A 221,700-nucleotide genomic window follows, 5' to 3' on the forward strand; every position below is an offset into this window, starting at 1 on the left:
TTTTCAGAGGGTAAGATTATTCACCCAACAAAAATATATGGGCTTCCACTATGTGTCTAAGCAATTTGATGTGACTGTTGACACAAGGATTTCTACAGGAAATACTAGAGAAAAGGTAAAAATATAAAAATTTAACAACAAGAGTGGTAACAATAGCAGTAGGTTAAGGCTCCAGTGCAAAAGTTTTTATTTGGCAATTCTGAATCTCATGTTGTGGACAGAGGGAAACAACAAAGCTGTTCAAACAAGGAAGTGAAATGACCTGATAAGTCTTTGACATGAAAATCTTTCACAAATTGGAGAGAAAGGGGCAAGAAGTGGATTATGCTAAGACATCTGTACCTCCATCAAGATGAGGAAGCTTAGATCCAACTCCCTGATGCAATCCCTGAGTAGAGCTAAGGAATGTTCTGCTCTGGCCTCTCTCAGACCTGACAAGTGGACCTCAAAACATCTGCTTGACACTCACAGGGCTCAAGCACAAGTGAGAAAGGAAAGATCTATAAAACAACCAGGGAGGCCCTGGAAGGGGACGGATTCCTGGGGCAACTAGCTGCATAGCCCTCTATGGCTGAGGTCACATCATACCTTCAGCCCACCTATCTCTTCTTTCTAGAAAATCAAAGGCGGCTCTGTTTCCAAAACTCATAATTGATAGCATTCACTAGAGGCCCAGGAACAGTTTCTTACATCATGGCCACTACAGTGTGTTATATTTACAGACTTTCCTTTAACACTCCATAGGCAATCCGAGTTGTCTTACACATGGATGAAATCTCTTGCCATCCCTGAGAATTGGGAGGCTTTAAAAAGTAACATTTTCCACTCTACTGGGAGTCAAAGGTAAAATAGAAGGATCAGAGTCTCCAGAGAAGGTAGGCCCCAGAGGAAAGGAATAACTAGTAAAGAACATTCTCCTAACACAGATCTTCTTCTGAAAGTGGTAAATTGATCCTCATGGATCCTCACTCCCTGGAGCCTCTGCTTAGAATCTCTCCATCCTCCAGCAAACACAGAAAGATTGTCACCTTATTTCTACTGCTTCACTTCTTGGTGGTTTCTGTAGAGACGACCAACCTTCCTCTCCAGAAAGACCAGACATTCAGAGAAACTTCAGGTCTGGATTGCCCTCTTTGTCCATTTTCTTAGAGGAGAAAGTAAATATTAAAAAGAGAAACTGCTGCTGCTGCTGCTGCTGCTGCTGCTAAGTCGCTTCAGTCGTGTCCGACTCTGTGCGACCCCATAGACGGCAGCCCACCAGGCTCCGCCGTCCCTGGGATTCTCCAAGCAAGAACACTGGAGTGGGTTGCCATTTTCTTCTCCAATGCATGAAAGTGAAAAGTGAAAGTGAAGTCGCTCAGTCGTGTCCGACTCTTAGCGACCCCATGGACTGCAGCCTACCAGGCTCCTCCGTCCATGGGATTTTCCAGGCAAGAGTACTGGAGTGGGGTGTCATTGCCTTCTCTGTTGGAGATATGAATAAGGGTCAATTCAAAGACCCTAGTTTGAAAATTTGTTTGATCCTAAGTACATTGGGAAGCTATTTGAAATTTGTGTGATCTGATTTTCTTTTTTTTTTGAGTCATTCTGGCCGTGGTATGGATCACAAATTGTAGAGAGACACGGATGAGAAACAAGAAACCCAGTTAGGACAGTATCACAGTGGTCCAGTGAAGAAAAGAAGATGATGGCTTGAATTAGAGAGAGGTGAATGGACATGAGACTTATTTTAGAGACAGACTAACAGAAATTGCTGATGAATTATATGTGAGGGTAAAGGAAAGGGAAGAAATACTATACTGAAATGTTTCATCACAAATAAATAAATAAAAACAGTTCTTAAATATTTAATCTGAAAGGTAATTTATTAGATTAAACAGATGCTTACCCCTAAATGAAATTTCAGGAACCCCAGCAGAACAACCCTGGTCAAAAATACCTAAGCATTATAAGTAACAATTGTTTTTAATTGAACATCAAAAAAGCTACCTTCCTCTGAATTAGTACTGGACTTACAATCATTTTTAGAAACCATAAAGGACCTTTATTCGCAGCAGAATTATTCTTTTCTGTCCCTATTTTTCTGAGAAACTAGATAGGCGGTAGGATGGTAGGTAGCTAGGTAGTAGGTAGATAGATAGATAGTCAGACAGATTCTCTATTAAGAACAAAGTCTAATGTTCAAATACCTCTACCACACTTTCCTTCAAGAGTTTACCAATTCTGATCAAATATTTTCTTGAATCCATGATGAAAATGTGAATGAGAATAGTTAACCCAGTTTACAAGGGAAAAAATAGCTATTAATATATAAATCCTTATTTACTTTTCCAAGATGATTTAAATATAAATTTGGGTCCTGATATCTCTATACAAACTCATTTGATATTTGCTGGTCCTTTCACAGCTCCCAGATCCATGAAAATCTCCAACACCCCCAACACCTCCAGCACCATCACTGGCTTCATCCTCCTGGGCTTCCCTTGCCCCAGGGAGGGGCAGATTCTCCTCTTTGTGCTCTTCTCTGCTCTCTACCTCCTGACCCTCATGGGCAACGGTTCTATCATCTGTGCTGTGCGCTGGGATCAGAGACTCCACACCCCCATGTACATCCTGCTCGCAAACTTCTCCTTCCTGGAGATCTGGTATGTCACCTCCACTGTCCCCAACATGTTGGCCAACTTCCTCTCTGACAACAAGCTCATCTCCTTCTCTGGGTGCTTTCTCCAGTTCTACTTTTTCTTCTCCTTGGGTTCTACAGAATGCTTTTTCTTGGCTATTATGGCATTTGATCGATACCTTGCCATCTGCTGGCCTCTACACTACCCTACTCTCATGACTGGACGTCTCTGTGCCAATCTTATAATCAGCTGCTGGGTACTTGGTTTCCTCTGGTTCTTGATTCCCATCATCATCATCTCCCAAATGTCATTCTGTGGATCTGGGATCATTGACCATTTCCTGTGTGACCCAGGTCCTCTTCTAGCACTCACTTGCGAAAAACCTCCTGTGATAGAGCTTGTCTTCTCCACTTTAAGTCCTGTGCCCCTCATCATTCCTTTTCTCTTCATCATGGGGTCTTATGCTCTGGTCCTGAGAGCTGTATTGAAAGTCCCTTCAGCAAATGGACGAAAAAAGGCTTTCTCCACCTGTGGGTCTCATCTGGCTGTGGTTTCACTGTTTTATGGCTCAGTCCTTGTAATGTATGGGAGTCCAACATCTGAGCATGAAGGTGGAATGCAGAAGATTGTGACTCTGTTTTATTCTGTTGTGACACCACTTCTTAACCCCGTAATATATAGTCTTAGAAACAAAGATATGAAAAAGGCCCTGCAGAAATTTCTTAGACTATAAAAAATGTTAATCAAAAGAGTTCTTGAGCAATTAGAGACTTAAATTGTGTTTACCTCATTTTCAGGTTTAAAAAAAATTTTTTTTCTTTTTCAGATAATCGTTCATCCTAATACTGACTAAAATTTCAGTCACCTGTGAACATGTATCTGTTGCTTATTTATTCTCTTGGTTCTTGCTCATTTGTCCTGTTTTTTTTTTTTTTTTTTTTTTTTTTTTGTCCTGTTTCTTATATACCTCATTTTTTACCAAATGCTGAACATTATATTTTTAAAATTTTTTAAAATAATGTAGTAAAGAAAGGTTTCTTTTACCAGAAGATAGAGTAAAGCAGATCACTTTGATCTCATTTAAGGAGTATTTATTTTGAGGCGTAATAAAAACAGTCTAAAACAGCTTTGCTCTTATTTCTGGGACGTGATCCTTAGTCAGGAACATGACCATCCTGAGATTTCAGTCGCACACCTGAACTGTTTTCAGGACACCTCCACCTTAGAGAGCCCTGACTTTCTATTCCTATATTCTGAAACCCATGACTCCTAAGACCTCTGCTGAGCTCTTTAAACTCCCAGTTTCTTCTGTCTGCTAGACTTCTTGAAATCTCATCTTGCACATGAATGACTGGGAAATCGAAAAATGCCTAGAAAGGAAACTACATCACATTTTGACCCTCACTTCTCCGTGGTCCTCCTGTCTCCAGTATTTTTTCTCAAACACCAGTTTCTCTGGCAGCCACAAACACCAAATCCCTTATACTCCTAGTTCAATGAAACTACTGCTTTCTGCTGAGACTTAATTCTTCCTTCTCGCTGTTCTTTCTCAGATACCTCCCTGTCCCCTTACTCCCCAACGCAGTGATTATCATCCTGGGGGAGAAACACTCAAGGTAAATGTGGAGCTCCTCTTCTTATTCCTCCCTCCCCTGGAATTATAGCCCTTGAAGTCACGTCTGTGGACTTCTCTCTAGTGCCTTCAAAGGCTTGTTTTATGTAATTTCTCCAGATTTTGTAGTTACTTTTAGTAGAAGGGTAAGTTCAATCCAAGCTGATTAGTCATGACTATAACCAAAAGTTGTTTTCTATTACATCTAAGTTCCATACTTTCTCACTTCTCCCCTCACTTTCAGAAGATGATCTTGTAGCATAATCATGCAAAAACCCACAAATCAGAGACAAGTGAATACAGGGACTGGTATAAACATGCAAAGGCCTGATTTTCTTTTCACTGCAAGCACCTCCAGATTCCTGAGTGTTCTACCCTGCAAACAAGGTGGGCAAGGAGAAGGGTTGATTTCAATAAAATAAGGAAAACCAGTAACCCAGAGACAAATTTAGGCCTAATTCTTTTAAGGGAGAGGTGCTCAGGAATTGTTCAGGTCAGTTCAGTCAGTCACTCAGTCGAGTCCGACACTTTGCAACCCCATGGACTGCAGCACACCAGGCCTCCCTGTCCATCACCAACTCTCAGAGCTTACTCAAACTCATGTCCATTGAGTCATTGATGCGATCCAACCATCTCATCCTCTGTCGTCTCCTTCTCCTCCTGCCTTCAATCTTTCCCAGTATCAGGATCTTTTCAAATGAGTCAGTTCTTTGCATCTGGTGACAAAGGATTGGAGTTTCATCTTCAGCATCAGTCCTTCTAATGAATATTCAGGACTGATTTACTTTAGGATGGATTGGTTGGATCTCCTTGCAGTCCAAGGGATTCTCAAGAGTCTTCTCCAACACCACAGTTCAAAAGCATCAATTTTTCGGCTCCCAGCTTCTTTATAGTCCAACACTCACATTCATACATGACTACTGGAAAAACCATACCTTTGACTAGACAGACCTTTGTTGGCAAAGTAATGTCTCTGCTTTTTAATATGCTGTCTAGGTTGGTCATAACTTTCCTTTCAAGGAGCAAGCATCTTGTAATTTCATGGCTGCAGTCACCATCTGCAGTGATTTTGGAGCCCAGAAAAATAAAGTCTGACACTGTTTCCACTGTTTCCCCATCTGTTTTCCATGAAGTGATGGGACCAGATGCCATGATCTTCATTTTCTGAATGTTGAGTTTTAAGCCAAATTTTTCACTCTCCTCTTTAACTTTCATCAAGAGACTCTTTAGTTCTTCTTTGCTTTTTGCCATAAGGGTAGTGTTATCTGAATATATGAGGTTATTGATATATCTCCTGGTGACCTTGATTCCAGCTTGTGCTTCATCCAGCCCAGCGTTTCTCACAATGTACTCTGCATATAAGTTAAATGAGCAGGGTGACAATATACAACCTTGACGTACTTCTTTCCCGATTTGGAACCAGTCTGTTGTTCCATGTACAATTCTAAATGTTGCTTCCTGACCTGCATACAGATTTCTCAGGAGGCAGGTCAGGTGGTCGGATATTCCCTGAATATCAGACTTTGAATATTAAAGGCTTTGGCATAGTCAATAAAGAATATTGAAGAATTGAATTATTAAAGAATATCAAAGAATTGAAATATTAAAGAATATCTAAGGCTTTGGCATAGTCAATAAAGCAGAAATAGATGCTTTTCTGGAACTCTCTTGCTTTTTCAATTTTCCAGTGATGTTGGCAATTTGATCTCTGGTTCCTCTGCCTTTTCTAAATCCAGCTTGAACATCTGGAAGTTCATGGTTCATGTACTGTTGAAGCCTGGCGTGGAGAATTTTGAGTATTACTTTGCTTAGCATGTGAGATGAGTGCAATTGTGCAGTGGTTTGAGCATTCTTTGGCATTGCCTTTCTTTGGGATTGGAATGAAAACTGACCTTTTCCAGTCCTGTGGCCACTGCTGAGTTTTCCAAATTTGCTGGCATATTGAGTGCAGCACTTTCACAGCATCATCTTTCAGGATTTGGAATAGCTCAACTGGAATTCCATCATCTCCACTAGCTTTGTTTGTAGTGATGCTTCCTAAGGCCCACTTGACTTCGCATTCCAGGATGTCTGGCTCTAGGTCAGTGATCACACCATCGTGATTATCTTGGTCATGAAGATCTTTTTTGTATAGTTCTTCTGTGTATTCTTACCACCTCTTCTTAATATCTTCTGCTTCTGTTAGATCCATACCATATCTGTCCTTTATTGTGCCCATCTTTGCATGAAATGTTCCCTTGGATCTCTAATTTTGTTGAAGAGATCTCTAGTCTTTCCCATTCTGTTGTTTCCCTCTATTTCTTTGCATTGATCACTGAGGAAGGCTTTGTTATCTCTCCTTGCTATTCTTTGAACTCTACATTCAAATGAGTATATCTTTCCTTTTCTCCTCTGCCTTTCGCTTCTCTTCTTTTCACAGCTCTTTGTAAGGCCTCCTCAGACAGCCATTTTGCCTTTTTCAATTTCTTTTCCATGGGGATGGTCTTGATCCCTGTCTCCTGTACAATGTCCATCCATAGTTCATCAGGCACTCTGTCTATAAGATCTAATCCCTTGAATCTATTTGTCAGTTCCACTGTATAGTCATAAGGGTCATATAGTCATTTAGGTCATACCTGAATGGTCTAGTGGTTTTCCCTACCTTCTTCAATTTCAGTCTGAATTTGGCAATACGGAGTTCATGATCTGAGCCACAGTCAGCTCCCAGTCTTGTTTTTGCTGACTGTATAGAGCTTCTCCATTATTGAGTGCAAAGAATATAATCAATCTGATTTTGGTGTTGACCATCTGGTGATGTCCATGTGTAGAGTCTTCTCTTATGTTGTTGGAAAAGGGTGTTTGCTATGACCAGTACATCCTCCTGGCAAGACTTTATTAAACTTTGCCCTGCTTCACTCTGTACTCCAAGGCCAAATTTGCCTGTTACTCCAGGTATTTCTTCATCCTACTTTTGCATTCCAGTCCCCTATAATGAAAAAGAATTATAGATCAGTAAAATTGTTTACTCAGGATTTTTATTAGTAACTTGGACTAGCTCTCCTTGAAGTACCTCCTAGATCCTGAAAGAAAAGTTATCCTATTATTGTATATATTTATCAATTCAGCTGCCTGATTCTGCAGATGAAGAAAATGAGAACTGGTTTCAGGAGTGATTTTCTAAGGATAATATTTTAATGGTGAAAAAATAAAAATGTCCTATCCACCACGCTGTTCATCTGCCTTTTCTGTTCAGTAAACAATCCTATATTTTTAACTTTAGAACTTCTCAATTATTTCCCCTTCAATAATCTCAATGATTTGCCACTTATATATTGTTTCCTTAATATATATAAAGCTCTATAAACAGTAAGAGAACAGAACAACATCGTAATAGGAAAATAAGAAAAAAGATGCAAACAAGTAACATATAGAAAAGATTCTTAAACATATAGAAATATCACTAATTCATTCATAAAAAGATAAAGAGAGAATATCATTAGACAGTATCTCATGTTTAACCTGGGGAGTGACAAAGATCAGGAAGTCTGATAACACACTATATGGTTGAGAATGTGAAATGAGTTCTCTCACACTTGGTGGGAGTATAAGTTTTACACTGTATTTAGGACAGTCAAAATTTAAAAGGCCTATGCCCTGGAGCCCAGCAATGCAGCTGCTAAGGTGCTTAGCCTATGGCTTTTTTCACACACATAGGAAATTATGAAAGTGTAAAAATGTTCATTGTACCATTGCTGTAATAGCAAAATGTTGAGAAAAATGTCAGTTGCCATTAATGGAAAACTAATTACATAAGTTTTCATTCCAGTCCCAAAGAAAGGCAATGCCAAAGAATGCTCAAACTACCGCACAATTGCACTCATCTCACACGCTAGTAAAGTAATGCTCAAAATTCTCCAAGCCAGGCTTCAGCAATACATGAAGCGTGAACTTCCAGATGTTCAAGCTGGTTTTAGAAGAGGCAGAGGAACCAGAAATTAAATTGCCAACATCTGCTGGATCATCAAAAAAGCAAGAGAGTTTCAGAAAAACATCTATTTCTGCTTTATTGACCATGCCAAAGCCTTTGACAGTGTGGATCACAATAAACTGTGGAACATTCTGAAAGAGATGGGAATACCAGACCACCTGACCTGCCTCTTGAGAAACCTGTATACAGGTCAGGAAGCAGCAGTTACAACTGGACATGGAACAACAGACTGGTTCCAAATAGGAAAAGGAGTACGTTAAGGCTGTATATTGTCACCCTACTTATTTAACTTATATGCAGAGTACATCATGAGAAACGCTGGGCTGGAAGAAGCACAAGCTGGAATCAAGATTGCTGGGAGAAATATCAATAACCTCAGATATGCAGATGATCCCACCCTTATGGCAGAAAGTGAAGAGGAACTAAAAAGCCTCTTGATGAAAGTGAAACTGGAGAGTGGAAAAGTTGGCTTAAAGTTCAACATTCAGAAAACTAAGATCATGGTATCCGGTCCCATCACTTCATGGGAAATAGATCCCTAGGGAAACAGTGTCAGACTTTATTTTTGGGAGCTCCAAAATCACTGCAGATGGTGACTGCAGCCATGAACTTAAAAGATGCTTACTCCTTGGAAGGAAAGTTATGACCAACCAAGATAGCATATTAAAAAGCAAAGACATTACTTTGCCAACAAAGGTTCATCTACTCAAGGCTATGGTTTTTCCCGTGGTCATGTATGGATGTGAGAGGTGGACTGGGAAGAAAGCTGAGCACCAAAGAGTTGATGCTTTTGAACTCTGGTGTTGGAAAAGACTCTTGAGAGTCCCTTGGACTGCAAGGAGATCCAACTAGTCCATCCTAAAGGAGATCAGTCCTGGGTGTTCATTGGAAGGACTGATGTTGAACCTGAAACTCCAATACTTTGGCCACCTTATGCGAAAAGTTGACTCATTGGAAAAGACTCTGATGCTGGGAGGGATTGGGGGCAGGAAGAGAAGGGGACGACAGAGGATGAGATGGCTGGATGGCATTATCGACTCGATGCACATGAGTTTGAGTGAACTCCGGGAGTTGGTGATATACAGGGAGACCTGGTGTGCTGTGATTCATGGGGTCGCAAAGAGTCAGACACAACTGAGTGACTGAACTGAACTGAATTAAATAAGCTGTAGTTTAGTCATACCGTGGAATACTATATCTTCAATTTCATAAAATATGAAGTAGCTCTATAAGTAATGTTGCATAATTACTTCAAGATACATTATTGAGTAAAAAAAAAAAAAGTGAGCTGAGGGAGGGAGATTCAAGAGGGAGGAGACATATGTACACCTATGATTAATTCATGCTAATGTATGCCAAATCAAACCAATATTGTAAACCAATCATCAATCAATTAAAAATAAATAAATATTAAAAAATAAGTGAGCTGCAGGGTGTAAATACCTGTAATATAAATGTATAGAACATCTTCTGAAGGAGATCCAGACTGGTTACAGGGCTTGCCTCAATAAAGAGAATTTGGTGTCTGAGGAAGAAGACAGAAAAAGAGATTTATTCTGAATGTTCTAAATTCTTTTCCACATGACTGCATGATTTACTTTTTAAATAAAAAATAATACAGTTGTCTTTAAAAGAAGGATATATATTTTTTTAGCAACAGAGACATCAATGATTAATGGCTGGGGCAGCTTACATGTCTGAAGCAAGATCCAGGAGTGACATCCCATTATGTGGGCAAGATATGATGGCAGTCTTCACTCTCTAGAGGAATATTCTTTGCTGTTGTTCAGTCGATCAGTCATGTCCAACTCTTTGTGACCCCATGCACTGCAGCATGCCAGGCTTCTCTGTCCTTCACCATCTTGCAGTTTGTTCAAACTGATGGCCATTGAGTCAGTGATGCCATCCAACCATCTCATCCTTCTCCTCTTGCCTTCAATCTTTCCCAGCATCAGAGTCTTTTCCAATGAGTCTGCATTTCGCATCAGGTAGCCAAAGTATTGGAGCTTCAGCTTCAGCATCAGTCCTTCCAGTGAATATTCAGAATTTATTTCCTTTAGGATTAATTGGTTTGATCTCCTTGCTGTCCAAGGGACTCTCAAGAGTCTTCTTGAGAATTGAGCTTGAAAGCATCAATTCATTGGTATTCAGCCTTGTTATGGTCCAACTCTCACATCCATACATAACTACTGGAAAAACCATAGCCTTGACTATATGGACCTTTGTCAACACAGTAGTGTCTTTGGTTTTTAATATGCTGTCTAGGTTTGTTATTGCTTTTCTTCCCAGGAGCAAGTGTCTTTTAATTTCATGGCTTCAGTCACCACCTACATTGATTTCAGAGCTCAAGAAAATAAAGTCTCACTGCTTCCATTGTTTCCCCATCTATTTGCCATGACATGATGTGACCAGATGCCACGATCTTCATTTTTTTGAATGTTGAGTTTTAATCCAACTTTTTCAGTCTCCTCTTTCACTTTCATCAAGAGACTTTTGAGTTCTTCACTTTCTTTCAGAAGAGTGGTGTCATCTGCATATCTGGGGTTATTGATAGTCCTCCTTGCAATCTTCATTCCAGCTTGTACTTCATCCAGCTTGGCATTTTCCATAATGTACTGCATATAAGTTAAGTAAGCAGGGTGACAATATACAGACTTGAGGTACACCTTTCCCAATTTGGAACCAGTCCATTGTTCCATGGCTGGTTCTAACTGTTGCTTCTTGACCTGCATACAGGTTTCCCAGGAGGCAGGTAAGGTGGTCTGGTATTCCCATCTCTTGAAGAATTTTCCACAGTTTGTTGTGATCCACACAAAAGCTTTAGCATAATCAATGAAGCAGAAGTAGATGTTTTTCTGGAATTCTCTTGCTTTTTATCCAATCAGATCAGGTCAGTCGCTCAGTCGTGTCTGACTCTCTGCAACCCCATGAATTGCAGCACGCCAGGCCTCCCTGTCCATCACCAACTCCCAGAGTTCACTCAGACTCTCATCCAAAGAGTCAGTGATGCCATCCAGCCATCTCATCCTCTGTCGTCCCCTTCTCCTCCTGCCCCCAATCCCTCACAGCATCAGAGTCTTTTCCAATGAGTCAACTCTTCGCATGAGGTGGCCAAAGTACTGGAGTTTCAGCTTTAGCATCAGTCCTTCCAAAGAAATCCCAGGGCTGATCTCCTTCAGAATGGACTGGTTGGACCTCCTTGCAGTCCAAGGGACTCTCAAGAGTCTTCTCCAACACCGCAGTTCAAAAGCATCAACTCTTTGGCACTCAGCCTTCTTCACAGTCCAACTCTCACATCCGTACATGACCATTGGAAAAACCATAGCCTTGACTAGACGGACCTTTGTTGGCAAAGTAATGTGTCTGCTTTTGAATATGCTATCTAGGTTGGTTATAACTTTCCTTCCAAGGAGTAAGCGTCTTTTAATTTCATGGCTGAAGTCACCATCTGCAGTGATTTTGGAGCCCAGAAAAATAAAGTCTGACACTGTTTCCACTGTTTCCCCATCTATTTCCCATGAAGTGATGGGACCCGATACCATGATCTTCTTTTTCTGAATGTTGAGCATTAAGCCAACTGTTTCACTCTCCATTTTCACTTTCATCAAGAGGCTTTTTAGTTCCTCTTCACTTTCTGCCATAAGGGTGGTGTCATCTGCATATCTGAGGTTATTGATATTTCTCCCAGCAATCTTGATTCCAGCTTGTGTTTCTTCCAGTCCAGCATTTCTCATGATGTACTCTGCATATAAGTTAAATAAGCCAGGTGACAATATACAGCCTTGACGTACTCCTTTTCTACTTGGAACCAGTCTGTTGTTCCATGTCCAGTTCTAACTGTTGCTTCCTGACCTGCATACAAATTTCTCAAGAGGCAGATCAGGTGGTCTGGTATTCCCATCTCTTTCAGAATGTTCCACAGTTTATTGTGATCCACACAGTCAAAGCCTTTGGCATAGTCAATAAAGCAGAAATAGATGTTTTTCTGGAACTCTCTTGCTTTTTCCATGATCCAGCGGACGTTGGCAATTTGATCTCTGGTTCCTCTGCCTTTTCTAAAAGCAGCTTGAACATCAGGAAGTTCATGGTTCACATATTGCTGAAGCCTGGCTTGGAGAATTTTGAGCATTACTTTACTAGCATGTGAGATGAGTGAAATTGTGCGGTAGTTTGAGCATTCTTTGGCATTGCCTTTCTTTGGGACTGGAATGAAAACTGACCTTTTCCAGTCCTGTGGCCATTGCTGAGTTTTCCAAATTTGCTGGCATATTGAGTGCAGCACTTTCAGAGCATCATCTTTCAGGATTTGGAATAGCTCAACTGGGATTCTATCACCTCCACTAGCTTTGTTCGTAGTGATGCTTTCTAAGGCCCACTTGACTTCACATTCCAGGATGTCTGGCTCTAGGTCAGTGATCACACCATTGTGATTATCCGGGTCATGAAGATCTTTTTTGTACAGTTCTTCTGTGTATTCTTGCCATCTCTTTTATCCAGTGGATGTTGGCAATTTGATCTCTGGGTTATTATAGAAGCAAACAGCAAAACCTGTCAAGAATCTGGAGAAATTGGAGTACTTGTACATTGCTGGTGGGAATATTAAATGTTTCAGTCTGTGGAAAATAGTACAGCAGTTCCTAAAAGGAATGGATTACCAATGATTCCGCAATTCCACTTCTGGGTATATATACAGAAGAAATGAATGCAAGAAATCGAGCAGATATTTTACACTCATAGTCACAGCAGCAATATTCACAATAGTGAAATGGTGAAAGCAACTGAAGTATTCTTCAGATATGAACAGATAAATAAAATTTTATATACACAAACAAGGCAACCTTTGGAAGGAAATTCTGACATGTTCTAAAACATGAATAAACCTTGAAGACAATATGATAGGTGAAATAAGCCAATCACAGAGCACAAATTTTGTGTGATTCCACTTATATGTTTCCTAGAGTAATAAAATTCAAAGATAAAAATTCTAATAGTCGGTTGCCAGGGGCTAGGGGAAAGTGGAATGGGAAGTTATTATTTAATGGATATTGGAATTTCAGTTTGGGATAATGAAAAAGTTCTGGAGATGAATGCTGGTGATAGATTCATAACAATATGAATGTAATTAATGTCCAGAACTGTACACTTAAAGTGGTTAAGATGATAATTTTTTGTTATATATATTTTACAACAATAAAAATAATTTAAAATCATAAAAAATGTAGTATAAAATAATAAAAGTACTTGAATAATCCAAAAGAAACAAAAAAGGAGAAATAAAGGAACAAAGAACAGACAGAACAAATGGAAAAGTAGTCGTCTGTCGGTAATTGAGGACTGGAAACAAAAATTTATAATTGTAAAGTGTGCGAAGAAAATACACTCTCATAGAATATAAACAATATACATTGTGAATATTCTTTATATTTCATAGAGAAACAAATGTTTCCTGAAAACAAACAGAAATTCTCTGTAAATCTTCAGAGACAGCTCAGCATTGCCTTTAAGACATTATCCCTGTCTTCACTCTGGAAGCCAAATTAACCTAAACTACATGAAAACTTTGGATAAGAAAAGGATGTTACACCAAGGAGCCTTGTGGGAGTCATAAACCAGCCCAAGAGGACTCTGAAGACTTCACAATAATCTCTAAGATGAAACTTTAATTGCTCACTGGGGAGTCTCAGCAACACTCCCCCTCCCTTCGTTCACCTGCACCCTCCATTACTGAAATCTCCTCATGAGGTTTATACCCCATTCTTTCAATCACTCTATAGCAAAAGTAACCAAAATATAAAGCTCTGTTGAATTGTCTCTTCTGGGTGAGGCAAGTGAAAGATCTGGCTGCCTTGGGTAGACCGAGGTCTCTTATGGAGCTCTTGATGAAAATATCAGTATGTCACCTAAGGCCCACGTCTCCATGACCGATTATAGGGCTGTAATTCTTTTCATTGTCTATCACATTGCCCAACAGAAGTGCCCTGTTGCTATAACCGTTTCTTTTGAGTAATTCAGGAAGGGGGTTTCAGCATTTAACTTGGTATATTGTAGGATGCTCAGGATCAGGCCCCTGGGTTTTGATTCCATGTAAATGAAAAAGCATCAGTGAGAAGATACAGACTCAGTATTTATTCCCAGCTTTGTCCATAATTAGTCTTATCATGAAGGGTAAGTAACATTTCTTCCTGTCTTGGCATCACTGTATTTTTTCTTTTAAATTTTATTTTATTTTTAAACTTTACATAATTGTATTAGTTTTGCCAAATATCAAAATGAATCCACCACAGGTATACATGTGTTCCCCATCCTGAACCCTCCTCCCTCCTCCCTCCCCATACCCTCCCTCTGGGTCATCCCAGTGCACCAGCCCCAAGCATCCAGTATCGTGCATTGAACCTGGACTGGCATCTCATTTCATACATGATATTTTACATGTTTCAATGCCATTCTCCCAAATCTTCCCACCCTCTCCCTCTCCCACAGAGTCCATAAGACTGCTCTAAGACACCTACAAATTGATCCTAGTGGAATTACATTTGAATATTAATATACTTTTACAAACTTTTGTGGCTTTAGGTTTCTGGATATGAAGTTTCAGTCACTAGTAACATAATAAGCTTGTTATATGAAATGTTGACTCTAGTGTCCAGCTACTCATCTCCCTCAGTTTAACAATCTCTGAAACTTTTTTTCCCCTGAAACTTTTTTGTTTAGTGATTCATAAAAAAAAATGTTTCATTATTCAGAAATTTAGTCAACTTTAATTTGGTCTGAGAAGACTATTTAGAGTTGTACTAAGGAACTCATGGGCTTTCCAGGTGGCACAGTGGTAGAGAACCTGCCTGCAAATGCAGGAGACATAAAAGATGTGGGTTAAATTCTTGGATCAGGAAGATCCCCTAAAGGAGGACGTGGCAACCCACTCCAGTATTCTTGCCTGGAGAACCCCATCCAAGAAGCCTGGCAGGTGACAGTTCATGGGGTTGCAAAGAGTTGGACATGACTGAACAACTTAGCACACAGTAACTCATTTTCTACAGTGCCCCCAATTAAATATAACATTCCCACTTACTCTCATGCACATCGCAAATAATGTAACACTTTATTTATTTTCTGTTTCTTGAATCACAGTGTTTCAATGTCTTCTTCCTTTATATCATACCAAACTGTATGTTTTTAAGTGCCAGAATATACAAGGAGCTCAGTAAAATCAATCTGAGTGACCAAAGAGAGTTGCCCATAGCTTTGTTGTGTGATATGTTGGAACTGAGTAACTTTTTAATCTTAGTGATTAAGATTTAGTGATTAGGTTTTTAAATAATTATGCTAAAAAGTTTATACTTTGTAATCATGTTTGTTGACAGTACTATATTATTAACAACAATGGCTATGAATTTTTTAGGTCCAATTATATTCCAAGAACTGTACTTAGCATATATTGAATATACTCAACAGCATTTTCACAGAAGCTCTGAAAAAAAGGTGTTAACTTGCCCGAGAACACACAGTATATTATGCTATTTGAACACAAATCAAGGTTACTTTATTTATTTTCCTTAAAGAAGGAATGATATGACCAAGCTAGATAGCATATTAAAAAGCAGAGACATTACTTTGCCAACAAAGGTCTGTCTAGTCAAGACTATTGTTTTTCCAGTAGTCATGTATGGATGTGAGAGTTGGACTATAAAGAAAACTGAGGGCCAAAGAATTGATGCTTTTGTGGTGCTGGAGAAGACTCTTGAGAGTCCCGTGGACTGCAAGGGACTGCATCCCTTAGGATGCAACCAGTCCATCCTAAAGGAAATCAGTCCTGAGTGTTCATTGGAAGGACTGATGTTGAAGCTGAAACTCCAATATTTTGGCCACCTGATGCGAAGAAATGACTCATTTGAAAAGACCCTGATGCTGGGAAAGATTGAAGGTGGGAGGAGAAAGGGATGACAGAGGATGCAGTGGTTGGATGGCATCACCAACTCAATGGATATGCGTTTGAGTAAACTCTGGAAGTTGATGATGGATAGGGAGGCCTGGCATGCTGCAGTCCATGGGGTCACAAAGAGTTGGACACGGCTGAGAGATTGAACTGAACTGATGGTGATACAACAGGGCTACTGAGTTAAGTATTATTGGATTTAGTCAATCAGTCAATCAGTTGTGAACTTGATCCAGTTGTGGTATGTCACCACATAGGCTGCAGAGTAAATGTTCTCTTTTTTCCTCACCATCCCATGTGAGGATCCATTTTTTTCCAAAAATGTCATACTTAGCCCTTCCTAAGGAGGCTCATTTTTCTTTTTGGTTATATATGTAGCTGTTCACTCTTCTACTCGTCCATCCAAACAGAGAAAGCATTTTTTGCTTTCTCATTGACTTCCTGTATACCCAGAACAGATTTAAAAAACATTTGGGAGGGAAATCAACAGGAGTTGGTGATTGATTGCATATAGGAACTGACAAAATTAGAAAGTGGTTTGAATGACAAGTTTCTGACTTTAGCAAATGCTAAATGGATTAGTGAATGGAGAATAAGCAGTTCCATTCACAAGATTTGAATACTAAAGGGAAAAGGAAAAGATGGAATAAGGAGAAGTAGTGATCAACTAGACTCCAATAAGAAAAATTAGTTAAAAAAGAAGAAATGCTGAACAGAATGTTGATAATAGGCCTGAAAATATAAAAGAGGGTAAGTAACTCAGTTCAGTTCAGTTCAGTCACTCAGTTGTGTCTGACTCTTTGCGACCCCCTGGACTGCTACATGCCAGGCTTCCCTGTTCATCACCAACTCTCAGAGTTCACTCAAACTCATGTCCATTGAGTTGGTGATGCCATCCAACCATCTCATCCTCTGTCATCCCCTTCTCCTCCTGCCTTCAATCTTTCCCAGATTCAGGGTCTTTTCAAATGAGTCAGTTCTACGCATCAAGTGGCCAAAGTATTGGAGTTTCAGCTTCAGCATCAGTCCTTCTAATGAATATTCAGGACTGATTTCCTTTAGGATGGACTGGTTGGATCTCCTTGCAGTCCGAGGGACTCTCAAGAGTCTTCTCCAACACCACAGTTCAAAAGCATCAATTCTTCGGCGCTCAGTTTTCTCTATAGTCCAACTCTCACATCCATACATGACTACTATGTACTACGTCCATACTACATCTACATCCATACTACATCCATACATGACAAAACGTGGTCCACTGGAGAATGGCAAACCACTTCAGTATTCTTGCCTTGAGACCCCCATGAACAGTATGAAAAGGGTAAGTAACTAGGGAGGCTTGTATTTAGAATGGACACTCACATATGACAGGGACATGACGCCAGTGGGGATTAGATCTTAGGTTTGGTCAGTCACAGTCTCTGCCCAATGAGTTCAGATTAGAGGCTCAGTGATGGTGATGTTCATAAATTCAGTACGTTAGCTTTTCAGTGACAGAATTGACAAGTTCAAAATTCATTCAACCATTAATTCATTGAGCAAGTGCCTACCTAGCACCAGAAACTCAGTCAACTGAGAATAGAAAGATAAATTTAACATCATTTATGAATTATAACGGAGAAGGCAACGGCACCCCACTCCAGTACTCTTGCTTGGAAAATCCCATGGATGGAGGAGCCTGTTAGGCTGCAGTCCATGGGGTCGCTAAGAGTCGGACACAACTGAGCGACTTCACTTTCACTTTTCACTTTCATGCATTGGAGAAGGAAATGGCAGCCCACTCCAGTGTTCTTGCCTGGAGAATCCCAGGGACGGGGGAGCCTGGTGGGCTGCCGTCTATGGGGTCGCACAGAGTCGGACACGACTAAAATGACTTAGCATAGCATAGCATAGCATGAATTATAAAAGTTTTCAGTCTAGAGGAAACACAACACATTATTCAGTCATTATGGCATATGCTCTAGTATGGATGTGAATAACATGCTATGGAACTATTAAGCAGGAATTTTTCTAATATGTAAAAGGGTTTTGCTTTGTTGACTTCAGTAAATGATGAGCATCAAAGGATATCTAAAAATCTTCATCATCAAAAACTAGGACACAATACATTGATTAGTTTAATTATTAAATGTTGAATCATTATAAACTCACTTTATGGATCAAGTATACTAAGATAATATGCTCAAGAATATTAATTAGGGCATTTATTATAATATAAAACACTAAAACTCAAAATCTATCACTAAGGAGTTGATAAAATCTACAGAAAACAAGGCAGCCACTGAACTAATGTTCCAAAGTTATAATTTGGACATGGAAAAAATACAAAATATATGAAGTTAAAAAAAACAGTTTATACAAGTACCCACCAACAGCTATATGTGATATATGTGATATGTGTGTGTGTGTTATATGTGTGCATGTGTGTTAGTTGCTCAGTCATGTTCAACTCTTTTGCAATCCTATGGATTGTAGCCTGCCAGACTCCTCTACCCATGGGATTCTCTAGGCAAGAATACTGGAGTGTGTAGCCATTCCCTTTTCCAGGAGATCTTCCCAACCCAGGGATTGAAACCAGGTCTCCTGCATTTCAGGCAGATTCTTTACTACCTGAGCCACCAGAGAAGCCCATATATTACCTGTATACATATATGGAATGGAATATAACTCAGCCATAAAAAAAAAAGAATGAAATATTGCCATTTGCACCAATGTTAATGGACCTAGAGAATATTATGCCTAGTAAAATAAGCCAGACAGGGAAGACAAATACTATATGATATCATATGTTGGGCCCTAAAAAATAATACAAATGAATCTAATACAAACTGATAACCTTTTTCTTTTCACAGAAGGTAGTGCTTCTGAGTTTTCAAAATTTTCAAAGGGAAAAGAGGATTTTTTTAACCTAATCCTTTGATAAACAAAATCCAAGTAATATAACGATTCTATTGTTATGAACCCAATTTTATTGAAATTTGTTTGTTGGTGGCTTTTAAATAAGATAGGAGTTAATACATGGGTTATTCCAAACTAATTGCAAAACAGCCAACATATATACCTTGCATAGATTTCCTATAAGTTTTTCAAGAAACTAAGCAACTTATATATTGGTATTTTCTGTCTTCTGTGCAGTCCTGGGATTCGTGAACAATTCAGCAGCAAGCACCGTGACGGAGTTTATCCTCCTAGGCTTCCCTGGTTGTCAAGAGTTACAGTATTTCCTCTTTTCACTGTTCTTTGGAATCTATATATTTACCGTGGTGGGAAATGGGACCATTGTTGGCGCTGTGAGGTGGGACCAAAGGCTCCACACTCCAATGTATATTCTCCTAGGGAATTTCGCTTTCCTTGAAATCTGGTACATTACCTCCACTGTGCCCAGTATGCTAATCCATTTCCTCTCAGAAACAAAAACCATCTCTTTTGTTGGCTGCTTCCTCCAGTTATATTTTTATACTTCCCTTGGTACAACTGAGGCATATTTGCTCTGTATCATGGCATACGATCGGTATCTTGCTATCTGCCGCCCATTGCACTACCCAACCATCATGACCCAACAGCTCTGCTCTGTTTTGTTGTCTCTTTGCTGGGTATTTGGGTTCCTTAGTTACCCTGTCTCCACCGTGCAGCTCTCTCAGTTGCCTTTCTGTGGGCCCAATACCATCGATCACTTTGTGTGTGACGTGGACCCACTGATGGCTCTGTCCTGTGTCCCAGCTCCTGTTACTGAGATTGTCTTCTATGTCCTCAGCTCCCTCATTATCGTGCTAACTCTTCTGTACATCCTTGGCTCCTATACCCTTTTATTGATTACTGTGTTTAAAGTCCCTTCAGCAGCAGGCCGACAGAAGGCCTTTTCTACTTGTGGATCACATCTGACAGTGGTGTGCTTATTCTTCGGGGCTCTTTTGGCCATGTATGTGAGCCCTACAGCTGATAACCCAGCTGAAAGTCAGAAGATTATAACTTTGTTCTATTCCGTGGTGACTCCCTTCTTAAACCCCCTGATTTACAGCTTAAGAAACAAGGAGATGAAGGCTGCACTGAAGAAAGTCCTGAAAATAGAATGAACATAAACTAATCTACATGAGAACAAGCAAACCATTGTCCAGGCATAAAAGATTAATTAAAAAAGATTTCATATACTGCTGTTAATTTTCCAGTGCACACAGTAAAGAAGACGTTTTTAGTGGATTCCATCCATGTTTCATTCCTCAACTAACCTGGCAGAGCTAAACCACAGCTGATTCAGACGGCATCCTAAGTATAGTAACAATATTTTCAACATGAATAACTTCTTAGATAGTAATATGAGGGCATTATATTTGTCCTATTCCACACACTGTTTTAGTTTTGATTATTAGGGGAAGGAGGTAAAGCTAGACTAAGAGAAGTTATCCTAGGTGAATCATCATCAGTGTACTGAAGGCATTTCTTAAGACAGTACAAGATCCTTTAAAGTGAAAAAATAATCTAATCTAAATGTCTAATGGATACATAACCATAGGATTTAGTAATAGAAGAAGTTTCTATCCTCTTAGCTCTTCATGGTCCAGAATCTTCCAGATTAGGGACAGACCAAAAGTTTCATGCTTATTTAAGTTATGTTTTAACATCATTTAAAATAGTAATTTTTTCAATTCAACAAAAATTTATTGAGCATCTTCTTTATTCTAGATACTCTCAGAGGCATTAGAGATACACTATGACCAAAATGGTCAAAACACTCGATGTGTGGAGTTTATTTTCTAGTGAGGGACAGACAATAAAAAAAAATAAGCAAAAATGTAGTTATGTTGGAAAGTGATAAACAATATGGAGAAAGGGAAAGGAAGACAGGAAGAGAGAGAGAAAAGGTTGAAATTTTAAATAGGACCATCAGGGAAGGCCATGGGGAGAAGGTATCATTTAAACAAAAGCTTGAAGGAGATGAGGGAATGAGCTGTGTGCATAGCTGAGGGAAGAGCATTCCTTGCAGAGGGAGGCAAGTTCTCCATAAGACCCTGAGGCAGGATTGTGTTCCAGCGACTTAGCAGCAGCAGCAGCAGCAGCAAGAACAAGTAGTTTGGTTTGGTTGGAATAGAGAGATTAAGAGGGAAATATCAGAGAAGAAGTCAAAAAGAGCATACAGAGGGCCAAGTTGTACAGGTCCTTGTGAGCCATAGTAAGAATTTTAAATTCTGAATGAGATGGAAAGCCTTTCTGAGCAGAGTTTTGAGTAGAGGAGTAGTAGAATCCCATTATATTTTAAAAGGGTCATCACCCTGGTTGTTTCATTGACAACAGACTAAATAGAGGCATGGGCATTTTAAAAATTCTTTATTTCTAGTTGTCAAATAAAACTTTGTATTTCTTTAAAAAAGAAATTTGTATCTGTAAACTGATCTTGGGGGTATATATTTGGGGAGGAGTAAAAGTCAAGGAACTGGTTTGCCCAAGAAGAATGGAAAGTCCTCCTAGACCCTCAGAAAGGAAATTCTAATTCTGGAATGATATTTCCATAACAAACTGGAGAGATAATGGAGTTAGGAATCCACTCCTGAGGCTCTTCAATCACAATCATATTATGATTATATAGATATTTGCAAAATATTTTCTTATTATTTCATTCTCACGTCAGCCCTATGGAGAACACAAAGAAGATATGTATCTAATATTTGAAGAAATGAACTCAACAGGCTCTTACAGCTAGTAAGCAAAAGCACTCAGGCCAGGACCTAGATTTTCTGTGTCCTAGTTTTCTATCTCAGCCCACCGCCTCCTCTTTAGGTTCAACTCTATTCAAACCCAGTGCCCCTTTTTAATCCCAGGTCACTCCCTTTCACATGATGCCTGAATAATCTTTTACACCATTTCCCTGCTTATCCCAGGTCTCTTTCAAAAGTCTCCTAGATGCCTAAAATTCTAAGCCTGGTTTTCTACATACAACATTATCTAAAACTCAGCTTCAGATGTCAATTATCCCTACAAATATCATTCTTAATCCTTTCTCCAAACCACACTCAACTAATTCCTGATCCTACTGAAATCCTTCCCAAACTTAGAAGCTCCTTCAAACATACCCATCCTGAACCCAATCTTTAATGATCTATACAGTGGTTGTCAAACTTCAGCATGCAGCAGAATCACACAAAGGTTTGTCCAAAAAGGGGGTTTCTGGGCCCCACACTGAGAATTTCTGACTCACTAGGTAGGGGTGGGACCTGAGAATTTGTATTTTAACAGGCTCTTGCATGATGTTAACACTGCTGGGACAGGGACATTTTCAGACATTGTTCTGGCCTTATACATCCTCACTCGTAAACTCAGTAGTGTTCTCTACTTGAGTTCTTGCTATGATTGAATTCTTCCCCTCAGGTTCTCTGCCTCTGCTTGTTTGTTCTCCTTAACCTGGTATCAATGAAAGAAATCATACTTCCTGTCTCTGAACCATTTACAGTGCTAAATTTTCATTTTCACTAATATTGTATTATGTCAGTCAATAGCATTGCACATCCACTTTTACAAAAAAATCGATATTTTCAAACAAATGTGTTCAAATTATCCTTAAAATTTAGAAGGGAGATTCTTTCTTGTATGTCAAATATAACAAATTTAAGTAACTTTGTATAGACAAAGAATTTTTTTAATTTAAGTCCTTACAGGCTAAATACCAAGAATGAAATGGATGTACTTTGGAGAAAAGATTACAGACACAAACATACATACACACACTCTTAAATGCACACACATTCTTTCTTTCTCTTTCTCTTTCTCTTTCTCTTTTTTTTATCTCCTCTCTCATTAACCTGTCCCACTCTCTACCTCCCTTCCTGCACTCAGATCAGTTCTTTAGAGGAAGGTTATCGCCACAAAGAAGAAAATTTTCCTGGCTTCTCTTGGATATTTATCCAGACCTCTGTATCTCACTAGTTAAACACTGGGGAAATACAAACAAATATAGGGAGGATTAGATGGATGCACAGAGATACATGCATAAGGAACCAGGTGCCTACCAATGAGCACACTAGGGAACTACGGATCCTATTCAAGAGAGACTTGCAAACTTAATAATCACTGGCATGAAAAATACACTTCATCTTGTTCAGAATACTAAAGGAAACAAGTCTCTGGAGCCGCAAATGCTCTTATCCATCCATGAATGAGCTTTTAGATGGGGTAATGAGGACAATCTTGTGGCTATAAATTCTCTCACATCCTCCTCTTGGAGACAGAAACATCATCAGGTATGTAAGGAAAGTCTGCCTGCATCCTCCTGTACACCCACTACTGTAAGAGCACACTATTCTTCTGTAAATCTGTTAGCTCTTTTTTCTTTATAGGAACAATGTGTTAAGGCCTGCAGTTCTCTTCTCTCAACACACTCCTAAGGAGGTCTTGGGTGAAATATTCACATTAAGGGCTCACTCTGGTATCACAGAATTCCCACTATATAACTCACTTAAGGAAAATAGTGCTCAAGTGTCTTGGATATTCTGGAGGGAGAATTAACTATTCTTCATAGAATGCAGCCTGAGTCTTGAATCACTTTCTTTCTAATATTGGTCAGTGAAGTTTTGATTGACAAATACCTTCAGCTACAGCAATTAAAGCAGGTTGTTATTATTCTTTCAGAGTTGTCAGCCAGTGACAAGTGATGAGTAGAAACTGAAAAAAAAGTAGGCCAGCAGACTCTTCTGTCCTTTGGATTTATCTACAGGTTAACCTTAAAATATAAATATTTAAAGAAAGAAGAATCTTGCAATTATAATTTTTAAAGTGTTCTCCTCTGAGCAAGGTAGCTTAAATCCTAAGCAAGTGGTTGGAGTTAAAGAGGAGGACCTGGCTTCCTTATTAGTTCGTACAGAAAGAACTGCCCAGGTTCCTTTTTCCTCCTCTTCTCTCTGACTGTTCATCTGTTTTATCACTTGAGGTGAGTAGTACGAGGTGGACTTACATTTATCATTTGAGAGACCCCCCTGACGGTCCAGTGGTTAAGACTCTGCACTTCCACTACAGGGAGCACAAGTTCAATCCCTAGTCAGGGGAACTAAAGTCCCACGTGCCACACAGGGCAGCCAAAATAAATAAACAAATTCATCATTTGAGCTTATAATAGTTATACTTTGGAGGTGGAGGCAGTAGAAATGGATGCAGAGACCTGTGAAGCTCATTTATACATGTTTCTCTGATCCTATATTCCGTAGTAACTAAAATTTCACTGCAGCACAAACATCAAAAGGTCATAAAGATTATGAAGTCAAATGACCAAGTGGGAGTTAAGATTTATGAGGCTTGGTTCCAGGTCAAAAACCATGAATTGAAATTATATTTCTCATCTTGGTGCCAAGAACTTTCCAGAAGATGAATACAGTTAATCAATTCATGTCTCATGTCACTGCCTTCTGTCTTAAAAAGCCAAAAATATCTCACTATGTCAAATAAAATTTATCATGCTACTGCATTCACTATGTAGAGTTATCTAAGTTTAGTTCTAACTGGAATAGATGTCTTTTTTAGGTGCACGGCACATAGTTGGGTATATGGTGAAATACACAGTTGAAGGAAGTTCCAGTCACATACAGTGTGACTATACAGATGTAAGTGACAATATGGATAGTTTTTATAAACCATAAATTCCAAAAAGGGATGAATTTTATTTCCTATGTTTACCATTATTCCAGAATTTGCACACTGCTAGAAATATAATAAAAAGTAAATAAACATTTATTAAATGTACAAATGAATAAGTAAAATGTATAACATGTTACAATTTAAATTCATTATTCAACATTTTTTGCTGAAAGCCTAGTAACTGTATTTTCCAAGCAAAATGACAGCATGAGGCCTAGCAAATACAGGTATAGTTATGGAAAGCATATTGGAAATTATAACTCTCCTATAAGTTTTAATACATATGGTCATTACAAATTGTAGTCCATTGAACTAAACTGCTTGGACAAAAATTAAATGTTCATGTTTATGAGTCATGCTTATAGAGGCAAATTTTGTCATCATTCTAAAAATACTGTTAATCAATACAAGTATCCAAAGCTACCTTGGCAATAAAACATTTATCCTCTGAGTTTGCTCCAGGTTTGCTGAACTACTGAGAGTCAAGCCTTTTGCACTCTGAAGATTGTATAAACTGCAAAAAGATGAAACTTTGTGAGTATCTTAACAACGACATTAATAATATAACCAATTATCCTATTTTGTAGTTAATATACTATGGATTTTAAAATATTGATGGTGGCTTACCCAGTCAAATATTCAATCTTTAACCAGGAAACTCTAGGACATAGAAATGAACCTATACCAATAGTTTTAGGAAGGTTTTTAGCAAATTATCCAAGTTTATATTCCTGTCCCAAATCCTAAATCAGCCAATATGAGAAACATCTTTCTGGTCTTAGCACAACCTAAAGTAACCTCTCTATTCATTATTAAGTTAAATTAGGTAAAAGCAAGATAATGAGCAGACAAGTTATGGTATTTAGGGCTTGCTGCTAAGTCGCTTCAGTCATGTCCAACTCTGTGCGACCCCAGAGATGGCAGCCCACCAGGCTCCCCTGTCCCTGGGATTCTCCAGGCAAGAACACTGAAGTGGGTTGCCATTTCCTTCTCCAATGCATGAAAGTGAAAAGTGAAAGTGAAGTCGCTCAGTCATGTCCGACTCGTAGCGACCCCATGGACTGCAGCCTAACAGGCTCCTCCGTCCATGGGATTTTCCAGGCAAGAGTACTGGAGTGGGGTGCCATTGCCTTCTCCAATTTAGGGCTTAATTCCTAGCAAAAATGAAGTCATGTGGTTTACATTCTAGAGAAATTGATATGTTCAGCTGCAAGTTACCTCAAGAGCTCAGTTATGATGTGAAATAGTGCAGCTTGAGGGACACATACCAGGAAAATGATGGCTTCCAAAAGAAATCATGTATAGAGGACATGATAGCTGCCATCAGTTATTTACATCCCTACCATCATCATAATGGAAGAGGGATTAGACTTATTTTGTGTAGCTTCAACAAGGGGAATCCCAAGTAATAAAGGAGATTTTTTTTTTCCCCAACAAAAAATAGTGCTTTGAGAGAACCAGCTCCTTAGGAGGGGATTGGACTGAACTGTTCAACAAATCCAGAAGCCACATAATAGAATGTGACCTAGAGAAAAATGGATAGATGGTTTTCAAACCATTTTGTAGAATCCTGGGCATCTGCAGCACCTCCCTGAGAACAGCAAAAGCAAGCAGGCTTAAGACTCCCACCCTGCATTTCCACTCTTACCTGCTTTTTAACTGGACTTCTACAGCTATTTGCTTCAGATCTATACTCAACTTTATTTCAAAGCAAAAAAGATTGTCTAAAGTTGATATTTGTATGTAGGCTATCCAAGGGATGATGATTTAAACATAAAAGATGAAACATTACTAAGACTCAGGGTTATAGCAATATTTGAAATGAAGTGGGATTTGTTTCAAACCAGTCTCCAAATAGGCCAGTGTATCTAGAAGTTACTGGTTTTGCACATTCACGTAAACTCGTTAAATCTCTGATATTCCATTTTCTTATCTATTAAAACAAACAAACAAAAAAGGATAAAGCATTCTCCTCCCTGCTGCTCAAATGGATATTGAAAGTGAAAGTGAAAAATGAAAGTGTTAGTTGCTCAGTTGTGTCCAACTCTTTGCAACCCCAACCTTTGTACCTTTCCAAGCTATTTGTTAGCAAAATCTACAAATGTTCGTGATTATTCACTGCTCTGTTAACTTCAGTTTCTCTAACAGCTTTGAGATCCCAGAACACAACAATGCATTTTGTGACTGAGTTTGTCCTTCTGGGTTTCCCTGGTGAAAGGGAGATGCAGATGTTCTTCTTCTCATTAATCCTGGTGGTCTATCTCCTGACGCTGCTGGGGAATGGGGCTGTTGTCTGTGCAGTGAAATGGGACAGGCGGCTTCACACGCCCATGTACATCTTCTTGGGAAACTTTGCCTTCCTAGAGATCTGGTATGTTTCCTCCACTGTCCCAAGCATGCTGATCAACATCCTCTCTGACACCAAGACCATCTCCTTCACTGGCTGCTTCATCCAATTCTATTTCTTTTTTTCACTTGGTACAACGGAGTGTTTCTTCCTATCAGTTATGGCCTATGATCGGTACCTGGCCATCTGTTGCCCACTGCATTACCCCTCCATCATGACTGGGAAGTTCTGTGTGGTCCTAGTCTGTGTTTGTTGGGTGAGTGGATTTCTCTGCTATCCAGTCCCCATTGTCCTTATCTCCCAACTTCCCTTCTGTGGACCCAACATCATCGACCACTTTGTGTGTGACCCAGGCCCATTGTTTGCACTGGCCTGCATCCCTGCTCCTTCCACTGAGCTTATTTGCTACACCTTCAACTCAGTGATTATTTTTGGCCCCTTCCTTTCCATCTTGGGATCTTATACCCTGGTACTCAGAGCTGTGCTTCATTTTCCCTCTCATGCTGGTAGAACTAAAGCTTTCTCCACATGCGGGTCCCACCTGATGGTGGTGTCTTTGTTCTATGGAACCCTTATGGTGATGTATGTGAGCCCAACATCAGGAAACCCAGCAGGAATGCAAAAAATCATCACTCTGGTATACTCAGCAGTGACTCCGCTCTTAAATCCACTTATCTACAGTCTCCGAAACAAAGACATGAAAGATGCCCTAAAGAAAGTCCTGGGATTAAGAATTAATCAAAACTGAGACATCTTTAAAAAAGAAGCAGAATTAGTCATTTCTGACCTTAACTATTTATAGTAACAATGATAGAGAATGGATACAATAAGTCATATTTTGGCTCACAAGAAAGGGAAAGTCTTGTTTTTCACAGTTCCTTAGCAGTTCAAGTTCAGCTCTTCAATGATAAATGCTGAATAAACATTTTAAACATGTACAAAATCACTGAGTAATTATATGGTGTTATTATATAGATAGATATTTTTTTATGTAAGTGTGATGTATCTTTGCTGGTTTAACCTTATCTGGTGAAAGAATCAAATGAATGCATACTGGGAGCCTTTCAAGAATGGGTGCAACCCTCTAAATTCAGAAAATAAGTATTCTTAAAGAAAATGGGTCAACAGGCCACCAAATAAACTACATAGTGATGGATATTATCCATTGTTTGAGGTTGTCGTCACACCAAAAACAGAGTATACTTCATACCTCTATCACTTACAGATAAAGTACAAACTCTTATTCCTGCCTTCCAAGTGCTCACTCAATAGATATTCCATTCAGTCTTCTCTCCTGCTTATCCACAAAGGCCCTGCACTTCACAATGATCAATCTTCTTATTTTGCCTTGAATAATCTTTCTCCCAATTGTGCATTTTTACTCACAGTGCTTCCTCCTAAATCCATTGTGACAATCCCATTACCACATATAGTATGGAGTAACAATGCCTTAAACATATTTTTGTGCTTCTCAGAAGGCTATCAGACAAAGTCTAAGAAAAATATTTAGAGGAAATTAAAGCGAAAAGCAAAGGAGAAAAGGAAAGATATAAGCATCTGAATGCAGAGTTCCAAAGAATAGCAAGAAGAGATAAGAAAGCCTTCCTCAGCGATCAATGCAAAGAATTAGAGGAAAACAACAGAATGGGAAAGATGAGATCTCTTCAAGAAAATTAGAGATACTAAGGGCACACTTCATGCAAAGATGGGCTCGATAAAGGACAGAAATGGTATGGATCTAAAAGAAGCAGAAGATATTAAGAAGAGGTGGCAAGAATACACAGAAGAACTGTACAAAAAGGACCTTCACAACCAAGATAAACACGATGGTGTGATCACTGACCTAGAGCCAGACATCCTGGAATGTGAAGTCAAGTGGGCCTTAGAAAGCATCACTACCAACAAAGCTAGTGGAGGTGATGGAATTCCAGTTGAGCTATTTCAAATCCTGAAAGATGATGCTGTGAAAGTGCTGCACTCAATATGCCAGCAAATTTGGAAAACTCAGCAGTGGCCACAGGACTGGAAAAGGTCAGTTTCATTCCAATCCCAAAGAAAGGCAATGCCAAAGAATGCTCAAACTACTGCACAATTGCACTCATCCCACACGCTAGTAAAGTAATGCTCAAAATTCTCCAAGCCAGGCTTCAGCAATATATGAACCGTGAACTTCCAGATGTTCAAGCTGGATTTAGAAAAGGCAGAGGAACCAGAGATCAAATTGCCAACATCCACTCGATCATCAAAAAAGCAAGAGTTCCAGAAAAACATCTATTTCTGCTTTATTGACTATGCCAAAGCCTTTGTCTGTGTGGATCACAGTAAACTGTGGAACATTCTGAAAGAGATGGGAATACTAGACCACCTGACCTGCCTCTTGAGAAACCTATATGCAGGTCAGGAAGTAACAGGTAGAACTGGACATGGAACAACAGACTGGTTCCAAATAGGAAAAGGAGTAAGTCAAGGCTGTATATTCTCACCCTGCTTATTTAACTTCTATGCAGAGTACATCATGAGAAACGCTGGACTGGAAGAAACACAAGCTGGAAATCAAGATTGCCGGGAGAAATATCAATAACCTCAGATATGCAGATGACACCACCCTTATGGCAGAAAGTGAAGAGGAACTCAAAAGCCTCTTGATGAAAGTGAAAGTGGAGAGTGAAAAAGTTGGCTTAAAGCTCAACATTCAGAAAACAAAGATCATGGCATCTGTTCCCATCACTTCATGGGAAATAGATGGGGAAACAGTGGAAACAGTGTCAGACTTTATTTTTTGGGCTCCAAAATCACTGCAGATGGTGATTGCAGCCATGAAATTAAAAGACGCTTACTCCTTGGAAGGAAATTTATGACCAACCTAGATAGCATATTCAAAAGCAGAGACATTACTTTGCCAACAAAGGTCCGTCTAATCAAGGCTATAGTTTTTCCTGTGGTCATGTACGGATGTGAGAGTTGGACTGTGAAGAAAGCTGAGCGCCGAAGAATTGATGCTTTTGAACTGTGGTGTTGGAGAAGACTCTTGAGAGTCCCTTGGACTGCAAGGAGATCCAACCAGTCCATTCTGAAGGAGATCAGCCCTGGGATTTCTTTGGAGGGAATGACGCTGAAGCTGAAACTCCAGTACTTTGGCCACCTGATGTGAAGATTTGACTCATTGGAAAAGACTTTGATGCTGGGAGGGATTGGGGGCAGGAGGAGAAGGGGATGACAGAGGATGAGATGGCTGGATGGCATCACTGACTCAGTGGACATGAGTTTGAGTGGACTCCGGGAGTTGGTGATGGACAGGGAGGCCTGGCGTGCTGCGATTCATGGGGTCGCAAAGAGTCAGACACGACTGAGAGACTGAACTGAACTGAACTGAACTGATACCGATAACAAATTCCATTTTTGTGCCCAAACCCCATGCTGTGACAGGAAAGTCAGACACTAAGAGGCTAACCTACTTAAAATGAGAGAACACCTCCTTAGTTATGGCCACACTGGGAATGAAATTAGGTGTTCATAGGGAGAATAGGGAGATAGGCCTATTGATGCTAGACGATGAAATATGCTAATGCAGTTTTTATCAAACCTTTCCACCACCAAAGCATGTTTGGCACCAGTGGTCAGAAAACATGGGGCATATAGAGACAATATTTCTTTTAAATTAAAATTTTCATCTTAAAAATTATACTTTTTGTTTCATGGCATATACATATATTTGGCATAATACAAAATTATCTCCTCTGAGTAAAACTGTCCCTTCCTCAGACAGTATTAATGAGGCACTTTTTGTATCCCACAGCACAAAATCACATATACTTGCTTGAAAAACACAGACTTAAGAAAACTACAGTGTCCCCCCAGAGTCAATGTAGCACCTTATTTCTAATAATCCCTATGAGCCAACCTATCAGAAATATTAATGAAACCTCCAGGCAAGAAGTAAGAAGGCCCATAGGGGAAACATGAAAAGTTATAGGATCACATTTAAGAAAGAAAGAACTGAGAATTCCCAACAGCGGCCAAAATGATGCCCACATGAAGACCAGCACATAGTTACAACATACTCTGTAGGAAGCAGACCACCAGAATCTCATGGTGCAAGAGAAGTGAAATAAGATACGCATGAGGGTCTCACCCAGGGCTTCCACATTAAGACCAGTGAAGGAGAGCCTATGGACTCCCCAGGATGACCTAGGAAAGTGGCATTCTATTTAGGAGAAATCTTCCCTGCTGGGTACTGTTGCTATTATCGCCACAAGTAGGCCTATTTTCCTATACATCTGTACATATTATATACTCAAGAGATTGAGTATCAAAGAGTATCGGTTTCTTTTTCAGCTTAAGAACCAAAAAAAAAAAAAAAAACAGAGAATTTAGATCACCATGGAACTCACATTCTCCAAAATAAGCACACTGAATGGTACCAAAGTCATCCATGTGTCTTTCCCTTTTTAGAAAGTGGCTCGGTCATCAGCAATGGTATCACTTTAATAGATACTTTGAACAAAATAGTTTAAAACTGGCTCCATCCACTGGGGCTGTACCCAAGAGAAAATAGAAGTGGAGGGCTTTTCATGGTATCCTCTCTTAGCTTCTCCACCTTTGTCCACCCATCTGCAACTTCAGGAAAAGTAACATTAAGAAATTCTTCTAATAATAAAATCAAATCAGTGTATATGAAGACTGAGATTCACATAGGGCTTAATGGTGAATATATTAAATATTGCTTCTCATAATTATGTTGGAAATTATCTGTGAAATTAATTTACAATGCCTTCACTACAGTTGAGTGATAGTTTTTCTGTAAGGTGTTTTTTTTTTTTTTTCTAATGTCAAAAACGTGGTCTGCAGCTCAAATATTTGAAGCTTTTGAGTCATAGTCTGTGACTCAGACTGTGAATTCAAGTCATCTGTTGCTGCTGTTTCAGAGGTAAGTGGCTACTCTTTGTTTCACCACTTTCTTGTGTTGTTAAGAAGAGTGGACACTAGCTTAAAAAGCACCAGGTTCCAGTAGTGGGGAGCCATCCTTTCAATTGTCTCACCAAAATGGGCATCAATGCAAGTTAGTTTAGCTCTTCATAATCATCCCAGTTTAAAAAATTAAAAAGAATTTACCTCCATCTTTGAATTTCCTTCTCTTCCTGGTTTCTTGTTCACAGGACTACAAACTGTTCTGACACAACCAGCTCAATGGGAAGCTTATGTTTGCTTTTAATGAGTATTATAGTTCACTTTATGCATTACTAATTTAATGAGCCTGCAACATCTATATCATTGTAAATATGCTTATCTTTAAATAAGACATATATATTAAATATATAACCTCGTTGAATAGAAGGAATTTTTTTCTATTTGATTATGTTAAATGAATACTATAAATATTCTGTATATACCACCTCACTTTCACTTTCATATACCATTTTACCAAAATCATTTTTAAGGAAAATTTCCTATTAGTCAAAAAAAAGCTAAAGATATCTTGTTAAAAGATGTCTAGAGATTTCATTATGTTAAAGTCATCATTATGAATTTTATTCTGAGTTGTGTTTGATTCTTAAAAAGATATCTTCTTTGATGATGGTATTTTAAAGGAAATAAGGGCAAATTTTGGAATGTTGGTAAGTAATTATTTTTAAAAACATCTTTGATTCAATTGTTTTCTGCTATTTTGAAAACTGAGAGATATTGTTTAAATATAAAGTGGGACTTCCATGGTGGCCCAGTGGCTGAGATTCTGAATTACCAATCCAGGGGGCCTGGGTTCAATCCCTGGTCAGGGAACTAGACCCCCACATGCCACAGCTAAGAGTTCTTATGCTGCAACTAAAGACCCTGCATGCCAAACTAAGACCCAGTGCAGCCAAATAAATAAATATCTTTCAGTTCAGTTCAGTCGCTCAGTCGTGTCCGACTCTTTGCAACCCCATGCATCACAGCACGCCAGGCCTCACTGTCCATCACCAACTCCCGGAGTTCACTCAAACTCACGTCCATCGGGTCAGTGATGCCATCCAGCCATCTCATCCTCTGTCGTCCCCTTCTCCTCCTGCCCCCAATCCCTCCCAGCATCAGAGTCTTTTCCAATGAGTCAACTCTTCGCATGAGGTGGCCAAAGTACATAAATAAATAAACAGACTAAAATACAATCTTTCAAAGAGTGAATTTTAAGGGAACTTATGACAGCAATAAGAAGAGCTTTAGAAGTCTCTTGGTTATTTTAGTGTGTTTGTTGTTTTTGTTTTTTTTGCAATACATCTCATATGTTATATTCATCCTTCAGTTCAGTATGTCTGACTCTTTGTGACCCCATGGACTGCAGCATGCCAGGCCTCCCTATCCATCACCATCTCCTGGAGTTTACTCAAACTCATGTCCATTGAGTTGGTAATGTCATCCAACCATCTCATTCTCTGTCATCCCCTTCTCCTCCTGCCTTCAATCGTTCCCAGCATCAGGGTTTTTTCAAATGAGTCAGTTCTTCACATCAGGTGGCCAGAGTATCAGAGTTTCAGCTCCAGTATCAGTCCTTCCAAAGAATATTTATCCTTAATGACATATATTTTAAGTGTATATGAAACCAGATAAATTAAGTGTTAGTGGCTCAGTCATGTCTAACTCTTTGCGACCTCATAGACTATGGCCCACCCAAGCTCCTTGGTCCATGAGGTTTTCCAGGCAAGAATACTGGAGTGGGTTGCCATACCTTTCTCCAGGGGATCTTCCCAACCCAAGAAACGAACCTGGGTCTCCTGCATTGCAGGCAGACTTTTTACTGTCTGAGCAACCAAGGAAGCCCTGTGATAAATTATGTGAAATTAATCATAATGGGGTGATTAATAATGACTTTCACTGCAAAAAATAAAAGATTAAATACCAAGTTGTAAATAAGCTGTGGTGCAATATAACTGTCTTTAAATAAGAGATCGCAAAATATATAAATAATTTATTATCTGAATATTCTTTTTTATTTTCTTCTGATATCATAGGGAAAAAATGATAGAAAATCTCCTAATGAAAATAGTTCAAGAAAAAGAGAGAGAGAATCTGAAATAATAATGCCAGAGCTAAAGTCACTTAAATCTGTAGGAAGTGTCAGATTCAATCTATTTTTAAATGATAGCATATGTGTCCTCTCATTTTGAACAGAATGGCAGTAATTACCCTTATATATTGCCGAGGTCCAGCCCCGGCTGATCCAGGGTATTCGAAGGGGAGATGGCATCGGCGACTATTTATTTATTCATCAAAGATATAAAGAATAATAGAATGAGGATAGCTCAGTAGGAAAATTCAGTGGAGAAAAGAGGCTGAGTAGCTTGGTTTACGCGGAAAATCAATATAACCCATGACACCAGGTTAGCTCTGACCACGGAGGCTGCAGGCGCCCTCTCGAATAGTGGAAGGTGCCCCACCTTAGACACCTTCTCGAGTGGGTCTTAGAAGCCCAGGCAAATAAGTGGTCACAGAGGATATCCACGCTCCAGATGGAGAGTCAGCTGGAAATTGAGGGGAAGAATGACATGGGGAGACCAAGCGTTGGTGAGCAAGGCCCATAGCTTTATTTTCAACAGGGGCTTTTATACCCTAAGTTACACATAGAGGATAATAGGGGATGCAAAGTCAGCCGTCTTTGATCCTTATCAAAAACCAGGGTTTCTTTCCTGCAAATTTATCGTATACAAATGGTTTAGGTGATTTACATCATCTTCTGGCCAGAAGGCCTATTAACATTTTATGACTCTTGACAAAGACTTATCAACCGTAAGACTTATTTTCTCTAAGAGTAATTATTTTAAGGTTTGGTGCCATCTTCCGAAGACAAAATTGCATTCCTATAGGGCGGATGTGTAAAGGGTTTACAACAAAGAAAAGAATTTATTACCTTAAGGGTCTAAAGTTACTAACACCAAGGCCACTACTTATTTTTTCTACATACCAACTATATTAATTAATACACATTCAAGGATACAATTCAGGGGATGTGAAAACTTGGCAACAAGCATTGGTTCATCAATGAAATCTTTTACTAGTTTTATTCTGACAGTTTCTAACTCTCTGAGAGGCTCTAAGCTATTTGAATATCTTAAGCTTCCTGTGCCTATCGAGGCTGGGAGACTGTAAACAATCATATGCATAGCTATAGGAGTCCGGGTAAATTTGTCAGGTGAGTTAGAGAGCCATCTGAGGGGTTTGGATTTAAACACTCCTAGTTGCCCAGGAACTTTATTAATTGGAGCTGTAAGTTAACTCTTTGACAGAGAGAGCGAGATGGTGGTGGGGGACAGCCCCCAGTAAAGTCAGAGGTGAGAGCACAAAGCAATAAAGTAGGCAGACTCTGGTTTTTTGTGGGGGTTAGATGCTCGAGAATATCCAGGGGGACTCCTGAGGCTCGATCCCACCTTTGCGTATGCCGAGCCTCCTTCCTCATGACCTTTGTCACGAGTGGAATGCCTCACCGGCTCCCGGCAATATATGAAGTTTTTATTGAAAAAAAAAAGACATAAGACATCAGACAAATAATTTTTATCTCTATTTCAAGATTTTTTTTTTATTTGAAAAGAAGATGAAATTTAACAGATTTGGTCCACTGGCAAAGAAAAGTTCAAGCAGCCTAGAATTATACATTTACAAAGAGTCAGGGCCAAAGGGCTTATTCAGAATAGGACAAGATTTACCCAATACATGTTTTAGAATATTTGATACATTTTCCTGAATGAATCAAACTGCCTGTCCTAAGAAAATTCCAAATGCCTTAGCAGTAAAGTGAGTTGTCTATCTGTCTTCTCTCTGCAGTCTGGAGACCATGAATAAGTCAGGAATATCTACTGTGACACAGTTTGTCTTGTTGGGCTTTCCTGGTCCCTGGAAAATGCAGATCATCTTCTTCTCAATGATTCTGTTGGTCTACATCTTGACTCTAACTGGGAACATAGCCATCATTTGTGCTGTGAGGTGGGACCACCGACTCCATACCCCTATGTACATGTTCCTGGCCAACTTCTCCTTCCTAGAGATCTGGTACATGACCTGCACAGTCCCCAGTATGCTGGTCAATTTTCTCTCCAAAACCAAAACCATATCCTTCTCTGGTTGCTTCACTCAATTCTACTTCTTCTTTTCCCTGGGCACAACTGAATGCTTCTTCCTCTGTGTCATGGCTTATGATCGCTACCTTGCCATCTGTCGTCCACTGCACTATCCCACCATCATGACTGGGAAGCTCTGTGCCATTCTAGTGTCTCTTTGTTGGCTCACTGGTTTCTTAGGATATTCAGTTCCTATTCTCTTCATTTCTCAACTACCCTATTGTGGTCCCAACATCATTGATCACTTTCTGTGTGATGTGGACCCTCTGATGGCATTGTCCTGTGCCAGCTCACCCATAATAGAGCATGTATTCCATTCTATGAGCTCTCTTATCATCATTCTGACCATTTTGTACATCCTTGGATCCTATACCTTGGTGCTCAGAGCTGTGCTTCGTGTTCCTTCCTCAGCTGGGCGGCGAAAGGCCTTCTCTACCTGTGGATCCCACTTAGTTATTGTATCTCTGTTCTATGGAACCATTATGGTGATGTACGTGAGCCCCACATCTGGCAACTCAGTTGCTATGCATAAAATCATCACACTGATATACTCTGTAGTGACACCAGTCTTAAATCCCCTCATCTACAGCCTACGCAATAGGGACATGAAATTCGCCCTCCGTCAGGTCCTCTGTGCAATGAGAATTATGCAAACTTCATGAAAAGGTTTTGTGAAACTCGATGACTCTCTTCCTGCAAGTGGTAAAATAATCCTCTTCTTCCAATCCAAACCGATTTGGTTCTATTCACAGTCATCATGGTGCTTTTGTGAACAGCAAGATTCATCACATATTTGATTATATTCTGATGCACTTTTAGTTTCCTAAATGTGGTTCCATAGGAAGAGACTGCCACCTGACCATATGGTAAAAATAACTCTTAAAAATTCTTAATATTTGCTTCCAGGAAGATTTCAACTTTTTCAATGTGAAATCTCTGGCCACACAACTTTAAAAGATACAAGTCAAATTGGTTATTTGCTTACATGACTGTCTAACACTTTGTTTAAAGGACACATAACACAGGGACTTCCCTGGTGGTCCTGTGGTTAAGACTCTGTGCTCCCAATGCAAGGGCCCCAGGTTAGATCCCTGGTCAGGGAACTAGATCTTGCAAAGCGCAACTAAAGATCCAGCACCGGGCAACAAAGATTCCATGTGCCGCAGCTAAGACCTGGCATAGCCATATACATTTTTTTAAAGACACATAACTCATAAGATGTCCATTGTCCTGAATTTTTGGCAAAACCCCACACATCACTGTCGAATACACTAAAAGATTATTAAGCAGTGTTACAATTTTTAGTTCATCGTCTTCATCAATAGTATACAAGGGGAGGGCTAGAAGTTTGGTTGAAACTATGAGTAAGAATATTGTTGGTGAGTTGTCAGTATGCAATCCTCTAAGGAAAATTAAAATTACATCAAGAGATCCACTCAGAGGGCTTGGCCTTGTCCCCTGGAGTTTAAGAGACACATGTTCTGTCCCTAGTTCACACCTGGGGAAAAAAAATGTAAAGACTATAAAAGAGCTGGCTATGAGAGCAAAGTAGGAAGAACTGGGCTATAACTGGAGGAAACTGAATTCTCACCAATAATATCACAAATACAGAAATTTTTGGCCTAGTTGAAACTCATAGAAGGTAACAAATATGAAACATCTTGAAAGAGATCTCTCCCAAAAGTACTACTTGGAGAAGTAAGGCAATCCCCAAAGTTAGTCTAAATGGAATGGGTCACTAGAATCCAGTAATGAAAGAAATAATAAGTAGTCAGTCAATGAAGTATTGCCCATATCGGGGAACTTAAGTTTAGGGTGCTCCCCTCCTCACCAAAAAAATAAATAAATCCATGAAATGAAAATTAACATACAAACTTTTGTCACGCCTGTAATACAACAATACCAGTAAAGGAGAAGCCTTTCTACCATTACTTCTCTCCCCTCTCAAACCTAAAGTAACCAGAGGCAGTATAGACTTGTGGGAAGGGAGAGATGAAAGAGCAGAGGGGAAAGAAGCAGATCAAAAGAAGTAGAAGCTTGAGTCAGACTGTCTTGAGGAATACGTTTTAATTTGTACAAAAAATTAAAATTTGGTTTCAGATTGTACCTGGATTTTAAAAATCCATGTATTAACACTAAAAGTAATCAGAAAAACTATCATATTTGTCCCAGATAATACCCACAGGTGGAAACAAACAGAACATCAGAAAGAATTTGCAGTAGACATGGTCAAAAAAACTAGTTTCTTTATGTTTATACTCTCCAGTGTCCAAATCATCTGATTAAATAGTTACAAGTACAAATATTTAAACAATGCTGTAGTTTCAAAATGGAATAAAACTCTCACCTGAAGACCAAAAAGTATCTCTTTGAAAGTCCTTCTGGGCAACTGGAGAGCACTATGCTTCAAGGGTGGGTAGAGAGATCTAAAAAAGGATAGGAAAAGGAATCAAAAAATGTGCTTGGAAAGCTACTAAAGACAGCTTGAAATATCGATCACAGTTCTACCTTAATTGAGCCCCAATATTTTAATGACTCAGCTGAACTTATTAGCTGAAGATGGAACAGAAATATTTTGTATAAAACTCAACAGGTCACAAGTATCCTACTGTTGCAATTTACTAGATGTTGAATGTGTATTTATATCTTTCATTAAGATTCAACTCACACATCACTTCCACCAGAAAAACCTTTCTAATATCCCCAGGTTCAACTATGTGTCCCTCTGTAATGCATCTAGAATACACCAGGTCATATTCCCTCATTGTACTTGCAGATGCTTTGAGGTAAGTCTATTATGTGTTTGTGTCTCTTTCCTTAGACTATAAGCCCTTTGAAGATAAGGACACTATTTTTCATTTTTATCCCAAGCATCAGAATGTTAACTAACTAGTAAGCAGGTAGTGAAAGAAGCAGTTTTGGGAAATGGATGAGTGAACTAGTTTTTGATCAGTCCTCACTAGATTTAAATGTTTTAGTCACAAAGCTAACTAGTTATTTACATTTTAAATATTTAAGATACTATCTGGTTTTAAAACTACATTTTGATGTGTGCTTTTATTACAAAACAATGTACACTTGTCATAAAATTTTCAAACAATACATACAAGTGTAAAATTAAGGGTAAATGTTCCCATCCTTCTTTCTAACAATCCCATTTCCTACAAATAACAAGTTTAATACTGGTCAGTTTCTAACATACATAAGCATGCAAATGCATACACATATAATGGTTTTAATTTCTTTAAACTGATTATAATATATAAATATTTTTAATTCTCTTAAAATTTTATAACTTTCTAATCAAATGAATACAAACATATATGCCTCATAACTTAATATTGTCTTCTTTGTGAATAAACAATAGGGCTTTCCTGGTGGCTCAGATGGTAAAGAATCTGCCTGCAATGTGAGAGACCCAGGTTTGATCCCTGGGTAGGGAAGATCCTCTGGAGAAGGAAATGGCAACCCACTCCAGTATTCTTGCCTGGAGAATTCCATGGACAGCAGAGTCTGGTAGGCTACAGTTACATTAATTTTTCCCCTATTGCTAGATTCATTTTTAAACTGCCTTGTTCTCACATAGGTTCAAGATATTAAAAAAAAAAAAAAAACAGTTCTAGGAAGGATCTTGTTAGAGACAATAATAAATCTATCACAATTTCATTTTTAAATTATATGATATGCCATGCATACATATACATCTATGTAATTTATAAAGAATTTTATAAGTTTAAAGAATATGAAATTCAGAAATATCTTTGAATTTCTTATTCACAGTAGAAAAACATGGAATATTATCAACATTTTATTAGCATCCTGTGAACCTGTCACCAAAATCAATCTCCCTATGCAACAAAGGGGAAAAGAGAATTTTTCTGTTAATTCTCTTGCTTTTCTTAAGCTTTACCACTCATCTCTCAGTAAAAATGATAGAGCAGGAAACTCCAAAGACCCATTCTCTACAGAGAAACTGAAAATACAGGCAAAAAATGATCAGAAACAGCTTTATTAAAATTTTGGAAAATATTCAAAAATTTGCAACAACCAAATGAATACTCATCAAAAAAAAAGGCAAACAAAACATGGTAGGAGAACCCTGTGACATTTTAGCTTACTTTCTCCACATCACCTTTGCCCAGATCGCCTCAGCTCAGAAGCATTTTAAGGATAGCAGGCCATATTCCTAGAAGGGATTCCTGGTTCCAGAGGAAACAGAATGGACCTCATTCTCAAAAGTTTCCTGTTTGTTTTGACCTATCTAGGGGTTCCCTAAAACATTTCAACAGAGGGTTTGCCTTCATTTCACCTAACTTAGAATTCTTTCAGAGAAACAGCCACATGGAGGATATTCCTCAAAAACACAAAAAGGCAAATTAACCAGTCACTGCCGCCCAGGGCAAAGGATATCAATTGAGACAAATATTAGACACACTAGGGCTTTCATGGTGGTCTAGTGGTTAAGAATTCACCTTGCAGTGCAGGGGAAATCTGTTTGACCCCTAGTAGGGAAAGGCACCCCACTCCAGTACTCTTGCCTGGAGAGTCCCAGGGACAGGGGAGCCTGGTGCGTTGCCGTCTATGGGGTCGCGCAGAGTCGGACACGACTGAAGTGAGTTAACAGCAGCAGCAGGGAAGATTTCAAATGCCGTGGAGCAACTACGCCCACACTCCACAACAAGAGAGGCCATCACAATGAGAAGCCCAGGCATCACGACTACAGAGTAGCCCCACTTGCCACAACTAGAGAAAGCCCATGTACAGCAATGAAGACTCAGCACAGCCAAAAATAAAATAAATCAATAAATTTTATAAACAAGAAATAATAGCTGAAAACTTCCCAACCTAGGAAAGATATAGTCATACAGGTACATGAAGCCAATAGGTCCCAAGACAGATTCAACTCAGAGAGGAATTTATCCATTCACCTACTGATGGACATTGGCTTGTTTCCAATTATTGGTCATTAGAAGTAAACTTATAGAAACATTTGTGTACAAGTCTTTTGGGGGGATATCCATTTTTTATTTTGGGCAAAAAACTAAGGGTGAAATTGCTTTATCAAATGGGACACGCATGCTTAACTTTGTAAGAAGCTGTCAAACTGTCTCCCAGAAATTTCACTCCAGCTATATCTAAAGGAAGCAAAAATACTCATTCTAAAAGATTCATGCACCCCAAATGTTCAAAGCAGCATTATTTACAATAACCAATATATGGAAGCAGACATGAGCACCCAGCAACAGATGAATGAATAAATAAGATGTGATACACACACACAATGAAATACCATCCAGCCATAAAGAAAATGAAATTTTGCCATTTTCAACATCATGTATGGATCTGGAGGATATTAGCTTAGTTAAATAAGTCAAGACAGAGAAAGACAAATACTATATGTTATCATTTATATGTGAAGCCTAAAAATAAAAGAAAAATGAATGAACATAACAGAAACAGACTCATAAATACACAGACCAAACTACAGTAGTGGTTATCAGTGGGGTGAGGGAAAAGGGGATGGGCAAGACAGTGGTAGGGTACAAATTTCTATAGATAAAGGGTACAAATTTCTCTGTAGATAAATAAGTTACAAGCATATATTGTACAGCACAGGGAATTATAGCCAACATTTTATAACTTTAAATGAAGGATAATCTCTTTTCCACCTGAAACATATAATTTTGTGAATAATTTCTATACCTCAATTTTTTAAATTTTTTATTTTATATTGGAGTATAGTTGATTTACAATGCTGTGTTAGTTTCAGGTATACAGCAAAGTGATTCAGTTATACATATGCATATATCCATTCTTTTTCAGATTCATTTTCCATGTAGGTTATTATAGAATATTGAGTAGAGTTCCCTGTGCTACACAGTAGGTCCTTGTTGATTACCTATTTTATATATAGCAGTGTGTACACACTAATCCAAAATTCCTAATTTATCCCTTCCCCCTTACCATGTTCCTCCTTTGGTAACCATAAGTTTTCAAAGTCTGTAAGTCTGTTACTGTTTTGTAAATAAGTTCATTTGTACCATTTTTTAGATTCCATATATAAGTGATATCATATGATATGTCTCTGACTTATGTCACTTAGTATAATAATCTCTACATCTATCCATGTTGCTGTAAATGGCATTATTTTGTTCTTATTTATGGCTGAGTAACATTCCATTGTGGAAAAGGCAATGGCACCCCACTCCAGTATTCTTGCTTGGAAAATCCCATGGATGGAGGAGCCTGGTAGGCTACAGACCATGGGGTCGCGAAGAGTCGGACTGAGCGACTTCACTTTCACTTTTCCCTTTCATACACTGGAGAAGGAAATGGCAACCCACTCCAGTGTTCTTGTCTGGAGAATCCCAGGGACGGGGGAGCCTGGTGGGCCGCCATCTATGGGGTCGCACAGAGTCGGACACGACTGAAGCGACTTAGCAGCAGCAGCAGCAGCAACATTCCATTGTGTATATGTACCACATCTTCTTTATCCATTCCTCTCTTGATGGACATTTATGTTACTTCCCTGTCTTGGTTATTGTAAATAGTGCTGCATAGAGCATTGGTTACATGTATCTTTCTGATTTACGGTTTTCTCTGGATATATTCCCAGGAGTGAGACTGCTGAATCATATGGCGATGGTGGTAGTGGTTTAGTCTCTAAGTTGTGTCTGACTCTTGCCACCCCACAGACTGCAGCCTACCAGGCTCCTCTCTCCATGGGATTTCCCAGGCAAGAAAACTGAAGTGAGTTGCCAATTCCTTCTCCAAGGGATCTTTCCAATCCAAGGATCAAATTTGGATCTCCTGCATTGCAGCCAGTCTCCTGCATTGCAGGCGGATTCTTTACTGAGCCACCAAGGAAGCTGAATCATATAGTAGTACTATTTTTAGTTTTTTTAAGGAACCTCCATACTGTTCTCCATAGTGGTTGTACCAATTTACATTCCCACCAACAGTGTAGGAGGCTTCCATTTTCTCCACATCAATACTGGTTTCCAACCCATGAACAAGTTATATTTTTACATTTATTTGCCTTTCATTTCCCACAGCTGTGTTTTTGGTTTCCATTGTATAGGTCTTTCATATCTTTTATCAGGTTTACCTTTGTAAATGGAATTTTCCAGGTAAGAATACTTGGGTGGGTTGCAATTTCCTACTCCAAAATTCTTAATTTCTCATAGCTATTATTTTTTCATATCTTTTATCAAGGTTATCTCTATTTAATATTTTTGAAGCTACTATAAATGGCATTTTAATGTATCAGTCTCTGCTTGTCACTAGTACCTGTATGTAGAATACAAGATGTTTTTGATCTTAAAATCTTTCAAAATTCATGTTGACTTGAAACAAATAGACTGCCAGATATTTCTCCAGGAAAAAAAGGAGTTTATTCAGGATCAGCCTAGAATTGCAATTCAGTGTCTGCAATCATGATGACCCACATCAGCTCCCTACATGGTCAAGGGAAGGAGAAGGCTACAGAAAACAGAATCCATGGTTTTTCATGGGCTGAGTGCTTGCCAGGATAGAAGAGGAGGTTATCTTACTGCTGGGCTCTACTACAGTGGCAGGGCAAGAAAGTTTCCTTTCTGGTTGCCTAACTCTGTTTCACTGAAGTTTATAGTTTACACCCACTTATTAATTCTAGTAGCCTTTTTGTAGATTTCATTGAATTTTCTATATAGATTATCATTTCATAGCCAATGAAAAACAATGTACTTCTATCAATGTAGATGCCATTTATTTCTTTTCTTTGTGTGATTGCACTAACACTTCCAATACAATGTTGAATAGAAGTGGTAAGAACAGACATTTTTGCCTTGATTCTGAGTTTATGGGACAAGATTTCAGTTTCACCACTAAGTATTAATATAATGCTAGCTATTAGGTTTTTGAAAATGCTCTTTGCAGGTCAAAGAAGTTTCTGTCTATCCAAATGTGCTTATTAAGCTTTAATTGCTTATTATCTGTCTCTCTGACAAGAATGTAAGCTTCTCAAAGGCAGGGACCTGATCTTCTACACTGATACAAACCCAGTGCACATAAAGAGGTAAATAATTGTCTTTAAATGAATGAATGAAATGTACCAACCCCAGATGCCAAGTGATTTTTTTTTTTACATATTGAGTCGGATTTTGTTAAAAAAAAAAAAAAAAAAAGCAGCAGATCAGCATTACAATTCAAGAACCTAATCTAAATATGCACTTGACAATGAAGCACATCTGCACATGGAGTGAAAAGTGTTCTCCAAAAAGCCATCAAACATACCATCTCCAAATACCCAAATTACAGATCACTTCTGCAGGCCTTTTGTTGAGTGGAATCATAAACAAAGAACAGAAGATTTATTGCTGTGAAAACAAATCTGTAATACAGTAGTATGAATCTTGGGTGTAAAGCATAATCAGTTGAATCAAGTCAGGAAGTTGAAACTCTAATAAGAAATTTGTGTGTGTGAGAGGAAAGCCTGTAAGCTGGTTGACCCAAGAACAGCTGAGATATCTAACTTGTTCAGTAAGATCAGTCACAACTTTAAATCTCCATTTTTTGAAGGCAATTAAAAACTACAGTTCCAATGACAACAGAATGAATGTCGAGGGAATCTGTTATTTTTCCCCACTGAGATATGAAATCTATATAGAAATTTGATACTATACTATAACAAATTGTACTTCTCTTAGTTCTGTTTTAATTTCCATTAAATCCTGTTTAATACAGTTTGTTTCTTAAATCTTAAAAATGTTTTCATGCTTCTGAATCTGGCTCCAGTTCTTTTTCATTTATTTTTATATCAGTATTTAATATACCGGCTACCAGTTCTAATCAGAAAAAAATTCTTAGACGTCTCTTCATTAGGACAGCACATTCAACAGAGATCACTGATGTGCAAGCAAACCATAAAAGGTGCAGCTCTCTGGAAAGCACAGTGCATAGACTGTTTCAGTCTGAGTATTCTTTATGATGATTCTTGATGAACCACTCTTGCAATCTTGTAAACATCAGTGTGCACAGTCTCGCTACTATGTAGTTGCATGTCCTTGGACAGGAAGACCTTCAGAGCTAGGGAAGGTGAGGGCAGTCTAAAGTTTTAATGGCTGAAAAACCTTACATCCTGTAGGAGGAAAGCACTTCTCCTTTTTTTGCTACTTAAGAATGTGGCAGAAATGTATGCTGAGGTAGCCCAGTCAATCCTTATGTTTTCCTTTTTTTTGAAAATGTGGTCTCAGAATATTTCTGGAAGGGTGACATTTCGAATAAGCCACTGCTGGAACCGGCTTCCATTGCAGTCTCTGATGCTGGGCACAAGGCTGTCCTCATCTGTGGCTTTATCCAGGTACTGGTTACTATTCAGATGCTACAAGGTCAATTTCACTGGGTCATACTCCCAAAGCTGGTTGCCTTTTAGGTGGTGGCATTTGAGCATTGTGACTGGGTCATTAAGTTTGGACACATCCAAGCAAAGGTCATCTGTTCTAATTTCTTTGTTGGCAGTGTAAGAGAAAACCTGATTACCTCCCATACCATGACACTTAAATCCCAGCTTTTTCAATCTCTTTTCTAGCCATGTTATCTAGGCTCTGATTTGTTTCCACATTTCGTATCTCTCCCAAAGAGAAATAGTGATGTGAAATCTGAGAATCAGGATAAATATTCTCTAGGTACAAAGTGAATGGTCTGCATTCGAGTTTGTGCCTTAGACCAAGTCTTGATGATATAGCTCCATAACCTACCTTTGTAACACCTGGAGAAATTATATAGAAGAAATTCTTGAATTCATCCATCCATACTTCTGCAAGTCGTCTCTTATTTTTATTGATACTCTTCTTCCTGGAAATGTGTAAGGTTTAGCTTTCCAAAACACATGTCCAACATGTGAGCAAGTAACAATCGCCAAAGTTCTTCCTCACTGCCAAATCCTAAAGGAAATTTCTAGGTTTCGTCCTCCCCAAATATCCATTCCAGCATCATATGTTCCAATTTCCTGAAACTAATCTCTGTCTATAGAAAAAAGACTCCCTGCTATTGTACGTGTTCTCACAGGAAGTCTGATCACCTTTCCTTCTGTCCATTTCTCTTTGGGGAATGGGATACCAGCGAAAAGTGGAGTTTCCAGTTGAGTCCACCATAGGTCATGTCAGAACCTGCCATGTACTCAAAAGTATCATCACTGATCACATCTGTGATAGGACAGACCACTGTCTTCCTGCCATGTTTGATACTGGCTAAGAGAGGCTCCACACCCCACTGTGCACTCACAGTGCACATCTAAAAAGGTGATCACTTTGCCTTGAGATACAGCAGTGCCTCTTAACTTAGCTCTGATCAATCCAGAATGTTGCTCCATTTGAATGACGTGAACAGGTACTTTTAATTTTTTCACATAGCTCTCTAGAGATCTTTTCAAAATGTCTCTTTCACTGGCATCATCTACTAGAATAATTTCTTCTAGCATGTGTCTTGGTAAGTGATTAATGATGCTATAAACAGTTTGCAGAAGTGTGCTCCAACCCTCATTTACGGAAAACAATCACCACACTGGTTGTAGGAAGGTTATGTGGATACACCTTTGTTTTACACCTTTCTAACCTAACATCTGGTAAAGACCTGTTGAGTTCAATCATCTCACTTGCCATTAAATTGAACTGACTGACTTTAAACATCTCTTTCATCTTTTCTTGATCCTCTTTAGGAATGACGACTGGTTTCCCCATTTCTCCAGGGCCTTCATGAGGCTTTTGTACGGGCTCTTGAACATCCCCAGCAGGAAGTTCTCTCTCTTTTTTTTTCCCATCACATTTGTTGCATTCACTGAAGTAAAGCAGCAGGAACATATCCAAGAGTACCCAAATCCAGAAGGTGGCTAGGACCATCTTGTAGTATCCATATTTTCTCATGGCACTTTAAGTCAAAGGCAAAATTTTAAAATATATTATGTATATAAATATACAAAGATCATGAAAATTATTCCAATCCAGTTTCATCAGAAATCACTTTCATAACCCCGAAGTGGCTTTTCAAGTGAATTCACATCCCAAATCCACATGTCCCACAGCTCCAGCTCGCTCCGCAAGCGGCGGCGTCGGTCCCGCAGGCCACAATACGGGCGCTACCCTCGGGCCGCCGGCCGCCGCGCCGCCTTCTCGGCCTCGCAAGTCATTTTTGACCAAATGGTCAGGTCAAAGTACCTGGACCTGTCATCAGTTTCCTCTTCGTATGTCTTGTTTCAGCATCTTAAATATCACTGTCTTTTGCTCTCTGTGTGCCTTTACCTTTTTGGGTGGTGCACTCAACATCTTCCTTCACGTGAAACTACCCCAATTTGGATAGCCACTATATACTAATCTTTTTTAAATGTAAGCCTATTTCCAGGTATATTAATTATCTTACACAGTTAGAAAAGGTAAGAAAATGTACTCTATTTCTTATTTTTAAATGGAGGGTTTAAGAAGAGGCAGGAAAAGTAACTTCTACTGCTACTGTCATGAGTGTTTGAGTCATCTGTAGTATGCACCATAATTTTTTACACTTTTCCCAACCAACATCAATTTTTATTTCCCCATCAGGTATTTATTTTAAATAGTGGCTCTATAAGATTAGTCTGTGAACTGGTGATGATTTAGGTGTACCAGAATTTCTTGAGTAACATTAAAATAAGGATTTCCAGGGTCCACTTTAAAGATTCTCATTTAAGAAATTTGGCAAAAGGCTTGCAAATCTATTCTTTTAAAAAGCTCCCAAATCTATTCTTTTATTAATCTTTTGGATTTTAATTAAGTAAAAATTTTGGCTCAGTTTTTCTATTTCCACCTTTCTGGATAAAAAGGTGTAAATGCGCTACCCTTCGTCAGGAGTAGAACAGAGAGAACAGACATCTTTAGGTCAGAAAAATCAAGTGTAAGAATGGATACACTTAATAGAGGTCAAAAATGCATGAGGTCAGGAACCAGGTAGGTCATCACCAATGAAAGCACAAGTGCTTCCTGGAGACCAGGTTAGAAGAGTCTAATATCCAGACATCCAGGACATTTAATTCAAATTACCATCCACTAAATCTGAGTTAGCAATGAGGTCTGATTTAGTTTAGTGTACTAATTTTATTACTGAATAGGCAGCAATAGATCATTTTAAGTCTGCATCTTTAGGTACAAATGAATAAAGACCTATTTTTAAATGGGGAATAGAAATGAGTAAAAATAATCATTCTGATCTTGATCCACTCATGGTCTCTCACTCACTTTGACTAATTTTTGTGCACTTCTGAATTTTTCTCAATGCAGCCTTCATGTCCTTGTTCCGGAGACTGTAGATCAGTGGATTAACAAGTGGAGTCAAGGAGGAGTAGAACAAGGTTACAATCTTCTGTATCCCAGCTGGCTTTCCAGAGGTTGGGCTGATGTACATGACCATGAGGGTTCCATAAAATAATGACACGACTACCAAGTGGGAACCACAGGTGGAGAAGGCCTTACGTCTGCCAGAGGCTGAAGGGACACGCAACACTGCTCTGAGAACCAGGGTGTAAGACCCAAGAATGAAAAAGAAGGTGATAAAGATAATAAGAGAGCTCAATATAGAACAGGAAAGCTCAATTCCAGGGGCAGGGGTGCAGGACAGGGCCAGAAGGGGACCAGGGTCACAGACAAAATGGTCAATGGTATTGGGGCCACAAAAGGGGAGTTGTGTGATGAAATAGATAGGGACTGGATAGCAGAGGAAGGCTGTTACCCAGCAGAGGCCCACCAAGTTCGTGCAGAGACAGCTGCTCATGATGGTAGGATAGTGGAGAGGTCGGCAGATGGCCAAGTATCGATCAAAAGCCATGAGGGGTAGTAAGAAGGTCTCAGTGGTGCCCATGGAGAAGGAGAAGTAGAACTGGAGGAAGCAGGCAGTGAAAGAGATGGTTTTGGTCTCAGACAGGAAGTTCCTTAACATATTGGGAACAGTGGTGTTGATGTAACACATCTCCAGGAATGAGAAGTTGGCCAACAGAGTGTACATGGGAGTGTGGAATCTGTGATCCAGCTTCACTGCAAAGACAATGGCCCCATTCCCCATCAGTGTCAGGATGTAGGACACAGAGAAGAGCACAAAGAGGAGGACTTGAACCTCTCTAGAGCAGGGAAAACTCAGGAGTATGAATTCAGTCACCGTGTTGACTCCTGACACATTCATGGCTTCCTAAAGGGTGAAGAGAAAAAAATTACCATCACAAAGATGACTTTATTCTTCAGTCCTCAGGAATATTTCCTCTTAATAAGGTTCTAAAGCCCTCAAGATCCTATTATTTTATTATTTAAATAATAACCTAACTATACTACTGAAGACTGTCAAACTTTAAGAATGCTTGATATGATCTGACTTTGAATTTTGGACTTTCTCATTCCTCTTTCAGTATTTTCTCAGATACAGCAATGACAGGATCTTATGCAATAAGCAGCTTTCAGGTTAGTGACAATACTTACAAATGTAAGTAAGTATGGTAACCATGTATTTTTAACTATAGAATAAAATATGAACGTGAAGTTGCTCAGTCGTGTCCGACTGTCCATGGGATTTTCCAGGCAATAGTACTGGAGTGGATTGCCATTTCCTTCTCCAAAGGATCTTCCCAATCCAGGGATTGAATCCGGGTCTCCCACATCATAGACAGACGCTTTACCATCTGAGCCACCAGGGAAGTCCAGAATAAAATATAAAAGATTCTTAATATTAGACACAGAATTTCAATTACTCAGATCTTTGGAATTACAGACACAAATGATAGGAATTGGAAGAGAGAGTAAAAGGTAACATAAGACATTGAAATATTAATGCATTTCATTTTTATTTTGGATCAGTGTTGCAACTGTAAGTGTTGACATCTTAACACAATCTGATAACCAAGACAAAAAAAAGTCAAATGTGCTACCCTTTCTTCAGTATTCATCATTGTTTGTAGTTCAAGAAAAGTTTGAAGTCCAGATACCTACATAAAGACTTCCATCTGGTCTCATCTTTTACCTATTGAATTAAAATATTTCTTTAAAACTTTGGTCTAAGTTAAAACTCTATTTACAACTTTTTTTTTTTTTAACATGAGCAATGTATCTGGTATATCATTTAAGGATTTCTGAGGTTTTTGCCTGAGGTGTCAGAATTGCTAGAAAGTCCCCTATTCTGGTTTAGGGACAGTTTCAGAAAATAACAAATACTTACAATGCTATTGTCAGTAATTTGGGCATATTCATTTGTTTTCTGAATCCCCTCTGTTAGTGAGGGTCAGTTATTATTTGCGCCAAAATGACCAGAAGTGACATGACTGAATCATGATGCTTATTCAGAAAAATATACAGACAGAATACAGACCCAGACACTTTTAATAAAAGTTTTCCAGCTAAGAATGTTTATTAATGTATTAGAAGGCAATGACACCCCACTCCAGTACTCTTGCCTGGAAAATCCTATGGATGGAGGAGCCTGGTAGGCTGCAGTCCATGGGGTCGCTAAGAGTCGGACACGACTGAGCGACTTCACTTTCACTTTTCACTTTCATGCATTGGAGAAGGAAATGGCAACCTACTCCAGTGTTCTTGCCTGGAGAATCCCAGGAACGGGGGAGCCTAGTGGGCTGCCATCTATGGGGTCGCGCAGAGTTGGACATGACTGAAATGACTTAGCATTAGCATTAGTTATAACACTGATTACTTTCCATATCACATAAAGTTAGAGCTTTAAGAATAATCTTGATGATTGCAATTAGTGACACAGTGCATCAGAGAAATTCAGAATTTTTCATATCACACCACAAGGCTCCTCTTCAGTCTGTGAATAGATCATATATGGCAGAGCAATGCTGTGAAGCAGGAATTGAGAGTTACCCAGAAGCCAAAGTAACCTTGAGAAAAGGGTGGAAATAGCAAGAAGTATTTGGTGCGAATGTGTAGGAGGATTCCAATGGCTTTAGAAACCATGTGGGAGTGAACTCACCAATCTGGGTTGCTCAATCATCGCCTTGCTCTTCCTCCTTGCAGCAGAGACCATAGGCTCTGTGGCAGAGCCAAACACAGCTAAAAACAGGGAGGGCTTAAGTACAAGGAGGGCTCCTCCTAACTGCTTTGCCAGTTATTTCAAGATGTCACTTTGCTAACAACTTTTTTCTCCTCAAAGGTTCTGACTGGGTACAACTCGTTGATTAATAAGGACAAAATTTACATATGGTTGAGGTTCCTTCCTCATCTTCAGCTCTCTCATTTCCCTTTTTCCCAGCCCTCTTAGTTGTAAGGATGAGTCTCTTTACATTAATTCATATATCTTGAGGTGTCACTATTTTTACTGTCACACAAAAGAAGGCAGAGCTAAAAAGCACACTTAGAATTGTCTTATACTTGTACCTCTTCTGAACCCATCTCCTCGTAGAATTCATGAGTTTGACTTCTCGTCTTCGGTTTTTGCTGCAGCAAAAGGCAGGCAAGATGAAGGGCATGCCATGCTTGGGAGCAAACAGCCCAGAGAGGGAGTTAACCTTGCTGGACACTGATACTGGTTTGGAGAGAAATTGGCATATTTGCTGCACAAGAAAGACTTGTCTACGTTGCTCTGAAACCTACTATATTCCTCCAAAGGCTTATAGTCTTCTATGAATTCCAAAAGTGATAATTTATGAGGAAAGATTGTCAATAATATTCCAAATACTCCCTTCCCTCAGGAGTCCGTTAATTGGGGCCTTTGAGACCCAGTTTCTCCAGTGCTGAGGGATCATCTCATGCTATTTTTAGAGCAGATGTTTATTTTATCCTAAGGACAGGTTACTCTCATGATGGTGCAAACACTGCAGCAACACTAGCTTAAACACAAGCTTTGTGTTTATCTTATTCCTTTACATTTCTTTATTTCATTTTGAAGCTGTTTGAAAGTTTGGAATTCTTATTTGTCAATATCAGAGTTATGTCATCTGAGTTCTTGTTCTCTTTCCCATTGACTTACTCAATAGTTTGAAAAGGATTATTCCCTTTTTTTGGTAAAAGGTTTTCTCTCCTGGGCACCTTTGTGCTTCTAGCATGATCAGATCAGATCAGATCAGATCAATCACTCAGTCGTGTCCGACTCTTTTCGACCCCATGAAGTGCAGCATGCCAGGCCTCCCTGTCCATCACCAACTCCCGGAGTTCACCCAGACTCACGTCCATCGAGTCAGCGATGCCATCAAGTCATCTCATCCTCAGTCGTCCCCTTGTCCTCTTGCCCCCAATCCCTCCCAGCATCAGAGTCTTTTCCAAGGAGTCAACTCTTCACATGAGGTGGCCAAAGTACTGGAGTTTCAGCTTTAGCATCAGTCCTTCCAAAGAAATCCCAGGGCTGATCTCCTTCAGAATGGACTGGTTGGATCTCCTTGCAGTCCAAGGGACTCTCAAGAGTCTTCTCCAACACCACAGTTCAAAAGCATTAATTCTTAGGCACTCAGCCTTCTTCACAGTCCAACTCTCACATCCATACATGACCACAGGAAAAACCATAGCCTTGACTAGACAGACCATTGTTAGCAAAGTAATGTCTCTGCTTTTCCATATGCTATCTAGGTTGGTCATAACTTTCCTTCCAAGGAGTAACGTCTTTTAATTTCATGGCTGCAGTCACCATCTGCAGTGATTTTGGAGCCCAGAAAAATAAAGTCTGACACTGTTTCCACTGTTTCCCCATCTATTTCCCATTAAGTGATGGGACCGGATGCCACAATCTTTGTTTTCTGAATGTTGAGCTTTAAGCCAACTTTTTCACTCTCCACTTTCACTTTCATCAAGAGGCTTTTTAGTTTCTCTTCACTTTCTACCATAAGGGTAGTGTCTAGCATGATACTGGTAAGTAAATATTTCATGTTGAACAGGACCCAGAAACAGAGACAATGGTGCAAGTGGTGAGATGCCAAATTTCTAGAAGATACCTCCCCATCTAGCCCTTTATAGTATTTCAAGCTGTGCTCAGCAGGTGTTCCTAAAAGTTGGCATAATTTGTGAAATTTTCTTCCTTCTTTTAGATAAAGCATTCCTGAGAGAAATGATTCAAACTTTTGGACCCCTTTCTTTTCTTTTTCATTGAAGTATAATTGACATATACTATATTAATTTCCGTACACTATAATGGTTTGACAGTTATATGTATTACAAAATAATTGCCACAATGTCTACTTAATATCCATCACTGTATATAGTTATAAAAGTTTTTCAATTTGTTTATTTTTTAATTGAAGGATAATTGCTTTATAGAATTTTGTTTTCTGTCAAACCTCAACATGAATCAGCCATTGGTGTACATATGTCCCCTCCCTCTTGAACCTCCCTCCCATCTCCCTCCCCATCCCACTCTTCTAGGTTGATACAGAGCCCCTGTTTGAGTTCCCTGAGACATACAGAAAATTCCCATTGGTTATCTATTTTACATATGGTAATGTAAGTTTCCGTGTTACTCTCTCCATACATCTCACCCTCTCCTCCCCTCTCCCTGTGTCCAAAAGTCTGTTCTCTATGTTTCTCCATTGCTGCTTTGTAACTAAATTCATCAGTATCATCTTTCTAGATTTCATATATATGCATTAGTGTACAATATTTACCTTTCTCTTTCTTACTGCACTCTGTATAAAAGGCTCTAGGTTCATCCACCTCATTAGAACTGACCCAGAAGGATGGTGCGGGGAGGGAGGTGGGAGGGGGGTTCAGGATGGGGAACACGTGTACACCTGTGGCGGATTCATGCTGATGTATGGCAAAACCAATACAATATTGTAAACTAATTAGCCTCCAATAAAAACAAATAAATTTATATTTAAAGAACTGATTCAAATGCGTTCCTTTTTATAAAATGTTTTCTTGTCATGAAAATTTTTTAAGATCTATTCTCTTAAAAAATTTTCAGATATGCAATAAGTATTCTTAACTAAGTCACCATGCTATATATTACATACCCAGGACTTATTTTATTACTGGAAGTTTGTACCTTTTGACTCTCTTTACCCTTCTCACCACCCCACCTCAAACCTCTGGCAACCACTGATCTGTTTTCTGTATCTATGAGCTTGGTTTGGGACAGGGGGTGGGTGTTTGGGGGGTTTTTAGGTCCCACATATAAATGAAGTAATATTTGTCTTTCTCTGTCTGACTTATTTCATTCAGCATAGTGCCCTCAAGGTCAGTCCATGTTGTTGAAAACGGCAAGACTTCATTCTTTCTATGGCTGAATAATATTCCATTATATATACATGTATATAAACATCTTCTTTATCCATTCATATGTTGATAAACACTTAAATTGTTTCTATAAGTTGGCTATTGTAAATAATGCTCCAATGACATGTGGGTGTATATCTTTTCTAATTAGTGCTTTCATTTCCTTTGGATATATTCCCAGAAATGAAATTTCTGGATCATGTAGTAGTGCTTTTTTAGTTTTTTGAAGACTTTCACACTGTTTTCTGAGGTGGATGCACCAATTTGCACAAAGATTCCATTTTTTTCCCATCCTTGTCAACACCTGTTATTTCTTGTCCTTTTTATAATAGTCATTCTAACAAGTGTGAATTATCTCATTGTGGTTATGATTTTAACTTCCCTAATGATTAATGATGTTGAGCATCTTTTCATGTACCTGTTGGTCATTTATATGTATTCTTTGGAAAAATGTCTATTTACTATATCATGTCTTTCATCAATACTGTTTATTTACTTGTGTTACTGCAAATGTTTTGGAACTTTCATATTGAATAATAATAATAATGACACTTTGAAGACCATGGGCATCTTTATCTCATTTCTATTTTAATAAAAATGATTCAAGCAACCCCCCAAAAAAGTATATTTAGATTTAGATCTTATGCCCATTTTTAATGGAATTACTTTTTTTTTTTTTTTTTTTCCTATTCAGTTACATGGGTTCTTTATCTACTTTGGAATATTAGCCCCTTATCAGATATATGATTTGCAAATACTTTCTTCCATTCAGTATATGTTGCCTTTTTCTTTTGCTGATGGCTCCTTCACTGGGCAGAAGTGTTTTAGTTTGAGATTTTATTGCCTTTGCTTTTGGTGCCAAAAATCATTATGAAGACTGATGTCAAGAGGCCTATTGCCTATGTTTTCTTCTACAGGTTTTATGATTTCTGGTCTTACATTCAAATCTTTAATCCATTTTTAATTAATTTTTGTTTATCGTGTAAGACAGTGGTCCAGTTTCATTCTATTGCATGTGGCTATCCAGTTTTTCAACACTATTTATGGAAGAGACTATGCTTTCCCTATTGTATACTCTTGCCTCCTTTCCCATAAATTAATTGATCATATATTTGTGGATTTGTTTCTGGGCTCTCTGTTGTGTTCCACTGATCTGTGTATCTGTTTTTATACCAAAACCATACTGTTTTCATTACTATAGCTATGTAATATAGTTTGAAATCAAGAAGTGATTTCAACTAATTATCAGAGACATGCAAATCAAAAACAAAATAAGATATCACCTTATACCTGTCAGATGGCTATTATCAAATGAACACAAATAACAAAAGTTTTCAAGGATGTGGAGAAAAAGGAAACTTGTATGCTTTTGGTGGAAATGTAAATTGGTATAGCCATATGGAAAACTATGGAGGTTCCTCAAAAAACAAAAAATAGAACTATCCTATGATCTAGTATTTCCACTCCCAAATAAATATACAAAAAAATGAAAATGAAAACCCTGATTCAAAAAGACACAAGACACAAGTATAAACTCTATATATAAAATAAACATGTTACAAGGATATATTGTGCAGTACAGGGAATATGGGCTTTCCAGGTGGCTCTAGTGTTAAAGAACCTACCTGCCATTGCAGGAGATGTAAGAGGCCTGGATTCAATTCCTGGGTCGGGAAGATCCCCGGGAAGAGGGGACAGCAACCCACTCCAGTATTTTTGCCTGGAGAATCCCATGGACAGAGGACCCTGGTGGTCACAGGAGGTCACAGGAGTAGGCAACATAGCATGCACACACAGGGAATATAGTCAATAGTTTATAATAACTTTAAGTGGAATGCAATCCCTAAAAACTCTGAATCACTATATTACACATCTGAAACTAATAAAATATCACAAATCAACTATACTTCAATAAAAATAAAATTATTAATTAATAACTGTAGGCTCAAACACATCTTTATTAATCAAAATAGGAACCATTACAGTCAACATTTTTGCCAATGAGAAATAAGTTGGTTTATTTCTATAGCATAAAAATCCATGCTTCAGGACTCAATGAACTCTTGGAAAACATTTTCTGCCTCCTGCTAGTTTTGGAAGCATTTTCCCTGCAAAAAGTTCTCGAGGTGCTTGAAAAGGTGGTAGTCAGTTGGGAAGAGGTCAGGTGAATATGGCAGATGATGCAAAACTTCATGGCCCAGTTCATTCAACTTTTGAAGCACTGGTTGTGGAACATGTGGTCGGGCATTGTCATGGAGAATTGGGCTCATTCTGTTGACCAATATCGGCTGCAGGCATTGCTGTTTTCAGTGCATCTCACTGATTTGCCAAGCATACTTTTCAGATGAAATGGTTTCACCAAGTTTCAGAGAGCTGTAGTAGATCAGACGGGCAGCAGACCACCAAACAGTGGCTGACCATGACTTTTTTTTTTGGTACAAGTTTGGCTTTGGGAAGTGCTTTGGAGCTTCTTTTGGTCTAACTACTGAGCTGGTCTTGCTGGTTGTCATATAAAATCCACTTTTAATCACACATCACAATCTGATCAAGAAATGGTCCATTGTTTTTGCAAAGAATAAGAGATGACACTTCAAAACAAGTTTTTTTTATGTATGATCAGCTCATGAGGCACCCACTTATGAGTTTTTTCACCTTTCCAATTAGCTTCAAATGCTAAAGACCAAAGAATGGCTGACTGTAAGTTCTTTGGCAACTTCTCTTGTAGTTGTAAGAGAATCAGCTTCAGTGATCCTCTCAATTGGTCGCTGTCAACTTGCATTGGCCAGCCACTGTGCCCCTCATCTTCAAGGCTCTCATCTCCTTTGCAAAACTTCTTGAAGTCCCACGGCACTGTACATTCGTTAGCAGTTCCTGGACCAAATCTGTTGATGTTGCAAGTTGTGTCTACTGCTTTAGGACCCATTGTAAACTCAAATAAGTTCTGGAGTGCCTGGAGGAGGCACTGAAGGCACTGGAAGAGGCAAAAATAAGTGCCTGGAGGAGGGCACAGCAACCCACTCCAGTATTCTTGCCTGAAGAATCTCATGGATAGAGGAGACTGGCGGCCTGCAGTCCATGGGGTTGCAGGAGTTGGACATGACTGAAGCAACATAGCATGCATACATAGGGGATATAACCAATATTTTATGATAATTTTAAGTGGAATGCAATCCCTAAAAACTCTGAATCACTATATTATATATCTGAAACTAATATAATATTATAAATCAACTATAGCTCAATAAAAATAAAATTTTAAATTAATTTTTAAATGCAACAATAAGAAAACAAATCAAACAAATGGGCTAAAAAGCTAAATAGACACTTTACCAAAGAAGACATACAGATAGAAAATAAGCATACTAAAGGATGTTTCACATATGTCATCAGAGAAATATACATTAAAATAATAAGTAGATACTACTACATCCCTATTAGAATGGTCAGAATCCAGAACATGATAAGATCAATGCTGGGGAGGATGTGGAACAACAGGAATTCTCACGTATTGCTGGTTGGGAATGCAAAATGGGGGAATACAAAATGGTACAGCCACTTCAGCAGACTACTCTGAGGTTTCTTACAAAGCTAAGCATCTGCTAACCATATGATCCAGCAATAGCATTCCTTCGTATTTACCCAAGGGAGTTTAAAAATGTCCATACAAAAACCTGCATGCAGATGTTTATAGCAGCTTTAGTCATTATTGCCAAAACCTGGAAGCAACTAAGATTCCCTTCCCCAGGTGAACAGATAAACTGTGGTACATCCAGCAATGGAATATTACTCAGTGCCTAAAAGAGATTTGCTCTCAAACCATGAAAAACACAGGCGGAATCTTAAATGCATATTCCTAAGTGAAATAAGCCAATCTAAAAAACCTAGAAACTATATGATTGCAACTCTGACATCCTGGAAAGAGCAAAACTATGGAGACAATCAACCATTAACTCAGGGAAAGGTTCAAAAATACCCACACAGCGGCCTTTCCACAGAGTTTCTCAAGATTCAAATCATTCCACTCAGAGTTTGTAACTTTCCCCTCAGGAAAACATGAGTGACAGCAAAAGGCGGAAACGTTAGAAGTGCTCAAACCCTAAGATTAAAAGTCAAAACACGGAAATGATGCAGATGTTCACGCCTCAGTACCTCGGGGTTGACCAGCTTCTCTCTACATATTCCCACAGGAAAATGTCAACTGAGCTCTGCTCTCCCGCCACAGACTCCCAGGCGCCCTCTGGCGGCGGAGACACGTGTGCCTGACAGGCGCGTGGAGGCCACCCTGCATCACTGGCGCCCCGCTGACAGGGGCGTGGATTGCAGTACTGGACCCCAGCTGCTGCTGCTGCTGCTAAGTCGCATCAGTCGTGTCCGACTCTGTGCGACCCCGTAGACGGAAGCCCACCAGGCTCCTCTGTCCCTCGGATTCTCCAGGCAAGAATACTGGAGTGGGTTGCCATTTCCTTCTCCAATGCATGAAAGTGAAGTCGCTCAGTCGTGTCCGACTCTTAGCGACCTCATGGACTGCAGCCAACCAGGCTCCTCCGTCCATGGGATTTTCCAGGCAGGAGTGCCGGAATGGGTGCCATTGCCTTCTCCAGACGCCTGTTAGCATCTCCCCTCTGCGGTTATGCTTTCCAGTATGAGCCTAGTGTCAGGCGGATGTCTTGCATCCTTGTTTACTGCGCCAGCACTGCAGTTTACAGCCGGGAAGAATCTACTTTTCTTCCCCCCCTTCATTCTTTCCCTGTAGTAATAAATCTCACTGTGGAGCCCCAAAAAGAAAAGAAATTGTTTGCCAGGACTGGATATAGTCTAAAAACCATAGAATGTACAATACCAAGAAAGAGTCCAAAGGTAAACTATGTATTTTGGGGTGATTACGATGTGTCAGTGCAGCCCATTCTAGTGAGTGATGTCAGTAAAGCGGAAGGTTATTGTATGTGTGTGGGTAGGAGGTATATCGGAGAAGACAATGACACCCCACTCCAGTACTCTTGCCTGGAAAATCCCATGGATGAAGGAGCCTGGTAGGCTCAGTCCATGGGGTCGCGAAGAGTCGGACACGACTTCACTTTCACTTTTCACTTTCATGCATTGGAGAAGGAAATGGCAACCCACTCCAGTGTTCTTGCCTGGAGAATCCCAGGGACAGGGGAGCCTGGTGGGCTGCCCTCTGTGGGGTCGCACAGAGTCGGACACTACTGAAGCGACGCAGCAGCAGCAGCAGGAGGTATATGGGAAATCTCTATGCCTTCCTCTCAATCTTGTTGTAAACATAAAAGTGCTCTAAAAAATAGCCTTTGAAAATAGGGCTTATGTCAGAAATATAGTAGATATGCATGAACTCCCCAATAAAGAACTAAAAAGCATAATAAAATATATACTACATCAGAACACTCATGATACCTAAGAAACAAGGTATTGAATGAGACAACATAAACAACAAACCGATTAGACAAAAAAATAAATAAAACTTTCAGTTTCAGAATAAAACAACTGGTGGCTCAGAAGGTAAAGAATCCACCTGCAATGTGGGAGACCTGGGTTTGATCCCTGGGTTGGGAAGATCCCTGGAGGAGGGCATGGCAACCCACTCCAGTATTCCTTCTTGGAGAATCCCCATGGACAGAGGAGCCTGGCGGGCTACAGTCCATGGGGTCGCAAAGAGTCGGACATGACTGAGCCACGCAGTTCAGTTCAGTTCAGTGGCTCAGTCGTGTGTGACTCTGCAACCCCGTGGACTGCAGCATGCAAGGCCTCCCTGTCCATCACCAACTTCCGGTGTTATATAATGAGAAAATAGAAGGCAGAGAAGCAGAATTTTACATAGCATGATACTTCAAAAAGAACTTATTCAATTAAGTTCCCCATGGTTTTATCTAAAAAACTATTTTTTTACAGTTTTCTTGTAAAATACATGACAGAAAATACATAAAACATTTTGGCTAAATACAATGAGTATAAAGAATAATTAAGAGACAAATATCCCATAGCCACTACAGAAGTCAAGAAAAGGGCATTGTAAGAACTCTGGAAGTCTTATTATCATACTTTTTCTCCCACTAATTTCTATTGTAAATTTCTTTGCTTTATAATTTTTATTTATCTACTAAAAATAGTTTAGATATACTTGTTTTAAAATCTCACTTAAAAGGAATCTTTCACTTAACATAGGCTATTTTAAATGTTTTATATACAGTAAAATTCACTCCTTAAATTGATTTCACTTTGCCGGTTTTTTCGCTGATGTATTTTGGAAATCTGTTGTCAGGTATGTCATACATTTGGGATTGTTATACCTTCCTGGAGAAGTGACCCCTTTTGAATCATGCTGTATCCTAATCCCATAGACAGGAGACCGGTGGGCTAGTCCATAGGGTCGCACACAACTGAGCGTGCACAGGTATCCTACTTTATTCTTAGTAATGTTCCTCATTCTGAAGTCTACTTTGATATTAATACAGCTACTCCACCTTTCTTTTGATTAATGTCCATTTTGTATACGTTTTCTAATATTTTACTTTTAATTTTTTTTTTAATTTAAAGTGGATTTCTTGTAGAAAACATATTATCTTGCTTTTTCCCCCAATTTACATTATCACTCTTAACTGGTTTCTTAAGATCATTTGTATTTAGTCTAATGGGCTTCACTGGTGACTCAGTGGTAATGAATCCACCTGCAATGCAAGAGACACGGTTTCAATCCCTGGGTCAGGAAGATCCTCTGGAGATGGAAATGGCAACATTCCAGTATTCTTGTTGAGAAATCCCATGGACAGAGAAATCTGACAGGCTACAGTCCACAGGGTCACAAAAGAATTGGACAGGACTTAGCAACTAAACAACAAGAACAACAATTTAATCTAATACCTGAAATGGTTAGATAAAATCTACCATTTTGGGGACATCCCTGGTAGTCCAGTGGTTAAGACTTTGCCTTCCAAAGCAGGGGGTGTGGGTTCAGTCACTAGTTGAGGAGTTAAGATCCCACATACCTCGTGGCCAAAAAAACAAAACATGAAACAGAAGCAGTATTGTGTAAAAAAATTCAGTAAAGACTTTAAAAATGGTTCACATCAAAAACAAATGAATAAATAAAATCTACCATTTTGCTAACTGTATTCTATATTTAACTATTCAGTTCTTTTTTTCCTCTTTTTCTGCAGTCTTTGGCTTATTTTTTATGAATATGTTTAACTCCATTATGCCTTATGACTTGTTTCTCTTAAGTTTTTAAATGGTTGTCCTATGGTCTACAATATACATACTTCAAATAATATTATACTATTTCATATGTTGTATAAAGGATTTATATAACTTTCCCAATTCCTCACTCTCACCCTTTGGGTTATTTTTTTGTCACGGATTTTACTTTTATTCTATAAAAAACACACAAAATATTGGTACTATATGTATTTCTTTTACTTCATATCCAGTACTTTTCATTTCCTTGATGAAACCATGTATCTGTCTGGTAACAAATTCCTTCTGCCTGAAAAAATTAAACATTATTCCTAGTACAGATGTACTGGCAATAAATTCTCTAGTTTATATAAGACAGTATAAACTTCTTCATTTTTTTCTAACTTTATTGAGGTAAGATGATAAATATGAATTGTACTTTGGGATATACAACATGGTGAGTTATTAATGATATATGCATATATTATGAAATGATTACCACCTCAAGTTAGTTAACACATTTATTGCCTCAGATAGTTACCTTTTTTGAGTGGTGAGAACTCTTAAGCTTTCTCTTAACAAATTTCAACTATAATACAATATTTTAAGTATAGTCACCATGCTGTACTTTAGATCCCCGGAACTTATTTATTTTACAACTGACAGTTTATATCCTTTGACCAACATGACCAGCATCTCCTGAACTCTCCTCCCCTAGCCTCTGGCATTCACTATTCAGAGAGCTGGTTTGGTGAGTTCACTATTTTAAACTTCATATGTAAGTAAAATTATTCAGTATTTATCTTTCTGGGTTTCACTTAGCACAATGTCCTCCACATTCATCCATGTTGTTGGAACTGGCAGAATTTCCTTCTTTTTTTGTGGCTGAACAGTATTATGTAGCTTTAGATATTTGAGTCTTTTGTGGTTTCATAAAAAATTTAGGATTGTTTTCTCTCTGTGGAAAGTGTTCTTGGAATTTTGGTGGGGTTTGCAGTGAATCTGTAGATGCTTTGCAGCAGTATATACTTTTTAACAATATTAATTCTTTTAATCCATGGACACAGGCTAGATTTCCATTAATTTGTGTCTTCTTCAATTTCTTTCATCAGTATCTTATAGTTTTCAATGTACAGATCTTTCACTCCTTGGTTAAATTTATTTAACCTAAGTATTTTTACTTTTTGATGCCTGGTGGCAGGAGTATTTATCACCTATGGCTAAGAGAGGCTAGAGTTGAGTTAAAAGGCTGTTTCTGGATTTGTAGTTGGACCAAGGTTAGAGGGCCTGCCTCAGAGACAGTCTTTTCTGCTACTCAGTCCTTGGACAGGCACAACTGAAGGCTAAAAAGAGCTTGAACGGGGTCACAAATTACTTCAGGATTCACAGGCAAACAGCTTGGTGGGACTGTTACCTGGGCAGAGGTGAGCATGACTCCTGCTGGATTTCTTGGAGGGATGGCACTGGTGGAGACCAAGGACAAAAATGACTGAGCTGAGCCGACAGGAAGATGAGACTATTCCCAAATCTGCACCCAAGACCTAAGTCAGTGAGTCTACATCTGTGTGTCAGTCTGCCTTCTTAAAATGGCATTTGTTGGTCATGGGCTTCCCTGAGGATTCATAATCTCTTATCTGGATCCCAAAACTCCCACAGAGGCACTTTTGTACTTGTATTGCTGCCAAAGTATTGTTGCTGATGGGGGAATATAAGGCCAGCATTATCCTGATATGAAAGCCAGATAAGGATACCACAGGAAAAGAAAAGTACTGCCAGTATCCCTGATGGATATACATGGAAAAAGTCTCAGCAAAATATTAGCAAACCAAATTCAACAACACACTGAAAGGATCATACATCATGACCAAGTGGAATTTATTTCTGGGATACAAGGATGGGTGAACATAAGCAAATGTGATACACCACATTATCAAATAGAAGAACAAAAATCATATGATCATCTCAATAGATACAGAAAATGCACTTGACAAAATAAAACATCCTTTCATGATTAAAAAGGAAAAAACTGTTAACAAATTGAATATGGAAGGAATATACCCCAACACGATAAAGGCCATATTATGACGAGTAAACAGCTAACATCATACTCAAATGTAAAAGCTTAAAAGCTTTTCTTCTAAGCTCAAAAACAAAACAAAGGTGTCCACACTCACCATTTCTATTCAGCATGTACTGGAAGTCCTAGCCAGAGCAACCAGTCAAGAAAAAGAAATAAAAGTCTTCCAAATCAGAAAATAAGGTAAATTTTCTTTGTTTGCAGATGACATAATCTTATATATAGGAAATCCTAAAGACTCCAGCAAAAATAAAAAAAGAATTGTTAGAATTATTGATAAATTCAGTAAAGTTGCAGGATGCAAAATCAGCATACAGAAATCAGTTTCATTCATATACACCAACTAAGAAATATCTAAAAAAGAAATAAAACAATCCCATTCACAGTAACATCAAAAACAATGAACTAATAAGAATAAATTTAACCAAGAAGGTGAAAGATCCATGCACTGAAAACAGAATGACATTGATGAAAGTAATTGACGAAGACCCAAATAAACAGAAAAGTAGCCTTTCATGGATTGGGAAGAATTAATACTGTTAAAATAGCTTCTCTGGTGGCTCAAACAGTAAAGAATCTGCCTGCAATGCAGGAGACCCAGGCTCAATCCCTGGATTGGAAAGATCCCCTGAGAAGGACATGGCTACCCACTCCAGTATTCTTGCTGGCGAATTCCAGGGACAGAGGAGCCTGGTGGACTACGGTCCTTGGGGTCACAAAGAGTCAGGCACAACTGAGCAACTAACACACACACCCAAAGCCATCAGGTAGATTCAATACAAGTCCTATCAAAACTTCAATGGATTGTTCACAGAAATAGAAAAAACAACCCTAGTATTTGTCTGGAACCACAGAAAACCCCAAATGGCCAAAGCAATCCTCAGAAAGAAGAACAAAGCTGGAGGCATCACACTTCTTGATTTCAAACTATACTGCAAAGCTATAGGAATCAAAACAGCATGGTATTGGTATAAAAATAGACACATAGACCAATGGGACAAAATTGAGAGCCCAAAAATAAACCCTCATATATATAAGTACAACTAATAATTTGACAAGGAAGTCAAGAATACTCAATGGAGAAATGTCATTGAGTGCCAACGAAGTGTCAAGTTCACTTATAAGCTGTCCTGGTAACCATCAGTGAAGATTTTCTCACTGACTGTCATTCACCTTTCCCTAGGAGTAATATTTACAGAAGTGGTTTAAGGGGATCCTAGAAAGAAGCCCCAATTCTTTTAGAAGAAAAACAAAAGACCAATGATAAAAAATCTCATCACATTTACACTGGTTTCAAATTCCCCATTCATAGAAAGTGAAATCAGAGTAGAAATTGACAATTTGACTAGATAAGTAAATCACTTCTGCCATCTTGGATTTCCCTCCACAGCAAGTAAGGTCATTCCACATCATGATTAGGTCATTCAAGGCAATTCCTACCTAGTACCAATCACCTGATTATTACAGTGAAAGACTCCAGGATATTTTAGTGGATTTAATTATAAAGTGGCCAACAGACTACAGTTTCCTATATCTCTATGTTGTAGTGCTTCATTCAAGCTAGAGGGGAAATATTTGTTCACAAGCATGTCTCAGTTTCAGAATTAGAGTCCTGGGAAAGAAAACTTCCATTTATTGCACTGACCCCCACAGAAGGTGATTCCTCAATGGAATTCAATCCCTGCAGTGAAAAGCCTCCTGAAATTTACTCAATATTTCCCTTGGATTCTCTGTTTTCTTGACTCTAGCCACCTCATAGGAGCTAATCTACTAAAACCTGGATGAGTCCCAAAAATTGAAAAGAGGAGGCACTCCAGGGGAAGCAAGGAAGCCACTGAGACCACTTGGTGAGAGACATAGATTTTTAGAGTAACCCCTGAGAGGAAACATGGATTAACACTGTTTCATATGTTAAATGTCTCCGCAAGCTTAGAAAATAAACCTCTGGAGACTCCAGGAGGGAAGTAAGCCCAGTCATCCACATAAAATGCTCTCACCTGGAGTTTTCCTCATCAGAGTCAATGAGGAGGACACGCTTTTATGTTTAGCTCTACCATACCCATGCTGCTGCTGCTGCTGCTAAGTCGCTTCAGTCGTGTCCGGCTCTATGAAACCCCAGAGACAGCAGCCCACCAGACTCCCCCGTCCCTGGGATTCTCCAGGCAAGAACACTGGAGTGGGTTGCCATTTCCTTCTCCAAGGCATGAAAGTGAAAAGTGAAAGTGAAGTCGCTCAGTCATGTCCGACTCTTAGCGACCCCACGGACTGCAGCCTTCCAGGCTCCTCCATCCATGGGATTCTCCAGGCAAGAGTACTGCATTTGGGTACCATTGCCTTCTCCAGACCATACCCATGTATCTCTTCAAACTGAGCCAGGAAATCCAACAGTGTACGTAAGAAAAAAAAGGACTAACTGTTCATGTTACAACCACTGATGTGATATACTATAGAGTGCCTTTTACTTTATAAATCTGGTTAGTCATTATTCCTCTGTATCAGTATAGTGTAAACGTTCTGTATGTGAACATAGAACATTTTTGTTCATTGGATAAACAGCCATGGACCCTTTATGAAGCCTATTTGTGAAATGAACAGTTAGCATAGATCATCTGCACCATTTTTTCCTATTGTATGATTTTTATGATTATTAGAGACTGTCTTTCTGAAAGCAATCTCACTTTCCAGGTAGTATACTCTTCCTTCAGACTACCTGAGAGGACAGAATACCAAGTGAAGAGCATACAGAAGGAGGCTGTTTAATCAAGCTACTGTTCTTGAAGTGGGTGGACTGGTGAGTTGACTGGTCGCCTGGCTGGTCGGTTTCTTCAATTGGAAAGAAGGGTATGAAAAAACTGGCCCCTAAGTTTGTCCTCATGTAATGATTTATGAATCCCCAAAGCATAAGAAACAGTGTGTGTACGACATAAATTTGTGATATTCCATTCTAATACTCTAACTATTCCCAGCAAGTAATTTTGGAGACTTTGGAGCGAGGAGTTATGAAGAACTTAATTGAGTCAGTTTATTCCATCAATGGTAAAAATAAAAATTGACAACTCTAGACTTTTTTATTAAACTTCCCACTTTTTGACCATCCCACTGCTTATCTACATTTTCATCAAAAGCTGCAGGAAAAATAATGTCGCTGCTAATAAATCTTATAGGGCACTGTGGCAGAAAAGACGAAGTGAGATTTGAAATTGTCAAACCTAGAGTGTTCCAAACTGTTGTTCACATTAAGCAGATGTATTTCGTTTTTTCATAAAGGAAAACAGGAAGCACAGATCTCATGATTCTGGTTTAAATCTGTGAACTTGGGCTTATTTCTGACCTATCACAGAGAAAGTGATTTATTTATGCTTTGTAAATAACAGTCTGGGAATCTTCTATCAAGCACCTTATTCAGTGAAGATGGTAAACAAATATCTTTTGAATTCAACATTGATTGGAAAACTGGACAGCTTTAGACTTGGATGCTCAAACTTCGTTTTTATACTTCCTTAAAAACCACTGATGGGAATATTCCAAATCTTGATTCATAAGTATCATACATGATCCTCCTTTCAATTTCTCTGTTCTTTTTTACCTTTCAAATTTCTTTATCTCCTATTCCTAACAATGTTAAGCCTGGTGACTTCTAATATACAAGGCAGGAGATCTGAATTTAATAAGAAAACTGAATGTTGAAACTATTATTTTTAGGTCTCTTGTTCACTTGCCAAGTTGTTGCTGTTGTTCAGCTGTTCAGTCACCAAGTCGTGTCAGACTCTTCACAGCCCCATGGTCTGCAGCACGCCAGGCTTTCTTGTCCCTCACCATCTCCCAGAGTTTGCCCAAGTTCATGTCCATTGCATTGGTGAGGCCATCCAACCATCCCATCCTCTGTCGCCCTTAGGCCTCTTAGTGTTTTCTTAATATTAATCAATTACAAGATTACTCTGTTGTTTGAAATATATAAAGATTTATACATTTTTGTACAATTTTTAAATGCTGCACAATTTTTAAATGTACAAATTTTAAATGCATGTACTGAAAAGTACATGTCTGTCCAAATATTTGAAAATGTCCTCACTTTCTTTTCAGAGAACAAAATTAATTCTACCAGATAAAATTGCAGATAAAACCCTGTTTGACTGTAGATTTCTTTAGTTGTTTTTATCATCCAAAAATACTAACTAAATGAACTAAACTTTTGTATTAAAAACACCATTTTCTTTATCTAGGTAGGATCTGAATATAAAAAGCAAGATGGTTTATTTTTTATAGTATGTGTAAAAATGTAAAATTAAACACACAATAGGGATATTTTTTAAATAATAACAAATATTTATGATATACTAGATCTCTTGTACTTTTTTAGGCATCACTCAAGTGGTTAGAGTGATATTTTAAAGGAATTTAGGAATAGCCTCGAGTCTTGAGTGTCATGATATCTGTCGCAAATAACTCAATTGATTAGGTTATTCTGAAAAGACAGTGTTCTGGAGTAATTTTTATCTCCATGTGTAAATCAGCTAATTCTGGTCTGTTGCCAAAGGCTTAGATCAACTTCACGCTGCTGCTGCTACTGCTGCTAAGTCACTTCAGTCGTGTCTGACTCTGTGCGACTCCACAGAAGGCAGCCCACCAGGCTCCCCCGTCCCTGGGATTCTCCAGGCAAGAACACTGGAGTGGCTTGCCATTTCCTTCTCCAATGCATGAAAGTGAAAAGTGAAAGTGAAGTCGCTCAGTCGTGTCCGACCCTTTGCGACCCCATGGACTGCAGCCTACCAGGCTCCTCCGTCCATAGGATTTTCCAGGCAAGAGTACTGGAGTGGGGTGCCATTGCCCTCTCCAAACTTCACACTAGCTGTCCTCAAAATATGACATTGTTGTTTTGTAACAAGGTATACAGAATAAGGGAGAAGGCAATGGCACCCCACTCTAGTACTCTTGCCTGGAAAATCCCATGGACAGAGGAGCCTGGTGGGCTGCAGTCCATGGGGTCGCTAAGAGTCGGACACGACTGAGCGACTTCACTTTCACTTTTCACTTTCAAGCCTTGAGAAGGAAATGGCAACCCACTCCAGTATTCTTGCCTGGAGAATCCCAGGGACGAGGGAGCCTGGTGGGCTGCCGTCTATAGGGTCGCACAGAGTCGGACACAACTGAAGCGACTTAGCAGCAGCAGCAGCATGCAAAATAAAAGAAAGTGGAAGAGTTTGTGCATGAAAATCTATAGTCAACTTCAGAAAAAGACCAAAATTAGAAAGCATCTTCTTAAGGATCAAAATTAAAAAGAAAGAAATTTTCACCCCTGGTTGTACAAGCTGATGTGGATCTTTCTGCATTGGATTCTAACAAAATAATACTGAGATTTAGATCCATAGTCAATTCAAATAAGGTGAGATTTATTCCCACTTCATTTCAAAATACCTCATTTGTTTTAGGGTAGTGTTTAAGTTCCCTTCAATAAAATCCTTAGGATATGTAGGAAGCAAAGTAACTTGGGTTCTCTCACATCTTTCTTCTTTGTAGATTTAAAACCCATGAACAGGTCAGCAACACACATTGTGATGGAGTTTGTTCTCCTGGGATTCCCTGGTTGCTGGGAGGTACAGATTTTTCTCTTCTCACTATTTTTGGTGGTTTATGCCTTGACTTTGGTGGGGAATGGAGCCATTATCTGTGCAGTGAAATGGGACCCACGACTGTACACCCCCATGTACTTTCTGTTGGGAAACTTTGCCTTCCTTGAAATCTGGTATGTTTCCTCCACTGTTCCTAACATGCTAGTCAACATTCTCTCCAAAACGAAGGCCATCTCGTTTTCTGGCTGCTTCCTCCAGTTCTATTTCTTCTTTTCCCTGGGCACAGCTGAATGTCTCTTCTTAGCAGTAATGGCTTATGATCGGCACCAGGCCATCTGTCACCCGCTGCACTACCCCATCATCATGACTCGGAGGCTCTGTGGAACACTGGTATCTCTCTGCTGGCTCATTGGATTCCTTGGCTACCCAATCCCCATTTTTTTCATCTCCCAACTTCCCTTCTGTGGACCCAATATCATTGATCACTTCCTGTGTGATATGGATCCACTGATGGCTCTGTCCTGTGCTCCAGCCCCCATTACTGAATTTATTTTCTATACTCAGAGCTCCCTTGTCCTCTTTTTCACTATTATGTATATTCTTCGATCCTACACCCTGCTGCTCAGAGCTGTTCTTCAGATCCCTTCTACAGCTGGCCGGAGAAAGGCCTTTTCAACCTGTGGTTCTCATTTAACTGTGGTGTCTCTTTTCTATGGGACAGTCATGGTAATGTATGTGAGTCCTACATATGGCATCTCAGCTTTGATGCAGAAAATCCTCACATTGGTATATTCAATAATGACTCCTTTCCTTAATCCCCTGATTTATAGTCTTCGCAATAAGGACATGAAACTTGCCCTGAGAAATGTCCTGTTTGGAAGGAGAATTAGTCAAAATTCATGAGCCAAAAATGTGTCATACTTCCAAGTTCTAATGAAGAATAAGGTGGAAATGTGTAAGTTCTTTCAGTGGTCTTATAGGCTTTACTCTGAGTAGTTCGAGGCCATTTTTTTTTTCCTGGAAATGTGCCTAGCTTAAATAACTTGCTGCCTACTAAAACCTTATAATTCACTGGACTTCGATATGCAGTAAAAAATTTTTAAAGACTGTCCTTATTGGAATTGTTTAAATGGGATTGTTATACGAGGGAAAGTAGACTGCTGAAAGATTTATCATAAGTTTTAGGACAAGTCTAATGACCTTTACCAAATGGTTAAAGGTACAGTGACTTTTTTAACATTTTTATTTAGCTATAGTTGATATACAAAAAGACAGCACATACTTAATATATTTTAAAGGTTAATTTTTTTCCTTTTGGAAAGAGTATCCTTTTTTTAATTAATCCTTTTTTAATTTAATCCTTTTGAAATATAGTTGATTTACAGTGTTGTGTTATTTTCTGGTGTACAGCACAGTGATTCAGTTTTCATATTCTTTTCCATATGGCTTATTACAGGATTGCTAGAGTTCCTGTACTATTCAGTAGGACTTTATTGTTTGTGTATTTTATATATAGTAGTTTGTATCAAGGGACAGTGAGTTTTAACAAAAAAATCTTTCTATAATCTTTAAGAGACACTTCTTTCTTATACCTAGTCTAACAATCTTATCTAAACACACTTTCTCTCTATTGAAAGAGAGAAAAAAAATTCTCTCAGCCAGAAGAAACTCTTTCTTAGAGATATAGTTCCTTTGTGGTAAGTTTGAAATAAAATTTGAATATCTGCTAAATAATAATTTGCTGAATTTGCTTTTAACATTTCTGTTATTACACATACTACACTGTGGTGTAGTTTATTTGCACACACTTCCCCTTAGGGAGCTCCTTGAGGACAGGAACTGCCTTTTTCAAACACAGTGTCAGAGCCAAAAAAAGTCCCTGGAATCCGGGAGCTGGCCTGGCACCGTGAGCAGGTCTGGGTGCTGCTGGGAGCTGGCCTGGCTCTCTCAGCCGGGCCATAGTGTAATCCTGTTGAACACAAACAAGTTCCAGACCACTCTAGAATCATGTTGGAGCACAGACAAAATCAAGAATAGTCACAACCACAAAAAAATGGCCACATATCCTTTTCTTTAGGCTAACATGAATGGCTACTGTCTCTTTACCAGGTAAAGCTTTAGCCCAAGTGCCTTCTAGATAGCCCTTAAGATATTCAATCATAGAATTTTCTTCTACTTTCTGACAGAACCCAGAGAAAATCTCTGTTCCCTTCAGTTCTCCCCAAAGTCAATAACAAAACCCCAAATCATATAATAAATCCTTTCTAATGTCTTTCTACAGAGATGTTCCATGTTCCTCATGGCATGTGTTCTCTCTCTTTGCAAAAAAACAATAAACCCATCTTTGTTCAACTACAGTTGTGTTCATGAGGGCCATTGTTATTGGGAATCAACAGTAGTATAATACTTAGCATAGAAGAAGAGCTCAAATATTTATCTCATTCTATTTAACAGGAATATTGTGTCCCATTATACAAACATGTCACAATTTATTTACCCAACACTCAATTAAGATACTTTATTATAGCCAATATTTTACAACTTAAACAATGCTGCAATAAATGTCCTTGAATAAAAGTCTCTATACAATCACATAAGTATTCCATAAATTAGAAGAAGGATTTCTGGGATATAAATTATTTAATTTTTTAATTATATAAAATACTGTTAAACTCTGCTGCTAAGTCCCTTCAGTCATGTCCAACTCTGTGCGACCCTGTACATGGCAGCCTACCAGGATCCCCCGTCCCTGGGATTCTCCAGGCAAGAACACTGGAGTGGGTTGCCATTTCCTTCTCCAATGCATGAAAGTGAGAAGTGAAAGTGAAGTCACTCAGTTGTGTCCGACTCTTAGCAACCCCATGGACTGCAGCCTACCAGGTTCCTCCGCCCATGGGATTTTCCAGGCAAGAGTACTGGAGTAGGTTGCCATTGCCTTCCCCGTGTTAAACTCTAGATACTTCTAAATAGTGTATTACTTTTCAAAAAATGGTTCTGGGACAACTTGATATACACATGGAGAAGAATGAGGTTGGACACCTACCTCACACCACCAACAAAAATTAACTCAAAATGGATCAAAGATCTAAATGTAAAAGATAAAACTACAAAACTCTTAGAATAAAACATAGACTTAAACCTTAGTGTCCTTAGTTTATACAGAATTATATATTTTTAAGATATAATAAATACAAGCAATAAAATTAAAAATAGATAAATTGAACTTCATCAAAGTTTTAAAATTTTATGCTACAAGGATACTATCTATCAAGAGAGTAATGTCACAGAATGGGAAAAAAATACCTAACAAGAGTCCAGTATCCAGAATAGATATTTTTTTAAAAATACACTCGAGTTCAGTTCAGTCACTCAGTCGTGTCCAACTCTTTGTGACCCCATGAATCACAGCACACCAGGCCTCCCTGTCCATCACCAACTCCCGGAGTTCACTCAAACTCATGTCCATCGAGTTGGTGATGCCATCCAGCTATCTCATCTTCTGTCATCCCCTTCTCCTCCTGCCCCCAATCCCTCCCAGCATCAGTCTTTTCCAATGAGTCAACTCTTTGCATGAGGTGGCCAAAGTACTGGAGTTTCAGCTTTAGCATCAGTCCTTCCAATGAATATCCAGGACTGATCTCCTTTAGAATGGACTGGTTGGATTCCTTGCAGTCCAAGGGACTCTCAAGAGTCTTCTCCAACACCACAGTTCAAAAGCATCAATTCTTAAGCACTCAGCTTTCTTCACAGTCCAACTCTCACATCTATACATGACCACTGGAAAAACCATAGCCTTGACTAGACAGACCTTTATTGGCAAAGTAGTATCTCTGCTTTTGAATATGATATCTAGGTTGGTCATAACTTTCCTTCCAAGGAGTAATCGTCTTTTAATTTCATGGCTGAAGTCACAATCTGCAGTGATTTTGGAGCCCCCAAAAATAAAGTCTGACACTGTTTCCACTGTTTCCCCATCTATTTGCCATGAAGTGATGGGACCAGATGCCATGATCTTCATTTTCTGAATGTTGAGCTTTAAGCCAACTTTTTCACTCTCCTCTTTCACTTTCATCAAGAGGCTTTTGAGTTCCTCTTCACTTTCTGCCATAAGATGACTCTTACAACTCAACAATAAGAACACAAATAATTCAGTTTTTTAAATGTGCAAAATATTTGAGTAGGCATTTCTTAGAAAAGGATGCACAAATGGCTTGTAAGCAAATGAAAAGACACTCGGTTAATCTCTAGGCAAAAATATATTAAAATCACAATAAGGTACCTCTTCATACCCACTAGCATGGCTAAAATAAAATAGACAGACAATGCCAAGTGGATTTGAAAAAAATCCTGGCCAGGATTTGAAAAAATTTGAACACGCACATGTTGCTGGCAGAAATATAAAATGGTGCAGCTGCTCTAGAAAACCATTGGCAGTTTCTCAAATAGTTAAACACAGAGTAGCAACAAGTTCATTCATAAGTATAAACCCAAGAGAATTAAAAACATATTCATACAAAACATGTATATGAATGTTCATGGTAGTATTATTCATAATAGCCAAGAAGTAAAACAATCTAAACCTCCGTCATCTGATGAATGGACAACAAAATGTGGTATACACAAAATGGAATATTATTCACCCATTGTTACATGAACTTTGAAAATATTATACTAAGTAAAATAACCCAAACACAGGCCATATATTATAGGATTTAATTTATATAAAATATCCAGAATGGGCAAATCTATAAAGACAGAAAGTAGATTAGTAGCTTCTAAAGACTAGGCAGAGGGAAGAATGGGAAATGACTGCTAATGGATACTCAGTTTCTTTGGGGCTGAGGAAGATGTTCTATAATCAGTGGTGGTGGTTGCACAACATTGTGGATATACTAAAAATTACTTATACTTTAAAAGGATGATTTTTATGCTATGTGAATTGTGTCTTGCTAAAACATTTGTTTGAGAGTGCTCATTTTCCCACAGTCTCCCCAACACTGATTTTTATCATGGTTTCTCATTTGTTTGACAATATGAGAGGTGAAATTAGTATTGTGTTCATTTTCCTTCCTTGAATTTTACATTTAGTGCCACAAGAGCTTAGGGAAATAAGTATATAAGTATCAGTATATGCTGTAGCCAGAAATTCAAAAAGAAGTTGCAGTTGACTGGTGGTTTGAAGATAGGAAGGAGAGGGGAACAAACATGTGCTGAGAATCTTCCAGATGTTTTTTACTGTGATGTGGTCCCTACATAAATTGTCTCATTTAATCCCTGTGACACTGTTATAAGATACAAGTTATACTCATTTCACAAAATAAGACCCAAAGAATCTGTGTTAAGTATCTTTCTAAACCTGCAGAGCAGAAGATGAGGTGAGGCTCTGAGTTTAAAGAGAAGCCTAAGCAAATGTGTGGAGTTGATAAGAGGGTGGAGTAGTTAAGTGACTAGACTGATAAAAGTTGAGGGTTCATTTTGGGGTCATATTATGAAGGGTGTTGAATACCAGACAGGAAAAATATGTGAACATGGAGGAGCAGAGAAAAGGGCTGATAGAAAGGAAGAGGAAATCAGAACCCTAGATATCCTTCATGACCTAGGTATCCATGCCATCCAAATCTGCCACCTCCTCTATTTCAACAAATCTCAACACCTCCATCTCCACACCACCTCTCAATTGTTCCCAAGAAAAGGAGTGACTGATGTAAAATTACTGTTGAAACTTTTGAAGGATGAATTTATGGAACATTAATATTTTTCACCCTTACTTTTGTGTTGTCTTGGAGATACTTCTTAGATGCTGGATGTACAATTTTTGAGGATGGAAAATTGTGGGAAAAGATAAAACCTGTCACAGTGAGAATCCTCGTTGACTTATTCCTCCTTTGTCATTTCTCCACTTTAGCTTTCTAAATTCTCTAAAACCTTAGCCCTACAAAATTTCCTTTTTCCATGGTCTTTTTGTGACTTCTTTTCCATAGCCATTTGTGTTTTGCTACCTTCTGGTGGTCATTGTACTTCCATTGTATGCCTAAGTATAAAACAAAAAACTTCAACCCACCCAAGCATTATATGTGAAGGAGGATAATGGTTAATTCAATCTTCTAGTTAATCAGACGGAGAAGGCAATGGCACCCCACTCCAGTACTCTTGCCTGGAAAATCCCATGGGCAGAGGAGCCTGGTGGGCTGCAGTCCATGGGGTCGCTACGAGTCGGACACGACTGAGCGACTTCACTTTTACTTTTCATTTTCATGCATTGGAGGAGGAAATGGCAACCCACTCCAGTGTTCTTCCCTGGAGAATCCCAGGGACGGCGGGGCCTGGCGGGCTGCCATCTATGGGGTCGCACAGAGTCGGACACGACTGAAGCGACTTAGCAGCAGCAGCAGCAGTTGATCAGAAAAATCCTTTTGATACTGAGTATTAAAATCTTTCTAAAATGTGTTTGCCCATTCTTTTTTTTTTATTGTTCAATCTTTAATTTTTTTTAATCTTTGTTTTTTTAATATAAATTTATTTTAATTGGAGGTCAATTACTTTACAATATTGTATTGGTTTTGCCATACAACCACCTTGGTATGTTAAAAATTATTTAATCTTTCACCATACAAGAACACAGCAAGTGTAATAGGTTGGGACAGGCAGTGAACAGGCAGACCATAGGCAATCCAATCCCATTCTATCACCAACTAGCTATGTGTGCTTATGTAAATCAGTTCACCTCTCTGGCCTCAGCTCCTCTATCTATAAGAAAGCTAAGGTGAGTGAACCTAGGATGGCCTACACTGATTTTTCTCTCGATATATGACAAGTCTCATAGTACTTACTCTGTAGGAAGACACAGATACATGAACAGTTTGCTTTAATTTAGTGTGTGTGAAGCTCTAACCTGGAGTAAACACAGGGCGCTATCAGAGCATATGGGAGGAGCACTGAATCTAAGGGTATATGGGAGGTGGCAGGAAAATAAAAATTGAAGAGAGGGGACTGGTTATAAGGGTACTGTAATAATCTGTAGAAGATATGATGACCTGATCTAGGACAGTGCTTCTCAGAGTATGGTTCACAACAAGGAAACAACAGAAACTATCACAGATTATGTCCTTGTATCTGAGCAATTAGACATCCCTGGAGAAGGCAATAGCACCCCACTCCAGTACTCTTGCCTGGAAAGTCCCATGGACAGAGGAGCCTGGTGGGCTGTAGTCTATGGGGTCACTAAGAGTCAGACTCAACTGGGCAACTTCACTTTCAATTTCATGCATTGGAGAGGGAAATGGCAACCCACTCCAGTGTTCTTGCCTGAAGCATCCCAGGGACGGGGGAACCTGGTGAGAGACCATCTATGGGGTCGCACAGAGTCAGACACGACTGAAGTGACTTAGTAGCAGTAGCAGCTGCAGAAGTGCTTTATCTGGATTAGTGGATTAATACAGTTTTATCCTTAATTATAAATTTTTCGATAAAACAGGCAAGTACAAACATTAAGTATGTGAAAAACCACAATTAAAAATTAAATCTAAGTGCCTAAGGAGAACGGGCACTGTACAAACTAATCTTAACTATTAGAATTTTAGTCTTTCCTGCATTCTCTTCATGGGTTTAATTAAAAACACATAATTCCTTTCGCTTTCTTACTTTGATATAAGAACCCCACAAAACAGCTTGGTTTAGTGTCAAAAGCATCAGTGTGTACTCAGTCATGTCTGACTATTTGTGGCCCCATTGACTGCAGCCCACCAGGCTCCTCTGTCCATGGAATTTTCCAGGCAAAATACTGGAGTGGGTTGCCATTTCCTCCTGCAAGGGATCTTCCTGACCCAGGGATCGAACCTGTATCACCTGCATTGGCGGGTGGACTCTTTACCACTAGTGCCACTTGGGAGTAGACCCAGATTAAGCTTGGATTTACCACCTATTTTGTATGATTTATTATGTATTTTGTATGAATTATGTATGACCTTATTCATCTTAAATCTCTCATATTGCTATATCCAATGTGAGAGTAGGTATTCAGTCAACAGTTATGAATTGAATCAGAAACTGAGTCTAGGAGGAACCAATACGGTAGTAAAAGAGATCTCCTCTTTGCTTGCCAATTTATGAATTGGGCTACAGCAGTAGGCAAGTAAATAAAAGAAAGATTATAGTCCTCCCTCCTAACTGTTCAACCACCTGGCAGAGCAAAGGAAATGGCCTGCACCAAGAAAGGAGCACAAACGAGAAGCAGTGCTGGACAGGGTGAAAAGACTGGTAGGCTGACACCCTAAGATTCCTTATCTCTTGGGAAGCATGGTTTTCCTGACCACACTGGTAAACCATGTACTCTGCCATCTAGTGGGGCCTCAGATTCCAGCACTCTGGATCTCCTGCATTCACCTGATGGGATTCTGGTCAACACCCTCTATAGCCGTCGGGCCCTGACTGTGTAGCCATTTTATTTACTTTCTCTATCCACATAAACATGTAAATACATGAAAAAACATGTGACAAACTGATTTCTAAATATAAGCAAGAATAAAAGTGTTCAGAGAATTGTAATCAACCATGGAATAATGTTTGCTTATTCAACATTTATTGAATGTGTACTATAAATAAACACCATGGTAGGGTTAGGGACACATTCTAGAAAGACACTAGAAGAGATCTCTCTAGAAGATATCACAATCTCTTGGGAGATATATATATAATAATTTACACATCACATATATAGTGATATAATTATATACATATGTTTGCTTTATCTAGAATGCAGTTCTCAATGAACACTGATGAAACTATAGACAGATTTCTGTGTCTTTCTTGGTCTTGTCTTAAGATGTAGCCTTGTAAGCAAGTGTATCTGTAGGATAACAGCTACCCCTTCATTCAGTAAAAAAAAGTCGCAATTCAGCCCTCAACGAAGTGTTTTCTATCCTGGATGATGACTGTGGCCTAGCCAAAGAATGTTGGCAATAAAGCATTCAAAGTCAAGTCTACTACTATTGCATTGCTTCTCCAGAGGTAAGTTGGTACAAGGACAGTTTCCTTTAGCAGTATCCATTTGTTCAAAAAGAAGTCACACAAATGTGCTTCTGTTTGCAGAGATATATGTATTCTCCATAACTTTAAAACCATACTAAAAATAATTTTTAGATGTCATTTAAAACCATAACGCATGAAGCCAACCTGAAAAGGCTACATATTCTTATGACTCCAAGTATATGACTTTCTAGAAAGGGCAAAACTATGGGGACAGTAAAAAAGATCAGTGGTCATCAGGGGCTAGGCAAGCAGGGAAGGATGAACAGGTGGAGCACACAGGATTTTTAGGGCAGTAAAACTATTCTGTATGATACTATAATGGTAGATACAAGTCACTACACATTTGTCAAAACCCATAGAATGTACAACATCAAAAGTGAACCCTAATGTAATCTGTGGACTTTGGGTGATAATGATATGTCAGAGTCCACGGACTGTAACAAATACACCCTTGTGATGCAGAATGTTGATGGTGGGGAAGTACGTGTGTGTGTGTGTGTGTCTGTGTCTGTGTGTGTGTCTGTGTCTGTGTCTGTGTGAGGGCAAAAGGTATATGGGAACTTTCTGTACTCTCCACTCAGTTTTGCTGAGAACCTAAACTGCTCTAAAAAAATAAAGTCTATTTGAAAATACTTATTAAAAATGTAACCCAATCATGATTATTGTCAAAAACTGTGCAACTACTGTTCGTTTAGGCAGTGACAAACAGAAGCAGACAAAGTTTTCCACAAGGCTTTTTGCTACAGAGAAGGAATCTGTGAACCAAAATGGACTCACACTCCTCAAATGATCAATTTTTTCATCGACTCCCATCATCCCCCAGACCTATTTTGGACACCTCAACTAGAAATCTTCTCCCTCTATGCCAGCAAGAACAAAAAACTTGAAGTCAAACACAGTAGTTGGCAAAATCTAGAAGAGTTTGGCACTGTGTAAGCTGCTTTGGTGAAAGGACTCCCCCAAGGAACCCTATACCCCCAGGCCTAATCCAAAGTTATTTTAACAGATTAGAAAAGAAACTTGGAGAGTCATAACAGAAAAACCTAGAGTCCCCAAGGTCCTAGTTTTAGACTCTCTGCAGAAGCTATGCTTTGGTTGATTAAAGCAGGAGCTGGAGGCCCCTGAGAGCCAATTAGAAAAGGAAGTTAGGATGAGGGAGGGAGAAATGATTCTAGCAACTACCAATTAAAAGTGAATGGATCCCACAGTACCAAGGGACCATGATTCAAACTGTTGCATCATCCAAGTTCCAGTACCAACTCCCTGAACATGAAGAGAGAGCAAAGAGGAGGGGTAAGGGAGGCAAGCAGGAGTGTCCTGCACTTTGGCAAGCTTCCACTTCTCATCTCAAGTGAATACACACCTGACAATTAAGGTGCAGGTAGAATCTCCTGATTAGCCATGCAGAAAACCCCAATACCATGCCGTAAGAGGGACAGGACCCGTAGGCAGGGAAACATGCCCAAAAAAGTTCAGCAGGATGCTGCTGATACAACAGACCTGCTACCAATTCAGAATTGCTCCTGTTAAATCAGATCACACATGATTCATCGTCCTTGTATAGACCAATACCACTTCCATCACTACTCTCCCCTCCATCCCATACTTGTAAAATACAAGATGATTTTCAAGTATGTTCACAAATATTTTCAAGTATGTTCATTACTTCATTGACGGTCACAAAATCCCTGTGGATTCTGTTGGCTATGTATTAGTATTTCCATCTAAGAATTTTTAAAAGTTGATGCTAAAATTCAAGAGGTCTGCCTAAAAGCATAAAGGCAGTATTATTTTTATACTTTTAAATGACATGCCACTAAGTCTATATACACATAGAATATCCCCAGGAAAAATGTAAGAAAATGGAGTGGTTACTACAGCAGAGGGAGTAAGGGGTCAGGAGTGGAAATGAAGCTTTCTTTTCTCTATTTTTTGGTAATTTTACACTATTGTATATACAATTTCCTAAAATTAAAAGAAAATAAAGTTACAATTAGGGAGCAGAAAACCACGATCCAATTCTCTTTCCCACTGTATAGTGCTGTCTCCCACATTGGGGAAAGAGAGAGGACAGTTCTCTTTCCTTTATGTCTTCCCACTTATTCCCCATTCCATCATCACCATCCACATGTACATGTACATGTACATATACATAACACAACTTTCTAAGAGAATTTCCCCATGATTGCCTGTTCTGTGCAAATCTGCCAGGAGCTGAGAGTAGGCTGAAAACCAACCAAATGATAAAAAAATTGAATTCCAGCACACTTGAGTGATCTTGCTTAAAGTGATTCTAACCATATATTTTATTTGGGGGAAAAAATAGCATTTTTGTTCAAATAGTTTGAGAGAATAGAAAAATAAGCTAGCACTTCAGTATGAAGTATCAGTTTTAAAAAGAATGAAGGCCATAATATCTGCCAGTTTTGGGAATACAATTCCCTAATACTCAACAGCCTGGCAAGTCACTGACAAAAAGGGGGAAAACTTCCTTTCCTGAATATCAAGAGATATGACACAATGAGAAATGCAGCTACACACATTTAAAGATAATATATATATTGATAGAGTATTGGAAGAAATTGACTCTCGGGTCACTTTCAACAATGAAACACTGACTCTACAATTCACAGATGTATGTAGATCAGTAAATAGACAAGGAAAATGTTAGCAGAATCCTGGCACCAAGGGGCAGTCATTAACACAGACTAAAATAGGAGACCATCAAGGAAACAGCATAAACGCTCGCTTATTAATTGATTTCATGTAAATTTATCAAGCACTTGTGTCAGGTACTGAGCCAGGACTTACGACTGCTAAGATGACTGCCTTCAGAAAGCTCACAGCCTGTAGGAAACGCAAATAATTAAAACACAAAAGTGCTCTGAGAGTATAGCAACAAACACATCAAAATTGAATATGCTCAGGAAGACTTTAGAAAAGAGGTAATGTTTGAACTGAATTTCAGAGGACAATTAGGAACTCTCCAGAAGAGATGACAGAAAGAATCACACGTGCAAAAGTACTGAGGTATGAAAGAGCATGGAAACAAACAGATACTAAACATATGCTGGGGTTGCCATGCAGTAGAATTATAAGTGGGCAGAAATGAGGTAATGTAGATAAGCACACTGAAACATGAAGGCTGTGGCCCATGCGAAGGGAGTATCGTATTGGAATTAAAGAATTGCTGAGGGCTTTCTTGAGTTTTTTTTGTGTGTGTGTGGACCATTTTTAAAGTCTTTATTGAATTTGTTACAATATTGCTTCTGTTTTATGTTTTTTGGTCACCAGGCATCTGGGATCTTAGATCCCCAGATTGAACATGCATTCCCTGCATTGGAGGGAGAAATCTTAACCACTGAACTGCCAGGAAAGTCCTTTGCTGAGTTTTTTAAAAAGGAAATTAAATGATCAGGTTTGTCTTGAGAAAGATGAAACTGTTGGCAACATTTCCCACTTCAGAAATAGCAGAAGAACATGTCAGCATAAGGGCAGAGTATAAATTTTACACTCGGGAGAACTGGGTTCAAATCCCAGCTCTAATACAGCTGGAATTGTAGCATAAATTAGCCCTGCTTGTCTCTGTACCTCTGTATGAGGATTAGTTCATTAATCCTCATAATAATCCTACAAGGTAGGTAGTAATATTACCTCCATTTTACAGATGGAGACACTGAATCTCAGAGAGCTAAGAAACTCTCCCACAGTCTTAGAGCAGAATAACAGTTAAAATTTCAAACAATAGCTCTGTTAATTACAAGCTTATAAACTTGGGACAATACTACTATTATGATCACTATCATTAAATTAATAATAGATAAGCAAAAATAACATCTATTCTTGACTCCAAGATGGCAGAGTAGAAGGACATGCGCTCACCTTCTCCTGCGAGAACTCCACAACTTGCTGCTGAACAACCACTGACAGGAGGATGTTGGATCCCACCAAAAAAAAGATACCCCACATCCAAGGGCAAAGGAGAAGCCCCAGCAAGAAGGTAGGAGGGGGAAAATTGCATTTAGAATCAAACCCCATACCTGCCAGAGATGCTCGGAGGGCTCAAACAAACCTTGTGCACACCAGGACCCAGAGACCCCACAGAGACTGAACCAGAACTGTGTTTGAGTGTCTCCTGTGGAGGTACAGGTCAGCAGTGGACTGCTGCAGGGGCAGGAGCTCTGAGTGCAGTAGATCTGGGTATGGCATAAGCCCTCTTGGGGGAGGTTGCCATTAACCCCCTCCATAGAGCTACCAGAACTTACACAGGACTGGGGAAACAGACTCTTGGAGGGCACAAACAAAAGCTTGTGCACATGAGGACCCAGGAGAAAGGAGTAGAGACCCCACAAGAGACTGACCCCAACTTGCCCATGAGTGTCCAGGAGTCTCCGGGGGAGGTGTGGGTTGGCAGCGGCCTGCTGCAGGGTTGGGGGCAGTGAATGCAGCAGTGCATGCATGGGGCCTCTTGAAGGAGGTCGCCAAAATCATCATTACCTCCACCATAGTTTGGCAGAGGTCACACAACAGGGAGGGAACACAGCCTCCTCCATCAACAGAAAATTGGATTAAAGATTTACTGAGCATGCCCCACCCATCAGAACAGACCTAGTTTCCTCCACAGTCAGTCTCTGCCATCAGGAAGCTTCCATAAGCCTCTTATCCTTCTCCACCAGAGGACAGACAGAACAAAAACGACAATCACAGAAAACTAACCAATCTGATCATATGGACCACAGCCTTGTCTAATTCAATGAAACTATGAGCCATGCTGTGTAGGGCCACCCAAGATGGATGGGTCATGGTGGAGAGTTCTGACAAAATGTGGTCCACAGGAGAAGGGAATGGCAAACCACTTCAGTATTCTTGCCTTGAGAACCCCATGAACGGCATGAAAAGGCAAAAAGATGGGACACTGAAAGATGAACTCCCCACATCAATAGGTGCCCAATATGCTACTGGAGATCAGTGGAGAAATAACTCCAGAAAAAATGAAGAGACAGAGCCAAAGCAAAACAACACCCAGTTGTGGATGTGACTGGTTATGGAAGTAAACTCCAAAGCTGTAAAGAGCAATTGCATAGGAACCTGGAATGTTAGGTCCATGAATTAAGGCAAATTGGAAGTGGTCAAACAGGAGATGGCAAGAGTGAACATAGACATTTTAGGAATGAGTAAACAAAAATGGACTGGAATGGGTGAATTTAACTCAGATGACCATTATATCTACTACTGTGGGCAAGAATCCCTTAGAGAAATGGAGTAGCCATCATAGTCAACAAAAGAGTCCAAAATACAGTACTTGGATGCAATCTCAAAAATGACAGAATGATCTCCATTCATTTCCAAGGCAAACCATTCAATATCACAGTAATCCAAGTCTATGTTCCAATCAGTAATGCTAAAGAAGCTGAACATGAATGGTTCTATGAAGACCTACAAAACCTAGAACTAACACCCAAAGAGATATCCTTTTCATTATGGGGGACTGGAATGCAAAAGTGGGAAGTCAAGGAACAGGCAAATTTGGCCTTGAAGTACAAAACAAAACAGGGCAGAGGCTAATAGTTTTGCCAAGAGAACACACTGGTCATAGCAAACACCCTCTTCCAACAACACAAGAGACAACTATACGTGGACATCACCAGATGGTCAATACTGAAATCAGGCTGATTATATTCTTTGCACCCAAAGATAGAGAAGCTCTATACAGTCAGCAAAAACAAGACCAGGAGCTGACTGTGGCTCAGATCCTGAACTCCTTATTGCTGAATTCAGATTAAAATTGAAAAATGTAGGGAAAACCACTAGACCATTCAGGTACGACCTAAATCAAATCCCTTATGATTATACAATAGAAGTGACAAATAGATTTAAGGGATTATATCTGACAGAATGCCTGAAGAACTATGGACGGAGGTTCATGACATTGTACAGGAGGCGGAGATCAAGACCATCCTCAAGACAAAGAAATGCAAAAAGGCAAAATGGTTGTCTTAGGAGGCCTTACAAATAGCTGAGAAAAGAAAAGATGCAAAAGGCGAAGGAGAAAAGCAAAGATATGCCCATTTGAATGTAGAGTCCAAAGAATAGCAAGGAGAGATAAGAAAGCCTTCCTCAGTGATCAACGCAAAGAAATAGAAGGAAACAATAGAATGGGAAAGACTAGAGATCTCTTCAAGAAACTTAGAGATACCAAGGGAACATTTCATGCAAAGATGGGCTTGATAAAGGACAGAAATGGTATGGATCTAACAGAAGCAGAAAATATTAACAAGAGGTGGCAAGAATACACCAAAGAACTATACAAAAAAGATCTTCATGAGCCAGATAACCACGATGGTGTGATCATTCACCTAGAGCCAGACATCCAGAATGAGAAGTCAAGTGGGCTTTAGGAAGCATCACTATGAACAAAGGTAGTGGAGGTGATGGAATTCCAGTTGAGCTACTTCAAATCCTAAAAGATGATGCTATGAAAGTGCTGCACTAAAAATGAGAGCAAATTTGGAAGACTCAGCAGTGGCCATAGGACTGAAAAATGTCAGTTTTCATTGCAATCCCAAAGAATGCTCAAACTATTGCACAACTGCACTCATCTCACACACTAGCAAAGTAATGCTCAAAATTCTCCAAGCCAGGCTTCAACAGTACGTGAATTGTGAACTTCCAGATGTTCAAGCTGGATTTAGAAAAGGCAGAGGAACCAGAGATCAAATTGCCAACATCCGCTGGATCATCAAAAAAGCAAGAGAGTTACAGAAAAACATCTACTTCTGCTTTATTGACTACACCAAAGCCTTTGACTGTGTGGATCAAAACAAATTAGAAAAGTCTTAAAGAGATGGGAATACCATACCTGACCTGCCTCTTGAGAAATCTGTATGCAGGTCAAGAAGCAAGTTAGAACTGGATATGGGAAACTGGAGCCTATTATACAGAGTGAAGTAAGCCAGAAGGAAAAATACCAATACAGTATACTAACGCATATATATGGAATTTAGAAAGATGATAACAATAACCCTGTGTATGAGATAGCAAAAGAGACACTGATGTATGGAACAGTCTTATGGACTCTGTGGGAGAGGGAGAGGGTGGGAAGATTTGGGAGAATGGCATTGAAACATGTAAAATATCATGTATGAAATGAGATGCCAGTCCAGGTTCAATGCACGATACTGGATGCTTGGGGCTAGTGCACTGGGACGACCCAGAGGGATGGTATGGGGAGGGAGGAGGGAGGAGGGTTCAGGATGGGGAGCACATGTATACCTGTGATGGATTCATTTTGATATTTGGCAAAACTAATACAATTATGTAAAGTTTAAAAATAAAATAAAGTTTAAAAAAAAATTAAAAAAAGGAACTGGATATGGAACAACAGACTGGTTCCAAATCAGGAAAGGAGTACGTCAAGGCTGTATATTGTCACCCTGCTTATTTAACTTATATGCAGAGTGCATCATGCAAAATGCCAGGCTAGATGAAGCACAAGGTGGAATCAAGATTGCCAAGAGAAATATCAATAACCTCAGATACACAGATAACACCACCCTTACGGCAGACAGCGAAGAACTAAAGAGCCTCTTGATGAAAATGAAGAGGAGAGTGAAAAAGTTGGCTTAAAACTCAACATTCAGAAAACGAAGATCATGGCATCTGGTCCCATCACTTCATGGCAAATAGATGGGGAAACAGTGTAAACAGTGACAGACTTTATTTTGGGGGGCTCCAAAATCACTCCAGATGGGGACTGCAGCCTTGCAATTAAATGATGCTTGCTCCTTGGAAGAAAAGCTATGAGCTATCTAGACAGCATATTAAAAAGCAGAGACATTACTTTGCCAACAAAGGTCCATCTATTCAACGCTATGGTTTTTCCAGTAGTCATATATGGATGTGAGAGTTGGACTATAAAGAAAGCTGAGTGCTGAAGAATTGATGCTTTTGAACTGTGGTGTTGGAGAAGACTCTTGAGAGTCCCTTGGACTGCAAGGAGATCCAACCAGTCCATCCTAAAGAAAATCAGTCTTGAATATTCATTGGAAGGACTGACATTGAAGCTGAAACTCCAATATTGGGCCACCTGACGCGAAGAACTGACTCTTTGGAAAAGACCCTGATGCTGGGAAAGACTGAAGGCAGAGAAGGGGGCAACAGAGGATGAGATGGTTAGATGGCATCACCGACTCGATGGACATGAGTTTGAGTAAGTTCTGGGAATTGATTATGGACAGGGAAGCCTGGTGTGCTGCAGTCCATGAGGTCGCAGAGTTGGAAACAACTGAGCGACCGAATTGATTTTTAAAATGTGAAAAAAATTAGAGAAAGCAACATTTCAACTATAGGAAAAAAAACTACTGCCACAGTCAAGCAAGAAATGCAGAATTACTGAACTAAGACAATATGAATAGAAAGAAAATAAAGACATGTTAAAGAGATATGATCAACACAGTAGCCATATGACAGACTGGAAATTAGAAACAAAGAATTAGAAGTGACTTCCCAAGTTTCTGGCCTGGATAATTGAATACATGGCGATGTCAGCTGCTCACATAGAGACAACAGGTGGCTGCTAGAGACAATGAGTTCTACGTTAGATATGTTGGATTTTAAACGTCTGTGGCACATATTGCCTAGTAATCTGATGTAAATTGATCACTAGTTCTAAGGAAAGAGATCTGGAAATACAGATTTAGGAAAATTAGTAGTTTAGTAAGTGAACAACACATGGGTATGAGCGAAATGGTTCAATGAAAATCTTTTGAGGGTGGTGAGCAGCAGGCCATTAAGTAGAACTCTTAAGGCCAGCATCATTTAAAGAGAAGATGAGAAGAAGTGTCCCTAGTAGGTCTCAATAAGATTTTGACTTCACCAGGGCTATGCTCATCGTATCCACAGATAGAAACAGTTTGTGCTTTGGCACTTACCTGGATTCACCATGTTAACAGTTACCTTCTCAGATTCAACACTCTGGGTTTTTTTCCCTCCAGTTCTTCCCCTAATCACTGTAATTAGGCCTCTTTTCCTCCCCTGTAGAAACTAGTTATTCATCTTCAACTTCTGCTCTACTCTTGGAGTATCCTCCTCCAAGTCCTACATGCTGGTTTGTACTCTGCCAACCTGCTAAGCTGGAACTGCACAAGATCTTTTTTATATAATAAACATATTATTACATTTGTTGTTCAGTTGCCCAGTAATGTCCAAATCTCTGCGACCCAGTGGACTGCAGCACTCCAGGCCTTCCTGTCCCTCACCATCTCCCGAAGTTTACCCAAGTTCATGTTCATTGCATCGGAGATGCCACCCAACCATCTCATTCTCTGACGCCCTCTTCTTCTACCTCAATCTTTCCCAACATCAGAAATTTCTCGAGTCAGCTTTTCGCATCAGGTGACCAAAATACTGGCGCTTCAGTTTCAGCATCAGTCCTTCCAGTGAGTATTCAGGGTTTATTACTACATAAAACTTACATAAAATATTGTTACATAAGACTTTGCATAAAGTCTAATTTATATATTAAATCCTTTGTCCCATAACTCATAAAGGTTCTGCTCCCCTGACTGAACCATAACTGATACATTCCATCCTCCTATTTCCTAATTCTGACCTCCATACCCCTCATTTTCTGATAAAGAATAGCACAATTTCCACTCTCTCTCTGAATGGCTAGAGACCTACTGGAACTACAAGAAGACAATTACCAGAACAGGAGCCCTGTTTCAAAGGCTCTTCAAGCCAAAAGAATAGTTTCAAAATCATTATTATTCTGATACAAGGTGTTAACACCCTCTATATTAATCTTATTTGCCTAACCCACCATCTGTCCAGTCAGCCAGCCATTTGTTAATGAGTCAGGCAATGTCTAACACTCAGAGATGTATATAGTAATGTCTAGAACTTAAAGGTAAGTGTAAGTTAGTGGCTTTCCTTTTAAAAGTTCAAATCATATAATCAAGAAATCATAATACAATAAAACGTGCCATATAATTATAGACTGTACAAAGTGCTATATTGTTTCCTAAACATACCTCCCTAAAATTTCTTAATACATTTTCTTCAGTCTTGGATGCTCTCTTTTACATTTTACATCAAATTTATAAGTAGCTAACAAGTATTTTATTAAAAGATGCTTAACATCACAAATAAAGGAATGCAAATTTAAAACAATGAAATGTCATGTTGCCTGCTGAATATAAAAACTATATCCCAGCTCATGAATAGGCACTCTTAGGAGAAAAAAGGATATTATGAAGATAAAAATAAAAACTAACAAAACAGAAAAAATATACAAAAAATGGCAATAAACAAAGTCAAGTTCTTTGAAGACCTGTAAGAGACAAAAGGCTGAAGGAGAAATAAGTTACAAATAAACAATACCAGTAGAGAAAAGGGAAACAAAATGACAGATCCATGGAGAATAAACAAATAGGGAACATATCACAAATATTTAGAAGAGTAGATTTGGAAACTTAAATAAAATAAACTACTAAAAAATATATCAAGACTAAATCAAGAGAAAGTTTGAATAATTCAAAAAACATTAAAAAATTTAAATCAGAAGTTAATCTTTCCATGAAGAAAATGCCAGGTGCTGATGTCTTTACAGGCAAATTCTACAAAGAAAAAGACAAACTGATTTTATATAAACTTCTCACATATAGGAGAAATATACTCTTTACTCATTACATGAGGCTAGTGTAACTTTCATACCAAAACTAGACTAGAACAGATTAAGAAACAGTGTACTTATAAACTAATAGCACTTGAGACCCTAAATATTACCCATGTGAATCCAGCAATGTTAAAAAAAAAAAACAAAAAAAACATATCATTACCAACTAAGGTTTGTACCAAGAAGGCAAGTTTGGTTTGTTAATCAAAAGCAGAGAACGCTAATCCACCACACTAAGGGATTAAAAGAAAAAAAATCATCTGCTATCTCAATAAATGCAGAAAAAGCATTAGATAAAATATAATCTGGCATGCTGCAGTCCATGGGGTTGCAGTCAGACACAACTTAGCAACCAAACAACAGTAATAAAAATATAATACTTTTTCATGATAAAAACTCAAATAGGCTTGAAATCTCAGATCAAGTGTATGTAAAAACCATATAACAAACATTTAACATTGAAATTCTGAAAACATTCCCGTTAAGTATAAGACTGCTTGTAATCATCACTTGTATTCAACATACTAGATCCTAACTACTGCAGAAAACGGAACAAAAGGTAAAGGGACTGAAAAGGAAGACACAAAACAGTTGTTATTTATAGGAAAACCCAAGGAATCAACAAATTATTAGAATGAGAGAGTTCTAAAAAAGTCACAGCCACAAAATATATATATATATATATAATATATATATAAAATAGTCAATTGTATATCTCAAGTACAGTTAGAAAATGTCATTTTATAAATTATACCATTTATAATAGCATAAAAAACTATGAAGTATCTAGGAAAAAAATTCTAATAAAAGATATACAGGGCTTTCCCAGAGAAAGTATACAATTATATTGAAAGACACTGAAGAAGACTTAAATAAATAAAGAAAATCATGGAAAAGCAGATTCAGTGTTATAAACATGTTTATTCTTCCTAAATTGATCTATAAATTCAATGCAATCCAAGCAAAATCCCAGAGGAATTTTTCATGAAAATTTAGATACTAAAATATAAATGGGCTCACTGGTTACGGACAACATGGCTCACTGTTACTCTGATTGGATACTGACTTTTCATAAAACTTTAACACAATATGGTACTGGTATAGAAATAAAGAAATAGATCAGAAAAGATCAGAAAGAGAAAGCTCAGAAACAGACCTACATACTATATATGAAAATTTAAGACAGACTGGGCTTTAAAGATCAGTGGTAAAAGGTGCTGGACCAATCAATTACTCATTGGGAAAAAAATTATATATTTACATCACAACATAAGGAAAGGTCCTAATAAAAGAAAGGGACAAAATGTTAAAAATTCATAAAAACAATAGAGAGGAAATGTTTTGATGACTTCAGGATAGGGAAGGACTTATTAAAACACAAATAGCATTAATCATAAAAGAAAATATTGATAAATTCAATAATGCTGAAATTAAGAATTCTGTTCAACAAAAGATCCAATATAGAGTTGAAAAAAAAAAAAAAGCTAAAAATTCTTAGATGTTTGCAGCACATAAAATGACCAAAGATCAGTACAGGAGATAAGTAAATCCTACAAATCCATTTGAAATCCAATGCACAAGTGGGCAAAGACACAAATAGGCATTTTACCATGAAAAAGTATATGAAAGGATGCTCAAAGCCATTAATAGAGAGAGAAATGCACATTAAGGCCACAGGAAAATATTCAAATTTCCTATATTTGTGAACCCTAAAACATAATGAGGGAACCAAACAGAAATGGGGATGCAGAAGACTCATTAAGAAGACTCATCCACTGACAGCAGAGATAAACTGGTATAACCACTTTTAAAACATTTGATATTTCTCAAAAAAGCTGAGTGTATGTAACTCCATGACCCAGCAATTCTACCCTTGTGCCAGTACTCTGAAACAATGGTTCTCACATATTGGTATGCATCACAACTCTTTGAGAACCATTGCTATAAAAGAAATTCTTATTCTTACTCATCAGGACACATAAAGAATACTAATAATGTACTGCCTTAATAGCAAAAAAAAAAAAAAGAAATCCAATATTCTTTAACAATAGAATGAATGCATTGTGGCATAATCAAACAATGAGATATTTATCTGTAAAAACAAGATGAGATCATAAGTGGACATTTCTAATTACTCTTTAAACTATACATGTATATTTTGTATACTCAACTGTACATATATTTTGTCATTACATCTTTTAAGTTCCACTTCTGTCACCTACTGGCCATCTTTCTATTGTCTGGCCCAACACAGATATGTCACCTTGTCTCAGGACCTGAATAAAAGGGGTAGTTATTGGACCTCCTCTCTTCCCAGATGGCTCAGCAGGTAAAGAATACACCTGCAATGCAATGCATGAGATCCAGGAGACACAGGTTCGACCCTTGGGTCCGGAAGATCCCCTGGAGAAGGAAATGGAAACCCACTCCAGTGTTCTTGCCTGGAAGATACCACAGACAGAGGAGCAGAGTGGCTACAGTCCATGGGATCGCAGAGGAGTCAGACACAACTTAGCAACTAAACAACAATTGGATCTCCTCTACTGACTTTAACATACACATCTTACCACCCTCCTCCTTCCCAATCGTTCAACCATTTGTCAAGATATTTTACATTCCCTTAAGTTCCTGATCACTGTTTCATGACTATATACCTCACAATCAACAATCAAAACCAGATACAAGGCTCCACATGCAGTCTGCCAGACAATATATTAAAAACTCTCCCTGGCTAGCAGAGAATGTACACTATATTCTCATTGGTATAACCTTAAAAAAAAGTGTTTTGCAACTATATCATACTAGTTACTTCTACTGACTTTATCTTATCTATTAAAATTCTGAGTAATTTTTCGTACATGATGTCGAAGATATACCTTAGAAAATTGCCCTTTTTAGACCAAAAGAATGGACTTCAATTTTTATTTTAGATTCAGCCCTTATAAGTTCTTAAGATAGACTGACGTTTATTCTATCATCCATTCTCTAAAGACTTCTCCATATTTTACATTCTTCATAAACTGAATGGGTCATCAATGATATTCAAGGAGCAAGGACAAAGACCTGAGGCACAGCACTAGAAGTCTTCCAAATTAATCTGTATCCATTAATGAACTCTCTGGATGTAACCATTCAGCTGGTTAATAATCCTCCCTCCTATTTCCCTATTTTCCTGCAAGAATATTAAGCAACACTATTATAAAATATATCACTAGAGCCTAAAGGAACTGAGTATCTAACTCTGACTTGTCTTTCAGCCTAATGCCACTGTTAGAACAGTACTGCTGTCATGTTGGACATGATAAGGACCACTCCTGAGGATGACAGAAAAGGGAAACGGAAGAAAGTTGGTTCACAGTGACTTCATGGAACTGCCATTCCTGCCCCGAGCTGCCTATTGCCAGATTTCTTTTAACTGAAAGAAAAATAAACTATTTTGAATAAAGAAAAAAGTGGGGGAGGGGTATTGCGCCAATGGATTGAAGAGGGGTATTGCGCCAATGGATTGAAGTGATCCTAAAACCAAGAATTCAAGCCTGGAGAGAATGAAACAAGCCAAACTACACAGTTTTTTTTTTTCCAAACAAATTTAATTTTGTTCCAGCCCCAAAGAAGGGGAAGAACCTAAATTTTAAAATAAAAATAAAATAAAAATTGCTTAAAAACTAAGTCATTAAAAAATTAAGCCCCCTCCCTTAGCAATAAATACAGAAATGATATATACACATGAGGCTCAGGAAGGAGGCAAGAAGGGGAACCTTGGGGACTCTATCCTGCGACAAGGTCCCAACCCTTCTACCAATTCCACACTCTTTGCCAAAACACAGAAGAGCAAGCAAAGAGGCAGGAGAGATATCCCATGAACATGTGTGGCCCCAGAGAGAGCTGAAACGTAATACAAGACACAAGTGTCTTACAGGGCAAAGGAAGGAAAGTTGTCATCTAAAACATCCCCCCAATTCCAGTTGCGTAACTAGAAGTGGCTGATGGAGCTGCCGAGTGCCCTTGAGCTTATCTCCTTGCCTCCACTCTCTCTTCAGCATGCAATCCAAGGAGGGTCATTCACACTGTGGCCTCGATGCCACCGTGGCAGCAGCCTGGCTGCTGGAGCCCTGAGGCTTCCCATTCACCACCAGCAGGAGAGGTGTCTCCACACGAACACTGGAAAAGGAATAGTCCTGGAAAAGACAAATATACAGAAACTAACTACAGATCCTAGGATGGAAGAAACTCCTGCACAGGGATATACCATATTGACTTTCTTCCCCTCCTTTCTACCTTCTTCAGTAGATACACCCCTTACCTCCATCTCACATTAAACAAACCTGAGCTTACATAGGGAATGCAATTTTCCCAAAGTTTTCAATCTTCACAAGGAATATCTGGGGCAGGTAGACTGCCAGTACTGTTATTACAAGAAAGGGACAAGTGGATGTATGTACATATATAACTGATAACACTTTGCTGTACACCCAAAACTAACAAAACATTGTAAATCAACTATACTCCAATAAAAATTTAAAAAAAAAAGGGGGACAATTCTCTAATTCAAAAAGGACAGGATCCTGGCAATGCCCAACAAAAAGAGTCCCACTGGCTCTACAAAATCTGCCCTTCCCGCAGTGTTTATCAATAATTATAACTAAATACACACAGTGGGCAATCCAGAGCCAATGGAAAGTCTGAGGAACTCTTAGATCAAGTGTTTGTTAGGCTATAAATTAATCTGCCAAATATAGATTGACTTCTCCTTTTTTATAAGGAGGAATTAACAGAAGGTAGATTTTAAACATTCTCCTAATAACAGAAGATATCAGCTCACTTTATCAGTTCAAATGTACTTTGAGTTGTAAACATGTTGCTAAAAATTCTTTATCCAAAATATACTGTTCCACTTGGAATGTAAAGGAGGTTCTTTTTAAGTCAAAGTAAAGAGATTCTCATAAAACAATTTTTTGAAACATCCTAACAGGAACATGAGTAAGTGACCCCCCCAAAAAAAATTTATAAAGGATTATAGTCAATAAACATATTAATATAATTTTCAACCTCACCAATAATCAAGAAACCAAAGCCAAAGAATACTGATACTATCCTTTTCACAAAAAATCAGCAAATAGTTCAAAGATTTCTACAGAGAATTGCAAAGAAATACAACTACATTCACTGTTGGTATTAACTGGTAGAACCTTCCAAAAACTAGTTTGGCAGTATATATCAAAAGTCATAGACTGCATAAGCTTTGAAACTAAGATTTTACCTTAGAAACTCACTTTATTTCTTTAGTCAATTAATTAAACTTATGTAATAATCATGGATATGGGCAGATAAAAATATTTACTACGGTACTTTTAGAATTAAAAAAAAAAAAACTCTAAATAATCTAGATCTGGGATCAGCAAATTTTTTTGTAAAAAGTCAAAAAGTAAATATTTTAGGCTTTGTGGGTCATATGGTCTCTGTCCCAAAACCGTTCAACATTGACACTATAGTGTAAAAGCAGCCACATGCATGCCCAGTCATGTCTGACTCTGTGACCCCATGGACTGTAGCCCACCAGGCTCCTCTGTCCATGGGATTTCCCGCAAGAATACTGGAGTGGGTTGCCATGCCCTCCTCAAGGGACTCTTCCAAACTCAGGGATCAAACTGAAACTCCTCCACCTCCTGCATTGGCAGGCAGGTTCTTTACCACTGAGCCACTTGGGAAAACCCCAAAGTAGCCACAGATAACAGTAAACAAATGAGCATACTTTGTTTTAAAAGAATTTAATTACAAACACACTGAAATTTTAATTTCCTGTAATTTTCACATACCATAAATTATTATTCTTTCCGTTGTTTTTATTTAAACATATAGAAACCATTTTGGGCTCACAAGTCATATAGAAACAGGCAATGAGCCAGATTTGGTCAATCAGTCATAACTTGCTGACCCTAGATCTAAATGGTTTGAAAAAGTGGTTAAACACCTGCTCTGAGGATTAAATGAGCCAGTGCAGGCAGTAAAACTCTAAACACAGTGTCTAGAGTCAGTTAAGTGTTCAGTAAATTTTTACTATCCTCATCATCAGCTCCTCTGTCTTAACTCAAAGCAAAGTTGTAGAATATGGAAAACCAAAGGAAATGTTCACAAACATCTGCATATAATATGCCACTCATAATTTAAAATATACATACAATGTGTGTATATTTTTATGAAAAGAAGAGACTATAGGTTTACATACCAAACTGTTAACAGCAATAGCATGTGAATGAGAGTATTTCAGTCTATTCTTAAAATTTTATTTTTATTGAAATAATTGGCATTTAACATTATATAAGTTGAAGGTATACAATACAATGTGTTAATTTGATATATTTATATACTGCAATGTGATTACCACCACTGTATTAGCTAACACTTCTATCACATCTCATAATTACCATTTCTTTTTTATGGTGGGAACAATTAAGATCTAGTCTCTTGGCAACTTTGAAGTTTATAATTCCATATTGTTGTCTATAATCACTATGCTGTGCATTAGGTCTCCAGGACTTATTTATCTACTGGTTGCAAGTTTGTATCCTTAAACAAAACCTCCCCAATTTCACCATCTACTGTTTTCACACGTTCAGTTTTTTTAGATTCCACATGTGATATCATATGTATTTTTCTTTGCTCTATTCAGTCCATTTTTTAAATTCTCTTTGTTTACCAGCAGTTTTTAATAAAGAAAAACCAAAAAAATAATAATAATCTAGCTTTTAGTAAAAAATAATTATATATGTGTGTGTAGATATAGGATATCATACAACACATACACACATATATATGCATTACCTTACATATATATTTTTTATAAGAGGTAAACTTGGTCCCACTTTGAGAGCCTATGAGCTGAGAAAGAATCCTAGCCATCACTTACCTTTCCCTTGTGCTGAATTCGGTGAAGACGAAGGTTAGGCTCAGGGATGGCTACAGAGTCCCCGATGAGTACTCCCCAGCTCTGCACCATATTATACACCATAACTGCATAGCAAGGTCCATCTGAATCTACCAGGCCAAATGTACTGCCAGGTTAAGATGGGTTAAGAGAGACAAGGGGAAAAAAAAAGAAGTGAGCAGCAAAGAAAATCAGAAACAGTGATTTTAATAATACCAGCAAAATAAACAATGCTTTCATAGTTACTTCCTTAGAAATCCTATGGCAGGTAACATCATTCACTGTGTACGCCTGAGGGCTCATTTGTCTTAGATATGTATCTTTAAAAAACGTCCGTAAGACTCATCAATCTCTCACTTTCCCAAGAACCTGGGAAACGTGCACACTGAAGCCTTCAACAAATATTAATAATGAATTAGCTCAAAATGTTATAGCAGAACAGTATTCCTGCTCTACCAATTTAACTGTCACAATATCAAACTCTCTAACCATCACTGTCAATTTACTTAATTCCACAAACTTTCACTGATTACCTATCAGGTGTCAGCCACTGTGCTTAGCAGTACGACATCAATCCAGCTATGAGTGACTTTATTAGTCTAGTGGATGTCCGAAAATTAAACCATCACTTACAATACAACTGCAAAAGGTTCCAGAATAGCTCTTTCCTTGTGCTGAATTCAGTGAAGCCAAAGGTTGGGCTGTGGGGGCCCAGAGGAGAATGTCTAAATCAATGGAAAGCCAGGAAGGCTTCCGTTTAGATGAGACCCTCAAACTGAATCTTAAGAAATGAAAAACTACTTGGGTTAAAACAGGAAAATTAATCCTCAGTGGAAATAAAAACCTCTACAGGGAAGGGAATAGGGCTTGATAAGAAACGGACATGAGAAAACTTCCTGAGGTGGTGGTATTGTTCTCTATAGGCATCTGGGTTATATGAGAATTTCCATTTGTCAAAACTTAGGAATGTACACTAAGATTTTCACATTTCATTGTATGTAAATTTTACATAAAAAAGAAGAAAACTATAAACAAATACTGAACTCTAGTTAATGACTGCATGCTGAATACATACTAATGTCTGTAATTACTTTGAAATGCACCAAAAATAAGAGATCAACAAATGAATAAGGGAATAGACAGATATGTGATAAACTAAGTATAATAAAATATGAATAGTAGAATATAAGTACACAAATATTCACTGTAAAATTCTTTCAATTTTGCTGTATGTTTGAAAATTTTATAATAGAATTTTGGGGGGAAAAATGTAATCTATATCAAGAAGCAGCAAAAAGATTATCCAGGTACAATAACTGTGTGTAAAGACACAGAGGCATGAAAATAGCTGTTCTGAAACCTACAAAATAATCCTAAGGTTGGAATAAAATGTACAAGAGGAAAAATGACGGAAGACAGTAGACAGGGAAAAAATCATTAAGGGTTTTGTGTATTAAACTAAGGAGTTAAAACTTCATCCCAAAAGTTACATAATCAGTAAGAGATTTTAAATAAGAAACAGCAATGGTCAAATCTGTATCTGGGGCAAATTTCTTCACACTGTGGAATACTGGAGGAAAAACAGGGAATAAGGAGACTTGTCTGGAGAAGTGCTGGGGCTGAATTAAATTAGTAGACACAAAGAAGTAGGGACTAAAAGGTATATCTATTGATCTTGGCGAATGCTTCAAGGCAAGAGAAGGGAGAAGTTAGAACTTAGATGTCTTAAGTGACTGACTAGAGGTGATACCATTGATTGACAAAGAATTCAGGGAGGTGAAGCAAATTGACAGAGAAAGATGACATAAGTAATTTTGAACATAATGAGTTAGAGATTTTATCAAAGCCCAGAGGCAGCTGAATATAGGAATCCAAAACTTGGAATTGAGGCTTGGGCTGGAGCTAGACCTGTGAGCATAGAGGAGGCAGCCAAAGCCTTGGGTTTACATGACATCACCAAAAGAGATGACCTACAAATGAGACGGTGAGGCATCAGTGCTCACGCCCACTTGGCACACTCGAACTCACAGCAGACACTGCAATCAAGCACAGCATCCTCTCCTGGTGAAAAAGCCTCAGAATCCTCTAAACAGTTAAGTCATGCAGCCACTGCCAAGTGATCAAAGGTGGCGTCTATTTGCCATCCTGTACCCACTCCAGTGTTGTTGCCTGGAGAATCCCAGGGACTGGGGAGCCTGGTGGGCTGCCGTCTATGGGGTCGCACAGAGTCGGACACGACTGAAGTTACTTAGCAGCAGAGAAAGGAAAGAAACAAAAACAGAGTCTACCTCGAACTTAACATTTAGAAATTAGGCAGAAAAAGAGAAACCAAAGAGTAGCAAAATATTTGTTCCGGGGCCCCTAAACCTACCTTTGTTTATACTTTTTCCTCATTCCTCTTAACTCTAAGGTCTGCTCTAGTAACTAAACTTTTCTCAACTATCTTCCTGTTCTTCAATTCTTCAAACACATACACCACGAAAATGCCATGGAGGAAAATCAGGTATACAGTAGGAACTGTATTTTAGTTTGATTGAAGCAGAAGGAATTTGAAAGGCAATAGTAACAGAGAAGTCAGAATGCTGTGGAGCCATGTAATAGAAGCTACTGGATCAAACACTGGTGATTCCAGAAACAAAAAAGTTACAGCAGAAAACAGAAAAAGGAAACCAGTCAATCAGGGATTGGGAATTGAGCAAAGGACCAAGGAATGATGGCACTGACTGAACCCTCATTTTTCAAAAGTTAAAATTTTCTAAATGAATATTCTTAACTCATTTCCTCTGCTCAGCTATAAGAACCGTTCACTTAGATGTGTTACATTTTTTTTAACTCCCTACAACACATATAGCAGATGCTCAATGAATATTTGTTGAATAACATCTGAGAGAATCTCTCCAACAGTCCTTAAACTCAAACTCAAAGCTCACCTTCCAGAACTGCTTAGGCATACCTAAGTCCAAACAGGATTTAGAATTCTTTCTCCTTCTATTTCTATGATCATGAAAACACAAAGAGGTAGGAGAATTTTAAGGTTTCCATCTTATAAAAAGATTTCCTATCTTATAAAAAAAATGTAGCTGTCAAATTTCAGCTTCAGATGTAAGAGTCGACAGAACACCAAACTCAGGGAAAAACTGGGTGGTAACAGAATCTACAGAGAGACTGTCAGACATTACTTAGACAATACAATGTCTCTTGGGACAGTCACAGAAGGGAAAGAGAACTCACTGATCTCTGACCACTAACAATTATCTTCAAGTTTCAGAGAAAGGCCAGGAAATGAGAGCAACTAGTTTAAAAGGATGAAAAAGAGAAAAGGCGAGAGAAACTCACAAGGGGACTTTCTCCTCCGTGGTAAGGCTGAACACCACCTTTCCCAGGACCACAGCTCCACTATTTACACCAGGCTGCAGAGCACTCAGGGGCTTGCGCTCCAGAGTCACCTTCTGCCCCGAGGCTGACTGATAGCGCCCATCACCACAAGGGCCCAGGTGGGCTGGGCGCAAGTTTCCCAGCATGCTCTGTAACTTTTTGGTCTTCACCTTTCCCTGCAAAGGAAAAGGAAACAGGTAAGAAGCTGGAAACTAATCACTCTCCTTGAGAGTCCAGTCCTCCCCACCACCTACCCACTTCTGCAGGGTCAGTACTACCGAGGCCTACTATTTTATTGACCGTATAAAAGTAGGATTCAGTCTTCAGACATCTTTACCTTGCTCTCAAGGAAGCTGGTTAATCTAGTCAGGAAATCCAGGAGCTGTTGCTCTCGTTGCCAGGGCTCTGGCCAGGCAGGGTCCAGTGCTGCAGCCCGAGAGAAGCCCTCCAGGGCCTCACCATAATTCTCCTCATATTTATGTAACTGCACAAGAAGTAACAAACCCTCCCAATTAAAGTATGTTTAACACAAACTATGCAGAAGTGGGCTAGCACAGTGGGCTAGGAATCTTGAGAAATAAACTGTTCTCCTGTTCCCAACTGTTTTCCTACTCTACAAACATTCCTAGTTTTTTTCCTGTTCTACAAATAAACTGCATGAAGAGCTGGTTAATACCTTATATCCTTTTTTCCTGGCCAAGGTGATCACAACCTCAAAGGTGAAATCATTTCAAAGAAGCTAACTTCCAAACTCTAAAACAGTTAAGTTGCATATATTGGGTGATTCTATTTTTATTTTTATAATGAACATTTTAAGAAAGTCTTGTAAACTGTGCCCCCCATCCTCTACTCACCCTCCCACCAACTCAGCCCCCTTTCCTTTCCCTCCAGATACTTTAGTCAAACTAAGCAAGTTTTTCCCAGAAATAATTTAGCTTTCCTCTAGCAGTGAGTACCCAACTTTGTCCCTACGAATACTGTTATCCTCACAGGCTAAGACCTAGATAGCTTATGTATTTGACTTTCAGATGACCACTCCCCAGTATAAATGATAATTTCTTTTTATTTTTACCGTTGCCCTGTTCAGATGAAGATCAGGATTGCTGGAAGCTGTCCTGTCAACTTTCTCCTATAGTGGAATAAGAAGACCATCAGTGGCTCTTGTCTCAGTCTTAAGGACGGCCATACACAACATGTCCTAAACCTTGTCTCCTTGGAAAAATTTAAGTTTCTGCTTGTCAAATTGTTTCCTATACCCACACTATAATACAGTAAATGCTTGTGTAGAACATATTACACAGTCCCTGAAACCTCAAGGATGTAAGGGCTTTGTATGTGCATGGAACTTTAAAACAGATTATAATTTACCCACGTAATAGTATAAAGATAGAAGTAATATGTGACTAATATCTGATAAAAAACTTTAATTAATAGATGCTAATACAAATGAAGAAAATCTAGAAAACAAATGATGCTGATTAACACATTTCCTCTGCCTATGAGTCCAGCTTCAGACACAAATGGAATCACGTTGCTACATCTAAACCCCCTTAAAACACACAAAGAAAGCCAAATTCTGATTTGCTAATTTAAATAGATAGCCAGAAACCACGCAGCAGTATAGACAAACGTATCTGCAGCTATCTTCGTGGCTATGATTACTTTATTTTTTTTAATTCTATTCACTGCCGGGCACACTGCAAAAGCACAAACAATAGGAATTAAAACTATTTAAATGACTGGTTCAAATATGTTTAAAAAAATGCAGGTCTGATGAAGAAATTAAGAGTTAAAAGCAATTATTTAGCAGAAGCCAAATATAAAATTTTAAAGGAGTACATCACATTATACCTTAAAATGTAAGCAGTTACCAGATTAAGAAATCAGAGTAAAACAAAATACTTCTGCCTAGAAAGTTCCCTGATTGAGTAAAACCAAACCTGCTGACTACACAGGTTGGGTTGAGTTAAATGCCACTGTTAAGGCTACAGTGAGAAGCACAGTGTGTGAGGAAGTCGTCTCTGTCATTTTTTAAAAAGCCATCTTATTACTGCATGTTCCTCTGTCACGGGTGCGAGTCCTACCGGGTGAGCTGCAGTCATCAGCACAGAGCAACAGAAGAGCACAGTACACACATCCGTCCCCACGGCTTCTGGGCACGGCTGCACCAGAGTGCACCAGGGTAAAGCCAAACAAACAGTATGAGAAGTGTACTTTTTAAGAAACTAACTTATTTGAGTTAGATATTTTTGAAATACAAAAATTGGTTGTGTATTTTAAAGCTATAATTCTTGGAGACATTCTGTGATTAAAAATTTGACTATGCTTATTAAAAATGGTTATCTATGTTTCAGAATTCAGTTTTGTGAAAAATAAAGTTTCTGTGGGATGGTAAAAAAAAAGAAAGAAAAAAGAACAGTCCCTAAACTGCAAACATGAATATAAGGTAGCTATATTCCTTATTCTGCCACTCAGAGCAAAATAAATAAGTTAAAAAGTGAGTCTCTATGTTAAGAGAAAACAAAAGCAGGTGAATACGAAGTCTAAATAAAAAGTACTCAGGACGCCAATGTAAACTTTGTTAACAATGAGCAGTCATGCACTCAAAGCCTGAAGGAAACCGCCCTACAAGTGGATATTAATATAAACAGCCTGAAAACCTAAGGCAAAGCATAAGCTCCAGTGAATTAATCCCTAGGATATAATGTAGAATGGACTCCCTGCTATTTTCTATTTTAGCCTATGGGAAATCCAGATTCATACTATTTAATGGTTAACCTGGGGATACTGCTTAATTTATACTTAAGTAGCAGAGTTTTAATTTTTTTTAATGTGTATATATATATTAATAAACATTATTTTTAACATATACATTTTCCCCATTCAAAAAGATGAACATATTGGGATGGGCTCTGTGATCTGGTTGCACATGCCTACATAAGAACTCTAGACAGCTCAAACAGCTACCTCGCACTGAGGCACGTACTGCAAGCGATGGCTAATACTCAAGTTATAGGAAGAAATACCTCACCTCTGCAGGACTGGCTCCACAAAACCATACCCATCAGATGCCAGCAAACAGTCCCCATGCTGCTCGCTAAAACGCCACAAAGAAGACTGAACAACATTTTTGCTCCTGTTGCTGCCTCTACATATCCAGCCTGGGTGAACATAAATACTTACTGCTTGGGCATAAGCACTGAGGGCTTGCTGGGAGATCTTAGGGTTCTGGCCAGTATTGAAGTAAAGAGAAAGGTAGGCATTCCCCAGAATATCTAAAAGAGAAACACAGGTTTCTGGTTATGCATGTAAGGAGCTTAAAGTCACCACTCCATCCTAACAAGTAAAAAGCTGAACAGACTAAAAGATCCACAACTCCTCTGCTGCTAAGTAGCTTCAGTCGTGTCCGACTCTGTGAGACCCCATAGACGGCAGCCCACCAGGCTCCCCCGTTCCCGGGATTCTCCAGGCAAGAACACTGGAGTGGGCTGCCATTTCCTTCTCCAACTCCTCTTGGGTGCATAATAAAGGAGACAACAGGGGTAAACCACTGCTCCAAAATTAGACAGACAGAGCTGAATACAGGGAGTTATCACTTAGCAGAAACTCAGGAGCTACCACAGCAACAGTGCTGGGGTAGGAAAACCTAAACTGAAATTGATGAATTCTGGAGCCTCACCGTAGACAAACCTGGGAGTTAAAAACTCCAGGGGTACCAGTCATAAGGGACCCCCAACAATATTGTAAGATTTCCCTCCAAGAATTCAACCAGATTCCCATAGCAAATATCGAAGAATACCCTCATACTTCTAGCAGAGGGAGGGGACAAAGAAACTTTTTTGAAATATGCCAAAGCACACCATTCTTGTTTTTGTTGTTTGCGTGGGGTTTTTTGGCCACACTACATGGCTTGAGGGATCCCAATTCCCCAACTAGGGACTGAACCTGGGCTACAGCAGTAAAAACCTGGGATCCTAACCACTAGGCCACCAGGGAACTCCTGAACACTCCATTCTTAACAAGTACCCCCAGGAGAAACTAGTTAACCAGAGCTTAACCTGCTAAGGTATTATCAGAAGGTAACTGACCTAAGGAAGGGAAATAACCAACTCCAGCTAACTCTAGCCTTCCATATGCAAGAAGGGAAATATCCAACTCCAACCAACTCTAGCCATCCTGTGCCTCCTAAGTTGGGGTGGAAGGGCAGAGGAAAAAACTGAGAAACACGGTGATGGATCATCTCAGAGCCCAAGAGCTAAGTATAACTATTTTGGTCACCCTCAAAAGTCTATATGAAAGGCCCCACATCTGAAACAAACCAGTGAGGACACTATACTCAGGGTATACCCAAAATTCCTCTGGGATAAAGAGGCAAACACGAACCCAAAGGAAACAGGAGACTGCACAAAAGCCCCGCTTTGCTTATAGGGAAACATAAGCCTCCTCTCTTCAATGAAAAGGTCCAAGAGGTACTAGAATAGTGGTTCATCAAAATACCTTCTGGGCTCCTTCAAAGCAAAGATGCCCTGGCTTCACACTTAAGAGTCAGACTCAACAGATGGGCTCCAGATGATCCTGGTGTGCAGCCACAGTTGAGAACCACTGCTCTAGAAACCTGCTGGAGATCTTTTGAAAGCACTCACACCAGGAGCGGCCATCAAGGATGTCCATCTGCACAGCCAACTTAGCCTGTCGGACACTGTCCATGACGTGGCGAGAATGTTCATCTCCGGAGTCAGTCCGCAGCTGGCGAAGCACCATTGACAGGTTTTGAAGGGAGACTTTGTTCTTGCACTGCAAATGGAGAAGCCATATACTTAACCTGCATGGTTCTATTTCTCCTTTGCAGATCTATTTTATTCCAGGCTTCTAATTTTTCATCTTAATTCTTACTGCCATCTGTATCTAAGACGCCCATCTACAAGGATCAACTTGGTTACTTTTCTACACTTCTCATCTACCTCTGAACCTGGTCCCATCATCTTCTTCCTCATCCAAGTCTGCTCCCCTATCCTTTCTCCCCTCTTCTGATTCTGTTCTCCTAGTTCCCATGCAGTTCTACTCTGGTATTCATGGCCTAGGGAAACTCACAAAACCAGAGAAATCCCATCCTCCCCATCTGTGTTTTCTGAGGGTACAGTGGGCAGCTCACATGGGTGAGAGCTCCTGAGAAGCAGGTGTGGGCAGCTGCAACATCCCCTTTCTTCCAGTACACCTCACCCAGCTGGTTCCAGGCTTCTACCAGCTTGGGCTCCAGCTTCACAGCCTTAGACAGAAGCTCCTCAGCCTTGGGGCTATAGTCAGGAGTCACATTCAGTGCTTTCCCAGTCAGCATCAGAACCTGTGCATTGCCCTGGACAGAACCTAGGAGGAAGGGAAAAGATAAAGGAAATCCAGACAGTTTTACAGGTGAGACCAGGGTACAGAATCACCCTATGCCAGTTCTAGCAATCAAATAATTAAGGAAAATCTTCATGAACAAATAATTTATTGAAAACCTACCACATGCAGACTATTATGTTAGAAAACAAGGTAACAAAGAAAGCATTATCCCTACCTTTGAGGGGCTTACAATCTAGTGGAGAGGACAATGTCTGTCCATGGAAAATTAAAACACAATGAAAAAGAGCATACGACATACACCCAATGAATGGACTTTACAAAGTGAAAAGGAGAAAAGAGAAGACATTCCAGGAAGAAAAATGAAGTAAACAAAGACAAAGAAGCAGAAAGGAGAAATACATGTGGCATGTCCATGGGAGGATAGATGGTTCAACCTGAATGAAACAAAAGGCTCCTCTGTGAGTAGGTAGTCAGAGATAAGGGTAGGGGGGGAAAAGTCAGACAATGAAGACTTGAATAACAAAGGACTGGTTTAGACCTCAACCAGTCAAGAGTAGGAATCTTTGAAGATACTTGAGCAAAGAGGCAGACAAGAGATGAGATTAAATTCATGAAGCAATTATTTAGAAAGATTATGGCCATGGTCGTTATTTAAGTAGATTTGAAAGTAAAAGAAATTAAGAGGCAGAAAGGTCAGTTAAGAAGATTACTGAAACAGTAATCAAGCAATAAGTATGGTCTTTTTCATTTCACAGCATTTGGAAATGGAGTTTAGGGAACGGAAAGGCTGCCATCCTACACAGACACCCTTAGAAGAAATGTTCTGTTGTACTAACTTGTAGCAACCACAAACAGGATACCAAAGAGTCTACAGAGACAGCAAAGCTCCATCACATTTCAATAAGGAACAGCGGGTTGTGTGTTCTTTTGGGACTCATACCCACTACTTCCTCCATCTGCTGCAGGGTCTTCTCCATCTCTTCCCGCACATCTTGTTGCTTCCTCCCAGCATCGTCCACACTATGTGTCTCGAAATAGCACTCTCGAAATGAATACAGCTGATCCACCAGTTCCTAGGAATATAAGAATGAGACCATTATAAGAATAGTCTCCGTTAAGTGGAGAGGATACCAGACAAGTAAACTTTGAGACTGGCTAGCCATACCAACTTTTGGCCTGGAAATGCTGATCCTCTACCTCACCCAGGAATGACACAAGAGGCAGGTTGCAGATAGGGAAGGAAAGTTGTTCAGCCCACTCTCACACTGTCCCAAGTCAACCTGTACCATGATTGACAGTCTCTCCTCTTAGACCCAGCAGAGCTTCCAACATGATTAAGCACTTCATATACCTTAGTCAGGAGAGAGGAAATGCTTTGCACCTTGAGATAAAACAAAGTTAATAAGATCATCCCATCTAGTACTGGTCCCTAAAGTATAAAATTTTGAAATTTACCCTTAAAACTGGACTTCCTAACAATAAAAATCCCTTACTTCTGATTTTTCCTATGCCGATATCTGAAAATATGTGACATTTGTGAGTATGACAAACATGGGAGAGCCATTCTCTATGACAAACAGGCCAATTTAAGCTTGATAAATTTTGTATTTTTGCAGTTTTGTTTCTTTAGATATTTGTGGGTTTTGTTTGTTGTTTTTGTCAAGTCATCCTTTGGCTTGCTTGCATTCTTTCCAAGTAAATGTTCTCCTTCCTCTTTAAATATCTCTGTTTGAGTCTTCCTGGGACATCAATCAAAGCTTTTCCATTATCTATTCTTTCCTAAAACAAAACAGCAGTAGAAAGGTATAATCCAATCCCACCAAGTCTTACCAACTACCTCTGCCTCACACCCCAAATCCATCCACCAGTCTCCATGTCACTATGAGTACCCTCAACTAAATCAGCATCATTACTTGCCTGAACTATTTCAACAGCTTCTTAACAGGTCGTTCTGCTTCTACTCTTTCCCATTCTCCTCACTATAGCTGGATGGCCTTACAAAAATGTAGGTCATGTCACAAACACTCAGATAGTTTCCCACTGCAGACAGAATAAAATTCAGGTCCTTATTATGACCTAGAAGACTGTGAGATCTGACCTCCCACCATTCATCCTGCCACAAATTTCACTTCTTATCACTCTCCTACACTATTCAAGCCACACTGGCTTTCATCCAGGTCCTCAAATCCACTCTCAATCCTGCCTACACACATGCTGTTCCCTCTGCCTGGACATTCTTTCTCCAGACCTTTGCGTGGCTCATTCCTCTTCATTATTTAGGTCTCAGTTCAAACACCAATTTCTCAGAGAGGCTTTCCCTGACTACCCAAACTAAAGTAACTCCTTCCTCCTCCACCCTACTGTTAAATCACACTCCTACTTTTCTTCACAGTACTTATTTGAAGTTAAAATTCTACCCAGAATGATGAAATTAGATTATCTCCTTCTGTAACAGTGCTTTTCAAGTTTTATTGTATTATTTCCAGGACCCAGCCCACAGAGATTCTGATGTTAGTGGTTTTAGCAGAACTCAAAATTCTGCATTTTAACAAGCACCCTGCATGACTTTAATAAAAATGACCTGTAAAATACACTTTGAGAAAAATCCTTAATATATTCCTTCTAATCTAAAATGTCTATGACAATGAAATAAAGTTTACCACCATTCCCATGAATAGCAACATCACCATTCTTTTCCTCTCTCTACTCCATTCTCCCATTCCATCCTTGCACCTTCCCCACCCACCCCCAAGATACCCCAGTATCCTCTACTTCGCTGCTTAGGGCATCTACCACAAATAAGAGCAGGAAAAGACAGATCTCAGCAAATATTACAACCCATTTCCTTTCATCATGCAGTCAGCAATAGCCACATATTAAGAATTACAGAGAAGGTCTTGGAGAAGGCAGTGGTACCCCACTCCATCACTCTTGCCTGGAAAATCCCATGGACGGAGGAGCCTGGTGGGCTGCCGTCTATGGGGTCGCACAGAGTCGGACATGACTGAAGCGACTTAGCAGCAGAGAAGGTCTTATTGTTTGCTTCTATTTGTAATAGAAAACATACAAGAAATTGTTTGGCTTTGTTGGTTTGTTTTGCTACAGTGAACATTTTTAGTAACTTTTGTCCTGGCAAAAATCAATATATATATGTTGTTAAAATTCAAATAGGTACATGTAAAATAAGCAGAGTAAAAAATTCCTCATGACCATCCCAATAACCCCAGAGATAACCATGGCTTAGTTTACCTTTTCAGGTTTTTTCTATACATATACAAACATACATACACAATGTTTGTAATACAGTGCTAGATTTGAGAATCTCTGATTTCAGACAGTCACACTAGGGAAAAGAACTACATCCAAGACAACTGGATGTGAGGTAAAGCTCACACTCTAAAAAGTGTTATTAGTCTAATCTACTAAAGAAACAAAGAAATCTCATCAATGTTTAAACTTTTGCTGTAGAAGCCTTTAAGAAAGTTACAAACCTGTCATAAGTCCAACATTTACATTTTAGGCTGCCTTAGAATACAAAAAACTCAGTTTCTGAGATTTAAGAAAAATCTTGGATTATTAAAAGAAAAGAGTCAAGCAATTAATTAGCTCCTATCTACCAAGTACAAGACTGTCCCAGTTACTACAGTCAACTGTGAACTGAGTGCAGTCTGGAGCCTTCTGCATTAGACCCCAAACTGGAATTGTGGAGTACACAAAAAAATCAAAACTGTTAAATTCTAAGGAGAGTAACCAGAATTCACGCGGTGCAAGCCATTACTGTGATTGTTGCCAATTTGAAAGCATGAAAGTACTGAAGAAATGGTCTTATCAAAACTACAAGCAATAGGTAATAGCGCCTGCAGATCTGCCAAACACACGTGTATACTATTTGTTATGGGTGAATGAGGGGAGGGGGGAATACAACCTCGCAACAATGTACAGGAATAAAGTTAGGAGCAATAAATCGTCTTCCCTACAGAACTGAAATTGACTGCAGTCGGGTCAGCACCACGGGATCCCAACAAACTGGCTGCGCCTGTCGCTTGGCCCCGGGGGGCTCCTCTAGCCCGTGGCGGCTGCACCTTCGGGAGTTGTTATAGTAACCACGGGGACACAAGTAGCGTCGGGTATGTGTCAAGAAATTCGCAGGCAGTGCATAAACTGGGCTCTCTACTTCTTCCCAAGTAACAAAAGCAGATATGTATTTTAATCTATGACCCCCACCTGCAATTTCTGCAAGACCTCCTTGACTTCTTCCTCTTCAACAGCCATCATTTCCCAGCTTCTCCGCCCCCAACTTAAAACCATAGAGACGCATACCCGTCCCCACGATAGAGCCACAGCGGCATCTAGAGCTCTGGAGGCTTACGGCACCTGAGTGAAAGCTGGTTTTCTAGGAAGCGCGCCGCTCCAAACTTAACTATGCTAAGTGGATTTCCCTGGTGGCGCTCAGACGGTAAAGAATCCGCCTGCAATGCCTATAGCCCAGAGGAAATGGTCTGCAATCACTTTCAAATTCATAAATTTGTCTTTTCCAAATCCTGCAAACAAAATGTTCTCAGATTAAGTACCTGCGTATTGTTGTTTCGTATATTCCTATTTGTTTATACCAAAATTATAATACCCCAGGGAAAAAACAGACTAAGAAAGTGGGTGCCTGTGTTATAAGCTTAAAATTTTGAAGGAAATGTAGTACAGTGGTAAGGTAACTTGCCTGAATGTCTTCCAAACTTTACAGTGATTTTCTTTATAGGAGGAATTTTATAATTTTTAAAACACTATCCTAATAAATCGACTACACTTGGAATGGTATTAAGAAAGCCATCACTAATACACTAATAGTGTGTGTGTGGTATGTGCGGGCACGCTGGATCCCTGGGTAGTGTGTGTGTGTGTGTGTGTCTGTGTATGCACACGCTGGATCCCTGGGTAGTGTGGGTGTGTGTGTGTGTGTGTGTGTGTGTGTGTGTATGTGCACGCTGGATCCCTGGGTAATGTGTGTGTGTGTGTGCACGTGTGTGTGTGTGTGCACGTGTGTGTGTGAAAAGCCTGGTAGGCTAGTCCATGGGGTCACAGAGTTGGACACAGCACACACACATATGTATCAGTACACTAATAATGTTTATATATTGATAAACTATATCCCAAAGGGTATTTAAGAAACAATTGACTGTGTCTGAAGAGGGAAATAGGGGGACTGAGAGCTGTCTAGGAAAAGAAGATTCTTCTCATTGTGTACACTTTGTCATGTAAATGTATTACCTATTCAAAAACAAACATAATTTTTAAAAAAAAAGGATTTGCTTCCACCTAGATAGACTATCTCTATTGGAGAAGGAAAGGGCACCCACTCCAGTGTTCTTGCCTGGAGAACCCCAGGGAGGGGGAGCCTGGTAGGCTGCCGTCTATCGGGTTGCACAGTCGGACACGACTGAAGCAACTTAACAGCAGCAGACTATCTCTGCATGAGACACAAGACACTACAAGACTAACTGCTTCCAGAAATGAAAAGTGAGTAGTTCAGGAACAGGAGTGAAAGGCAAGAGTTTTCACTCTGAATTTTTTGTACCTTTGGAATTTGTACCATGTGAATGTATTAAACTCTTACATTTTTTTAAAGTAGAATGCAATTTTTAAAAAGTAGCATGTAATAGTCCACCAGACTTTTTCTTTAGTTTTAATTATAGCTTACTTATACTTCAAATTGATTCTGTGAACCTAACAAAGGAAGCAAAGGTTCAGGACAGAAATCATGAATGTACAAAAATTATTTCTTCAAATCACTTTTCAACAAATTTTAAAACTTCATAGGGAAGAAAAAACTCTTCAACCTATAAAAATCTGTGTAGTTAGCAATGAAATAGAAAGGGATGTTTTGAGCTTTTAAGTAAAGATTTTTTCATCCTCTTTCTCGGATACCATTTTAACTTTGGGGTACTATAATTGGCAATGGACAGAGACCTGGCGTGCTGCAATTCATGGGGTCGCAGAGTCAGACACGACTGAGTGACTGAACTATAAAAATTATTTTTTAAGAGATTTGATATTCTATATCCTTAAAGAAGAAAATGTTACTTGGTTGCTATTAAATTAGGTAAAGCAAGGGTATTTACTTGCCTTAGAGATGGGAATACCAGACCACCTGATCTGCCTCTTGAGAAACCTATATGCAGGTCAGGAAGCAACAGTTAGAACTGGACATGGAACAACAGACTGGTTCCAAATAGGAAAAGGAGTACATCAAGGCTGTATACTGTCACCCTGCTTATTTAACTTATATGCAGAGTACATCATGAGAAACACTGGACTGGAAGAAACACAAGCTGGAATCAAGATTGCTGGGAGAAATATCAATAACCTCAGATATGCAGATGACACCACCCTTATGGCAGAAAGTGAAGAGGAACTCAAAAGCCTCTTGATGAAAGTGAAAAAGGAGACTGAAAAAGTTGGCTTAAAGCTCAACATTCAGAAAACGAAGATCATGGCATCCGGTCCCATCACTTCATGGGAAATAGATGGGGAAACAGTGGAAACAGTGTCAGACTTTATGTTGTGGGGTTCCAAAATCACTGCAGATGGTGACTGCAGCCATGAAATTAAAAGACGCTTATTCCTTGGAAGGAAAGTTATGACCAACCTAAACAGCATATTCAAAAGCAGAGACATTACTTTGCCAACAAAGGTCCATCTAGTCAAGGCTAGGGTTTTTCCAGTAGTCATGTATGGATGTGAGAGTTGGACTGTGAAGAAGGCTGATCGCTGAAGAATTGCTGCTTTTGAACTGTGGTGTTGGAGAAGACTCTTGAGAGTCCCTTGGACTGCAAGGAGATCCAACCAGTCCATTCTAGAGATCAATCCTGGGTGTTCTTTGGAAGGAATGATGCTAAAGCTGAAACTCCAGTACTTTGGCCACCTGATGCGAAGAGTTGACTCACTGGAAAAGACTCTGATGCTGGGAAGGATTGGGGGCAGGAGGAGAAGGGGATGACAGAGGATTCGATGGACGTGAGTTTGAGTGAGCTCCGGGAGATGGTGATGGACAGGGAGGCCTGATGTGCTGTGATTCATGGCATCGCAAAGAGTTGGACACGACTGAGCGACTGAACTGAACTACAATGACTAAATATAAAATACACTCAAATGATTTCAGTATGACTTTTACTACCTAAAAAACAATGGAACTTGGAATTTAGGTAATTCCATGGCAGTTCTTCCCAAGCCAGTAACAATAAATCACAAAATTTAAGAGTTAGAAAAGGCTGTAAGGATAATTTAATTCAACCCCTTATATCACAGACATAGAAACAAAGGCCCCAAAAGTTTAAACTTAAACTTGTACAACTAATATATGGGGGAAAAAATAACTAGAACCTTGATGTTCTGCCTCCTCAACCAGTATGATTTCAAGTCTTGCCTCTAATATGATGTAAAGTTACTGAAAGTATCCTTCAAATTTCTTTATTGGTTCTATATTATACTGTGATAATAGTCAGAAATGACCACTATTTAATAAAGAAAAACAAGGAATAAATCATTAAAAGTATTTTAATTACTATAATCTTGAGATCAACAACATATTGGCAAGTTTTCTGCAGTAGAAGTACATTCCTAAATAAGTAGATCCAGGGCAACAGCTAGCAAAAAAGAAGTAATTTTATCTCAAATGCCAAAAAGTCAACTTTCAACATAACTTTATCAATGTGAATTACTCTTAAATAGAAATAGGAACTAAACATACATGCATCAAATTGTACCTTCATTCAATGATATGACACCTCCAATCAAGTTCATACATGGGCAAATACATTAAGTATATACAAATAAATGTATGTTTCCAAATAACAAGCTACAGGCTCACTCATTCCTGAAACCAAAATGTTCACATAAACATACTGTCAAATATGGCAACAAAAAAAAAATGTAAAGAAACATATGTACACCAGAACCCAAACTGACATGTAGACATAAAACAGAGGTGCTTATACAGTATACTTAAACATATTGCTCAGTCAGAAATAGCTCAAACATAAACAAATGGTGATCTACAAACACCAAAAATTATTGTAAGCTTTTTGCTACCAGTGAAAACTCAACAGTTCACCCTAAAATTGAGTTTAAAATGCTTATGCCTCAAATAAAAGAAACTGAAAAGGAAACCTGAAGCCACCCCCCACCCACTGCCACTTAATCTCTTATAAGTTGGAAACGTAAAGACAATTTTGAAGACTCAGTACAAACACAAAAGGCTGGTGACTCCTATATAAAACAAAGATTATTTACTAAATAAAATCACTGAAAGAGAACAGAGAAAATTCTGTGAGGTCAACTAAATTCTTTTTACTTTAAAAGCCCTGCTAGAGACTGGCTGCTGCTCTAATTCATTATTTGGGGAGGCAAAACTAAAAAAACTGTTGGCAGGTTCAGGTGCTGTGGGAGAACCCACAAAAAATGGTCTGAACTGAAAATCTCCATCTCCACCACCCCGATTTCGAACTGGTGTACCGTCCAAAGGAAACTTGGAGTTGTTCCCTAGAAGAAAAATAAGGGAAGAACTTAAGTATCTATTTCCTTACAGATCTTCTGGATCAAAAAACAAAGTCATTCAATAATATTTTAACAGAACTCAACACTTATGACCTGCGTAAAACATACACCTTGGATAAAGAAAAGATGGCCTCCTCCCCTTACCACAGTATAGATATCTTACCTGCTTCTGTGTGCAGTTTCCAGTGATACCCATTACCTCATCACCAAAAGTAATTTAACACAGTGAAATACTTTTGTAGAGCTAGAATTTACAGTATTATAATTTTATTATCTATTAATCTATATCCAAGGAATATCATATATATTCATGTGTGTGTGTCTTTTGTCCCAGGTTCTTTAAGAACAAATTTCTTTTTTACAATTTCCGTAAGTGCTCTGGAAAATATATGACTACCATGAAAACCAGGCACATATTCACGTCCCAAGATCAATTAGCACACCCTTAAGAAAAATTATACAATAGATCTGATAAACATTTAACAGCTTCCAATGGGGCTTCCCTTGAGGCTTAGCTGGTAAAGAATCCACCCGCAATGCGGGAAACCTGGGTTCAATCCCTGGGTTGGGAAGATCCCCTGGAGAAGGTTACCCACTCCAATATTCTAGCCTAGATAATTCCATGAACTGTATAGTCCATGGAGTTGCCAAGAGTCAGACACAACTGAGTGACTTTCACTGAACCCATCCTTGGCTTTAGTTATATAACTAAAGGAGAATGTTGACTATATCTACTTCAAGCCAACAATGGTAGCAAGAGGTGAAAGGAAAAAGATAAGTGTGTGCAAAAAAAGGAATAGGTAAGCACTGGCAAAAATGGAAGAAATTGAAATAAATGTGGATAGTCACAAGGAAAAAATAAGAATACCTATAATGCCCATACACAATAATACTTTGATTGACTAAATCATATGATTAACTGAAAGCTAAGTTGAAACTTGTTTCAATTCTCCTATGATATTCTTCATCTCATTACTTCATGCCTTTTCTAGGATATCATCTTCTCAACAATAAAATTCAAAAAAAGAGGTTTTATAAAAATCCAGCTCAAATAAAAGTTCATCTCAAGAATTTTCACTTTTTTGTGTGTCAAAAAAGCATATTAATAGCATAGTAAAAACTATTAGATTCTGTTATATCAAGAGTGGTATAAAGGAGAGAACTCAGGAAGAGATTCTCTGCCATCTGACAAGTAGAAAAAAGCTAGACTGTATATTTCCAGGAGGCAGAAATCTTATCTGGATAATCCTTACATCCCCATTGCCCAAATTTTTTTCCAGCAGTCTGGCACATGAAACATGCTTAATAAATATTTGATAAATTTATGAATGAATAAACAGAAGAACAACCAATAATAACTTAAGAACTGTGCAATCAGTATTGTCATGTGAAAGAAACTAAAACATGGTCTTCTCACAGGATCTCAAATAGTTAAGAGTATGGGCTCTGAAGACAGCTCTGTGACCTTGACTAATTTACTTAACCTCTCTGTTCCTCAGCTTTCTCATCTGTAATATAGGCATGATAATAAACACCTACCTCATAAAGTTTTATAAATGACACAAATTTATAAATTTCACAAATACATGTGAAATTATAAGTTTCTAATACTTAGTAAGGAATTAATAAATGGAAGCTAATATTATTATTATTACTGCAACTAAATAGCTTTTCATTTGAAGTGGAAATTTGCCAGCTTTAATTTTGGAATTATTTACTCTATTCAAATAAATTGAAGATGTAGTTAAAAATGTAAGCAAATAAAACAGATAAAAGTAAGGATGTGCTGACTGAGACATAGATGAAGAACCTAGAGCCTACCACTAATACTACCACTCTAGGCCTCTGGAGTCTCCACTAACTGCATGGAACTATGCAGGGTACAGTGTGAAACATCACTAATTTAAAGAACTGATACTGGATATTACATGTCCTTTCTTACCTAATGGGAAGCCAAAAACACCAGACTGTGCAATCATAGATGGTTCAAGAGTACTATCTTGGTTAGCAATAGTGATATTTCGTAGCCTAAGGCTATCATAGAGACCTTGGAGCTTTTGATACTGGCGATTTCGCTCCATAAGTTTCTCAGAAATGTCACTGAACTTTTTCTTATATTCTTCTAGCACTTTCTTCATGGAGGTGACCTCCCCTTTCATAGAGGTCAATTCTACATCCTTGCTCTGTATTTGCTGAGTATATATCTTCTCCATCTGTTTCAGATGGCCCTCTGCCTTGCTGAAATTGTATTCTTGATAGAGACGCTCCTGGTGTACCTGTCCCAAGAGAGAAAAGATTTAAGGTAATAAATGCAAAGTTGCTTATTTTAACTTTATACAAACACAGAAAGAAAAGAAATACACACGTACTGGAATGTTATTACTTTATTTTTTTTATTTGTTATTACTTTAAATTTTAGAACCAGATTAAGAAGAAATTAGGATGTACAAAAGAATAATTATTATAGAAAATAATACACTATGTCACTAAATGCATAGAAAAAAATGGAGGAATACTCTCAAAGCATGACCATTACACCAACAAAAAATGTGAATATTTGTTTAACCTCAACAAGTGACATGTAGACCAAAGGTTCCAAGAAATCTAACACTAATATTTCAAGTAATCCATAGTGTGGAGAACATTTTATAAAACAGTTCCCAATTATCCCTGCCTTCTAACACTTATATCCTCCCCTTGATCTAGACAGGACCTGTGACTAGATTACAGGAAAAATGACAGGATATCGCTTCATCAGTACATTACATAAGAATATAGTTTCTCTTACTAGCATACTCTCTCTCTTGCTGGATTTGTGGAAGTAAGAGGCCAAGTTGGAAAGGCCAACAGGCAAGTGACTAAGAGCAGTCTCTGGGAAATAGCCAGCAAAATACTAAGGTCACAATGACTTTAAGGATAGACTTTACAACAATACCACATGTTCATGTTCAATCAATACTACCCCCCAAACTGGGATCTACTTTAAGACAGAGTGTCTATTCATTTCAGTCAATAAGTATTACTGAGACTTAAGACCAGTAACTATGATGGCCACTGAGGACCCAAAGATACACAGGAATCAAAACATGACCTAAAGAACTCTCCTAACTAGAAAAGATAAGCAAATATATAAGTAATTACGATATAGTATAAATAATACAACAAAGTAAGCATAAGAAGATATAGGAGCATAGAAGAGGAACATTTTACCTAGAAAAATATAATGAAAATATTTATGTGACAGATGACAAACAGACCTTTTAGAAGCATTATTATAATTGCATATATAAGATATAACACTATTATACTCAAGGACCTGATTAAAGTTTTCCACAGATAAGCCTTTCTAAAAAGAAGCCAAAGGCAGAAATCAAAAAAGGAAATAAGGATATGAATTTGAAGATAAGAATGCTCATTATAGCATTTTTTAAATAACTTACAATTTATGATACAATTCAATCATTAAAATTATGATTTTATGATTTCATCAAACACACAAAAATTTTAAACCTCTGTATGTCAAAAAAATCAAGGAAGACTAACAAAAGTGAAAAAAATTTCTTGCAACATCTGAGTTAAGTATATGTATAGAGAGAATTCTTAAAAATCAGTGGGGGGAAATCTACAGCAAATGAAATAAAATAAAACAGATAACTAATAAAAGAAAAATATACTTAAAATACAGGAAAATGTATTCATCTAAAGGCCATCCAACAAATGCATATTTAGAGAGCAATGAGATTCTACTGTAATCATATCTAATTGGTGAGCAGAAAGTATGGTGAACAAGCACCTGCCTACATTTCTTAAGGGAACACAAACTGACAAGATCTAACTGGAGGGCAACTTTTAGTACTACAATTTTTAAAACTTTGAAATGTTTCACTTTCAGGTATTTAAAGTTAGCAAAAAATTAAGGATATGAATTTAATGATAACAGTACTCATCCCAGCATTTTAATAACTTGGAAATAAATTATGATACATTATAACCATTAAAATTATGATTATAGAATGGCTAATTTTTAAATATTTAATAAAATACTCATAACAGGCATAATCTATTGTCAATTTACCTGGCCACAAAAATGGTATCTGTGGTATTATTCTAGGTTTGTATAGACAAAATATATATAAATATATATTTATACCTAGGAAAATCTAGTAATATACAAACATAAGTATCAAGACTAGTTATCTCTGAGTGATGGAATTATGGATTATTTTTATTTTCTTCCTTTTGGATTTTCAACACTAAACATATTACTTTTGCAAAAAAGAAAATTAAAAAGAACATTTTTCCATACATTTATTAAAAAACAAAAACAAACACAGTGAAGGAAAAACTTTAGAAGCATTCACATACGCCTCAAAGCATACTCTCCAGAGAAACTAGCCTAAGCACTAACCTGGTATGTCCAGAAGGCCAGCGCTCGGGAGCTGATGTCCAACACAATCTCTGGTCTAAGTCCCGCCAATACCATGGCTTTATATTCCTCTGATGGACTGAGTTCTGTGCGGACAATATCTAGCTTTCCAGAAAGAGTACTGTTGCAGGCAGGGCAGATAGCTGGTGAACGACTAAACTCACCACTACCATGCTGATCACAGAATATATGAGAGCAGGCAGTGACCCATGCATAACCAGAGAGTTTGACACGACACTTGCGATAATTACAAAGCAGCATGTCTTCACACAAAGACATAATAGATAATAAAGTCTCCAGATGCTGAAAAGAATCCTAAAAAGGGATAAATGAAAGTCAATTTGCAGTAAAATTAAATAAATAAATAAAAATAAATTGAAACATGTTATTTTACTAAGACAAAATAATATACCTTTTATTATGCTTTTGTATTACAATCAATACATAATATTGATTTCAGCCACCCAACAATATTGTGCTCCTTCTTTGTGCAAACCACTGCTAAGGCCATGAAAAATTTTTTTAACGAAAAAGTTAAAGACACAGGTAGTTCCATATCTCACTTATAAGTTAAAAATAATATGTTCATGCAAAAAAAAAAAAGTTTAGGAACATTTACAAAGTACAGATAAAAATTAAATTAGTGCCTTTTGCCATTTCTCAATACCTAAACAAAAATCCAAATGTATTACCCATTCATAGTTTGCTAGAATATTTTAGTATCACTTCTCACACTTGGCAGATATAAAAAGTCCAGGCACTAATTTTAGCCATTCTTTAATGCAAAGTATTTTAAGTTACATTTTTAGGTTTTCATATATGCTGATTCCTCAGATTGTTTAACTGTGTTGCCTTGACTAGTAACCTATACTATTAAATAGAAACTAACCTAATTCATTCAAGTAGTTGACATGATGAAGCCTGAAAATCTATATAAAAGCAAACTTTATCACCAATTAAACAACTCACCTATTAATGTAAATACTATTCAATGCTATGCTTCTATTCCATTATTTTTCAACTAGGCAGCAATATCCTGAACATATCAAAATTAGCCATTATTGTATAAAATAGGTCTTCTCTTGTGCCTCAGACAGTAAAGAATCTGCCTGCAATGCAGGAGACCCGCGTTTGACCCCTGGGTCGGGAAGATCCCCTGGAGAAGGGAATGGCTATCCACTCCAGTATTCTTGCCTGGGGAATTCCACAGACACAGGAGCTTGGTGGGCCTACTGTCCAAGGGGTTGCAGAGTCAGACACGACTGAGCGGCTAACACTTTGAATAAAATAATAGTGACACACCAATTATACACCAAGGGAAGATGGTCACATTTAGAAACGGATAAATTCTGTCAAGACAGTTGCCTGGGTCACAGGGGTAGGACAAGGACGCTCCGACATGTTTTACCCCAAATGTCCCTGCTGAAGGAGTCTCCACAGGTACCTGGCGGCCGCAGTTAAAGGCCTTCGTCGCTCCAGCAGGGTAGAGTGCAGACGGGAAGAAGAGCTCGGAACAGTTTGGAACCTGAGTCCCTTACCAGGCAGAGCCAGTGTTAGTTGCTCAGTCTTGACTCTTTGCAACCGCCAAGCTCCTCTGTCCATGGGATTTCCCAGGCAAGAATACTGGAGTGGGTGGCCATTCCCTTCTCCAGGGGATCTGCACCAGGCAGAGCGAGAGGTGCAGCTAGTTCAAAATTTTCCACAAGGTCAGGGAACGAGTCAATTTAGTGAGCCGTCCAATTTAGCGAGGACCAAGTTTTGAAGATTAGACTCACGGAAACTTCAAACTCGCAGCGCTCTCAAAAGAAAATACTAACAAGATTAATTAAACAATTGTTTTTAAAATCTAACCTGAGACTCCCAAGAAAAGCGCGGGAAAACACCGTTGCTGCCTTAACTCCACGACGACGACAACAAGCGAGGATTCTCCACTGGCGACGCCACTACGTCTTAGGGCGCATGCGCGGGGTCGCAAAGCCTGCCGGGTGGTGGGCGCCAAGTCACGCAACTCAGGATCCTGGGACCCGAGGCCTCTGGCACCTGGACTATGGGCGTTGCACCCCCAGGCGCGCGTGTCTTTGAGTGAATCTGACTGAGGCTGGTCTAGGTGTCCCACTTGGGAGCCTCGCAGATACTGTCCTTGTGTGCGGTTTTCAGCCCTCGACTGGCACAAGCTGTTATTTAGTCGCTAGTCGTGTCTCTTTGTGACCCACATGGACTGTGGCCCACCAAGCCCCTCTCTCCTAGCTGTCCTCAGCCTATCATTTGAGGTCAGAGTAGAGTGGGGACAGTTGAGAAGCTAACAGCAGGAGTGAGTACACGCAGGTGTTTGTTCTGGGAAATTTTAGGGAGTACCGGCTGGGCAACAAGGCTTTGTATTTCAGGAAAGTCTCCCAAATTGTGTGATATCTATAATTTGACACCTACCACCTCTGTTGTATTTTCTGCCGTTTTTTAATCCATCTTGAGATAGACATCTTTCCAGTTTTTCACATCCTCTATATAAAGAACTTACTCCTTGGAAGGAAAGTTATGACCAACCTAGATAGCATATTCAAAAGCAGAGACATTACTTTGCCAACAAAGGTCCATCTAGTCAAGGCTATGGTTTTTCCAGTGGTCATGTATGGATGTGAGAGTTGGACTGTGAAGAAGGCTGAGTGCCGAAGAATTGATGCTTTTGAACTGTGGTGTTGGAGAAGACTCTTAAGAGTCCCTTGGACTGCAAGGAGATCCAACGAGTCCATTCTGAAGGAGATCAGCCCTGATTTCTTTGGAAGGAATGATGCTAAAGCTGAAACTCCAGTACTTTGGCCACCTGATGCGAAGAGTTGACTCATTGGAAAAGACTATGATGCTGGGAGGGATTGGGGGCAGGAGGAGAAGGGGACGACAGAGGATGAGATGGCTGGATGGCATCACTGACTCGATGGACGTCACAGTGAACTCCGGGAGTTGGTGATAGACAGGGAGGCCTGGCGTGCTGCGATTCATGGGGTCGCAAAGAGTCGGACAGGACTGAGCGACTGATCTGATCTGATCTGATCTAAAGAACTTGATTTAGAATCTGCAATATGAACGTTCATACAGCTCTTAAGCAATAGGGTTAGGTTTCACAGCTTTTCTGAGATCATCCACGTGTGTACATTCCTGGGCCTGCTTGGATTAATAATTGTTTAAATGTTTGCACCCATTTTATCCTAATACTTTTACCTATTACATTTTCTCTTCTGTACTTACTGTATGACTTTCTGCTCAATCTATGAATCTATTAGAATTCATATTAGAAATTAAGCTGAGAGCTCCAGGGGTCCTAAGAATATAAGCCTAATGCTGACTTTTGTAGCCACCTTTCCTGAAGATGTGACACTAGTATGAATTAGTAACAGAAACAATCCAATAAATCAGCAACACAACGGGGACACTAAGCCCTGCAAACCCCCTTATAGGTTGTGAATCTATATATTAAACCTTTCTCCTTCAGACAAAAACCTACTCTGATTAAACAGCTTTCTCTAGTTTTTTGTCTATCTGTAACTGGTTCACAGTAATCAAGGTCATCTTGGCCTTTGTATACTTTTCCTAAAATGTCTTCTGAGAGTTCAAAATAGAAATTCAATCTAGAGTTACAAAACGGGTTTGAAGAAAATCATGGTTTCCATATGTAAACCATGTAATCCCCAACATGTTTTGGTTATCTGAGCCTTTTGTGCATTTTCTGGTTTTAACTATGCCAAATGTAGAAATATTGAAGTACAATAAAAAGGTACACTCTCATGTCAAGTTATAAAACACAAAGCATTCACATTTGACCTAACTTTGAGTCTAGCCAAGTTACCTTTGTGCTACAATATGATCCCTTCCTGCTTCTTCAATTTCATTGTTTCCCCAAAGCCTGGTGTAACCCACACCATTTTTAAAGTCAGTTTCCAATTTCCAACCTATTTGGCTAAAAGCCTATATGAATCATGTGTGTGTGTGTGTGTGTGTATGTACACAGATAGATATACCTACACACATATACACACATTTGGTGGGGGGGAACGACGGGGATGTTTTGCCAGATAGGAAAAAGTGGGGGGAGCTACAAACTCTTAATATAATATCCCACTAGTCTGGAATACCAGGAAATAGACTTAACCTGTTTTTTGGTGGCATGTGTCCTGTTCTCTCAAGGCACAGAAAAACCCTTCCGTGGCTCATTTCTAAGGTGCTCCTGAGGATGAAACCACTGAAATCAGTTAAGGCTGGGATACAGAGACCTGACCACCAAAAAGAGCATTTTAAAATATTGGTTTTTCTAACTTATGGTTCCTGGGAGGAAGGGATAGTTATGGACTTTAGGAAGGTCGTGTACACAGTGCTACAGTTTAAATGGATAACCAACAAAGACCTATCGTATAGCACATGGAACTCTGTTCGATGTTATGTGCCAGTCTGTGTGGGAGGCAATTGGGGGGATACATGTATATTTATGGCTGAGTCCCTTCACTGTTCACCTGAAACTACCACACATTGGTAATCGGCTATACCCCAATACAAAATGTTTTTGATGTTAAATGAATAAATAAAGTACTAAAAATAGACAGGCTTTTATTATTAAATATTAAGCATATAAAAAATATGTGGAGAATGACCATCACTCAATCTAATAAACCCAAACTCTTCTCAAGTTTGATGTTTTTTAATGAGGTAACAAGTTAACAGCCATTCAATCCATTTTCCTTTTACCTCTCCAGAGGTAAACAAGCCAGATTTGGGGGGTTATCATTCTCATACAGGTTTTTAATATGTACATACATCAAACTTTGTTTTCATGTTCTCAAACTACTAAATCTCACACAATATATATCAGTTGGCCACTTTTAAGTCTTTTTTTTTGAAGTGTAAAGTTAATACACATACCTTATATTAATTCATTTTAACAGCCGAATTCTACAAACCACAATTTATTTACTCATTCTTCTAATGGACATTGGTTCCAGGCTTTTACAACTAAAAATATTTTACTGCAATAAACTTTCTGTGCCCATTTCTTTGAGTACACATGTCAAGAACTCCTTAAGAATACCCAAAGATTGGGTATAATCATCTTCAAAAAAAATGATGTTGCCAAACCTTCTCCAAAGTAATAAATTAATTTCACTGCTACCAGCAACTCCAACCTTGACAACATGTTTAAGTGTCAGAGTTCATTTGTTCTGTTTCAATTTTTGCCCATCTGATGGCAGTGAAATGGAATCTCAGTGTTGTTTTAATGTAAAGTTATTTTATTAGTAGTTAGATTAAGCATCTTTTCATGTGACTACTCAGGATCCTCATCTATGAATTGTTCATTCATATCCTTTGATCATTTTCTTGATTTAAATGGAGCCTTTGTCAGTTACATGGCATGCAAACTTAAGTTTGAATTTTAGTGTATACAAATTTATCAGTCTTTTCTTTTGCCTTATGGCTAATCCAATGTCACAGTGCCATATTCTTTGCTTTTATATAGGCTTGAAGTTTTGCTTTCAATTTACAGATCTTTAATCCATTCTTCGGAGAAGGCAATGGCACCCCACTCCAGTACTCTTGCCTGGAAAATCCCATGGATGGAGGAGCCAGGTGGGCTGCAGTCCATGGGATCGCTAAGAGTCGGACACGACTGAGCGATTCTCTTTCACCTTTCACTTTCATGCATTAGAGAAGGAAATGGCAACCCACTCCAGTGTTCTTGCCTGGAGAATCCCAGGGACGGGGCAGCCTGGTGGGCTGCCGTCTATGGGGTTGCATAGAGTCAGACACGACTGAAGTGACTTAGCAGTAGCAGTAGCAATCCATTCTTCCTAACATAAAAAGTCTGGATAAACTCTGACAGCACAATTTGTGCATTCATTATCATATACCATTTAACTGGTATTTTACCATGAAGTTTGATATTGATCTTGTTTAGATATTATAAGTACTTACTGGCTATATTATGTACCACATTTCTCTAAGAGCTTCAGAAATAATAATCTTCCTATTATGTGTGAATCTCAGGTAGTCAGCATCATCTACTCTAAATCTAATTTGATATTTATATTTGCTTTAACAGAAGAATAGGTTTCATATTATAGGTTTCTAAAGAATAGGTTTCATATTATAACAGAAGTTATTATTAAGACTCATTGCTATCCACATAGTTTATCAAGTCAAAATTTAAGTCCCAAGTATTCCATGTAATCTTGTTGAAATGCCATTAAAATGGTTATCATTTCCAGAGATTAAAAAAAAAAAAAAATTCTATGGAGATTTTAATTAACTTCAAGTATTTCTTGAGTATCTATTCTGGGTCAGGCATTGCAGATAAGCAAGTTATCCTGCTTTCATGGAGCTTACAATCTAGCAAAGAATCAAACAATGATAGAAGAAAATATTTTACTCTTTCTTTTATTGCCTCTAAATTTTTGCAAGTTGATTCTTATAAACCATTTCTGGTGAGAAAAGTCAGTGTCCACCTTTAATTTGAAGAATCATCCACCTTCATGCTGCAGAGAAAAAGATATTTTTAATAGAAAGGTGAATAACTACTCAATAGAAAATTGAGTAAACCATTTAAAATTTAAATATGAATGATTTCAGAGTATGTTTCAATAACTCCTAGAATCAAATGACTAGAGTGCTTCCTTTCATAGTCCTAGATCAGTGCTATTCAAATCTGTTGCAATCAGGAGGTTCTCTATATATTAGATCCTCATGTTTTCGAATTAATGGAGTATTTTAATCCCAAGTATAATTCTTAATCTAGAGTCACCACCTGCTTCACAATTGTTTGACTCCGCAAAAATCAGAAGGCACTAACGGACAGCCAACCCGTCCCCATGGTGCCCTGAGTGAAGACAAGTCAGTTTAGATATATGATGGACTAAAATCCCACTACTTAAGGCTCCAAGCAGTGAGAGGAACAGCCATCAAAGATTATCTCCAATCACTTCAATAAATGTTTTAAGAGACATCACTATCATTTCTAAATTTTTAAAGGGTTAGTCGAGAACTAGAAGAACCATTAAGTATCAACTGGTCCAGCTAGCAGACAGACAAAAAAAGGAATTAGATGATAAATAAATTAGTGTCAAAAAAAAGATTATTTAAGAAAATGTTATTGAAACAATGATATTGGGATATACACTATAGGCCTTATTACCATACTTTGCCTAACACTAGAACTAAATTAGACTCTGTACTAAGGGTAAAGATAACGAGGCATAGCCCAACTGCCAGAAAGATGCACATAAGCAATAAAAACAAGGAATTTCTCATAACTATTATGCATATGTCAGAAATTGCTAGGTAGTACAAAGTCTAAGATAAATATACACATGGACTCCAGTAATAAAATAGCTAACATATATTGAGCACTTACCATATGTTAATAATGTTCTAAGCCCCACACATTTATTATCTAATTTAATCTTCTAAGTCAAGTATTATTCCTTTGAGTCAGGTACTATTATTATCACCTTTTAAGATATAAAGACCCTACGACATTGAGATATTAAGAAACTTGCCAGGGTTACATAGCTGCTTAAGTGATAGAGAGTGGGTTTGAACCAAGTCTGACTTCAGAAGCCATGTATAGCTACTATGCTATGCCACCTTTCAACATCTTCAGTTGACTTTTTAAAAAATAAAATTTGTAGCACCTTAAAAGCTAGCTATGAAGTCACTAAGCTGTTTCCACAGATTCATATGTATATCAAAGCTTTTCAATTTCAACATAAGCCTTACCATAAAACAAAAACGCTATTATTATCTACTGTATATCCAGGATTACAGCTCCCAAGAGTTCCGGTCGGGGAAAGAAGTGAGACTCCAGTCTAGTTTCCTGAAATTTCATTTCTGCAAAAGATAGAACTGAAAGCTAAAAAATTATTTCAAGTGCTGATGTTACTTTAACACTGCTTTTAAATATTTGTATTTCCTATATTTCACACTCATACGTTGCCCCATTCTCTGCTGAAATTTGCAAGTACAAGAATACAAGCCTGTCCTATCTAGACTGCTTTAAATAACTTTAAATTATAGATGAATGTAACAAAGTCAGAAAATACTGGTTAACAAGATCATCCATAGAACCCAATACTAAAGACAATAATCCCTAGTATTGGAATATATCCTTTCAAATGATTTCTCAAGTAAACATAAGCACATAAAACTGTTTAAGCAGAAAAAGGATTATACATATTGCTCTGTAACTTCTTTTAGATTAATATATCATAAATACTCTTCCATTTCAAGAAAGATAAACTGGTACCATAATTTTTGGTGATTACATAGTATTGCATTTTATCATCTTGATTTTAAAATTGATTTAAACAACTCTGGGGTTCTCTTAATCTTGTGTATAAACGAACAAAATAGTGACTCGTTTAATACTGTCAAGTTAAGTGGTTAACAGAATTATACCAGTTATCAGCGTTTTCTCTGTAGTGTTTGAATTTTGGGGTTAAGGAATCTTGACCCAAGTTCTATCTCAAAGAGATACAACAAAAGATCAAAGCTCAACCAAGCATTGTAGTAGCAAACTCATAGTTCAAAGATTTAAGAATTACCTAACATCATGGGCTAGATCCCACTAAGAATTTCAAGAAATAGAATTCAATTCCAAGTGCTTGTGCTAGCTATAGTCTGCTTAGAGCATGCGTTCAATCAGGGCAGTCAGGACTTCTCTGGCAGTCCAATGGTTAAGACTCCACTCTACCAATGCAGGCAGCATGGGTTCAACCCCTGGTCTGGGAACTAAGATCCCCCATGCCACATGTGCAGTCAAATAAAAAATAAATAAAACAATCAGGGCAGTCAGCTGAAACATAGGCTCAGCCTGTATTTCGTCACGGCAAACTGCAAATGACTGACTGCTGAAGAACAAGTCACCACCAGGTCCTTATCCTCAAACCAGGCAAACTCTCTCGAGGTTAGCACTGAGCCCCTTCAACTACCAAATTTCAACCACTAAGAAAACTCAATCTCCAAACTTGCAAGGTGGTTAGAAACTCAAATGAGGTAAAAATGAAGGTTTTCTTTACACTTACTTCTGATATCATATGAACAGCTTCTCTCTAGGAATCAAGTTGAACTACAGGATCTATCAAGCATCTGACATCTCTGGAAAATAAAAAATTAAATAATAAACAAATATACAAAGTTTATGACTACAAGACTTGAATGCACACCAGCCTACTCCACACCAAGTCACACCCATAAAGCCTCAAGGAAAATTAACTCAAAGAAAACTATTCATTCTTTATTTGAATCTCCATTCAGCAATATAAATGGACCCATCTATTTTGGAGAACGTCATCAAATGCCCAAACTCATTATCAGACTAGGGCAAGACTTCTGTACAAGCTCTGCTATTTGTATAAATTTAAAAGTTTGGGTAAAACTATACAGTAAGTCTAACCAATCTCTGAAAGGTTACATTAATAAAAGTCAACAGTCAAAAAGAGAATAGGTATGCAAATAGAAGAAGCCCCGTGATGGCTGCAACCAAAGTATGGCAGCCATGGGAACAAATTCAGGGAGATGGGGCATAAATGGTATGAGTTACTGCCAGTCTCTCCAAGTTCACAGGGTATGTGATTACAGAAAACACTTGTAACCACAGGGTGACCACAATCATTAAGTTCACAAAATCCTTTAAAGAAAAAATAAATTAAAAAATGGAAGGAGCTAAGAACTGGTAGGGCTTCCCTGATAGCTCAGTTCATAAAGAATCCACCTGCAATGCAGGAGACCTGGGTTTGATCCCTGGGTTGGGAAGATCCCCTGGAGAAGGGAAAGGCTACCCATTCCAATATTCTGGCCTGGAAAATTCACAGTCCATGGGGTCGCAAAGAGTCAGACACAACTGACCGACTTTCACTTTCAAGAACTGCTAAGTATCAGATAAATAGGAAGGCAATCTAAAATAGTTTGGTTTTTTTTTTTTTTTTTCAAAGTATCTTTCAATTTCATTTGAGCCAGTGTCAATTATATTTAACCTCTACTTCTGTTAAAGTATTTATCACAATAAACTAAAGAAAACCTTCCCTTGACATAGCAAAATTGAATAAGCATCACTTGGAGCACAAGTTGGCCAAGAGATGGCAGTATAAGAAAGAAACCTCAATTTGTTCTTCCAGAGGTTGAGTGTAATCTGAATTTTTAGGTGAAACAGACTAGACACAAAGCTCATCCGGAAAGCAACCTTTATATTATTCCCTACTCTTCACTTAATTACTAGTTAAAATTTCTTTCTATTATATTTAATGATCATATAAAATCATTAACTACAATATTACAATTATATTTTTTTCATGTTCCTTTTCATGAGGCAATGGGGAAATTTAAAACTCCATAATCTCAAATACAACCTAGCTAGAAAGACAACACACGAAAAAATTAATGTCCATGGTAAGTACCAAACAAGTCGGAGAAAGAGCCAAGTTATATTTAGAAGAATCATTGGTCAAGGAAGGCTTCATGAATAAAAAATAGTAGGTCTTGAATGAGTCTCAAAATTGCACTTAGAAGAGTATTTGCTATGTATCTGAAAGTTGCTAAGAGAGTAATCTTGAAAGTTCTCATCATAAGAGGAAAAAATTTTTAACTAGATGTGGTGACGGATCTTAACTAGATGTATTATAGTAATCATGTCCTAATATCAATATATACAAATACTGAATCATTATGCTGTACACCTGAAACTAACATAACGTAACACATGAACTATATCTCTAAAAGAATAACTGCACTGTCCAATAGTTAACACCTATTACAGCCTAAATTTAAATTAAACTAAACTAAAAGTTAAATTCCTCAGTTACATTTTAATTGCTCAGTAACCTCATATGGCTGGCTATCAAACTGGACAGTACAAATATAGAACATTCAAGTTCTGTTGAAGAGCAGTGCCTTAAACTGTGGGTATGAATAAACGTAAGCTGACAAAAAAGGAAGTAGCAGTTATCATTCTTAAAGTCCTACCTATAATCTGTCAAGAACGACTGAAATCATTTCAAACTTTACAACAGAAGTTTTTTTCCCATATTTATAAGGAAATTTTGTGGCTCAGAGAAGTTAAATAAATTTCCTAAGTCCACGTAGCTATTAAGACCTGGGATATGAGCCCAATTCTGTCAAAATTCCATATTTTCACTTCACTAAGGATGCTTTTGAACTGTGGTGTTGGAGAAGACTCTTGAGAGTCCCTTGGACTGCAAGGAGATCCAACCAGTCCATTCTAAAGGAGATAGTCCTCGGTGTTCTTTGGAAGGACTGATGCTAAAGCTGAAACTCCAATTCTTTGGCCACCTCATGCGAAGAATTGACTCATTGGAAAAGACCCTGATGCTGGGAGGGATTGGGGGCAGGAGGAGAAGGGGACGACAGAGGATGAGATGGCTGGATGGTATCACCAACTTGATGCACGTGAGTTTGGGTGAACTCCGGGAGTTAGTGATGGACAGGGAGGCCTGGTGTGCTGCAGTTTATGGGGTCGCAAAGAGTCAGACACGACTGAGTGACTGAACTGAACTGAACTGATGCCCCTTACTACCTGAACTAAGAAGCAGAACTGCAAACGACAATTTGCTTTAAAACGTATTAAGAATGGCATAGTGGGGGAATAAAAAGAATGGCATACTGGCTCAGTAGGTCAGAAAGAAACAGACCCACTCATTTTGTTTCCTGTGGCAATAACTTCTTCAAAGGACAAAAGGTACATTTTATACGTGAACAGATGATTCACAAGGCTTGATATAAACTACAAATTTTTAAGTAACTCAGAGATATAATCAAAGTGTTATTTTACTTGTTCTTATCCTATACTTGAATAGTGCTTTAATTATTCCAAATGTTTTGGATATCAGCAAAATGTGAGATTAACTAAGGGAACATAGGAAGCATTCAGACACTGCAAAATTTCACCATTTCTTATTGTAAGAGTTTTAACATTGTCCACCTCAAAAGTCTGCATCTAAGTACTTCTTATGGGAAAAATAATTATAGATTTAAAGGTATACCTTGCCTATTTGTCTCATCTCACAAAACAAAACCCAGATTGCAAAGGGCCTGGTCTTTGTTTCCGTGGCACATAGCACAAAGCCTGCCTGGTAGCACATGATGCCTTTCCCAATGTGTGATGCTCCGTGCAGGATTTTAGTTATGCTTCATAAAGTGTCATTCCACCACATGAAGACCATTGTACATTTACTGAGTTACTTAGGGAGCTAAAGTAAACATTTTGTAAATATCCCACAGGCAATCAATGACCCACTCATTTTGCTTCTTGTGGAAATAAGTTCTTCAAAGGACAAAAGGTACATTTTACGTGTGAACAGATGATTCATGAGGCTGGATACAAAACACAGATTGATCATGCTGAATGAGCTGATGCTTCCATTTTAAGATCATACTATCACTCAGTTTTGCTCAGTCCCATTCCAGTTTACTCAGTGCCTACTGTGTATCCCACAGTATGGGATACAATGATAATTCAAGGAACCTCCTGTCTTTTTAGATAGAAAAGACACTTGCACATGTAAAACAGAACACTTTAAGGCATCATATCTTAGTCAAAGTTCAAGTACTTGCCTCTATGGTCCCATTAGCCTTTAACCATTTCTACTGAGAATGTCCAAATCAAAGTCTCCTTAATTTTTAGGGGACTCCAGATGTTATAGAGGTTTTCACACTGCTGCTTCTGGGCTGGCACATGTGGTGCTGAAGACCTAGGCTTTCCTTCCTCAGTAGATTCCATCTTCAACCTGAAGCAAAAGGAAAACAATACAAATATGAAGTAAATGCTAAACTAATTGCTTGGCAGAGTCATCTTTTAGCAACAGCTCTCTAAGGCTGTACTACCAGAACAGATTCTCAAGTTTTATTTCCCACTTACTGTCAGTTATTTTAGCTAAAAATTCCGATTGTTTTAACCTCTCATTGGAGAAGGAATCTCTAATTTTCTTGAAGAGATCTCTAGTCTTTCCCATTCTATTGTTTTCCTCTATTTCTCTGCATTCATCACTGAGGAAGGCTTTCTTATCTCTCCTTGCTATTCTTTGAACTCTGCATTCAGATGCTTATATCTTTCCTTTTCTCCTTTGCCTTTGAACTATTTCAAAACCTAAAAGGTGATGCTGTTAAAGTGCTGCACTCCATATGCCAGCAAATTTGGAAAACTCAGCAGTGGCCACAGAACTGGAAAAGGTGAGTTTTCATTCCAATCCCAAAGAAAGGCAATACCAAAGAATGCTCAAACTATTGTACAATTGCACTCATCTCACACACTAGCAAAGTAATGCTCAAAATTCTCCAAGCCAGGCTTCAACAGTACGTGAACTGTGAGCTTCCAGATGTTCAAGCTGGATTTAGAAAAGGCAGAGGAACCAGAGATCAAATTGCCAACATCCATTGGATCATCAAAAAAGCAAGAGAGTTACAGAAAAAACATCTACTTCTGCTTTATTGACTATGCCAAAGCCTTTGACTGTGTGGATCACAACAAACTGTGGAAAATTCTTAAAGAGACTGGAATACCAGACCACTTGATCTGCCTCCTGACAAATCTGTATGCAGGTCAAGAAGCAACAGTTAGAACTGGACATGGAACAAAAGACTGGTTCCAAATAGGAAAAGGAGTATGTCAAGGCTGTATATTGTCACCCTGCTTATTTAACTTATATGCAGAGTACATCATGTGAAATGCTGGGCTGGATGAAGCACAAGCTGGAATCAAGATTGCCGGGAGAAATATCTATAGCCTCAGATGTGCAGATGACACCTTATGGCAGAAAGTGAAGAAGAACTAAAGGGCCTCTTGATGAAAGTAAAAGAGGAGAGTGAAAAAGTTGGCTTAAAGCTCAACATTCAGAAAACAAAGATCATGGCATCTGGTCCCATCACTTCATGGCAAATAGATGGGGAAACAATGGAAATTGTTAGAGACTTTATTATTTGGGACTCCAAAATCACTGCAGAAAGTAACTGCAGCCATGAAATTAAAAGATGCTTGCTCCTTGGAAGAAAAGCTATGACCAACCTAGACAGCATATTAAAAAGCATAGATATTACTTTGCTGACCAAGGTCCATCCAGTCAAAGCTATGGTTTTTCCAGTGTCATGTATGGATGTGGTAGTTGGACTATAAAGAAAGCTGAGTGCTGAAGAATTGATGCTTTTGAACTGCGGTGTTGGAGGAGACTCTTGAGAGTCCCTTGGACTTCATGGAGATCCAACCAGTCCATCCTAAAGGAAATCAGTCCTGAATATTCATTGGAAGGGCTGATGCTGAAGCTGAAGCTCCAATACTTCAGCCACCTGATGGGAAGAACTGACTCATTAGAAAAGACCCTGATGCTGGGCAAGATTGAAGGCAGGAGAAGGGGACGACAGAGGATGATATGGTTGGATGGCATCTCCAATTCGATGGACAAGAGTTTGAGCAAGCTCTGGGAGTTGGTGATGGACAGGGAAACCTGGCATGCTGCAATCCAGGGGGTCACAAAGAGTAGGACACAACTGAGTGACTGAACTGAACTCCAGGAGGAATCCACTCAGAGCATATATGAAATAAAAGTAGGAAGATCAGAAACACTGAATAATCATGCAGTTCATCCCAAGAGAACACTATTTCACCCAATCCTAGTCCCATTGCTGGTGGAGCAAAATAAAAATGAAAAAAAAAAAAAATATAGTACCTGAGGGCTTTGGGTCAAAACAGCAGTAAGGAATAACTTCATATTTTACCTATTAAGAATTTATAAAGCACTGTCCTTATAGTAACTCATTTTGCAAGTACTATGTTATCTTTTCCATTTTATAGGTATACAAGCAAGGTTTTAATAATAAGTTGGCAGGCAACTTAGCTTAATGGTTAAGATAATGAAGTTGGACAGAGCTAGATTGGACTCCTAGCTCCATTTGTTGTGACCTGGGGCAAGTTATGCAACTTCTCTAAGCCTCAGATTTCCTTTCCTTAAAATGAGGACAAACACCACCTACCTCTTAGAACTCTGTGAAGATTAAATTATGTAAAATAGATATAAAATAAGATAAAGCATATCTCCACTGAAAACTAATTTTTCTCCCACTCAACAAAACCTCTAACTGAAAAACTAGTTGTTTCACAAGACATGATCTGAGACTTTTAAGACTTTTTAAAATAAATAGCTTTGGAGGAATTCAGTCTTCCTCTTTTATTTTGCATGTTTACAGTCCCCAATACATTTCCAACAATGCTAAAATACGAGTTTACTTGCTCAACACCCTCTACCTGTAAGGATAACTCATATATTATATTAATGTATATCACTCAAGGTCACTGGGCAAAACTTTGTAGGAGAAAAATAATACCCAGAATATATTTATTGCTTATTTCTAGAAGGTGTATAACATTTATTATACATCCACTAGTGCTTGGACTTCATATACTTTGATCTTCAAAAGCTAAGCCTCAGAATGGTCCACTGACTCACCTAACATCACTGGAGGAGTAAACTGTGGTGTTGGAATTTCATTTAGGCTTGCACTAAGCTAAGGCCCTCATCTTTTTCAGTACATCCTAAGCTGTTGAGGGCACCATCACCACAGTGCTGACATTAAAATTGGGAGCTCCTCCTGAAGCTCGTTAAAATCATCTGACTTCAGAGTTTGCAGCGTCCTTCCAACAAGATGAACTGCTCTGAGCGAAGACCAGGGCAAAAACAACATCCAATGCAGCTCCCACAAACCCAGTAAAAACCTGAGCCCTGCAGACACAGGAGAATTAAAGCTGACTGGTCTAAACTCCTCTTCCAAGATCTACCCTCCCACTAAAAGACAGAAGTCAAAACAGCAATGAGAAAATAACAGTACCTTTTCCCCCAAGCAAAATGAATCCAGGCATTTTGCAGAAACACTATGTACGTAAAGCAGAGTCTATTGTTCCTAGGTCACCCTGTCTCAGAAAAAGAAGGCAGACCGGATCCTGAAGAGGCCCACGTGGAAACAACCCAGGCAGATCATTTCACTGCCTTCCTCCAATTTCCACACAGCCGAAATTAATCGCTTAGTAGCTCACATACACTCCAAGGCTAGCTGGAAATTAAGGCTGTCACAAGGATACAGTGGTTCAAACTGACGAGAAATTCAAAACAATTAGGAATCAGGATTAAATGCACACTCACCAGCCCAGCACCAAAATGAAGAGAGAAAGTGGAGAGACAGGAAGTGACTTTGAGAAGTGACCTCAGAGCCTGATTGGCTAATGATGATTCCCTCCCTCCTTTACCTTAAAAGGCTGGAAAGATGCAACCTGCCCCACCCGCACACCCCTCAGGTACCTGTCTCTTTAAGGACCAAAGATGCTACTTGCACAGTTCTTAGATTAAACTTTTTAAACCAAGCTTCCTTTTGAGTTAATATACTTAGCACGGACTAATTCAAGGTATTTACACACATTCTAGTTTAGATGGACTACTGCAATTTTCATTCTTTTGGGTTAGTTAGTCTAGATCTACTCAAGGTAGAACTTACCATCAGGGAAATATTCAAGTTAACAAGCTTAGTAAGAAAGATACCGGAAAAAGACAGTCACCTGCAATCCAAGAAGACAGGCCCTAGAGAAATCCATGCTGCCATCACCTTCATCTTGGGCTTCTAGCCTTCAAAATTTTGAGGAAATAAAATTTTCTTGTTTGAGCAATCCAGTCTGTAGTTTTTAGTAATGGTAGCCCTAGCAAACCAATACACTGCGACTTTGAATAAATTACTCACATTTTTCTAGAGTTCAATTTTCTCAACTGTAAAATACAGACAATAATACCTGCCTAACATCAGGGTTGTTGTGAGAATTAAATATGTGTAAAGCTCATAGCACTGTTGATGTTGTTTGGTAGCTAACTAGTGTCTGACTCTTTTGCGACCCTCCCCGCCACCATGGACTGTAGCCTACCAGGCTCCTCTTGGCTTTCTGCCATTAGAGTGGTATCATCTGCGTATCTGAGGTTGTTGATATTTCTCCCAGCAATCTTGATTCCAGGTTGTGAATCATCTAGCCCGACATTTCCCATGATGTACTCTGCATATAAGTTAAATAAGCAAGGTGACAATATACAGCCCTGAAGTACTACTTTCCCATGGGTTCAACCGCTGGGTGAGGAAGATTCCTTGGAGAAGAGAATTGCAACCCAGTCCAGTATTCTTGCCTGGAAAAATCCCATGGACAGAGGAGCCTGGAGGGCTATAGTCCATGGGATAGCAAAGAGTCAGACAGGACTGAGCGACCAACAGTTCACACAACTTCCGTAAATACTGTATACTTCTTATAGTAGTGTTGCTGCTTTTGCTTGTGTAATTACTTGATTAACGTCTGTCCCCAAAACATGAACCATGTGTATTTTGGCTGAACTACCATATCCCCAAAACTCGCCAAGGTGCCCAATAAATATGTGGATTAAAAAAGGGGGGATAGCCTTTTACCTCGTTGCAGCCAAGAAAGCAACGTGGGTCACCAGCAGCTCTACTGGAGCCATCCGAGAAAATTCGGCCAGGGTTCTCGCTCTTGCCGGGTCTGCTCAAACCGGCACCGTCTGATCCGGAAATACGGCCTCAATATGTGCCGCCAGTGTTTCCGCCAGTATGCGAAGGACATCGGCTTCATTAAGTTGGACTAACCGAACTTCCTTAGATGGCTCATCCAGCACATCAACCTTAGGCGGAAATACTACTAGCTCTTTGTATATAAAATAAAAGTTTTCAAAACTTCAAAAAAAAAAGGGGGGGGGGATAAAAATCTGTATGAAAGTCACCAATACTTGGTTGTTGTTAAAAACGCAGAAAATGAGTTTTAATTCAGTGTCTGAAATGGAGCTTCTGGGATATCCCGCGCGCCTCCACCCATCTAAAAAATTACCCGTTCTAAAATTCACTTGGCCTCCATAGTTCATTACCATTCTCATAGCTTCAGCATTTCATTAAAAAAGGACGGGCGGGAGAGTAGTCTGAATTGGGTTATGAGGCCCCCAGGCGGGGTACCTCACCTCAGCCATTGAACTCACTTCGCCGGCCGTGAGTCTGTTCCAAGCTCCGGCTAAGGAGGCATCCGCCAGGCCCCTCCGCGAGGGCGGGGTCCATAGCATCTCCTGCCCAGTCTGCCCTCGCGCGGAGCCCCGTTCTCTGGGAACTCACCTCCCCGAAGCTCAGGGAGGGCCCTGTTAGGGCCGCCCTATGGCCCTAGTCTCAGACCTTCCCAAGGGACAATGGACAGAGTGACTAAGCGCACTCAGCTCGTAGCCCCACTGATGAGCTTCCCTCCGCCCTATGCCAAACACCGCCCGCAAATAGCATTTATAATGTGCTCATACCTAGAGCCACTTTTCGATTACGGTGACTTCTCAAAAGACAGTGGGACATGCAAATATTACAGTGCGTCCCGCCCCTGGTAGGTCTACGCTAGGACGCACGCGCACTACGGTTCCCGCCTATAGACTGCGCTGGCGATTCCTGGGAGCGGACTGATGACGTCAGCGTTCGGGATCCATGGCAGCTCGGCGGCGGGGGACTGCGGGGGGCAGAGCGCGAGGTTCGGAGTGAACTATGGGGGCCAGAATACTGGGGGCGGGAATTCAGAAAAGAAACTGTGCCCTCTACTACAGCCCTTCCTATTTGCATCGCTCCCTGAACCAGCACTTGTTTTGATGCCGAACTTTGAAAATTCTGTTGTCATAGCTTTTGGGGGTTACAAAATTGTCTGACAGCCTGTTGACCTGTTATAACTTAGTGCCACCACGGTTTTAAATACCTAATACAAAACAGTTTAAAAAATTAAGTGTAAGGTGCACCATTATTTTATGTACCATTGAGCAAGGAAAAACGCTTCCAGGTAAAACGTGATTCGCAGCTTATAAGTCATCCCTTGTAAAATGCATCCCAGTTTCAGAGATTATAAAATGCAGCTCTTAAAATTGACTTATGACGTATCATACTCTGTGTATTGTGTTCTTAAATGTGTTGTCTTCCTCTAGATTTTTCAATTAGGGCAACTGAAGTACAAAGAGATGAAATAACTTCTACACTGATTCTCCAGTTAGAAGAGACAGGGCACAGACTCCAGAGCACTCTATTAACCTATTTCATACCACCTTTAGTAGTTTGAGGATAGGTATTTGGAGGGTATCGGGGCACAAGTAAACAGAAAAGATAAGCAATTTGAGACTGATGCCTGAGGCTATGAACTCACATGATCTGTGAGTTGCTTTTGTTTTATCTAGAATAGCAGTTCAGGAACTCAGTTTTCTGAGTGGTATGGCAGTTATTATTCCTTTGTAAATTTACAAAACCATCTCAATCTATTTCTTTAAAAAGATGTTTTTGCATAGTAGCATCATATTCAGTGTGTACTCATTCTTTCTTTTGCTTCTTTGCCCATTCTTCTTGCCTATTCTGAATGAAGCTGAAAGAGTTAATAATGGCAAAACAGTTGCAGAAGACCCTCCTCCTGCAAAGAAAATTCGAAAATGTCACAGGCTGAAAAAGGAGCCTGTGGCTGAAGGAAAGACAGATAGTGACAGGACTGAAGACAAGCAAGGTCAGCCCCCCACATACACCAAGGAGAATGTGGACCAGCAAGAGGGTCCCTGGGAGGGCTGAGGGTGGGAGAGTATTTTGTTCTTTCAACTCTTATTTTTTCTTTCCTTGAAAATATAATTAACTTTCTATCTTTGGGGCATACCATAAGACTAACCTAGTTTCTCAAAAGCTTTAGTTTCACATATTTTATTACAATAAACTGAGACTTGAGCAGATCAAACTTGCTTGGGAAGGGCAGAGTGAATTATGACAGGTTTCTCTCTAACCATGGCAGCTATTTTTGTTTCCCAATCGAGTAGATGTAGGACTTATCTGTCTTCCCTCAGAGTCTGTGAAGACCTTGCTGTTAAAGGGCAAAGCTCCAGTGGACCCAGAGTGCACAACCAAGGTGGGGAAGGTAAGAGACTCCCACTAATTTCTCAAACAACCATTGTTCTTATTGGGATTCTTGTCTGGAACATTGCTATTATCTATTTTAGGAATCCTCTCCAAAATTTTCTCCAAGGCTAAGGGATGGACAGCATGGGGTTTGGGAGTACTAATCATGGTGTTTTCTAGCATGGTTAACTTATGGAGTTATCATCAGCTTTCCACACCTCTTTCTCAATTAGAAAATTGTATCATTATCAGTGTTCTAATGAGAAACTGTGCACTGGTATGTATGGCATGGGAAAAGGATTTGAAGGATACAGAAGAAAGGCTTCCTCTGGAGCAGGTTTCCTTTACTGAGTTAGACTCATCCCTGTTTCTGTAATTACATAAAAGCAACATGTTTTCATTATAGGATTGACAGGTTATGTTTAGAAGAACATACTTTTGCATTTTTTTCCCTGGAAGATGCATGTTGGTAATGTGGGAAGGTGATAGTTTGGGGCATAAAAAATTTAGAACCTCACTTATGATCTCATCAGGGCTGGGAATGTACAAATGTCAGTTTTTTCTTTCTCTCTAGGCCCATGTGTACTGTGAAGGAAATGATGTCTATGATGTCATGCTAAATCAGGTAAGGGAAGAAACTATGAGAATTTCTTCTTGATAATTATTGATGACAGTGTCCCAAAGCCCAGATCTTTAATTCTGAAGTCCCTTATATTAAGCCCCATAATCCCAAATACTCAACTCTAGTGCACTCTGCCTAATAGTGGAGTCTCTATAAGAAGCAGATCCTTAAGCAGATTTTATGTCTTTATTGAAGCTATGAACCCACTGTTCATATGATTTTGCACATTTCCTGGTAAGTTGTTGGTCTTTTTTCTTATGGGCCTTGAGGAACTTTATATAACGTGGAGGATAGTCCTTCATCTGTCATATAAATTGCTTATATATTTTCTAAAATTTTCATTTTCCTTTTGATTTTCTTTATAGTATATTTTATGCCCATACTGAAGTTTTAAATTTTTATGTAGTTAAATTTATTTTTTTCTTGTTTAAATTTATTTTGATTGAGGTAACATTGATTTATTACATTCTATAAGTTTCACATGTACAACATTAGATTTCTACTGTGTAGGAATACCTACTACAGGATGCTCACCACCAAAACTTTGGTTCCCATCCATCATCATACAGTTCTCCATGCTCATCAGAGAAATGGGCCCCTAATTTCCTTTTTTTGTGTTGTCCTTGTCTGGTTGTGGTATCAGGATAATATGGGCCTTGTAAAATGAGTTAGGAAGTATTCTCTCCTCTTCAATTTTTTGGAAGACTTTGAGAAGTATTGAATCCTCTTTGATGGCTTAATAGAATTCACCTGGGAAGCTGTCTTGCCCTGGACTTTTGTTTGGGGGAGGTTTTTTATTACTGTTTCAATCTCTTTACTAGAGTTTGGTCTATTCACATTTTCTATTTCTTCATGATTTAGTCTTGGAACATTGTATGATTCTAAGATTTGTCCATTTCTTCTAGGTTGTCCAGTTATTGGAATACAGATAATTATAATATTCTTTTATAATTCTTTGTGTTTCTGTGGTACCCATTCTTATTTCTCCTCTTTCGTCTCTGCCTTTATCAGAGTCTTACCTCTTTTTTTTCTGAGGCTAGCTAAAAGTTTGTCAATTTTATTTATCTTTTCAAACAGCTCTTAGTTTCATTGATCTTTACTATTATATTTTTAGTCTATTTCATTTATTTCTACTCTGATCTTTGTTATTTCCTTCCTGTTACTGACTTTGGGCTGCATTTATTCTTTCCTGGTTCCTTTAGGTGTGAGGTTGGATTATTTATTTGGATTTGTCTTGTTTCTTGAGGTAAGCCTGTATTGTTTAAACTTCCCTCTTAGTGCCTCTTTTGCTGCATCCCATAGGTTTTGGCATGTCGTATTTTCATCTTCAGTATTTTTAATTTCTCCTCTGATTTCTGTGTTGACCTCATAGTTATTCAGTTGCATATTGTTTAGTAGCACATTGTTCAGTTTCCACATATTTGTGATTTTTCCAGTTTTCTTCTTGTTGATTTCTACATCGTTGTAGAAGTTTCATTCCATGTTATCAGAAAAGACTTTCGATAAGATTTCACTCTTCTTAAGTGTATTGAGACTTGTTTGTATCTCAACATATTTTTTGAGAAAATTCCATATGCACTTGAGAAGAATGTTTATTCTGCTGCACTTGGATGAGATGTTCTGTACAAATCTATGAAACATGTAATCTAATGTTTCATTTAAGGCTGCTGTTTCCTTGCTGACTTTCTATCTGAATGATCTATCCATTGATGGAATTTGGGTGTTAAAAGTCCCCAGCTATTATTGTGTTGCTATCAGTTTCTTCCTTTAGGTCTGTTAATAATTGTTTTATATATTTTGGTGCTCCAAAGTTGCATGTACATATATTGAAAAATGTCTTCTTAATGATTGTTCCTTTTATCATTATATAATGTCCATCTTTGTCTCTTGTTACCTGTGTTTTTCTTTTTTCTTTTTTTTTTGGTTTATTTGGCTGCACCAGGTCTTGGTTGCAGCACGTGGGCTTTTAGTTGTGATATGTGGGATCTAGTTCCCTGCCAAGGGATCAAACCCAAGCCTCCTGCATTGAGATCTCAGAGTCTTGGCCACTGGACCACCAGGAAAGTCCCACTGTTACCTTTTTTTCTTTTATCTATTTTGTCTAATAGATAAAATAGGCCTTTTAGGGCTTCCCTGATAGCTCAGTTGGTGAAGAATTTCCCTGCAATGCAGGAGACCACGGTTCGATTCCTGGGTCGGGAAGATCCACTGGAGAAAGGATAAGCTACCCACTCCAGTATTCTTGGGCTTCCTTTGTGGCTCAGCTGGTAAAGAATCTGCGCGAAATGCTGGAGACCTGGCTTCAATCTCTGGGTTGGGAAGATCCCTCGAAGAAGGAAAAGGCTACCGACTCCAATATTCTGGCCTGGAGAATTCCATGGATTGTATAGTCTATGGAATCGCAAAGAGTCGGACGCAACTGAGCGCCTTTCGCTTTCACTTTGTCTGATACAAGTGATTACACTCACTTTCTTTTGGCTGCCATTTGCTTGGAGTATCATCTTTCATCCCTTCACTCTGAGCCTGTTTTTCTTTAGAGCTGAGGTAAGTCTCCTGGAGGCAGCATATAGTTAGATCTTATTTTTTAATCCATCCAGCCACTCTATGTCTTTTGATTGGTGAACCATTTACATTTAGGATGATTATTGATAGATGAAGACTTATTGTTGCCATTTCATCTCTTATTTTCTGGTTATTTGATATCGCCGTTGTTTCTTTTTCCTTGTGTTTCTGTTTTCCAGTTTTTGGTGGTTTCTGTGACATTTTTCTCAGTTTCTTTTTTTTTTTTTAACTGTTTAGTATCTCTGCTCTAGATTTATGTTTTGTGGTTACCATGAGGTTTGTATAAACATCTCTTAGATAAAATAGTCCTTTTTCTGCCTTCATTTGAGCATACAGGTTCCATCCTCTTCTCCTTTTATGTTTTTGTTGTCTCAAATTATTCCTCTTTATGTTGTGAGTTTCTTTTTTTTTTTAATTAATTGATTTTTTAAGAGAGGGATAATCACTTTACAGAATTTTGTTTGTTTCTGCCAGACATTATGTTGTGAGTTTCTTACCAAATTGAAGTAGTTATAGTTGTTTTTTCTATTTTTTCCCCTTTAAACTTTATGCTATAATAAACTGTTTAAAATCTATTCTGATAGGGTTGCAGTTTTCTGATTCTGTTTATCACCTTACTCAAAGATTTGTGTACCTTTGCTTTTTTGTTAAAGATAGAAGAGCTCCTTTCAACATTTCTTGTAAGGCAAGTGTAGTGGTGATGAACTCTCTCAACTTTTGTCTGGGAAAGCTTTTTTCCTCCTTCATCTCTGAATGATGACTTTGGTGGATAGAGTATTCTTGGCTGATAGCTTTTATCTTTCAGTATTTTGAGTGGCATTCCAGTCGTTCTTGATCTGTAGAGTTTCTTCTGAGAAATCTGCATATAGCCTAATGGGGATTTCTTTGTAGGTGAGCATCTGTTTTTTCCCTGGCAGTCTTTAAAATTCCTATTTTATCATTGACTTTTGACAGTTTTAATATAATGTGTTCTGGAGAAGATCTTTTTGTATTGAGGCAATTAGGTGTTCTGTTAGCTTCATAGAGTGGTACACCAATTTTCTTCTCTAGGTTTGGGAAGTTCTCAGCTATTATTTCTTTAGATAAACTCTCTGCTCCCTTCTCCCTCTCTTCTTCTGAAATACCATTACCTAATGTTGCCCTTCCTAGAAGAGTCAGATAGTTCTTATAGAATTTCCTCCTTCTTTTTTACATCTTAATTCTCTTTCCTAACCTATTTGTGTCTCTTCTAGATTTCCGTATTTGGGCTCACTTATTCTGTCTTTCATATGGTCTTCCCTATTTCCAATGCTTTCTAACATATTATCTTGTTTATTGAGTTCTTCAGCTCCAAAATTTCTGCTTGGTTTTTTATAGAGTTTTAATCTCTTCAGTAAAGTATTCCTTCTGGTCATTAATCTTATTCCTGAACTCACTAAACTGCCTTTCTGAGTTTTCTTGTAGCTCATTGAGTTTCTTCATGACAGCTATTTTGTATTCTGTATCAGTTAGATCACAATATTCTGTGACTTTGTTTCGTTTCTGGAAATTTTGTCATTTTCGAGATACAGTGTAACTATGGTTATTCCTCGTGTTTGATGCGGAGAAGGCAATGGCACCCAACTCCAGTACTCTTGCCTGGAAAATCCCATGGATGGAGGAGCCTGGTGGGCTGCAGTCCATGGGGTTGCTAGGAGTCAGACTCGACTGAGCGACTTCACTTTCACTTTTTGCTTTCATGTATTGGAGAAGGAAATGGCAACCCACTCCAGTGTTCTTGCCTGGAGAGTCCCGGGGATGGCGGAGCCTGGTGGGCTGCTGTCTCTGGGATCACACACAGTCGGACACGACGGAAGTGACTTAGCAGCAGCAGTGTTTGATGAGGTGTTCTTCTGCCAGCACATTTGAAGTAATGAACACCTTTGTTCCTTAAGCGCTTTTTTTTAATCTTAATTTTTAAGAATTCAATAGGTTAGAAATTCGGAGAAGGCACTGGCACCCCACTCCAATACTCTTGCCTGGAAAATCCCATGGACGGAGGAGCCTGGTAGGCTGCAGTCCATGGGGTCGCTAAGAGTCGGACACGACTGAGCGATTTCCCTTTCACTTTTCACTTTCATGCATTGGAGAAGGAAATGGCAATCCACTCCAGTGTTCTTGCCTGGAGAATCCCAGGGACCGGGGAGCCTGGTGAGCTGCCGTCTATGGGGTCGCACAGAGTCGGACACTACTGAAGCGACTTAGCAGCAGCAGCAGCAGGTGGTTAGAAATTAGAGGGCTTTCCTTTGTTTTCCAGTAGGTGGCGCCCTAGCACAAGTTTTGGTTTCTGTTATCTGATCTGCCCCTAGTTAAGATTGAGCGCACATTCCACCCTCTGCCACCTCTGTCAGAGGGATCACCTGGCGCCCGCCTTATCACAGTTGTGCCTCCAAGGCTGTTGGTGCTTTGCTGCTGCTACTGTCACTAGCATCACCGCCTGGAGCACCAGGGTGGTAGGAGCTTCCATGCATCTGGAATCTCCTAAGTCATAGGCTCCACCTCAGGAGGAAGGGGAACAAGAAGCCAGGTTGCCTCACCACTGCCTCTGAGATCTCTGGTATTGCTTCTTTCAGCCAGGAGCTGCCAGTGAGGGTGAAGGTGAAGGAGCCAGTCATGGGCCCTCCATGGCTCCCATCATTGCTGCCACTGCAGCCAAGAGGCCAGAGTCACGTGCACCGCATCACCGCTGCTGCCGGGTTCCCTGGCAGGACGGGATTGCAGGCAGCGCCTCCACTCTTCCCCTGGTTCCACTTTCTGTTCCAGTCCACCCGCCTTTAGATGTACAGATGTGTGGAATTTTCTGGTGTGTGGGCACCTTTGCTGAGCTGTGGATTTTTTACTTTCATAGACTGAAGGGGAGAGATGAAAGGAGCATTTTTTTCTCCATCATGCCACTGACCTCCAGTTTTTTTCTTTTCTATCTTTTCCTCTTTGCTTATTTTTGTTGTTTTGGATAGATACATGCTTGGTATTTCCTGAGTATGTCTTCATATTTGAATTTATTGATGTATCATATATACTTCTAACAGCTACGTTGAATTCCTCTGTTACCATTTTTTTCCTTAAAATATCATAAGCAGATAGAAAAGGTCTTAAGGCCTTTTTGTTCTACCATTCAGCGAATTTATAATGTGAGCAGGCAAAAGGTAGAACAGGTAACTGCTTAACAAAGAAGAGTGACTGGGTAGCCAGGGCTCAGCTTTACAGCACAAGCTGCTGTTCCCTATCATGGACTGCTCCCACTCTTCACTGGAGTAGGTTACTCACAGGATACCTTTTTAGATACTGGTCATATTTTCTCTGAATGTCTCCTGGTCATGTTAGGTATGGGGTAGGGGTGGCAGTGGTTTCTGCCTATCCTTTTTCCCCTCCTAACATTGTCCTACTCTCTACTCATGGTCAGATTGTTGCAGGTGACAAGCCAAAATTGTAAATAGTACTATTAAAGAATAAGTTGTCAAAACAAACAAGCATAATGGTTACAGATCTTAGGGGCATCAAAATTGTTTTCATTTGGAAAATAATGACTGCAAGTGGATTGGGAGCTGGAAAACACATATGGCCTCGGTAATATCTATGGCGGGAGGTGAGGCAGGAAGAAACAGAAGGAGCCAATCAATACAGGATATCTGAGGTTGGGTAGAGGTTTTAGGTGGAGAAGGCAATGGCACCCCACTCCAGTACTCTTGCCTGGAAAATCCCATGGACAGAGGAGTCTGGTGGGCTGCAGTCCATGGGGTCACAAAGAGTTGGACACGACTGAGTGATTTCACTTTCACTTTTCACTTTCATGCTGCATTGGAGAAGGAAATGGCAACCCACTCCAGTGTTCTTGCCTGGAGAATCACAGGGACGGGGGAGCCTGGTGGACTGCCTTCTATGGAGTCGCACAGAGTCGGACACGACTGAAGCAACTTAGCAGCAGCAGAGGTTTTAGGAAGCTTCCAGCCTTTAATTCCTAGGAATTCAAAGTATAATATAGAAACCCTTTTCTTCTTTTATTATATCCTTACTCTTAACTGAACCTCATTTTCTTGTCCCTTGCTGTCCTTTCCTCATGGCAATTACTGTGATCTTTGACCAAGAGTCATTGGTTTATGTGGCTTCCATTTGCAAACTTGTCCTTTTATGTTCATATTTCTCGTATCATAGACCAATCTCCAGTTCAACAACAACAAGTATTACCTGATTCAGCTGTTAGAAGATGATGCCCAGAGAAACTTCAGTGTTTGGATGAGATGGGGCCGAGGTAATTGCTTTTATTGTGGGTTTTGTGAGTTGTTATTTAGAAAGCCAGAAGCAGTTTAGTGAGTAGCCAAAGGTTTCTCTGGGTTTCAGTTGGTGTGGTGGAGTTTCTGTAACCTGAGAGAGGCTTAGGAATCAAATTGTGCTGCTTAAAATTGGGGCCTGGCAGGCATCCTCATTAGCACTGGAAGAACTAAGAACAGCCCGTTAAGGCTGAGAACTCTACTGCGATTGGGCTGCAAGTGCTGCTCAGAGGCAACAGGGTCGGTTCCCTAAGCCCTTCATCTTTTCCTTCTTGCCCGTTTGTCAGATGCTAAGTGGAGAGACTTTAGAGCTCTGGCTTGTTACTACCAGAGAACTCCTCTTGGGTTGAGGGGGCAGGGAACCATCTTACATGTGGCATTTACTTTGCAGTTGGGAAGACAGGGCAGCACAGCTTGGTGGCTTGTTCCGGGGACCTCAACAAGGCCAAGGAAATCTTTCAAAAGAAGTGAGTGCTAAGAAATGAGTACAAAATAATATCTTTCATCTTCTTGGATATATCATGTTTAGGAATTTCATAATAAGTGTGGGTTGGCTTAAATGATAATGTCTTTCCACTGTAACATCTTTCCACTGGAACACCAAACTGATCTTTAGATAGTGATTAAATCACTTGGAACCAGAAATTGACTAAAATCAGAAGAAGCTAACATATTCAGCACATGACCAACAATTTAGGAAATTTGGGGAGAATAAGATGAGACTATTCAGCTCCAATTTTAAAACGTATGGGCCTTCCTTGGTGGTCCAGTGGCTACGACTCCATGCTCCCAGTGCAAGGCGCCCTAGTTTGATCCCTGGTCAGGGAACTAGATCCCACATGCCACAACTAAGAGTTCGCATGCCACAACTAAAGGTCCCACATGCAGCAACCCAGCACAGCCAAATAAATAAATAAATTTTTTTAATTGTTTTACTATGATATGAAAAACTTCCTGGAGTCCCTGGGAATGTTTCTTTCAGAGAAAAAGATTGGATAGTAATCTTTTGTCTTAAATCTCAATGACTTTAGTGATGACTGGAGCCTTTGGGAAAAGTTCAACAACCTTTTTTTTTTACCACTTTTTGTTCCCTTTTTCTCTAGAGCTTTTCTGTCCATTCGGGGTCCTAATTTAGAATCCAGATTTATGGAATATTGATGGTGTAAGAAATAAAAAGTTTTAAAGATATTCTTAGGAAAAAGCCCATCCCTAGAAGTAGACCCTTATTTGTAAGATTTTCTCATCAACTTGAACTCTACAGATTCCTTGACAAAACAAAAAATAATTGGGAGGATCGTGAGAAGTTTGAGAAGGTGCCTGGAAAATATGATATGCTACAAATGGACTATGCCAGCAATACACAGGTAAACTCTGTATGTTTAGGGAAAAACTCTTTCCTCTTAACCAGAGTGAAGTCTAGTAGAGTGACTTGGATGAGGTCCTAGTCTCTATTATTTACTAAAATCCTTATAAAATCTTAGGTCCTAAAAAAAAAAAAGTTTTGTTTTTTGTTTAATTTAATTTTGAATGCTGAGGTACAACCAAGATGCTTTCCTGAAAGGATCTTTCCTGAAAACTGTCACAAATTTTTCATATTTGAAAAATGGAAAAACCAATCTTTTTAAAGTGAGAAGATTTGAGATACAATAGCTGTCTTTACAAACTTAATGACATCATATTAGGAGGACCTTGTAGACGTATTCTGAGTGTTTATGGGAGGCAGAAGTAAGACTAGAAGGTGGAAGTCACACTGAGTACTCTAACTAGGTTTATAATGGGATGGGCCTACTTTCAAGCAAAAGCTGGTGTTCATCTGCCAGGGATAGTGTATAGCCAGTCCTTGCAAGGAACATATAATAAATCTTTTCAAAATCTATGATTTTTTTCCTTTTTTTTTTTTTTTGAGCTACAGAATGAAGAGGAAACAAAGAAAGAGGAATCTCTTAAATCCCCCTTGAAACTAGAGTCACAGCTAGATCTTCGTGTACAGGAGCTGATAAAGTTGATCTGTAATGTCCAGGCCATGGAAGAAATGATGGTAGAAATGAAATATGATACCAAGAAAGCTCCACTTGGTAGGACTTCAGATCCTATACTACATGCTCACTTCATATTCCTAGTTCATTTAACAGGATATTTTATCACCATCATGATTTAAAGCTTGCTGATATTACTGAGTAAAGGAAGAGAGAATTGGGGTGAGAAGTTGTTTGGGGGGGAGGAAGAGCAGTTTTGAAAGTTGAAAGGTGAGAGTCTTTGTTGGGTAGGGTCATAAATACAGTTTCCAGGATGGGCCTGTAGTTGTGGAGTCTGATCTCTGTCTGGGTCTGCAGGGAAGCTGACAGTGGCACAAATCAAGGCAGGTTACCAGTCTCTTAAGAAGATTGAGGATTGTATTCGGGCTGGCCAGCATGGACGAGCTCTCATGGAAGCATGCAATGAATTCTACACCAGAATCCCACATGACTTTGGGTATGCCCTGTGCTGTTACTTCACTTTGGTATTCTGCTCAACAATATCCCCTACGTCACTCAGCAGGAACTATCATCTTTTTAATTTGTCATTTCCAAGGAAATTATCATCTTGAATAGATACAGAGCCAACATAATTTATAAATAACCTATTTAATCAATTTACAACTATGGGATGCAATCTCCTGCCTTGATCTACAACCATATTCTCTGACCAAGCGGAAGTTACCAACTCTAGGGAGAGTGGGTCTAGCCATCCAACCAGCATGTAAAACACCTTCAGGCATATCACCCAGTTCTATAAGGTGACTAACACACCAGCACCATTTCTGGAACTCAAATGATACTAGGTTTATAAAATATATTTTATCTTCGTTGATTCTGCATTCTGTCGCTTACTTTATTTTTATTCCTCTGTTGCTTTATAGAGGCCTGTGACCTAGATAACCCTGAGTGGTCAACAGGTGCATTTCTCCCTGTGTATTTCTAGATAGGACTTCATCCAAACTGTTCCTTACTGATGTTGGTACATCTCACAGGTCAAAGTCTGTGTAGTTTGTTTTATCCTACTCAGAATATATACATAATATCTCTTTATGTATTTGAAAGTTAAAAATCTCATACAGACCTCTTTCAAATGGAAAACCGCTGTTCTTATACCTATTTTCTAAAGGACCTATATTTAGTCTGTGTTTTTGGTCATAGGCCTTTTGGCCACGCATCAGAGAATTAATTATTGGCTGTATCTCTGCCCTTAGACTCCGTACCCCTCCATTAATCCGGACAGAGAAAGAACTGTCAGATAAAGTACAACTACTGGAGGTGAGATATGTGTGGATTGGGAAGTATTAAATCCCTTGTCCCAGGTTTCTCCCACATTGATTCTCTGTCTCATCTTGTCAGGCTTTGGGAGACATTGAAATTGCAATTAAGCTGGTGAAGACAGAACTGCAAAGCCCGGAACACCCATTGGACCAACATTATAGAAAACTACAGTGTGCCTTGCACCCTTTAGACCATGAGAGTTATGAGTTCAAAGTAAGAAAAATGATCGTTTATTTTCACCATTAAGATCCACCCTCCCCATGCCACTGTTCCCTGAGTGCATCTGGTTCAGAGAAAACTTTAGGGCAGAATTTCTATTTACTAAGAATTGGGAAGGTAATGCTCTTTCTGGCTGCCCTTGTGAGACTACTTAGGCCAATTTATACAAGAAGCCCAAGGTTCTTCAGTTCAGCCTGGTCTCTTATAGAGTCCATGTCAACCTTGTCTTTCATTCTTTTTCGCAGGTGATTTCCCAGTACCTACAGTCTACCCATGCTCCCACACACAGTGACTATACCATGACCTTGCTGGATGTCTTTGAAGTTGAGAAGGAGGGTGAAAAAGAAGCCTTCAGAGAGGACCTTCATAACAGGTCTCCATTTAACTTTCGGTTTGGGAAGACAGTCCCTTGCCTGAAGTGCAGTTAGGGAACTCATAAAGAAAGATAACCCAGACAGCTCTTGGCTTTTTGATGCTTATGGCCTATGTTTGGAGGAGAGAAAGAGAGAGGACAATAATACCAGCTTTTCCTTAGGATGCTACTCTGGCATGGCTCCAGGCTGAGTAACTGGGTAGGAATCCTAAGCCATGGGCTTCGAATCGCCCCACCTGAGGCTCCCATCACAGGTTACATGGTGAGTAGAAATTGGAACCCTTTTTTTTTTTTTCTAGATTAGGATTAAGTGGTGACATTCCTGAGAATTAAACCAGCTCACTCATAACCCTGGCATTTACTGTGACTCTCCTTTCTTAAATTCCTAAAGATATCTCACCTTCCCCCCAGAAAGCAGAGATTTATCAGTGCTTCTGCCTCCTCTTGGAACAGAATTGTGAGAGGAAACGGAAAAGGGTCTTTATTGTGTTTAAGATAGTAGAGCCCAGGGTGGTGCTGAGCCTTTCTTGTAACACACTGGGTTAGGCAGCTGACTTTGTTGTTTATTTATATATTTCAGTTCGGAAAAGGAATCTATTTTGCTGACATGTCTTCCAAGAGTGCCAATTACTGCTTTGCCACTCGCCTAAAGGATACTGGGCTGCTGCTCTTATCAGAGGTAAGGTAGGAACACATCTATGATCTCTAATTATTCCTATTTTTCCAAAGAGAAAGGACTGGCCACAGAACCAAGGGGTTCACCCGAGAGAACTTGAGAGGGAAGTTGAACGCAGTTTGCATTGCATTCGATTCTTCTGCTGGAATAGGAGAAGAAAATACTGATGGGGTTTTCTGTTTCGCTTTAGAGGATGTGGTCATTTAAAGATGTTTCACTGTGCAGGTAGCTCTGGGTCAGTGTAATGAGCTGCTCGGGGCCAATCCAGAGGCAGAGGGATTACTTCAAGGCAAACACAGCACCAAGGGGCTGGGCAAGATGGCTCCCAGTCCTGCGTGCGCCATCACCTTGTAAGTACACAGAGGCTGGAGGGCCAGAAAACTCCTTTTGGCCAGATAAGACTCCACTTTCTCTATTCTGGCTTTTGAACCAGAGGCATATGTTGACACACTGTCTTCCATTTGGCAGGAATGGGAGTACAGTGCCATTAGGACCAGCAAGTGACACAGGAATTCTGAATCCGGAGGGCTATACCCTCAACTACAATGAATTTATCGTCTATAACCCCAACCAGGTCCGTATGCGATACCTTCTAAAGGTTCAGTTTAATTTCCTGCAGCTGTGGTGACTGTTGATGTTAGGATATGATAAACCAGAGAAGATATGACCTTCAAGCAAGAAAGAGGCAATGTTGTACTTTTGATTTCTCTCATATTTTCTGTAATAAAGATAGTACAAATCTATCACTGGCTTCTTGGGGCTTTACTTCTGCAAGCACATGTTTCTTCTGATGTTAGCAGACAGAAAGTATAGCTTCTCTACATATCCTGCAGCTAGCTGCAGGTTACACAGGATTCTGTTCTTTCACAGAATAGCCTCCTCTGCAATGAGGGAGTGCTGGGAGCCAGCACGGGAGTCCCCAGCCATGACAAGGCCATGTGAGAGAGTTCTGGTGGGCAAGGCGAGCCAGAACTCAAGGGGTGCCCCCTGGGCCTGCCTGAGCATCTACCCCAAAACCAGAGTCTGTTTTACTATTTCACGACTTTCACCAACTCCTCTGACATTAACGGGAGGCTATCCCCGACCACCTTTCTCTGTAAGAAAATCAACTTAAAACTCTAGTTAATAAGTCTCCTGGGCATAATAGGAGTGTTTCCATTCAAACCCCTCTGATGACTTTCTAGCTTGCCTGACAGGTTTGTTCAGATTCACAGCCTCCCAACCACAAGAGGCACGGGAAGCTTAAGATATTCTAACAATGCAGAGCTTCTCAGAGAGTTAAAGTTGTTAAATAGAACTAGTAGAGGATTTCTTTGTTGAGCTAACGCTTGCTGCCAAGTTTCCATATCCCTTACCTACTGTGTCCCTGGGAGTGTATTGATTAATATAGTTGGTGTATAGAAATGGAAGTAGTAGCTTTAATGTTTGTAACCTTAGACCCTTGAGTTAATTCTTTTCTTGTTATAGCCCACCACTTTTGCCCTATAGGTATGCAACTTTATCTAATGCTTTTGGAGGGTGACGCCTGACTTGAGAATAATCACCTTTAGAGAAAAATAAGTTTTCTGAGGAAAAGGGTCATAAAATGTTAACAGGCTTCCTAGCCAGAAGATGATGTAAATCACCTAAAACTTTTGCATATGATAAGTTTGCAGGAAGAAAGCCTAGCTTCGATAAGGATCAAGGACTGCTGACCTTGCATGACTCTACCCCTTCCCCCATTATTCTCTATGCACAACTTAAGGTATAAAAACTACTTTGGAAAATAAAGTGCGGGCCTTGTTTACTGAAACTCGGTCTCCCCGTGTCATTCTTTCTTGTTTCCTTTTCCTCCTTTTCTCTTCTATTCTTCCTTCACGCCAAAATAATTGGAGCGTGGGGGTCCTCTGCGACCACTTACTTGCCTGGGCTTCTAAGACCCACTTGAGAAGGTGCCTAAGGTGGGGCACCTTCCGCTATTCAAGAGGGCGCCTGCGGCCTCCGTGGTCAGAGCTAACCTGGTGTCACAGGTTATATTGATTTTCCACGTAAACCAGTTATTATTGAGCATCTAATAAATCTCTGCTTTGCTATTCTAATCGCCAACGCCGTCCTCCTGAGGGAATCCCTGGATCCAACCGGGGCTGGACCCCGGTAAGGGAGACAAATGGAGATTAAAGCTTTTCCTCATTTAACACAGTTTTTCTGCAAATTACAGTTTGTTGGGTAATATTATAGGAAGGGTAGAGGCAGCAAAGACTGAATTGTTTCCCATGCAAATCTTCTCACTTGCCTTTTTCCCGTTTACCATCTGCAGACCCAGTCTCCCACCACTTGGCATCCTAGATCTCAGCAGATGTCCAAAATTTGGGAAGTACCTCTGGGATTGTCACTAAGCCTAAATAGATCTCAGGGAGCAAGAGGGAGAAGTAGAATGATTTTGATGTACCCCCCATCTAAGAAGTACCAAAGTCAAATCCAAAGGCTTCTTAACTATTTGTAAACACATACAACACAGATAAACACACACGTATAACATACTTCTAGTAACAGTGAAGGTTATTTAAATGAAGATAGTAGCTTATAACTTTTTAGAGGCCAGATTACCAATATCTGTCAAAAATTTTAAATATACACACCCTTTGACCTAAATTACAGATATACATGTTTACATAGATGATATTACTGCAGAATTGTTATATACAAAAAGCCATAAAAAAGTAACTGGTTAAATGTATTCTCTCTTTAAGGAAACACAGGTGGAAATCTTGTGACCTTGGACTAGGCAATAGTTTCTGAAGATAGGACATGAACAGCACAATTAACCAAAGAAAATAATAGTCTTCACCAAAATTTGAAACTTTTTATCAAATAAATAACAAGTATCATTTCTAGGAATATATGTCTCTTCTATGATTTATATTATCACAGTTCCCTTGATTCTGACATACTATTTCCCCCAAAAGTTGAAGCTTTTGTTAATCAAAGGACAGTGTCAAGAAAGTGAAACAACAACCAAAAATAGGAGAAAATATTGGCAAATCATAATCTGATGAGGATCTAGTATCCAGAATATATAAAAAACTTGAAATTCAGCAATAAAAAGATAACTCAGTTAAAAATCAGAATTTGAAGAGAAATTTCTTCAAAGAAGAAACAACAAATGCCCAATAATAAACACTTGAAAAGATCTCAACATTATTAAACATTAAGGAAACAAAACCATGAGGTACCATTTGACAAACACTAGAAGGGCTACAATTAAAATGACCAACAATAACAAGTAGTGGTGAAGATGCGAACCAATTAGAGCCCTCACATGTTACTGGTGAGAATGTAAAATAGCACAGCTGCTTTGGAGAATAGTTTGCCAGTTCCTCAAATAGTTAAACATATAGTTACCATGTGATCTACCAGTTCCAACCCTGAGTATATAACTAAGAGAATTAAAAAGAAACGTTTATACAGAAACTTGCACATGACTGTTGATAGCAACATAGTAATAACCAAAAAGTGGAAATAACCAGAATGTCTATCCATTGAAGAGTAGATGAACACTGTATGGTTTATCTATACAATGGAATATTATTGTGTTATTTGCTGTATTTTACTATTATTAAATAAATGGAATAAAGTGTTGATATATGCTACAAAATGGGTGAACCTTGAAAACATGCTAAATGAAAGAAGCTACATAAAAGGCCACTGTATGATTCCATTTACATGAAATGTCTTGAATAGGCAAATCCATAAAGATAAGATGTAGATGAGCAATTACCAATAGCTGAAGGAAGGAGTGAAAGGGGAGTGATTGCTAATAGGTACAATGTTTCTTTTGGGGGGTGATGAAAATGTTCTGGATTTTAGTGGTGATAGTTGCAGTGTTGGAATATACTAGAAAACATTGAATTGCACACTTTAAAGGGGTTAAAATGAATTATTCCTCAAAAATGCTGTGCTGAATTTCTGTGATCTATATTTGTCTTTTATAAATAGTGGCCAGAAAAAATTGCACTGATATATATATACTATGGTGTTTGAGTAATAAAATACAGCAGGCCCCCCTAGATATTCATGAGTCCAGACTGATATGTGAATGAATCAACCAGCATATAAATAAGTAGGGAAGAAGGCATAAATATTCCTTTCAGAAGAATTTCAGTTAATACAGAAGGGGGAAATAGAAAATCACTAGAAAATCACAGTAATAATTGCTCATGGATGAATATTAAACAGTCAGTGAAACAGGATATTTGCATAGTCTAAAGAAAACTTACCTCAAAATGTATTGATTTTGTGGCAATTACCACAAATTCTCTGATACATCTCCCTCCTAGTGGTTTAGTCCCCTTCCCCTTGAGTGTGAGCTAGACTTAATGACTTGCTTCTAACAAACAGATGAAAATGGTACAGTAAGAAAAACCTGGCAAATATCACCTCAGCTTTAAAAATGATCAAGGTTAACATCACTAGTAATAAGTCATGTTGATATGATTGCTTTTGATATGATATAACAAGAAGGGCACATCATCTCTTGTATTCTTCCCTTAAATTCATAATTTTAATCTTTTCATGAGAAAACAGCAAAGCCAAACTGAGAGATTCTACAAAACACCTGACCAGAACTCTCCAAAAATGTCAAGATTATGGGAAGTCTGAGAAAGTGGCACAGTTGCAGGATTAGACTAAGGAGCCATGATGACTAAATGCAGTGTGGTATTCTGGATTGGACCCCGGAACGAAATAACAGTATTAGTGGAAAAATGCAAATCCACATCCAAATTAATAATATTATATCAACATTAATTTCTTGGTTATGTAAGATGTTAACAGAGGAAGCCGAATGAAGAAGGGTATGTGAGAAGATTCTCTGTAAATCTTAAATGATCTTTTTTTAAGGACTAAAAGCCATTCTACTGGAAAAAGCATCAACACAGGTTCTTTGGGGGATAACTGTGTATCTGGTTCCCAGTTCTCCTCCCAGGTACATGGTAGGATGATATTTCCCTCCCCTTTGACATTCGGTAGAGCCATGTGACTTGCTTTGCTCACATATATAAAATATGAGTGGAAGCGATGTTTCATTTCCAGGTAGAAGATTTAGCACCGACAAGTGGTTTTTTCCTTTTTTAATAAAATGCTATCAGTTCCCCATATATATTATTTTTAACCGAAGAATGGAGTCCAGGTTTCATCTGACATTAAATATATACCAATAATCTTGCCTGAGAAATCCCATGGACAGAGGAGCCTGGCAGGCTACAGTCCACAGGGTCAGACATGACTGAAGCAACTTAGCACACATGCAGGAGAAGAGACTGTTCCAATGTGCTACGATCCTACAATTCAGTGACTGTAATTGTGCAACTCATCACAATCCTGAAGTTCTGTTCAGTGATAAGAACTCAGAAAATATTTAATGTGGGGACTTCCCTGGTGGTCCAGTGGTTAAGACTCTGACCTTTCACTGCAGGGAGTCCATGTTCAATCCCTGGTCAGGACACTAAGGTCCCACAAGGCCAAAATATATAATAATAATTTTTTAATGTCCTCTTTAAAATAATTATTTTAAAAATATTCAGTGTAAAACCTAAGCTGATTTTCCTTTCACCTCCCTTGGGTGAGTCTGTTCTTATCTTCACTCACAGCAAGTTTTTATATACTTTGGCCTCACTGTGTATCTTTAAGAAAGAACACACCCTTCATGTGGACCTGGCCAACAAGCCTGAGTCTTAACTGAGCAAGTAGACTTTACTTTCTCTAGCCCCACACCTCCAGCTTCAGCTGGGGCACTTTGATAGGATTTTTATAACTTGGAAGATAGACATCTAGGGCGTCCTCCTGTCCTTGGCCCATGCTTTCAGGGGAACAAAAGGCAAATGAAACCATCGACTTTCTGGATGATGCTGTGTCGTGGTTCTCTGTAGCATTTCTGGGTAGTATTACGAATCACAGGTTTCAAATTACCTTAACTTGGACTTCGAGCCACAAGGTGCAAGTGGAACAGTTGGTCCAGAAGGCTTATTTAGAGCCCTTGCATGAGGCCATGAGGCCATGAGGAATGACAGAAGCATGACCTATAATTAAGACATCAGCTCTTGGCATTCCTCGTGTCTTTATCCTCAGGTTGAGGAAGAATATGAGGCATTGATAAAAATAAAATAAAATTCTTCAGGTGATTTCAGGGCAAAGTAAGAACAAAACTGAGTACCCCTCAACTCCCTAAATCCTGAAAACTCTACATCAGAGTGCAGTGGTATTTCTCTGAAAGAACCCTACAAACCCAGGATAAAATCCTGTAACAGCACTAGTTTATCATATACAAGTCCTCAAATTCTTGGACACAGAAGACCCTAAACCCTTCCTTAACCCTTAGGAAGAAAGGGCCTCAGGTAACTTCCTCGCCCATAAAATAGATGATAAGAATATAAGGTTGGAGAACTTTTACTTAAGAGGGTCACAGTCCACAGCTAGTCCATGCGTTTGCATTGTTTCATCTTTCAATTCATTTTAATCTTTGTGCAATTTGAGAGATAACCCTTTTATGATCTCTTCTGAGAAGGCAAATTACTATACTGACTAATGCTTGCAGGTCAAGCGGCTGCCACTGGTCCCTCAGTGTCTGTAAAAGCCAGAAGACTCACTCTGCTCTCGGTATCCTGGCTTCTCACCTTTCACCTGGGCTGTTGGCTCTGAGTAGATGGGCTATTTCTGTGAGAGGAACCTAGTGATGTCCTGGTTCAATCCTAGTTCTTTCCCAGTGCCCTAGACAGGAGACAACTCAGTCTTCCTTCTCTTCCTCTTCTTTGAACAAGTGAGAGGTCTTCAGATATCTGTTAAGACTAAGTGCTTGTCAACATCCTTTTCATACCTCCTCCTGGGAGGAGTCATCCCTTAGGGTTCTGGGGCCCGCAAATGACACAAGAATTCTAAAGCCTAATTTCAAAGATCTGCTTCACGTTCTTACAGTTCTAGTAAGGAATAATGTTAATTCAGAAAAGAAACATAAGAACATCCATATTCTTCCCTCTTGGTCCAAATCCACATGAGAACACAGACAGGACTACACTCTGAGATTTTCTGTCCCTTTATTTATATGATTGTATCAGGAGAGTAGCCACTGATGTCTTCAGGCTTTGCCTCTCTAGCACGAGCAGTCTCCTTGCCCTGAGTAGTGATCTTCATTCCCAGGAGAGAAAGTAGACATTGCCCTGGGTGTCTCCCACTGCAAGTTGCAGGGTAGAGTCAGGACCCAGCCAAGGTTCCAGGCAGCTCACTGCCCCTTCACACTGGAACAGGCCCAGCTACAATGGAACAAAAATGGGAGATGAGGGCTACAAGCCTAGGGCCTCCTTACTAATTTATTTGTCTCCCACACCAATGACTTTTATTTAGAAACAAGTTAGTTATACATTATTGCAAGAAGGAGAGAAGAAAACAATTTTGATCTTCTGTCTTTCCTTACCCCAAGTTTGCTCTCTGACATCCCTTTTGTCCTCCTTACACACACACACACACACACACACACACACACACACACACACTTACCAGCCGCATACTGGGTCTCTCCCACAGTTTAACATCTCTGTCCTTTGAAGCTGTTACCAGCAACTCAGGCAGCACATGGAGGGCTGTGACAGGGCCTGAGTGAATCTTAGAGAGGAAGAGGAAGAGGTGTGGTGAGTTCTAGAAGGACCCTCCTCAGTCAAGGGAGAAGAGAAGTTTGCTGGGTCAGACCTAGAGCCTCCTCCCCAATATCTTGTGACCTTTCCCTCAAACTCACCTTTCTACGTTGCTGTGTCTTTAGCTCTGTGACTGTTGACCAGCTGTAGGTGTCAGTACATATACATGACTCTGTCTCTGAACTTTGAGTTGAAGGCATTTCTGCTTTTTTCTGCCAGATATTATCCGTGATCCATTCTCCTTCATCGGTGCATCTGGCTAGGTTCCACAGCATCCCATCAGAGCTGGCACACAAAAATGAGGACTCTGCCATTTCAAGGGCAGAGTTTGAGCCAGGTCTTAGACTTTGAAGAATCTGCCATCCTCCCCGAGGCCATCTCTGGATTCCTTGAGCCCTCCCAACACCACTCACCAGATCCAGGTTTGGCCTGAGTTACTGATATGAGGGTATTACTGGGATTCTCTAAATTCAGATCAAATTCCAGGAACTCTTCAAACTCTCCTAATTCCTTTTGCCCCTGTGAAAGGACAGAGCATTTTATCTAGCCTACTTGTATCACTTACTGCTTCCCAGACAAAGTAACTCTTTTCTGCTCTGGGCTGGTCAAGACATTTCAAAATTGTATCCATGATACAATAAAGTACACAAATCTTAAATGGACATCTTGATAAAATTTTACACATGTACCCATCCATGTAATTACTGCCCAAATCAAGCCATAGTACATTCCACCACCCTGGAAAGTTGCCTCCATGCCCCTTACCCTATCACCACCCCCAGAGTCAACAATATTCTGACTTCTGTCACTATAAATTAATTTTGCTTGTTCTTGAACTTCATTTAAGTGAAATTATATAATATCTACTCTTTTGTGTCTGGCTTCTTTCACCTGGTATAATGTCTATGAGATATGTCTGTATTGTTCCAGACTAATACCCATAGTGACAAGACAAGAGACATGAAGATAATGCAATTAAGTAAATGCCTAGGTTGATCACTTCTCAGCCTTTTGGCTAAGATGAAGTGTAGTATAGGGGCTTCCCAGGTGGCACAGTGGTAAAGAATCCACCTGCCAATGCAGGTTTGATCCCTTGGTCAGGAAGATCCTCTGGAGGAGGAAATAGCAACCAGCTCCAGTATTCTTGCCAGAAAAATTCCATGGACAGAGGAGCTTGGTGGGCTACAGCCCATAGAGTCTCAAAGAGTCAGATATGGCTGAGCTACTGAACACCCACTTAGGTTTATGGTTCCCCACGATTCTTTTAAACAATAGAATTCTCTTTTGTGTCAGTGAAATCTTACAAGGAAACCCAATATAAAGCACTCTTCAGTAGAGTTCCAGTTGAAGGAAGAGAAGGGGATTTGGAACCAACTGCTTTTCACTTCCTTCCTCTTTTACTCAGTCATGACCTCAAGACTTTAAAATAGTAGTCCTGAACAAATGGTTGTTTTAACACACACCCAAACAGAACTTACTGAGAAAGGAAGAACTTGAAGTTTCATTGACTGCAGGACAAACACACCATAGTCCTGGTGGGTGGACAACATCATAGGGTCTTCCGAATAACTTTGCCTGGTTTACAAGAAAGGAAGAGGCTAAGCCCAGGAACACCCCTCTATAAGACCCCAGTGTTTGTTTTAGTTAGACCCAACCTCCCAGGGACGGGGGAGCTTGGTGGGCTGCCATTCGTGGGGTCGCACAGAGTTGGACACGACTGAAGCGACTTAGCAGCAGCAGCAGCAGCAGGGTAACCATTAACCCATTTTTCTTTTTTCTCCAGCCTAAGAGAAAACAGCACTTGGGGTCTTACCAGATTACAGAGGGCTCATCACCAGGCTTCATGTGCAACAGCTGCAAATCCGCTTTGGCCAAGATGAGGGAGTGAGCATCAGGGGCCAGGCCTACACTTGTCAGGAAACCTAAGTCCTCCTGAAGAACTCGGTTCAGGCGAAGACTGAAGTTCAAACAAGGCACATAGACAAGAAAGAGTCTACTTTAGTCCACGTCTCTCGGGCTCCTCAGTTCCCCATGAATTCCTCAGGAGTATAGTACAAAACAAACTGTATCCCCGTCCCCACAAATTGCCTTCTTTCTGACTCTCTCATATTAGTATTTATCATACTATCATCCCTCAAACTAGGAATCTCTAATATTTTTGTCCTTTCCTTCCCTCCTGACCTGCAACTGATTGATAAGCACTGCAGAGTCAACGTTCAACATATGCCTAAATCTTTCTCTCCATCTCATCCCTGTTGCCCAGATTAGGGCCCATGTTATGTCTTCCTGGGACTATAGCATCATCTGTAAACGTGGTTGCCCTACCTTTAGTATCTCCCTACTACTATCCATCCTCCACATGGCCACTAGAGTTCTCTTTCAAAATTCAGATAATTATTCTGCTCAAAATTCTTAGCACTGTGCCCTCTACAGCCTGGCCCCAGTGTATTATTTCAACGCAATACCCCACCACCACTCGCACCAAGAACCCAAAGACTTAGCTATACTCAGAATACACCATGCACTCTCACACCCTGTGCCTTTTATTAATGCTACCTCCTCTTCCTAAAACACCATTCCCTGCCCTTACTTTAAGCCCAGTCTCAAACAGCCACTGTTAACAGTAAATTTCTTAAACTCTGCAGCCCCAGGAATTTTATATAATTTATTATAGCAGTGATCACTCCACATATTGTTGGCAGTTTACTTATATTCATATTCCTCTACTGTGAGCTCCCTTAAATAAAAATTAATTTCAATCTGGTTCATGCTGCCTGGCCCAGAACTTAGCATACAGTAAAAGCTTGATAATTATTATTTTAATTGACATAATGAGGAGCAGAAAACAATTTCCCAGGGACCTTTTCCCTGCTTACTAACTAATATCCTGTTGACCGAGTTCAGAAAGAGAGGAGAGAGATTTAAGCAAAATCCCAGGTTTAACCATATCCATTAACCCAGCCGCCTCATTTCACCTGACATTTCTGGGTGTTGAACCCTTCTGGAGTTCCACTTGCCACTCGCTGACTTTTTCATTAGCACTGACAACAATCAAGGTGTGTGCTGAGTACCAGAGCAGAGCACTGATGCAGCCCGGAGCCTAGTGAACACAGTTCAGTTCAGTTCAGTCGCTCAGTCATGTCTGACTCCTTGCAACCCCATGAACCGCAGCACGCCAGGCCTCCCTGTCCATCACCAACTCCCGGAGTCCACCCAAACCCATGTCCATCGAGTCGGTGATGCCATCCAACCATCTCATCCTCTGTCATCCCTTCTCCTCCTGCCCTCAATTTTTCCCAGCATCAGGGTTTTTCCAATGAGTTAGCTCTTCGCTTCAGGTGGCCAAAGTATTAGAGTTTCAGCTTCAACATCAGTCATTCCAATGAACACCCTTCTGAGGAACCAGGATTAACCTGTCCACACCCACCACCCCCAGGCTTCTACACAACCTCTGACCCTAGCACATGCCACCAGATACACAACCAGGGCAGAATTCACATAAAACTGAAGTTTACTCCACTCACCTGTACTGTGACCACAGCCTTAGCTTCCTGCCACAAGGTCAGTTCCCCAGCTTGATTCCCGGACACTGCTGCAGAACCGTCTGGGGCCCAGGCCACAGCAGTGATGGCTGCAGGACTCCTAGGTCTATATGTGTCATCTGGAGAAGAAAGGAAGTGATTCATTAGCAGCTGGACCACTGCTGGGGTACAAGAGGAGAGAGCAGACTACCCTTGAATTTCTTGGTCCCACTTACACACACCACCCCCCTTTCACACCTTGCCTCTCTCCACACCTCACTCACCTGCCTCTTTGGGCACCTGCCAGAGCCGTAGGGAGCCATCCTCTGAGGTGGTCAGCAGGAGGCCTGAGGTCTCTGAAACAGCAGCTGCACTGACTGGGCCACTGTGACCCAGCAGAGTGTGTGTTTGAAACACCTGGAAGGAAAGGATGGAGATAGAAGAGTGAAGAGTTGACACAACAGGAGGCTGTCCCACTACCCCCTCCCACGGCCCCCAGCCCGGTCCTTTCAGGGAACTCACCAAGAGTGGATGCCACAACCGTGTGGCCCCATCCAATCCAACAGTGACCACCAGAAGCTCTGACCCCGGCTGACCGGCTGGTAAAATGCAGAGGCTGAGTCAGAAGAAGGGGAGGAGGGAAGAGACAGCGGGGACTGGAAAGTGGCTGATATCCCGGTACCTGCACGGGGCTCCAGAGCAGCCACACAGTGGCTGATGGGTCCTGAGTGAGCGGGGATGCTGGTCATCTCCACGCCCTGATGGTCCCACACTTTCAAGGTCCCATCTCGGCCCACGGATACCACGTGCTCCTCCTGCCCCAGGAAACAGGATCAGAGAAGAGTCACACTGAGCAGGACGTGGGAATTACGGTTCCCATCACAGAGGTGCGGGCTGAGCATTAAGAGCCTAGAAGCTGTTGTCAAAGAAAGAGGACAACCTGGCAGTGGGGCCAGGGGGCTCAGGGATGCCATCCCGCCACAAGGCCATGACACTAGGGTACTGTGTCTTCATGCTCTCCCTCCCCTCACACCGAGCCTCAGCCTCGACACCTAACCCTGCTCTCATTCAGGCCCAAGCATCTCACTCTTGGTACTTCTTCTGACCTTAGGATTAGATACCCCATGCATCCAGCCTCCCAAAGTCCCCTTAACCTTCCCAGGGACCCTCCATGAGCTCTCTACTGCCTTCTCACCACGGCCACCACGGCGCTCACAGCATGCTGATGACCCAGGAAGTGACCAAGCTGCTGTCTCGACTCTGGGTCCCACAGGGCCACAGAACCATCGCTGGAGCAGGAGACCTGCAGAGCCAGAAGGTAGAGGAGTAGACTTAACCAGCATCCCTCCAGCATCTCTCTGTGCTTATAATGTAGGATGCAGGGCAGTAAGCCTTGTGATTAAGAGCAACGGTCGTCCTGCGTTCTAATCCTAGCTCCACCATTCATTACTTGGTGACCAGTTCATCTCTCTGGGCCTCAGATTTCTCATCTATTCAACCAGGATAAGGACAGGGTACCTACTGATATGGGGCTGAAGCATCTATATACAGGACTTAATACACTGCCTGGTACATAGTGAGCACTGAATAAATAGTAGCTACTGTCCTTGTTATTAACATAATGTTAGTCAACAACTCTGTCTCACCCTGACAAAGGTGAGAAGTCTGCAATGCCCAGGACAGATCTATGCCTAGAAGGCAGGGGTAGAACAGACTATGACAAGTCTATTCAATTATTATTTATTTTTGAGAACAGTGATTTTGTGTTGGGAAACTAGGCTTTACCAACCCTGAGTGCATAAATTGAGACTGGTTTTTCACTTAAGACCAAAGAAATCATAGCAATACAAGTCTCCTGCAGGAACAGGGCATCCTAAGCCCTTGGGGAGACAGCTCTGAGCATGGGCTTTCTTATCATAAAGTTTACTGACTCAGCTTCTTCATTTACATGACCGTGGAAATGGTCTTTAATCTATCTGAGCTCAATATCCTTGTCTATGAGATAGAAAGAATAGCAGTAACTTCTTTACAGGGTGTTGTAAAGACTATATGAGGCAACACATGTTAAGGACTCAGTCCAATGTCTGACACATACTAAGTGCTCAAAAAGTGCTCTATTATATTGGGTGTTAGAAAACTATATTAATACTGTATTATTATATATGAGTGTTGGGAATAGGATGAGGTAGAAAGTGTTGACTCCCTCTCCCAGGAACCCTGCTGAGCCCTACACCATCCCAACCCCTTCACTCACCAGGAGGCTGTCTTTGGTCCAGGCACAGCCAGTGACCCAGTCTCGGTGACAGGCAGAGAAGGAGCAAATCAAAACAGGGGCTTTGGGTGTTCTCACATCCCAGCAGAGCAGACTCTGGATACAGGTACCAAGAGAGGAAGTCGTCAGGATAGTAGGACAGAGGTAGGAATAGCAGGACCATCTCAGGTAAGAAGTTTCAAGGAAAGAAGGAGTAACAAAGGAGGGTGGGTGGGCAGATCCAGTACAGGAGGTTTAGGAAAGCAAAAAGCCAGAGGAAGCAGTAGGAAGTGAGCTGCTAGGAAATCCAGGGGCTGTGGGCCCCCAAGGGGCTGGAGGTCCGTGGGGAGGAGGGCCCAGGGGTGCATCCTCCGAGACTCACCCGATCCCTGCCCCCAGTGGCCAGCCTGCATCCATCAGTGCTGAAGCTGCAGCAGCTTACAGGGCCCTCGTGTCCCCGGAGCTCAGTGCTATGAGGAAAGTCTTCTGTCTTTTGTGGAAGCATCAGCAACTGCCTTGGCCACAGTCGCACTGTGAAGTCCTCTGCATTGAAAATGGGGAGAGAGGAAGATTTCTTGAAAAGAGAAAGTGAGACAGGCCTGGAAAGCCAAAGACAAAGGCAATCCTGGGGGCTGAGGGTGATGTCTGAAGGCACAGCTCCAAGGGAGGGACTCCGTGAGTCACACTGAGACCTGGGACACAGGTCTGTCCCATGCGAGGTCACAAGAAGGCATGCCAGGACACCCAGCTCCAGCCCTGCAGTTCTCTCTAACCGCACCTCCACACTCTGCTCTGCTAAAGTGCCCAGTGTCACTCTGACCAAGCCTCCTACCTAGAAAGGACTAAGGCCATCCTGCATTTTCACCTCGACATCTCCCTCTCTCCCAAGGGAAACCCTTCACACAGCAAAATCCCCAATGGGCAGAAGCTCACAGGGTTACAGGGTTTAGAAAGGCATCTAAGAATCAGGGTCAGGGAACAAGAAGAAAACAGCCTAGACTGATTATGCAAGATAAATGCATTTAAAAACACTCTGAATACAGTCAAATATGGTTGAAATGGTATGTTTTACGTTATGTGATTTTCACCATATTAAAAATAAAGTTTAAAAAATAAGTAAATAAAAGCACTTTGAAAGTTGGAAAAATAAGTTATACAGGTGTATTTTCACACACATATACATATGAATTGAAGAAATGTGTTCATATATTTAAAAGCAACAGTGACTCACAACCCTGCCCACCGTACCTGAGGCAACGGCCAAGAGTTCCTGGGAGGTGGCCAGTCCCAACACAGGCTTCCGGTGTCTGGACAAGAGCCAGAGGGACTGAAGGGCGCCCCCCTGGAGCAGCCAGCCCTGCAGGGCCCCATCTTCTGCACCACTCACCAACACCTTAGGGCTGAGCCAGGTCAGAGCAGACACTGCCACATCGAGCGCTTGACCCTGAGCCCCCTGGGAAGCTGGAGAGTAAGAGACAAGAGAATAAGCCACTTGCACAGGGGGCCAGAGTTGGGCAGGAACAGAGGTGGGGGTCTCTTTCCAGGCTCAAAGACTCCAGCCCTCCTCCCTTCGGTACCTGAAGAAATTCTGCAGATCCGAATGCCATCTGCTCGGTACCCAACAGCCACCTGATCACCATCTGGGCTGAGAGCCACGGAGAGGGCAGGAGAGAGGTGGGGGGAACCAAGGCACCCACGGGGCCGACCCAGAGACCCGGACCACACCTGAACCTGCGGGCCAAGAAAGGGCCTTAAAGATAACCCACCCTCTTCTCTGCCCCTATTAAAGTCCTCCCTCCAGAAATTCTTCTGGAGAGCTTCTGTGCACACACCCACAGCCCTCTCCCTGTAGCTCTCCAGCCAAGCCCCTCTAGACTCCTCGACAAAGGTCCCACCCTCACACAAATATTTCCATGCCTTTGCCGCCCCCTCCTCATAGCCCACCACCAGCTCTCGGTAACCTGACCTTGCCGTCCTCTCCAGCCGTCAGTAACTGGCACCCAGATCGCAGGAAAAGGGCGGTAGCAACGGCCTTGGTGGGCAGGGAAGGCAGCCAGCCGTGCCCCCTCCTGCCAGGCCCACAGCTCTACCATCCTGTCCAGCCGGCCCACAGCCACAACCCGCCCGGGCACACCGAAGGCCAAGGTACGGACAGAGGCTCCCGGGGCCCCCAGTTCCTACACGAAGAGATAGAAACTGGAATGGCAGGGCCTGCTCTCAACCCAAACCCAGAGTGAGCCAGGATGCAAGTGTCTGCCATTCCCCACCTTCCACTCCACTCTCCCGTGCTTCCCGCCACAGGGCCACCTAGCTCCTCTCACCTTGGTGACTCTGAGCCCATCCACGTGGAAAAAGCTGAAACTGCCAGCCCAGCCGCCGACAGCTATCACCTGTCCTTCTGGGTGGAAAGCAACGCAGTTCAGGGGCTTGGGACAGGTGTGCTGGGAGGCCAGCTGCCCTCGGACTACGTCCCACAGCTGGAGGAGAGAGAAGGGAAAGAGGACACGGGAAGCTGAATAGACCCCTGAGCTGCTGGGCCCAGAGCTCCAGGGGCCACCTCGTCCACTCCCCAGCCCTCAGCAGGCCAAGCAGTCAGAGCATCTGCCCCACTGAGAGAGCCACTTCATGGGGCTGACACCACGTTTAGGGCCCTTTTCACCACCACAGGCCCCTGGCTGTTACCTTCAGGCCTCCACCCAGGCACACAGTGGCCAGCAGCCGGCGGTCTGGACTCAGGCAGCAGCCAGTGATCTGGTACTGGTGAGCTTGGATCTGGAGCACCCTACCCCAGGGAGACAAGGTCAGGGTCCCCTGGCCACTGCCTCCCTCCTCATTCCCTTCCCCCTAGGCTTCCAACAAACAGGGAGGGCCCTCACGCCAAGCACGGGGACCCCTTACCGACAACCGTGCTGCAGGTCCCAGAGCTCCAGGAGCCCATCAAAGGCAGTTAGAAAGAGGGCGTTGTCCGAGAGGAATGAACAAGAGGAAACCCCATCACCGCCACTCACCATCGACCTCTCCTCCTGTGACAGCAAGTGGGTAAGACACTCAGGGCACTCCCTTGACCACCCCATGTCCGGCTCCCCCAAGCCCCAACCAGGAATGAGGCGATGGCTAGAAGGGCTAAAGCCCTTGGCTCTCTACAGTCCCTGCTGAGTCGCAAATTATGGCCCTCTGGCCCCACACAGGGACACCTGTGAAAAGTGCAAAGCTCTGGGCCCCACTCCAGACCCAGGCCAAGCTCGAACAGGTTTAAGTGGGACCTCATGATCCAAGTGAGGTCACATCGTCTCCCCCATTTCAAACCCCATAAGCATCCCCAAGTCACAGAAGATTCTGATTGGTCTGAGTTGGGAATGACGTTATACACATACATATATATATATGGGGGAGATGGGTTGACATGGGTGGAAGAGGAGAGAGTGACTGTGGCTGTGGGGCCCACCTCTCCAGCCTCATCTACTCGGCCCCTCCCTTACCTACACTCCACTGCAATCACTGCCAGCAGTTTAAGGAAACGTTCCCCCCGATGTTTGTGCCCAGGCTCCACACTCAACCTGGAACACCTGCCCTTCTCATCCTGTGTCCTCTACTACCTGCACAGTTCACTTAGCTCTTATCTATGTCACATGGCCACGTTCTGGTTCCCTTTTTAACCTTCTGTGCCTTAAATTTCAACAAAACTGACCACTTGGTGGGCAAAGACAATGTCCTAAGTCCTGTGTTTCTTGCAGTGCTTAGTACACACTGCCTTCAAAGGAAAGTACAGAGCAAGCATTTGCTGTAGGATTGATTTTTTGACCAAGCCCTTGGGATCTGATGTGAAAGTAAAGTTGCTGAATCAAACAGGGTGATAACAGGTAGGCTTGTCTTGTCTTGGGCTTCGGGGCAGGCTGGGAGGCTTTTCTGAAGGTAAACTCTGCCCCATCTTGAGTGTCATACCTGCCAGGTTCTCAGGCCCAAAAGGTAAACTGTCCCATTGGCAGTGCCCACGGCTGCTCTTTGCCCGTTAGGGGAGAAGGCCACGGCTGTTGGGGAGGAGGAAACTGCCAGGGATAGGCTGGAGCTACAGAAAAAATAACAAAAAAGGTGGAAATGAGGGACCAGGGGAAGGATGTGCATTTCTGTGCCTGAAGTCCCATCTCACTGGTGACTCTGGTCTGTTCTTTATTCTCTAGTTTCAGAGAGGGCTGCAGCTCGCTCTCTGGCAGGGCTTGTCAGCATCTGGGGTCAAGGGTTTTACCTTTGCTGGTGCTTCAGGGTCTGAGGTTTATTAAGCCAATGCAGCATACACTGGAGGTGCTGTCGCTGGGAGAGTCGGGGGGCCTGGCGGCAAAGAGGTGAGTCCAGAGGCTGGTTGGCTACCTGCTGGTGCAGGAGCAGTGGGTACCGGCTGAGGATGGGAGCCGTGCTGCCTCAGGAAGGTGTGAAATGCAGCAACATCAGCCTCAGGAAGCTTCTGTTCCTCGCCAGGGACTGAGGAAGCTAGAGAAGAGATGCAGAGTCAGCCTTGACCCCCATGAACCCCAGGACCAAGCCAATCATATGATGTGTCCAAAATGCTAAGTCTTAAAGTGTGGCCCTCCGGTTCCAGATCAGGCACATCTGTTAAAATTACAAAGCCGGGCTTCCCTGGTGGCTCAGTAGTAAAGAATCCACCAGCCAATGCGGGAGACAGGGGTTCGATCCTTGATCTGGGAAGATCCCACATGCCGCAAAGCAATTAAGCCCGTGGGCCATAACTATTGAGCCTGTGCTTTAGAGCCTGGGAGCCACAACTACTGAAGCATATGTGCCCTACAGCCTGTGCTCCCCAACAAGAGAAGCCACCGCAGTGAGAAGCCCATGCACAGCAACTAGAGAGTAGCCCCCATTCACTGCAAACTAGAGAAAAGCCCACACAGCAATGAAGACCCGGCACGGTCAAAAATAAATAAGTAAATAAAATTTTTTTTGTTTTAAGTGCGAAGCTTTGGATCCCACTCTAGACTTAGGAAACCAAATCTGAGGACCCAGGTATCAGCAATTTGAACAAGTTTCCCAAGTAATTTTATGCCCACTAAGATTTAAGACAGCTGAGTAAAAGGTCTCCTAAGAATCACTTGCTTACACTCATGGCATTTTTCACCTTGGAATAGAAATCAACTGCTCCTTCCATTACACCTCCCTCTGAGCAGGACCCCACGAACACACCCAGGACCCCATAGCTTGGAGAAGACTCCAGCCCGTAACTCATCTCACCATAGAGGGCATGGGCCTCCAGGAGCTGAGAGGTCAGACCCAGTTCCAGGTGTGCAGCCACCACATGGAGACTGGTGAGGAACTTGGCAAGAAGGCCACGGTTCCCGCTCTGGAGCTGGAAAGTCAGACTGAATTCATTAGGGATGTGACAAAGCTGGTGAGGAGGGACAGTCTAGTCTTGGACCCTGCCTGTGCAGCTGACACTTAGACTTAGGAGCTGGGACAAAGGACCTGAAGGAGGAGGGCTGGAAAACTGAAAGAAGAGAGGTACAGAGAGTGTGGAAGGCGGGTAACGATTGTGGGGATGATGGTGGTGGCTGGGGGAAGAGGGGGCTCAGAACGGCCACAGCAGTTCCTTGGGAGAAGGTGCCGATGGGCTCTGGGGACTAACCAGGTGGTAAGGCAGGTCTGCCAGGGCTTCTGGAGGGCACCTTCGGAAGGTACCTGAGGCATCAGGGTCACACGTCTTCCAGAGCTGAGCTGCAGGTGTGGGTCACAGGAAGAGACACTGAGATGAGCTCGGCCCTGAAGCATCTCCAAAGATCACACTCCTCAGGCTACAGTGAGAGCCATCCCCTCACTGGGGTGGCAGGTGAGGAGGCCAGCCAATGGGGAGCGCCAGGCCCCACGCTCAGTGCCCCGGAGGTTAACCAGGCTGCAGTCACCTGCAGTGAGGAGGTGCGCTGTCTTCTCCAGCTCTGGCCTCTTCCCGTAACGACACCTGGCAGCCGTTCTCAGGGGCCCATCCTGGAGACAGAGCCGGGCACCGGGGCGCTCCAGGGGTCCCTCCCCTAGCAAACTGACCCCATGTTTGGGAGAGAAGGCAAGAGAAGTGGGAGAAGGGCTGTCAGTGAGCAGTCTGGCACAGAGGTGGGCTCCCAGTCCCACCTCAAACAGTGGTAACTTGAGTGACAGCCATGCAGGGTCTGGAGACAAGTGTCAGGGGCTATACCAAGAGAGGAAGAGGATGAAGAAAGAGGGTCACATGGGGCCCTGCCTCAAAGACAGGGAGGCACAGGTCAGTGGGAGCTCAGTGGGGGCACTTGTACCTGCGCAGACTCTGGACGAGGTAGGCAAATGGGCCCATGGGGTAGGGGTCCCCATTGTTACCAGCAGCCACTGCTTCTTCCCAGCTCTTGCTCCCCCTGGGAAGAATCCGCCATGCACTCAACACTCCATGCAACTGGTCCACGGTCAGACCTGAAAACCCAAGGTCACTGAGGCCCTAAACCAGGCAGCATACCCATCCCCACCTAATCCCTAATCACTCCCTGTACGGCTTGCTGAGACCCCAATACGACCAAGGTCGTCCAACCCTGAGCCCACTCCAAGCGCGGACCGCTGCGTGTGGCTTCAAGAGTGGCCAAGGCTTGGGGAAGGACGTCGGGGCCATGCTCCTGCTCCAAGGTGCCCAGGACGTGCTGCAGCAGCAGAGGGACGGTGGCCGGCAGCGTCCGGAGCCTTTCGGAAACCTGGGGGAGGAGCGCGAACGGCCTCCGTCAGCGCAGAGAAGGGGAGAGGCAGCTTCGGTGTGGGTAGGAGATGGGGCAGCAAGGAAAAGCGTGGGAAGGGATGAAAAGGAAACACTGGTGGGAGGGAAGCAGGTTGGGGGTGTGGATGAGGAGTGGCAAAGGAGGAGGGTGGGAAGGGGTGAGGGATGCGGATGAAGAGGTTGAATGGAGAATGAGAAATGGGGTTAGGATACAGAAGATGAGGAGTGAGGGTTCACATCCTGAACCGACCTGCTCGTAGAGCGTGAAGAGCCTCAGGTGATCGGTGACCAAGCGCAAGTAGAGCGGCAGCACTGACCCCCGCTTCACCAGCAGCAGCCGCATCTGACGAGACTCAGAGGACTCAGCACTGGACCAGAGAGCTGGCCCACTGCCCTCCACTCGGGCACCAAGCCCAGTGCGGGGCAGCTTCTCCTCTGAGAGCCCCCACAGGGGAGAGACCCACCGTGCTACTCAGAACACAGCTATCTCTGCCCGGCACTGCTCTGCCCAGCTCGCTCCACTCTCCCCCCACACCCGCTGGTTCAGCCCACCCAGATAGATAACCGACATTTACCAGGGGAAAAGGACCAGGTAATATTATCAGCAATCACAATCCTCTTCCCCTGCACAGACTTCCTGAGAAAATGAAGGAGCTGGTCTGTGCGGGGCAGCTGGTAGCTTCAGCACTCAGAGTCTCATAGGTCCCAGATTCACCCCTCACATCCATCAGCGCCAGCCTAGACCCAACCTGGTTGTTAAACGGTGACTCCTCCAGCCGCTTCCCATACAGGGCCAGTTCTTCTCGCACCAGCTGGGCCCGGGCAGATGGCTCCAGAGGCCCCAGGGCCACCACGTGGGCACCTTGACTCTGCTCAAGGGTCTCCCCAGGCCAGAATCACTGGACACGCTCAGCACTAGGTGCACCCACTGTGAGATTTGGACAAAAGGGTAGTGATGAAGAAGGAGAGCGGGGAGAATATTGTTGGAGAAGCCCCTCTCCCTACCCTCATCCCACCTCACCTCCTTCTCACACTCACCCGGGGAAGGATCTTTGGGATCCAGTCCGAGATCAGCTGCCCACGCTGGTCCACCAACCTGTCAGCCCCGTCGATGATCAGCACCAGAGGCTGGCCAGTTCTCAGGGACTGAGCAGACTTGGGCAGTAGCCTCTGCTGCAGCTCCCACACCAGGCCCCTGTGTGCAGAGGGGGAGGGCCAGCGTCAGCGGGGGTGGTGTGAGGGGCTATCAACAGGCCGGTCTAGGTCGGGGAGAAACACACCGGTAGGTGCTGGGGAGGGCACTTGGCTCCTCCAGTTGGCTATGCAGATAGGCACAGAGGCGTCTGAGCAGGGTGAGGGCAAGACTGTGGTCAGGGCGGGCCCCTGAAAAGTGGAAGAAGACTAAGGGGGCCACCGTGGCCCCATCCGGAGCCTGCAGGGCTGACACAAGGGATGCCTGAGGGGGAAGAGAACAGAAAACACGGTCACATACGCCAGCTTCCGGTGCCCCACCTCCTTAGCCCTCCTGAGCACACACAGCCCTCGCTCCCTCCTGTCCAGGCCTCTGGGACCCTGTACCAGGAAGGCGGTCTTGCCCTGTCCTGACTGCCCGGTCACCAGGCTCAGCCTCCCCTGGTGCTGCATGAGCTGCCGCACTGTGTCCTGAAGAAGGCGTGGTCGGGCAGGACTCCGCGGCTTCTTTAGCTGCTGAAAGGTGGCCTGGACCAAGTCGTCATCTGGGATGGGCACTGGCTGCTGCGGCTGGGCCCCAGGCTGAGGGTACATGGGGCAGTGACTGTCTCTGTTTCCACGCTCCTCAGGACCCCAGGCCTAAAACTTACAGCACCCCCACCAAGTCACTTCCCACCCAGGACCACCCTACCCCCTCTCCACTCCCCTGGCCACCAGCACTCCTGCTGACCTGGAGGTAAAGCTTCTGGATCATACTCCACACATCCTGCAGAACCAGCTGCCCAAACTCCTCCAGCCCCCCGACATAGGGCCGGCCAGCTGCCACACCGCCCCACTCACAGCGGTATCTGTGGGCAGAGTGAGCACAAGCAGGATCAGAGCAGGCCTGGCCCACCCTTCATCACATCTCTCCAGGCAGGTGCTCCCTACCTCTCCCAGCTCACCTGCGACAGGTGATTCCTTCTTGTCTGCTCAGATAGCTCTTCAGTTCTGAGATCCGATGGGCAGCCTCTTCAGATTCAGAAATAAAGTCTGATTTCCAGGCATCTGGCACAGAGCTGACCACCAAAGACACCCCAAGAGTGAGGCTGGATTCAGACCAAAGCATCTCTCCACCACCAGCCACCAGACCTGGCTGTGGCTCCCTGAAACTCCTCAAGAAACTGCTCCAGTGGAGATCTCCTGCCTTCAGCTGCAAGGCAAGCTCTCTGATTCCTGCTTCTCCATCCTAGGCACCCTCTCTTGTACTCTGAACGTTAAGGAGAGAAGACACCCCCACTGAGCCTATCTGGCCTTCTGTGGAGGTACCTGAGGAAGCTAGAATCCCGGAAGTAGAGGAGAGGCTGAGCAGAAGGCTGCAGACGGAGGCCCCGATTCAGGAACTGCATCACCTCCATCTCTGTCACAGAGCGACCTGCAGGGTACTGCTGGGCCTGCAGGGAGAGGGCAGGGAGCAAGTGGGTTCAGTCCTGGTCACACTATCCCCTCCCGTGAGACCTGCCATGACCCAGGGCCCTTCACCTCAGTAATGTTCCCCTCTCTCTCCAGATACAAGCCAGTAAAAATAGAGCTAATAGCTAAGGTTTATTGAACGCCTCTCACAATTTGAACATTTTTTGAGCCTTCTTGAAATAGATTTCTGATTCTCATAATAACCCTGAAATGTAGACATCACTGCTTCTCCTTTATATAGGAAGAAGCTGAGTCTAGATTAGTATAAACCATTTTCCATTAAGCCTCACAATGACAGAAGAGTGATCAGAACCCAGCTCTGTCAGATGGCAAAGCCTAATCAGACCGACCGCCTACCTCTCGCATCCTGTGGCCAACCCAGAGGTGTTTCCCAAAGGAATTCCCTTATCTAGGACTTGGTCACTCACAGAACCTTCTGCCTGTGTTTCACTTCAAGTCTCAAGGATCTGCCTGTGCAGAGTCCCGGGGTTCTAGACACACCGTGACTTCTCCCGCCCCTGCCCCAACCATGTCTGTCTTACCCAGCAGAAGTGAGGATGGTCAGGGAGGCTGTAGTTGGGGGGAACATAGCCATAGCGGGAGCCCAGGATCCCCACAAACAGCTGCGAGTTCTCCACCTCCCCGAGGCACACTTCCAGCTGTCTGCAGGAAGGTTATGGGAGCACCGTGTCAGGGAGACGGCCCAGCTCACATCCCATAGCATCCAAAGAGCACCTCTGGCCCACAGCCCTCAGCCATCCTTGCAGCCCCATCCCTACTGCCACTCAAGCCCCTCATCTCCAACCCAGCCCCTCCTCTCAGCAGCCTCCACACCTGTTCTGACGGGTCTCCTCCTCAGTGATGCCCCAGCGCAGGTCGATGGCATGAAGGCTGATGCGGTAGGGGGCCACTCGGGCTTGCAGTGCTGGCAGCAGGGACCTCAGCAGCAGGTCCCGCTCCCCATGCATGTCCCGGAAAGTGGAGGAAATGAAAAGCCGGATGCTTCGCCATCTGCCAGTAAATCAGGGGTCAGCCCCACACCCCATAGACAGGGCTGTGACCACCCCTCACCCTGCTGAGCCAGGTACAACAGATGGCAGGGGGTATCCAACTGGCCTCCGTGAATAACAGGCTTGTAACCTCAAATGCAGAGTCTGGAAATTAAATCCCACTGGCTATTTCTCATGTACCCCTCCTGTGTCAGCAATGATTATTATGCATCTACTATCCTGCCCATGATATGGGCCCAAGTTGCACAGTGAGGTAAGCACAATCATTCTCTCCATTTTACTGATCAAGAAACTACAGCTTGAACTTCCCTGGTGGCCTAGTGGTTAAAAATCTGCCTGCCAGAGCAGGGGACACAGGTTCAATCTCTGGTCCGGGATGATTCCACATGTCATGGGGCAACTAAGCTTGTGTGCCGCAACTACTGAGCCCATGCTCTAGAGCCCGTAAGCCACAGCTACCGAGCCCACACACCGCAACCACTAAAGTATGTGTGCCTTGAGTCCGTGCTCCACAACCAGAGAAGCCCCCACAATGAGAAGCCTGCATACAGCCACTAGAGAATAGCCCCACTAGCCACAACTAGAGAAAGCCCACCCAGCAATGAAAAAACCCAGTGCAACCAAAGATAAATAAATGAAAGAAACTACAGCTTAAGACATCAAGCAACTAGCCCAAACTTCAGCTATTATTTGGCAAAGCCAAGATAAGAAAGCCCCGGCCCATGCCTCGAAGCCCTCTGCCTGAGCCCTGGTGCCCGCTGCCTGCCTCACCTTCTAGCCCCCTCTCCCTAGTACAGTAAGGGACATGCTCACCATCTGTGTTAGACAAACCCCTGCCTGGGAAGAGGAAATGTTCCTCAACAATAGAGCAAGCAGCATCTCAACAGCCAGAATTTCAGTCACTTGAGTTTCTCTAGGTTTCGACTAAAGCCTCTCCCAGTTCACAAAGGCATAAAAAACAGACTGACCCAAGCTGGGAAACAGGAGCCAAGGGGCTTAGAGTATTCTCTTCCAGTGGCCAGAGAGACTGGACCCCTGTTTTCCCTGGGGGTGGTGGAATCTTGAATATTTTGTCCATTTGGCCTACATGTTCTAGAAGCCGGGAGGCCCCACGCTCTGCAATGAACCTGAAATAAAGAGTGAGAAAATAAATGAGAACAAAATAGCAGAGTGAGAGGGAATCAGGAAGGTCCTCCGAGGGGGCAAGGGACAAAGATATGGCTAAATTAGGTCAACCAGTTAATTGGAGGTTCTTAGGAAGATTACCATGAAGAGTAAACATAGATTAAAATAAGGAAGGAAGCAGAACCAGAGGAATGAGGGAACAGAGAAGAAACCCAGATATAGCCCCTTCTGTGTGCATGGTTATCACAGGCTTTCACTATCACAGTTGGACCAGGGGCAACTGGGCTGAATGAAGATGTAAAGATTAAGGTTGATCAGCTCTGGGCTTGATTAGCTCTGTACCAGCCATGAAAACTCCCTGGGGAGGGAGGAGCATGAGGCTTCCTAACATGGGGCAATGGGTGGCATCCAAAGGAAAGAGCAGAGGAGAAAACAAAAAATTGGAAGCCTGATAGCGGACAGAAAAACAAAGATTTCTGTAGATCAGGCATAAATAAATAAAATTAACATGGTATTTCCTCTGAAATGGAATGGAACAGAGGCCTCAGAGAATGAATAGAAATGATGGGACAAACTCCTGAGTTGTACCCTTAAAAGCAAACAGTACAATCTCCTATGTTCCCTTTTCTCCTTTCCCACTAGATTAATACAAAAATGATGGCTGGAGCTGTAGTAGCCATCTTGAACTATAAAGTAGAAGCAGAGTATTTGAAAATGGTAGAGCAACAGATAGAAGATGACCAGGTACCTGTAATATCATGTTGCTGCCATGCCTAGACAGCTGTAAAAGCAGAATAATCTTTTATCTTGCTTAAAAAATGAAGTGGTTAGAGCAGAAACCACAGATAATCTCTAAAAGATGTTCTAACAAAGCCGCCAACCTCTCCAATGTCCATGCTATACTCACTTCAGTATCCCATCAGTACAGCCTGAGAGTGTCACGTCATTGGGATTCAAATCGGTACATCTGCCAAAGAAAGAAGAAGTCACTAGCAGTTAGAAACAGTGCCAGGAACATAGAGTCACTGCCCCCACCACCCCCACCTCTGCACCTTTAATAGGGTTCCGTGCTAGACTAGAACTGGGGTGGACCGTCACAAAGGGGTACGGGGCCAGGCTGAAGACTTCAGAGAAGGTTCTAGCACTAGAAGTGCAACAGAGGTAAGAGGCAGAAATGGGAAGGAGCCTAGAGAGTGGGAGTATCCCAAGCTTTAGTAGGGATAGACAGGAAATATGGATCACTATCTGCCGGCACTGAGCAAGGAACATGAGCGCCCTTACAGGTAACTTGCCCTTAGGAGAACACCAACAAAGAGGCACTTGGGATTCACATGCTGCCAGAAGAGCTGTTTGGCTGCATTTATCAGTTTCTCATTTGTAGTCTGGCCAAAGACAATGACCCTGTCCACCTGTAAGATGAAAGGGGAGGGGCTGAGACGAGGGAGGTGCCAAAGAGCTCAGGATATCAAGAGACAGGATCTCTGAGGGCAGAGGAACTAGGAGAGCTCTGAGGTGGGTGTAAATGGCCTTTCTGGAGTGTACTTAGGGTGCAAAAAGTCATTGCACCCTGACTTGAAGAGCATCAAAGTGGAGTAGGGGTTGCCAAGATATGAAAGCAACCTAAGTGTCCATCAACAGATGAATGGATAAAGAAGATGTGATACATACACACACACACACACACACACACACACACACACACAATGGAATACTACTCAGCCATAAAAAGAAGGAAAATTTGCCATTTGCAGCAATATGGGTAAACCTGGAGGACATTGTGCTAAATGAAATAAGTCAGACAGGACGAAGACAAACACTATATGTTAACACTTACGTGTGGAATCTGAAAAATATAACAAACTAGAGAATAAAACAAAAAAGAAGCAAACTCACACATACGGAGAGCAAACTAGTGGTTACCGGTGGTGGGCAATATGGGGGTGGGGGGGTGGTGGGAGACAGAAATTACTGGGTACAAGATAGGCTCAAGGATGTATTGTACGACATGGGGACTATGGTCAATATTTTATAATAACTGTATTTGAAAGTAACCTTTAAAAATTATATTAAATTTTTAACAAAAATAAAAAATAAAGTGGAATTTGGGGTAGAAGTGGTGAGTAGCTGGCACATTTAGGCTCACAAAAGCTGACTGTCAAACCTATAGGAATTCTGTGAGCCAGCTGTTAAATATGGCCACCATTAAATATTAAATTGTATAAGCTCACAGTCAAATAAATTACATTAAAAACAATGTTAATAAATACTAAAACATCATCACTTCCTAATTATTTTACCACATTTCACCATTAAATACTCTTGACCTTATTTACATCCATATTATACACATTATAGAATTACTATACAAAGGTGTGCTACTGAGCAACTCTTTCTAACTCTGTGGTCAATAAAGCACGTGGGTAGTTTGAAATCAGTCATGGAAGAAGTATTCACACCATGGAAAATAGCAAAAGCTATTAACCAAGATGATTTTTCCAGATTGCTATTTGAGGCAAATATCTACCAGCATAAAAAAAAATATTTACCAGCATACCACTGAGTAGGGGGTTGCAGTCATCAGGGTATTGTGCATAGGTTACAAAGAAGCTTTGAAAAATGAGAAACATCCGTGCGGAGGAAAACGTGGAGGAAGGGAGGGTTTCTCAGGGAAGGAGCAGTACTCACAGGGACCCTTTGGGTAGCCAGAGACAGCAAGTGCTTCCCCAGAGTAGTCAGGGACTGTTCACAGCTTTCATCTGACTTCTGCAGGAAAGAAACTCATGTCATGCAGTCGCACAGGAGATGGTCAGTAAACAACAAAGACTGTAGACGGCTAATCTTCAAATCTGAGTAGATTCGAGCCTTTCCTGAAGTTAGCTGTTCCCAGGCCTCTGTCTAGTTATGCAGTTTTGCAAGGAAGGGGTGAGAGTCTGACCTGGACTTGAGCTTGGAGTTCGGTGGCAGTTTTCAGGATGCCTTCCTCTGCCTTAATCACAGCAGTCTTCACAACGCCCCCTCCACACAGCAAAAGCTCCACCTGCTCCGTCCGTACCATCATCATGGCAATCAACAGCAGCACATAGTTCAGAGGGGGCTGATTGGACAAGCATCAGGGTGAAATAGGCTCCCCTATTTTAGAACCCACTTTGCCCACCCAAATCTGGAGACCAAATGTCTCTACTGGTTAGAGTAAAGTGGACACAGTCCCCAACTGAGATAGTTTCAAGAACTTCTCTGGTGGTCCAGTGATGGACTCCACGCTCCCAACTCAGGGGATCGGGATTCAATCCCTGGTCAGGGAAGTAGATCCCACATGCCATAACTAAAGATCCTGCATGCCACGACTAAGGCCTGGCACAGCCACATAAGTAAATAAATAAATACTACCCCCACAAAAATAGATGGGCTTCACAGGTGACTCAGTGGTAAAGAATCCGCCTGCCGAGCAGGAGTGTCTTACCCCTTGTGGGTTGCTCTTGGGAAGGATTCTGTCTGCACTGGCATCTGTCAGATAGACCAGGAGGGTGCGGCCTGGCAGTGGGGGCAGGCTGTGTTTGACAGAGAGGTTCACAGCTGTCTCCAGGGCCTGTCGATACCGAGCCAGCATCTCACGGTCACATTTCCACTGTCTGCAGGCAGGAAAGAAACAGACGGAGGGCTCAGGGGCTTCTCTGTTTGCCACTTGAAGGCAAACGGGAAGATGAGAACTTGCCACTCAAGTATTAAGTCTCCACCCATCCGCTGCCCGTCTCCAGTGTCAGTAGAAAAAATAAGGACAGAACTTCCCTTGGCCCCATTCTACAGGACTCTGCTAATCCATCCCATGGAGTAGACCCACTCTCAGACACTGCTTGCCATGCTTACCACATCAAGCCATATTTACTTCATGAAGCAAGATTTAACTGCAACTTTTTTTGGGGGTGGGGGCTGTGCAGGGCAGCTTTGGATATATGAGTTGCCTAACCAGGGACAAAACTGGCCCCAGTAGTCAAGAGTACCAGGAAATTTCCAACTGCTGCTTATTTTTAAATTGCAATTTGAAGAACCAACACTAACTTCTTAATCTGAAAAATGGCAATTAAAGGAAAAAGAAACATTCATCCCACCTTTCCAAGACAATCTCTATTTCAAAGTAACTAAATAGCTTTAGTTCACAGAGGGTGGTTCTTTTCAGAGCTCCAGCTAGTAAATATGGGGAATGATAGAAAATGTATCATATTATTTGGCATTTGTTTTTAAAAACATCTTCAAAAAAAGAAAAGAGAGGGATCAGGAAACGAAGGCTGGTAAAATCTTGATTTTTCACTGAATGGGAGTCCATTACGTTATTCTCATTACATGTTTAATTTTTTTCATCATTTTTTTAATCTAGAGAAGCCAGCAGTCTCTACCATTGCCTATCCAGTAGAAATAAATTACAATTATTGAAATGAAATTGAAACTATACATGTAATATAAGGTTTTCTAGTAGCCACATTTTAAAAAGTAAAAAGAAACAGGAAATATTAATATCACATTTAATTTAGTCTAATGTACATATGTACATATATATATGTATTTTTCACTTCAACATGTTAATACAAAAATTAAAAATGAGATATTTTGCATCCTTCTTCACATTGCCCTCAAAATCCAGCACATCTCAGTTCCCACTAGTCACATTTCAAGTGCTCAAGAGCCACATGTGGCTGGTGGCTACCAAACTGACCAGCAAAGACATACTGTTAGGACTACACCCTCAGCTTAATTCTTTAATGGCCCTGTGTTCAGCCACTGATCCACTGATTCAGGTGAGTCCTGGCCACTGAGTCCTATTAGAAGGTTAGATGAGACCTGCATTTGTCTTGAATGAAAATGAATGAAGAAGTATCTAAAAGGACAAAATTCTGGAAATTCATCAAGCTTACAGAACCGATTTTATACCTATCTTTGAGTCTGCTTGAGGATAACAATTTTTATAAGTATCAAAAGAGAAAGGAAAGTGAATGGGTCAGAAAATACACAGAAGAGAGAAACAAAAAGAAAAAGAAACAGATAGAGAAGAAAAAGAAAGACGAGTATGAACCAGAGCATAGGTAGAGAGGCACTATCGGGTACAAAGAGGAAGGCAAATGCCGCATAGGCTGACAGAGTCCACAGAAACCAATAAGCAACCACAGATACTACAGTGGAGGCCAAACACTGATATTGTTTCACTCTCTCTCTGCAGGACAAAGTTAAAGACTAGGTTTTCTATGCAAAAGACGATGGGAAACAGTCAAGTTTCAGTGGCTGGGAGACTGACAAGCATGTTTTCACAGAATAAAAGCTGGGGTTTCAAGATGACTTCCAAGCCCTTTTAAGGTGCTTCTCATGCCCACCCCTTGCTCCCAGATAGCACATACTCATGCACACACCTGGCCTTGTGTATTTTCATCTTCTTCCGCTTGAGCTGTTCATATATCACAGGGATCATCATTGCTGTCCGAAGTTCCCGACGGCTTGGTTGGCGAAACTGCCAGGAATAGGCATGCTTCTTGCCATATTTTGTGTTTTTAATTATTATCTGCTTTATCAGTTGTGTGTTGGAAGGAAATGGCAACTCTGGGTGGCAACAGGTAAGTATCTGAGTTAGGCAGCTTCTATTTCCTCCTCTTATCTTCCCATCAATGCTGTCTTGAGGAGGCTGGCCAGTGTCTGACCTCTGCCCACCCCATACACTGAGAGTGGAAAGTAAGAGGCTGAAAATACCAGTGCTGCTATCTCATCTGTTCTCAGACATGAGAGATAAACAGGAGTTGGAAGAAGAGAGATATTACCTTTCTTTTCGAGTTGAGCCTCAAGGTCATTGATGGAATCATGAGCATTAAGGAATCTGAATGGAAACTGCCGACTGTGGATCACTGTCTTCTACAAAGCAAAAAGAGGGGTCATGAGCAGAGGACCAAGAGGGATGGGGAGCATCAGAGGCTTCAGGGGCCAGGAAGATGAGATAACCCCTCTATTAGATCTGTGGGAAGGTGGGAAAGGACAAAATAGATATTAGACAAAGGTAGAAAAGAATAGATGTCCTGAGAGACTATGAGGAAAGAAAAAAGGAGAGGAAGTAACAGAAGGTTCCCTGTTTCTTTTATATCAGACTCCCTCCTAAGTGAGTTAAATCACAGAAATGATCTCAGAAAATAAAAAGGAAAGTTCTCAAACAGCACAGTGGCTATGACCTTCCCCAGCCACTCGGAGAAGCCTGGCTCCCCGCCCCTCACACGTACAGCATGCTGGAGTCTCTGGAGCACAAGCTCGTGGTGACAGGCGCTGATTCCAACCCTCAGCAGGTTACGTAGGTTCCGAAGCATGGCCATGAAGGGGAGTTTCCCACTGTCTGCCGAAGGTAGACATAGGGTGGCAAAAGCAAACAAAGGGTGAATGAGAGAGGTCAGAGATCAGAGCAGGATGACCAGAGGCCAGGGAGAATATGCACGTTAGAGGAAATGAGGTACTAATAAGTGATCTATTGTCCACAAAATGTTTTAAAGGTCTGGAAAGATAAAAATTGGGTTGCCTGATCTTGGAGCAAAATCTGTACGTTTATGGAATTAGCTATTTCAACAAACAACTTAGGTCATCACTTTGTTGGCTTCAGTCCTGAGACTGGGCTTAACTGGCAAAATACATTCTCTACAATAATGATTTCCAAACTTTTTAGATGGCTAAAAGAGAAATTTCCAAGTGTAATCTCATAAATTATATACATGGAGTACTAGCAACCATGTAACATGGACTAAGTGATTACAGGAGTTCAATCTGTATAGTAAATACTGGAAACACTCTTTAGATAAAGGTAGACATAAACAGGAGGTGTGATATTTTTCCTGGGTACCCCTGCAAAACACTCAGACCACACTCAGACCACATTACAGGCCTGGCCTATGAGGCCCCAAAACACATCCCAGTCACTGGCTCTACCATCAACAGCCTTCATTAGGAAAGTGGTGGTACCTTTTTTAAGGTTATATAAGTCTCATTTGAATTATAGCTAGAAAGCTTTCAGCCTCCTGGAAGTCCTGTGGTTCTCCAGTCATAAGTCTTCTTCTGAGTTAGATTGTGTAAAACAATTAAGTTGTATACACAGTGTAAATGATATGTGACAAGTCATGAACTATTGCATCCTTTGTCAACTCATAAGTTTTGCTCAAATGTTGCTATATATGAAAGATATACTGATCAATTTGATAAGAAATTAAATTCAATATCATATTCTTTGATACACTAGAATATAAAATGAATACTCATTCTATAGATGAAGTAGTTCACTGATTTCAATCTAAAAAAATTGTTAATGAGTTACTAATGAGCCTCTGAGGGCCAAAGAGGGATCTGTATATCTAGTTATATTTTATCTTATATTGTATACTTTATTTTTTACATTTATCTTCATATCTATATTTATATAAGTTATGTAGTTCCTAAAGTACACAATTTATTAGTACATGTATAAAATTTTTAAAAATACATGTACATATATTCTGGTGTATCCCAAAAATTCTTTCTGCAATATATAATCCAGTGGGCTGGGGACCACTGGATTAGATTATGGGCATTTGTCTCAACCAAGATAAATGACACAGTTTTAATTTTCAGGGTCAGAGGGAGGAAGTGGAGATGATGCATACTAGAATCACCAAAACATGCTAGCTGCCATCCAGGTCTCTTTATCCCACTCTAACCAAAGTCGTACCAAATGTTGGGGAAAAGGTTGTCAAGCGTGTGTGTGTGTGTGTGTGTGTGTGTGTGTCTTTTTGTGTTTTAATTCTCATGTGATTCTGATATATACACTGTCATAGACAATTACAAAGTGAGAGGAATGATAAGCGGCTGAGCTATTTGGTCTGCCCTGAGTACAATCTATAAATGACAGCTCACAGAAAAAGAAAAGCCAGCTTGGGTTTCTGAAGCTCCAAAATATGAAGTCCATAAAACTCAAACAGCCAGGACTTTCTGGTGGTCCTTTCTGCTGGTCCAGCGGATAAAAGTCCACCTTGCAATGCAAGGGACTCGGGTTCAATCCCTGGTCAAGGAACCAAGATCTCACATGCTGTGGAGCTACTGAGCCTGCATACAACTAGAGAGTCGGTGCAACACAATGAAAGATTCTACGGGTGCAAGGAAGACCCCACGCACCGTAACTAATACCTGACACAGTCAACCAAAAAACAAACGAAAACAAAACAAACAAACGCAGGAAACCCTCAAGCAGGCAAAAAGTCTATAGTCAGACAGAAAGAAGCTGATTTTAAACTTTCAAAGATGAAGGAGGAAGTAAAAGAAAACATGGAATAAAAAGGGCCTTCTATAGTTAAAAATAAACTAGCAAGAAAAGAGATTGAGAGTAACTTGGTCCTCCCCACCTGAATTATTTTTACTCATGTGGGCATATGACCTAGAACATCTGTGTCCTAAAAATGGGCTTTGGTGGAGATTTCAATGTGCCATGTCCCAGTCCTACTTTGTCTGGAAGAGTGACACAGATTTTGGCACAAGTGATATCAGAGAGAAGGTAATGCTTTTGTCATGTATTGATAAAGGCTTGTATTATATCACCTAACATATCACCTAATCATGTCTGAAAATATGACCTTCCTATGATGTCAGTGCTATTCAAAGCAGAGGCCACTGGCCACTTTGGTGTGGTCAATGGCAGACCTGTTAAATCCAATCATTTCCAGTGATGGAACTACCAAGTGAGAATAATTGCACCACGCCATGGAAACTTCTCTTTCAGGGGCCAAAATGTAGAAGCATGAGTGAGTAAGACAGGAAGGGAGTGTGATACTCAAGGTTACTCTACCGATGAGTTCCTCCCAGACGGTGGCCTTGTTTCCCCGTAAGCTCAGCTCCCGCTCCCAGGTCTCTGGTTGAGCGAGCTTCATCCGCTTCCCGGCTCTGCTAGAATCCCAGGGCCCTGGGAGGCGGCTTCGAGAAAAGGCCTGTAGGTTGGAGGGGTATCTGAAACAGACAAGGAAAAACATCATTTCAAAGGCATCTGAAAATAACTCGGAAAGGAACAGTGAGTCAGTCAAAGCCAGTAAGTCCCAGTTAAGGCCAGGTCTGCTCAAACTATAAGGACTGGGGCTATGGGCGCTGAAGAGTCAGGGGGTTATCCAGCTGGAGTGTGCATCTTCTCACCTGCAGCCCAGCAGGGCCTGGACAAGCTGTGCAGGCTCATGGATGTGCAGTCTCCGTACCAACTTCTTCAGGGTGAACCTTTGCTCACTCTTTTTCTCTGACACTGAACCATAGGTTGTCTCAAACTGTGGAAATATTCCCAAGTCCCACAGAGGTCATTCAATCTATGACATGGTCATCTTCTTCAGAAAACAAAAAAAAAAGACCATCCTACACCTAGATTTGACAAAGAACAGGACTAAAGAGTAAAACTCTTCAGCAGCAGGAGCTTCTGAGTAGGTGTGTGGGGTCACTGTGTTTCATCTACACAAGTCGGACTACCAACAGTTAACAATGGATGAATGGCTTGTGAAAAGCAAGATGGGGATTGACTAAACAGAGACAAGCCGGTTCTTAGAGGGAGAGAGAGCGAAAGCAGCTCTTATTTAAATCATTGATGGGCTTCCCTGGTGGTCCAGTGGTTAAGACTCCATGCTTCCACTGCTGAAGGCATGGGTTCAATCCCTGGTTGGGGAACAAATGTCTGAGACTTGGAGCATGCAACTGGAGCGCAATGTAAGCTGTGAGGAGTTAAAAAATGAAAGAAGCTGGCTTTCAGAGTCTTCTATCTTAGAAGAGCTAAGTTTGGGATATATTAATAGGATGAAAAGACCAGTGGACCAACTGAGGATGTGTTTTCTTGTAATACTAACATATTTCCCTAATAATCTTATTTTAATGAATATGATATCATCGTTCAGATCCAGGTATTGTTAGAAATCCTTTAAATACAGTAACTGATTTAGTTACTCCTCACAAAGAACCCAATGAAGTAGGTCCTGCTAGTATCCGATTCATTTTATATGTGAGGAAAATGAGGCAAGAGAAGGTAAGTCATTTGAGCAAGGTTGCACAGCCAGCAACTAAGGAGTGGGGATGGGGTGGGATTCAAAACTAGGTGGTCTGGATCCAGATTCTACGCTCTTAACCACTAAGCGTGTGTGTGTGCGAATGCTAAGTCACTTCAGTCGTGTTCGACCCTTTGCGACTCTGTGGCAACCGTAGCCCACCAGGCTCCTCTGTCTACGGGATTCTCCAGGCAAAACTACTGGAGTGGGTTGCCATGCGCTCCTCCAGGGGATCTTCCCGACCCCACGATTGAACCTATATCTCTTATGTCTCCTGTGTTGGCAGATGGTTTTTTACTACTAACGCCACCTGGGAAGCCCTAACCACTAAGACTAGTGCCTAATTTGTTATTAAAGTAAAAACGAAAATAAAAATTTTTTATTTGGCTTATTTTTTTAAATTCCTGTGGAAGGTGGAGATTCCATAATGTTTTTAACTCACTTATCCAGCTGGACGTGACCTCTGTCAGTAAAGAATGACACCAAGGATAGCAAAGTGGAAACAAAAGGAGCCTTTCCCAGTGTTCCCAAAGCCCCAAAATCACAGCTGAGAATTCCAAGGACACTGGCATGTGCCTACTACACCCACTACTAGTATTTCTAGACCAAATGGAATTCCATTTCTAAGTATTAATTGAGAAAAGATTGTACATGTACATTTAGAACCCCAGAAAAAGGCACTCACCATCCTCTGTTCACCTCGAATATGCCAAATGAACCTTGGCAAATACGTCTGTGTCTCAGAAAATGTATGTTCCTTCTGTAAGGACAGAAGAAACTGTTTCAAAAAGGGAGGTGATGGTTGTCCCTAGAGAGACCCATTCCAATAGCCCATCTCTATCACAAAGGAAGCGGCTGGGAAAGAGGCGGGCCCTGCTCTCTGCTGCCTGAGCTCTACTCAGCTCCTCTGCATTTCTCTGACTCCCTCTGTTCCTGGTGGTAGAAACATGTCAGTTGTTTAGAGGAGGTTGGGCGGCTGGGGGGAAATCAGTGTGTTCCCTCACCTTGCCCCCCCCCCCGCCCCCGCCAACTTTCTAGGGAAAAAGGGGCCAGGCTGTAAATGACCAGGGTTGAGGCAGGGACTGACTGGCGGGCGGGGTGGCCGTCGGGGGCGCCGCTTGGCCCGGTGCTTCCGAGGGTTGTACTTAGCCAGCTGGTACTCATCAAACTGGGAAAATTTGTCCCTCATCGCAGCACGCAGGCAGGCAGGCAGGGGTGCGAGACAGTCTTCCTGTTCTCTGCACAGGAGCTGTCAAAGAGATGAAAAACCATCAAGGGTGAGACCACTTCATGGGGTTCAGTGACAGCACAGGATACAAATTCCCAGGCCCAGCTCAACAACGGCAATTTCTGTGGTCCTGGACCTGTCAGCAGACTCCTCAGAGTCTCCTCTTCACTGTAAACACGAGGTCCAGAGTAACATCAATTTTTCTCAAACTCCGCCCAGCCCTTCTGAGTCACGCCCTCCCTGTTGGGCAACCCAGCCTGGTACTGCAAGAAACTGTCCTGTCTGGGCACCGGGCTTGAGACAGTAGGTCAAAGTGTCTGAGAGTTTTCTCCAGGGATGCAGTGAGCAAAGGAAAGGGAACCAAGTGAGAATCCAAGCTCAGGAAACTGAATGCCATACCTCGTAGAACCTGGCTACCTGGATCCAATCGGAAGGCAACTGGACGATGGCACAGAAGTACCGTCGCAGGTAGGGGCGGCAGAGTGGCAGGAAGGCAGCAATGGCCAAGACTTTGTTGGCCATATCCCGGACATTCAGCTGCTGCCTGGTGTACAGAGATGCCTAGGGAACAGAGTAGGTAGCGCTGGCCTCTCAGCCACCTCTTCATTGCATCGTGCCATAAACTAACTTTCTAATCTAACCTGCCTGCATAAAACCTTTCCTGAGCCCTCCATATTGTCTGTAAAGTCCAAGCTTCTTGGCTTGGCATTCTACATGCTCCATAATCTAGCCCTTATTCACCAGTCTTCTCCTAAGTCTACATACCCCCACTTAAGGGCGTTTAACCCTTTCCCTCTTTGGAGGGCTTCTCTGGTGGTCGAGACGGTAAAGAAACTGCCTGCAATGCAGGAGACCCAGGTTCGATCCCTGGGTTGGGAAGATCCCCTGGAGAAGGGAATGGCAACCTACTCCAGTATTCTTGCCTGGAGAATTCCATGGACAGAGGAGACTGGCAGGCTACAGTCCATGGGGTCCCAAAGATTGGACATGACTGAGTGACTAATACTTTCACTTTCACTTTCCCTCTTTGGAAGACCTCTCACTTTTCAGACTGCTGATTTATCCTGCCATCTTCCAAAGTCTAATAGGAAATATTTTCCCCCTTTTCTCTGCTTCTGAGACATTTGCTATCTACTACTCCATTTGCATTTACATAATATCTGGGATTGCTTTGGTTTCCCTAACAATACCACACATGCCCTAAGAGCCAGATCCAAGTATCATTATATCTTTTGGTATAGCCCTCAAGGCATTGTGTATTTAGCCTGTGTACTTATTAAAAAGCAGAGATATTACTTTGCCAACAAAGGTCCGTCTAGTCAAGGCCATGGTTTTTCCAGAGGTCATGTATGGATGTGAGAGATGGACTGTGAAGAAAGCTGAGCACTGAAGAATTGATGCTTTTGAACTGTGGTGTTGGAGAAGACTCTTGAGAGTCCCTTGGACTGCAAGGAGGTCCAACCAGTCCATCCTAAAGGAGATCATTCCTGGGTGTTCTTTGGAAGGAATGATGCTAAAGCTGAAACTCCAATACTTTAGCCACCTCATGCAAAGAGTTGACTCTTTGGAAAAGACCCTGATGCTGGGAGGGATTGGGGGCAGGAGGAGAAGGGGACGACAGAGGATGAGATGGTTGGATGGCATCACCAACTCGATGGACATGGGTTTGAGTGAACTCTGGGAGTTGGTGATGGACAGTGAGGCTTGGCGTGCTGTGATTCATAGGGTCGCAAAGAGTCAGACACAACTGAGTGACTCAACTGAACTGAACTTACTAAATAAACAAACCCTAATATATTCTTTCTCAATCCTCTCTTCCCCTCCTCCTCAGAGAACCCTAGGGATTGGGCCTCAGGCTCACCCAAAGATCCTACTGTCTTCCTAAGTAAAGCTCCTCCCACCCCTAATACGAATCTGCCCACCATCCCCCTCATACACCATAACCAAATTCCCTTCCTCCTAGCTTCCCACTCCCATCCCTTCCTTCACATCACAATACCTTGAGGACAAATTCAGGCTCAAAGCGGGCAACTTCGCTACAGACTTTGAGGAGGAAAGCCTGGGTAGAGTACGCTGCATCATTTCTGTTTACATTTGCCACCAGCGATGAACACAGAAAGCTCATGAGAACCATCTGGGAATCAAGAAAGAGAGGGAAGAAAGGGGTCAGAAGGACCAACTTAAGCATCCACTCAGGCCAACTTACAATGTCAAAGACAGAGAAAAAGAACCCAGATTCAGGAAGATGTTTGTCTGGCTAAGAGGTCTGAAAAGACGTTTAGCAAGTGAAACGCCAGAGCTCCTGCCCCTTCTTTCCATGGAGGGGATCTGGATCAGCCTTTGGTGACCATTCTTCTCACCTTCCTCATCCCCTCCCCTCCACCACCACCAACCTCTCCCAGCTCCGGAACTTTTACCTTCACTTCCTGAAGGACTTGTTCAGTAGGCTCAGGATGAGATTCAGAGTCCCCAGGGGTGAGCTTCAAGGCCAGCTCCTCCACCTCCTCCTCCTCTCCCAAGCTTAGTCTATAAAAAGGCATTTGAGCCTCTGCCCATTCCTTCTCTTCTGGCTTTTTCTCTCCTGAAGATGACCATCGACCCTGGGGATTGTGGCAGTTATTAATCCCAGCATACACCGGCAGCCCCTCAAACAGACAGAGAGCTGAAAGAAACATCCAGAGCTAGGAAGAGTCCACATCTACCTTCTAGCACCTAAACTCCTCTCCCTTCACACCCTGGCATGGATCTGTCTGGTCTGATGGAGAGACACACTGGCACATACACACATTGTTTCCCAAATCAACATTCTGAGCATTTGCTCAGATGATTCATGATCTGCTTTCATCTTCTTATTGATGTCATAGCCTAGAAGCCTGGGGCCCCTCACAACACATCTTCTAATTGCTATTAAGGTATTATGGAGTTAGAAGAAAAAAAGACCAAGTCCCAGATTAATCCCCCAGCAATCGTGATCTTACTCTCTGAGCCTCAGCTTCCTCATCCTCTGCCACCTACCTGATGGGGCTGTTAGAAGATTAAATGGGATGTGTATATGACTCTTTGCAAATTGCAAAGTGCTGAATAAATGTAAGGTGGCAGTAGCTGTAATCCTCACAATGACTCAATGAGGTGGACTTTCACTGACTTCATCTTAAAGGTGAGAAAATTAAAGCTTCAAAGGGTTAAGAGTCTTGCCCAAGTCTGAGTGGCTTGTAATAATAGGCAGAGAAGGGGAAAGGCTCAGATTCACCTTTCCCTCAGTCCAAATCTCAAGTCTCCACAGAAGGAATGTGTATCTGCCTATCGATCCTGACCTGTATGCCAAAGGTGTTTATATAGATGTGTAAGTGGACGTGTGTTTGCACATGCACACACAGTGAAGTGATCCAGGGTATTACAGTCGTGTCTCTGCCTTGTAAGATCTCAAAAGCACCTGACTGACTCTGCTACTGCAATATAATGCCAGCTCTCCTCCCATGCAGAGGCTTTCTAAAAACAAAATCTACTTTTGCTCTACTGTTCAGAATCTCTGAACTATATATGCAATAAGAGTATTGATGCTGATGAAGAGAACCTTTGGGTAAAGGGCACCTCAGGAAGAGACTATGAGGAGACAGGGTACACAGATGCAGAACAGAGGGACAGTGTGGCACTGAAAGCTAGTGACTAGAGCATCTAACACATATGGCTGCAGTGAAGACAGCTGCCTGGAGCCATTACCAGAACTGCTTCCTGAACTCTCTCTGGGGCAGAGATGGTTTTCGAGACCCTGGGGCAGGTCAGAAGGCCTCGTCCCTCAGAGAGGTACTGCACCCTCGAGGCTGGATGCTCAGAAAGCAGGTGGTTGCTGCTGTTCAAGCTGCACAGATCAGCTTGAGCCAAGTGAGATATCTGGAGATTCTGGAGCAAGGGGCTGATAGACACAGTGCTCTTTAAAATGGTGAGTGTGGCCAGGCACCGATTCTCCAAGGAGAGGATGTCTGAGTGGGCAGACACATGCCCGGGTGGCTTCTCCAAGGTCTTCAGGTCAGGAAGGGTGGCCAGGCACCGATTCTCCAAGGAGAGGATGTCAGTGGGGACAGGGTTTCTCCAAGGTCTTCAGGTCAGGAAGGGTGGCCAGGCACCGATTCTCCAAGGAGAGGATGTCTGAGTGGGCAGACACATGCCCGGGTGGTTTCTCCAAGGTCTTCAGGTCAGGAAGGGTGGCCAGGCACCGGTTCTCCAAGGAGAGGATGTCTGAGTGGGCAGACATATGCCCAGGTGGTTTCTCCAACATCTTCGGGTCAGGAAGTGTGGCCAGGCACCGGTTCTTCAAGGAAAGGATGTCCATGTGGGTAGACACGTACCCATGGAATTTCTCCATGACCGGGGCCCAATCTGTATATAGCTAGAAGGAGAGAAAGAGAGGTGATGAGCAGCTGGCTGTAGTGGGAATGCATGTGTACTGGGACTAAATCTTTCCCATAGTCTTCCTGGTAATGCCAGTGACCTGAAGGCAGAGAACAACCAATATTTGTTTTTCTAGGACTGGGTTCATTCCAAGGATGTATTCAGGGAGTATTCAATCCAGAGAATACAGAGAGTATTCTAAGGAGGAGTAGGGAAAAGATAAGGCAGAAGTTTAATAAGAGTAAGGAAGTCTTAAAAAAAAAAAGAAAATAAAAGAAAAAGCAAGGGCTTGAGAGGAAAGGAACATGTCTTCACATGAAGGGGTAAGGAAAACTCTAGAGCTATCGGTCTGATCCCAACTTAGCACAGGAGCCATACTGGTCATCTGGACTGGATTCTTGGTGAAAGAAAAACAAACACCTTGATCAGGTATCAATACTCACCACCTCTATTGCTTTCTTTCTCCAAAACTCTAGATGTGTTTTTAATGAGCTGCTGCTGCTGCTAAGTCGCTTCAATCGTGTCCGACTCTGTGCGACCCCATAGACGGCAGCCCACCAGGCTCCTCCGTCCCTGGGATTCTCCAGGCAAGAACACTGGAGTGGATTGCCATTTCCTTCTCCAATGCATGAAAGTGAAAAGTGAAAGTGAAGTCGTCGCTTAGTCGTGTCCGACTCCTAGCGACCCCATGGACTGCAGCAGCCATGTTTAAAAACCAGACTATATAATGATCTTTTACTTTTATCTAGTTTGACTTTTTCTATTTCATATTCAGTGCTCCCATTTCATTTAGTTTATGTTTTCCAATTTCTGTCACTTCATTTTTTTTTAATGTTCTTGCTCAAGCTTTTATTAAGCATAATAGAAAAGCCTTTGTATACATATATATAGTATGTATAATATATATTTTAAAGAACATGAATTTTTGCCTAGCTAAAAAATTTATGACATTTTGATTCTACTTGTTTGACTCAGTATGAATAGAATGCTAGGATTCTAATTTAAAAAAAATAGATACAAACAAGCAAAGGTTTACTGTATAGTACAGGGAACTATAGTTAATATCTTGTAATAACCTATAATGGAAAATAATCTGAAAATGATATATGTATATATGTATAACTAATCACCTTGCTGAGCACCTGAAACATTGTAAGTCAGCTATACTTCAATAAAATATATAAAGAAAAAATAAAGCAATTTTAAAGCAGAAAAAAAAAAATACCACGTCAACATCTTGCCTCTTACTCACTCTTTAACCAACTAAATAGGATTCTATCCCCACTAGTTCTCCAAGGCTACCCTCTTAGGTAACTAATGAAATTCTGGTTACTACAAAAATAGACATATCTTGGCCCTTATTTACTTTATCTGTCAAGTAGACTATGACACTGTGATCACTCTCTCCTGAAACTCTCCCTTTGGCTTCCATGGTGCCATCCCGGTATTCCTCTTAAAACCCTGACTGCACCTCTTGGGGGTTCTTCCTCTGCCATTCCTTGAATATTGATATTCTTTAGAATTCTTTTCTAACCCTTCTATACACTACTTTCTCAAGATGGTCTCACCTACTCTGTTGCTCCAAATAACACTGCTACGTTGGCAACTCACATATTTATTCCATGACCCAGGTCTCATCTGAGCTTCATACTCATTAATTCATTCCCTTGTTGGACATCACCACTTGGATGACCCAAAGGTACCCAATACTCCATAGATCCCAAAGGCATCATTTTTCTACGTCTTCCCCAAATCCACTTCCCCTCATTGCCCCCTCTGCTTACAGGGGTTTGAATAAAATAGGCTTGAGTTTGAATCCCGATGAGACCTTGGACTGGTTCCTTAAACTCTGTGCCACAGTTTCCTCATCAACAAAACTGAAATAAATGCCTACCTCATATAGTTGTACAGGAAGAAGTAAGAAAAAAATATATGAAGCACTTAGAGTAGTGCCTGGAGCTTAAATGCAAGTTGTTATTTTTTATTATTATTATCCAATAAACTACCAAATCCTATTGATTCTACTCCTTCAATATCTCCCAAATCTAATTCTCTCTGTTCTGCCTGCCACTATCTTTGCTGAAATGCTCCAGTCCACATGGCACACAGTACGTAGCTCTACTTAAAGGAGCTCCCAATACATACCCTGGAGAAGGAAATGACAACCCACTCCAGTACTCTTGCCTGGAAAATCCCATGGACGGAGGAGCCTGGTAGGCTGCAGTCCATGTGGTCATGAAAAGTGGGACACAACTGAGCAACTTCACTTTCACTTTTCACTTTCATGCATTGGAGAAGGAAATGGCAACCCACGCCAGTGTTCTTGCCTGGAGAATCCCAGGGACAGCAGAGCCTGGTGGGCTGCCGTCTATGGGGTTACACAGAACTGGACACGACTGAAGTGACTTAGCAGCAGCAGCAATACATACCCCAGCCGCCATTTACTGCATCACTTTATTTCATCAAGATAAAAATTTATTTTGTTAGGTTATCTGCTTACTTGTTCACCGTTTCTCCTTAATAAGATAAAACTCCCTGAGAGTCAAGGCTCCTTTGTCTTGTTCACCTCTGTATGCCCAGCATCACACACATAACCTGGCTTCTAATCTCCCAGTCTCATTTTTTCCTGCTACTCCCATCTAACTTCATGCTTGAACCATACAAACTCTTTTCAGCTTATGAATTGCCGAGGTATCTCTTGACTCTCGATCTTTGCACAGGCAGAGGCCTGGAACACTCATCCTTCTACTGAGACCACCCGTCTTCCCCAGCCTCTTCTTTACTAGGCCAAATTCTACTTCCTTCTCACTCTGAAGGCCTCAGTTTAACAGTCGGAGCCTCGGGTGAAACCCAGCCCCCAGCCTTGTACAGGTGGTCCTTCTATGTTCCCACATTGTACTTCCTCAAGCAGAGAACACATCTTTGAATTGTAATTGTCTGTTCATTTGTCTTTCATCCCCCCAGACTATAAATTCCTGAGGACAAAGACCCTTCAGCCTTGTTCAGCATTGTCGGAACAATGCCTAGTCCATGGGATTCAGAAGTTTTTGAAAATCTGGTGAAAGCTATGGAGCTTTTTCACATGAGTATATACTAGTTTGCATTCAGGTTACAGGAAGTCCGCCTATGTATCTCCTAGAATCTCTATTAACTGCAAATTAAGAACTTCCATCTGACAGAATGCTTGAATTAATATTATTAGGAATGTATATACTCTCTTATTTGGACAAATGCTTATCTCCTGTTTACATTTAAGTATTTTAGGAAAAAGTATGTTGTTAATACGTAAGAGGTTATGTAATACGTACATAAGTCTTAATATGTAAGAGTTTATGTACTGAAGTGTAGAATACTTCCAAGAAGACTTGAATGGACTGACAATCCAGAACCAGAAAGGACAATGGCTATCTCACTGGACATCAGAGTGGGCAAATGGAATGAAGAATGATGGCCTGGATGTCCCTGGTGGCTGAGTGGTAAAGAATCTGCCTGCCGACGCAGGAAACACAGGTTCAATCCCGGGTCAGGGAAGATCCCACATGCCATGGAGCAGCTAAGCCTGTGTGCCACAACAGTTGAGCCTGGGCTCCAGAGTCCAGGAGCCGCAATGACTGAGACCACACGCCACAACCACTGAAGGCTGCAAGCCCTAGAGCCCGTGCTCCACAAGAGAAACTACGCAATGAGAAGCCCCCACTCACCACAAATAGAGAAAAGCTCTCACAAAGTAATGAAGACCCAGCACAGCCAAAAACTAATTAATTTACAAAAAACAATGATGGCCTGACTTGCAGTAACAGGGATGTAACTAAAGATCATCATATTAAGTGAAGTAAGTCGGAAAGAGAAAGACAAATACCATATATCACTAATACATGGAATCTAAGATATAGCACAAATGAACCCATCTACAAAACAGGAACTGACTCATAGACATAAAGAACAGATTTGTGGTTGCCAAAGGGAAGGAAGGGAGGCAGAGGGATGGACTAGGATGGGTACATGCAAGCTATTGGGGTTGGCAGATGTAAACTATTACATTTAAAATGGACAAAGTCCTAATATGTAGAACGGAGAACTGTATTCAATATCCTGGAAAAACCATGATTGAAAAGAATATTTTAAAAGAATGTATATATCTATATAACCAAGTCACTTTGCTTTAAAGCAGAGATTGGCACAACACTGTAAATCAACTATACTTCAATTAAAAAAAAAAATTTAACAACAACAACAACAAAAAAGAATGACGGCCTGTATGCTTAGTACATTTCCCTCATGTCTTTGTGCTATATGAGCCCTCAGCAAAAGGAGTGGGGAATTTCAGAATTGACTCAAGACTTTAAAAAGAAGTCCTATTATAAAAATAGAAAAAACTACAGTTACATGTTTTTCTTTCCCTGGTGATTGTGAAGGAGATTCAACTGACCTACAAATGAAAAGTATAAATCCCTATCTCGAGTTCCATTCTCCAGGGACAACCACTGCTAAGTTTTATATGAAAAGCTTCGGAAACTTTCTATGCATATACAAGTACATGTATAGGTCTATACTTCTCCTTCCCCCATATCCACCACCCGCTCCTTTCTTTTGCTTTACACAAAGAGGATCCTTCTTTGATAGTTTGATGTCAGCGCTTTCTATCATTGTGAAGCAGAATTCATCAAGCCAATGGATTGTAATCTGGGGGCTTCCCAGGTGGCTCAGCGGTAAGGAATTCACCTGACGATGCTGGAGACAAAGGTTTGATCCCAGGGTTGGAAAGATCCCCTGAAGAAGGAAATGGCAACCCAATCCAGTATTCTTGCCTAGGAAATCCCATGGACAGAGGAGCCTGGCAGGCTATAAGAGCATGGGGTCGCAAAAAGAGATTCAGTTCAGTTCAGTCATTCAGTCATGTCTGACTCTTTGCAACCCCATGGATCGCAGCATGCCAGGCCTCCCTGTCCATCAGGGAGTTCATCCAGAGTTTATCCAAACTCATGTCCATTGAGTCAGTAATCCCATCCAACCATCTCATCCTTTGTCGTCCCCTTCTCCTGCTGCCTCCAATCTTTCCCAGCATCAGGGTCTTTCCAAATGAGTCAGTTCTTTGCATCAGGTGGGTAGAGTACTGGAATTTCAGCTTCAACATCAGTCCTTCCAATGAACACTCAGGACTGATCTCCTTTAGGATGAACTGGTTGGATCTCTTTGCAGTCCAAGGGACTCTCAAGAGTCTTCTCCAACACCACAGTTCAAAAGCATCAATTCTTCAGCACTCAGCTTTCTTTATAGTTCAACTCTCACATCTACACACGATTACTGGAAAAACCATAGCTTTGACTAGATGGACTTTGTTGACAAAGTAATGTCTCTGCTTTTTAATATGCTGTCTAGGTTGGTCATAACTTTCCTTCCAAGGAGTAAGCGTCTTTTGATTTCATGGCTGCAATCACCATCCGCAGTGATTTTGGAGCCCAAAAACATAAAGTCAGCCACTGTTTCCACTGTTTCCCCATCTATTCACCATGAAGTGATGGGACCGGATGCCATGATCTTAGTTTTCTGCATGTTGAGCTTTAAGCCAACTTTTTCACTCTCCTCTTTCACTTTCATCAAGAGGCTCTTTAGTTCTTCCTCACTTTCTGCCATAAGCATGGTGTCATCTGCATATCTGAGGTTATTGATATTTCTCCTGGCAACCTTGATTCCAACTTGTGCTTCTTCCAGCCCAGCGTTTCTCATGATGTACTCTGCATATAAGTTAAATAAGCAGGGTGACAATATGCAGCCTTGACATACTCCTTTTCCTATTTGGAACCAGTCTGTTGTTCCATGTCCAGTTCCAACTGTTGCTTCCTGACCTGCATACAGATTTCTCAAGAGGCAGGTCAGGTGGTCTGGTATACCCGTCTCTTTCAGAATTTTCCACAGTTTATTGTGATCCACACAGTCAAAGGCTTTGGCATAAACAACAATAAAGAGAATCATACTTTAGACGCTGTGTGTTAAGTTGTTTCAGTACTTTCGGATTCTTTGCGCCCCCATGGACTGTAGCTCACCAGGCTCCTCTGTCCATGGGAATTCTCCAAGCAAGAATACTGGAGTGGGTTGCCATGCTCTCCTCCAAGGGATCTTCCCAACCCAGGGATCGAACTGGCATTTCTTATGTCCCCTGAGTTGGCAAGCAGGTTCTTTACCACTAGCGTCACCTGGGAAGCACGTTAATAGCCATCTCACTTTTAAGTTGACTGTGTGACACTGCACTCCAGTACTCTTGACTGGAAAATCCCATGGCCGGAGGAGCCTAGTAGGCCGCAGTCCATGGGGTCGCTAAGAGTCGGACGCGACTGAGCGACTTCATTTTTACTTTTCACTTTCATGCACTGGAGAAGGAAATGGCAACCCACTCCAGTGTTCTTGCCTGGAGAATCCCAGGGACAGGGGAGCCTGGTGGGCTGCCGTCTATGGGGTCGCACAGAGTCGGACACGACTGAAGTGACTTAGCAGCAGTAGTGTGACACTCTACCCTGCTTAAGCACAGCCCAGATTCCCTTCCAAGGAGCATACAGAACAAGGAAGAGGACCCATTCTCATTTGGCCTCTTCCTCCCTCCTCCAGTGTCCCTCCCATCCCCGGGCCTTCCCGTTCCTTCCGCCTTCTCGCTCCCTCTTTCACACTCCACCTCCGCTCCCAGAGCTGTCCGAGTAGCCCGGCCGAGGCACCCCACGCGGCGCCCGCCCTGCCGCGTCCGGGGAGGTCTCTACCTGGCCGCGCTAGGCCCTGCCCGCTCGCCCCGGCGGCCGAGCGCACGCCGAGATCCAGGCCGGGGCCGGTGCTGCCGGCGCTCGATCCTCCCGGGAGACACCCGGGCCTGGAGCAGCTAGCTGCCAAGCGGGACGCTCGGTTCCGGGCAGCAGGAATAGGATCAGGATCTGGGCTCCACTGGTAGGAAGAGTGGTAACCCGAGGCGGAGCCGGGCGGGGAGAGGGGCGGAGACTGTGCAGGACTAGGTGCGGCCCGCGGGGCGGAGAGACGAGCGGCTGACGACCAGGACAGAGCGAGCACTTCGCAGCTTTTTCTGGGGCCTGCGGTTAGTGCCACTATCAAGCCGCACTTTCTTTTCCCCTTCCTCGCCCTCTCTTTTCTTGTCCCTCAGGGACAAATTCTACCAAATTCTCTTCTACCAAATTTTCTTCTTTTGCGAAATTTCCTCTTTTGTTATGTCTTCCAATGTTCGCTGCTGATCTGGACACATTTTGGACACATTTTGTTCTGGTATCAAATATAGTGGGACTGTTAATTCAGGCGCAAGTTACTTGGTAAAAATAGAAAAGGAAAGGGAAGGTCTAAAGCAATGGCCTATAACTGGATGTAAATATCAAATGATCAAACCTGAGTGAACTAAGAGCATGCCTATGTCCATCTGGGAGAGGTCCCTGGATTACAAAAAAATTTTTGGAGCCATTCTGAATGGCTGATGCAGAACTGTTTCCCAAAAGATGGGACCAGACTCAGGGAAGAGACAAGTGACCTTTACGATGGTAATGCTAGTGCTGTTTCATAAAGAGCAGGGCTGAACAGATTCCAGCAGGAGAAACATGCTTACCTCCTGTAAAACAGATTATGATTATCTGTCTCCAATAAAATATCCCTTTCCTAAGGGTAGGCTTCCCTAGTGGCTCAGTCGGTAAAGAGTCTGCTTGCAATGCGGGTGACCTGGGTTTGATCCCTGGGTCAGGAAGATCTGCTGGAGAAGGAAATGGCAACCCACTCCAGAATTCTTGCCTGGAGAATTCCGTGGACAGAGGAGCCTGGTGGGCTACAATCCATGGGGTCACAAAGAGTCGGACACAACTGAGTGACTAACTTTCACTTTTCCTAAGGGTGGGGAGTGGGCATCCCAGGTTGCTCGGTAGTAAAGAGTCCGCCTGCCAAGCAGGAGAGAGGGGTTCAATCCCCAGGTGGGGAATATCCCTTGGAGGAGAAAGTAGCAACCCACTAAAGTATTCTTTCCTAGGAAATTCCGTGGACAGAAGAGCCTGGTGGGCTACAATTTATGGTCTTGGAAGAGTCTGACACAGCTGAGCATGCATACAAGCCTGAGAGGGCACTTGAATTCTCAGGTGACAACTGAGCTTCATCTGAGAATCGAGGGCACCCAGATCCCACCTAACTTGCCTAGTTGCCTCTCTTACCACCTATCCCATTAGTCCCAGCACTCTTTTTATAAGAAATATTTTTATATTCCCTGTTTGATCCTGAGCTACAAATCATAAAGTGTACTTTAGCTAGATACACAGTCCAAAAGTTTATAAAATGTCTAAAGAGATATAAAAGAACAGTAGAGAGAAGGTAATTTATTATAAAATACTATGTGTTTATATACATAAGTAGTTGGACACGACAAGAAGACACAATGAGATACTTAGATGTACACATCTCTCTATAGAATCACCTTGAATTTAACAGTTACAGATGCAGCATGATATGGGGGTGTTCAATGGTGATTCAGATATCACAAACAGAATTGCTAATGTAGCATGATTTTCCAAAATAATTTTTAGCAAATTTTTGGACAAAACAAGGTATAGTCATCTCACGATATTCATGGTAGTGGCATTCCTAGAAATTTTAGTGTATATTAAACTATGCATAAAATGCCTTATGTTTATATTTAAAATAACGTTAAAGCCTAATTGTGTGTGTGTATGCTCAGTCGCTCAGTTGTGTCTGACTCTTTTGGATCCCATTGATTATAGCCTGCCAGGCTCCTCTGTACATGGGACTTCCCAGGCAAGAATACTGGGGTGGGTTGCATTTCCTTCTCCAGGGGATCTTCCCCACCCAGGGATGGAAGCTGCCTGTTCTGCATTGTGGGCGGATTCTTTATGGCTAGCCACCAGGGAAGCTTCCATTCAGTCTAACCACTACCTACTTCAAAGAATTGCACTGAACAAGTGGTTTATGAACAAGCACCTATTTGAGAGCACTTGGTATCAACCAGGGATTGAACCTAGGCCACAGCAGCAAAAGCGCTGAGTCCTAACCACTGGACTGCCAGGGAATTTCACCAGATTCTTTTCCATTATAGATTGCTAGAAGATATTGATAACCTTTAACTATTTCCACTTTTAGAGTCCAAGTAAGAGTTTCATCAATAAGTTTCATCCATGGAGGTGAATCTACACCGGAGATGTGGTATGATAAAGAAAGCAGGCTCAAAAGTCCTTCTACTTGTGTTTAAATAATGCTCAGCATTTATAAACTCTATGACCTTGGGTGCATAAATTCATGCCTCTGAGTTTCAGTTTCCCTATCTGTAAAATGAGGGTAATAATAGCATCAACTTTTTATGGGTTTTATTGGCATTTAAATGAGATCATGCATGTAAAGCACTTAACACACTGCCTGGCACATAGCAAACACTTAAACTAGTTCTTTCTCTGTTATGAGATTGACCTTCATCAGTAAGTTGTTTGAAAAGTATGTAATGCATTGGGGCTCAGATTACCTGTCTGCTGATGAGTCAAACTGATATATAACTAGAAGACCTCTAGCCCCCTAAGTGCCTTACCCTCAGCTGGAGTCCAGATGAATCTCTATCCCTATCTCAGAAGCAATGTTAGTCTGCATTAGCTGGGCATAAACCTGTAACCCTCTGTACGGCACTCATGGTCTCAGGGGTGCTGCAATACACTGGCCCCTTGTTTTGGCATCATCTAGCTCACTAATCTAAAAGGATGTAGCCTGGAAACTTAATTGACAAACTATCAGCTAAATTCTTTTCAAGATGTGCGTAGAGGTCCTTAGGACTATCCCAAGTTCTGTGGCTCATGACTATAATAACCCTATGATGTTCATATATAAGTGTTATCCCCGTTTTATGGATTAAGATACTGGCATTCAAAGTGATTAAGGGATCTACTCATGATTACCAAAACAGCAATTGATTTGGAGCTTGAGCTCAAGTTACTACTTCTAATTCAGTTCACTCTCAAGCTGTACTTTTTTTCACTGTTCTGATTAGAAATACAAATGATTGTATTTTGAATCATCTATAAACATCTATCTCTCAGAGGAAATAAAGACTATAAAAGACAATAATCTCACCACTAATGACATACACATGTATTCACGCTTGTATATATGCATATGTATATGTATGTATTTTTTTTGTAGTTGTGTTAGCAGGAGTTGTGATAAATTCACACTTTTCCAGCTATGATCCTTTGATCCCAAGAGTTAGCTCAGATTTGGAATGTAGTCTGTGGCCCTAAAAGAGTAATTATGACTGTCCTGCATATAAACCTAACCTGTGATGCTTGTCCCAGCCAGTCTCCGGGTCCCAGTGTTATAGGTATGTCACTTGGATATTGCGCTCATTGAAAATGTTCCTTTTCATTATCCAGACTGTGCCACTTGCCTTGGCTTCTTACACTGTGTAAAGGAAGGTTTGAATTACACTGTCTCCAAAATCTCTTCATTCCATGTTCTACTGAACAATCTTTCTATGTAGTTTTTCAGTCTTCGGAGTTGGACATTGTTGCTTCTATATCCTGGACTGTCAGTCTAGATAAATAATGGCACTTAGTTTTGCAGTAGGATACTTTTTGGGGATGCATTGGAAGGCTTTTGGGATCTTAGTTCCCCAACCAGGGATTGAACCCTGACCCGCAGCAGTGAAAGGGCCAAGTCCCAACCACTGAACTGCCAGGGAGTTCCCTGAAGTAGGATTTTTATGTGATTTTTACTCTTTTGTATATATTTTTCCTTTGTTTTTCAAACTTCTCTGCTATCAGATTTCCAGATGTCCAGGACAGTATATTTGACAGGGAAAATACTGGGAGAAGGAATCAGTACAGTTTCTGTTTCAGTAGTACAGAAGTCCATGATGAGTCGAGTGAAAATAAGAGAACAAACTCAAGGTGATGATAAAGCTTTGTGTCTAGGAAAAATGATAGCACCAACAAAGCATGATGAGTCTGAACCGATGATAGTGGTAAATCCAAGTGGAGGTGAGGGCTGCTAAAAAACAGAAAAATTTAACCAGAACCCGAGTGAGTCATTAAGGCCTAGGATAGAGGGGAAGTGAGCTTTCTGAAGAGCACCATGAAGCAAGGTAAGAGAGGAACATGGACAACCCAGAATTAGGTGTGTGTGTGTGTTAGTCACTCAGTCCAACTCTTTGTGACCCCATGGACTGTAGCCCATCAGGCTCCCCTGTCCATGAATTAGGCATAGAAGACTCTTATAGTCTAACAGACTTACCGGTACTGAAACTACACACTTCCAAGTCCTATCCAGCTTCTGAGTCAACCTGGAAAAGACGAGAGCAAGTGTGCAAATTCCACCCTAATCCAGAAAGGAGGTTGAAGGAAGACTGTGGAGGCAACTAGTAGGGGAGGATATACAACACTTTGGCTCATTATCTGATTTACCAAAATAAGAATCCTGCACCTCTAGGAATTCACCAAACTGTCGCCTAATTCCTAAATTGCCATGATTGCCCACTCTATAGGAATGATTTCTTCCTAATTCCTGATTCTTACTCCACTTCCCTTCTGGGGGTGAAACATTGCCCTGAATCTCAGTGCACTTGCCCAAGGCCCCAACTTGTTACCTGGCTTAATTCAGGGCCCTCTCACTGAAGAGTGGACCATTGGCCAGAGTCCTGCTTCACATTAGGAACCTCTTCCTCTCTTCTCATTCCAACCACAGTTTCAAAACTAAGGCTAGCGGACTTCCCTGGTGGTGCAGTAGATAAGAATCTGCCTGCCAAGGCAGAGGGCACGGGTTCAATCCCTGGTGCGGGAAGATTCCACATGTCATGGAGCAACTAATCCCTGCATCACAACTACTGAGTCTAAGTGCTGCAACTGCTGAGGCCCATGCACCTAGAGCCTGTGCTCCGCAATAAGAGAAGCTACTGCAATGAGAAGCCTGCACACCGCAACTAGAGAAAGCCTTCACAAGGCAACGAAGACCCAATGCAGCCAAAAATAAAATTAATTAATTAAAAATTTAAAAAGCCTAATGATAGAGCCTCCTGCAACCATCTCCCCCCGTCTACATACTTTTGGACTATCAGCTCCACCTCGGATGGCACCATACCCTCTTGGACACCATGATTTGACTTTCTGCAGCCTCTTTGGATTGGAGAAATAAGAATAGGAGAGTGCGCCATCTCTGGAGACAGGGAAAGAGAAATTTTTAGTTTGCAAAAGCCAGTTTCAAAAGCCAGTTTTCAAGCCAGCCAGTTCCTGCAGAAAGATGAAAGAGAATGAGGTTGGCCTTAGGTTGTTTAATTTGGTGAGAAATTGGTCACAGTGACATGAGAGAGAATGATTTCGGTAGTGCAGTGTAGACAAAAACCAAATTACAAGGGATATGGAATTTTTTTTTAAATGGAAAAACGCAGACAAGAATGAGTCAGTCATGGTGAAACCTTTATTTAAGTCTGTCTTTGCATACAAATCACTAAGAACTTGATCACAGAAGCTCACCCTAAAGACTCAACCCTTGTAGTTTCTCAGTGCTTCCAATTTCCTTCTTCCCTATCCTCTTCAATCTTTCTTCTCTGTTCTCTTATATATCCTACTTACCCTTCCTCATTTTCAACTATGTTCCTAAACAGAGATACAGAAAAAAACCTTAGCAAAATAATGAAATCTCAAAACAAACAAAAACATGTCGGGATGAAGAAAGAAGCAAGGAAGGCTCCCTCATCTTGACCTTAGCAGAGTGAGAATCTTAATAAGCAGTGGTAAGAGAAAATTGACCTGTACAAAGAACTGGCCCTCCTTTGCCCTAAGCTGCTCAGGGGTCAGAAGTGGAAACACCAGACAGGAAAGATGTAGGGGAGTTGTAGAGGAAGGGAACACACAATTGTTAACTGAAAGCCCCTGTCTTCAGGAAGCTTTCAGGGAAGAGAGTAGGCTGGAATAGCAGCAGAATTCCCTGAAGAACCCCTGGAATACTGACTTCCCCTTTGCTGTGGAGACACAGGGCACCATACATCCCATTTGCCTCTTTCTTCTGACTGGAATGCCTCCCTCCTCAGACTGGTGAGTTTCTAGGGAACCTTCAAGATCCAGTTCAGTCTATACCCATCAAATGATGCCTTCCCTCAAAGAAGGCTTCCCTGGACAGAGTTCCCTCTCTGTCCTCTGGGCTTTCATACCTTCAACTGTGAGGCTTGTGGGGTGTGAGGCTCTTGTGAGAACTATGAGGCAAGTGTCCATACCTCTAAGTCCACTGTAAAACTTGTATTTGCTTACAAGTCTGTGTTCTGGTCAAAATCCCTGATCTTGGGGTCCTTAGTGCCTCACAGTGTACCTGGCACACAGTAGATAATTTCTAACTATGAGGGAGACAGGAGAAAAGATAGAAGAGAAGGGGAAAGGGGATGAAAAGCAGGGTGGAGGAAGAGAGAGAGGAAACATCTGACTCAGCTTTCCCTGGCCAGGAGAAAGGGAAATGGATTCAAAAAACTCTGGAAGAAAGGAACAGAGAAAGAAACCACTTTTCTGGGTCTTCTCTGCCTCTCTCCTCTCTGCTGCTTCCTCTCACAACTTAGGACCACACACCACAACTGTACCGTTTTCCCTCCTGATCCCTCGATTCATCCCAAAGCGGAGGAAAGAAGCCAGTCAGCTCCTGACCTCTCCCACCCCATGCCCTCAAATCCTTCATCCCTTTCCACATGGACGCCTCCCTCTTTCTCCTCAACTTCCCCACCTGCAGCCTCCCTGCCTGGTCGCTCTGGCATCTCGGGCCCCTGTGCTATGCCGGGTCCAGGAGGGAAATTCGTCCTCAGATTGAAATCCAAGAGGCTCTTAGGGGCAGCCTGCGGTGTGTGGCTGAGGAAACGCTAGACTGGGTCTACCAGCTACCTGAGAAAGAACATCATCAAGAGGGTTTGGATGTCCCAGGAATTGGAGAGTAAAAAGAAGCAGCAGTTACAGTCCTCCCAACATACTCCTCAGCTCTTTTCACAGATGACCTTTCCTCATTTTTCTCCTTCATCCATTGGTCGGAATCATAATTTTCCTGACTGTTCTCTCACGGCCCCTACACCGATGCTTCATGACTGTCTTTCTAGTTAGATGCACTTTCCCCACCAAGAATCGAGCCAGGGTCCCTAAACCTTGTAGAGTTGCCCCTAGGTCTCTTCTCCTTACCTAGATATTCAACTGCCTCTCCTTCCTCCATACTCTCCCTAGGAATTCCAGAACCACCTTTTCCTCAACGCAGATCATATATACAAAAGCGATTTATGAGTTGTAAAGCGCTGCGCTAGAATGAAATGCCATGATGAACAAAGCCTTCTCTTTCTCCCTGCACTCATTGTCTCTATCCTCTCTTATCCCTTCCTCCCTCCATCCACCACTGCTGCCCTCTCACCCAGCAGGTTTAGTTTGATGCCGTGTGGGAACCAAAGCCACGTGCTGGACCGCGGGCAGGGTCAGGATGCAGGCAGGCATCTCAGCCCGAGGCCTCGGCAGAGTTCCCAGGCACAGCCATCGGCCCAGGCCAGGACAATAGGCATGGATAAGGTGGGAGGGGGCATAAGTACGGTGGCTGTAGCCCCCCAGCACCAGCAACTCCCCCTGCAGCACGGCACCTGCAGCTCCGACATGGGGGGAGGGCAAGGGGGTCAGCTGAGTCCAGCTACCAGTACTTGGATCATAGGCCTCGAAGCTCAGCAGATCCCCAGTCTGACCTAGACCACCTGCTACATACAGCCGCCCACCCAGAGAAGCCATGACGTGGCCAGCCCGAGGCACCCCCATAGGGCTCAGAAGTGTCACCGGCTTCTCAAGTTTGGGGTCGTAGTGCAGCAACGAGGCCTGGTACTGGCCAGTCTCACTGCAGCCACCGCTCACGTACAGCTGGCCCTCCAAAACAGCAGCTGCGTGGGCAAAGCGTGGTGCGGGAAGAGGAGGTGCTGGCCTGTGGAGAACAGAGCACGTGGTCAGGCATCAGTCATCTTCAGCTCTCCTCCGCCAAGACCCCTGATGCCTGAAACACCCCCTTCCCTGCTCACCTCCAGACATTGAGCTCAGGATTATAAGTCTCCACAGACCTGAGGGCAATACCACTGTCTCGTCCACCCAGGGCGTAAAGCAGTCCATCCAGCGCCACCAGGGGAAAAAGGCTCCGAGGCTGGCACAAAGGTGCCATCTCTTCCCAGTCCTCTTGACTGGGATCCCACCTGGAGACAGTGGGACAAGAGATGGGAAGAGTGACCCTGGGAGTCTGCTGTTGGCTGGCCCACAAACTCCCTCAGCTACCCACCTTGGGACCTGCCACTCTCTGGAGCCCATCCATACCTGAGAGTCGAAGCCAGGGTGTTAGAGTGGCTGTAGAAATCCTGTCCCCCACACACGTAGAGCACTCTTCCTGCTAGGCTCGCAGCCCCGTGCCGAAAGCGCCCGGGGGCAGGTAGGGCAGGCAGCCGCCCCCACTCCACAGTTCGAACCAGTCCTATGCCGCAGCGAAAGGCCCGGGCCCACCACACTCCTCGGGATGGCTGTCTGGCGGCCATGTCTGATCTGAGCCCGTCCCCGCCAATCACCACCAGTGCCTGGTCAGGCTCCCTCCGTCTCTCTTGTCCTGGAACCTCAGCCTCCACCATCAGCTGATGCAGCAAGTCGGGGCTCAAGGGTGGAGGCAGCCCGGCCGCCCTTACCCTCCGCAGCTCCCTGGTGGACATACGGCCAAAGCGGACGCATTGAAGCAGGGCCTTGGCCTCTGACTCCTGGGTGTCAGGGTTGGCAGCTAGCCAACGCCGTGCAGCCACAAAGGCCTCGAACTCCTCCTGCAAGTGTAGCTCATCACTGTCCAGGAGCTCAGCCAGGCAGGCTGCCGGTAAAGTAGGGAAAGTGGAGCACAAAGCCACAGCGGGCAGGTGGGTGAGGAGGTAGTGACGGGCTTTACTCCAGAGCCTCTCCAACCCTGGGGCTTCTGCCATGGGGATCAGGGCCAGGCAACGGGCAGGGCTGAGGCCTCGTGCCAGGGCTTTCTGGCACAGAGCCAGGCAGGAGGAGCTCTGGTACTGCAGAGCAGCCTGGGCAGCTCTCAGTAGTCCTGGCCACTTTGCCCGCACAACTCCAGAGTAGGCAAAAGAGACGAGGAGTCGCAGGTCCTGGGCAGAGATGGTGTGCAGAGACACCTCTGTGCCCTGGGATTCCCTCATCCCACTCAGGAGCATGGCCCCAAAGAACTCACTGCCACAGGCGAGGGCTGCTCGGTGCACTGCAAGAGGGAGAAGCAGAGGGGAATCCAGAGTGTTGCAAACCACTAGGCACGCTTTCGATTTCACAACCCCCACTTTGGGCCAACCACCCAAAACCACAGGCTAAACTGTGATATGCACAGAACACCACTAGGTGCTTGTTAAAATTAAATTCTCAGACCCACCCCCAGAGATTTTGACCCAGTAGCTCCAGAGGGAGATCCTATGAATTTGTGTTTTAACATTTTCAAGCACCCTGCATGATTCTCATGTTAGTGACCTAAAGACACTTTGAAAAACATTGTGTACATGTGCTCCGTTGTGTCCAACTCTTTGCAATCCCATGGACTGTAGTCTGCCAGGCTCCTCTGTCTATGAGATTTTTCATGCAAGAAATCTGGAGTGGGTTGCCGTTTCCTCCTCCAGGGGATCTTCCTCACCCAGAGTTCAATCGTGTGTTTCCTCGTCTCCTGCATTAGCAGGCAGATTCTTTACCACTGAGCCACCTGGGAAGCCCCTTGAAAAACATTGCTTTAGTTTTTTTGATGCAGGCCAATTAGAAAAAGGGTCTTGACTGATTACGTGGAGAAGAGGCTATAAAGAACATTTGCTAAAAGGGGGTAGAAAATAAACTGCAAAGACCAATGTGCAGCTTATATAGGTCTTTCCACACTGTGCACAGAATAAAGTTCTTTCCTCTACAATTAGAAGAGCCACTGACATCAGCCATTCTGTTAGTCAGATTTTACTTGGAAAATGGTACCACACTCAGGAATGGCTATGACTCAACCTCATCTAACTGTCATCTTCTCTTACCCAAGATTTAGTGCTTAATACTTCCCACATGTTATAGTTTTTCTTTGCATACCCACCTCCTTGATAGAGTTATGGAATCACAACACTGTAAACTGGAGACCTTCAAAACCATCTAGTTCAATAGCTCATTTTAAGATAAGGAAACTGAGTCCTAGTGAAAGGCAGTGATTTATTTTTTATCTCCATGTAGTAGCTGTCTGGGAAGAGTGTCATGCACTGTGACTGCTGCCAGGCTGCATTGAGCATACTTGTGTATCAGTTCCCTGCTTATGCACATGGCCCTCATGACACTGAAAATGTCCTATTAAAAATTAAAAAGAAATAAATTATTTAAAATGTTGTTAGGGGACTTTCTTAGTGGTCCAGTGGTTAAGAATCCATCTTCTAGTGCAGGAGACATGGGTTTGATCCCTGGTCAGGGAACTAACATCCCATGTACCACGGGGCAATTAAGCTCGTGTTCTTCCGAGCCTGCACACCACAACTAGAAAGCCCTCGAGTAGCAGCAAAGACCTAACACAGCCAAATAAATATTTTTTTAAATGTTGTTAAATAACTAGAACTCATATGTTTGAAGGCAAAAGGAGAGGCGACAGCAGAAGATGAGATGGTTAGATAGCATCACCAACTCAACAGACATGAATCTGAACTCCAGGAGTTAATGAAGGACAGGGGAGCCTTCCGTGCAGCAGTCCATGGGGTGGCAAAGAGTCGGACACAACTTAGCGAACAACAACAACATATGCTTCCTAATGTAACTCAATTTGAGGCAGTTGGCATCAAGTATGAAGTATTCTGACCAAAATATTTAACTTTAATCTAACCTTTAGATTAAATTCAAGTTTATAGGAAATTGAGAGGCTAAAAGAACAAATTTAAAAAACACACACACACACAGAAGGAAAATGTATACAAATCTAGAAATTGGAGCTTTCTATGGGAAAACTAATCTTGTTTCTTCAATAAGTCAAGTTATAAAAAAAAAAGGGAGGAAAAAGAAAGGGAGAGAGGACTGGACAAGAGTAAAGGAAGCTTCAGAGACATCTGAATTCAGTGTAAACCTTGATTGGCTCCTGGATTGAGCAGAACAGCTCTAACATACACTATTTTGGACAAGTGAGAAAATTTCAGTGTGGATGAGGTGATATTGAGAAAAGGGCTTCCCTGGTGGCTCAGAAAGTAAAGAGTCTGCCCGCAATGCAGGAGATCTGGGTTCAATCCCTGGGTCAGGAAAGATCTCCTGGAGAAGGAATGGCAACCCACTCCAGTATTTTTGTCTGGAGAATTCCATGGACAGTGGAGCCTGTTGGGCAACAGTCCATGTGGTTGCATATGCATAGAGGTGGACATGACCGAGTGACTAACACACTAATTTTGCTAGATAGTGTGGTTATATGAGAAAATTTCCTCTTTTAGAGAGACACATACCCAAGTATTTATGAGTGAAATACTTTAAACTTCACCAAAAAAATAAATAGATGAAACAAGTATGGTGGTTTAGTTGCTAAGTTGTGTCCGACTCTTGCAACTCCATGGACTATAGCCCGCCAGGCTCCTCTGTCCGTGGGATTCTCCAGACAAGAATACTGGAGTGGGTTGCCATTTCCTTTTCCAGAAACAAACATAGTAAAATGTTAATTGTTCAGTCTGGGTGATGAGTGTTTTAGTGTTCATCTTAATATTCTCTTTTCTTTGCTATGTGTTTGAAATGCTTCATTACAGAAAAGCGGGAAAATGCTGCTAGAAGTCTTCTGAGGCAGGTCACACAGACCCAAGCTCCCAGTAAGGTTTATGAACCTCAGGCTACGTTGACCAGCTGCAGCATGTTCAGCTCTCTCAGAGGGCAAGTGATGTCAGCATGGCTTTCCATTGTCTTTTTAAGCAGTGGGTAGTAGCTCAGTGCTTCCCAAGCAGTAAACATTAGTGACAGCTTTCACATATATATTGCCCCGGGAAAATCTGCATTCCTCAAAGCAAGTAGACCCTCTCCTCTTCCTTACCATCAATCAGCCTATAGCTCAGAGCCAACTGTCAAAGGAGTCACAACCACTTGTATTTTGCACCCCTTCTTACTCACCATTATTAAGTTGGAATGTTTCTTAAGAAAGTGAAAGCATCAATATAAGTATGTTTAAATTCCAAATCCTAGTGGAAACTTTATGAAATTTTAAATTCCCCTTCCATCTAGTGCTATCAGAAATTATAACAAATACTTCAAAATCTGTTATGGACTAAACATTTGGGCCCCTCCCAAATTTATATGTTGAAGCCTTAGTCCCCAACATAATGGTATCTGAAGGTGGAGCCTTTGAGAGGTAATTAAATATGAGGGTGGAACTCATGAATGGGATTAGTGCTCTTATAAGAGGAGACATGAGATCATCAATCTCTCTGTGTCTCTCTCTGCCATGTGAAGATATAGTGAGAACATGGCCATCTACAAACTGGAAAGGAGGCCCTAACCAGAACCTGACCATTCTGGCACCCTGATCCAGTCTCCAGAACCAAGAGAAATAAACTTCCGTTGTTAAAACACCCAGTCCATGGTATTTTTGTTATAGCAACTCAAGTTGACTAAGATAGGATGCTTTTCCTTTGGGGAATCCTAGAAGCACTTTCGGAGAAGGCAATGGCACCCCACTCCAGTACTTTTGCCTGGAAAATCCCATGGATGGAGGGGCCTGGTAGGCTGCAGTCCATGGGGTCGCTAAGAGTTGGACACGACTGAGCGACTTCACTTTCACTTTTCACTTTCAGACGGGAAAGCCTGGTGGGCTGTCGTCTATGGGGTTGCACAGAGTCGGACCTGACTGAAGCAACTTAGCAGCAGCAGAAGCACTTTGGGTCCAAGTCATTTTCTAATGAGTAGTAGCTATGTGACTTTGGACATGTCTTTAAGTCTGATTTCCTTATCAGTAAGGTGTAAGCACTGAACTAGATAATAGCTAAACCAATCCCTTTTAATTTTAAACTTTTATATGTCTACACTCTGGCTCCATTTGCCAGGTGCTATGTGCCTTTGGTTTGGCTGCATAAGAAGCAATGTATGGACTAGTGAGAGCAGACTGGGCTAATGGATGTGGGCTTATATCCTGATTTTCACCAGTTAACATCTCTGAGTTTAATATTCTTTATCTGCAGCTAGAAATACCTGAGATTAAAAGAGATGGCATGAGTAAAAAACAAAATTTCTGGTACCCAGTACCTCACTAAATGTTAGTAGAATCTGAATAATTCTCAACGTATTCAATCCTCTTTAGCTTTCCTGGGGGCTTCCCTTGTAAAGAATCTGCCTGCAATGTGGGAGACCTGGGTTCGATCCCTAGGTTGGGAAGATCCCCTGGAGAAGGGAAAGGCTATCCACCCTAGTATTCTCGCCTGGAGAATTCCACAAACACGACTGAGTGACTTTCACTTTAGCTTTCCTAGTGATGAGCAGAGTTAACTTCAAAATGCCACAACCTGGTAGCCTTAGATTCTGGGAAAACAGTACCAGATCTTGCTCATGAGCTGTAGGGTCCTTGGTATAGGGTCTTGTAGTGCCATGGTGTCAAGCTCACTTAGGCAAAAGGACACACTATAAATTTTTCCACCGTGTTTCTCTAGCTTTTCCTATGTCTTAAATAGAAGATGCCAAGAAGGGGCTTTGGTTAATCTCTGTTTGAGTCAATCACCTTCTGCTTGTTCTACTGGCATGGACTATACCTTAGAGCCTGCCAGCTGAATGGAAGTTTCTTGTTTCTGGGCACAGGAAAAGCCACAGCATAAATCTGTCGGTGCGCCTAAGGAAAACAACTCAACTGCGCATGCCCCATTCTCAGTGGGTCAGGAGAGGCGCCAAGGCCACGCCCTGGGAAATTCTGATTTCAACAGGGATCAAAAGCACTATGCTAGGGATCGAATCAGCTACTGCTTGCACACACCATTCCAGGTGGCATATGCACCTGCCTCAATGCAATGCCCCCCACCCCCACCCCCAGGCCCTCACCCCGCAGCCGGCAGCCGCCTGCCTCCAGCTCCAGGTCGCACCCGATGCCTTCTTGGTACAGAAGCTCAATGCTGCGCAGGTTTTCTCTCAGTTCCTCTGCCTGGCTGGGCTGCTTTTCATCTTCCCGTCCACTTCCAGTCCCCTGGCGTCCCCACTGGGCCGCAGCCTTTATCCGGGGGGGGCTCCCAGGGCTTCAGCGGCGACCAGCACATCCTCCCGTGAGGCGGGTCCCAGCACCCCCTCGTAGGCAAAGGTCAGCACGGCCTCCCAGGCCGCCGGGGTTACGTCCAGGCTGAGGGGGGGTTGCGGACCTCTGCTGCCCAGCAGCCTGCCTCTGAAGAGGCTGCTAACTGAGGCCAAGATCACCCGATGCACGCCATACGCTCTCCCCCCGACTGACACCTCTTCGTCCAGCAGCAACCTCTGCTCTCGCAGCCGCTGTGCCTCCGCGAAAAACTGGCTGGGATGCTCCTCGCTGCACAGCCCCTCGGGCTCGGCAGAGTCTTCTCCATCCTCCTCATCTTCCTCCTCCTCTTCTTCCTCCAGGGACAAGGCTGGAGAAGGAAGGCTCGCTGGGGTCATAGGCCTGGGGCCAGGCTCTTCCAGAGGAAAAGGGGGCAAACCAGGATCCTCATCCGGGGACGGAGGCCAGGAGGGGGTTCTCTGGGTGGGCAAAGGGAGGTCAAGGTCGTCCTTCTGGACCAGAAGAGAGACTTCCTCTGCCCCTGAGGGACCACGTGTGGAGTCCGAGAGGCTCATGGCCCAAGTTCTCTGGATCGCTACAGATAGAAAGAGGAAAGAGAAGAGAGTGTAAGAGCTGGACCCACAGAGGCCAGAGGAAGCCCTGCCTCCAGCCCCATTTCCTACTTCAACCATCTCCCCCTATCCCAGGGCTCTAGCATCTAGGCTACACCAGGCAACTATGAAGTGCACTGGGGGCGGCAAAGGCCAGAACAATGAGTAAAGATCCAGTGTCTGAAACTGTATCCCACCCATCTCGCCCCCATCCCAATAGTCACCCTCCTAAGACACCAGCGTCCCACTTATCCTCTCACTTGGGCCTGCTCTACTTCTGACGGAGTGGCAGAGGAAATGCAACCCTGTCCCTGTCAGTGGTGGCGCCTGGCTAATTATAGCCATTGCTGGCAGGCAAGGGGCTGGTCTCCAGGTGCCCAAACTCCAACATCCAATCCCCTGGGCCCGACCTGAGATTACCTCCTCCCCTCTTCCACTTGGAGGTCGCGTCCTGGTGCTGAGCAAAGCAAACTCGGAAGCCAAGGAGGATGAGGGGATGTGGTGGAGTGAGCCAGCCCAGTGTCCACTGGGCTGGGCTGGAGAGGTGGATGAAGAACGTCTGGACTGATACAGGGGAAAGTTGGGAGAGAGTGAAGGGTGAGTTTAGGGGTCAGTCCTGGCCTTTGTTGATTTTTCTGTGCATGCTAAAGCTGAGACCCTGGAGTGAACAGTACTGTACTGGGGTGAATCTCAGATATAACCCATCTGGTCCAAGAAAGGCAGAGGGGTGGGGGAGGTGAAGGGGTATGGGTAGGGCTACCGACCGTGACCTACTCTTAGTGAGGGGTTTCCTTGTCCTGAGGTGGAGTCAGTGGTGACAAAGCCAAACCCAACCCTGGGGCTGCTATCCACCAGATGGGTCAACAGAGAGGCAACCTCTGGTTGTTCTGGCCTGCAAAATGGGTGATAGTGACTAACCTCTGTGTGGATCCTCTTATGGCCTCCCCTTCAAAAGACAAGGTGGCCAACACCTTGAGCCCCTACCAGGAAGAGGAGGAAGTGCTACCCAGCAGAGACAAACCCCAGGTCAACCTCTTCCTTCCCCTGCCAACAAGGACAAGGACACTGGACCCTGAGTTCTCTGCCAACCCCATGGTCCTGGGACAGCTCCACCACAGCCACATGTTTCAGGAAGCTCTGCTCAGCTCTGCCATGGTGAGACCCATAGTTCACAGCGAATCCACAAAGGTTGGATGAAATCCGCTTTTCTGGGCAATTGTCCATCCTCCATTAAACTCCTTGGGACTGATCTCCCTCCATAGCACCTCCAGGTCTTGTTGCTGACATGCTTGCTGGGGAGGGGTCTTGGCATCTCATTCAAGGGACATTATTTTTTCCACCTCTACTCAGGAGCCCCATGTGTAACCATGCTCCTAAGATCATCTGGAGAATTCAGGACTGGCAAGTCCAGACCTAGCAAGTCCCAGTGTGCGTTAGCTAGACCATGGAAGTCATGGTAACAGATTGGTGCTCAGGATTCTCAAAGGTTGGGGATGAAAGCATGAAAAGAGGATTTTGCTCCAGAGGAGAGTCTCAACGGTACGTCCGAGGGTAAGAGGGCTGAGGGTGACCTTGACTTCTCCCTCCCTACCCTGCTTCCCCAGATCTATTGCATGCTGGACATCTGGGGCATTATCCTCTCCCTGCTGCTGCCTTGGCTCACTGCTCAGACACAGGTATGGGCTCATCACTCTGTGGGACAGTAGGAAGGGCTTTAGGACTCAGCCTGAGTGAATTAAAGGAGCCCCATTCTTATCCCACTCCAGGGCTCAGATGGCTCATTATAATACTGCTCTCAGCTTCAGCCCCTAATATCACCAGCCTGTGTATCTCAGTCACCTCCACCAGTGCTAAGTCTCTTGTGACTCCATGATCTCTTAGGGCCCCTAGTCCTGTTGAGAGTTGCTGAGACTGACTGACTCTTCTCTCTTCTCTAGTGGCACCTACTTCCCTGTCTTGCACAGCTTGTGTTCTGAGTTTAGCAGTTCCATGGAATCATCTTTGCTTTCTCCAATGCAGTAGCCATGGCTGTGCATATGGTAGGCTACATGAAGACCCTTTTGGACCTGTTCCGGATAAAGCCCATCGCCTTCCTTGGTGTGCCCTTTTCTCAAGTCCACTGACCATCCGGCTTATACTTTTGTGGCTCCAGCCTGGGCAAGTCAAAAAATTTTTTTTAATTGGGAATAATTGCTTTACAATGTTGTGTTGATTTCTGCCATACAATGATGTAAATCAGTATATATATATATATATATATATATCCCCTCCCTTTGTAGCCTCCTTCCCACCCACTCCTTATCCCACCCCTCTAGATCATCACAGTGCCCTGGGTGATTTATTATAAGAATTAGATGGAGGCATCAAATCAGCCAATAAAGTCTCTGTGACCCCCAACCTCTGTGTTCTGCCCTTCCAGGAGCATGGAGCACATCTACTAAACATGGATCCTGTAAATGAGTTTTGGGTGGTGGGCCTGGTGACTGTGACTATCCTTCTGGGTATGCCACTGGCAGGCATGGAGTGGGAGTCCAAGGCAGGTGAAGGGGAATTGAGTTGGGGGTGAAAAGACTAAGGGGATAGCAGTGAGAGCTAGACAGATCAGGAACAGACTGAATGTGGGGAGATGTGTGTGTGTGTGTGTGTGTGTGTGTGTGTGTGGTTGACAGAACTGATTTCCAGGGACACAAACCTGAAACCAGCCAGTTCTGCAAGGGGAGACTCCCCATGCCAGTTCTTGAAGGGAAAGTAAAGAGGACTCCTTCTGAGGATCTGTTGGGATGGGCACTAGACATGATTACCAGGTAAGAGATGCCCTGTTTCGTGCTCCCAGATAGTTACAATCTTCAGATTTCACCTCATGGGAAAGGATGCTTTGCAGTTTGAGGTAAGAAGGAAAAGGACAACCATTCAGCCACAATCCTTTATGGAAAGAGGCTGGCGAGAAAGGGAACAAGAGGATTGGAGAGAACAGTGAAGATGAGACACAGAGAGGGAGGAGGAAGAGTTGTTCCTTCTCTTCCACCACCTCTCTTTCTCTTTCTCCCTGGGGGAGTGGGGCGTGGGGGATGTCACCCGTCGAGTTCCAGGTGCAGATTATCTTCTTCCTCATCTTCCTCTCCTTTATCAACTACCTGCTGGGGACACTTCTCCCCACAAACCCCAGCCAACAAGTCACTGGCTTCTTTGGGTGTCAAGGTGAGACAGTGGGAAATTAACAGAGAAATGTGTACCCTCCTCAGAAAAGACCGCTTGACTTCTGATTCTCTATGTCATTCACAAGTTGGCCAGCAGACCATTCAGAGTCCTTGTTAAGTCCCTGGGCCAAAATTCCCTTATGCTTCCCAGCCTAACTTAAGTCACCAACACTAAACTGAGTAGAGGGGGTAATACTTTGGGCTGAATGAAAGAAGCCAGGAGAGCTCCTCAAAACCCCACCTCTTCTTTCTGTTCCTTTTCATAGGAAGCATTTTCTTAGAAAATATGGCTCCACAGTGGTGAGTGTGGTCCAGAGGGCAGTGTCCTTGGTGCGTTTTCCATCTTCTTCTTAGCCACTGGGGTACTCACCAGGACCAAAACCTCTGGGGATCTCAAGGTGAGAAGGATGTCCAGGCCTGGAGCGCACTCTATTGCCCCTCTTCTCTCCACTAATGGGTAAACTTTTGTTAATATTACCCTACTACAGGTATCTCCACACGAACTGTCCTTGCCATCTCATGCACCACACTTTCCTACCTGAGCATCTCTGCCACAATTGGTAAGGTCCTCCACTTCTGCCTTCAGTGTACAATGACCTAGAACCCTGGTTTCTGCTTCTCTGAAGGGCTAGGTGATGAAATGAGCAAGAGGAATTCATCAATTATATTAAAAGTAGTTTGTATGCTAGTAGGCCCCCAGTACTTGGATGCAATCTCAAAAACAACAGAATGATCTCTGTTTATTTCCAAGGCAAACTATTCAATATCACAGTAATGCAAGTTTATGCCCTGACCTGTCATGCTGAAGAAGCTGAAGTTGAACAGTTCTATGAAGACCTACAAGACCTTCTAGGACTAACAACAAAAAAAAGATGTCCTTTTCATTACAGGGGACTGGAATGCAAAAAGTAGGAAGTCAAGAGATGCCTGGAGTAACAGGCAGATTTGTCCTTGGAGTACAAAATGAAGCAGGTCAAAGGCTAACAGAGTTTTGCCAAGAGAACGCACTGGTCATAGCAAATACCCTCTTCCAACAACAAAAGAGAAGACTCTACACATGGACATCTCCAGATGGTCAAAACCGAAATCAGACTGATTATATTCATTGCAGCCAAAGATGGAGAAGCTCTGCACAGTCAGCAAAAACAAGACTGGGAGCTGACTCAGATCAGCTGGCTCAGATCATGAACTCCTTATTGCCAAATTCAGATTTAAATTGAAGAAAGTAGGGGAAACCACTAGACCATTCAGGTATGACCTAAATCAAATCCCTTACGATTATACAGTGGAAGTGACAAATGGATTCAAGGGATTAGATCTGATAGACTGCCTGAAGAACTATGGGCGGAGGTTCATGACACTGTACAGGAGGCAGTGATCAAGACCATCCCCAAGAAAAAGAAATGCTAAAAGGCAAAATGGTTGTGTGAGGAGGCCTTATAAATAGCTGAGAAAAGAAGAGAAGCTAAAGGCAAAGGAGAAAAGGAAAGATACACCTATTTGAATGCAGAGTTCCAAAGAACATCTGTAAAGCATCTGCCTACAATGTGGAAGAGATCAGAAAGCCTTCCTCAGTGATCAATGTAAAGAAATAGAGAAAAACAATAGAATGGGAAAGACCTCTTCAAGAAAATTAGAGTTACCAAGGGATCATTTCATGCAAAGATAGGTAAAATAAAGGACAGAAATGGTATGAACCTAACAGAGGCAGAGATATTAAGAAGAGGTGGCAAGAATACACAGAAGAACTATACAAAAAATCTTCATGACCCAGATAACCACAATGGTATGATCACTCACCTGGAGCCAGATATCCTGGAATGCGAAGTCAAGTGGGCCTTAGGAAGCATCACTGTGAACAAAGCAAGTGGAGGTGATGGAATTCTAGTTGAGCTATTTCAAATCCTGAAAGATGATGCTGTGAAAGTGCTGCACTCAATATGCCAGCAAATTTGGAAAACTCAGCAGTGGCCACAGGACTGGAAAAGGTCAGTTTTCATTCCAATCCCAAAGAAAGGCAATGCCAAAGAATGCTCAAACTACTGCACAATTGCACTCATCTCACATGCTAGCAAAGTAATGTTCAAAATTCTCCAAGCCAAGCTTCAACAGTATGTGAACCATGAACTTCCAGATGTTCAAACTGGATTTAGAAAAGGCAGAGGAACCAGAGATCAAATTGCCAACATTCATTGGATCATCAAAAAAGCAAGAGAGTTCCAGAAAAACATCTGCTATTGACTATGCGAAAGCCTTTGACTGTGTGGATCACAACAAACTGTGGAAAATTCTTAAAGGGAAGGGAATACCAGACCACCAGACCTGCCTCTTGAGAAACCTGTATGCAGGTCAAGAAGCAACAGTTAGAACTGGACATGGAACAAAACTGGTTCCAAATTGGGAAAGGAGTACGTCAAGGCTGTATGTTGTTACCCTGCCTATTTAACTTATATGCAGAATACATCATGAGAAATGCCAGGCTGGAGGAAGCACAAGCTAGAATCAAGATTTCCGGGAGAAATATCAATAACCTCAGATATACAGATGACACCACCCTTATGGCAGAAAGTGAAGAGGAACTAAGGAGCCTCTTGATGAAAGTGAAAGAGGAGAGTGAAAAAGTTGGCTTAAAACTCAACATTCAGAAAACTAAGATCATGGCATCCGGTCCCATCATTTCATGGCAAATAGATGCGGAAACAATAGAAACAGTGACAGATTTTATTTTGGGGGGCTCCAAAATCACTGCAGATGGTGATTGCAACCATGAAATTAAAAGACGCTTGTTCCTTGGAAGAAAAGCTATGAACAACCTAGACAGCATATTAAAAAGCAGAGACATACTTTGCCAACAAAGGTCCAGGTAGTTAAAGCTATGGTCCAGTAGTCATGTATGGATGTGAGAGTTGGACTATAAAGAAAGCTGAGCACCAAAGAATTGATGCTTTTGAACTGTGGTGTTGGAAAACATTCTTGAGAGTCCCTTGGATTGTAAGGAGATTGAACCAGTCAATCATAAAGGAAATCAGTCATAAATGTTCATTGGAAGGATTGATGCTGAAGCTGAAATTCCAACACTTTGGCTACCTGATGTGAAGAACTGACTCCAAAAGCTGAACTTGGAGAAGACCCTGATGCTGGGAAAGATTGAAGGCAGGAGGAGAAGGGGACAACAGAGGATGAGATGGTTGGATGGCATCACCAACTCGATAGACATGAGTTTGAGCAAGCTCCGGGAGTTGGTGATGGATAGGGAGGCCTGGCATGCTGCAGTCCATGGGGTTGCAAAGAGTCAGACTCAACTGACTGACTGAACTGAAAGCCCCATCCCCTTTTTCAGCAGTTCTCTCCATCCTTCATTTCATTGATGAATTGTATGGTGTTCTTTGATTACTGAATTTGGTCCTCCCCCAACTCTATTCCTCTTTGGCACTGGTGATACCCAGACAGTCCTACTGCTTTGGGCTGGGTGTTCTCTCCCCATGAAGGAATACGTGTCCTAAATCTCATTTCCGGGTTCCTGCATGATTTGAGATGTTGGGTCTTTTTTTTCTTTTTTCCACCAGGTCTTAGTCATGGCATGTGAGATCTTTTTAGTTACAGCATGTGGGATATAGTTCCCTGACCAAGGGTTGAACTCATGCCCCTGTGGTGGGAATGTGGAGTCTTAGCCACTGGACCACCAGGGAAGTCCCTGAGATGTTTGAGGAAATAGGACTGACATGGGTGTACAGAGTGGGTGCTGCCTGGTGTCAGATTGCTAGTATGGCTGGTGTTTCAGCAGATATTTGAGAGTCACAGTCTTGCCTCTGTGGGCTCTCTGACTATGACCAGGTGAGTGAACCAGCGGGGAAAATTAAAGAGATAAATCTTACCTAACCCACTTCCCAGCATAGAGTAGATGCCCAAAAATCAGTAATGACTTAAGTGGATTCAGGGAGGAGGAGCCAAAATCTGACAAAAGAAGAATTTCTGTGATGGCGGGTACTGGCCGTAGGGAGAGTGGCTAGAGTCTCCAGCTAAATGTGTCTGAACCAGGCTTATGGTTACCAGTTTGGAAGAAATGCCAACAAAGCAGAAAAAACTGAAGAGTAAAGAAGCCCTTTATATCTAAACTCCCAAGGACAGAAATTTCAGGGGACACACTCTCTGTTCCCTGTTGAATCTGGGGTTTCCTTTCTCTGTAGCCAAAAGGCCTTTGAAGACTTGGTGGCCTTCTACGGAGTGCAGAAGCCACACCAAAGGGGGACCTGACATCTACCTCTCTCAGCACTCCTGTTCCTTCAGGCTATTCCTCTGAGCAGGACCTGTGGACAAACCCAAAGCAGGTGGGTATACAGGAACTGCCCCATTAAAGTGGGGCACTTGTCCCAGAGTACAGACTGACAATGGTGCTTACCCTTGTCCTGCTCCTTTTCCTAACCATGCAGTCAGAGCGGCACATGTGCCTTCATGAAGTCCTATGGCTGCTCTCACAGACATGAGTCTGGGAAGATTCCAAGCTACAGGGTCACAGGGCTCAGGGGTTGGACTAGTTCAGTGGTAAAGAAGCTGAGAAACAGGTTCTCTTTCTCACAGAGCCTTCCATAACAGGAGCCTACCTGTCATCCCATCAGCCTGCCCTGGGGCCCTATACCTGAGCTGGCTGAAGATGCTGTTCAGGGGCCTGATGTTCCTATTGCCTTCATCTGTGAAAATCAGCAGGACACACTGAGCCTTTACTGTTAGTAAGAGGCTCAGGAAGTGAAACAGCTAGGAGGAGTTCATAATTTAGGACTCAAGGAGCCATTGTAATATGGCTCCACAAACTTCGGGCGTACTCATGTGTAGCCCAAAGCTTTGGACATACAAGGGTTTTGTTATTATTTTTAGTTGTGCTGGGTCCTCCTTGCTACACACTATTTTTCTCTAGTTGCTACAAGTGGGAGCTACTCTCTAGTTGCAGTGCGCAGCCTTCTCATTGCAGTGGCTTCTTGTTACCAAACATGAGCTCTAGAGCATGTGAGCTTCGGTAGCTGTGGAACATGGGCCTAAGTTGCCCCATGGCAGTGGGCTCTTCCCAGACCAGGGATTGATCCCGTGTCCCTGCATTGGCAGGTGGACTCTTAACCGCTGGACCACCAGGGAAGCCCCATACAAGGGTTTTACAACAGCCTAAAGTTTCCTGGTGGCTTAGATGGTAAAGCATCTGCCTACCATCTGCCTACCTACAAGAGACCTGGGTTTGATCCCTGGGTTGGGAAGATCCCCAGGAGAAGGAAATGGCAACCCACATCAGTCCTCTTGCCTAGAAAATCCCATGGATGGAGGAGCCTGGTAGGCTACAGTCCATAGGGTTGCAAAGAGTCGGACACGACTGAGCAACTTCACTTTCACTTTAAAGTTTCCTGAGAGAACCCCCCCTCCACTGAACAATACGAACTGCGGCTACAATGCCAAAGACAGCCCTTCTCCAAAATCTATTCCACCTCATGATATTAATAAAAATTTACAAATAAATACCTGAGGCTAATGTGTAATAACATACTTGAAAACTCCCTAAGCCTAGAGAAATACAGACAAGAATTTATCTTCTATCTTCCATCTCTAAGTTTCCACTTTAGACCTCTACCCCAAATGCATTTCAACCCATTTATGTCTATCCTTTGTAAAGAAAACAACTAAAGAATATTTATCATCATTTCCTACTTACTAAGTAATCAGAAACTGTCTCCAAGCTCATGTGATCTCAATTTAAAAAATTTTTTTGCCCAAGTCCTGTTTTATAGTCCTATATTTCTTTGGTTTAGTTTCCCATAAATTTATTCATTCATTCAGCAAATACTAATTGTAGTCAAATGCTCTACCACTGAGCTACGTGTGAGTAAGTCGCTTCAGTCATGTCCGACTCTTTGCAACCCCATGGACTGTAGCCTGCCAGGCTCCTCTGTCCATGAGTTTCTCCAGGCAAGAATACTGGAGTGGACTGCCATGATGGAACCTGTGTCTCTTACGTCTCCTGCATTGGCAGGCAGTTTCTTTACCGCTAGCACCACCTGGGAAGCCCACCATGGAGCTATACCCGCTAGCAAATACTAATTCAATGTCCACTATGTGCCAGACCCTATTTTAAGTACTGTGAGATGATATGTCAATGAATAAAACAAGATACTCCTCCTCTCAGGGAGTTTATATTCCAACAAGAGGACAAAGAACATAATAAATACAACCATTAGATTACAAGGTGATTAGTGCTATGCAGAGAAATAAAACAGGAGAGTGGGTTAGAAAGCACAAAGGAGTACAATTTTAAGTAGGGTTGTCAGGAAGACCTCACTAAACTAAGCTGAGCCAAGACCTCTGGGAATAGCCTCCCAGGCAGAGGAGGAAACAAGACCTTAGGGGTGGCAGACCTGCCGTGTTTAAGGAAGAAAAGACAGATGAGGCCGGAGCAGAGTGAATGACAAGGTAAGTAGCAGGTAATAAGGTCAAAGCAGTAAAGGGGGAAGGGTGGGGCAGGTCATGGAGGTTCTCACAGGCCTTGAAAGGACTCTGGATTTTATTCTGAGATAGG

The 221,700-nt window shown here is 41.5% G+C and overlaps 11 protein-coding genes, 2 non-coding genes and 1 pseudogene across 18 annotated transcripts; 7 read left to right on the forward strand and 7 right to left on the reverse strand.

The window, feature by feature from the left end:
• The first annotated feature begins 2,418 nt into the window (after positions 1-2,418).
• Positions 2,419-3,354, forward strand: LOC102271734 (olfactory receptor 11G2). The gene has a single exon (XM_005901890.2). The coding sequence runs from the start codon at positions 2,419-2,421 to the stop codon at positions 3,352-3,354; it is 936 nt and encodes a 311-aa protein (XP_005901952.2).
• A 14,082-nt stretch (positions 3,355-17,436) lies between these two features.
• Positions 17,437-20,206, forward strand: LOC102275154 (olfactory receptor 11H4). The gene is made up of 2 exons (XM_070378566.1): positions 17,437-17,458; positions 19,296-20,206. The coding sequence occupies exons 1-2, from the start codon at positions 17,437-17,439 to the stop codon at positions 20,204-20,206; spliced, it is 933 nt and encodes a 310-aa protein (XP_070234667.1).
• Positions 20,207-26,850: 6,644 nt separating this feature from the next.
• Positions 26,851-27,844, forward strand: LOC106700534 (olfactory receptor 11H6-like). The gene is given in 2 exon segments (XM_014480170.2): positions 26,851-26,868; positions 26,870-27,844. Coding segments are annotated over 2 exon segments (993 nt in total).
• A 7,992-nt stretch (positions 27,845-35,836) lies between these two features.
• LOC102271454 (olfactory receptor 11H7) lies at positions 35,837-37,155 on the forward strand. Its single transcript, XM_005901889.2, has one exon. It carries the CDS (start codon positions 35,897-35,899, stop codon positions 36,839-36,841), a length of 945 nt encoding a protein of 314 aa, XP_005901951.2. The 5' UTR covers positions 35,837-35,896; the 3' UTR covers positions 36,842-37,155.
• An 8,253-nt stretch (positions 37,156-45,408) lies between these two features.
• Positions 45,409-47,080, reverse strand: LOC102271176 (polypeptide N-acetylgalactosaminyltransferase 1 pseudogene; annotated as a pseudogene).
• A 1,333-nt stretch (positions 47,081-48,413) lies between these two features.
• Positions 48,414-49,364, reverse strand: LOC102270890 (olfactory receptor 11H6). The gene has a single exon (XM_005901888.2). It carries the CDS (start codon positions 49,356-49,358, stop codon positions 48,414-48,416), a length of 945 nt encoding a protein of 314 aa, XP_005901950.2. The 5' UTR covers positions 49,359-49,364.
• Positions 49,365-69,151: 19,787 nt separating this feature from the next.
• LOC102270613 (olfactory receptor 11H4) lies at positions 69,152-70,117 on the forward strand. The gene has a single exon (XM_005901887.2). The coding sequence runs from the start codon at positions 69,173-69,175 to the stop codon at positions 70,115-70,117; it is 945 nt and encodes a 314-aa protein (XP_005901949.1). The 5' UTR covers positions 69,152-69,172.
• Positions 70,118-89,817: 19,700 nt separating this feature from the next.
• TTC5 (tetratricopeptide repeat domain 5) lies at positions 89,818-108,858 on the reverse strand. The gene is made up of 10 exons (XM_005901886.3): positions 108,784-108,858; positions 105,500-105,632; positions 104,369-104,580; positions 103,860-104,010; positions 102,400-102,491; positions 100,289-100,345; positions 99,554-99,700; positions 99,178-99,392; positions 95,824-95,968; positions 89,818-93,094 (listed from the first exon to the last, which is right to left on the reverse strand). The coding sequence occupies exons 1-10, from the start codon at positions 108,832-108,834 to the stop codon at positions 92,975-92,977; spliced, it is 1,323 nt and encodes a 440-aa protein (XP_005901948.2). The 5' UTR covers positions 108,835-108,858; the 3' UTR covers positions 89,818-92,974.
• A 2,851-nt stretch (positions 108,859-111,709) lies between these two features.
• On the reverse strand, positions 111,710-135,137 carry CCNB1IP1 (cyclin B1 interacting protein 1). Of its 6 annotated transcripts, XM_005901885.2 has the most exons (8): positions 133,394-133,698; positions 130,133-130,305; positions 126,589-126,661; positions 125,285-125,395; positions 119,384-124,044; positions 117,515-117,847; positions 115,049-115,382; positions 111,710-113,091 (listed from the first exon to the last, which is right to left on the reverse strand). In XM_005901885.2, exons 6-8 carry the CDS (start codon positions 117,809-117,811, stop codon positions 112,889-112,891), a joined length of 834 nt encoding a protein of 277 aa, XP_005901947.1. In that variant the 5' UTR covers positions 117,812-117,847; positions 119,384-124,044; positions 125,285-125,395; positions 126,589-126,661; positions 130,133-130,305; positions 133,394-133,698; the 3' UTR covers positions 111,710-112,888. The 6 variants fall into 6 exon arrangements, with proteins under 6 accessions (XP_005901947.1, XP_070234381.1, XP_070234382.1 ...); XM_070378280.1 differs by lacking the exon at positions 133,394-133,698 and adding an exon at positions 134,999-135,137 and having other exon boundaries at positions 117,515-124,044; XM_070378281.1 differs by lacking the exon at positions 133,394-133,698 and adding an exon at positions 134,115-134,192 and having other exon boundaries at positions 117,515-124,044.
• LOC138989631 (small nucleolar RNA SNORA79) lies at positions 124,323-124,470 on the reverse strand. Its single transcript, XR_011465888.1, has one exon. It is a non-coding gene; the product is annotated as a small nucleolar RNA SNORA79 (small nucleolar RNA).
• On the forward strand, positions 134,656-135,310 carry LOC102269755 (small ribosomal subunit protein uS14). The gene is made up of 2 exons (XR_001351659.2): positions 134,656-134,672; positions 134,982-135,310. It is a non-coding gene; the product is annotated as a small ribosomal subunit protein uS14 (transcript).
• Positions 135,311-135,962: 652 nt separating this feature from the next.
• On the forward strand, positions 135,963-150,262 carry PARP2 (poly(ADP-ribose) polymerase 2). The gene is made up of 16 exons (XM_070378278.1): positions 135,963-136,100; positions 136,971-137,105; positions 137,434-137,504; positions 138,060-138,110; positions 144,840-144,936; positions 145,347-145,422; positions 146,217-146,319; positions 146,868-147,030; positions 147,289-147,427; positions 148,185-148,248; positions 148,330-148,464; positions 148,716-148,843; positions 149,006-149,105; positions 149,424-149,522; positions 149,745-149,869; positions 149,988-150,262. The coding sequence occupies exons 1-16, from the start codon at positions 136,058-136,060 to the stop codon at positions 150,145-150,147; spliced, it is 1,689 nt and encodes a 562-aa protein (XP_070234379.1). The 5' UTR covers positions 135,963-136,057; the 3' UTR covers positions 150,148-150,262.
• A 6,307-nt stretch (positions 150,263-156,569) lies between these two features.
• TEP1 (telomerase associated protein 1) lies at positions 156,570-190,127 on the reverse strand. Its single transcript, XM_070378284.1, is given in 58 exon segments — positions 156,570-156,802; positions 157,047-157,151; positions 157,282-157,487; positions 157,594-157,699; positions 158,659-158,755; positions 158,994-159,137; positions 160,156-160,280; positions 160,705-160,841; positions 160,986-161,118; positions 161,224-161,300; positions 161,384-161,516; positions 161,897-162,004; positions 162,956-163,069; positions 163,335-163,495; positions 164,201-164,413; positions 164,530-164,683; positions 164,919-164,982; positions 164,984-165,129; positions 165,274-165,429; positions 165,635-165,734; positions 165,851-165,975; positions 166,895-167,018; positions 167,196-167,359; positions 167,361-167,437; positions 168,194-168,308; positions 168,585-168,673; positions 168,859-168,992; positions 169,243-169,393; positions 169,533-169,665; positions 169,936-170,028; positions 170,435-170,574; positions 170,577-170,613; positions 170,724-170,880; positions 170,966-171,141; positions 171,264-171,458; positions 171,607-171,724; positions 171,821-171,934; positions 172,185-172,309; positions 172,871-172,991; positions 173,163-173,339; positions 174,307-174,465; positions 175,371-175,430; positions 175,745-175,872; positions 177,149-177,226; positions 177,399-177,557; positions 177,924-178,092; positions 179,860-180,046; positions 180,262-180,352; positions 180,712-180,821; positions 183,288-183,445; positions 183,626-183,750; positions 185,198-185,272; positions 185,600-185,761; positions 186,140-186,301; positions 187,740-187,874; positions 188,158-188,340; positions 189,461-189,808; positions 189,885-190,127. Coding segments are annotated over 58 exon segments (7,875 nt in total). The 5' UTR covers positions 190,104-190,127; the 3' UTR covers positions 156,570-156,679.
• Positions 190,128-202,547: 12,420 nt separating this feature from the next.
• KLHL33 (kelch like family member 33) lies at positions 202,548-212,294 on the reverse strand. The gene is given in 6 exon segments (XM_005901882.3): positions 202,548-205,066; positions 205,161-205,328; positions 205,447-206,371; positions 211,156-211,333; positions 211,336-211,934; positions 212,211-212,294. Coding segments are annotated over 5 exon segments (2,403 nt in total). The 5' UTR covers positions 211,915-211,934; positions 212,211-212,294; the 3' UTR covers positions 202,548-204,513.
• Between the last annotated feature and the right edge of the window lie 9,406 nt (positions 212,295-221,700).

Source organism: Bos mutus, chromosome 10 (assembly GCF_027580195.1).
Source record: "Bos mutus isolate GX-2022 chromosome 10, NWIPB_WYAK_1.1, whole genome shotgun sequence".
Classification (NCBI taxonomy): domain Eukaryota; kingdom Metazoa; phylum Chordata; class Mammalia; order Artiodactyla; family Bovidae; genus Bos; species Bos mutus.

Bases quoted from the DNA above. Each gene is read 5' to 3' on its own strand.
- LOC102271734 (XM_005901890.2), top strand. From the start codon at position 2,419: ATGAAAATCTCCAACACCCCCAACACCTCCAGCACCATCACTGGCTTC.
- LOC102275154 (XM_070378566.1), top strand. From the start codon at position 17,437: ATGAACAGTATGAAAAGGGTAA. The intron at 17,459-19,295 runs GTAACTAGGGAG...ACAATTCAGCAG, and splicing joins GAACAGTATGAAAAGGGTAA to CAAGCACCGTGACGGAGTTT.
- LOC102271454 (XM_005901889.2), top strand. From the start codon at position 35,897: ATGAATAAGTCAGGAATATCTACTGTGACACAGTTTGTCTTGTTGGGC.
- LOC102270890 (XM_005901888.2), bottom strand. From the start codon at position 49,358: ATGAATGTGTCAGGAGTCAACACGGTGACTGAATTCATACTCCTGAGT.
- LOC102270613 (XM_005901887.2), top strand. From the start codon at position 69,173: ATGAACAGGTCAGCAACACACATTGTGATGGAGTTTGTTCTCCTGGGA.
- TTC5 (XM_005901886.3), bottom strand. From the start codon at position 108,834: ATGATGGCTGTTGAAGAGGAAGAAGTCAAGGAGGTCTTGCAGAAATTG. The intron at 104,011-104,368 runs GTGAGCTGCCCA...CTCCATTTGCAG, and splicing joins TCTCAGGAGCTCTCACCCAT to TGCAAGAACAAAGTCTCCCT. The intron at 93,095-95,823 runs GTAAGTGATGGC...TGTCTTTTCCAG, and splicing joins GAATTCAGCACAAGGGAAAG to GACTATTCCTTTTCCAGTGT.
- CCNB1IP1 (XM_070378280.1), bottom strand. From the start codon at position 117,811: ATGTCTTTGTGTGAAGACATGCTGCTTTGTAATTATCGCAAGTGTCGT. The intron at 115,383-117,514 runs GTTAGTGCTTAG...CTCTTGGGACAG, and splicing joins TGGCCTTCTGGACATACCAG to GTACACCAGGAGCGTCTCTA. The intron at 113,092-115,048 runs GTAAGAAAGGAC...TTTTTCTTCTAG, and splicing joins TGTTTTTGGCTTCCCATTAG to GGAACAACTCCAAGTTTCCT.
- PARP2 (XM_070378278.1), top strand. From the start codon at position 136,058: ATGGCAGCTCGGCGGCGGGGGACTGCGGGGGGCAGAGCGCGAG. The intron at 148,465-148,715 runs GTAAGAAAAATG...TCTTTTTCGCAG, and splicing joins ATGAGAGTTATGAGTTCAAA to GTGATTTCCCAGTACCTACA. The intron at 149,106-149,423 runs GTGAGTAGAAAT...TATATATTTCAG, and splicing joins CTCCCATCACAGGTTACATG to TTCGGAAAAGGAATCTATTT.